The 216,762-nt window shown below is 38.7% G+C and overlaps 2 protein-coding genes across 8 annotated transcripts; both read right to left on the bottom strand.

Annotated features, from left to right (window-relative positions):
- Nucleotides 1-17,353: 17,353 nt before the first annotated feature.
- On the bottom strand, nt 17,354-32,462 carry MSMO1 (methylsterol monooxygenase 1). 5 transcript variants are annotated; one of them, XM_014851447.3, is made up of 6 exons: nt 32,331-32,462; nt 27,034-27,319; nt 22,992-23,140; nt 21,932-22,058; nt 20,509-20,663; nt 17,354-18,377 (listed from the first exon to the last, which is right to left on the bottom strand). In XM_014851447.3, the coding sequence occupies exons 2-6, from the start codon at nt 27,286-27,288 to the stop codon at nt 18,182-18,184; spliced, it is 882 nt and encodes a 293-aa protein (XP_014706933.1). In that variant the 5' UTR covers nt 27,289-27,319; nt 32,331-32,462; the 3' UTR covers nt 17,354-18,181. The 5 variants fall into 5 exon arrangements, with proteins under 5 accessions (XP_014706933.1, XP_014706934.1, XP_014706936.1 ...); XM_014851448.3 differs by having other exon boundaries at nt 32,203-32,381; XM_014851450.3 differs by having other exon boundaries at nt 32,194-32,357.
- Nucleotides 32,463-36,623: 4,161 nt separating this feature from the next.
- Nucleotides 36,624-144,145, bottom strand: KLHL2 (kelch like family member 2). Of its 3 annotated transcripts, XM_044767005.2 has the most exons (15): nt 143,885-144,145; nt 131,440-131,565; nt 121,339-121,445; nt 112,661-112,782; nt 89,976-90,138; nt 60,586-60,695; nt 56,640-56,756; nt 55,019-55,168; nt 49,840-49,957; nt 44,905-45,102; nt 44,368-44,469; nt 42,669-42,797; nt 41,861-42,001; nt 38,860-39,003; nt 36,624-37,740 (listed from the first exon to the last, which is right to left on the bottom strand). In XM_044767005.2, the coding sequence occupies exons 1-15, from the start codon at nt 143,908-143,910 to the stop codon at nt 37,712-37,714; spliced, it is 1,782 nt and encodes a 593-aa protein (XP_044622940.1). In that variant the 5' UTR covers nt 143,911-144,145; the 3' UTR covers nt 36,624-37,711. The 3 variants fall into 3 exon arrangements, with proteins under 3 accessions (XP_044622940.1, XP_044622941.1, XP_070361129.1); XM_044767006.2 differs by lacking the exon at nt 38,860-39,003 and having other exon boundaries at nt 143,885-144,052; XM_070505028.1 differs by lacking the exons at nt 121,339-121,445; nt 143,885-144,145 and having other exon boundaries at nt 131,440-131,560.
- Nucleotides 144,146-216,762: the final 72,617 nt, after the last annotated feature.

Below are 216,762 nucleotides of genomic sequence, written 5' to 3'. Positions count from 1 at the left end.
TCCTCAGAGAACTTCATTGGAGATCCCTAGGAAATCTTCCTTCTTGTATCTCTTCCTGCTTCTCTCACTACCTCATTTTATTTCCAAAGCTATTACTTCAGATTCCTGCACTGCAGTCCCCAAACCACGTGTTCACTTACACCGTCCTTACCTCCTAAGCTGACTTTCCTCCTCCCAAAGCCAACCTTATTCCCAAGAACCTATTCCTATCCTCCTCTTCTCCACCAGACAGTCCTCCTCTCTCCTATACTTTTGAGGTCCTCTTTCTCTCCTTGCATTTCCCCCTTTGCACAATTCTCTTGTATCCTCTTGGAGAAAACTGAAATTCTCACTTAAGTTCACTTTTCCTTTTACTTATCGTCCAAACACCTCAACTTTCTCACATCTCATTCACTCTTCCACTCACCTTCTACTCTACAGGTTCTACCCATCTCATAAGACTGAGTGTTCATTGACCTTTCCTGGGCCTGCTCCGGGCCCCACACTCGGCCGACTGTTCTGCTCCCTCCTCACATGTTCTAGGTGACCCCATCTATGCTCATGGTTTCAATTTTCACCTCTCTGCTCCCATGTTTATAGCTCCCAAGATTCAGAGTCCTACATCCATTCCCTCCCACTTAGAGACAGAGACCAGCCTTACTTGCATGTTTGCCTCACAGCCTAGCACGGTGAGAGCCACAGTCATAGGTGTCAACATGTTTGCAGACGAATGAATGAATTAGCAAATCTGCTACCAGCTTCCTTCCAACTATGGCACTCAGACTTCTCCCCATGTTTTTAATGCTCTGCTTACTCAACAAGCTCCTGGGCTCCCACATTCTCCTACAGGATCCCTTCCTCGAGGAGACACAACAACCACAGTTTCCTCTTTACTCATCAACCACATTTACCAAGTTGCTTGCATGTAACGTAAGTTATTTACCAGTTTTCTCATTTTATCTGTGTAATTATTCAATGTTAACTCCTATTTCTGCCTACATTATGATTTTCTGTATTATAATTTTAAGTCTCTACTACACCACAAATACAATATTCAGAAGAGAAAAGTGGATTTTCTCTTATGTTCTTGCCTTTGGAACCCAAATTACTGAAATAAAAATCAAATTGCCAATTTCCATCAGATAAATACCTCAAAGAATGATTGGTTTTCCCTTCAGCTGCTGGAAACAGGCCAACACAAACAATGCATAACAACTTTATGACGTAGGATGCTAATAACTTTATGGTGCTCAGGAATACTAAGTGTTACGTGGATAGACAAAGAAGTCCTGGAATCTTTCATTATAAACAATAACCATGTCTTATTTATTATGTAACTTTTCAACCCAGAATATTTCTTGTACCTGTTTTAATCTCAAGTGTCCAAGAAAGTAAGCTTTTCTCCTCTTTGTTTGATACAACAGACAAGATGTCAAGATGAAATATCTCTTATTTGTGAAAGCTGCTCGCTTCCCTGCAAGGCTACAAAGTTATGAATGTATGTAAACGTGAGTCATGTCCACACATAGGTGTTAAAGTGTCTCCTGACTTGACCAACACTTTGGAAGCCTCTCTGCTTCTAGACGGACTGACCAAGATGCTAATGATGTCAAAATTGAGGTTAATCTGGGATTCCCATAGAGAGAGAAAAACAAACAAACAAGCAAATCTCTTACTGATTACCAGGACTGCACCTTTAATTTCAAAGAAGCTTTGTGGATGACCACAAATCCAACCGCACTGAAGGAATGACAGCTTAAATCATCCTGCAGGTAGGTGGGTGATCAGTCACATCATTATTTGCAAAAAGAAAAAGAAAAAAATACAGCATATTCATCAAATGGACGCTCAAACTCTATTCACCAATAACTGTGACTTTAACATAGTACCATTACATAATTATTGCTATTGTGCACCTCAGCATCTATTGATCAAAGTCTTTGAAGTTAAATCAGAGTTCTCCTACACCCCAAAGACAACACTTGCTTTGGCCCTTTTGTTGAAAATAACTCATATGTGGAGTCTTGCTCCAAGTTAATGAAGAAGACGGCTTGGTTTGCTCCCCACTAGGTTGTATGATTGATTCCAGGGGCCTGCATCCAGAGACATGTAACTTGGTAGACGGCAGGATCCAATGTGCTGCTAGGTGATGAGGAGCCAGGAGGTATGGAGTGGCAGCTGCCCAGTAGAGTTCTGCTGGTGGCTTAGCCTAGGTCTGGGGGCTAGTTTTGCCTTTTCATGAGTGACTTAATGGATTATCTCTTTCAGGGAGAATCTTATGGTGAAAGGAATAGAGTTTAGCTGAGAACCCAGGTGGAATTTGTGTAAGAGAGGAAGAGTGGGAGGGTGGGGAGTAGGGGAGGGAGAGAGAGAGAGAGCAATAGTGAAAGAGAGAGAAGAGGAGGAGTGGGAGGAAGAGGATGAGAAAAAAATAAGAGGAAGAGGGGAAGACAAAAAGCAGAAGTAAAGCAGTTGAAAATCCGGTAATATCTCTATTCAAGGGTCTTAGGAACTTTATAAATTGCATCTACTTTGCTGTAATAAGTGTGGGAAATTAGCTTCCTTTTGGATGACTAGTCCTAAATCAAATTGAGGAATCTCTATATCTTATTCAAGATACACAGTGGCATAATAACAACAACAAAACATAACATTTAGAAAATGTTTCAGTGTTTACAAAGTGTTTCACCTGCATTTTCTAACTTGATTCTCACAATGACCTCATTTTATTACCCACATTTTACAGATAAGCTATCTGAATTCGTAGAGGGTAAATTCCAAAGCCAGCCTACACAGGGTCAAAGAGAAACATTATCAACTCAATGACGTACTTTAGAATTACCTCTCGCTTAATTCTTTGGATCTGAGCTATTCTATTTTAGGAAAACACACTATAAATCTGAAATCTTATCAGGTTACACAGCCAAGAATGAAGTGAATTTCTGTGTTCTCCCATCTATGAAGAAATTTTTATTCCTGTGTCTTTACTGACTATAAAATACCATATGTCTTTAGCAACTATAAAATATGGTGGTGGTGTTTATTGGATTTAACTTAAAATGATATGCTCTGCTATTTAAAAACAAAATTCCAAAAATAGGATAAAAAAATATAAGATAATAATTTACTTTATAAAATGTCATGCTAGACACTAATAGCTGGAGGAATGTATTTCCTTATAGGCCTTAGTTTTTCCACTAGTAGTGTATACCCAGTGTGGGAATGAAGTTCCCAAAATGAAAATCAACAGCCACACTCTCATCAGACAAAGACACAAAGGATGATTGATTGGTTTTCTCTTTAACGGTGAGATGCCAGCCATCTTACAAATTAATAAATCTTGTAAATAAGATCCTTATTTATGGTGTGAGTTAAACTCTTCAAGAGTCTACAATGATAATGCTAAACATCACAGAGATGTGCAGAGCAGTATACTAATCTTCCGTTATAATCAATAATCATGTCTACTTGGATCTCTAATACTCTTATCAAAGGCTGGATTGCTGCTCTCCTGCCCAAAACAAAACAAAACAAAAAACCCTGTTTTTCTGTGAGCCCACTTCATCTCAGAAATGGCTTCATTAACTATTTGTTCAATAAAATTCCAGTTTCCAGCCCCAATCTTCCCCTTTTCCCCATGCCCCACATCAGCAATTTCTATCAATTCTATCTTTGGTATATATAAGTGGAATCCACCCCTTCTTGCCACGGCCACTGCCACTACCCTAATCTAAGCCACCAACTTTTCTCCAACATGGACTATCACAAGCTCCTTCTAACTGAGCTCCCTGCTTCTGTACCTGCCCACCTGGGATTCATTATTCACACAGCCTCCCATTTTCAAAATGTAATAAGATTATATCACTTCTCTGCTTAAAACTTTGCAGCAGCTTTCCAATGTCCTTGGAGTAAATTTCTACCTTCTGACCGTGGCTTTCACAGTCCCGTGGAATCTGTCTCCTGCCTGACTCTCCATCGCCTCAAGTTCCACCCTGTCAGCCTCTCTACGTGCAGTAGGCACCCCAGGTACTATCTTACCCCACCTCCCTGTTCACTTCCTTCATCACACTCATCACAAAACGGTGTTTCCTTACTTGTGGTGCTTCCTTTTCCTTGAGAAGGTGAGCACCTTGGTAGTTCCTACCACCAGAATCTAACCCATAAAATAGATTCAGTAAATATTTATTGGAAAAATGAGACATACGTCCTAACATTTTAATTTATGGCCACAAGAACTTCATGCCTTTTATTTGTTTTTTTTATTGCAATAACATCGGATTATAACATCATATAGCTTTCAGATGTACACCATAATATATTTCGAATTCTGTGTAGATTACACTATGTTCACCACCCAAAAACTAATTCTGCCTTTTAAACTTTAATGATATCCAGGAGATAACCCATCTATCTCTAAAAAGAGAATATCATTCCTAATAGCCTTAATATCTAAAATCTTCCAATTAGACACTGGTCTAATTATTGGCATTACTCTTCTACCCTCTTACCACATCTTACAAATAAGAAGACTAAAGTTTAGAGAGGTTAAACAATTAGTACAAGTTTGTATAAACAGGAAGAGATGAAGTCAGTGTGAAGAAATACAGCATTATTTCCATGGTATACTGCAGGCTTTCAATTCATTCATTCGACAAACTTTTATTTAGAATCTACTGTGTGCTGGGTACCTGGTAGTTACTTGGTGGGATGTGGTCGGTGAGGAATGCAAAATTGATTAACATGTAGTTCCTGCCAGAGAGGAGCTCAGAGATCACTCTCTGTTCCGGAGACGCAAGATTGCCTTGTCTACTGATGTGTGTTCTCTGGCTAGAACAAATCACAGTGCATAGGAACGTTTATTTTGATTGGAATTCAGCAGAATTAGAGACTGAGAAAAACACATGCTTGTAAGAAGTGACCTAAGTATTTTAAACACTTTGAAAACAATATACAACAAATGTCTAATAAATCGATTGGTTAAATAATTAATTAAATCACAGATTCAGAACACACCAAACCCCAGCTGCTTGGGAACCCACTTGTGGCAGGAAGGGTTACCAAACAGACTGAGTCACTAAGTCTTCCTGGTTGGGTAAAGAAATTGGATTCAGCTGCCACATTGCTTAAAATTGTTTCATGAAGGACTCTCCCAAGCTTCAAGTTTTACTTGTCCTGTCTGGTTCCTTGCCTCAGCAAATTAATCTCTAGATTCCTTGACTTGAGTTGTATTTTATTTAACACTTGCAGAAACCCAACAGCCCACCTACTGTCCCTTCTTTAACCTAGTTTCACCTCTTCCTCTTCTTATCTCCTTATCTTGTTCAGGCTGCCTCCCAACACCTCAGCTATGTCACTAGATGTCTATAACCAACCCATGCTTCACTGGACAGCCTACAGGAGCTGGGGCAACAGCATCACATAGAGAGGGAGCTCAAATGGTATCTTGAATTGATGGGATTACATAGAAGAGGAAATAGGGAGTAAGTGCAAGCTAGTCACAGGTATTCTGATGGAAAATAAGCCACAAGCCCCCATGGTCCCCAGCTCACCTCTTGTGCGTGCCCCAGAGCAGGGCAAGCTCCCTTGTCTAAAACCCTTCAGAAACAAACTCCAAAGCACATCATGACCTAGTTTTGTTTCTCCAACTTCTCTGACCCTTGCCCCCATCGCTTCCATCCTTCTTTCAGTATGTGGCATATTCTGTACTCTCTTACCACCAGATCTTAGCACTTGGTGTTCTCTTTACTTGGATTTCTCTTCCCCTTCTGTCCTCCCTCCACTGCTGGGTAACTTTTGTTGTTATTTGGGTCTCAGATTGAACATTACTTCCTATGGGAACCTTCCCTAACAGCCTCCAACCGGCAGGAAAGATCCTGCTGCTATGTGATCCCCACTTCCCTGTGCCTCTCTCCCTTCTCAGAGCTTTTTAATAATTACTTATTTGATTGACCATAATCTCTCTTATACCATAAATTTTGTGAGGACAGGAATCATGTTTCTCATGCCCCCTAGTGCATCCTAGTGTCTAGCAGAATTTGATACACAGTTAAAACTGAGTAGATATTTATGACTGAATGAATATATAAATTCTTAAAGAGATCAAGCTGTGCTCCTCAGTTGACCTCTGATACTCCACTGTCTAAGTCGAGCCTCAACAACTGAAAAATAACTCGCTCAAAGTCTCCATTTATTAAGCTGCAACCACTTCCATACTACAGAAAACAGCTGATGGTTAAGTTGTAAGCGGATCTGAGAGAAGTAATGTTCTGAGCTCTGAGAAGAACCCGTCAGCCCTGCCTCCTTCTGCCAGTTCACATGGAAACATACACTGTAACCAAATGGAACCTGGACTGTAGCTCTACTGACTTTGATATCCTGAGTAGGAAAACTGGTCAGGACTTGCTTTTTTTGCAACTAAAATTAACTGGATTCACAATGTCATAAGTAAGCAGGAGGGAAGGAAGGAACAAAGGAAGGAAATTTATTAACTCACATAAATAGAGCTGCCTCTTTCCCAACTTCGTCCAAGGACTTGCCATCCTCAGGAATCTCCATGTATCTATCTGTCAATCTGTGGGTCCCTTTCTTACCTCAACCTCTGTGTTAGCTTCATTCTTTTCAGTGAGAGGGACTTATACAGGGTTTTCTATAGGCATTTTCAGCACTCTCTCTCAATGTCCATAAATAAAATCCCAAAGAAAGATTCTGGGATAGGCGTGGCAGACTTGGGTCAGGTGCCTATTCTCAGGCCAATCACTGGAGAGAAGAAAATGGGGTATTATGGTAGGTTACACTTAAACTTCGACATCTAAAAAACAAGAACAAGGAGAACCTCAAACAGGGTGTCTGGACAGACTAGAAACAGGTAAAGATACAATATGTCATTTAAGAAGAATAAAATACTATTATCTGTGTCACCAGACTTTACAGACTGTTTACTATAATTTCTTAGACTACAATTGTGTTTTTAAATAATGTTTATTATCTAAGTAAAGGTCAAGATCTTTCTGTGACTTATTTCTAACTTGCTCCTTGTTTCTGGAAGAGAACCACTTTCCCCAATCATCCTTTGGCCAGAATTAGATGTTAATGGTCGCCACGTTCTCAGTCTGGGAGCCTTAAGGCTGTAAACAATTAAAGCCTTAGAGCAGGCGTGTTGCCATAGCAAAAGGGACTATTTCTTAATAGTGAAGTCTCAGAATACTGTTGCTGTCTTGTTACTTGTCCTCACCACTCTGAGTCAGTGCTTTAGAGAACACTTCTTAGTTAATCCTCACAGTCTTGTCTAAGAAATTCTCTCTAATATCTATGCTTAGAACAGTAACTAAGGGATGTCTGCAGAATACCCTTGAACTAAATGGTAAAAAGAAACTGGACTAGAATGAACAAAGCTTAGGGTCCGGCCGCGTGGCCAAGTGGTTAAGTTCGCACACTTGCTTTGGTGGCCCAGGGTTTCACCAGTTCACATCCTGGGCTCAGACCTACCAGCACTCATTAAGCCTTGCTGAGGCAGCATCCCACATCACAGAACTAGAAGGATGTATAACTAGAATATACAACTATGTACTGGGGGACTTTGGGGAGAAAGAAAAGAATAAAAGAGGATTGGCCACAGATGTTAGCTCAGGTGCCAATCTTTAAGAAAAAGAAAAAAGAATGAACGAAGCTTAAGAAGACCATTCACTTTGGTAAACTAAATTGTCTGGGGAAATAGCTACCTGAACTGTCTAGTTCCAGAGTTATTTTGTGCTTTCAATCTAGCGTAGCATTCCTCACAGGGGGAACATTACTGTCATTTTTGAGGTTTTATAAGGGATGCTGCAAAATAAAACATGATTCATTTGGACCAAAATAAGAAAAACTGATAAAATGGCTGATAAACATCATTTCAATGTGAAATTTCCAATCAATTTGAAAACAAAATTTTAAAGTTTTTGTTCTTAATAAATCTGCTTAAGTTATAGTGCTGTGGACTAATAGCCATCTTAAGTTTAAATGTGCATTTGGTTTTTAAATCAACTTATTCACTTATATGGCTTTATACTTCATTCATTTATATGGCTGAATAATACTCTGTTATACTGATATTGCATATTTTATTTATCCATTCACCAGTGGCTAGACATTTGGGTTCTTTCCACCTTTAGGTTATTATGAGTAATGCTGCTATAAACATTCATGTACAAGTTTTTGTGTTCACATACATTTTCATTTCTCTTGGTTATATACCTCAGAGTGGAATCGTGGGCCATATGGTAAGAGTATGTTTAGTATTTTGAGAAACTGCCAAACTCATTTCAAAGTAGCTGTACTATTTTACGTTCCCACCAGCAATGTATGAAGGTTCCAATTTCTCTGCACTACTGTCAACACTTGCTATTGTCTGCCTTTTTGATTATAGCCATCCTCCTGGGTGTGAAACAATATCTCCTCATGGTTTGGATTTGCGTTTCCCTACTGACTAATAATGTTGAGCATCCGTTCATGGCTTATTTGTATATCTGCTGTGGAGAAATGTCTATTTAAATCTTCTGCCCATTTTTTAATTGGATTGTTTTTTAGTATTGAGTTTGAGTTCTCTATATATTGTGGACATAAGTCCTGTATCAGATATAGGGTTTGCAAATATTTTTCCCATTCTCTGGATTGTCTTTACATTCTTGATAGTACTGTTTGCCACACAAGAGTTTACATCTTTATCTTGTCCAGTTTATTATTTTCTTTTTTCCTTGTGCTTTTAGGATCATATCCAATGAATAATTGACTAACCTGAGGTCAATTTCTATGTTTTCTTATAAGAGTTTTGTAATTTTAGCTTTTACATTTAGTACTATAATCTATTTTGGGTTATTCTTTTTGTATGGAGTGAAGTAGGGTTCTAACATTCTTTTTCTTTCTTTCTTCCTTCCACCTTCCTTCCTTCCTTCCTTTCTCTCTTTCTTCCTCCCTTCCTTTCTCTCTCTTCCTTCCTTCCTTCCTTTCTTTCAAGATTGGCCATGAGCTAACATCAGTTGCCAATCTTCCTCTTTTTGCTTGAAGAATACTATTGGTGAGTTGACATTTATAGCAATCTTTCTCTATTTTGTCTGTGGGACGCCACCACAGCATGGCCTGATGAGTAGTGTATAGGTCCACGCTGGTGTGAACCCCAGGCTGCCAAAGCAGAGCATGTGAACTTAACCACTATACCACTAGGCTAGCCCCCTAATAATTTCTTAGTAGATTCTTTAGGATTTTTTTTATAAAAGATTATGTTATGTGCAAATAGAAGTAATTTTACTTCTCCCTTTCCAATCTGGATGCCTTTTATTTCTTCTTCTTGCTTAATTAGCTTTTTTAGAACCTCTATTATTACAACAAATAGAAGTGTCAAGAGTAGACATCCTTGTTTTGTTCCTGATCTTACAGAGAATGCATTCAATCTTTCATCATTAAATATGTTGGCTGTGGGTTTGTGGTAGATGCCCTTTATCAGGGTGTGGAAATTCCCTTCTATTGCTAGTTTGTTTAGTGTTTTTATCACGATAGAGTGTTGGATTTTTGTCAAATGCTTTTTTCTGCATCTATTGAGATGATCACATGGTTTTATGTCTTTTATTCTATTAATATGGTATTTACATTTTTTGATTCTTGGATATTAAACTAACCTTACATTTTGGAATAATTCCATTTGGTGATGGTATATAGTCCTGTTTATATATTACTGATTTTGGTTTGCTAATATTTTCTTGTGGGTTTTTGCATTTATACTCATAAGGGATATTGGTCTGTAATTTTTCTTTCTTGTAATGTTATTGTCTGGTTTTGGTATCCAGGTAATTCTGCTCTCATAGAATGTGTGTTAACTGAGTTTTAAACAGTTGCTATTCTCTTTGTCTCTCAATCTATCTACCTATCAGATCACTGGGGGTGTTTTCATTTTCTTGAAAAGTCTATGTACCTATAAGTATTCTGATTTTGGTCAAGAAAGATTGGAGCATTCATCCACTTAATAACTATTTACGTTGAAATCATTTTTCTTTTAGACATTTTTGTCAGCCTTTTCTGGTTTTAGTACAAAATAGTCATGTTTTTATTTTATTGAGCATTCCTAGGAATAGCTAGACACTGTGTAGGAACTGGGGAGGCTACTGTAAATAAGATAACCACTATGACATTCTCTGAGGAGTTTACAGTCTATCGGGGGATATAGACAAGTAAATTGATCTTTACAATCCAGTCTGCTAAGTACATTATAGGAGAAGTAAACAGTGTTATGGGAGTACATCAGAGAAGCATCTATGTCAGACTTCGAGAGAGGAGGTTGGAAAATCATCACTGGAAGTGATATCTGATTTGAGACAGGAGAACACATGGGAGTTAGCCAAGTAAAGGGGGTAGAAGTTCTTGGAAAGAGTGTTCTAGGCATCAGAAAGAGAAAACGCAAATACCAAGGAGCAAGAGAGAACAGGGCTCTTTGCAGAGACTGAAAACAGCTCAGTATGGTTTAGACTAGAGTGGTACAAGTAGGGCCAATTGAGACGAAGCCCTGTAAACCATATTAAAAATGATTGTAATCGCAACTAAAAGAATAAAATACCTAGGAATAAATTGAACCAAGGAGGTGAAGGACTTATACAATGAAAACTATAAGATACTACTGAGAGAAATTGATAATGACATAAAGAGATGGAAAGAGATCCCTTGCTCATGGATTGGAAGAATAAACATAGTTAAAATGTCCATACTACCCAAAGCAATCTACAGATTCAATGGAATCCCAATGACGTTCTTCACGGAAATAGAGCAAAGAATCCTAAAACTCATATGGGGCAACCAAAGGCCCCTGAATTGCTAAGGCAATCCTGAGAAAAAAGAATAAAGCTGGAGATATCACAATCCCTGACTTCAAAATGTACTACAAAGCCATAGTGATCAAAACAGCATGGTACTGGTACAAAAACAGGCACACAGATCAATGGAACAGAACTGAAAGCCCAGAAATAAAACCACACATCTATGGACAGCTACTCTTCAACAAAGGTGCCAAGAACATACAATGGAGAAAAGATAGTCTCTTCAATAAATGGTGTTGGGAAAACTGGACAGCCACATGCAAAAGAATGAAGGTAGACCACTATCTTACACCACACACAAACAAAAACTCAAAATGGATCAGACTTGAAGATACGTGCTCAAACTATAAAACTCCTGGAAGATAATATCGGTACTATGCTTTTTGACATCGAACTAAAAAGGGTCTTTTCAAACACCATGTCTTCTCAGACAAGGGAAACAAAAGAAAAAATAAACAAGTGGGAGTTCATCAGACTAAAGAGCTTCTGCAAGGCAAAAGAGACTAGAATAAAAACAAAGAGACAACCCACCAATTGGGAGAAAATATTTGTAAATCATAGATCTGACAAGGAGTTAATCTCCGTAATATATAAGGAACTCACACAACTGAACAACAAAAAAACAAACAACCCAATCAAAAAGTGGGCAGAGGATATGAACAGACATTTTCCCAAAGAAGATAAACAGATGGCCAATAAACACGTGAAAAGATGTTCAACATCACTAATCATGAGGGAAATGCAAATCAAAACTACACTAAGATACCACCTTACACCTGTTAAAATGGCTATAATCACTAAGACTAAAAATAACAAATGTTGGAGAGGGTGTGGAGAAAAGGGAACCCTCATACACTGCTGGTGGGAATGCAAACTGGTGCAGCCACTATGGAAAATAGTATGGGTATGCCTCAAAAAACTAAAAATAGAACTACCATATGACTCAGCTATCCCACTACTGGGTATCTACCCAAACAACTTGAAATCAACAATCCAAAGTAACATATGCACCCCTATGTTCATTGCAGCACTATTCACAATAGCCAAGACATGGAAACAATCCAAGTGCCCATCGACCAATGATTGGATAAAGATGTGGTATATATATACAAGGGAATACTACTCAGCCAGAAAAAAAGACAAATTCATCCCATTTGCAATAACATGGAAGGACCTGGAGGGAATTATACTAAGCAAAATAAGCCAGACTGAGAAAGACAAACACCATGTGATTTCACTCAAATGTGGAATATAAACAAAGACATGGACAAAGAAAACAGTTCAGTGGTTACCAGGGGAAAGGGGGTGGTGGGTGGGCACAGGGGGTGAAGGGGGAGCACTTGTGTGGTGACAGACAAGAAATAATGTACAACTGAAATCTCACATCCATGTAAACTATTATGAACTCAATAAAAAAAATGATTGTAACAGTAAATTAAAATATCTACATTAGAACCATGGACAGAGCTGGAAGCATCAGTAGAAATAACCCAGTGCAAACTCCCCCTGATTTCAGGATCTCCTCTGTTACATACTGACTAAGGATCCTATAACTGCTGCCTAACCCATCAGTAAAGAAGCAGGTAGCCAGCTCTAGTCATTAGAAAGTTTTTCTGAAGGTAGAGTTATTAAAAATAGTAATAAAAAGAATTTTTTTAAACATCCTATAACTTTATTTCCTGGTAAGTCTTGCCCTCTGGTAGATTAATAAAGAATGCCTCACCCTCTTTAACACAAAATAATTTCAAATGTTTGAAAACAACTTTGATATTTCTGTCTATTCCTCTTGTTTCCAACCAGTGGGGTCCAATAGAGCTTCTGCAGCGATGGAAAGGTTCTATAATCTGTGCTGTCAACCAGTCAGTAGTTACGTGTAGCCAGCTACTACCATACTTGACAGAACTTCTCTAGACTAGGACTCCATATCTACTTAAACTATTTTCGTGTCATTATTGCCAGACCTTAAGCCATTCTTGGTTACTCTCTTTTGAATATTAGTCAAAATATGATATAATAAACACAATATGCTTTCCCATGTGCAGCCAACCAAAGCAGAGGAAAATGAGACCATTAACTTCTCTGCGACTTAGTCTTGCCAATAATTCAGCTTAAGATTGTCTTAACTTTTGAGCAAGTTAGTACTTGTAGTCTACTGCAGTTCCTAAGTTTTTCAGACATATATTGCTATTAATCCAGGTCTGTAACTCTTATCCTCCATTTGTGCAGCTGAACTTTAAATGAAGACAAAAAACTTGTTGAACCTTGATTCTGTCATGTAGAATAAAGTGTTAGCTTTCTTTTTTCCTTTGCCTTAATCGTAAATTCATAAGCTTGCCTTCAATGGCATTCTCCAAATCAATGACAAATACATTACCAAGACAAGGCCACAGGCAAAGCCTCATGTCACAACACTAGGAATTCTCATTAGTCAAGATAATTTGGATTGAGTTGTTCAATCAGGTAAGAATCTAACTATATTTCTGGGCAAAAGCAGAAAGCTATATTCGTGGTCAAAGTCATAAAGGAGGTAGTCAAGTTCTTGATCTGGGTGGTGATTACACGGTTGTGATCATTCACCAAGCTGTGTACTTTTCTGTTTGTGTGATGTACTTCAATTCAAAATTTCTAACACAGTATTGCAAAATACTGAAAACCAGCATCGCGATCTCATTCAAAACTGTTTAAACAGCCTTTAGTCTCAGGTCCCGTCCCGAACTCTGTGTGGTCACCCATCCTTGGGGTGGGGGTGGGGGTGGGTGGAGGTTCATTCTTCAGAGAAATTGAATAGAAATTGAACAGAAGAGGCTCAGGAATTTCCAGATCCTGGAGAGGCAGTAGGTGAGGTGGGCATGAGGCTGTGAACAGAGGGATTCTGTGAAAGGGCACCTACTGAACCGGGGGATCCTAAGCCCCCTTTCCATACTTCATTCTCAGAATAACATCTGGGCATATTCTTCCCCAGACAGAGATTGGAGGATTCTTCCTCCCAGAAAACGAACCCAACCTACAGAAAAAGACAAAGTCTGAAATGATGGATTTGCTGCCTGATCATCTAAAATGGTTTCCTAATCACAAATGCAAATTCTTTCCCTCCTCAGGAATGCAATTCGTTTGCACTTGGGAACTTCAAAGTTCATTTAAAACTATTAGGCACTTGATTAAACATCTCCTCCTCTTTGTTGGGATTCAGTTCCCTCTCAATAGGGCTAGTGTGCTTCCTTTTCCAGCTGAAGATCGCTTTCCCTTGATGAGGAAGTGTAAGAGGCAGTTCAGAATGCTGCTCTACAAGTTACCAGGACATCCTCTGCTCCTGAGCAGTGACCAATGCCTTATTCTTACTTCTTGCTCTCTATGTTCTTCTGTTACTAGCAGAGGAATTATTTTACAGCAGAAGAAAGCTCAGAGAATCTTCACAGAATACAAGAAGTCTAACTCAAATCTGCCAAAAGACTAAACAAAGGCTTAAATTTTATTAAGTAGACACAGTCTTTTGTCAAGTTAAATAGACATGTGTGCCCTCTAATGGGTAATTTGTTCCTTGGAAGAACATATCAAGGTGCATATTTCATAAGATTCTGTGCTAATGAAATCAAACTTCAAGATGCCAAAGTATTAGGGTGTGGTCAGACCTCAACTGACCCAGACAGCCCCACGCCGGGCTCCAGCTTTGGCATGACTTCAAGAATCCCTCTTTGCCCGCTGCTCTCCCCACTGTTTGCTGTTATGACTTAAAACTCACTGAATTGACTGTTAAAATGGCAGCATAATTGCCAAATCCTACATTAAGATGCTATTACCATGTTTTCTCCCTTTTTAAATTGATAGATGTTTCTTGAACTCCTACCATGTAGAAGGCATCACGCCAGGTGTACAGAGGACACAGAGAAAATATGGAGAATAGGAAAGTCCCAGCTCTGCAGTCAGCTTAGTCACTCATGACCTGCATGCCTTTGACCATATTAATAACCCTCACTGAGCCTCTGTTTCTGGCTGAGAGATTAGCATGAGCAAAGGTACGGAAGAATTAAAATACATAGGGCAAAATAGAAATCTTCAGCTAAAAAGAGATAGTAATATAAGGTAGCATGTGCTGAGGAGTGATAGAGACGAATGTTAGAGAGTTCACAGTGAGGGAGAGTGGTGAGAGATCACTCTCATGTGAAGCAGGAATAAGACCTCAAGAAGAAAGAGGATGGTGGGGTGAAGCCGGAGCCAGGTCCTTAAGACAGAGAATTTTTAACTAACATTTTTTAGCTAACATTTATTGCACACAGCAACACATACTTCACGTGGAGCATCTTAATCCTCACAAAACTCCCTACAAAATGTTATCATCCTCATTTCAAAGATAAGGAAATAGGTTTAGAGGAAGAGGAGGGGAAAAGGCGTTCTTGGAAGTGAATCAATTACCAGGAGGAAAGGAGGTTCATGACGCGAAGGAGCAAGACCTGCTGTCCTAGCATCTTCGGCTTTGTCTCTCTCGTTACCATCCCTGTCCCTGCAGTGTTGGTTTCAGCCTCCTGTGAGCTGAGTGTGGTTAGTTATCCTGTGCTAATTCTCTGCCACAGGCCCTTTCCTTTGAATGTGATGAGCCTGCATCTGTCCCCTGACCTTTGCTTATTTTCTTAATAGTTGGAAGATAATATTTCATATACTGGATTCGAGCCTCTCACATCCCCTTCATTTCAACATTTGGAACCTAACATTACTCAGTATCCTAAAGACATTTGACCTTGGTCCTCTGGTGATTTTACCTAAGAATGTGAGTGTTTGCGAGTCGCCCCCCCAGAGCACTGATTTGACCAAGGGCATGTCAGTCTTCTGATTCTTGGCTGAAAGATTCTAACCTTACAGAAGAATGGATTAGAAACTAAAACTCCAGAGATGAACATACAACCCTCTGACCACTCACTCATGAAGAGTTTCTACAGTCTTTCTCCAGCTATGGGGATGCGGAATTTAATAGCCCATAGGTTTCATTGGAGTGTAAGAACTGGGAGTTAGGGTGAGAGACTCATTAAATATTGCAGACCCAGGTTCTCCGAAGGTCTAAATGTCTTTGGCCAGAGTATGTAGCAAAGAGTAAAGTACTACTCATTTAAATTACAATATTAACTTTAAGCTTTCAAATTACTTTAGTAAAACCCAAAATAGATCATCCAAGAAACAAAGAATCTCGTTATTTTTTAGAGTAGAATCAGTTATGTATTGTATTTGTACTCTAGTCTTCATATTTGTTTTATCTATTTTTGTCTGTTTCACCGTCAAGTGCTAAAAGACAAGACAGAGAAGCTTAATTCAAGTAATTTTAGAAGTCTGGCCAGTAAATTATATTAAAATGTATTTGTACTAAAGTGCTTGTGAATGAGTCTTACTACTTTCTGAGCGGCTGCTGGTTTAGAACTTTCTTTCCAAAAATCTCTCTCCTTAAGGCTGAACAAAAGGAGGGGCACGTTTTGGGGAGTATTCCCTGAGATTTTTATAGAAGAAGCAAGTCTCGAGTGTAGTGAACATAGTAGCCACAAGCATGGCTTCTGAAGTCAAAACACTAGCCCTGTGATCTTGAGTTACTTAACCTCTCAGACAATTCCCTCAGATATAAATGGGAAAGACAGCATTTACCTCAGAGACTTAAATGAGATCATGCATTAACAGCCCACAGCAAAACTCCGGGTATACAGTAAGTGCTCAGTGAAAGTTTACTACTATGAAGAGTGAATTAGAATGTACCAGGTCGTTTTGCACCATTCCCAACAGCAGGTGTCACTCTCTCCCCAAGTGCTGAAAGGGAGTCACATTTTATTGCTTATTCAGATGTCTGTGCATTCTCTACGTATTGGGGAACGAAAGGTAGATACCACAAATTCCTATAGATATCTTATGATTAAACAGCACAATTTTAAGCACAGGCCCCAAATCACTGTTTGAGAATTAAGAGCTATCAAATTCATTACACCCCTCCCCACTCCCAAGTACACACGGGTTGGGGGAGGGTGGGATGGGAGAATGACAAAGGCCTGGTGAGCCAGATTCAAGTCAGAAGACACAGCCTAGCAAAATATTCTGCTGTAATTTTCTAAATCCTTATTTGAACCTCCTTACTCTATACATTTTCAAAAAAAGGGAAAGAAACTGAACAAAAAACGGCTCCATATTTTGAAAAAAATAACAATTTGGTACTACCATATATTAAATTAGAATGATCAACTCTTGATTTGAGTTAGAATCTAGATACTTGAGATACAACCAGCCCTAAAAAGGTAAGCTCTATTCATCCATCTGCACAGAAAACATGCACTTTTTTTTAAGCAGAGAAAAGAGCTACTTCAACATCTTCTGCTTTATAGGTCAATGGAATTCCCCACAATGGCCAGCCCAATAAATACATGTTGAAACTGCCAAGAGTTTAGCAAATGAAGCACTTAAAAAAACAGAACTATTCCTTTTATTAGGAAACTTAATTTAGTGATTTCTGTACTTTTCCTTATAAGAATATAAGAAAAGGTGACAGCTGATGTTCAGAAGTGGAAACCACATAATCGGACAAAAAAATCACATTTATTTCAATAGCTCAAAGTGCAAATACAGCAAGTTGGTTCACAAAGTTTCAAGATAACAGTTTTAAGTATAATAACTTGATATACAAAAATGAAAGGGTAAATAGCAGAAATAAAGCTCAATTTTTAAAAAATATTCAAGTAACCTGAAAACTTTTAGATTAAAATATTCCACTTACATCAATTCAGAAATGCCTTAATTTCTAATTAATTAGACACCAGTAGCACATTGCAATCAAAAAGGACTTCTGAAAGAAAGAGAATCACCCCAAACTGGTCAGCTCCAGACAAGAGTGGAAATTCTCAGTGCTGGCTATTCCTCTGGACAGGCTCCCTCGTGCTGTATTAATTGATGTGGTTCAACCCATGATATTTTGACTTTTAGGAAAATTCTAAAAAATGTTTAAAGTTCAATGTGAGGCCAACATTACTATTAAGAGTTTCTGAAATGGCCACTATCTATTTAAAAGATTTAAAGAGCAATTCCAACTTTGGGCCCATGGTATCACTGAGGGAAAAGACATGAATACTTCTTCCATGACCTAATACCTTTCGTGAGGTTAGCAAGATGGCCCTTAAAATTCCCTCATGAAAATTATCCTTAAATACATATTTACTTATTTCTACACATACAGAACTTGTATGTAAAGTAGAAAAAGTTCCCACTAGGAAGATAATTAGAGGTTGTTAATGTTCTTTTTATCACTTAGCAGCCAAGACACATGTTTATTTCTGCTCCCCAGAAGCAATGTTAGCTACTAGCTTTAATCCAGGAAAACATGTATCTTCAGGAAGGTTTATATGAGATATTCATTCAGTCTTTTTCTCAACCTTCTTCATCTTTTCATAGTAGGCAACAAATTGAGCGTCTGTTCCAAAAATTCTATCCCACCAGGTAAATGTTGAAGCATAGTTTCCGACGAAGTTCATGTGGTGGAAATCGTGATGCCGAGAACCGGCGTAGAAAGGGATGAGATTTAAAGGGTTGAGAGGAATATCGTACCCACTGAAAGAAAAATGGTAAAGCTTAAGAAGGAAATAAATACACCTCTAATAATCAACACTTTAGTGACAGTCGCATGCTCATTAACTAATCCAAATAACATTTCACCTCACTTAAGTCATTTTATTTCTGACATGTTTACAAAAACCAAAAACTCACAGAAAATAGTGCATATTATAGAAATCACTGTAAGAAATTTTTAAAAACTTAAAAGATCTACAGAAATTAGTATTATACACCAGGGGATGAAAGAGAAGGCTTACAGTAATGAATCTTTAGATCCAGATTTTTGAGAATTATTTTTCTTTTCTGTTCTAGAGGAGCTTTCTCACCATAGTTAGTAATGTCCATAATACCACATATGTCTTTTAGGAAAAGTTATATGAAATTAGTGTCAAGCATTAAGAAGGTTAAACCTGTGAATCACTGGGTAGCAACTTCTCCTAGAGTTTCCTCCTTTATTTCTAATTACAAACAAAATCTGATATCCACAATTACACCAGTCAGAATCACCCCAATGCTGCTCTCTCGTTAGGAGACTGGGAGGCATGGAGGGAGAAAAGAACAATGGAAGGACAGAAAGAATGAAGGAGACATCATTTACAACTTATCTGCAGAAGGATATTCTCTGCCGAAGACTAGAAGCATTAATTTTGCTACTTAAGTGGTTTAAAACAGGTCTTAGGATTTGATGTTCTGCTTTTACAGGTATACTAGTAAGTCCCAAGGCAAAATGCAATGAATATATAATAATTTTAAAATAATGGAAAATTAGGAATATTAGGCATTTAAAAGGCATTAAACAGAAATAATTTACCACAAAATGCTTTCCAATCCACAGAAAGGAAGCACGTGAGATATGCACTATCACAAGCAGTGGTTGCATCAGTGCAGGGCAGGAGAGAATCAAAACATCCTTACTCAGTGAAGGCTGAATGTTTCAATATTCTTTTCAAGAGCTGGGGTTAGGTTCATTACAGAAGGATAAAGTAATTGCTGGTCCTGACTTACAGTATCAAACAGATTTTTAAGGAAACCACAAAAATATTTTCATTTGAACAATGCTTCAGGAAGACCCATGCAAGGAATGAAACCCGAAAGCCATAAAGAAAACGACTGATAGATTTCACAACATGAAAATTAAAAACTTCAGTATTATAAAAGAACTACCAAAAGTTAAAATTCAAATGACAGAGAGAAAACGTTTACGCATACGCAACAAATAAAGCTTACAGGAGACCAATAGGTTACAAAACATATAACCTAACAGAAAAATAGGCACAGGATATAAAAAGGTAATTCAAAGAAGAAAAAAATACTATTGGGCAATAAGCACACAAACAGATGCTCAGCCTCATGAATCCCTGGAGAAATGCAGATCACAACGCTGCAAGCCCTTTGCCCTCTTCCCGACAAAGATTACAAAGACTGTGGTACCCAGGTTGGAAAGGGTTTGGGGAGGGGGAAAGTGTTCTAATATATTCCTGCTGGAAATGTCAAGAGGGATCCTTCTGAAGGGCGGTTTTGCAGTAGCTATCAAAATCTTACTTCATTTGCCCAAATAATATATGCATATGTTCTCACTATAAACACGACAATAGCCATAGACAGGGATGTAAAAAAAAAATTCCATTATTTGAACTTTTATCCAATGATCACGTTCTCTTGTTTTCTTAAAAATAACAACATTAAAAAGGTTAACTTCTCCTATTAATCTACTTAGAAAAAAAGATAGTCTATGATAATGATTATCAAATCATTGGGCAAAATGGGTGAGGGGTGGTCAAAAGGGACAAACTTCCAGATATCAGAAAAATAAGTGAAGTGAAGCCTAGTGATTACAGCTAACAATACTGTATTATATTTGAAAGTTGCTAAGAGAGTAGATCTTAAAAGTTCACATCACAAGAAAAAAATTTTTTGTAATTATATGTAGTGACGGGTGTTAACTTACTGTGGTAATCATTTTGCAATATACACATATATCAAATCATTATGTTCTACATCTAAAACTATTTTATATCGATTATATCTCAATTAAAATACAAAATAAACAAAAAAAGAAAGATAATTTATAACCATGAAATAAAGATATTTTATGATACCTTACACCTGAATAGAAACCATAACTCACCTATGGACATCAATAGTTTCTATCAACCGCACAGTCACCCAGGCCCAAAGAAGAATTACATGATCACATAAAAGCAAGATTCCAATGAAAAATCCAGTTCCAAGAATTAGGGTTTCCAGAGGATGTGCATATTCAGCTTCCATTCCAAACGGAGCCTAAAATAAATAGATAAGAACTGCTTAATATATTCTGATGGTTAATTTTATGTGTCCGCTTGGCTAGCTTCTGGTGCCCAATTGCTTGGTCAAACAGCAGTCTACGTGTTGCTGTGAAGGTAGTTTTTACGTGTGATTACCATTTTAAATCAGCAGACTCTGAGTACAGATTGCCCTCCATAATGCAGGTGGGCTTCACCCAATCAGCGGAAGGCCTTAAAGCAAACACTGACGCCTCCCAAGCAAGAAGGGATTCTCAAGATTGCAACATAGAGACCTGCACGCCTGAGTTTCAAGCCTTCTGCCCTGTGAAATTCAGACCAAGACTATAACAGCAACTCTCACCTGAATTTCCAGCCTGTGGTCTGCCCTACAGATTTTGGGCTTGCCAGCCCCCACAATCACAGGAGCCAATTCCTTAAAACAAATCTGTATGTGTCTCTCTTATTCTTTCTGTTTCTCTAGAGAACTCTGGCTAATACAAATATTCTAATTTATTTATGCATATAGTTTTATAAAATTATATTGTTTCTCTATGTAATGATAGTATATCTCTAACTAGCTACATAAATATAAACAGTTAATTCTCAATAAAAGTATCTTTTTCCTACCAAACGTTCAGGTTCTAGGACGTCCTCAATAAAATCTTGATAACTGTCTTTGATGGTTTAAGACAAAGGCATTAAAGAACTGACTTGAACTCTAATTTCGGTTGATGCATCTGAACTTGTTCTGCCGAGAAAGGGACGCTTGGTTGAGCATACCACACCATCAGGATCAACGGGGACACACTGACATCACCAGTCTGACTAAGCTCATCAAAGGAGCTCAGATACAAACCACTGTTTTTGTGGCAGTCAGCAATGTGGGAGAAATGTGTTAAAACTAAGTCAGGAACTGTTTTAGAAGTCTATAGATTAAAGCTCATTGTTTTGGGGTCCCATTTAAATGACTCCAATATCACTATAGCCTCGATCGAACTGCCAGGTATCCAACTGTGTCAGGAGAGAGGTCAGGCCACAAAGATGAGAGTCAGAACTACTTCAGGGAACATTTTTCTTTCAGATCTCAACCTACCGTGAACTTAAGATACTGAAGAAAACTTAGAACTGGCTTTGGGGTTATGCGTGTGTGTGTTGTTTTAACAATCTTGACAAAGGAAAAAGAAAGAAACATCACTGACAAATTTAAAGAATTTGTCTCCTGGAGATAAAAATAACATTTTGCCTCTAATAGAAAAAAACGTATTAAATATAATTCTAACATACCTGAAATTCGTGATGAACTTTATGAATATATTTATATATTCTTTTGTGGTGTAAGAGCCTATGCAGGAAATAGTGCCAGGTGTCCTCAATCACCGCACAGCCAAAGCATCTTGCCAAAAGCATATACCTTTAAGATGAAAACACTGTAATAGGTATAAACTAACTTTTACTTAAACATCTAAACTTTTACTTGGGATCACTATTTGAGACATTACATAAAACCAAATATCCACTTACTAGCTTGACCTAAATGGATATATTAATCAACATATTCTCAAAACTGCTAGATACAGTGGCTATACAATACCACCTTAAAAATGGTTAAAGAGATTGACCACTATACCAATTCTAATTCATTTTTTATGAAATTCACAGGTATAAAATCAGAGCTAAGAAACAAGAACCAAGAGTTCTGGGAAGAGAGTAATATAGATGAAAGACTTGAACTAAGATTAACAATGGTAAAATCATCACTTTCTTCCACCAAAGAGAAGGACCTAAGAGCAATGGGCAAAAATATTTTATATACAACCGCACACATACATAGAAATGCTTTTATATGTTGAATATCCACTACATAGAAAAGATACATATCTCTATATTGGTATATTCAGGTTATATCAGGAACAGATATTTTAATACAAATATTATTTGAATACAAATGTGCTCAGATAATATATATTTGTATGTATATGGACACAATATTTATAAACCTCAAACTATTCTCTCATTTTTTTCATTCACTCTAGACTCAAAATGTAACATTTTTTCTTAGAATGAGCATGTGCATCTATATACAATTACATAAAGGATGCTATGGAAAACTTCTGATGCAAGAAACTCACCTTGCAATAAAATATTACATTAAAATACAGAAAGATATAAAAACGGAAACATTTTAAGTTTCTGCTATGGCTTACTTTTCTACATTTTATTTACTTCTAAAGTGTAGAACAAACAAACATTAACCAAATGAAGAAAGATGACATAAATATTAAGTATATTTTAATTGGGTAATGAACCAGGACTGAGTATAAAAATCCAATCTTTATCTACATACCATCTTGGCATTCTTTCCCAATCATAAGGAATATTGAAATATTCTGTAAAATAATAAGTTCCGCAAATCAAAGGAAACTGGATACAAAAGTGATTAAAGAGAAGTACTTTAAAACACTTCCACTGGTTTTCCCAAGTTTCTGGTTTATCCTGTGGAGAAAAATCACAATATTGAGGGTTAGCCTCTGATCAGTAGTTTACCCTCACAACTAGAAGTGAATTCCTAATTTTTTTCTCAAGTTTATTTGAGACCTTAATTCTATTAGAATTCTTGATGCTAATATTTAATCCCATTTCATGTGAATTCTGTATTACAGTTACGACATTACAGTAACTAAGGCCCAGGAATCGCATCCTCCCTTTCTAAATTCTTGACAATGACCATCACTACTTTAAATAGCTGGAGAAATTGTTAAAACACAAATCCGGGAGCACACACTACAGAATGAGCAACTCTGCCGTCTTTGCTGCCCACAGATCATTCACTTCTTCCACCTGGAATTCCAGGGGAGAAGAAATGTGTTATGCTGAGATGACAGTTGGGTTCGCCCAGCTGTGGCAGCAGTAGTACACACAGCGCTGGAGGCCTTTCGACACAGGCAGGACGTTTCCTGCCATTCAGCAGTACTCACGCCCAGAAATAAGTGCATTCGTGTTTGTACACAATGACAGAATTATAGACTCTCTGAGCGAGAACTTCAGAGATGTGTCCACTGGTTCCCAAAGAATGGAGCGCTATTGCCCACAGGTGATGAAGCTCACAGATTAAAGCCAAAATGAGAAAGGTGAAATCCACATAGCAAGCCGTTCATAAAACCTCATCAGGATATCAACTTGCTTAGCAAGCCATATACAAAAGAACTAAATTTATTCAATTTAAAGGCTGCACTTAGATAAGAAAAAGTACTTTTGGTTTTACAAAAAGATGGTGATAATAAATAGTAGTTATTGCTTTGTTTTAAACGTGCTTACTTAAAAATTCAGAAATCTGCCAACGAAATTCTTTTAACTGAACCATAATATCCCAAGTACGGGAACGACTGCGCATCAGCAGAAGCCCAAGGTCAACTACCTTGCCCAGGATCACACAGGCAATTATTAGGTCGTGGACTATCTAAAGCCTAGGTTCTCTGATCCAGGTCTATTCTTGAAATTCTGTAAGAGCTATCCTCCCTGACAGAAAAAGGGAAAGCAATGAACTGAGAATCAGTCGAGAGCTGGGCCCTAATCCCTGGGCCTCCACTCACCGGTTAACTAGCTCTCTGGTGCTCACAACTCAGTTTACTCCACAATAAAATGAGGCGATTAGACAAGGCAATTTATATTTGTTTCTTTTTTTTTTTTTTTGAGGAAGATTAGCCCTGAGCTAACATCTGCTGTCAATCCTCTTTTTGCTGAAAGACTGGCCCTGAGCTAACATCCGTGCCCATCTTCCGCTACTTTATATGTGGGACGCCTACCACAGCATGGCTTGCCAAGCGGTGCCATGTCCGCACCCAGGAACCGAACCGGCAAACCCCGCGCCGCTGAAACAGAACGTGCGAACTTAACCACTGCGCCATGGGGCCCAGCCCCATATGTCTGTCTTTCTATTTTTACTCTGAGCGTTAGCTGACCTCATTCCTCCAAACTTCCAGTCCACGAGTGGAGACAAAACAAATTGAGGATTCTGGCTTGGGCTGGCAGTGGCATTGTTTCCCATAGAAACTGTGTTTAACAGACTTTTAAATTTCCTAGCTAGAATCTGACACCCATGTAGCTGCAGAAACTAACACAATGTTCATCAACTATAACTAATAAAATCATATGCTATACTGTTTCAAGTGTACATAAAGTGGTTTAAAAGATAGTTAATTAAAAACTCATACGCAGTGGAATATCAGAGCTCATCATATTTTACTTTATTCACAACTGCATCCTAAGTTGAAGGAATACCATTATTAGGGCCACAGACTTAAGAAAGAATGTGTTTAGTACATGTGTCCTTGAGGAAAATTCCTAGAGAATTACTAAGATGTATGACTTTTAAAAACAGATCCTGCAAGGTCTACTTTATCACTTCATTCCTGTACATTTCCCCCTCACTGCCGAGCATGCGCACTAACTGTGACGGAGTGCATTCTGTTTGAAAGCAGAAAGCCTTCAGCGCTGTCTCATCACCCAGCAACTTCTTCCTGGGCCCCCAATGTTTCAGGGTATCTGCCTTCAAAATGCATAAACCTGTATCTAACTTGCACTGATTTTTTTTCCTTCTTTTTAAACTCTGTTATGTTGTTACAACTTGTACTGATTTACCATCACAATTTATTTTAGTATCAAAAAAGCTCAAAGCAGGAACTTAAATGGCTGTGAAACTCAAAGGAAGGCATGCTGAGTAGACTTGAAGCCACACCACCCAGCTTTTCAATCTCTGTTTATAAAAATAATTAGTTGTAACCAACTAGATGATTGCCTGTCCTTTCTTTTGCCACAATTTATTTTAAAGTCACTCATAAAACCTTGACTGAAAAAGGTCGTCCTCTCTATGGAAAGGTTACCACCTCTGACCAACGAGCCCGCTGCAGAGGGCAGAAGGACACAGACACGTCGGCCTAGCCAGCCACACAACAAATCAGCCTTATAGACAAATCAATGGGGGACACCTGGCAGCCAGAATCTCCCCAAACATGCAAGAGAACTTAGACATCGAAACTGAATTCTGCCTTTCAAGGCAGGCCCTCTTATAAAAAAGCATTTTGGAACTTCTGCGTCCTTAATTTAGGGTAACAGGATCCTCTCTGTTGGGCCACATCCCTTGTTATTCCCTGCCCCGTTTCCCTTAGTTCTTCCCCCCTGCTTTGGCTTGGAGTCCGGTCACCTGACCCCCTGCATGATTCCCACAAGGGATCAGTGTCAAGACTTGCTTCAAGTGAGACTCACTGGGAGAGGCAATGAAGCTCATAAATGATGAAAGAGCATGTGTACTGACTGCCAATGGAAGGACACTCAGTGAGCGCAAATTACTCTCCACAGATGAACGCTCTCAACATGCCTACTTTCTACCAAGACTGTGTGCCCCTGAGTTTTAGCTTGGCATGACTTTTTAAAAAGTAAACAGTAAGCATTAGAAACTACCACGGGTTTACCAAGTGCTGATAAATCATCTCTCTCTAATAAGCTAGTCCAGATTCTTTCCTGGGAATTGTGTCAAGCTCATCAGTCTACACATTAGTAGAGTTCACTATTCTCCCTGTTTCACACGGAGAAGAGGCATCTGCAAATCTCAACACCTTGTCATGCATGGTGGGCTCTCAACAAACATTTAGCGCACTGAAGCAAACACCTAGAAACTAGGAGCATCATCGCCTCTTTATTTGGGACGACAGGAATGCTGCTCAACTACCACCTTCTATTTAGGGAAAAAATAAAACTTTAACAGCCCTGAGCAAGATCTTAGAATATTAACATATAATTAGGGGCTGAGACATCAGGGGTTGGAGTCAATTGCAAAATAATACCCACAAATCCCAACTTTGCATTCCAGCTAGTTTAAAAACGAAAATCTATAAACTCAAATTAGATAAACTTTACATCTACTTAAAGCATAATTTAACAAATTATCCTTGAAATATCATCAATAATGATCTAGGGCTGTGCTGTCCAATATGGTAGCAACTGGCAACAAGTAGCTATTGAACACTTTAAACGTGCCTAGTCTAAACCGAGACGGGCTAAAATTAGTGTCAAATAGACACTGGATTTCAAAGATTTATTATGAGAATAAGATAAAATATCTCACTAAGTACTTTTTAATTCTCATTACTTGTTGAAATGATAATAGTTTAGATTTATTGTGTTAAATAAAATATATTATTAAAATTAATGTCTCTATTTCTTTTTACTTTTAATGTATTCTACTAGAAAATTTAAAATTATACATGTGGCTTCATTCTATGTCTGTTGGACAGCCCTGCTCTAGACTCTCTCAAAGCAAAGTTACATGTACTTTTAAAATCTTTAACAACACTAATGATAACATGCCATGGCAAGTCCATCATACTCACCTTTTGAATTTTGTACTTTTTCATGTAAGGTATAAACTGAAACAAAAGTCCAGGCAAACAGAACAAGAAATAAAGGGCCTCATGAACTATCAGAGATCCCCATGTTGCAATCTGGAACTTTGTGTAATTATTCAACATAGAGTTCCAAGCATTTTTAAATGGTTCTTGCAGAGGATTCTCAGGTAAAAGCGAGTCTACATACTCGACAGCCAAGGATGCTGAACTAAAGATGCTGGCACTTTCATTTGCTGCCATTTTTCAAATCTCTGCAGACGACCTTATAATTCTGTAAACATAAATAAATAAATACATGCATAAATAAGCAATAAAGCAAGCTAAACAATAAAATTCCAAGAAAGCAACTTTAAAAATGCATCTTTTGATAATTTAAAAAATATTAATTTCTAAAGAAGCACCCATTTCTCAGGTTCTAACCATATAGTTTAAAAAAAACAGTCTACTGGATGTCATGACCACCTCCACTTGTAGATATTGATTTAAAAGCCACATGTTAACTTCGAGGAGCAGGATCTAAAAGAACAACAGTGAATAAAGAATTTCAAGCCATCTTTAAAGAGACTTTTCGGTGTGGTCTCCAGGGAAAAACTTGTGATTTTAATGAGCAATATTGGAGTTTAAAAGTGTCACTTAAAACCCAAAGAATCTATAAAGAAAAAGCCCATCAAATAGGACTACATAAAAATTAAATACTTCTGATTGCGGAACAAAAAAACAATTATAAAGGCAAAGATCAAATGAAAAACTGGAAAATATTTCCAACACCTATAATATAACAAAGGGGACTGAAGTGTGTTTTAGAAAAAAGACTAGAAAGCCAATAAAAAAATGACCAAGGCCATGCACAAGTGGTTCACAGAAAAATTAATGTGAATACTAACTAAACAAACATGACTCAAATAAGGAAATGCACCCTAAAGAGAAAATCTTTTAAGTTTCATAGTGCCCGGTACCCAGGAATGATAAGGGGAACAATCTGCGGCAACAGGCATCACTGTACATTGTCGATGGGGAAATTAATATACCTTTGAGGAAAAAGTCAGTATCTATCACAATTCAAAATGAATACACCCTTTGACTCAGCAATTTTCTCACTCAAGTGTACAAAGACAGGCACACTAGGACAGAAGGATGCATTGCTGATAATCGCAAAAACAGAGAGGAAAAAGAAAAACAAAACATAAATAAGTCCATCAACAAGAAGTGAGTTAAATCAATTCTGTTAACTCCTTCCAGAGACAATTCTATAGCCACTTAAAGATCGAGGAAGATGTACACCCTACGTAGAAAGATGGCTAAGCTACAGTGTTAAGTGAAACAGCAAGTTGCAGAATAATATGGATAAGAGCCACACCTACATTTTTGTGAAAAGGTTATGCATTTTTTTTTCTTTAAAGATTGGCACCTGAGCTAACAACTGTCGCCAATCTGTTTTTTTTCTTTTCTGCTTTTTCTCCCCAAATCCCCCCAGTACATAGTTGCACATTCTAGTTGTGGGTTCTTCTAGCTGTGGCATGTGGGACGCCTGATGAATGGCGCCATGTCCGCGCCCAGGACCCGAGATCCTGGGCGGTGGAAGCGGAGTGCTCAAACTTAACCACTTGGCCACGGGGCCGGCCCCAAGGTTACGCCTTTTATCTATGCACTTTCATGCATATGCACATACAGAGACACACAAAGAAAATGTACAGGAGACCCAGGGAACGATCTAGAGCAGTGCCCTTCAGGAAAAGTGACCAAGAGGAAGTAGGGAGTGTGTGCGTCCTCATGTGCACACACAGCCGGGGGTGCTACGGAGGAGAAGAGGAAAACTTTACTTTCCATTTAGTACCTTCTTACAATTTTAATTTTTTTCACGACCATGTTTTGCTTCTGTAATAAATAAGCTTAATAGGCCACCAAATCAAAAAATAGAGAAACTTATGAAGATTGTTACTTGCCTAAAAATGTTCAGTGCTGTTTCTAATTTATGAACGATGATGGACCACTCTAAAAACAAATACTTTAAGCCTCAGAAGTGCTCTCAATAGTGCTTAAAATGCTCCACTCTGCTCCTCCACTCCCAAATTGACCTTATCCCATTCCTCTTAGAGGATGTCAGGAAGCTTAGCCAACTTCCACAAGTCTCTGAATTCATTTTGCATCCTTACTCTTTTGTCCTCATTCTCAAATGACTTACACCATGGAGACTATAGTGTGACATCCTGGGCCCTCCCAACCTCAAAATTTCCCTTTGTTTATTCGCCCTCTCCTTTGAGACTGACCAGTCTTGTGTTCTTACCTACCTCATCAAGAACTTGTCCGTCACTTAACCCTTTCTCATCTTTTGAATTTCCCTCTTCACTGAGGCCATTCCCTCAAGTTTAAAAACATACTCAAGTCCTCCTTTCTTGAGAAAAGCTTTCCCAACCTTTATCGCCTCTCCCCCAAGCCACTGTCCCATTTCTTGCTTTGCGCTAACCAACGTCTTTCTCAAAGGAGGTCAACATAAAGCCTCCCACTGCTTGATTCTGACTCACACAACACACTCAACTACTTGTAATCTAGTTTCACACTCACATCAAGATGCCCTCAATGATATTCTAAATTGGAAAATAAAAGTTGTTGCAATCCTCATGAGCTTCATTGCCAAATTCAACAATGTTTAACCAGTACCACTTACTAGCTGTGTGACCTTGAGCAAGTCACATCACCTCTCTGATCATCTGCAAAACTGTAAAAAAACAACAACAGTAACTAGATAGTGAGAATCTTTTCACAATGTATACGTGCATCAAATCATCACAATGTACACTTTAAATATCCTACAATTTTGTCAATTATACCTCACTAAAGCTGAAAAAAAAGAATAACAATAGTTCTAATGAGTCCAAGAAATAATCTTGTGAAGTCCTTACCATAGGATCTGACAAATAGCAGCCACAAGAAGCTAACAATTACTGAGCACTTTCCATATGCCAGGAACTGAGTTCTAAGAGGGCTACAGGCTCTCTCTATTAGACTTTAATCCTTACCACACCCTCGGGAGGTAGGGACTTTTATTATCCCCATTTTATAAATTAAAATAAAAAAAAAATTTATAATTTAAAAATAAGGTTAAGCAACTTTCCCAAATTATAAAAACGCTATGTGGGGGAGCCTGTGCTCTCATCCATTATGTTATGCTATCTAATTAATAAAGCACACAATAAATATTACAGCGAGAGGGGAATAATTCGTCCAGTTTACCCATGCCTCCTGATAGAGTGATCCATACAGGCTGTCTGTGTTCACGTTTCCCATTTACTCTCCAGCAGCTAGCCTGCTTTCTAGTCTCATCACCACACTGAATTTACTTGCTAAAATCACTAAGGGTCTCTCCTAACTGCCAAATCCAATGAGCCTTCTTTGGAGTTTATTTTATTTGACAATCAGGAAGATCTGATACTTCTCAAAATACTCTTCTTCCTTGGTTCTTGGGATTCACATGTTACACTCGGATTTAATTTGTGCAGTGATGTGCAGCACTGTGCCAGCTGCTGCTCTCACCTCCGACTTCACAAAATGTAAAATCTAGGGAGGAACACGAAGAAGGCACTGGACTATCAGAAAGGTATGTGAGCAGAAACATCAAGACCTGGATTTACAGAACGCCATGAGCACAGAGGTCCAGGAAAGAGTTCCTACAGAAAGATGTCATCTAAACTGAGATGCGGAGCACAAGGGGGAGGAGACCAAATTAAGAGAGTAAAGCAGGGTGGGGCAGGGGAATACAGAGGTGGTTTGGGCGGAAGGAACATCAGATCCAAAGATTCAAGCAGGAGATGAGAAAGACTCGAGAATTGAGGCTGGGAAGTTTCCCATGATGTTTTCCTTACTCCTTTCTGGCTAGTCTAGATTACCTTGGGTGATCTTAACTACTTCCTGTTTTTAAAATCTGCTGATATTATCCACAAGCTCTATTTCTAGCCCTCTCCCCTAAACTCCAGATTCTGATGATCCCTAAGTGTACTCGCCATCTCGGATCAGACAGCTCAGAGGCACGTCCAGTCCAACACCTCCCAAGATTCAGCAACTGCTCCCTGCACCCAAAGACTTTCCCTCCGTTAATCCCTAGCTTGGGGAACTGCACCATCACCTACTTCGACATCTCAGACAGAAGGTTCTAAGTCCCTCCCATCGCTACTGCCTGGGTGAAGTCTTCCAACTCTACTCAATTTAGAGACACCTGGATTAATTAACGTTCAGAAGTTTACTCTCCACACATAAGGGAGGAGAATGGATACATTGCCACCAACCGAACAAAAGCACAAAACAGGAATTAAAAAGCAGAGAGGAGGGGAAATAAAGAGCGATTTTTTTTCTCCTTTTCTCATCCTTAGGCAACTTGATTGACGGGAAGCCTGCTCTAGATAGAGCAGAAAGACGACATCCTCAGAAAAAAGAAATGCAGTTATTTTTGGATTTTCTGAGAAATCTTGAAGTTCAGCTGTCTGAGTACTGTCAGCCAGTGTGGGCCCTTGGGCCCCTTACCTTAGTTAAGCCCGGATCGCACTGGGTCCCTCATTTGCTGGAGATGCCAGGTCTCCAAGCGTGCCCTTCTTAAACCCTATCTCTATGACACAAGGCCAGAATCTATTTAAAAAGCAGAGTTAACTCTCCTCTTAAAAGCCCCGAAGTTCAGGGGCGTGCCTCCCCTACGGATAAAGACCAAGGCCTTCAGTGATGCACAAAAGGCCCTGCCAGGCCTCTCCCTTCTTCCTCTCTCACATTCTCGCCATCCTACACTTCATATTCTTACAAAATCTGACCTCTCATTCCTCCTGCGGCTTCATTTCTCTCTGCCCACAGAAACAGCATTCCACAGCCAGCAATGTCCTATCCAACTCCTATTCATCCTTCAGTAACCTCCTCTAAGACGCCCTTCCCAACCTCACTACGTAGTCTCACCGCACATACACAACAGATCTTATGCCCCAGTTGTGCTTCTGTTTTTGTAAAACTTGCAGCACTCTATCACACTTTGCTGTAACTGTCTTCTAACACGTCTTGTCTCCCGATGACAGTAAACTCTTAAAGGTAAGAAACATGCCTCAGCCCAGTTCCATCACTTAAGGATTGCACACGCTTTTCACCCGTTTCTCCCTCCACCCCCGCCCTCACATCGGGTACCGGGGCCCTCGTCCGGCTCTGAGCGCTCATCCACGCCCGACTCCACTCCCCTCAACCTTGCGGGGCATTGGTCCCGAGCCCTCCGCCGCCGCTTCCTCGTCCGCGAGGCTCCCTTCCGGCCCCCTCACCTGGACGATGGCGCCGGGACTGCGGGCAAAGCCTCGGAACCTGCCTCTCCCAGGTCGTGGGTGGGGCCCAGGGAGCGAGGCTGCCTCCTCCTGCCGTTATTGGCTTGAGAGGGCTCCCCGCCCCGCCTCCTCGGCGCTGTGATTGGCCCTTGCGGTTGCCGGCATCGTGTGACCCGTGCGTACGAATCCCAGGCCGTGCCAACCATTGGCTCCGCGGATGGAGTGAGGATAGTGAGACCGCGGCTTCCAGCCAGTGGCCAGCGCCGCCGCGCTCCCGGAGGCGGGGAAGCGCGAGGGCGCGTGACGGCGTGTCGGCGTGACGGAGCTGCACGGCCGGCCGCTACGTGCAGGAGCGACGAGTTGCCTTGGCAACTGGTGTGCCTGTGGACTTCAGCCTGCGCCGTCCAACGAGAGGGTACCAGGACACCGTCACCGCGACCTGGTTTAAGACGTGAAGTGTGTAGCAGCCATATTGCCAAAACCCGGGAAGAGACTAGTATAAATGAGTTTAAAACTCTGTTTAGACTGTTTTGTGTTTACAGATAGCCCCGCCTTCCTCTGGTCTACCCTGTATTTAGATCTTTCCTCCTTGTTTCCCCAGCCCAAGTATCCTTTAATAAACCTCTACATATGGAAGATGGAGCATTTCATACGCAGTGTAGCCCCTGCGACAATCCAGAGTTAGTTACCATTATCCCCATTTTGCAGATGCAAAAACTCAAGGCTCAGAAAGGTTTAGAAAATCACTTGACATAATGGATGGCAGATGGCTACTCCCCAGGGGTGTTAAGGCCTTGGCTGAGAGAAGGCTCCGGTGTTGGAATCCTGGGCGACACAGTGAGCGCCAGGGCACGGGGACAGAGGGTTGACACGCTTGTCACTTTGTAACCCTTGTAACAGCTCTAGCCTTAGCCATGCCTCGACACTGAAATGCTGTGTGCCAGGGTGTCAAAGTATGTACAGATGGTGTAATAACATACGAATGTAAGCTTTCACTTAAGTGCCTTGTAAAAATTTGCACAAGGGCACCATTTGGGTTGGCTAAAGTCACTTTCTATACAAGTTTGAGAACAGGATGCTCTTGTTTCTCTCGTGGGTGTGCTCAAACTGGCTCCTCTGCAGGAAATACTCAGCCTTCTTCTTTCCTACCCATCAGTTCAGATGCCTCTGCTTGAGAACGACCCCTGTGAGGTCCAGTGACCGCTACTCACTCTCCTAGCTGTTCCATGTGTCTGACACCCACATTTTTTGTAAAGTATCATAACAGGTCACATCAAATGAGCAGAAATGGGATCTGTCCCTTTGGTGGTCAGAATCAGAGCCCTGTTTTTAGGAGGCCTCTGCAGGAAGGTGAGTGGTGTCCTGAAGAGGATGCTGTGGAGCACCGTCGGGGTCCTCTTCTTCAGGACTTACCCAGGTGTTCAGCTGCTGAGTGTTGGCGGAGAGAACCACCTCTCCTCAGGGCACACCCCCGTTTCCGTGGTGCAACCTGAATCCGGTGACTGGTTGATGCAGGAGTGTAAAGGACCAGCCCCTTGCTCCAACTTAGGACTTCTTTGCTTGGCCAGCCCAGCTCCAGAGCTCCCCCTCCAACTGGCTGAGGTTGTGGGTGTGACTGCACTGCAGCCCACTTTTCCCTCTGCCCAAACCCACTGCCCTCTGTCAAGTAGTGTTAAGAGCATGCACTATGGGGTCAGACTTACCAGGCTTTGTCACTTATTAGCAGTGCGCTCTTGGATAAGTTACTTCTCAAAGTCTTATGCGGTACCTCTGTAAAACTGGTATTGTAATAATACCTGTATCTCAAAGAGTTTCTTATGATGATTAAATGAGGGTATCAAATGAGGAGATCATGTATGTAGGGCCCTTTGCACAACATCTAGAACACAGAAGTGCTCAGTAAATGTTATTATTTCTGACTTAGAAGCCTACTACAATAGATATATTTTCTAAATCACAGCAGCTATATGTATGTGGAGGGGTCAAATTATTATTTTAAGTCTTGGAGATTGAGAGCTGAAAGGAAACAGATATGGCAGCTCCTCACTTGTTTCCTACAGTGAAGAAATAGGAGGTTCAGAGAACGGCAACAAGAGCAGTAATTTACTGAGGGCCCTGTTTTTTGAAGCACATTAACATACATTATTTCTTTCAAACACCACAACAAACAAAAGTAAGTGACATAGGCACTACTGTTGCAATTTCAGAGAAGAAAAAATAAGGGTCAGAGGTTAAGGACTGTGTTTAAAGTCAGAGCTAGCAACCGAGAAAGGGGAATGCAAACTCAGGGCTGTCTGATTCCGATGCCTATGGGCTTTCCAGTGTACATTACACTGCTTTTTTTGTTCGAGTGGTGAAGCCAGGGTTAGAACCCCAGAATCTTTGATTCAAAATGTGGTTCCACTCTCCCATGTAGACTCCTCTCCAAAATGAGACACTGGCAGCCATCCAAGTGAGTCCAAAGCGATTTGCTCAAGACCAAACTGACACAAGAGTCAGGCTTATTTAGCACATTGCTATGTAATGTTATGCTGCCCTTGTACCTAATAAAATAGTAGGTCTCGTAACTCATCAGCAGCTGAAATCATAAATACCTGGGTCCTCATGCAATCTATAAGGCATGATAATAAATACCAAGAATCATATGCCAGAGTCCACAAGGAACGGGAAGGGAACTGAAAAGTCTTCTGGCAGTACACAGACCAGCTACCTTAACGCTAGTTGTCACTGCTTTCAGCCAAGCAGGCAGCAGACTTGCCTCACAATGCAGTCACGTGGATCTAGCCTTGAACTCTGCTCAAACCTGGTGCTTTTTCCTTAGCAGGATTTCTAAGACACCTCTCTGTCTTAACTTCTGACCTTTTTTGTACAGTAATAGAACAAGCTGGGAATGCTTTTATATGCCTTAAAAAGAGAATAAAACCCAGGATGTTTCAAACTGGAAAGATAAAGGCTGGCATGGGGAGGGGGGTTTATTCAAAGCCTCTGAAATCAGAGTTATGAATCCAGCTACTGACAAACCTTGGCAAACTATTTTATCATACAGCTATTAAGGCTTCAAAGAAAAAGTAAAGACAAAGAGGTATTTGACATGCTAAGTAGTTAAGATTTTGTTACCCTAATGGATTTTAAGAAAAGCTTAAAAAATCTTTAGATAAATTATTAACTGGTAGATTCACGGAGAGTTTCATGGAACATTAGTGTTTGAAAGTGATCAGGAAAGATAATGACACACATTTTTCTTGGTGTCACTGTCAGAAACAGCTGGCAGTGCTCCAAGTTCATTAGACCTTCAACATGATTGTTGACAATGGATGTGTCTGGAGCCCACTAATGCAGAAATTCATCTTTTCATAAGGTGAGCATAGGCTTTTTTTCTGATTAAATTCTTTATATTTCCACTTATAATAGAAAGTTCAACTAAGTATTAAAGATGGTTCTCTGTTTAAATGTGAATACTATTAACTAAATAGAAATTTTATCATAGGTATATTCTTTCCTCTTGATTATTGACTGTTCTGGCAACAGTTCATACTAACCTTTTAAATTCTTCTCCTGAGGAATAGCAACCATAACCTGCCACCTCCTGCGCTTCCCTCTTTCCTGTCTAGCACCTCAGCTGTCCACCCCAGCCCTCCATTTCCATTTCCTCAACTCATTTTATTTGGTATCAAAAGCACAATTTATTTCTCAGTTGCTTTAGAGTAGATATTTTTTCTTTGACTTTCTTTTTTGTTTTATCTTGATCTTGTGTCCTGCCCATATTAGGGACAGAGGAATATAAAAACGTTAAATTTCTGGGCGGGCCCAGTGGCACAGCGGTTAAGCTCGCACGTTCCAATTCGGCAGCCCGGGGTTTCTCGGTTCGGATCCCAGGTGAGGACATGGCACCGCTTGGCAATATATTAGCCATGCTGTGGTAGGCATCCCACATATAAAGTAGAGGAAGATGGGCACGGATGTCAGCTCAGGGCCGGTCTTCCTCAGCAAAAAGAGGAGGATTGGCAGCAGATGTTAGCTCAGGGCTAATCTTTCTCAAAAAAAAGTTAAATTTCACCACTTCTTGGCAGATTTCCTTGACGGCTGAGCTAACTTCTTCTTGGAGAACAATTTCCAGTGACTTCAGTTATTGACTGAACAGACTTGCCTTATAGGTTACTTTGGCAACAAATTAAAAACATTGATTTGTGAAGTTAGAAAAAGCAAATTTTGCAAGAGAACAGAAAAACTGAATAGACAACTTTCTTAATATCAAATTAAATATATAAAAAATCAAGGACAAGGTGAAACAAATAATATACAAACTTTTATTCAAAGATAATTCAAGAAAGACATGTTTTGGTCATTTTTAAAGTAAGATTAATTGAAGATCTCAGAAAAACTGTATCTGATCAACGCACATAGCTACCCACAGAAAATTCTCTCTTCTGTTAATAGCAGCTAAATTTATACACACAGAAAAAATTCTTAAGACCATGCAAATTCAGTTGAATTCCATACATTCATTATAATTCATCAAAACCTGCATTAATATTCATGCCAAAGTGTTACTTTAAGAAAAAAATTAAAAATACACACCAAAACATGACCAAGATTAAACCAAAGGAAATAATAAATAAGCATAATTTATATTTTATTTTAAAAAGTTTGGCATCACACATATTCAAGTGTGTTACACCATGTTCATTCCTCAGAAGTGGCATTTTAAAGTGTTAAGCATTGTTAAATATCAAAAAATACAACTCTGTTTTACAATGTAGTACTGGCATAATTCAAAGTACTGTGCCAATTATAAATAGTATAATCAAGTTTCAAACATCTTTTCAAACATATTTAAAGGAAAGCATATAGACACACATTTATATGCACACAATTTATTATACTCATGTAATCAAAGATATTTTATAAAAGCAAACAGTTTTAACCCTCAACTAGTTTGAATACTTACATAGATTTTAATACCTGTTCAAAGATTTTCAGTTCATGTGTATACAGATTTTCAGAAGGAATAAAGATAAAACTGAATTTTACAAGAACACATATTACTTTATCCTCCTTCACAAAATAATCCAGTCATTCAAGGTTGATAAGAACTAGTCTTTATGAAAACAACCGTTGGCTAAAGACTACAGAGTCAGTACTGCAGTCCAGGCTTCTTATTAAAATTCAGTCAGCTGCTGCTCATTGCAGAGAAAGCCTACACAGTGCTTCTACCAAAAAATAATCTTCAGTATCTGAGGCCAAAAAGGCAGACGATCGTATCTTCTGCTGAGACGTAAAGTGCAGCTACAAGTGGAGAAGTGCTAGGTTCTCAGTCACTTCAGAAATACTTGTGGAAGCCTGTTTCTCATGTATAAACACGTCAGAAACGTCCTTCAGGCTCATAATGGTTTATCAATAACTGTGACCCCTGAGCAAAGAAATGAAGAAATAAAACAGACGTCACAGGCAGCATTCTGAAAATACTGAATTCTTTCTTACTCAAGCAGCAGGGGCTGAACCACATCATGATTTGTGACGTTTCAAAATCTCTCTCTCAAACTTTAGCACTACTATCATTTTAATGTAAATGATAGGGTAATCTCTGTTTAGTTATGGACCAAAACTACATCAGACTACATAATGCAGACTAGTCTTTTGCTCTTTGTAGTTACAATTAAGGGAAAATAATTTTTCTCAGGAAATACCAAAATCCACTTAATACTCAAAAAGACACACAGAAACTTTTGAGAGTGATGGATATATTCATTATTTGGTGAGTGTACACTTTAAATATATGCTATTTATTCTATGTCAGTTATATCTCAATGAAGCTGTTAAAAAAATTCACCTAATTTTGAGTCATGTTTTTCTGGGATCCTACTGTATATAATTCTTCTATTAGGAGTTGTTTAGGATAATACATAAACAACAGTGATGGCTAACTAGTATAAACTTCTTTTTTCTCCACTATTGGATCAATACTAGAATGTTAATGAAAATTCTAATATTTAAAACAATATAAATATCATCAGAATAATTAACATACAACATAGTTTTGAAGACTCATTATATTTATTAAAGAGTATTACCATTTCTTTTACTAAGAGAATGGACCAAAAGTGATTATTTTAGAATTCAACCAGTGCTATGCTTCAGTAAGAAGAACTGCTCCACGGCCTCACTAGAACACTATCGCATGCAGCCGTGCCAGGGGAGATGTGGTAGGGGTCCGAGTTCTTGGTATCTGAGTAATTAAAGCCTTGCCACTTGGTGAACTTCACTCCACTGCATACAAATTTTGACCATATTAAATTTTATTATACAATTCTGCATTGGAAAGATTTGGGATTCTGAATACAAATGACTATAGAATGATCAAAGAATACTAGTGCTTTATTTCAGAATGTACAATCAATATTAATTATTTTAAGAATACGAAAACATACTTTGAGAAAAGACTTTCTTCTCATAACAGAACATTCTTAATATAAAAATCATAATGATGTAATCTTTTTTTTATTATAATAGAAAATTAGACAATTATTACCTGCATAACTTCTCCCTGTGCTCATACAAGATGACACAACTGTCCATTTATCAGTTGTTGGGTTATAATATTCTACTGATGCCAAGTTACAGGAACCATCATCCCCTCCAACTACATATAACAGACCATTAACTGCACAAACTCCTTAAAAAAAGTTGGCAGAAAGAAAACAATTATTTAAAAACTTTGGATGAATATGAATATCCCTATCCAGAGATGTTTATTTCCTTGAAAGGAAGCAAAAAGAGAAGATGGTAAACACGGAAAGAATTCCTTTTATATGTGAGAGTCTAATAGCACTTCTAAGCTCCTACTCACATCATTTATGCAGTAGTTGCTTTATAGATGCATGATTTCATTTAATCTTCATAGTAACCTTTCTTTATAGATTGGAAACTATTTTAATCCTCATTTTACTTAAAAAAAAAGAAAAAGAAAAAAGAAAAAGGTCAAAGAAGTTAGTAACTTTCCCAAAGTCAGTTTTCTTAGGCAATCCTAAGGAAAAATATATATTAGTAGAAGGTAAAAATGATTCTGAATTTTAATTATTATACAGAATAGTTACTTCTTTTTTGTCCTTTAAAAGAGGAGAACATGAGCCAGCCCTGACAGCCTAGTGGTTAAAGTTTGGTGCTCTCGGCACTTTGGTGGCCCCGGTTTGGTTCCCAGTCACGGAATGACACCACTCATCAGTCAGTTGCCACGTTATGGCGGGGGCTCACAGAGAAGACCTAGAAGGACTCAGAACTATGATATACAACTATGCACTGGGGCTTTGGGGAGGAAAAAAACAAGAAAGACTGGCAACAGATGTTAGCTCAGGGTGACTCTTTCCCAGCAAAAAAGAAAAAATGAGGGGGAGAACAATATTATTTATTTCATTGTTAGAAAAACTCATGTTTTCTTGCAAAAATTCAAAACATCTAGAAAAAACCAAAGAAAAAAGATCACCTCTAATCCTCTATCACTGAGAATAATGACAATTAAAATTCTGATCTCGGAGCCAGCCCAGCGGCATAGTGGTTAAGTTCGCACAGTCTGCTTGGCAGCCCAGGATTCACCGGTTTGGATCCCGGGTGTGGACCTAAAGCACCGCTCATCAAGCCACGCTGTGGGAGGTGTCCCACATAAAAAATAGTGAAAGATGGGCACAGATGTTAGCTCAAGGCCAATCTTCCTCAGACAAAAGAGGAAAATTGGCAATGGATGTTAGCTCTGGGCTAATCTTCCTCATTCTCACACACACAAAAATTCTGACCTCTACTCTTGCTGACTTTATGCATACATACTCAGACACTTCTTTTTTCAACCCTGAAGTAGCTTGTACTACACATGCTTCATGATAACTCACCCACTCCCACCAAACAATACACCCGGGACATTTCCCCAAGTTAATAAACATAGGTCCACATGATTTTTAACGGCTGAATAGTATTCTATGTATGATAATACCATAATTTGTCTTTTACTGATGGATATTTATTTTCAGTTCTTTTGCTCTTATCAATGATGTTGAAATGAACGAGGGTCCTCCTTGCATACTTTTTCACATACTTTTGCAAATATTTTCTTAATATAAATTTTTAGAAATAAAATTGCTGAGTTAAAAGGTAAATATGTCTTAAAAGCTCTTTATTTCAGCTTAAGATTTTAAAGCATATTTATTTCAGGGCTATTATAAATTGGTACTAGAGAGCATCAAAGAATCCAGAAGGATACAGCCCACATATTGATTTCTGCAGTTTTGTAGATAGTTTTACTAACATAATTAACAGATTCTTGCACATTTTTAACATAACAAAATAATGAGCCCAAATTTCTATATAGCACTCAAAAGTGCACTAGGCAAGAGTATCTTCTGTGCAAACGGAGTGGATCTTCTCTACTTACATTCAACTGTGTCACTATTCTAGCCTCTTCAAGGAAGGAAACTCACACTTTTTACAGCAGTTCAAATACTTGAAAAGCAAAAGCCAAATATTGCTGCCACACAAGCTCCCCAAAGCTGCTGCTGGTATAAGTATGCAGATCTCAATTCTAGTCCATTGACAGATGCCAAAAGACTGTATGGAGACAGAATGCCCCCCAGCTGCCCGCAATGACTCTGCTATCACGGAAGGGATAAGTAAGGGGCTTATGTTTTCCTAAAAAGCTTTTTCAGGTCTCCTAGGGGTTCACAGATTAGAGGGCATCCCACTGCAGAGAAGGAGGCCAGTCCCCATATCCATTTGATATATATTAGATATACATTCAAAAGACTTCAACTCTATTAATCCACTGATCCACTTAAAATTCCCGTAAGGCAGGTGGGAGCCAAATCACTTTGCCAAAAGGACAAATTCGCCTGCAGTGTTTCATGATTCTAGTCCACTCAGTTTAATTCATCACAATCAGACACATATTGAGAACCTATTACAGATATGCTAGGTATTATACGACTGTTCATAATCTAATTCAGATTTACTCCATTTTTCCTCCATTCTTGATATCACTTATTATAAGTTATAATATAACTTATCATACTTATGAAAAATTTTGAAATCTGACATTTAAGTTGCTTGCTATTTCAACTTTATATGGATCCTGCCTCTCTTCATTTAAAATTAAACAAATATCCTCCTCTCCTGGCCAGTATAATCCTTTCTTCTCAATTTAGGTGCTTGGATGACATCTTAGGAATACAAAAAATGTTTGTGGTAAGCATAAATGAATTCAAGCATCAAATAAAGAGGGCTCTTCCCCTAATTTAGTCTCTACATTCATCACCAAAAAGGTAGCCACTAGTAGAAATTATAACTTAACTGAAGTGTCACGATAATCTGCTATGTTCCACACACTATGGTAAGCACTGACTATATAGGATTATTACCTAAGTTTCTGCCTTTAAAGAATTAGTCTATTAGGTAACCCAGATCAGTAAAAGAACAATGGAAATACACAGTGATACCAGTAATACTTTAAGGACAATTCAATATAAATTTCATAATCATAAACTAGATACCTGCATTTCTTCTGCACATGTTCATATCTGCAACCTGTCTCCATGCATTGGTGGTGGGGTCATACACTTCAACACTTTTTCGTACTAAAGGGCCATCATGACCCCCTACAGCATACAATAAGTTGTTTAACACACCAACACCTAGAAAACACAAAGACCAAACTATAGTAGAGTAAAAGGGATGAGAAATTTATAACATACTAAGGTTTTATTCAAATGACTTGTAACAAATAATTGTTTCAAAAGTAGGGTCAATATTAAAGCATACAACCTAAGAAATGGAAATGAATAGAAAGAACTATTATTCTAAAAAAAGAGGCATGTGTTGTATTTCAAATATATTCAACTTAAAAAAAGAGAGGTCAAATAGGAAAAAAGTAACATGTAGTTGAAACACAGAGAGGGAAGTCTTTTAACATAATCCTTTTGAAAATAACTTTCATGATAAAAGCAAATCAGTATTAAAGCACAAAATTTCTAAGAAATGGACATGAAGAGATTTCATTATTAAGCAAGTTTTCCAATTAGCACTAAAAACAAAAAATTAAATGAATGTCAAATACTATAAATAATTAAATGAAAGAGAGAAGCAGCCTTTAATATGGCACTTAGCAATTAAATTTTTCAAAATGAAATTTAAGTGAAGCCAACTACCACTACATGCATAATTCAAAAGATATGTGTGTCATTAAAATCAGTGTATAACATATTTTCTGATAATTTAAAGAGATGCCAATGAGTCATTTCACTTGTTTAATTCTTTTGCATTGTTTTCATGCTTCAATTGCTAAATGAGGTTCAAATTCACCTGCTCCACTCCGTCTGGTGCTCATTTCTGCTATATAGGTCCACTCGTTTGCTGTAGCATTATAGCACTCTACTGTGCTAAGACACTGACGTGAAGCTCCATCATAACCTCCTACAGCATAGAGCAGACCTAAACACAAATCACAAAGAAAGCCAAATTCAACAAAAGCTATTTTTTTAAGTCAGAAAATTTTATATTTTCTTCTATGGTAGCAGAGTTTCCCTTTCAAGTGTTATTGATTTTTACGAACTGTTAAGATCTTGCCTAATGGTGACAGATGGCGTTATCAAATCACATTAGAAGATCTGCAGGGCATATACAATGATATTAAGTTAACATTTACATCAAGAACCTGACAGATAGAACAGAAAATACACTCTTTATATCTTTGGGTAATACTGTTTGGCAAGTGAACAATATCCTGGAAAACAGAATTAAATATCAAGTTATGTTAGTAAATTGAAAAAGAAAAGTTAAATCAAGAATTAGTACCAACACACAATGGAATATTATTTGGCAATAAAAAGAAATGAAATACTAGTAAATGCTACAGCATGGATGAACCTTGAAAATATTATGCTAAGTCAAAGAAGCCAATCACAAAGGACCACATACTGGATGATTTCATTAATAGGAAATGCCCAGAGGTGGAAAATTTAAATAGAGACACAAACTAGAGTAGTGGTTGCTGAGGGCTAGGGCGGATGGGGTGACAGCTAAAAGGGAATAGGGCTGCTCCTTGGGGTAATAAAAATGTTCTAAAGTGAATTGTGGTGATGGATGTTCATTGAATTGTACACTTCAAATGGATGAAATGTATGTTATATGAATTATATCTCAATAAAGCTGTTTAAAAAAAAGTTAGTGCAGAGAATTATATGCACAGTGGTGGAGGGGTGGGAACTCCCCCAATTTTCCCAAACAAATAAAAAAAAACCACACCAAAAAATAAAACTTATAGCTTTTCTTAGGCTCTGTTGGGGGACGAAGTAGGATAAAAATAAGTAACTGTGGCAACTCATCTCTTAAATGTTAAACAGCCCTTCTCCAGATATAAAATCTTGCATATATGCCATGTGATTTGTTCCTGAAACAACTGTATTAAGATCAGATAACAGTTTTATACAGGTTACAGAGAGAGAGAGAAAGAGAAAGGAGGAAAGGACAGAGGGGAAAAAAGGAGGGGGAGGGGAGAGGGACAGGGTGGGAGAGCGAGGGCCTTATATAGGTTACTTTATACAGACAAGCTAATTTTAAAAAGAGGATAATTAAAATTTCACAGTAACTACTACTTCCCCTTTTTAAATAATCATTTGCTTGTCTATTTAGCAAACTGGGGGCCGGGCCCGCGACTGAGTGGTTAAGTTTGTGCGCTGCGCTTCCAAACCGCTTCGGTTTGCCGATTCAGATCCCCGGTGCGTACATGGCACTGCTCATCAGGCCACGCTGAGGTGGCGTCCCACATGCCACAACTAGAAAGACCTACAACTAAAATATACAACTATGTACTGGGGGGACTTGGGGAGAAAAAGCAGAAAAAAAAAAAAGACTGGCAACAGTTGTTAGCTCAGGTGCCAATCTTTATTAAAAAACAAAACAAAACAAACCTGGTGTCTAGATTACTGGAAGAACCGCTCCTAACAATCAAGAAGCTGTAGGTACCTGGAAACGTTGACCTGAAAGAACTGTCAGCACCTACCTCCAACAACGCCGACACCCACACTGCTCCTCCTCGTGTTCATTGGAGCCACGTGAAACCACTCATTAGACTTTATGTTATATGCTTCCACAGATGATAAACCTGTAATAAAGCACAATGCTCTTCATTTCTCCCTCCAGAAAAAATTTAGGTAACTGTTCTTTTATATATATATTATTAGGGAAAAATACTTCAGGTATGTTAAATTGGGCTAAAATTAAGAGGAAATGATGGAATGTAAACATATCAATTACATGATAAACAGAAATAGGTTCTTTGCCAGAGGGCTCCTGCCCAAGCTACTGACATTTATTAGCTTTTTAAACTTGGTAAGATGTCTGATACTGATGCATAAGAAAGAAATGTACTTAGCACTCTTACATAATATAAAGGAATTCTTGATGGAATTTTTTAACTTATCTTTATAATTCCTGTTAAAACACTCAAATATTTCCTCATTTTGCCACAATTTGCTCCATAAATGTCACTGCTATGTTAATTCTAACAGCAATGTAGAAAAGACGAAAGGGAAATTACCTGTACTCCCATCAAAGCCTCCTACAGCATATAACAATCCGTTTAATACAGCAGCCCCCAAAGTGCTTCTCCGGTCTCGCATGTTAGCAACACTGGTCCACTGATCCTTCACGGGGTCATAGGAATCTACTGTGCGGACTCTTAAGGAGCCATTAAAGCCACCAACAGCAAAAACAAGCCCAGCCATGTAGACCATTCCTGCAAAAAATAAAGCAGGTGATGAATATGCGACCAAACTACCACCATCTAAAGACTGCTTTCCTATATGTCTATAGCTATTGTCAGAATATGTTACTCTTAGGAGAATCCTGACTGAATAGGTCTTAAGAAATGCTATGCATTAGCAAGAATATATAACAACTACATTGTCCTCCTTTCTAAGATTATTAAAAAATGCAATAGAGGCTGGCCTGGAGGTATAGTGGTTAAGTTCACATGCTCTGCTTTGGTGGCCCAGGGTTCACAGGTTCAGATCCCAGGTGTGGACCTACACAGTGCTCATCAAGCCATGCTGTGGCAGCATCCCACACAGAGGATGACTGGCACAGATGTTAGCTCAGGGACAATCTTCCTCAAGCAAAAAGAGGAATATTGGCAACAGATGTTAGCTCAGGGCCAATCTTCCTCACCAAAATAAAAATGCAAGGGCATAGGCTGAGGTACTACTTTGACTCTTGGTTTTTTCAAACACTTATTTACAGACTTGAATAATAAGCCAATATTTTTTAACTACTTGAACCTGTATACATCTCCTGTGGCTTTCAATTTTGGATCTTCTACTCCATAGGTTTATACTTAATTTGCATAATGTGCTCCCAGTTGATCACGTTAGTGGACTAACCCAGGGGTTGGTAAATTATAGCCGGCAAGCTATTTGTATAGAATCCATGAGCTAAGAATGGTCTTTACATTTTTAAACGGTTGAAAAACAATCAAAAGGAAAAGAATATTTCGTGACACATAAAAAAATTACATGAAATTCAAATTTCAGCATCCATAAATAAAGTTTTGTTGGAACAGGGGCCCCCCATTCATTTATGTAGTGTCCATGGCTGCTTTCGCACCATAGTGGTACTTGAGTAGTTGTGACAGAGACCATATGACCCACAAGGCTTAAAATACTTACTCTCTTGCCCTTTAAGAAAAAGTGTGCTGACCCCAAGAGATATGTTAGGGAATCCCTGGACAGAGAAACTGGATTGCTAGACTCTGGGTTTCAAACACCTTTCCACTTTTCTCAGCTTTTTGACGCTGTTGTCCTGATCTGAGAAGCTCCTCTCGCCATCCACTCTGCTTTCTTCAAGCCTCAAGCCCCAGTGAGAGTTGCACACTCTCTAGGAGGTGTTCCCTGAACAGCTTCAGCCCGAGGGGATTACCTCCAGATCCTGAACCCCTGTAGTAAATAACATCTATTTTAAGGTTCATAAATCTCACGTAGTCTAGTCTGCAATATCATTGCTTTAAACTGTTCAAATTCTTGGTTGTTCTTAAATTCTGTAATGTTTATGTCACTGCCCCAGCTTGAGGGCAAGGCACTGTGCCTCTCAGTTCTCTGAATCCCAGGAGGGAGAACAGCAACCCCCAGCTCAAGTGTTTGACTAGCGCAGCGTTTCACATGACGTCACCAGGCGAGGAGTGCACCACTACCCTCTATTGTCTCACCCTCTGATGCCTTATTCCCTCAGCCCCCAAAATACATATAGCTGTGCAGTCCTTCATATGGCATCAAGACTCTTTACAGTTCCAGTGAAGCTGCCCGTGCTGGCAGCTCCCCGTCAGGGAAAGGAATGACTTTTCAGTCCCTGGTTCAATCAGGAAATGAATACTCAAGCTACGAGCTAGTAAATCCAGCGTGTCTGAGGACAGTCAAGAGCAATGGACAATTTAAGTAGGCAGAGAACTAGCAAATGATTAAGGGTAACCATTAGATTTCCTGAGCACCCCTGACAGCAGGAAATGTGGTAGATTTCTTGGTAGGGCCTGGGGGCCAGTGAGCAGTGACAGAGTAGGAAGCATATTTCAGCATGAAAATGTCCTGTATCCAAAATCATAAGTAACACTGGGGAATGCTCACTGGGAATTTGGGTCATTACAATGTTCATTTTCTTTTCTTTACAAACAAAACAAAAATCCATTATCTTGTAGTGACAGTATATTATGCTTACCAAGTATTAGGGTATTTCAGGAGACAAGGAAGGAAAAAAAAAATGAATCAATCTATGATCAATGATCAGTCTATGAGGTGAGTTTGCCCCACTCTGGGTGGAGATGGGATTGAACTAAAAGAACTGATAAGTTACAGGGAAGTTATCAGTAACTGATAAGTTACAGGGAACCAAAGCACCCGGAAGTCTGAGTAGTTTGCCTAAGATTACACAGTTAAAGGGCATCAGCTCCAATCTGAAGGGGTGGGGGATGAGGGCACAATGCAGGTAAAATTCACTCACGAACAGTATACTCTGGAATGGACCCAGTCTAGTGACTTATGGTGCAATGTAAAGGAAACTACTAGGAATCAGATACGAATTAAAAAACCAGCTATAAATATCATGGAAGATTTCATTTCTAACAATAACAATAAAGATAAAATACCTAAGAATAAACTTGCCAAGACACATACAGAACCATACAAAGAAAATGTTAAAAATCTACTGAAGGACAGAAAATAAGACATGAGTCCCACCTCTAGTCCTATAACTAGTCCCATCACGTATGAAAACATATTATAAGCGCAGTAATTAAAACTGTTCTGTTTGATGCATGAGGCAAGACAAATCAATGGAACAGAAAAAAAAACTTGAATAAAACCAGGTGAACACAGAAACTTAGTATATGATAAAGGCAGCATTTCAAATGAGTGGAGACAGGTAGATTAGTTGATAAAAGATGTTGGGACAACTGGCTAGTCATTAAAAAAACAAAACCCCGTTTTACTTCTCATATCAAAAGAAAGTCCAAATGTTTTTGATACGAATATAAAAAATAAAACTGTACAAGGACTAGAAAAATTCATATTTTTAAAACGCAATTTTGTTATAGGGGTGAGACCTGGCAGACTCCACCCTAATCAAGTGATCAAGGTTAACATAACCAGAAATAATCATAATAGCCTCAATCTAATCATAAGAAAACACCAAACCTCAAATTCAGAAACATTCTTCAAAATACCTGACCAAGTACTCTTCAAAAGAATCAAGGGCATGAAAGACAAGGAAAGACAAAGGAACTGTCACAGATCAAAAGAGGCTAACAAAATATGACAACGAAATGCAATGTGAGACCCTGAAACAGAATAAAGACATTAACGGAAAAACTGGTAAAATATGCATGAAATCTGTAATTTAGTTCATGGTAATACACTAATTCTAATTTTTTTTTTCCTTTTTTCTCCCAAAGCCCCCCAGGTACATAGTTGTGTATTTTTAGTTGTGGGTCCTTCTAGTTGTGGCATGTGGGATACCACCTCAGCATGGCTTGATGAGCAGTGCCATGTCCATGCCCAGGATCTGAACTGGCGAAACCCTGGGCCACCGAAGCAGAGCACGCAAACTTAACCACTCGGCCCGCCGGCCCCAAATTTCTTAGTTTTGATAATTGTAGCACAGTTATGTAGGATGTTAATCTTAGGGAAAGAATATATCAGAACTCGTACTATCTTTGCAACTCTTCTGTAAGTGTAACATTATTTCAACATAAAAACTTTTTAAAAAACATACGTATGGGCATACACACATACAAATAATTTTGGAGTAAGGCTTTTCTACATAAGAAACAAATTCTTAAGTCAAAAAATAAAATTCTGATATACAGAACTTCATAAAAAGGTAAAATTTTCACATGGCAAAAATAACACAAGTAAAATCAAAAGATAAAAGATTAATACAAATAAATATTCACACCACATTATGACAGACAAAAAGGCTACTTTCCTTAACATATATCTATCAAATCAATAAAACACTGTAATAAAAAATGGCAAAAATCAGGAAGCAACAATTCAGAAAGATGTCTGACTTTCTTCATAATAAAAGAAGTACAAAAGTAAGATGAGATAACACTTTTCACCTACCAGATTGGCAAAACCCAATCTGGTTACAAAGTGCTGTCGGGAATGTACGGAAACTGGTACCTTCATATTTTACTGTTAGTGAAAGTAATAACTGGTGTACCCCCTTAGGATACCCTTTGAATCAATAATTCTAGTTCCAGACTTTCATCTCACTAAAATATATTAGCATCTGTACACAATGGTGTATGTACAAGAAATTCATTGTAGCATTGTTTAAAACATAATATTAAAAACTAGTTAAAATTATACTACATTCAGACCTCCCCCAAAAATATCAGACAGCTCTTAAAAAATGAAGTAACTCTATGCTGATATGTAACAATCTCCAAGATGTATTGTTACGGCACTACTGTGATAGAAATGTTCCATTGCACGTAGAACTCATTTTGCTAAGGGAGCTATGAATTATGGATTCAAGTTTGAGTCCCAGGTAGAATCCTCAGAGTCTGCACCTGCCTTTTCTGATTGCAAATAAGGTCTGTTTCAACAAATGTTTGTAAAACGGATGCCTGGAAGAAGGCAACTTCAGCTTATAGCTAAGTCAGGACTCTCCTAGAAGTAAAGGTCCCAACTTAAAGAGTTCTTTCTCAACACTTCTGCAAAGGTAACAAAGAAAATATCCAGCAAATCGCTAGCTACTCCACCTTCTACTAGAGAATCCGAAAGATACCTAAAGATGAAGACAGAGTAGGTAGCCCCATCAATGTCTTGTGAGTTTATGAGGTTCCTGAATCATTATTTAACCACATAGCTATTTTAATCAAAGCTTTTCCAATAAAGATTCTTCTAACTAATAAAATAAGACCTGAGAGAGAAGCTCCCAATGATCCAGCAACAAGCAACTGACAATACAGCATCATGCTTACCTGCTCTGCATCTCCTGGAAGGCAATTCTGCTACTTGGTGCCAACGCTCCTCTTTAAAGTCATAGCATTCCACACTTCGGATAGCCTTCGGTGCCTGGCCTCCAACCACCACCATCAACTGGAAGGGCAGAAATGTAAGCACTTGAACAAACAACTATTGCACAGTCAGGAATTTAAAATGTGTTACAAAGACATTGATGTGAAGAGTGTTAGGATGAAGATGGGAGGGTGAATTGGGGAAACAACCACCTAATCAACATTTAATAAACATCAACAAAGGGGGCACATGTTAGAACTACAATTCTATTATCTAGCACATTTAGTCCAAAATAAGGATTTCAGAAACTAAAATAAGTTTCTGATCCTTCAAGCAAAAGCAGTATTTAAGCCAAAAAACAGCAGGCAGTCAGCACTGGCAAGGCTGCAGTATGTCAAGGGCTTGCTATAAACTGGATCCTGGCTCTGTAATGACCAGGGACTGGATCTCCACAATCTAGGAGAGCAGATAGAAGTGAAATTTATGTTAGTGGGGAGGTGAGGTGAAAAGGACAGAAAGGTATTAAAAGAACGATGGAAGAAGAGGAAAAAAAATCCTATTGAAAAAGGAGGAGTAATTGAATTGCAGTTCACAAGAAAGCACAGATTCCTGGATCTCAAGTAAAGAGACCTCCCTTGATGCCCCACAAATAAAACAACCTAATAGGACAGATAATGGAGATACTAGAAATCATAATGAATAAATGCACAATAGTCTAGTGTGGAGAATAAATGAGGTCTACAAATTTCTTCAACTCAACTCAATCTGACAATTATTTACTAAGTGTCTATCATCTATATTTATCCAGAACTGTGCTACGTGTTACACATAAGAAATATAAGACAAGGTCTCTACCCCCCAAGAGCTTATAGATCTCACTAAAGAGAAAAGACTCGTGAAGTAATTCAAGAACAATACACAATTACATATGACCAAAAAGCTATATGATTAGTGTAGACATTAACTGCTACTGCTGATCAGAAAATGGAACGTTGCCGTAATTTAGTGAAAGCTCCCTGGAGGGGGTGGAACCTTGAGAGAGAGATGGAATTTAGCAGTCAATGTGTTTATCTTTTCCTGAGTACAAACAGGCAGTCTTTGGCGACAGTGAAAACACACTCATCAATCAGAAGAACATAAAAGTTAACAATGTCATGTATGGAAAATGGTAAAGAATGGCAAGGTCCTTGGGGAAAAGATGAGATGATGATAGAATAACAGGTGTTCAAAGGAAAGAAAAAATCAAAACAGAAGATGGAATGACTCACAAACAGAAAAAGGGGAGGTTTGCAACCTTGACTGAGTAATGACCTACCTGTACTTGGAACTATCGAAAGATGAGTACACACAAAGAAAGCATGATTGTGAATCAGAGCAAACCAAGTTTCCAACAAGAAGTCTATTTTAGTAATTTATTAACTGGAGAGTAGAAGTAACTTTAAAGGTCGTAAAAAGAAGACTGAACATAGACTGTTGATGATTTTATTTCAGATCTGCTATTCTTCTAGTGTTAAACGCAAATAAAGAAAAGGAAGAACAAACAAAGAAAATATGCAATACCCTCCTCTCCTATCACCAAAGGAAAACAAAGGGGCTGAGGGCAAGGTTGTAAAACCACAGAGGTGGAATAGACAGTAAGATCAACCCTGTATCTAGGGATTTATATAGGATCTATCTGTGTTTAAACTTCTAAACTCTGCTTGGCAGTTAGACAACACTTGAAAGGGCTTGCTTGGTTAACATCTCTGATGAAGATCAATTAAAAAGAAAAAACTCTGAAGGGAATACTTTTCAAAAAACCGTCAAGAAACAAGACTGGTTTATTAGATTTCATGATTTCCATGCAATAGTTCACTTTTGCACATCAAAATAAGGATGGAGGGAAAACATGCCACTGAGCACAGAGAATGGTAGGAATAGCTGTCCTTTACTCACCCAAGAGAAGTAAAACAGGGTGAGGATTTGGGACTCCAGGAATCAGAGATAACGAGGACAAGAAAGAATGTTTGATGGGAAGACAAGGGATATTTGGATGAGATCGAGAGACTGTGCTATTATCGTGAAAAGAGGTGCTCTTGACTCTGACACCCCAGTTATTTGTAAAAGACACCTGACCTCATTTGAGAAACATCATTCTAATTATTATCATTCTAATGGAAAGGAACAGTAAACTGGGAAGACCTTTTGAATGGAAAAGTTAAATGTGACATATTTAAGGAAGGCAAAGGATAGGAGTTAAACTAATTCAAGTGACCATCCTGAAATGTAGGTCAACTAAACTTTGTTCTTTCCTTTTCTTCACTTTTAAAATATTAGTTAAAAAACTGCCTCCTGAAAAGTCAAGTTTTATAATTTTCCAATTGGAAATCTCAATAGATAGCCTGGGTAAAATATAGAAAAATATATACACAGAAATAATATGACAGCACTTGTAAAAATACAGATTCCAAAGAGAAAAAGAAGCTAACAATAGAGTACAGGAGCAAAATATACATGGCATTATGATGTCCAAATCCAAAAGCGCCTTGCACAATCCCAACTGTTTACTGAAGATGCAAAACTAATGTTTGAGTTATAAAAAGAATCATACATGCAAATTGGTATGAGTCCACAGAATCAGAGCCTAATATAAAAAGTACTAAGTCACTGTCTTGGTAGAAATGGTATCAAAACCTTACAGTACTCTCCTCAGCACTACTACCACATTTTGTCTTATTTGACTTATCATTCCTTTGAAAAAACACATCATTACCATGAAATATGTAAGCATGAAAAATTTATCTTTGCCTCATTCTTGCCTACAGACCTAGAATTAATCTTGACTATAACCACTCTAAAATGACAAATAGTGCTGTTGAAAGAGCATCCAACCCAAGCACCTTTTCAAAAATATGTGCAGATAGATAAACTTTGAGAAAGGATCATGCAAACACAAAGTCAAAGCAACAGTGTAGCTCACTGCGGTCTGCCATGTGTGCTGCCTCTCCTCCCTAGCCTCCTAGATAGAGCAGAAGAAAGAACCTTCATGGATCAGCATGCACATCACAAAAGAAAGGCTAAAGAATTTAGAAATCCACAACTTAAGAAAGTTGGAAGGGCCATTCCAAAGCCACAATCAGAGAAGCCCAGAAACAATGTCAACTGAACAGATGATCACAACTCTACAAAAGCAAATAAAATACTTGACAGGATTTTACCAATAACTCCAAAGAAGGTTTTCAAAAGTGACACGTTTATTCCAGAAATTAGAAGAGAATTCGTTTTCACTCTAAAGGTCTCTGCAACAGAGCTAAAGATGCCAGAAGAGGGAATACACAGGTTAAGAAGAGATCTTTTACAAAGATGAAATGTCTAAAAAGTATTAAAGATAAAACTATCTAGAAGGAAGTTAGAAAGACTAGCATAAAAAGAAATGCAGTTTAAATGAGCTAAGACTATGAACCCTTTTTATAAATCTATTTTTTTGTAAAAACAAAAACCGACACCAAATAATATGGACAAATATGAAGTAATGAAGACTTATAAAGATGGCTACTTATAAAAGCAGGTAAAAGGGTATTTGGAAAATGTAAACATTTATAAAATCAGCAGACCCAGATGGCATGCATACTAAGGTGTTAAGGGAACTAGCTAATGTACTTACTGAGCCACTTACAATTATTTTTGAAAAATCTTGGAGAACTGAGGAGAGATCAGAAAATTTAAAAAAGGCAAATACCAATTTTCAAAACAGGATAGGAAGTGAATGCCTTGTAAATATCTTTTAAGTGATAATAATTCTCAATAAAAATTTAGAATATTTTGAGAAAAGCATTCGAACTTCTAGAAGCCAACAAAATGATGAGTAACACGCAGAGAGATGTTAAAAAAAATCATGCCAAATTTGAATCTGTCTGATCCTGAATCTCATTGGACATTATATGCCAAATTACTTATTTTTGGCTTAGATAATAAGCATAATCATATGGACTGAAATTTTCTACTAATGGATAATGTCAGTGAGTGGGTATTTCTTATGAAGTGTCACCAGGAAGAGTGTTGAGGTCCATTCTAAATTAAAATATTTACTAATGATCTAGAAAAACAGGAGTAAATAGCACACTGGCAAAATCCACAGTTAGTTCTAAATTGAGAACTGTTGTTAACACTGGGCAAAACGGAAAAACAATATCAATATAGATTTGAAGCAATTAAAAATGTAGATTCCAAAAATAAAACTTGAAAAGACACTAAGTAAAAGCATTAAAATGAAAAAATTGAAAAGACATAATTTAACGGAAAGGATAGAGTAATAACTAAAGACGACATAAGAGAACAATGGATAACAGATTCTTATTTCTTAATCCATCATTGCCCCAAACACACACAAGAGCTAAAAATAAATGAGCAAATAAAGGCATTTTATTATGGATCATTCTGATCAGACCATACACAAAATGGTGCTTAAAGTGTTGGTCTTTTAATACCATAAAGACGCAAATGGAGCAGAAAGGCACTACAAACAGAGGGACAGAAATGAGGGGTTATTCCGTAAGAAAAATTAAAATAAGTAAAACATGAATGGCTTCAACTAAAAAGTCAAAGATAGAAAATGAACTTTCACACAGGAAAATATGAACACTGGAGATCTGGGAAGACATATGGAAATCTACACTGAAATGGCTACAGACGATGTGTGGGTGAACCACCAAATAGTGTTCAACAGGGCAGAGGGAGGAACTGAACTGAACAAGCTCTTTACCATCCTTAGTTCTACTATGTAATTCTGTGAAACTACTCAGTTTTCAGTTATTATCTAAACACGTAGCTCACACAGAAATCTTTCCATCTAGTCTGACTTTCTTTTCTACCATAACTAGAGCTAATAAAGCTCAGAAGGGACAAAAACCAGTTGCCTTCTGTTTCAGAAGAGCGACATCATGCAGTTTATAAAGATTAAACGAACCAAACAATCCCCACCCTCCAAAGACAAAATCAATACAGAAGTTAAATTACATACACTACAATGAATTCCTAGGCACATTTTCTGTTGCAGGGAAACTAAAACAATAAAGCACGGAAATTCATATGAGTAAAAATATTAACGGCCTCACTAAAGGCCTTTCAGATGAGGTAATAACAAGTATGAACAATAGATCCTACTTTGGGAAGGTTCATTGGTGTCCTCAGTCGGGTCCGGACACTCTTCATTAATACACGCTGCTCTGTTGGCAGCAAATGATACTTCATAGCTTCAATGAGGTAATCTTTGCAAGCACTGCTGTTCTTGACCAATGCTTCCTCTTCAACCCTCTGGAAGAAGAAACCAGACACACCCCATGAGGGGACAACTATTTCATTATAAAACTGACAAAGAAACAGAAGTAAAGAAGAGGCAAAAAAACAGTAACTATCCTCTTTCCGTCTGAAAGTTACAGAGGAAAGTTTGTAAATATCACTAAGAGAAAAACAAATGAAATCAAAAAATGCTCAAGTATCTGGTCTGCAGAGAAAAACATACAGAAGTAATAAAGAGAACTGCAATGAAAATTACATATGTCAATGTCAGCAATAGAATAATCCTTAGGCAATATTATATTCACCTATTTCTTATCTTTAAACATCAAGCCAAATAGTAAGAAAACCAAGAAAAAAATTTTAGATGATGAGTCCTTCAGGTGGGGCAGGCAATACTAATAAATTAAAGATCTTTTTCAAACACAAGGCGGCAAATATCCAGAAAAGGGACTCCAAATACCTTGCAAAAATGTGCCTACAGCACAAATAAGTCTTGTCCATGCTATCCCTGACCTCAAATGCAGGACAAGATTTTTCTGTTCATTTTCTTAACAGAAGAGTACCAAATATTACACAGATCACAACAAATAATGAGGCTTTGAAAAATCCTAAAATGCTCAAATCTAATCTCTTAATAAAGAAATGTTTCCTTAGATGGTTTCAATTATAAAAATGTTGAAATGGGGGTTGGCCTGGTGGCATAGTGGTTACGTTTGCGTGCTCCACTTCAACAGCCCAGGGTTTGTGGGTTCAGATCCTGGGCACAGACCTACACACTGCTCATCAAGTCATGCTGTGGCAGCATCTCGTGTCCAAAACAGAGGAAGACTGGCACAGGCGTTAGCTCAGGGACAATCTTCCTCAAGGAAAAAGAGGAAGATTGGCAAGAGATACTCAGGGCCAACCTTCCTCAACATAAATAAATAAATATATTGAAATGTTCCTAGTAGGATGCTAATAATAAAAAAAGTAAATTTAAAATTGTTCAGAGACTAGTAAAGATCAATTAGTTCCTATTTATTTCAAATAACCTGGTTTCCATGAGCTTAGAAATAAAGATAGAAACCAAATGCATGCCACTGTGAAATTATGAAATAAAATGAAACAGTGTTTAGATGGGATGTCGAAATTCCATTTCTGCAGGGCAATCCAAAGAGTCTATGAAAATGAAAGCAAAGATGCAGAGCAGTGACGCAGAGCCCCAGGTGCATTTACTCACATGGACTTACATGACCACAAGTACCGCCTCGATAAGCTCTAGTACCTGCTTACCCAAATCAGAAAGAGGAGGCAGCAAATTTCTAAGAATGGCGAGTGGCCTGAGAGAGAGCAGCTGCCAAGGACTGTAGGTGCGTCTACCGCCCTCTGTCCTGCACCCCATGGATCAGTGTTTTGTAGCTCTCATCACTTCATACTGGGGATCCACATGCCTCCAGCCTAGTGACACAGTGCTCCATGCACTCATGTGTTCTGCATATGCTCTTACCTGAACTAAATATTCCCGAGGAAGCAAAGGTAACCGGACATGTTCCATTAGCCGAGCCATAAATTCTTGCCTTATATCCTTGTCATGGTTCACCCAAGCTATTACTGCTTCAAATACCTTACAGGAAATATGGGGAAATGAAAAATAAGTAATGAGTTATGCACCAAGGGATCTAAATAAAATATGATAAGACTATATTTCATACACCACTCTTGCTAAGACACCTAAGTTTAACCCATGGCTCAAAGTTTTTCAAAATCTTGACTTGCGATGTACTTAAAAAGCCCTTCATGCTATTTTTTTTTTCTTTTTTCCCATCTGGTATTTGGTAAGTACTTTTCTCCCAGCTTTATTGAGATACAATTGACAGATAACATTGTGTAAGTTTAAGGTGTTGATTTGATATATTTACATATTGCAAAATGATTACCATCGTTATCTTTGGCTAACACCTCCATCAGGTCACATAATTACCCTTTCTTTTTTGTGGTGAGAACATTTAGGATATACTCTCTTAGCTACTTTCAAGTACACAATACAGTATTGTTAACTTGTACATGATCCCCAGAACTTACTTGTCTCACGACTGGAAGTTTGCACACTTTGACCAACATACCCCATTTCCCCCACCCCCCCAACCCCTTGTAACTACCACTCCACTCTGTTATTGTGAGTTTGGCTTATTTAGATTCCATATATAATTGATATTATACAGTATTTATCTTTCTTTGTCTGACATTTCACTTAGCATAATGTCCTTAAGCTCCATCTATGTTGTCACAAAGGGCAGTATTTCCTTCTTTTTCATGGTTGAGTAATATTCCATTGTATAAATATACCACATCTTTATCCATTCATTCATCCACTGACAGCCACTAGGTTGTTTCCAAATCTTGGCTGTTATGACTAATGCTGCAATGAACATGGGAGTACAGATATCTCTATGAGATCCTGTTTTCATTTCTTTAGATATATACCCAGAAGTGGGATTGCTGGATCATATGGTAGTTCTACTTTTAATTTCATAAGTACTTTTCATTTGGTATTTATTAAACATTTTACCAAGTACATTATCTAATCTTTTTGAACTTGAGTGGTAGCTGTGACAATCTGATGATATATGATCTAATTTACTCTTGATAACCTTTCCAAATCAAATGTGGTTCTACTTACCTAGATTTAAATATCAAGTCCATTTGGAATAAAGCACCCAAAATAATAAAACAAAGTGATATTCTGGGATGAAAATCATGTACCCTTACAAACAATTCATTCTTGGCTTTTTCTTTTGGTTTACAAGCGAATGCTGGATCATATGTTTCTAAATCAAGGGTCCATAGAATAAATTAACTCTTTTTTCACAATAGTAGAATATATTAAAATGTAATATTTTGAATTTTTTAAAAAACGAAATAATAAGGGCATTACAACTTACAATATGTACATATCCATCAGAAAGCTAATGTGAAGACTGTATTTGACTACATAATATCCTTCCAGACTCATGAATACATAACCCAATAATTTTTAAAGAATTTGCAGAAAATGTTTGATGATATGTAAATACATTATTGGAAGCAAAAAGTAGGTTATTCTGATGCAGGAATAGAGCAAGAAACTAAAAATAATCTACATTATAATTAACACGTCTCTTTAATTCATTCTGTCAACCAGTATTTACCAACTACCTCTATGTGCCAGGTGCTAGAGATAAAAAGGATCCTGTCAACTCTATCTAATATTTTTCAGCTCTATCTTCTCTTGTCCCCTGCTTCTACCATCTTACATCAGCTCCTGTTGCTCACTGGGTGACTTCAACATCCTCCTATCTGACCCTCATCACACTTTTGGTCCATGCTACATACCACCGTGACTGCCAGTCTCCAAAGATGGTCCCCTAATTAACCACATCTGCCCGTATGCACACCTTCTGAAGTAACCTCCCACAGGGAATCTAAGCTGGCCCTGTGTAACCAACAGAATGTGGTGGATGTAGTGCTGTGTGACTTCTGAAGCTGGGTCATACAAAGCCTTTCAGCTTTCACTCTGGTCTCTTAAAATGTTCATTTGAGGGAAGCCAGATGTCATGTAAGAAGTCTTATTACTTGAGATCACCACGCTATGGAGAAACCCAAGCTAGCCACAGAGAGGAAGAGGAAAGGAGGATGGGGAAGAGGGAAGAGGGAGAAAGAGATACGAACCAAGACCCAGCCCAGGGGCCAGACAAGACAGTGAGTGAGCCATCTTGGATATTCCAGACACAGAAGACGCCATGTGCAGAAGGCCTGAAGCATCAGATACGTGGCTCCAGCAGAACCATACCAGCTATCTCCAGCCACTCCAGCTACCCTAGCTGAAGCCCCAAAGATTGTAGAGCAGAGACAAGCTGTCCCTATATGCCTGCAAGAATTCTGCCCCCAGAACTGTGAGCACAATAAAATGGTTATTATTTTATGTCACTACATTTTGGGGTGGCTTGTTAGGCAGGAGAAAACCAGAGTAGCCTTCACGACATTTCTAAAATGCAGATATTATCATGGCATTCTTCCACCATTTAAAATTCTTTAGAGGCTCTTTTATCATTAGGATAAAGTGAATTTTCTGTAATATGGCTGAGATATTTTATTATGTCATCTTCCTATCTTATCCCCTACCACTCAGCCAAACATATTCTAAACTCTAATCATACTGAACGAACTGAATGCTATTATTTTTTCACTGCTCTTTACATTTGTGTATTCTGTCCCTCTACCTGGAATGCCCTTCCCATTCCCACTCACCACTATTTCCCTGGCAAACTTCATACTCATTTTTAAAAACTTGGGTCACATATCTGAGCTGAGCTGAACTGAACTCCCATCCCCATCCCATCCCAGGAAAGATTAAACGCTCCTACAGTACCTTTGATAGCTTTCTGTCTTCATTTATTACAATCCCGCTGGTTGTCCTGCTAGTCTATGAGTAAAGAATTCTATTTTGTTAATCTTCTCATATCTAGGACTCCACGGCAGTGTCTGGTACATGGTAGGCACTCAATACATGTCTATTAAACATGAATAGTAATGCCTTCCTCTCTATATTTCAAGAGTGCTAAGATTGTATATCTCACAGCCACTTTTCATGTATTTTTTCATATGGTAGATATTAGTGTAAATGTGTCTTTTTACTCTTAGGTGGAATGAATATCCTTGGGGAATAGACTGGGAGTTTAAACAACTTTAAATGCAAAGCACACAAAGGAAAAACTCAAGTTTTACTTCCTCAAAATGCAGCGTGTTCACGAGCTTTTGTGCTCTGATTCCCATGGGCTACAAAACCTACCCAAAGGAAAACGCACTAAGAGAAGATTCTCCCTCCAACTACATGAAAAGGGTAGGTGGCTGACAAGGGCAACCCAAGATGTGGAGAGACAGAAGGCTACGACCAGCTGCAGCACTCACAGTGCTCTGGGAGGGAGGGAGGAAGCATTGGCAGGGGTGGGGTGTAAGCAGCAGGGGACCAACCTAAAAGAAGAGGACAATCAAGGATGTTCAGTCTGGAACCAGCTACACGTTGCCACCCTGGCTGACTTCTTTCAATTCACACGATGATGAAAATACTTTGGTTTGAAAAATATTGCATTGAGATTACAATTCTTATAGGCATCTAGCTGTGGGAAGAAACCCAGTTCCCAAAGGCACTTGTTTCAGACAGTTTAATGTGTATCAGCTCTTGCTGTGGGGATTAAGTACAAAACTCTATAACAATTTAGGGGACCTCCTAAGGAGTGAAAAAACAGTAAGTTACATAAACAATCAATAAGTCAACTAGCTGAGTTTCTTAACTTCCAGATCAAAGATCACTGCTTATCACTACACATATGGGGTCACAAAGTTACAAACCAAAGTGAAATAAAAAAGGAAAAATACAACATCACTATACACTGGGAAAAGAAAAATACACTTACCTTCTCTTCTGAGGAAATGGTAAGTTTGTCGCTTGAGATTAAGCTGCACACTTGTTCAATGCCGAGGTTGAGAAATTCTTCACTTAGTACGACATCTGCAAAATGTTGTTCTGTTTGGAGGTTAAAAAGAAAATCCATTAATACCAACTGCTGCCGAGACCAGCTAGGCAGCCAGCTGAAGGGGCGGACGGAATGAATATACAGAACACGTCTATATAATAGACACAACACACTCTATATTATTTAATGGGACAAGGGACCATCAGCCTCTAGGACTGAGGTGACATCCCTCTGATCGCCACGTATTTATTTGCAAGCCAAGAAGTACAAGCATAGCAGGAATTCATGCCAGCAGGAATATGCAAGTCAAAGCTCAGCAGTTCTAGTCTTCCCCCCTTCAATGTACCCTGGTCCTACACAAGGCCATTCTCTGAGGGAGTATCCTGGGAACAATCTGGCAAGTTATGTAGACGGCGTTCCGTTCCTGCAAGGGCCCAGCGTTTTTAAGCCCCTTGCCTTCATGTTTGATAAGATACTACCTTCCGGCCTTTGATTCCAAAGCACAAACAATCTAACACAGTAATTTATGAGAATCAGCAAGTTGCATATTTCTCAGTCACCCATTTTGTAATTTGTTCTTGCTAAGCTTAAAGTCTTGCAATAATGTTGCTATGCTCTCCTGCAACAACCAACATTCCATTATCATAGTTTCAAACTGCTTAAAAAAGAAGGGGTTTTTTGGAAGCTAACCTAAGAATGAGAAAACCAACTGTACTTCTCAAGGCAAGAACTAACAAGACAAACCCAAACAAACTCACCTGGGGAAGAGGTCTGCTGCACCTGAGTGCAAAGCACAAACACAGGCAGCAAGGCTGCCTCACTGTACACTCAGTTGAATCCCGTCTGTTTTACGTGGTGGTATTTTAGAGTTAAGCATCTATTCTTTACATGGTGATAAGACTACTGGCATTTAAATTTGTAAAACCTTTTGATTACATAAATGAGATAAATTACACGGTGTTATATAGTCACACACTTGAATGTATTATGTAAAACACGACAGGGCTCCAGAACATAATGGAGTAAGGAGGGAGACTTGCTTTATTTGAAAATGAAAGACTAAACTAAATAAACAGATCTTAAAGGCTGGTCAGTCTGAATATACGACTATCATTAAAAAAAACACAATTGGTTTATGATATAGATAGTTCTGAATTCTATGTAAAAGTTTATTTGAGGATCAAATTACACAATTTTATAACCTTAATCCCCTTCCAGAAACTAGTAAAATTAGTAATTCTTAAAATGCTAAAAAAAATTTTTGATTTCACAAATATACTCACTCCATCAAAGGGGGGAAAAGCTATTAGTATAATCAATGACTTTAGAACTTAAAAAAAATTTTAATCATTTACAAAGTAATCTTTCCTACAAATCCAGCTCTTGTTTATAAAGTGTGAGCTCACAAGGAAATACGGTGCTTTGGGCTTTGCAGTCAGACATACTGGGCTTTGTCATGTGCTAGCCTGTAAAACCTTAGGGAAGTTATGTAATTTCTCTAAGCCTTGGTCTCCTCATCTGTAAAATGTGAATAATAAAAACACTTCACCTAATAAACTGTTTGTGAGGATTAAATAAACTAATGGTTTATAAAGCACCTAGAACTGTGTGTGCTAGAGAGTAAGGAGTAAATAATTTAGCTTTTACTGTATTGTGATCCCTAAGTTCTAAAGTAAAAATTTGCCAGGAAATCTAGGCATTTCCTAGGTCTTTAACCATATATATATAGTTAAATTAAATTAACCACATATATATGTTTGTGTGTGTGAGGAAGATTACATCTGTGCCAGTCTTCCTCTATTTTGTATGTGGGATGCCTCCACAGCATGAGTGATGAGTGGAGTAGGTCTGCACCGCAGATCCGAACCTGCAAACCTAGGCCACCAAAGCAGAGTGCACAGAACTTTAACTGTTCAGCCATGGGGCCGGCCCCTACAATTAATCACATTTTAGCAGCATTTTTTTTTAAAGGTTTTCCTAAGGTGAAATAAAGGATTCATTTCAAATATGTTTCAACATAACATACAAAAGAATAGTTGGCTTGCCTTTCAGAAATACTTGAAAAATAAAATCTGCATTTACATAAGCCCTAAGAATAACTATTCACTTCACAAAAGGTTCATCACAAGATGACTTTAAAAATAATAAGCAGCTCTAGGCTAATTATAAATGATTAGATTTACAAAAATCCCACTGACACACAATTTTTTGAAACTCAAAGTGTTGGTCAAGGAATGTATTACACTGAAATAAATATGAAAATGAGGATGAAAATGAAAAATAATTAAAAGGACAAAAAAATCAATGGAACATAACAGAGAGCCCCAAAATAGACCCACACAAACAGAGTCAACTGATCTCTAACAAAGGAACAAAGACAACTCAATAGAGAAAGGATAGCCTTTTCAATAAACGGTGTTGGAACAACTGAACACCCACGTGCAAAAAGTGAATCTAGACACACACCTTACACCCTTCACAGAAATTAACTCAAAATGCACCATAGACTTAAATGTAAAACTCAAAACTCCTAAAAGACAACATAGGAGAAAAATCTAGGTGACCTTAGGGTTGGTGAAGACTAAGAACACCAAAAGCATGATCCATGAAAGAAAAAACTGATAAATTGGACTTCATTAAAATTACAAAGTTCTGCTCTGGAGAAGACCCTTTGAAGAAATGAAAAGATAAGCCACAGAGTAGGAGAAAATCTTTGCAAAACACATCTAATAAAGGACTGGTAGCCAAAAAAGTTCAACAATAAGAAAATAAACAACCCACTCTAAAAATGGGCAAAAGCTCTGAACAGACACCTCACCAAAGAAGATATATAGATGGCAAACAAGCATATGAAAAGATGCTCGACAACATACATCATTAGGGAACCACATATTAAAACATCAATGAGATACCACTACAGACATATTAGAATGGCTAAAATCCAAAACAATGACGACATCAAATGCTAACAAGGATGTAGAGCAACAGGAATGCTTATTCATTACTGGTGGGAAGACAGTTGGGTAGTTTCTTCCACAACTAAACATACTCTTACCATATGATTCAGCAATCACTTTCTTTGGTATTTACGCAAATTTCTATGTCCACATAAAAACCTGCACATGACTATTAAAATAACATGCTAAAGTATTTAATAATGTGTAAAATGCTTATATTATAATGTTCAGTAAATAAAAAAGCAAGATAAAAATTGTGCATGTAATTTGGCTTCAGCTGTGTAAAAAATGAATTGGAAGAAACTGGAAAGGTATATTTCAAAATGTTAACAGTGATTATCTGTAATCTGCAACATTTTCATCTTCGTAATTTTAGTATTCTCCAAATTTTCTATACTGATCTTGAATTAACTTTAGAATCAGAAAAAAGAGGAGGGTTCCAGGTCATATTGCCTACAGAATAAACTCCAGTCTTCACAGAATGGCTTCCAAGGCTTGCCAAAATGTGGCCCGCAATGCAGTCTTGTTCTTCACTACAGCTCCCAAACATTCTCCGTTCCGCTCCACTACCTAGCCACCATGTTCTCAACACTGTCCACTTTTATGGTTCTGTGCTCCTGTTTATCAAGTCTGTTCTCTCCTATCCCAAAGCAGGACATTATGACGCTGAAGAGCTAGGTTCCTTAAACCGTAATACAGAGATAGAGGCGAATGCTCAAAATTCTCTCTTAAGATTAGCTAAGAAAGAAAAATTCTACGTGTCTTTCCAATCCATAGTGAATATTATTGGTAGCAATAATAAACACAGAACTGTCTAAAATAACTCACTGGCTAAAATGATACACGATAAAGATTGCTCTTGACTACAAATTGCCACAAAAATTAAGAATTCTTAACAGAATTTGGATATGTAAAATCTGATCCTGAAAAATTGGACTTTATAAAAATAATAGCTACTATACAGATTATGGCAGATTAATACAAATTAGGATATATATTATAATCTTTACACTTGTTTTATAACTCACGTTCATTGTAAAACATGCACAGAAGAGAATAAACACCAAGGAAAAAAATTTGTAAAATAAAAATTGAAGTGAAAAATAATAGAAATAGTTCAATTGCCTGAAATAATGCCTGGCACATAGCAGACACTCAACAGATATTCGTTAAATGAAAGAACGAACTCTTCTCTATAGAAAATTCTCCAGGGAATTAATTAGATTAGCTTAGTGGAGTTTTCTCAGAAAATGTTTTTTTTTTAACAGCTTTATTATTCATATACTATACAATTCACCCATTTAAAATGTACAATTTGGGGCTGGCCCCATGGCCGAGTGGTTAAGTTCGCATGCTCCGCTGCAGGCGGCCCAGTGTTTCATTGGTTCGAATCCTGGGCGCGGACATGGCACTGCTTGTCAAGCCACGCTGAGGCAGCATCCCACATGCCACAACTAGAAGGACCCACAATGAAGAATATACAACTATGTACTGGGGGGCTTTGGGAGAAAAAGGAAAAAAAATAAAAAATCTTTTAAAAAAATGTACAATTCAATGGCTTTTAGTATATTCAGAATAGGAAACCACCACCACAATCACTCTTAGGATATTTTCACCACCTCCAAAAGAAAGCTCATACTCCATTAGTAGTCATTCCCCATTTCCCACCACGCCCCCAGCCCTAGGCAACCAGTAATCTACTTTCTGTCTCTATAGATTTTGCCTATTCTGGACATGTCTTTCACATAAAATGAATCATACAATGTGTGGTCTCTTGTGACTGCCATCTTTTACTTAGCATGATGTTTTCAAGTTTCATTATGTTGTAGCATACTTCATTTCTTTTTATCGCCTAATAATATTCCACTGTACAGATATCCTACATTTTACTTATCCATCAGCTGACAGATATTGGCTTGTTTCTACTCCTTGACTATTATGAATAATGCTATGAAAATTCAGGTACAAATTTTTGTGTTGACATGTTTTCATTGCTTTTGGGTATATCAGTGAACTGCCAGATCATGTGGTAACTGTTTAACATCTGAGGACTTGCCAGTCTGATTTTCAAAGTGGTTACACTAGAAAATGCTTTCTTGATGAAGATACGGTATTAACATATTACTTTTTTAAATGGTTTTTAATAATAAACACAAGGCAAACTGTTTAAAAAAAAAACACCCCTGAACATATGGGGCCAGCCTGGTGGCGCAGTGGTTAAGTTTGCATGCTCTGCTTCATTGGCCCAGGGTTTCACCAGTTCGAATCCCAGGCGCAGACATGGCACTGCCTGTCAAGCCATGCTGAGGCAGCATCCCACATGCCACAACTAGAAGAACCCACAACTAAAAATACACAGCTATGTACTGGGGAGCTTTGGGAGAAAAAGGAAAAAATAAAATCTTTTTTTAAAAAAAACCCTGCACATAAATATTTAAAGCAGTTTTATTTATAACCGCCAAAACTTTGAAGCAACTAAGATGTCCTTCAATAGGTGAAAGGATAAACAAACTGTGCTACAACATTCAATGGAATAGTACTCAGTAATAAAAAGAAATGAGCTATCAAGCCATGAAAAGACATGAAGGAATCTTAAATACATATTATTACGTGAAAGACGACAATCTGAAAAGCATACATACTGCAGAATTCCAACTATACAACATTCTGGAAAAGGTAAAACTAGAGACAGTTGAATGATTAGTAGTTACCAGGGGTTTGCTGGGGGAAGGGAGATGAGAAAGATGAATAGGTATAACACAGGGGATTTTTAGGGCAGTGAAACTATTTTGCAAATAGTAAATATAGACTTCGGGTTTCTGGCTGCACAAGTAAGGAGCTTGGAAGTCACCACTCTGTTCTAACAAATAAAAAGTTGAATACACTGAAAAATCAACAACTCTTTTAGAATCCATAAGAGAGGTAAGGACACAGGGCAAACCACTGCCCTCAAGACTGGGGACACCAATAGGCGAATACAGGGAGTAGTGGCTTACTGGAACAGGGACTCAGGAGCAGAAACTACAGGGGGAACCAGTGCTGGGGTAGAAAAACCTGAACTGTAATTGGCAAGTTGCTGGAGGCTTAGTATAGACAACTCTTGAGAGTTAAAAACTCCAGTGGGGGCTGGCCCTGTGGCCTAGTGGTTAAGTTCAGCACACTCTGCTTTGACAGCCCAGGTTCAAGGGTTCAGATCCCAGGCACGGACCTACACCACTCTTCAGGGGGGATGCTGTGGTGGTGACCCACATACAAAATAGAGGAAGGTTGGTACAGATATTAGCTCAGGGAGAACCTTCCTCAAGCAAAAAGAGGAAGATTGACAACAGATGTTAGCTCAGAGCAAATCTTCCTCAGAAAACAAACAAAACTCCAGGGGGACCCCCACAATATTTCAGAATTTACCTTCAGGAGCTAGTTCTACCAGGTTTCCACAGTAAATATCAGAGAAAATTCCCCTTGGGCTTTTGGAGGGGAAATGGAACAACTGAAATACCCAGAGTACTCTGTTCTTAACAAGGCCTGCCCTCAGGAGAAACTAGTTAACCAGAGCCTAACCTGCTGGGGTATTATCAGAGCCTAACTTACCCGAGGAAGGGAAATAACCAACTCCAGCCCACTTTTGCCATCCTGTCCCACCTAAGGAAGGAGAAAAACCTGGGAACTACTCACGAAGTTCTCAGTCCAGAGGCACAGACTCACTAATAAAGTAAAACCTAATCGTAGGACTAGAGAATGCTTCCCGTCACATCACATCTCTCTACCACATTACTAAAAGCCTATTTACAACAGTTCCTTTCACTGGGTACATCATGTCCAGCTATCAAGAAAAAATTACACGGTATTCCAAAAGGCAAAAAACACAATTTGAAGTGACAGAGCAAGCATCAGAAGCAGACACGGCAGAGATGCTAGAATTTTAAAACACAATTTAAACAACTATGATTAATATGTTAAGGACTCTAATGAATAGAGGAGACAGCATGCAAGAACAGATGAGCAATGTGAGCAGAGAGATGGAAATCCTAAGAAAGAACCAAAAAAAATAAATAAAATGCTAGGATCAAAAACACTGTAAGAGAATGAAGAATGTCTTTGATAAGCTTATTAGTAAACAGGACACGGCTGAGGAAAGAATCTTTGCACTTAAGGATAACGGTGAATACGTGTCATTATATGTTTGCCAAAACCCACAGAAAGTACAACACAGAGTGAACCTGAAAATACACTATGGACTTTTTAGTCAACAATGTATCAATATTGGCTTGTTTACCGTAACACATGAACCACACTAATGCAAAATGTTAATAACAGGGGAAACAGAGAGGAGGCTGAATTTGTACTTCCTGCTCAATTTTTCTAAAATACCTACAATTGCTCTAACAAAGTTTATTAGTTAAGAAAGAATGCATTAACAAAGAAGAACATGAATGACAAACTTGTAATGAAATATGTCACTGATCAAAAGTCAAACTGGCAATTGAAAAAATACAAACTAAAGATTAAACTTAAACATGCACTTTTAAGGAATATCTAGTCCTTATGGTACAATATTACTTCACAATACAACTTCAAAATCTAGTATGAATTTTTTAATAGGGTTAAGATTTTAAGAAACCATCATGATTAATTACAAAAGTCCTCTCTGTATCTGAAATATGATCCCACTATTTCCTGACCTCACAAGCAGTTTACACAAAAAAGTTATTTCAAAAATTTTTTATACATAAGGAAAAACTTTCTGTCAGTGGTTGGGATTTGCTTTTTAAAGAGTGGACATAAGAAAAGCATAAAGAGATTCTTTACATAAAAGTTCCAAAATATTGAGAAATAAATTCATTTTAATGAAAATTTTGCAAACAGCTTATAAATTTTAAAATATGTATGTGTAGCAACTTGGAAATTCAAATAGGAAATATACAGTAACTACTGAACAAAAGAGAAGCTAATATAAACCTCTTTTTTCTAGTCATAAAAAATTTTCACCTCCAAATATATGTCTATAACGATTTTACACCAAGCTTCTGTGAATTTTAAATCTGAATCAAAGTAAGAGACTGCTGGCCTTCTTATACTTTTCATTTAGGGGAAAACCTCTCCAGTGGGAACCAACATAACGCAGAGAACATAAATTTTCTATGTTGTGACTACACAAATTATTCTAGCCTCTGCTTCAGAGTTCAAAGAAATGGACTTGCAAAAAAAAAAAAAACCAGTGATTTTTTTAATATCAGAAATTACATAAACTTAGACTAAGGGCATTAGTAAACTTGTCCAAAGACAAGTCTGGAATCTCAATTCACTGTGTACTCTTTACTAGTGTATCAAAGGAGGTTAAGAGGACATGGAAAATAGTCGGCTCTTACAACTGTATTGCTAAAACCAGAACAGCCGGTACTCAAACAAATGAACCCCAGCCCCCGCACCAAGTACAAAAAAAACTGGTCTAAAGGAAAAGTAAAGAAAGAAGAAATGGTCAAAAAAACTTTCCTTGTAGACCTACACATATTTTTAAATAGTTCCAACTCTCACATACGTTCTACTTTCTACGAGGACACCTCTCCTCCTTAGTAAAATCTTTCAGTCTCTAACGTTTACACCTTCATATTCAGGTTTCTTTGGGAAGGGCGTGGGGAATATGTGACGCATCACTACATATGCAGGGCAGTATTTGGCAACACCGGGAGTAAATCAGTTTACTTTGGGGCCTGCCTTTCCTCTATTTATACTAACTGCCTGATTCTTCAAACGTTCTGTTGTACCTCTAGGCAATTTAACAGGATTGTTGCCTGTAACACACTCCCCACAGGGAAACAGATGCACCAGATGACTGGCTGAGTCACTGTAAGGCACTCTAAGGCACACGATATTTTGAACTTCTTTGGCTACAAAAGTTTGTCTTATGAATAATATTTGACTTAACATCACCTAACAGGAGCATTTATCAATCTGTCCCACTCAAACTGAAGATTCTACACACTTACCTACAAGAACTCACACAATTTGTAAGGCTTGATTCCATCCCACAAACCAGCACGGCTCATGGATATTAGGGCCACCATTCCTGGCCCAACTCTCACTCACTGTTTCCAGAAAGGCTTGTAACCTGATGCTGCCAACCACTTTCTGATGCCAGTGTTTGCAGTTCCCTTTGTTTCTGAGCAACCTTTGCTTGCTCTGCATGATTCTATCAACCTTAACACTTTAACCAACTCACTTGTATCAAACTAAAAATGCTAAAAATAGTATCCAAACCTATTACAGTATTTTAAAGCAGCATCTATTATTTCTTTTCTTGTAACCCTTGTGCTATAAGGAAAAAAAAAAGAGCGGGAAAACGGTTGGGTGATTTAAGCTTCTGGTAAACATTACTGGGAATAGGGAAGTGAGCTAATTATTACTCAGTTAATGAAATTTGTTGGTTTTTTTTTTGAGGAAGATTAGCCCTGAACTAACATCTGCCACCAATCTTCCTCTTTTTTGCCAAGGAAGACTGGCCCTGAGCTAACATCCATGCCCATCTTCCTCTACTTTATATGTGGGATGCCTGCCACAGCATGGCTCAACAAGCAGCACCTGGGATCCAAACTGGCAAACCCTGGGCCACCAAAGCAGAATGTGCGAACTTAACCACTGCACCACCGAGCCGGCCCAATGAAATATTTTTAATGAATGGCCAAGAGAAAAATACATCACATCTACATAATATATGAATAAACCCTTCTCTAAATGACACTATAGTATACTTTAATCTACTACCTTCACAATGGTCACTCTCAAACTTTATGCTGAATATGACAGTTCCACTGTTGCCATCAAACCATCCTGATTTTGATTTGGGGCTAGAATGGAACTACTGTGAGAAATATAGAGTAATGTTCCAAAATGGATAAGATTCATTATCAAAAGGAGTAATTACACATTTGTGTACATGTACACACCCACATGCACAGACACACGCATAGAGTCATCCCTCAGCATCCACAGGGGGATTACTTCCAGGACCCTCCTATACCCAAATCCACAGATGCTCAAGTCCCTTATAAAAAATGGCATATTTGCATATAACCTAGGCACATCCTCCCATATACTTTAAATCATCTCTAGATTACTTACGATACCCAAGACAATATAAATGCTATGTAGATAGTTGTTATGCTATATTGTTTAGGGAATAATGACAAGAAAAAAGTCTCTACATGTTCAGAAGAGGGACAACCACCATAGGCCTTTCCCTCTGCGGCTGGTGGAATCTATGGATGTGGAACCTACAGTTAGTGGAACCTGAAGATGCGGGTGGCCGACTGTATCTAAATGAGTCCATGGCCACACATTACCTCCATCTAGTTTTACGCCTCAGAATGCTCTGGGGTAAGAAGAACGGAAAGTGCTTTGCTTTAAAGCACCTATAACTAATTCTCTTACACTAAAATAAAGAAGATCTTGTCATCTGAATGGGAAAAAGCTTAATTCTGTATTTGGTGGCAGAAAAAAATTATGTAAGGACAAAAGGAGCTTTACAAAGTTGTTATGGGAACATATAAAATCCAAACCATATATATAAAAGAAATTTCTTGGCCATCTCAGAAGGAACAGCTTTGGGTGAGAGGAGATCACAAGTTTTAGTCAATTTATGTGAGACACTTACCATCAGGCAAACCACTTCTCCAATACATTTAAAAAATATATGTCATGGCCTCCTAACAATGCTTTTATGTGAATCAATCAGTGAGTAAAATCTTGGGTCTGTTTTCAAAAACATTAAAATAACATGAACCTGGCATGACGAAGAGTAGCAATTCTCAATTTTAAGATCCCTATACACATACTCAAATTTCTAGGTACCCAAAAGCAACTGAAAACACGTTTGTATAGAAACTGGTTCATAGGAATTCTGTAGAAAGAAAGACAAGAAGGTTAGTGCTGCCCATCTGTTATTTCATATGTTCTTGATACAAATCACTATTTGTCTCTCTGATGCTTAGTTCCTGCTGTTAAATGTTCTAATAACACTACTACTACTAATAAAAATTATATGATATAGGGGCTGGCCCCGTGGCCGAGTGGTTGGGTTCGCGTGCTCCGCTGCAGGCGGCCCAGTGTTTTGTTGGTTCGAATCCTGGGCGCGGACATGGCACCGTTCATCAAGCCACGCTGAGGCAGCGTCCCACATACCACAACTAGAAGGACCCACAACGAAGAATATACAACTATGTACTGGGGGGTTTTGGGGAGAAAAAGGAAAAAATAAAATCTTAAAAAAAAAAAAAATTATATGATATAAACATTTCTTCCCTGCCTCAAGCCACAAAACAATGAAGACCAAAGTTGAACACAAAACAAAACAAAATCCTACTATAACATGGTGTACTATTTCATCCTGCTGGTAAGAGTATAAATTAGTACAGAGAGCAATATTGAAATCTCATCCTATAAATACACTTGACCACTTATGAAATGGCACATTTCATGCAGCATTGTTTTTAATAACTGCAAAAGAGAGTTTAACAGCAGGCATTGGTTAAAAATGGTACAACCACACAATGGAATATTCTGCAGCTGTAAAAAAAAAAAAAAAAAAAAAGAATGAAGAAGCTTATGATATGAAAAGAGCTTCAGGAAATATTGCAAATTTAAGGAACAAAAGGCAAAGAACAGAGAGTATAAAGCATGCTGGCTACCTTTTGTGTAAGAAAGGAAAGATAAGACTACAGATTCATGTATACTGGAAAGCTATAGAAGGAACCACAGTCACACATTGCTTAACGATGGGAATACAGTCTGGGAAATGCATTGTTAGGTGATTCTACCGTTGTAGGAACATCACAGAGCATACTTATACTAACCTAAATTATATAACCTACACACATAGGCTATATGGTACTAATCTTATGGAATCACTGTCATATATGCAGGCCACCATTGACTGAAACGTCGTTATATAGCACATGACACAATAAAAACAGTTACCTATAGAGGGCATTAAAGGGAAGTAGGACAGACGTGGAAACAAACTTTTTCAATGGACAGCTTTGTACATTGTTTGTTACATAAACCATGTGAACAGATTAGCCTCCCTCACCAAAAAAACACAACACAGAAAACAAAACCCAGAAACTAATAGCAGTGATTACTTTTAGGGAGGGCAAAAATGAGGGACAAGAGTGAAGGAGAGATTTTTTTCAATGTATACCTTTCAAACAGTTTTAAACCTTTGCGTATATGATCAAACGATCTTGCACAAGGATGCTAAGACCAGTCGAAGGGGAAACGACAGTCTCTTCAAAAATTAGTGTTGGGAAAACTGGAAGAATGAAGGTAGGCTCTAATCTTACACAATATAAAAAAATTAATTCAAAACGCATTAAAGACCTAAACCTAAGAACCAAAACTATAAAACTCCTAGAAGAACACATAGGGGAAAAGCTTCATGACATTGGTTTTGGCAATTTTTTCTTAGATATGACACCAAAAGCACAGGCAACAAAAGCAAAAGTAGACAAACGGGACTACATCCAACAAAAAATTTTGTACATCAAAGGACACAATCAACAGAATGAAAAGGCAATTTATGTAATAGGAGAAAATATTTGCAAATCATGTATCTGATAAGGGGGTAATATCAAGAATATAAAAGTAAGTCCTAGAACTCAATAGCAAAAAACCCAAACAATCCAATTAAAAAATAGGCAGAGGAGAGAAAGACGAATTCTGTATGACTCCACTCATAGGTGGAAGTTAACATATAGACAAGGAGAACTGATCTGTGGTTACCAGGGGAAAGGGGGGTGGGGGGAGGGCACAAAGGGTGAAGTGGTGTGCCCACAACATGACTAACAATAATGTACAATTGAAATTTCACAAGGTTGTAAACTATCATAATCTTAATTAAAAAAAAATGGGGAGAGGAACTGAACAGACATTTTTCCAAAGAAGACAAACATATGGCCACCAAGCATATGAAAAGATACTCAACACTGCTCATTATCAGAGAAACTCAAATGAAAACCACAGTGAGATATCACCTGACATCCACTAGAATGGCTATTACCACAAAGGCAAGAGATCCTTGCTGGCAAGGAAGTAGAGAAAAGGCAACTCTTGTGCACTGTTGGTAGGAATGTAAATCTACCATATAGCCACTATGGAAAACAGCATGAAGTTCCCCCAAAATTATAAATAGAACTACTATATGATCCAGCAACCCCACTTTTGGGTATATCTCTGAAGGCAATGAAATCACTATCTTGAAGAGATCTCTGCACTCCTGAGTTCACTGAAGCATTATTCACAAAAGCCAAGATATGGAAACAATCTAAGTACCCATCATCGGATGAACAGATAAAGATGATGTGGAAAAATATACAGTAAATATGTACACACACTCAATGGAATACTATCCAGCAATGCGAAGGAAATCTTGCCATTTGTGACAACACAGATGCACCATGAGGGCATTATGCTAAGTGAAATAAGCAAGACAGAGGAAGACGAATACTATGCAATATAACTTATAGGTGGAATCTAAAAGAGCTGAACTCACAGAAACAGAGTAGAGTGGTGGTTACCAGGGCTTAGGGGGTGAGGGAAATGGGATATGTTGGTCAAAGGGTACAAACTTTCTGGGGATCTAATGTACAGCATGTACATGGGGATTATCATTAACCATACTGTATTTATAGTTGAAAGTTGCTAAGAGGGTAGATCTTAAATATTCTCACTGGTGATAAGGAAGTAATGGTAATTATGTTTTGCTATTGAATTGTATAAATTATATATTTTGAATATTAACCCCTTATCAGAAATACAATTTGCAAATGCTTTCTCCCATTTCATAGGATGCCTTTTCATTTCATTGACAGCTTCTTTTGTTGCGTACGAGCTTTTTAGTTTTATGTAGTTCCACTTATTAATTTTTGCTTCCGTTGCTTTTGCTTTTGGGATCATATCTGAAAAACCACTACCAAGATCAATGTCAAGGAGCTTGCCATCTATGTTTTCTTTCAGAAGTTTTACAGTTCAGGGTCTTATGTTTAAGTCTTTAATCCATTTGAGTTAATTTTTGTGAGTGTTGTGAGAAACGGGTCCAATTTCATTCTTCTGCATGTGGTTATCCAGTTTTTCCAACAACATTCACTGAAGAGACTATACCTTTCCATACTGAATATTCTTGGCTCCCTTGTCAAATATTAGTTAACCATATTCGCAGGGGGTTATTTCTGGGCTCTCAATTCTGTTTCATTTGTTTATATGTCTATTTTTATGTCTGTACCATCCTGTTTTCCTTACTAGAGCTTTCTAGTATAGTTTGAAATCAGAAAGTGTGATGCCTACAGCTTTGTTCTTCTTTCTCAGGATTACTTTGGCTATTTGGGGTCTTTTGTGGTTCCACACAAATTTTAGGATTTTAAAATTTGTGTGAAAAATACCACTGGAATTTTGATAGGAATTGTATTGACTCTATAGGTGGCTTTGGGTAGTATGGACATTTTAACAATATTACTTGTGGTTTTTTCCATTTGTGTTTTTTTTCAATTTCATCGAAGTCATAGTTTTCAGCGTACAGGTCTTTTATCTCCTTGGTTAAATTTTTTCCTAAGTATCTTACCGTTTTTCATGCTATTGTGAATGGGAGTGCTTTATTTCTTTTTCAGATAATTCACTGCTGATGTATAGAAACTCAACTGATCTGTGTTGATTTTGTATCCCCTTTACTGAATTTGCTGATCAGTTCTAATAGTTTTTTTGGTGGAGTCTTTAGGATTTTCTATACGTAAGATCATACCATCACAAGCAAAGATAATTTTACTTCTTCTTTCCCAATTGGATGCCTTTTATTTCTTTCTCGACTGACTGCTCTGGCTAAGACATCCAGTACTATGTTGAATAGGAGTGCTGAGAGTGGGCACCCTTGTCTTGTTCCTGATTTTAGAGGAAAAGCTTAGACATTTCCCTGCTGAATATGATGTTAACTGTGGGCTTGTCATATACGGCCTTTATTACATTAAGGTATGTTCCTTCTATACCCAATTTGTTGAGAATTTTTATCATGAAAGGATGCTGTATTTTGTCAAATGCTTTTTTGCATCTATTGAGATATGACTTTTATCTTTCATTCTACTAATGTGGTGTACCACATTTATTGATTTGCAGATGTTGAACCATCCTTGAATCCTACAGATGAATTTCACTTGATCATGGTGTATCATCCTTTTAATGTGCTGTTGAATTTAGTTTGCCAATATTTTGTTGAGAACGTTTGCATCTATATTCATCAGAGATTTCAGCCTTAGTTTTCTTTTCTTGTAATGTCCCTATCTGGCTTTGGTATGAGGGTAATGCTGGCCTCACAAAATGAGTTTGGGAGTATTCCCTCCTCTTCTATTTTTTGGAAGAGTTTGAGAAGGATTAGTGTTAATTCTTTAAATGTTCGACAGAATTCACAAGTGAAGCCCTACGGTCCTTTGTCTTTGTTGGAAGGTTTTTTATTACTGATTTAATCTCCTTATTTATTATTAGTCTGTCCAGATTTTATATTTCTTCATGATTCAGTCTTGGTAGGTTTGTATGTTTCTAGAAATTTATCCATTTCATCTAGGTTATGTTGGCATACAAGTGTTCATGGTAGGCTGTTATGGTCCCTTGTATTTCTGTGGTATGAAGTGCAATGCCTCCTCTTTCATTACTGATTTTATTTACCAGAATATTCTTTTTTTCTTAGTCTAGCTAAAGGTTTGTCAATTTTCTCTTTAGAAAAAAAAAAAACAGCTCTTAGTTTCATTGACTTTTTCTAGTGTTTTTCTGGTTTCCATTTCATTTACTTTTGCTCTGATCTTTGTTACTTCCTTCGTTCAGGTAACTAGGCTTAGTTTGTTCTTTTTCTATATCCTTGAGGTGTAAAGTTAGGTTGTTTGTTTGAGATCTTTTTCTTAAGGTATGCATTTATCACTGTAAACTTCACTCTTAGAACTGCTTTTGCAGCATTCCATAGATTGTGGTATGGTATGTTTCTGTTTTCATTTGTTGCAAGATATTTTATATCCTTTTTGATTTCTTCTTTGACTCATTGGTTATTCAGGTGTACTGTTTCATTTCCACTGGAATTTTGTGAATTTTCCAGTTTCCTCCCATTAGTGATTTCTATTTTCATAGCATTGGGGTCAGAAACGGTACTTGGCATGATTTCAATCTTCTTAAATTTTCTAAAAATTGTTTTATGACCTATTATTTGATCTATCCTGAAGGATGTTCCATGTGCACTTAAAAAGAATGTGTATTCTGCTGCTGTTGGATAGAATGTTCTATATATGTCTGTTAAGTCCATTTGGTCTAAAGTATAGTTCAAGTCCAACGTTTCCTTGCTGATTTTCTGTCTGGAAAATTGCCGAAGGTGGGTTACTGAAGTCCCCTACTACTATTTTATTGTTGTCTATTTCTCCCTCTAGATCTGTCAGTATTTCTTAATATATTTAGGTGCTCCAATGCTGGGTGCATATATATTTACGATTGTTATATCTTCTTGATGAATTGGTCTCTTTCTCATTACATAATGACCTCCTTTATCTTTAATTACATTTTTGGCTAACATTTATTTTGTCTGATATAAGTATAGACACCCCTGCTCTTCTTTGATTTCCACTTGCAAGGAATATTTTTCTCCATTCCTTCACTTTGAGGGTATGTGTATCCTTAAAGCTGAAGTGAGTCTCTTGTAGGCAGCATGGAGCCGAACTGATCATACAGCACTCTAGTTTTTTTAATCCATCCAGCTACTCTACACCTTTTTATTGGAAAACTCAATCCATTTACATTTAGAGTATTAATGATAGGTAAGAACTTACTAATGCCATCTCATTCATTGTCTTCTGGCTGTTCTGTAGTTCCCTTGTTCCTCTCTTGCTGCCTTCCTTTGTGAATTGCTGATTTTCCATAATGGTATACTTTAATTCCCCTCTCATTTTTCTTTTGTGAATCTACTGTAGGTTTTTATCTTGTGGTTACCATGAAGTTTACATAAAACATCTTAATAGATATAACGGTCTATTTCATGCTGATAACCTAACTTCAATTGCACAGAAAAACTTCACCCTTTTACTCTCGCCACATTTGATGGTTTTTGATGTCACAATTTACCTCTTTTTATACTGTGAATTCACTAACAAATTATTGTAGCTATATTTTTAATATTCTTGTCCTTTAATCTTATACTAGAGTTAACACACCACCCTATTACAGTATTAGAGTATTCTTAAGTTAATTATATACTCACCTTTACCAGTGTGTTGCATTATTTTCATCTCTTTTCATGTTACTAATTAGCATCCTTTCATTTCAGCATTTCTTATAAGGCAGGTCTAGTAATAATGATTTCTTTGGTTTTTGTTTGTCTGGGAAAGTCTTTATCTCTTCTTCATTTCTGAAGGACAGCTTTCCCAGGTAAAGTATTCTTGGTTGACAGTATTTTTCTTTCAGCATTTTGAATATATCATCCCACTGTCTCCTGGCCTAGAAAGTTTCTGCTGAGAAATATGCTGACAGTTTTATGTGGCTTCCCTTACAAGCTTTTGTTCTTGCTGCTTTTAAGATGATCTATTTGGAGGCCAGCCCTGTGGCCGAGTGGTTAAGTTTGCATGCTCTCCTTCAGCAGCCCAGGGTTCGGATCCTGGGCACGGACATGGCACCGCTCACTAGGTCATGTTGAGGCGGTGTCACACATGCCACAACTAGAAGGACCCAGAAGTAAAATATACAACTATGTACTGGGGGGATTTGGGGAGAAAAAAAAAAAGCAGGGGAAAAAAAAGAAGATTGGCAACAGTTGTTAGCTCAGGTGTCAATCTTTATTAAAAAAAAAGATCTATTTGTCTTTGATTATTGACTTTTATTATAATGCATCTTGGAGAGGATTTAAGCTGATTTTGTTTGGTGACCTATAAAGCTTCATGAACGTGAATATGCAAATCTTTCCCTAGATTTGGGTAGTTCTCAGCCGTTATTTCTTTAAATAAGCTCTCTGCCTCCCTTCTCCTTCTTGAAGTCCAATGATTCACACATTGGTTCTTCTGATGGTATCTCTGAGATTACATAGTCTTTCTTCACTCTTTTTCATTCCTTTTCCTTGTTCTCTGACTAGATAGTTTCAAAGTTCCTGTATTCAGTCTCACTGATTCTTTCTTCTGCTTGATCAAGTCTGATATTGATGATCTCTATTGCATTTTTCATTTCATTCACTGAACTCTTCAGCTCCAGAATTTCTGTTTGGTTCTTTTTTATAATTTCTCTTTGTTAAACTTCTTATTTTACTCATGTATTGTTTTCCTGATTTCACTGAATTGTCTTTCTCTGTTTTCTTGTAGTTCATCAAGTTTCCTTAAAACAGCTACTTGGAATTCTTTGTCAGGTAAATCATAGATCTCTGTCTTTGGGTTCAGTTACTGGAAGATTATGGTGACCTTTTGGTGGCGTCATGTTACTTTGATTTTTCATGTTTCTTGGAGCTGTGTGTTGCTGTCTTCACATTTGAAGTAGTAGTCACCTCCTCCAGTTTTTACTGCCCTTTGAGGCTTTTTCAGACCTTCTATGGATACACTTGCTCCATGTTTTTTCTTCCCTTTTGTGGCAGAATTCTTAAGCTTGTATGCCTTCTCTCAATCCTGCAATGCACCAAACTGAGTGCTGACAGCCTCTTTTGTTTTCTGACAGGTGGTGCTACCACTGAAGTTTGTGGTCTCTACCTGACCCACAGATTCAAGCCTGCTTTCTGCACGTGCTCATTTGCCATCTTTCAAAGCTCACTCTCACTGCTTCCTCCGGAAGCACACACACACAGAGCTAGCCAGAGTTGGGGTAGGGTAGGCATGGAAGGACTTGGGGTGCCCATGGGTTAGTTGAGGGCATCCACAGGTGGGGCTTTCCCAGTGGCTTGTGGGCAAGCTTCTTGATGGAATTCACTATGCAGTTAGTAAGATCTGTGTCCCTTTAAGGTCCTCTGAGAGTTCTACATGCTGCTTTCCCAGACTCTTCCTGCCCCCAAGACATGGAGCTCTTGATTTAGTACTCTGGATGGGGCCAGAGAGAAATGAGTCTCTTTGGCAGCATCCACACAGCTGGGGAAGCTGGTTGCTCACTCACATGCTCTCTCTTTCCCCTGTAAGAGGAATCACAGGCTGAGGAAGATCTCTCTGGGCCCTATGCTATGCCGCCTTTGGGGAGAGGCAATGCAGGTAAAGTCTAACTGTTCCTCTTACCCACTCCAACATGGCCAAACTCGTATTTTTTTTCCTCTAATGAAGTATTGGATCTTATCCTCTAGAAACCTGGACTTTCACAAAGGATCTCTCTTCCAAGCATGATTGTCTAGGTCAGTGTTCTCCAGAGTCTCCCAGACTGCAGTAAAGAGGGGCTGGAACTGGCTCATGGGTCACTTCAAGGTTCAAAGCTGGGACTGAGGTCAGTCTGCCTACTAGCCAATGCATGGATGGCCAAAGCTCCTTCTGGGTCCCTTGGCCTATGGTGCTGGATCCCACAGCTCTCACAAAGGCACTGCTGTTCACAGACGGATGTGGAATATTTATTGGTGGCAGAGAGGGGACAAAAATGAGGGATTATCTTATGTCACCATGATCAAAAACAATGTTTTTAACCATGTGAAAACATTAGTGGTTAAAATTTTTAAAACAAAGAAAAAATAAAATATCTGCCAAACTGGGCCAACCAGTTTCCTTCACCAATGGGAAAGAAAAATGTTGCTATAGAAAGTCAATGCAGGGGCCAGCTCCGTGGCCGAGTGGTTAAGTTCGCGCGCTCCACTGCAGCGGCCCAGGGTTCAGATCCTGGGAGCAGACATGGCACCGCTCGTCAGGCCACGTTGAGGCGGCATCCCACATCCCACAACTAGAAGGACCTGCAACTAAGATATACAACTATGTGCAGGGGGGGTTTGGGGAGATAAAGCAGGAAAAAAAAAAAAAAAAGTTTGGTAACAGTTGTTAGCCCAGGTGCCAATCTTTAAAAAAAAAAAGAAAGTCAATGCATTTTATTGTCTTGACTTCAGTGGACAAATATCTGCTATTTTAAAAAAGAAAAGACCAACAGTTTACCCACCTCCATCCCTCCACCTCCCCATCGTGAGCCACTGCTTTACTTGCTGGCCTTTACACCAAACTTCTTCAGGGTAGATCTTAATATTGAAGCTTCTGCATTCAATGCACACTCACATCTTTGTCTGTTATAACATTGCCTCTAGCTCACCTTTCCCCTGAAATTGTTCTTTGGAAGTCCTTTTCTTAGGATTAGTATTTCTCAATCCCTGGGCAGTGTTTAACTCTGATGACACACCCTCCTAGACTGGATTCTATAATACATTTTTCTATCTTTCTGACCACTAAGTTTGTCTCCTTCAGCTCCCTAAAATTATGGATTACCTATGGTCCTGCCTGTCCTGAGCCTCCTTTTCTTCTTCTGCTTGTTTTCCCTTAACGATCTCATCCACATTCATGTGTCCTCAGTTATCTTCAACTATGACCCCAGTGTGGTTGTTCCTAAAGCCAACCTCTCTCCCAAACCCCAATATTTGAATCCCCAGCTGTCTGTCAATCTCCCTACGACCTGTTTAACAGTCATGGCTTTTTTGAACAGACAGATCCACCCCACACCAAGCACCCAACAACACATACAAGCAGTCCTGTACAACCCTCACATTGTTCACTGTCTTAGGCCACTTACCTTGGCCTGTTTTGAGCTCTATGGTCTGATTTTGTTCATCATTGTGCATCTTTCCATTGATGGCTTTGCTTCACTCCTTGGGTTGATGCTTGACAAAGATTCTCTGGCTGTGTCTGCTGATTATCTCCTTAAAATAAATCAAGCTCTTCCTCTGGCCAAGCTATATTTGGCTATTGTTAATCATCTTGTCCAATATGAGAATCTCTAAATTGATACTGCACTTCACTGCTGGTTCTCCCCTGAGCAATCAAGACTAAGACCAATCTACACTTCAAACAGTGTTAGTGCTTTCCTCCAGACACCTGCTTGACCTCCTGTGTTCCTTTTGTGTCTTAATGGCTCTACTATCCATACTGATTTCAAGGCTACATGAAGTCTCAGTAACAGCTGATTCTTCACTCTTTCCCTCTTTTTTTATTGTGGTAAAAACATACAACACAAAATTCACCATCTTGACTATTTTTAAATATACTGTTCAGGAGTGTTAAGTATACTTCATTGTTGGGAAACAGAGCTCCAGAACTTTTTCATCTTGCAAATGTGAAACTCTAGATCCATTAAATAACTTCCCCCCCTTTTTTTTTAATTTCCTCCATCCCTTCCTCTCTTTAATAACTTCCTAAAATAAACTGTTTCACAAATCCCATTGATTCCTTCTCAGTAATTCCATAGGAAATCATAAGATTTAGTGATATAAGGGATTTGAAAGGTCACTGGACACAACTTTATCATATGTAAGAGTAACCTGTAAAATATTCATATCCAGTAGATATCTGGCTGCAGTTGCACACATCAACAGACAGCAAGGCAGTCCCATCATTCTTGAACACTTACTATAACTGGAAGTTCCTCTTTATGTCACACTAAAATCTCTCTCCCTCTTATTTTGCAACATTGATGCTACTTCTGCCCACGACAGAACAAGATTAATCTCTCTCTCTCATGATCCTTCAACCATCTACAGAGGGCATTATGTTCTCCCAAGTTTTCCTACTACAGTGTAGAAACTAAGTCTTTCAACCACCCCTTGTACAACGTGTTTTGAGGTTTTCATCATTATCATGGCTCTGAATTCAGGGCTTCAGTTCATCAGACTCTCTCAAAGCATGTAACCTGAAAAAGAACTCAATTTCATAGATATGGTCTGACCAGGGCAGAACAGAATGAGATAATCACCTTACAACTTTCTAGACACAATTACATTATTGATTGCTATTAAATACACTATAAACTAAAACCATACATCTTTGGATTGGTTTGGCTAATAAGAGCCTAACATTCGTCATAAAGCCAAGATGAGAAATTCTTCCTTCTCACTAAATGTTTATTCAGCTTACTGTACCTCATTAAGGTATAGTAAAAATTAGCAGCTATTGCACCCTGGCAATATATATGCACACACTAAAACGTACCACCTGTAGGGGAGGAAGACAATTCCTCTACCCACTCTAGGTCCTTCTGGCTGGTCTATGATTAAACTGACATGAGACAGAAGAACAAGAGAAAATCAAATAAAGCTTTATAACATGTATACATGGGAGAAACCCAGGAAAACTGAGCAACTCACCAGAATGGCTGAGGTTATCACCTTAAATGACACCTTCACTTAAAGACAAAGGAGAATGTTGGAGGTGGAGGGAGTCAGTTATGGGAGATTACCAGAAAAAGCTCAGTAAACTGAGAGCAAGGTTATTACGCAAATTTAAGGCCTTGCCTTCTGTAGTGATAAGAGTTTCTAAAGATAATGTGATCCCCCTCTTCCTGGTACAGAGACAGAGACACCTTTACAAATGGAGATTTCCCTTACAAATGTAAATGTCTCTTTCAAAGGGTAACTTCTACTTGGTTTTCAGAGTTTCTCCCCTGTGTGCAATTTCTTAAAAGTAACCAGCCCAAAATAATCCTCACGCAAAGAGACACATCTTGAGGTGGCCAATTCTGATCCCCCACACTACTAAGCATTTACCTAGAATGTAATGCTAAAGGGCAGAGCATCTCAGAGTTTAGTCTCTTTCCTCTACTCATATCCAGGTTCAGTTCCCATATCCACAATCTTGCTTCAGTCACCTCCTCTCTCTCTCTATTTCTCTAATTCTCACTCTGCTACCAACCTCAACTACTCTTTCCAATCCTTTCACTCACATACTGACAGATTATTCTGTTTATAGCACAGAGCTTTCATTGTGACACTAGTAATTTGCCTTTACTAGTTTACCACTGCCACTGAGTGAAGCCAATCTAGTTACACTGACATTCAATAATCAGTTCCTTCTCTCTGAATAAATCCCATAACTGCAATAGGGGATAATTCCTGTTATCAGAGACTATGCCATGAATATGCAATATACATTAAACACATATATTTTACACACATAATATACAGATACATTCTTCCTTATATATAAAGATTCTCTTCACTCTCCAGAGTAGTTGAACTTTCCTGTTTGCTTCCTTCCTGCAAATAAAATAATCTTATCAAGGAATGAAAGACAATCCCTAGAATTTGTCACACCAGGTCAATAGGGTTTATCAGCTCAGGTCCTCATCCCAAATTAAGTCCAATGAAATCAATAAGAGACGTCCAAAGTTTTGTTTGTTCTGCTTTGAACACTATGATAAGGTACAAAGTACCCTCTACATTTGATTTCTAAACACCAAGCACCTTTGTGATCACAACTGAATGCTAGGAAGGGTTTCTGTAATTCTTCTATATTCTATCTAGTGCAGAATCCCGTCTGAGAAGTGAGCGTAAGTACATGAGTAACAACAGTATTTTAGATCCATGAACAGCTCCTCCATGAGAGACAAAGTGTTTTGGGGAAAATCAAAATATCTCTAGTCTTCATTTTCCTAATTAATAAAATGAAAGAGTTAGACTAGATACTGCTAAGGTTCCCTGCAAGTGCTAACACTCTACAATTCTTTGATTTTGAATACTATTAGTCTATAGGAAAAAATAAATTCACATATATATCTCTAGCAGTTCCATTAACACAGACAGTTTTGGTGAAACCTGAAAACAGCTAACTCATCTCAGCTAGAAAAACTGTCAACAAAGCAGAACAGAGATTGCATTTAGTTTACTAGGGCATAAATGAGGACCATAATGAGTGCAAGAATATAAAAATGATTAATTCTTTTAAGAAGTGTCATTTATGGTGGCATGAATTCAATCAGGAAGTGCTATACATAAATGCTTTCACAGTTCTCCAAAGGAAGATTCTTCTGTATCTGTAAATTAACATTGCAATAGACCCTTGAATAATCAGCATCCATTCTTTAGTAGGCATATCACACAGTCAAGGCTAGTAATACCATTATTAAAACCACTCTCTCAACACAAGTTTCTTTCAAGAGGACAGCTTTCAAAATCATGGGCTTGTTTTAACAGATGTTTACCCCAAGCAGTGATTCCTAGCCTAAATTATAGAAGGGTGGGCAAATGATTGAAGTAAATTGATTGCAGAAGAAAATGTTACAGAAACTGCTTTTATAGAGAATAAACCATAATCTGGATATATGAAATTTGGGTATGAGTTGACTATTATTGCCTATAAACTCCTTGTAAGCAGGGGTTAAATTGTATCGAGCCTTTTATCACCTTCAGCAGTTTGGGCAATGCCAGGTACATAAAGAGAGTAGCTTTGAAATGACTGACCACTGAGTCTAAGCTAAGTAGCCAACAGATGGCTAGGAGAACCAGGACCAGACAGTACAGATTTATGAAGAAATACAAGAGCACAAAGGTTGAGACCTTAGAGTTCCAAATACCAACAAGGTCCAACATGCACTAGAATTGTGTTCTAAGGTAGCAAGTAGGTTTATGGAAGAAAGATGGTGGTCACTACAAACAGAATCTCAAGGGGAGCCAAGAGTTACAAATTTTGAAATTGCTGACGGCAGAAGAAACAAAGTATAGATGGAAAAGACAATCTAGGCATCCAAGACAGAAGTATGCATGGAGGCCAAGACAGAAAATGGGCTGCAGGGAGAATGCTGCAGACCGAGAGCCAGCCAATGCAGAACTGAGGATGGCGACAGTGACAGAAAAATAGTCTAGAAGTGGTACCTTTCTATCCATGTTCCCAGCGAGTCAGGGGGAGTGGCCCCTTAAAAAAGTTTTCCCTCAAGGGGGCTGGCCCCGTGGCCGAGTGGTTAAGTTTGCACGCTCCGCTGCAGGCGGCCCAGTGTTTCCTTGGTTCGAATCCTGGGCGCGGACATGGCACTGCTCATCAAACCATGCTGAGGCAGCGTCCCACATGCCACAACTAGAAGGACCCACAACGAAGAATATACAACTATGTACCGGGGGGCTTTGGGGAGAAAAAGGAAAAAATAAAATCTTTAAAAAAAAAAAAAAAGTTTTCCCCCAAGATGAGGTTTGGGGGAAACGTAAAGTTTCATGTAAGTCAAACGGAGAGGGGATACACATGAAAACAGCTGGGCATATAAAAAAGTTTGACCATTGTACAAGCATAGTGGATGGGCTAAAAGCAGGGTAGTGTGGGCAGCCTGGATAGGTCTAGGATGTACTGACAGATAACAGGGTCAAGAGCAAGAAGAGAACAGGAAATAGACGAAAGCATGTCAGTGTCTGGAGAGGAGGACCCCTTCACAGGTAGTCCTGTTACTGAGGAATGCTGAGTATATACCAACCCCACAATTTCAGCAAACACTGGCTTCCAACGATACTGGAAATTTCCCCAAAAGTTAGAACTGATATTAAGAATCTTCTCAATTTTTAGTGTGGTGAGTGGTAAGATATAGGAATGACTAAGAAACTGAGACTATTGTTTCCCTTAAATTTGTTTGAAATTCTTGCAATTTAACCACTGGTAACTCTTGGTTTTCAACAAGGAAGACTAAATAAAATTCATATTTCAAGTTGTAATTAAAATCTAACTTCGAAAAGAATCCTTTGCCAGGAGTATTAAAATGCATTTAAACTGATAAGTTCAAGTTTTTATCTATATATTTTTAGCCTGGTGAAAATGCTGAAAACAAAGGTCTTAATGATTTGGGAAAAGGTTAAAATATAGACAATACTCAAAACATGAGAAGTAAGAGTCCAAAAACTAGCATTCTCCAAACAAGTTCGTACACTTGGAGTTACGTGTGAAAAATTTCACTTTCAGGTATGAAGCAAAAAATAGTTTCATAGAACTTTGTAGCTAAGAAAATAATCATTCAAGAGCATAATAAAGACTGACTACACTCCAGAACACCATGCCTCAACACTCAAGTCATTTAACCCAGCTGGTCTGGTCCCCCTCAGTTGTCACTGATTTGAAGCTGTTCACTACATGCCCTGGAGAAGCAGCGGGGGCCAGTGTGGCAGGCTGTGACTGCCAGCACCATGCTGCTGAAGCCACAAGAACACATCAGGATGAGAAGCATGGATTCCAGGCGCCCCCTTGCTCAGACGTTCTACCCTCCTCACTTGGTTTCTCACAACTTTACTTTTTCTAAAGATGTTGATATTATGAAAAATAAGCATGAGTTCACAGAAGAGATTTCCATGGAATACCTTAATTCTCTCATTATACCTATACAATTTAATTATAATGAATACTAGAGAGCTCATTTCCAATCTGCGAGAGAAAGGAATGAAGCAGATCTTATGTCTAGACTCTCTGGTGAGTTTCCAAAGGATAAGGAGTGCTCTAGTCTCTTAAGTGCAGTCATACCTTGGATCAGAAAGCAGCCTGAGGTTATGCAAGCCTGCTTTCCTTTCCCATCCTTTCTCTCCCTCAACTCCTTTCTCCTCCCTTTTTCCCATGTATGTATGTATGCATACATGTGTGTATTAACTCTTCTATTACTATTTATTTCTTCCTTTCCTTCTTTCTTGTCTAGATAGGCCTGTCACAGGCCCTACATAGCCCACTGCCCATGTCAGGGAAAAGAAAAAGTAAGATATTAATTCTCTCCATTGCCACTGTCCCCCTTTACTCTCCCAGATCTTTTCAGATGCTGTATAATTTAAACTTAAAAGTAATTTAGGAGTTTGGGTAGATTTTTCTGGACACATAAAGTGCTTGAATTATAAAAAGAGAGAAAGAAGGGAGGGAGGGGGGAAGGGAGAGAAAGAGGGACTAGAATGCAATTATTTGTTTTATGGCAGAAAAAGAAAGCTATAGATGTCTTCCTGCATAGACTCCTCACCTCTCGACCTCCTATTTGCTTAAGATAAAAACAATCAGATATTTTCACTATGAAGAACAATTTTTTTTTAGTATCACACTGGATTATTTATCTAAGAAAGCTTCTGCAACTAGTTATCAATACACCAAAGATATGGAAATACCTTCATTATATGAGGTTGGTCACTGTAATTTTACTGGTTCAAAATTATAAGGGTGAAACATAGATAAAATACTATGACAGAACTGCTTCAAAATATTACAAGAGGATACAAAACTTCATCAAGCTGTAAATTTATGATTTGTGCACTCTTCTATGTATATAAATTTCATTAAAAAATTTACATATAAAAAATAACAAAGAGGAGGGAGAAGTCAAGCGGGTCTAGTTGAAACAAGATTATCCATGAGCTGACAACTCAAAGTTGGATGATGAGCATTATTCTATTTTTGTATGTGTTCAATTTTTCATAATAAAAGATGTTGTAAAATGTTACTTAAAAACTTAAGAAACTCAAGCAAATAAAAGATTGCATCGTACAAAAGCAGTACATCTTTTAAAGACTAGATTTTGATTTTAAAATATAGTAAATTAAAAATGAAGAACTAATTTTTCTTTAAAATTTTGCTGAAAGTAACAGTAATTTTTCCATGAAAAATTCTTGGCATAATTATGAAAACAGACTCTACAAACTAAGATACAGAGGTGTTCTAATTCTGGTGAAAAACTGTCCATATTTCGTAGTATACTACAATAAATTTAAGATTCTAAGAGGAAAAAATAATAAAATCTAATTACTTCCTAAAAACACAGTAAATGAGTTGGTTCTGATATGAATAAAGCTAAGAGTTCTAGTATCTCATGTGAACTACGCATGAACAACTTTTGCATTAAGCCTGCCTTATTCATTCTCTTCCCAGCCCCTCTCCCTATCTCTTAAGAGTCAGTAACATTTGTCAAGTACTATGGAGACAACTAGTGACCCAAGAAAGATTTGTTAAATAGTGATTGTATCATGAAGAAAAAACTATCAAAAAATATACAAGCCTCCTTAGTTTTCCTAACATAAATCACTTATAACAGGCACATCATGGCTAGCAGTTAATGGATCCTATGGATTTGGAAGGAATATCTTCTATTTAGCTGAAGAACAGAATTCGTTGCACTGGAACACAATAAGTCCAAATTTGTCTTTGGTTTTTCCTAATATGCCTCACCTTCCTCAAAAGGACTATGTAAATATCATTACATATTGTAGGCATTCCCCAACTTACAGAAAGCTTGTGTTCTACAAGTTCATCCATAAATAAGCTTTCTGGAACTCAGATCACATTTTCCCACTGAAACAATTTTATAAAGGATAGTTAGGCCAATCAGGCCACCCCACAGAAATCTATGAAGCTGAAATTTACTGGACCTATTATGTTTTACTGCAGCGTTGTGGGTTGTTTTTTTTTTCAACCAGCCACCTTGTACCATTATTTCTTTGATAAATTCCATAGAGATTCTAGGAGCACTTTTCCTCCTTAATGCTCACACACACACACACCCCCCTTACCCAAGTCTATGAGCCACAATGTCCCTTACTCATCATCGTAAGCACAGTGGAGCAGAGTTTAGATGAAGGGCTCTTGCATTTGAAGGCTGGAGGAAAATGGGGTTCTAGAGCTTATTAAGGGGCAGTGCTTAATAAGCAGGTTCTATAGTAACTGTTCCTATTGGGTCTCACAGATATAGGGCAGAAACAGTGCATTATAACTTCCACCAGGTTTATCTTCCAGAAAGATAGTATAAAAAAATTAGAAACTTCCTAATAGTCACTTTTAATCTGTATTTTTCAAATGTTTATAATCTCAGAGCAAAATAAATTATAGGTTACTTTTGTGTACTTTACCTACATCCAACGCTATAACAAGAAACTCTCCTCCCCAGGGTCCTAAACAGCAACCAAAGCGATGGCTTCCTTGACAACATTAACAGGCCCTCCCTGCTCCACAGGGAGAGAATGCCAGCAGAAGGTGCTAAAACCATTGTCTCAGGAAAGGGCTGCCTAAATTTGGGATCTACTTTTCTACTCCACCCAAAGGCATCTAAAATTTCATTGCTTTGAAGATTTTTAAGCCAGAGGATTGTTTTCACTGATGCAAGAACAGAATATAAAAAGCCACAAAGATAAAATGACTTAATTTCAAATGCAAACACTTTCTCATATACCAATTAACTGGACAATTTGAAAGAAAGATACATAGGAATCCAATACTTGCATAAAATTAGCTATTCTGTTATTTAGACCCAATATCAATTTATAGTTGTTTTAAGTTTAGTATTTTATAAGCATGCTTTAATCACGCAGTGCTACCATTATAAGATTGTAAACATATCTTTAATAAAGTCCAGATTCAGAAACACGACACGATTTTCCAGAAATCACTACAGAATCACAGCAGAACTCAAGAGTTCCAGATTCCTCCCTGTTCAAACTCAGCTGAGGTCTATTCCACTCACCTGCATAGATGTTGGCCTTGTTTAGGAGGTCGGTGCATGCGTGCATATCAGCGAAAGCCCGAATTCCTAAGCAGTTGACAGGGTGAAGCTGAGATTCCAAAAATTCACAGCAAGTCTTCTTCACATCCTGTAACTGTAAGAGACCAGCTGCTGGGAGAAGTACCTGCAATACACAAATAGGCAGGTTAGGCAACTGGCTGGAAAAAAACACTGTTACTATTGACTGGCCTACATAGAGCACAAGAGGTCCAGCCACAGCTTACGATCCCTTATCCAGACCCAAACATTCCACAGAAAAGTAATATAAGAATTATTTGCAAAAAGGGTAACGCCTCCTCATATTCTCCATAATCTCTAGAGAATCTTTCAAAGGTCTCTTCTTGATCACGAGAATGCAAGAGATATTAGATCATATTAGATTAATGTTCTTTTTAAAAGCATAAATAAAAAGTTCCCTTGAATTTTAAGAACAAAAGTTATTAGGATGCTAGGGGGTGCTATGGTTCAGTGAAAATGGTTTTGTTCCTTTAGTTCAAGCAATCATGAGCTTCGATGATTTGTGGGGAAGGGTGAGCACAGAGTAATATGTACCACAACAAAGCCTCATTTTGTTCTTCCACTGTCTCAATAACACAACAAACTGCTTTCCTTAGGGGGTAGAACAATTTTAAATTCAGTAGTCTGTGGCTATAAGCAGTTTCTCTAAAATGTAATATACGTGCTAAAAAGAAAAACAAAAGGTAATTGCCTAATAACCTCTAATAACTTTTTAGGTAATATTTTTATTTGAATAACTCCAAGAGATTTTGCATTAATTATAGGTTATTCTATGGAATTTAACCAGTATCTTCACCATAAATACCACATACAACACAACTGCTTTTCAAATCGGTAAATAATGGAAACATTTTTCCTTGTACGTGCATTAGTACAATGACATGTTAAGGACCATATTTGAAAGTCAAATTAAGGAGGAAAACTTGATTAAAAAAGGTCTCAAACATCTGCTGTTCTTTTATAAAAGCCAAAAAAAAACCCCTCAACTATTAGAACAATGGTCAATTTTAGAAAAGATCACATTAGCATTAAAAAAAATAAATAAAACCTAAGTTCCTTCAGGAATTAACTTTCATATATGCCAAGCTGAAGCCCAAAGAGAAAAAAAAAAGAAAGAGTAATTTTAAGTCTCTTTTACAGTTTTCTCAAATATCTGTAATAAGCCCTAAATGTGGAAGAGAAGGAACATTCATGTCTTTGTGTAACACAAGCTACTCTATTTTCTTAAAGGAACCACAGAAGCTGTAACTCTCAGATGTAAAGGTTGTGTGTGTGTGTGCTCGCATGTACATAATCAAATGGTCACAAATAAAGGACCAAGAGGATAACTTTTTGTGTTTTAGTTCAACTCCACCAACTAATATTAGTTTTCTCTGAAAACATGGAAATGGTATCTAGAAATAATGCCTTTTCCTTCTGAATTTAAGAAAAATAAACTGCAAATAATGCTGTTTGTAGCCACACCTTTTGTATAATATGGATAGTGTTTCATTACGTTAAGAGAATGAACCTCCATGGAAGGCTTTAGTTGTTGATAATTTGCAAATTGGAGGTTTTTCTACATTGCCATAATTGTGCTCTAAAGTAATGTAAAATACATTCCAAGATGCTTAACAGTGCAGCCATTTAATTCAGCAAATATACATAGTTAAGAAAGTGGTCTTCGGTGTAAGATTCAATCGCTGTGAAATCTGCACAAAGAGTAATGATCACCCACCTAATCAACATTTTTCCAGAGACAACATAGTATAGTACAGTAGTATTCAAATTGGTAAAAGAGAAAGATAGGGATCCTTGGGGGGAAAACGTGGCTGAGCAGAAACAGGCTCACTCATGCCCTGGTGCTGGGAGTGTATACTGGTTCAACTCCACGAAGAGCAATCTATTTCAACCAAAATTACAAATGCACATACCCTTTGACCCAGCAATTTAACCTACAGATACACTAACACACGCACAAAATCTCACATGTAAAAGACATTCACTAGAGCATTACTGTGGGTAACAACAGAAGTTAGAAAAAAAGCCTAAATGTTTAACATAAGGAGATTGGTTAAATATTTATAAGCATCCATTCAATGGAATACTCTACAGTCATTCAAAACAATGAAGGAATTATAGGAACGGGACAATTTCTAAGATATATTCTTAATAGAAAAAATCAGTGACTGGGTCATACTATGCCAACATAAACATATACACCCACACTGGTGTACACATCCATCTAAAAAAGCAACTATAGCAGGCTTTTTAAAATTTTATTTTTCCTTCATTGATTTCAACTTCATCACTACCAAGTCCAGACCTATCTTGTCAGGAGATTGAAATTCATAAAATTGCAGAATCTCAGATTTGGAAAGCACATAACAAGTCATGTAGGCCAGGGATATAAGAGTTATTTCAATTGTAGGCCATGTGGCTAGAAATTCACATATAATTTTTTATTGATGGAATGATGAGTCGAAGTGGTTCCAAGCTTGGCAAACATATATTAAATACAGCTTAAATGTGAGTCAAATGTATAAAACGAATTTATTCATATTTTCTTTTTGTCAGTAAATCCTTGAAAAATGCCTCGGTTTTACGATGTAATTTTACTAGGACTAAACTTCAATAGCTTGTAATTATGTAATTAACTACATACAGCTTCAAAAACAACTAATAATTGGCCCAGGTTTACTGACATGACTGGGGACCATCAGTCATTCATGGTGAAAACCCGAAAGCAGATAGGGCCACACCAATTTTCTAGATTCTTTTGCATATTAGTTAGATAGTCAGCTAAAACAAAACAAAATAAAAAATGCTCAAATTTCAGATGAACCATGTCCCACAATCAGAACCACTCAAACAGCCAGCAGCCTATGAGCTGGATGGCTTGGGATCAAATCAAATCAAACTTCCTAATTTGTCTGATGAAGAAACCAAATCCTAGAAAGGCCAAAAGACTTGACACCAAGTCAGACAGCTGGTCAGTGGAAAGCTAGGGACATAATCGAATTCACCAACTCTTCGGTCTATTGTTCTTTCTACTACCTTAAGCCCCATCTCTAAGTGCAGCATGGGGTGTTTGTCTAATTTCTAAAACTCCAATACTGTTCTTTTCAACAGGAGTAAGAAAGACAACAATCACTTCAACAGCGCATTCCTGTAGTTGATTTCATTTATTGAGTAATTACCATGTCAGGCACTGTGCTAAGCCCTTGGCAGGCAATGATATCTCATTATCCTTATTATACACAAGCGAATACAGGGGCTAGAGAAGATGAGTAACTTGCTCAAGGTCACACACCTGGCATGGGACAGGTCGAGTCTGCTATGAACACACCACTAACCAAAGTGGGTATAATGATTTTAAATGGCACACAGATAAACATTCTCATGTTAATAGTTAGGAATATGTTTTTAACATTAACCTCTATTTATTTCAATAATATAAAATCTTTAAGTAGATTTATTTAAGCAAAAATTGAGTCAATGTAGAGAAAAACATGAAATATTTCATAGAATCAGCAGTAGAGAATATAGCAAAGTCATAAAGGTGGCTCATAAATTACTGAACTTCAGAAAACCCTGATTTGGGAGATCAGATTTAGTATTCTAATCTTTCAATATCTAATCAATCAGATATCATTCTGATTCCTGTGGTTTTTACAGGTCACTGAAAAGGAAGAATGTGCTTTAATCTGGCGCTATCACAATCTCATGGCTTATTGTCTACGAAGTGGATAAACTATTGGTAACAAATGTGGGAAAACACCTAGCAATGTAAAGAGACCGTTTCTTAATTTGTCATTTAGGTCACAAAAATATCTTGGGCATTGTAATTAAGAAGTCTGAAGAATAAATTTATGTCTTTAAAACTAATTTTTCTAAGTTCTCTAGAGCAGCTGAATGGTGCTGCTTCTTATATGAAGTGGAATTATGTTGACACAATAAACCCCCAGCCACATTTCCATTTGCTTCATTTTCCACATGCTTCACCAGTAGTTACCCTGCGATTGATGAAAATAACCCCAAGGCACTCTAAGATCCCGAAGCGTGTTCCAAAAACATCAAAGAAAATGCAATTATATTTGCTATATATTCTGAATGTTAATGATATATTCTAAGAATCTAAAAGTGATTAATTCCTATATAGTGAGGGAGGGCCACATTCCAAAAGCTAAAACATCTCTCCCGGGCATTTCTAGAAAGCCCTAAGAAAAAACGTAAAGGAGGCAATCTGTCTCGAGGTCTCACCTCTCCTTTCTGCAGCCTCCTCCCTCCTGTTTCTCCTTTAGCTCTACTCCATCAACCCCGAGCTTCTCCACTTGGACCCTGGTGTTCTCAGCATGGTCTCGGTCCCTTTCAGGCCACTACTACCAGCATCACTTCATTTCATTTGTTCATCATACAGTTAGAACTGATTTTACAGATCTGCTCCCATGTTTACTATCTCTCTCCCCATAGAAGAATATTGGCTCCATGACAGTAGGGTCACATCTGTTTTACCCCGTTGTAATCTCAGGTACTAGAAGAATATCTAGGTGCCTAATAAATGAATCAACCTGAATGTAAATTAATTTGTTACTCTCGTGGGTATATATATTTTAAAAGAGATACAATTTTTAATGAATTTTGACCCAGAAATACAAACTCTTTTTTTAGAATGTATCTGCACGGAATACTTGTGTTCTACTGGAAATCCGCTCAGCCCCACCTCTTGCTCAAGCCACCACGGCAGCATCTAGGTCCAAGCTGGCTTTGGTCACTTGTGTGAAACTGTAACTTAACAGTGCCTAGCCCCAACCCCTACCATACCTCTCTCTGGCTTCCTACCCTGGAAATGCACTCACACCTGCACAATCTGGAAGTGCAGGGGAAATGACACTTGTGGGGCCACCCCTGACCAATGGAGAATGGTCCAAAGGAAGATGATGGATAAATACTGCACCATTTTGTTCCCTAAACAGATAGCTCTAAGACACATTTCATAAGGCTCCTCAAAAGGTCCTGGTGAGAATTACCATGTCATATTTAGCTGTGGCCAGATGTATACCACATTTTGAATTGGTTTTCCCTCCTTGCCAGTTCATTCCCCATTCACTCATTGTTGCCCCCTTGGATCACTTTCCAAATAAACTAACTGCACAAAAGCCTTGCTTTCAGGGGAACCACAGGCTATTTTATTACACATGGGACAAACTATGAATGTGAATATACTTAGTTATAAGAATATTAATTATAGTGCTTCTTATAATATCAAAAATTGAAAAGAACTTAAATGTCCAATAACAAGAGACAGATGCAGTAAATTCTATATTATCAACAAAATTAAGTACTTTGTAAGTATCAAAAGAGATATAATAGACAAATATTTAAGGACTTAGACAAGTGTTCCTAATATATTTAGTATAAAATGCTAATTTCTAGTTGGGAAAACTGGACAGCCACATGCAAAAGAATGAAGGTAGACCATTATCTCATGCCATACACAATGGATCAAAGACTTGAAGCTAAGTCCTGAAACCATAAACCTCCTGGAAGATAACATACGTAGTACACTCTTTGACATCGAACTTAAAAGATCTTTTCGAATACCATGTCTTCTCAGACAAGGGAAACAGAAGAAAAACAAGTGGGAGTTCATCAGACTAAAGAGCTTCTGCAAGGCAAAAGAAACTAGGATAAAAACAAAGAGACAACCCACCAATTGGGAGAAAATTTTTGCAAATCATATATCCTATAAGGGATTTAATCTCCATAATATATAAGGAACTCACACAACTGAACAACAAAAAAACAAACAACCAAATCAAAAAATGGGCAGAGGAGATGAACAGACATTTTTCCAAAGAAGATAAACAGATGGCCAATAAACACATGAAAAGATGTTTAACATCACTAATCATCAGGGAAATGCAAATCAAAACTACACTAAGACACCACCTTACACCTGTTAAAGTGGCTATAATTACTAAGACTAAAAACAACAAATGTTGGAGAGGGTGTGGAGAAAAGAGAACCCTCATACACTGCTGGTGGGAATCAAACTGGTGCAGCCACTACGGAAAACAGTATGGAGATTCCTGAAAAAACTAAAACTAGAACTACCATATGACCCAGCCATCCCACTACTGGTATCTACCCAACAACTTGAAATCAACAACCCAAAATAACATATGTACCCCTATGTTCATCGCAGCACTATTTACAATAGCCAAGACATGGAAACGATCCAAGTGCCCATCAACTGATGACTGGATAAAGAAGATGTGTGTGTGTGTGTGTGTGTGTGTGTGTGTGTGTGTGTGTGTAGAATGGAGTACTACTCAGCCATAAAAAAGACAAAATAATCCCATTTGCAACAACATGGATGGACCTGGAGGGAATTATGCTAAGTGAAATAAGCCAGACTGAGAAAGACAAACACCAGATGATTTCACTCATATGTGGAATACGAACAAACACATGGACAAAGCAAACAGTTCAGTGGTTACCAGGGGAAGAGGGGTGGGAGGTGGGCACGGGGGTAAAGGGGAGCACTCATGTAGTGACAGACAAGAAATAATGTACAACTGAAATTTCACAATGATGTAAGCTATTATGAACTCAAATTAAAAAAAGCTAATTCAAAATAGATACTACAATCCCCTTTTTCGTAAACACATACACATAAAAAGAGACAGTACTAGAGGAGTGTACTACAATTGTTAATAGGGATTATTTCTGGTTAGTGGTAGTATGAAGGTTTTCTATTTACTTCTTTTTATTTGTATTTTCTAAATTTTCAATAATGACTATGCAGCATTTAAATAGTCACATATTGTTTAAAATAAAGTCAGGGAGAAGCAAGTAAAGGAATGCCTTTCTGGATCTCTAGAATTCCAGCCAAGATAGCAACGGGTAAGGGAAGCTATTTACTTAGTGACTATCACCCACCACTCACCAGAGGCCACCTCAGTTTGGCCTGTCCTCTGAGTACCACGAATCTTAAAGGCCTCTGATAATCAAGCTAGCGTTTTGTAGAACATTAAGTAGGCTCTACGTGTTACTCTTGTTCACGTGAATAGCAGTATCTTGAAATGTTTGGAGAAATACCAAGTAAAAGAACATGGCCAGCTGATTAAACAAATTTAACTTCAAATGCTATCATTTTGTTAAATAGAAAAAAAAATACTTCCATCTAGATATGCTGATTTCCAACATATGGAAACACATAAAAGCGTAAATATACTGTGGAGACGTTTTCTGCTATGAACAAAGAAGTTGGGGGAAAGCTACCACTGACTAGTGAAGACAAGGAGAACACGAGACATGGAAGATGCCCGAGCCAAACAATTAGCACCCATATGACACTCTTACACCAGCTGCACATTTTAAAGTAAGATGGTTTCATCCTACCGCACGTTGTTTGACAAGCCAAATTACACATAAGACATTTTGCTTAGACAAGTACACTCCTTCTGCTTGGGTATTAGGATCTGTAGTTTATTTTCAGCTTGGGCATTTACTCCACAGGAGGAAATAATTTATGTAGTAAGTCTTTTAAATGCCAAGCCACTAACAGTGTGGAGTTTTCTGGGTTTTTTTAGTGAGGAAGACCGGCCCTGAGCTAACATCTGAGCCAATCTTCCTCTATCTTTTCTATGTGGGATGCTGCCACAGCATGGCTTGATGAGCAGTGTGTAGGTCTATGGCCCAGGATCCAAATACACAAACCCCAGGCCGCCAAAGCAGAGTGCACAAAACTTAACCACTACACCACTGGGCCAGCCCCTAACAGTATGTTTATTAGAAGAAACTACCAAGGGGTCTGATTACTCCATATATAAGATTTCCAGATGTCTATGAAAGCACGCAGACATAAAACTCCGACCTCAGTCACTTACTTTACAGTAAGGGCACTGCTAAAAAGCAGATTTGTATTCATTTCTCAGCCATTTTATATTCAAAGCAGAAGCACTTGTTTATTTAAAATGCAAGGGCCTTGTGTGCCAGGAATGACATGAAACAAACAAGCAAACAACTGTTCAAAGGGCATGGGCAGAAGGAAGAAATTATCCCAAACTTAAAGAAGCTGTACGCTGTTGGACTAAAGAAAGTCTCATTATGAAATATAACCTATAAATTTCATTAACATATATCTTCCAAAATCTGTATTTAGTGCCCAATATATAAATAAGTCATGTTCCACAAGTTTATTTTATTCAATTGATTGCTTGATACTCTGCACATTTACGCAAACACTATTAAATTATACTATTATTAAATTATTACACATAATATTACTACTTGACTGCCATGAACTGAGGAGGTACTGGGTACAGGAAAGGAGGAAGAAGAAAGCTTCCTTCCTCTTTCTGGGATGTAGACCTGGTCCAGTGCAGAGTTTTGAAATAGGAAATGTCTGTCCTTGGCAGCCTGCCACCTCATTCACACTTCTACATCTCAAAGCCCTGGGCCTCGGCCACCGGGAGCCAGCCCTGTGCTCTGTGGACTCAGCTATGATTTTCCACCCAGGTCTGCCTTTCCTGATTGCTAAGTGTTTATCCTCTAAATACACCTATTCGACCTCCCTCCTCCCAACACACCCCTACCCAAGCTCCATCCTCAGGATAGCTACTGCAGCAGGGTCAAAAGGAAAGCTATCTTATTATTAATTCACATTAATGGTTAATAACGCAAGACCTTCCAAGACAGATCCTTCCAGAGGTATTTAAAGTTTTAAGAGACGCTGACTCTTAAGCAGAATATATCTGTAATTGATGTCATTTCCAGTGGTATAATAAACCAAGTGAAAAAGCAAAGGTACTGTGGAAGAAAAAATCTGGGGCCAATGTGGCTGTCTGAGGCAGGCTGAAAGCCACCTCTCCTATACTATTGTCCCTGTTACAGCTATTTCTTCCATTATTTTTAACCCAAGGTTTCCCTAAAGTCTCCAACTTATTCAAGAGTGGCTCAAGTGTATAATGAAGAAGCATCTGCCTTGTAGAGTTGTTGAAAAAATTAAGTAAGTTGGTCAACCATTCAACATAGTGCCTGGCACATGACCAGACTAGTACATTAGCTCTAATTCAACACTTTTTTTCTTGGATTGAACTGAACATTCAACCCCATGACAACGGAATGCCAGGATTTCCTCTCTCCCTCACAAGATGACGTTCTATGCTGGATCCTTCACAATAAGCATAAGGTTGCTTCCTTTTTCAATCAAATATTCCAAAAGTAACAGATATAATCAGGGGCAATTTGGGAAAGAACAAACACCACATACAAAAATGGGAAATATATTTGATACTTCACTTGTTGCCAAATATAAATTAATGAGAGCACACTTTATGACTATTGATATAATTTTTTTTTTTAACATTCAGCTGAAGGTATAGTAAGCCTTGGCCCCTAACATATATTTGCTGTCACTGTAAACTAGGCAACTCTCTTAGAAAGAAAATAGGCAGCATTCATCAAAAGCTACCAAAAAACATAAATTTTAAAGCCTTTGACTCTGGAAGTATGTTTCTCGGAATCTACCCTGAGAAAACGGTTTAAAAAGTGGAATAGGCTACATGAATTTTACTTTACTATTACTTATAAGAGTAGGGAAAAAACAGAAACAACTAAAGATTGAACAATATGGCAACAATTAAGTAAATTATGTTAAGCCCACATGATGCAAAATTATAATCAATGACGATGAAGACTAATAATGGTTTTTTAAAAAATTAATATTTCTAAAATATTTGCAATAACATACAATCGTACTATAAAATTAAATGGACACACAGCTTTAACCTATAATCATATTAGAAAAACTTAACAGACATCAAGTTCCTTTTATCTCAAAAAACTCTGAAAGTAAGATAATACTGACAGAGACAGAAAGAACAAACAACTGAACATTTCCACATGATTTATTCTTTCTAACACATAGTGGACATAAAGAAAGAAAGTGGTCCACTGGTCTTCTTAATGACAGCTTGGCTCCCTGCCCTTGCATCCATCAGTTCCTAGCTGGCAGCACTGGATGTGGATCTAATCCTGTCTTTAATCAGAGAGAATGTCTGGGCCTTAACTAAGCAGCTCAATCCAGTTGACCCTACGCCAATGCTGATGTGACCTTGGGCACTGTGATCCTCTGTTCCCCAGACCCAGTTCCAGTCCCCTCTCCCTTTGCTGCCACTAACTAAGGCCCTTCTCCTAGCGAGCATAAGCAACCTGGCCCTACTTTGCTGTGTACTGATCAGTTCTCCCAGAGGCTGAAATCCTACGCCTGGTCCCTGCCCAGAAGATGTAGAGTGCTTGTTCCCTTGCTCCTCTCCTCCTGTCCCACTCCTGCTAGGATCTCCTGCCTGGCAGGATCAGCTTCATCAAACAGGGCCTGCCTATCCTATGAGTGTTCCTTTATTATTCACTTAACAAATATTTACTGAGCATCTAATGACTACCAATCACCAGTCTAGGTTCTAGGGATAGGGAATGAACAAAATGGACAAATACACCAGTGACCCTAGAGCCTAGCTTCTAAGAGGCAGCACTCCTATTTAGGAGGTTCATGTACAGTTCCCATCATCCCAGCACTCCTGCCCTTCCAAGTGGTCTTTGGATCTCAAAGTCTGAAGTCCACAGGCACTGAAGGACTCAAGAGCTACAGATATTAATCCCCAATCTGTCACCAAGTTCCTATAAAGCCTCAGGGGGCAGAACAGAGTTAGTATGAAAAAACTGGAGAATGGAAACCATACCAGAGGTTCTAGAGTCAGAAAATTCTGGCCTTGAATCCTGGATATGCTCCATGCTAGCTGTGTGACCCTAGAAAATCACTTAGCCTCTTTCATAAAAAACAACCCTCTGTCCAGGATGTTATGAAAACTAAATGAGGTCAGCACTTAGCAAAGTGACTGAAACACGGAAGGTAGGCAGGCCTTTCTTCCCAAATGAATATTTTATTCTATTTCTACTATCATTTATCAGACCTAATCCACCCTAATCTCTTCTCGTTTAGTCCTCCCTCTTGAAAGTCACCACGATCAAAAAACATGACTGCTGGTCTCTCGACTAACTGAACATGCATTTTACTCCTATAGATCAAAAGTGCCTTCTGCATCTCCTTTAGATCCTCCAGGATTCTTCCTTTCCACAAGCTCAGAATTTCATAAATAACTAAAGAACAGACTAACAGACTATCACTGACCCTGCATCCACCTTCCAAAAACAGAATTTAAACTAGTTCCATCAGGCTGGTGAGATTGAGGCATCAACCTACTGTCTAAAGAAGAAAACTGGGACGAACAAGTACCTTCGTAGGCCTCAAAAATATTTTTTTTTAAATTAAAATATAAGCAAGCAAGTTTAAGGTGCCAAGATTATCAGTTAGCTCAAACAACAGAGCTAAGATGTGAGTCTCTTAATATAAGGGACTAATCACAGTGCTGGCTTTGCAAAGGTGCTGCATGGATATATTCACAACTGCGGATGATAATCACCAAATCAACTGATAAATACAATTGTCAAAATAATTTATCTTCATTGTCTCCTTTTTGTAGCAGTCATTCCCTAGACCAGGGGAAGTCATCCAAACAGCTCCCCAGGGACTGCATTACTTTATTACATACAACTCCCTCCTCTTCCTCTCCTCTCTCCTGTTCTTCTATGCCACCTCCTTCTTCATCTTCTTTCTAAATTGGGGTATATTATTCAGAGGCCCCCATAGACTACCAAGTTTATTTCACTGGAGTTTTTTCAAAGCTGAACAGGCTCCAAACAATTTTTTTAAGATTTTTTTTGTTTTCTTAAAAATAATGCTAAGTCAAAACACACAGACAGACATACACACATACATAGATTCTCACACATGTAACACCCTCTTATTGCTTGGACAAATAGCTCTTTTCCAGTTGCATGTTATTTTTCACCAAAAATTATTCTATATTCTCTACACCCAACTCTGTCTGTAATATGCATACACTATCTCCCAACTTTGTTTCTCAAAGTCTAGGCTTGACATGTGAAAGAAAGATTATAAAATCAAATTATTGATAGAAAATAAAAAGTGAGAAAATACATGATAGGAAAGCACAGGTTCAACAAAATAATAATAAAATAAAATCACATTTAATAGGCAATAAGTAACTTCATCCATCTTACTCATAGCCTCTCCCTGATCCCAATTAGAGCTTAATTACAGAATATGTGCTGTTCTCAATGATCCTTATCAAAGTGCTTTAAAGTCTTACTCATAACAGCCAAAAACTTTAAACACGTGTCCATCAACATGCTGAACTGCAGTAAATCTACACAATGGAGTACGCAGCAATAAAGTCTATTGATGTGAAGTTCAACAACAGGCAAAACTCACCTATTTAACAGAAATCGTATCAGTTGTTGCCTGGAGTAAGGGGTGAGGGATTTATTAGGAAGAGGCTTGAAGTTATAAATGCTCGATTTCTCGCTTTGGGTGTGGGTTCATGGGTGTGTGCACTTGTTACAACTCAGCAAATAGAACAATTAAGATCTATGGTATGTAAATTATACTCCATCAGGAAAAAACAATGAGTGCTTTAAGCCTACACTAAGAGATTAACCAGAGGTCAGTGGAAGGCATTTATAAATTATCAAACAAATTTTTTAAATGGAAAATAATCCTATTTGATAGAATCCAAAATAAGAAAGTAACCCCCCCCAAAAAATCAAATCTATTTACATGACCAAATTTCTACAGTAGTATTCAAAAAGTTAAAATAGCAGCTTGTGAATACATGTCAGTGATATAGCTATACTCAATTTCCACTAGAAATAAAGTTTTCATAAATTTTATATCCTGCGGAAAGGCACAAGCACACTTAAACCAGACGATCAGAAGCACATAAATTTTACTAAACTGACAATGGGATTAAGACATCAAGGTCCAGCTTATCTCAAACCAAATATGCCAGAACCACAGGTAATTTAACAAGTCTATACTCTCATCACCTGAACTGGTTTGGAGAGAGAGACCCTTAACACTAGCAACAAGCCTGATGCAAATGTGCTACCCCCCAACGCAGGCTCCAGACCTCAACAACAGGAGGCAAAGATCGAAGATCACGAAAAAAATCCACCTAATAAGAACTTTGATTTATATCCGACTCCTCTCATCCCTGCTTAAATCACCACAACCTTGCTTATAAGATGCTAAGTCATAAGAGGACAATGTTATTTTCTATTCATTGAGATAAATGCCTTTTATGTACCACATGAAGCTACTTAAAACATGAATCACGGGGCTGGCCCCGTGGCCGAGTGCTTAAGTTGGCGCGTTCCGCTGCAGGCGGCCCAGTGTTTCGTTGGTTCAAAACCTGGGCGCGGACATGGCACTGCTCATCAAACCACGCTGAGGCAGCGTCCCACATGCCACAACGAGAAAGACCCACAACGAAGAATATACAACTATGTAGCTTTGGGGAGAAAAAGGAAAAAAATAAAATCTTAAAAAAAAAAAAGAACATGAATCGCAAAATGACAACCATGTGGACATCTTCAAAGATCATATATTTTAATAATATAAAGCCACAACAAGCAACATAATTACCAATGCTTCTGGAGTACCTACCTCTTCTCCAAACAGGAACTTAAAAAACCACTTCAAGTGTGATGTTCATCTAGTTTTATAAGACATCCTTATAATAAAGCTTCTAGATTTTCTCAAACTAGCTGACTTCACTGGCTTCTTCCATACTAAATTTTAAATAAACTTTTCATCTGTTCTACGCTTTTAACTTATATAGAGTAAAATATAATTTAACTGGCATGATTGGAAAATGGATGTTCTAGTTGATCAAATATTTTGATTAAAATTATGAGGCTTACCAAGTTCAAGCTTAAAACATAAAATACAATCAACATAAAAACTCAATTGCAAACAATTTAAAATTTTATAGTAATTATTAATATAAAGGAAATTCATCATTTTGTGCCTCTGGATAATGATAAACTAAAATTATCACTATTCTGGTAAAGTGATAAAATACTAGGGTTAAGAGATTTCTAGATTTTAGAATGTCAGATAAATTCACTCCAATGATAGGATTTCCCATTGCTATACCACAAACACCACTAATCCTAAAGGTTTGAGTCAAGGCATTTTAATGTAGTTTTTTAAGTTTTAACCTGCATTTTCCAAGCACATCACATGCCAAACCCTTTTAGTCAGAAGGGACTTACTCTCTGCCTCATAAGAGAAATAGAACATGAATGGAAAAACAATAAGCCTTCCACAGACTCTGCTGGGACAAATATCACTTTCCCTCCAGCCACCACGTGTCAAACCAGTGGAAAAGGACGATTATAAATCAAAGATATAAAACAGTACTGTAATCACCCAAGAGTGCAATCTCCACACCAACCCAAACACACAAGACTTGTTGGTTGTTGGGTGGAGAGAAATCTATAGCAAATTAAGAATTTTTGGTTTTGGTCACAAATATATATCCTGATTCATAATATAAAGAGTGAGGGCAAAGTTTTATGAACCACTTTTTACCCAGGGATCACAAACAATCTCAATGAGGTCATCGTCGTCTTCCTCACACCTCAAGTCTTCCTATACTGCCCCATTTCCTATTTCTGCCTAATACTCATAGGGCACTTTAATACTTTTACGAGCTTTACCTGGTATATTTTACAGCATTTCCATGAGGTGTCAAAGCATTATTAGCCTCAATTAATAGCTGGAAAACAGACAGCAAGGTTAATGTCTTCTCAAGGCCATTCTTCAAGTCAATTCAAGATTTGAGCTCTGAATTCTAGTATGATAATTAGCCAGAGTCTACTGGGCCATGAGGTTTTTTAGCAGAGGGCCAATCTCAGGGCTCATTATTTTCTGAGATGCTCAACAGTAATTTAAATATGCAGCGTTATACTCAAATAATTTTATTCTAAAATGCTGCTAAAAACGTTTACAAAACCGCTCAGTAGATGTTTTTGTTCACCTTGAAGAAGAGCCTTCTACTCAACTTCTTTGGTACTTGGGCGATTTCTAAATGTATGGTTGAGAATGGAAAATGGTCATTCCATCAAGATAACTAAAAGGCAGATCTGGAACATGACCGTAACTAAGCTTAAAACATAATCAAGTATATAGTTATAGTCTTTGACAGAGAAATTTCTTTTTATTTTTAAAGATTAGCACCTGAGCTAACATCTGTTGCCAATCTTCTTGTTTTTTTCTCCTTCTCCCCAAGGCCCCCCAGTACATAGTTATATATTCTAGTTGTAGGTCCTTCTGGCTCTGCTTTGTGGGATGCCACCTCAGCATGGTTTGATGAGTGGTGCTAGGTCCGCGCCCAGGATCCGAACCAGCGAAACCCTGGGTGGCCAAAGCGGAGTGCAGCAACTTAACCACTCAGCCATGGGGCTGGCACCCAGAGGAATTACTTTTAATATAAGGTGCAAAATGGTCCCATGTTATTTCATTTCTATATGGAGATAGATGAGAATTCAAAATACTCAGGCCCCCTGTCCTCTAGTTGAGAGGCCTGGCCTCAGTGAGCCACTGCGGCTCGTAGAGTTTGTCACATCCTCAACTGCTTGAAGGCAGAAAAAGACAACTACCAGATTATAAGATGTTCAGAAATGGGTTATCTGAAGAGCAATTATTTGTCAGAGTTTTTCTGGGTACCACACAGGGTAGAGACATTGGATCTGATGGCACTCAACCAATATTCTGGTCACTAGAATATTATGTTTTGTAGTAGGATGATAGTTCATTAGGGGCCTCCCTTATCCACTTGAAGTAAACCCCCTTCTCTCTAATTCCATGCTCACCAAACGATTCTGATTACTAATTCTACCACATAGGTACCTTGATCCTGGGAATGATGCACACTGGATAATGTACACACATATAGAGTCACTAGAAACACCTATTACCCTGTAAAGGTAATAGGCTGTGAAGGCACTGAGGACAGGGGCTTTGCCCGTCTTGCTTAATATTGCATTGTCAATGGCTGTAACATTGCCTGGCATATAATAGATGCTCCATAAATTTTTAATGAACTATTATTGAAAATTGGAATTCATCAGGATCAATACTAGCAGTGGAAAAATGAGAAAGCTCAATACCTTAGAAGTAGGAAGGGGAAAGAGGAAGCCATGTATAAAAAGCAATAAAATGGTTATTAATCCTCACCTGACCTAGCCTGGTCTAGCTGCAGATCTCAAAAGCTGCAGATCTTCAAGTTCAGTCCAATTCAGTCCTAAACTAATCCTGACCAAGACTGCAAAGTTCATTAGCAGTTTAATCAGTCTTTATGTGCTGTCATTAATCTTGCTGCCCTAAATGTGGTGTGTTCCCTGAAGTATCCTCATGAGTACCAAGCCACAGGTGAGCCCTAAAGCCCCACGGATTGGGCGTGGCCCCAGATCCTGGATTTGCTGTCCAGTCCCTAATGGGAATATGGACTCTGCATGATCCCACACTTACTTGGCTGTGGCCATTACAATTGCCTAGACCTTACCAAGTCTCTTCCCAGACAAGCTAAAACATAGGAGCTGTAGACTTGAATCACTGTTCACTCAAACAAGCTCTTCCTAGACCAAAGACACTGGTCATCAATCTAAGAGCAGGCACCATCACCACCATCACGATCACCACCACCACCACCACCACACGAGACTCCTGCTGCCATGCCCCCTCCAGCACCTCATTCAGACCTGAAGTTGCCATTCATCCCTGAACATTTAAATTTGGACTACCAGCTACCCTCAGTTTTAAAAATATTTACTGAGTGCTTGCTCTCCCAGATCAGTGCCCCTATTCCTGGCCCCATTCATTTATGGCTCAAGCCTCAATTCCAACCTGGCTTTCAGTGAAGTCCCAGCATGTCTCACTTCCACATAAACCAGTTATCTACTGCCTCATGTTCCACCAGCTGTTATATAAGAAGAACTACCCCATGTTACAGACAAGAAAATGAGACTCAGAGAAGTTAAGAGATTTGGACAAGGTCACATGATATTTAAATAGCAAAGCCAAGATTCAAATCCAGTCTAAGTCTATACTCTATTGCGCTTTGTTCCTTGTTCATTTTTTGTAGCATTAGACCTACCCCAGGACCGAGAACTTAGCAGATACTCCATCAATGTCTGTTGAACTAACAGAGTGTCTTCAATATCCACTTAAAAAATAAATATCCATCTAATGGGAATCTTATTTCAATGTTTATCTACACAACGCCGAAATATACACAGCAAAAGCACTTGGTACCAACTCCTGCTTAACCTACTCACCTAATTAACCAACTCTACTTATGCCCAACCTCTGTAAAGTGTACCATCTAATATCCTTGCACACTTCTGTCCTGCCAGCTGAGTTAAATTTTATCAACTCATACATGTTGGATTTGCTCCCAAATCTGTTTATGACACTTGCATATGTTACTGAAATTACATAATTTAAATAAATAAATGTACTCCAATGAAATGTGAGTATAAAAAGAGAGCTGTCTCTATGAAAACTAAGTTCATTGCTTTAGATTGACTTGATCAATGCGTTACTGCAAAAAGAAATTTTTTTATCACATTAGACGTGGGAGGAATGAAAGAGAAATTGTATAATTTGAAGATGACTTTGCATTGAGATTTCTCTTCAAGTGTCTCAGTTCTTGCTGCACTTCAAAAACAACTGGAAAATTAGAATTGATGCATCGTTATGGTGTGGTACGTGCAAGAAAGAGTACGTGGCTTTCCGAGTAGCTGACCATACTTAGTTTTACAACAAAAGATTGGCATACAATTGCATAGTTATATGTTTTAGGTTAAAATAAAATATTTAGGGTATACATGTACTCTTTTTTAATGGTTTCTCCATTTTAATAGCTTTTTTTTTTTTTTTGAGGAAGATTAGCCCTGAGCTAACTGCTGCCAATCCTCCTCTTTTTGATGAGGAAGCCTGGCCCTAAGCTTACATCCGTGCCCATCTTCCCCTACTTTATATGTGGGACGCCTACCACAGCATGGCTTGCGAAGCGGTGCCATGTCCACACCCAGGATCCGAACCAGTGAACCCCGGGGCCGCCAAAGCGGAATGTGCGCACTTAACCGCTGCACCATCGGGCCGGCCCCATAATAGCATTTTTTTTGATTAAGTGGTCAACCATATCAAATAGGCCTCCCACCGTGGAAGCCCGTCCCTATGACGCCCTCCTTTTAGGAAGGCCTCATGGGTAAAATGCTACACAACAGTATACTGCTAGTACTTCACGTCTAAAATAAACAAAAACAACCCGCCCTACACCATCAATAAAATGGACACGCTATACTGAATTTTCTACTGTACTGAGACTGCATTAAACACTCTGTTGTGTTTATTACCAAGAATTAATTTTAAATGTCTCTTGAAAAACTCTCATTTAAATTCTGTTCCTTTTCTAAAAGGACGAGATTTTCTCTCTCAAATAACTTCAATTTATGCAACATGTAAGTTTCATGAACTATTTAAAACCCATCCACTCAAAATTATCAGACGCTTCTTAAATTCTCCCCAAATAATAAAAGTCCTAATGTAGACAGAATCTGTGGATGATATTAACTTGGGAATAATATTAACTTGGGAATAAGAGCATTTACTTATACTGGCACTGTCTATTAACATGCTTATCTTTGTTTTTCATACTTACGTCGAGTGAAAAACTCTTACCTACTTTTAGTAAGCCAAAACAAATACCAAAAGCTGAGAAGTCAAAATATACGTAACAAAACCACAAATCTAGCAATGAGTGAACGTTCTGAAATATTCAAGATCTTTTAGGATTCTCCAAAAACGTTAATCAACCCATCAAATGAAGAGGAGTACACTTTCAATAATTTTTGGATAATGAAAAAGATACTTTTTGGTTATAAAGATATTTTTATTTTCAAATTTATAAACTCTCTTTTTAAGTAACACTAGTTAATGACAAATTAATAGTTGTTGTGTGATGTTTGCTTACTTAACCTTCCTGAGCTTTCTCATTTGCAAAATGGAGTAACATCTATCTAATATGGTGGTGAGTATCAAATGAGACATGTAAAACGCCTAGCACATAGCTGAAAATAAACCCATGTGAAAACTCTACATATATACATAAAGCCAAGTATTCTTAATTGTGAGGGAGAGATAAAGTACATGAATTCTCTGAAAGTGTATGAAAAACATGCATACATGCTTATGTGTACTTTAGTTGGGAAAGGTTCTACAGTTTTTCATCAGATTCTCAAAGGAGACCACGACCCCAGAAAAGTTTAAAAACATACTTTATGGTAGCTTTTGGCCTTATTTTCTGTTTCCAGATTTATAAAGTTTATAAAATTTGATTTGAAACTCTAAACACAAGTCAAATTTAACTTACTCAACAGGAACAACAAAAAAGTTCAATTAAAAGCACGGTGAAGGTAAGATATGTATTCTCCTTTTATTTCTCTTTAAAATATATATATAAATTGATGCGGCTCAAATTATTCCCCAACCTTGCTACAAATAAAAACAAATACCCAAACTCACAACTAAAGTTTAAAAACTTAAACAAAAAAAACAACACTAAAAAAATAAATCAATAAATCAGGGAAACCTTCCACAGCCAAAAATTAAAGCCCTATTACTTGTGTAATACAGTAGCAACTGCTCCTCCTTCGGAGTTAATTTTTCAAATTACCTCATTCCCTCATTCTGATCCAAAGTTAACAACCTTCCCTTCAAATAGCTATTACATATTTCTTAAATTTATGTATTAAGAAGACTGCATGGTATCACAGAAGGGACCCTAAACTAGGAATCAAGGAAACCAGGCTTATGGTCCTGTTCTTTCACCAACTGACTCTAAGACAGCTGGACCTCAGCCTTCAACGGCACTATGATTCTACATAAAAACATGCAATCCCAAAGAAAAGACTAAGACGCCTGCTATCCTAAAATTGTACTTTATTACTAAAACAGAAACTGACAAAAGGGAGGTGCACCTGACAAGAGATTTGACTTGATTTGATTTCTAGATCTAATAAGAAAATATACCTACAACATTTGAATTACAGAAAGTTCTGTCCCCAGAGTCAGCAATCTCAATGCAGATAGACTCAGAGCAGGGCTTCCAGTTGGGACCATTTAAAACTTCAGTTTAGGGGCCGGCCCGGTGGTGCAGCAGTTAAGTTAGCACATTCCGCTTCTCAGCGGCCTGGGGTTCGCTGGTTCAGAACCCGGGAGCAGGCATGGCACCGCTTGGCAATAAGCCATGCTGTGGTAGGCATCCCACACATAAAGCAGAGGAAGATGGGCATGGATGTTAGCTCAGGGTCAGTCTTCCTCAGCAAAAAGAGAAGGATTGGGAGTAGTTAGCTCAGGGTTAATCTTCCTCAAAAAAAAAAAAAACTTTAGCTTAACATTAATAAGAAGACTACATACCTCTACCATACCGTTCCTTTCCTTAAGGTAAATAGCACTTACAAGAAAGATTTAACAAAGAATAGACAGATAAAAATACACAAAATAGAGGAAAGGGCAGTTTGGTGTATCTTGATAGATAAACCCTTATTTTGTATTTCATTGAAAAATATTTGTATGGAAAAGGTAGCTTATTTTAATCGATTTTATTTCCAAATCACCTTTTCTAAAACAAGGATTTTTCAATGGAACATAAAATAAGGCTTTACATACCAAGATATTCCTTTATTAAAGAGACATCCCTCTTCCAAAAACACTATACCAAAGTTAAGCATTTAATAAGTCTGCCAAACACAACTCTTTGAATGCATTCCTCTAAGAGCTGAGCAAAATACACAAAAGGCAAATTACCATGGCAAGAGGTTTTATGAAAGGCTGTAATGACTAATATTTCAGGACTGGAACGTGATCGTTATTAAAGGAAACATGAGAGGCATTCTCTCAGTTCCTCATAGGCGAATGTGTCCACCACAAGAACCAGTGCAAACAACACTCAGTGCTGAATTCACACAGTCTGGTCTCTTAGGCCTAAATCATCTTTTGCAATTTTCCCCATCTGACACATTGCGTGTATCAAAGAAAACAATCAGTAATTCACTTGCTGAAGATCAGATATAGGGCAAAATGAGGCCCATTTGCCTCAAATGAATAAAACAAAGGAGCAAAAAGAAACCCAAGATACAGTCTTGTTGAAAACAATGCCCCAGAATCCAGCAAATAGCCCAACTGCACAGAAAGGACCAGAGCGAGATGACATGTCAGTACTGTTATCTCATGACATGTACCAAACACTGTCTTCCATGTTAAAAAAATGTTCACCTAGCATCTGATTCACACCTTTATACACAATTTCCATATCAACTAAGGTTTTTCAAACGCCTTATCTCATAAACGGGACTTCCACGCAAAGATTACCGAGGCCATCCGGGAAAGATCACCAGGAGGCCTTATCACTGCCAATATTTCAGATTTAATAATGGCATGTCTTAAGTTAAAATGCAAAGACTTCAGTCTCCAAATTCAAATATTTTGTATCATATTTCAAGTAATTACCAGGGACAAAAGATTGAACCCATAATTTCCTACTTGGGTGCAAGCAGAACTTAGATACTATTTCTTAAGAAGTTAATCCTAACTCTTTCTGTTGTCCTCAAAACACAGTTTACCTTTTGGAAGGAGTACAAATAAATACAAACTTTTAGATGGCAATTTGGCATATCTATCAAAAATTAAAACATGCATGTATCCTTTGATCCACAAAGGACATTTTAAAGAATCTACCCCATAAAATTTTTGGATGCAAATATAAAAATGCTCGTTCACTGCAACACTTTTGTAAAGGTGAAAAATCACATGTGCTGACTAACATAAGAGATACCACACAAAAGAATGAGCTGGATCCATATGCACTGACATGTAAAGAACTTTAAGACACCTTGTTCAGTGAGAAAAGCAAATTGCAGAACAACAGGTATAGTAAAAATATATTATGTCATGAAAACTGTGTGTGTGTGTGTGTGTGCGTGTGCGTGTGTGTGCGTGTGTGTAACTGCATAGAAGATGGTCTGAAAAGATTCACATCAAACAGATAGCAGAGGATACCCTCTGGGGAAGGAGAGTGGATCAAACGAGTGTGGGATGGGGTGGGCAGAAAGGGAAGGGCAGTTTTAAAGAGGGACTTTCACTTTCTACTCCATATACTGTCCATCTGTACCATTTAAACATTTACATCATACATACAAAACATTTGTTCTTTATACAAAGTAAGGAAGAAGTAATGTCAAATTTTAGCTAAACTCCAGAATCACTTAGAGAGGATGCTGAAACAGTAAAAGAAGTAAAGGCTCTTGGCAGTCAAAAACATCCTTTGTAGACTTCAGCCTTCAAGAGAATAAAGAAAAATGTGGGCAGCATCAATCAGTAGTTATAAATGAATATGACAGTGTTTTCACAAAAGAACAAGCAACATTCACAGAACTAAAGGATTTGTATCTTAGAACTTTAAGAATATAAAAGATACTGAAATCAGAAACATTATTAAAAAGATATAATCATTCCAAATGTCTCTTGGAAATGCAGTTTTAACAACGAATTCTAGCACTTTGGTACAAAATGTATACTGTGTGGGTATGCTTTTTTGAGTTGAAAAACTGACATGTATAACGAGCTAAATGGTATGAGTGTTTGCTCTTACCTGTACATTTTCTTCTGTAACCTGAATTTCTGCAGTGTAAACATAATCAATTAGCATCCTCAGGGTCCAGCCGTCTACCTCTTTTATTCGAACTCTCTTTGCTCGGCTCTCACTCATCTCACCTAAAACACAAAGAAGAAAGAGTGACGCTACAGCAAGACACTGCTGAGGAAATACCAACGCCAAGACAGACTGATCACTTTTCTTGCCACTCACTCTATTCAGTAGGCAAATGATCGCCACTTTTTGCAGGTCTGAAACATTCTCCTACCTCCCCTAAAAGCTTACCTCAGCAAACCATAAAACGAACTTTTGTTACCCCTTAGACCTGAAAATCACATCAACAATGAACATGCCACATGTCCAACTGCATTAACTACAATACCTGTGGCATTACAGGTTCAGTGTCCAACGCTGTCTATGCTTTTTTTGGGGGTCCATGCTTTTGAGAAGTTTGTTTCCTTTGGGGATTTCTACTCCAGATTAAATAGTCAAAATGTTACCCCTTCTCACTAAGAACAATGAGCACTTACTGCAAAGGCCCCATCTGATTAGCAGCATTCATTCAACAAGCACATCAGTGCCTGCCATGGGCAGGTGTGGCCTGCGCTGGACACAGAGGCTCTGCCCTCAGGGGGAGGACACGATCCTCTTTCAAGCAAAAATTAGAACACAAGTTACCCAAGATGCTGAGGGAATGCAAGACAAAAGAGGGATCAAAAAGAATTAGGCAAAGACAAAGGCTTGAACAGTGATCTTCTAGCCCAGTTCCATTCCTATTTGTCATCCGCTCCTGTTTGCCAGCCCCAGGAACTTCATGCTCCAGTCATTTCCATACCAGCATTTACTACTAAACCCAGATACTCTTTCACATCACTGCCTGCTAAAAAGTGGTATGAGACTTCCCTTCTAATCACCCATTGAACCAATGAAGCATTCAGGAATCACAAATAAGATCCTCTCTTGTAGAAAGAAACAGGGAAGCAGAAAAGAGAAGGGATGGCCCCTAAACCAAGGAGATGTGGGGAAAGCCAGAAGTAGGTTTGAGCACTCACATGTGGACAACAGAAAATGACCCAAGATATAGCGAGACATAAGCAATCAAATGGTGGGAAAAGAAAACTTCAATGAAAAACAACTATAGTCTAAAAATAATGTTGTACACGATGAGACACTTTAGGAAAAAGGTTTGGTCCTGGAATTCATTAGGTGTTAGAGATAAAAGCATCATCAGCATGAAGAACAATGCTGCCACCCCTCACCTTTACCTTAATCCAGCATCTCCTGTTAGAATAACAACACAATGACCTCAAGATGTCTTGAAAGTTAATTTCTTTTTCAGAAGAAGTGAACTGTCAGCAATTGTAAACTATCAGAAAAGCCTATGGGAATCTATAATTACACAAATATCCTTTGCAAACACAAACCTTGGGAGGAGAGAAATACTAATAGCGATGTACATTTAACTGCATGCTTCCCTGGAGATGATCTCTGACAAGATCTCAGAAAGAAGCTCTTTTCCCTTTAAGAGCTGAAATTGCTCAAAAACTACCCTGCTACTTCCCAGGGGGAAAAACATCCATCAGAACTACAAGGGAAGAGAGATAGTTAATAAGAAAGAGGTATTACATACGCCTATGTAGCAAGAAGACAGGACTGAGTTACACGTCTGCTGCCTTAGCACGTTTTTCTCCTCCCCTTAAAGGAGATGGGAAAAATGGAGGGCCAAGGAACACGGAAATATAATTCTCCATCTGCAAATAAGGCACCTCCCTCTAACCTACTGTCTTCCTGCAGCTTGTAGACAGATGGAATCTGTATCATCGAGAATTCTTCTGTGCCCAAAGTGAAGCACTTAGACTTGGACTTTAGACAAAGGCCACACCTAATTCATCTACAGGGCCCCTGTGATGTGCGAAGCCCTGCAGGGTCTGGGGCCACACAAGCATAAAGCCATGAACTTAGTTCTCAAGGACTGAATTCACCCTTTAGGACTTAGGCTTAGCTTAGACAAATACCAGTCTGACTTTGATTTACATATATGACTGAAAAATAATTAGTCCTCTGCCAAGCAGTTTTTAATATTATAGTTTTTAAGGTATTGCTGCTATAAGAGACACTTTGCTAATTCATATATTCTTTATGTGTCTTTTTTTTTTTTTTGAGGAAGATTAGCCCTGAGCTAATGTCCACGGCCAATCCTCCTCTTTTTGCTGAGGAAGCCTGGCCCTGAGCTAACATCTGTGACCATCTCCCTCCATTTTATATGTGGGACACCTGCCACAGCACGGCTTGACAAGCTGTGCATAGGTCCGTGCCCAGGATCCGAACCAGCAAACTCCAGGCCACCAAAGCGGAGCATGCAAACTTAACCACTATGACACTGGGCTGGCCTCTCCTTATGTGTCATTTTTAATATTAACTACACCTCTCCCAAAAAATTGTATCTAGCTACTTTCAACAAATCCAATCTCTATCATATACTGCTTTAGAAACGTTTTAATCTTTATTTTTCATATTAATTTACAAAAGCAGCAACAAAAACAAATAGGTTGCCACAGATTGCAGTAATAGTTGAAAAATTCCAAAAACTACCTAAGAAACAAAACACATACTAAAGACAGATGTAAAGTTATTTAGATCTAATTCTAGTTTTTACATATTACCTTAGTTATGGCCCTTTACTGTGTTTATAGATGAAATCCTTAATCAGTATGGTTTTATGAGATTTACTTTTGATAATGCATTTTTAAAGGATATCCAATGATACTGTACAGAGTGTATCTTGTATCATTTTTAACTTCCCATAGTCTATCTCCGGATGAGAGTATTTTGTTTCTGTGTTTTGATCATGCAGAACTCTAAAGCTATACTAGGATATTCACACAAACATCATCACTAAAAACTTGAGGGTCGTCTTTGACTCTCTCCTCTTCCTTATGCACCCATCTCATCATTCACTAAAACCTGCAAAATTAACCCAAATAGATCTCAAATCAACCCCCTCACCTCCTCTCCATCCTTTCTGCCACTGTGCCAGTGGGGCTCCCATCATCTCTTGCCAACACCACCACAGCAACCTCCTAACTCTTTCCCTCTCTCTAGGACGGACTCCATGGCACTCAAAAGCCTTCAGCTGCTCCTGGTCCAGGCATGCAAGCCCCTTCCATGTCCTGCCCCTGCTTCGCTATCCAACCTCCTCTCTCTCTCTCACTTCTAGTCTTAAAACACATCAATAAGGAACTTTTTGTAGTTTTCCCACACACACCAAGCAATTTCCTACTTTGATGCCTTTGTTGGGCTTTGTCCTCTTTGTCTCCCCAAGCCCTCATTCCCCAGGCTAACCCACACCATGAAAAATCTACACATACTTCAAGACTCAGCTGGAACCTCTCCAGGCAGCCTTACCTGTTGGTGACCCAAGGCTGGGTTAGGCTCTCATCCTGGGTACGCTTGGGTACGTCCTGCAAATCCATCCTGTCATAATAATACCTAGTTCTCCCCACCTGGATTCTTGAGCTCCCTGGGAGAAGAGATGATGTCTTTCTTACCTCTGTTTCCCACCATGCCCCACATATGGTAGATACCCAATAAATATTTGTTGGATGAATGAATGACTAGAAGAATGAAAAGTAAAACAAGAGCCAATTTAAAATGCAGCACCTTTACTTAACATAATTAATAACACTTAAATTAGTCCTGAATGTGGGTATTCCAGCTAAGAAGGATCTTCGTCAACAAACATTTATTGAACATCCACCAAACACTGCAAGCCGAGCTAAGTACTTTCAGTAATGAACACTGCATCATGTCTACTTTTTGTTGAGAAAAGAAATGAATTATTCCTAATTGTAAAAGCTTACAGACATATGTATACATAGAAACATTTCCATCTCAAGGACCTTTAGTCAGCACCCAGCACAAACTGGTGACTTTATCTACTCTGAAGTTCTAAAAAGTAAATAGGCTTAAGAGGGCAAACCCTAAGATCCATTTCAATTAAAAAATCCTATGATTCTAATTTGTTATTGTTTAGCATATAAAAATATGAGGGAAAAAACATAAAAGTATAATACAGAAGCTTTTACTATGCTGAAATCCTAAGAAGCGAATGACAAATTTACAATTTCATTTATTAAATAAATTTTATTCCATTACTCCACTTGACATGAACTCCGTATGACAAGTTCCACTTATTATCTACTCTAATCATTATTGCCCTTTTGTTCCTTATTAGTCTTGGGTTCAAAGAAGCTACCGACACCCAGGTATTTTCCTTCTAGCAAGAGGAGCCAGATGCCCCTGCCAGCCACTCTCTATGGTGGTCATGATATATAACTGCCCAATTCTACAACTAATCTAAGGCTAATGTGGTAACTGCATTCCCCTGCCAGTTTTGGTCTAGTCTGAGTAACTTCTGGAAAGGGTCTCCTAGCTCCTAAAAGAGAGAAAAAAAGAAAGATGTCCACTCTGGTGGGCGTCTTGCGTTCACGTGAGGAAGGAACCTTAGGATAAAATTTTTATTGAGGACAGCAGGAGGAGAGACAGAAGGAAGCAGATCACTAATGAAATTCTCAAGCTGCAGATCTGATCACGCATGCTGCCCAGCCTACTTTCCAGTAATGAGAGAATACATTTCCTTACTATTTAAATCAGTTTAAGTGGAGTTTTCTTTTCTGTGAAGACTAAAACATTCTTAGGTTCTTTATGCACAACACCCTATTTAATTTTCTTCACAGCAGTCAGTAATATCAGAAATCATCTTTTCTTTACGTTTACTCTGTCTGACCTTTCCTCTTTTCCTCAATGAGAATCATAAGAACAGAGACTTGCCTGTCTTGTTCATCTCTATGGTCTCCAAAGCCTAAGATAATGCCTAGTACACAGATGATGCTCAATAAATATTCCTTGATGAATGAAAGCATGACTCTTAGACAAATATAACCAAACAACTTTTAAAAAATCTCCCTTATCATTCAAATAATAATCGATCTTTTGCTATTCTAATTTGCCTTACTGAATCATGTCTAATACGACAAAAGAAATTATAAAAAAAAGATACAAATAAAAATTCAATATTTCCCACTAGATTTGATGCCTGTGGCATCAAACAAGTCTCAAATGTATTTGTAAGAGAAACAGCTTTCTAAATGCCACATTTGTAACAAACAAGTAACTTAGAAACACAAGAACCCAATTTGATATATTCTTTCTTAAGTAACAGTTAAACAACCCCACCTTGCTCTAAACAGGCCCACACCTCACAAAGTAAGAACTTGTGACTATTACAGAATTGCTTTTCACCTTCCTGCTTAACCCAAATACTTGGAACTATGATGAGTAACAATTCTCTTTTAGGTGATACAATTTGAATGAAAAATTCACCTACAGTTTATGGTAGATTGAAAACAAAGGGCAAAAAAGCACATCTGCATACTCCTCATTTCCTAAGAGGTGAGTCACAGAAAACAAAAGAGGAGGGTAACGCCCTGTGACACCACAAGCACTTCTGATCATCCACTGAACACAAGAAGATAAATAGACAACAGTGTAGGAGGGGACGGAAGCAGGCAAAGGTCTACCTGTTGGCCTCACTATATTTTTTATAATAGAGTTTAACAGGGCTTCAAACCAAGAAAACAGATAAACACTGGACTCATATTCTAGCAAATCTTAAATGAATGTACATACACTAAACCACCTACACCAATTTCCGTATCTTCCTTCCCTCATCTCTGCCAAAATGTTGACTATTCAGCGGACTCAAAATAAGAAGACATACAAAGATTGCCAGAAAGGTAAATAGCTATTGCTGAAGAACCATAAAAGGCTAGCCTAATAAGCATATGAAAAGATGCTCGACAACATTAGTCATTAGGGAAGTGCAAATTAAAACTACAAGAGATGCCATTTCACACCCATTAGAATGACTACAATTGAAAAAAAAAAGAGAGCAACAAGTTGACAAGATGTGGAGAAATAGGAAACCTCATACATCGCTGATAGGAATGTAAAATGATGCAGACACTTTGGAAAACAGCATAGCAGTTTTTTATAAAGTTAATTATAAATTTACCACAGCAATGACCCAGCAATTCTACTTCTACATATCTACCCCCATGAGAAATGAAGACATCTGTCCACACAAAGAACTGCACAGGAATGTTCGCAGCAGCAGTATTCCTACTACTCCAACATTAGAAAAAACCCCAAATGTCCATCAACTAGTGAATGGATAGTCAAAATGAGGCATATTCATACAACAAAATCTATTTAGCAATAAAAAGGAACAAACTGATGATACATACCATGACACGGATGAATCTCAAAAACGTTATGTGGGAATAAAAATGTTCTAAAATTGATTTATGGTAATGGCACTCAGTAAATTTACAAATTATTGAACCCTACACTTGAAATGGGTAAATTTTATGTAAAATATACTTCAATAGAGTTGTAAAAAAACACAACTGAGGTACTCAATTCACATTTTATATGTGCCAGAAATTAACATAGTATCCCTACTTTGCATCTACGTTAGCACACAGCAATCTAAAATTTGACCAAGTACTCTCAGGCAGACACAGGTTGAACTGTAAGACGTACCCACCCACCAGTTAACTGAGATACACTAGAAATACTCATAGAATCAAAATGTCTTCAGGGCCTCATTCCCACCATTAGGCAAAGCTCACATATTCATAAATTGCCTGTCAGCTAAAACATGAAAAGTTGAGAACCATTAGACAAAAAAAAAAAAAGAGGGAAACTGAAATGTAGTTTAGATTACAAAGGAAACAGAAGAAAGACAAAAATATAATAAGATCTCCCGTCTCTAGCATCTATGTCTCTGGATGTCTAAGGCTTAGGGAGTTGGGAGACTCTACGTATTGCCTTTTGAGGGGAAACGAAACTAACCTTGATCTTGTAGTTTTATGTTAATCCCTTTATTTTTGTAACTGTGGAAAATATTTTTTAAAAAGTCTAGTCTAAGATTTTCTCAATCTTTTATTCTTACAGAATACAGAGCAAAGGCATTTAGGAAAAGTAAAAAATAACAATGATGGAGACCATACTTCTTACTGCCAACATTAACTGAGCATTTTCTATGTACCAAGTAAAGTGCTAAGAAATTCACACATATATGATCTCATTTAATCTTTATAAAAATCCTAGAAAGTAACATGATCGTGCCCATTTTCCAGAAAGGGAAACTGATGAAGCCCAGACTGATAAAGTTACTGATGACCCCAAAGGTCCAGTAATTCCAACAAGTAAGTGGCAATAGCAGTGTCATCTGAAGGAAGGCCACTTACAGGAGACAACACTTTACTAGGGAATTCCTAAATAAGGCCAACACATCCCAGACTGAACCCTCCTCTTACAAGCCTAGAGATTCTGTTCAAGAAGGTGTCCACGAGTAATAAATAAGACATAAACCAAGAGACTGAAGTGAACCCCAGACATAAAAATTTGACTAGTCCCCCTTCAATAGTACTGACTTTTAAAATCAGCCTCAGGTAAAGGTCCCCTCCAAAATCACTTCCCCAACTTGGCTCACAGCCCCTCTGCTATCCTTCTCACATTCCTGATTATTTAACTCAGTTCAGTAACAGCAAGACCGCAATAGGCTGAGAAAGTGAGGTGGCCTCTAGACTCCTCTCCCCAGAATACCAAGCCCATTCTCTCCACAAGGCCTTCTGCGCTCGTCTTCATCTGTGAAAACCTTTATATCCATTAGGTCTCAGGAAACGTGAGACTGCCTCCTCTCAATGCTGCCCGTCACAGTCCTCATCATCGGTATCACTGCACTGGGCACACAGATCTTCCATACACTGTACGTATTTAAAGTGTGCACATCTCACCTCCCCAGGGACTCCATAAGCTATTGGGTGAGAAGCTTATTTACGCTGTTTTTGCATTCCTTGAAGCATCTAGTAAAATGTTAGGAAATACTTAATAGTTTCTAAAGTATGAATAGCTTTGTATTTGTGCTTTTTTGTATAACTACATTTGTATTTATATGTATTTTCTTTGCCCTACCAATACTCTAAGATTATAAGCTCACTGTTGAAACAGATAATAACTTCATTTCTTCATACAGTACTATATGTTTAAATTTTTTTTTTTTTAAAGAATGAGGTTAAAGACTTCAAGTGTGGCAGGCACAAATTACTTTTTTTCCAGAAGTACTAAACTCATTCTACATATTTTTACACTTGCCTGAGTACCCACATTATTTTCTTATATTCCCAAATCAAAGGACATTAAATAAACCTCTCTTTGATCACTGTAAACACTGGATGAAGTAAATGTGAAAATCATTTGAAAAAAATGTAAAATACAGTAAAAGTACTTTTCTTTTGCCAAATAATAAAATGCCAAAAGCTGTTATAAATGGCAAGAAAGTAAACTAAGCTAATATATGTAAATATGAATGTAAAGGGGGAAAACTAAGCATAAAATTCCAACTATGTGTATGCAATGTACACACCCACACAACATAATTACATCAAAAACCAAAGATGAGGAGGAATTTGGAAGAAAGCTAGAGGATTTTCTTCCATTTTGATGCTTAATTTCATAAAAGTAAAATGTTAATAAGAAAAGAAAATATGGAAAGACAAGTCCAGATCTGTATACATTTAAAAAACATCCATAACTAAAATATTTCATACCTGTAAACATGGCATGAAAATAAGGACTACAGGCGGCCAGCACCACTCTATGAGCAGAGATTTCCATGTCTTCAGCCACAATCGTGACATCACACAGCAAATTTTGACTGTTTACAAAGCAGAGAAAAAATTTTAATGATACCAATAATAAATGTACTAAACATCCTATACAAAAATATTACAGTAAAAGCCCACTTTTCTGAAATTGAGACTTACTAATATAGTTATGACAAAGGCCCAACATGCCGTGGGCCCTCACTCAAATTCTTGCCTTTGTTTAACAGAGAAATATTTCCAAACTCGATTACTGATTTCTCAACTGATAGGAAATTACTGGCAGCAAACCATCAATGGAACTGTATAATGGGAAGTAGTCTGAATGAAGAACAGCATCAGCAGAAGTGGCAGATGGCAGTCTGACATTGAGAGAAAGACAAAATAAAACATATGTAGGAACCTAAATTGGGTCAGAGTATCCAAAAAACAGATATTTAACATGACCCTGGGTCATCAAGCAAAGGTAAAATTATATTCAATTACCCCTGCTGCTTAAAAGGCAATTGGGCATCTGAAACTTAATCAGATCGTTTTACCAATGCAAAATATCTCATTCCTCAAGGCCAAAAACTATTACCACATATAAAATTTAAAAAGCATTTTGTTACCTTAAAACAAACATTATTCAGCAAACATAATTATACCTTAAATTCTAAAATATCCACTTCATTCAAAAACATGTGGTGAACACTTTTTACATGCTATATAAGCTGCTAGATGAGACACTCCAACTAAATAAGAATGTCACAGAATATCTTCTTGGCAAAGAAGGTTGCTGATACTTATTCCAAAACAAGCAAGACTCCCACTCTAAAACCGAGCTTACTGGTAGTCATGTCATTAATGACTAAAATAGGTATGGTGAAACCAAGTCCTTTCCACACCTCAAATATCCGAGAACTGAATTTATGTGCACAGTGTACACAAGTCAGAACAGGCTTCCCATTTCCTACAAGGGTGGCCTGCCTGCTTCTGCAATTTTCTAGCAGCTTACAAGCAACATTTTCCCGTGAGTTTAACCAAATCCTTGAAGTTTTCCACTTTTCCGCACTGCTTACAAACTGTTTCTGTGGAGTTCACAGCAAAACTTTTGAAGATCCAACTGGCATCTATTTTCCCTCCAGTCTAGGAGAAACAGTGAGAAAAAGGAGTACGACAGCACTGGTGACAATGGCATCCCAGGGCCTCGCTGAGGTGAGCCTGTTATGCCCTTTAGATGGAAGCATGGCTCATGGGTAGTGCCGATTTAATGGCTCACGATGCTGTGTGAGACACCAGGCAGGTCCCACATTAGAATCATAAAAGGTGGCACAATGTCACTTATTTGTGATTCCTCCAAATCAGTGTGGAAAACTGACAGAGTCTACTGACTGCTCTGAGAATATACAACCACTCTGCAATTCTATGAATTCCATGGGTTCCCAAATCATCAGGGTAGGAAAAGTCAGTGGGGTTTTCAGGAGGGGACTATGCAAGAGCTTTACCTGCATGTATTATCTCCTTTAGACCCCAGCACAATCTCATGAGGTGTTATTAAGATCTTTACCCCCCAAATGTATATAGCTAGGGAAGCCAAGGCTAAGGATGAATAACCAGCCTAGAGCCCCCACTAATGGCAATGCCAGGATTCAAATCCATGGAGTCCAGCTCCAGAGCCTCTTAACTACTACACAAAACCACCTAAAGCTGTGTGGTTTTAAGACTCATTAAGGCTTGAATAAAATAGGGAATAGAAAGTATAAATTATAAATAACACCAATTTATTATCTGACAAACTATATAATAGAAACTATTTTTAAAGTTCTATATATAGTTTATAAAAGGCCCAATTTTAGTGGGTATTTAGCACTAGCTCTACAAGAATATTTAGAAAAATCAAATTCAACCAAACCCTTCAAGATCATCTCCGTCCTTAAAGAGACTAGAGGAAAGGAATAACAACGCAAAGATTGCAGGATACAATGTAAAGACGCTATGGGAATAGGGCATCCAAATCACACTGGGAGTCAGAACAGGCTTCCTGCAGCTGCTGACCTGAAGCTGAGTTCTAAAAACAAGGAGGCATTAGCTGGATGGAGAAGGGGCACGAGAACTCCACACAGAGAGAACACTATGTGCTGTTGCGTGGAGGCTGAAGCTGCAAAGCACAATGAGGAGCTGTGGAACAAGAAGAGCAGTGAGAGAGGGATGAGAGAGAGGGAGAGAGAGAGAAGGGCATGAGCGAAGGAGAGGAGGGAGGTGGGACAGGGGTCAGCAGAGCTGCTCACAGTCTCTCCAGAATAGGGCCATCCGGGTTTTCCTCCTGTGACCAGAGAACCTGGACACAGTCAAACGTGAGTCAAGTGGGTCCTTATGCCTATCTTCCTGTTGTCAGTAATCCTTCTTAGTGCTCTAGTTTCAAAATGGAACTTAAGTGGAATTACACTTGAATACCTCGAAATCACGTAATTAATTATCTTCAGCTTCAATTACAATTACTCATTGATCCAAACGTTCTAGCATAACACCTGCTGGTTGTCACTGACATAATTAGCTCAGCTTTACTGGCTTATTAGTTGATTAGTTAACTAATAAGGTAAAAACAGCACAAACTAGTATGCAGCCACACCTTGGGTTGGATCACATGTAGTCTATGGGCCACATTACAAATCAAGGACATATTTAGCTTTAATGTTCAATTTTTTATCTTTCTGTCTCCAGCAAGAATATATTTTAAAACAGCACTCAAGGACTAGAGGAAGCTGACCAGCCTTCTTTTCTTTCAGCCAGCATGTGTCTACTGAGTCTGGCCCTTCCCTCTTTCCAAATATGCAAGCTCACAAGAGGCTGGATGACTTTTGGGCGAAGAGGAGAAGGTTATAAATGAAAAGCCTGGCAATAAAAATAAGAGAGACTTGTTTTAGCAGCTCATACCCAGAGTCTACAGGTGAGTTTCTGAGTTTATGCTCCTATTATTTGAAATCTAATAAGGCAATGGTCTGTAGAAGGAAAGGGATTCCAGAATAAGGAGATAAAGAAAGTCGCCATTTAGCAAAATTTGCATTTATTCATTCATTCATGAAATACCTAGAGTGGCTACTGTGTGCCAAGCACTACGTCATTTACCACAATAAAGAAGATAATGTCTGTGATAGGAAGGAGTTTACAGTCGAGTGGGAGAAACAGACAAGCTAACAGGTAATTACAAAATGAACCTATGACTATTTTGATGGGGCAGGTGTGGGGTGTTTGAGAACAACACACAAGAGAGGCCAAGACCAACCTTATGGAAGCTTTGGAAAGGAGGTCGCTTCCAACCTCAAATCTGGAAAACAGGAGTCACACAGGCCTTATGTAAAACTCAGCGGCACAGGAAGAGGAAAAGCACTCCATCCCCTAAATGAACCAGCATCATGAACACTGGTTCTTCTCTGGTAAAAAACTGCTCTGAAAACCAAGGGAACATGCCTGACCACATCAAGATACACTTTGGTCTTCCAATATAAAATGAATGAATTCCTAAGACTAGAAAAACCTATCACTACTGTGTACATATCTTCTTAAAGTAAAATGTGCCATCAGGCTCTGAGATACCAAAAATAATTAGTAGTCACACGAAACACAAATTTACTTTCTAGTGGGAGTGGGCGTGGTGGGGAGATTACATGGCATCTGCCCACCTTTCTTCCTCAGGTGCCAGGGAAAATCTGGAGGCACTTCCTGCCACAGGGAGAGGAATCGGAGTAACAGCCAAGGTGCCAGGCTGGTGAGAGGAGCTGTTAGCCAGAGTTCACGGGGCAAACACAAACCACAGCCTAGGAATGTGCCCAGAGTCATCTTTGGAACAGCACCAGGTGTCAGGACAAAGAAACAAAGACAGACATAAAAGAAACGAGGCAAGAGGTCAGAAGCCAAGGAAATCAAAAACTGGACGGGAAGCAGAGGGTGAGCCAGACGTGGTGTTGCTGTTCACTGAGTATGAGCTACCTGGCATGCAGGCAGGTGGGGTAGGGAGATGAGATATTTTCAAGGTGAAAGGCTTCCTGATTGCTGACTTAAATTAGTCATATTTAACTAAATTTAATATAACTGACAATGCCATTTAACAGACAAGGCAGATGCCACCTGGCTAAAATGTCAGTAATCTTGAAGAACAACAGAACTCTGTGACAAGTGTCACTGCTGTCTTCCTTCTTAAGACCATGATGGCTTGAATTTGAATTTCTGTGGCAGTTAAGCACAGGGAAAACCTACATGTTGGGTTTAATAAGATTCACCACCACAATAAGAGTCCTGAAAAACAGCACAGTCTCCTCAACAGATTTGCACCCGCTGAGATTTTCAAAGAGGAAGTAGGAAGCGGTGACAGTCAACTTAGAAAGTCATAGGAAAACCTACTACAGTGATTTAGAAACTGCTTTAAACTAGTAAAGGGTCCCGGAAAGAGAATCTACCATTCTTTCCAGATAGAATTGAGATAGCAGAATGACAGTGAAAAATGACAAAACAGAGCCACAAGAAGACATGGGGGAAGGCATGTTTCTGAAAGCGTATCTGTAGGGAAGGGAATGTGTCTAAATTCAAGGACTTGCAAGAACACTTGGTCACAGTTGAGAGGAGAAGATGAAAAGAATAATTAGAAATACAGTGAAAGAAGATATTAGGGCCAGAGAAAGGGTGGTGGGGAGGGGGCAGGGTAGAGAGATGAGGAAGTTAAAGGATTTCAGAGGGGACACAGTACTGCAGAGGTGAGTTTCTGAACACGAGGGTGAAAAGCTTGACTACCTGGTAAAAAATGGAGAATTGATACAAAGGAAACTTCTCCATTAAAAGTTTTTTTGAAAAAAAACCTGGTAAAATAAATCACCAGGTAGATACTCTCAGCTATAATAATTTAAAAGAAATATACCAAAGTCAGATTTTCTGATCTGAGAGGGGCTACTGAAGGCAAACTGTGAAGCATTGTGGTGTCTCACACAGGGGAGGTATTCAGAAATGTGGCGAAAGAGAAGAAACCAAAGTTGGTTAGTCATTTACCACCATCCATTCGTCACATCTTTTGAAATGTTTAATGATTCTACCCATGCTCAATAAACACCACTTAAAAAGAGATCCATCACAAATGCTTAAGGAACACTGTAGAAGATTACCAGTTAAATTGAGACTGTAAGCTTCAAAATCGCTCTTAAATTTTCTAAATAAAACAGTCAGCTTGATTTGGGGGCTCTTCCCAATTGCTCTGTCCTTCAAGGAATGTTTTATATTCAACTCTAGTGCAACATGAAAGCAAATGAACCTGACAATGGTTTATTATAGAAAAATATATATACTAGACACATTAGAGCAACAAGAAAATTCACATCCTATGTAATTTCCTAAAAATCTCTTTTAAAAGCAGGGATATAAAGCTATGAAGAGACAGGCAGATTCACTTAAGGGTGTTGTTTAATTCACTTGCCATCTAAGCAACAAAGTACAAATAACAAAAGAAGAGCTACAACTCAAATGTTTCACAGAGGCACAACAGATAATGTAATCTTAGTGGTGAACTAGGTCCACAAAGTCTAAAAGTCCTGGGGGGAACATACCATAAGCACTCCTTTGAGAGAGAGCCGCAGGCTCTTTTGTTTAAATTACCTTCTGGAATGTAAGAACTGCTCTTACAGCTGAATGATTAAATATTTAGGACTTTTGGATGATATATAGGTGAACATCTAAATTGCTTCATATGACTTATCCCTGCTGAAAACTTTCAACTCCTGATATAACTTAAGGCTCAAAATGATCTTCCTTCTAAACAAATAAGAGGTTAGTCCCCACTAACACTCACTGAAATTTTTAAAGCTCAAGTACAGCCTTAACCCATATTCTAGAAAATAGAAGTTTTGGGTTTCTTTTTTTAACTTAAAGGCAAAATGCTACCTTTTGATAGTTCCTTTTTTGGTCATCTCAAAAAGCTCACAGTCTAATGTTTTCAATAATACTGCATCTGGAATTTACTCTGCTTCTTCATCTCCTCCAGAAACCCAATACAGTGTGCTGCACATAACAAGCACTCGGTTTGATTTTGAATATGTCAGTGTTTTGAAAAACCCTCCCCCCTCCAACCCAGGCTTGGGAAGTTTAAACAGAGATGTGTTGCTGTACTAGACCTGTCCTTTCACTACACTGCCAGGTTGTTCCTCTGACATCATTAATCTTACAATGCTGCTCCTTTTCTCAAAAGCCTTCGCTGACTCCCACTGCCCACAGGATTAAGTCCAACTTCACCGTGTTATTTAAACCTGCCACAATTCTGTCCTTCTCTCACTTCCTAACCTTTCTCTACACACTCCCCAGCATGAACTCTTTTTTTTTTAAATTGAGGTAACATTGGTTTATAACGTTATATAAATTTTAGGTGTACATCATTGTCTTTCGACTTCTGTATAGACTGAATCGTGTTCATCACCAAAAGTCTAGTTGCCACCTGTCACCTTACACATGTGCCCCTTTACCCCTTTCGCTCTCCCCTCATGAACTCTTGATTTACTTTATCCAACAGGTTATGTTTATCCCCTCCCTAGTTTGTGCAATTATCCAGAACAGGAACGGCCTCTCCCCTCCCATCCTTCGTATGAATCCTACTGCATGCACCCCGTCAGGCCCAGCTGAAACCACCTCCATGGACAGTTGTGGCTTTCTCCTGTGGGAATCCTCTTCAGTACCCACATTTTGCACACAACCTTCCACCAGCTCATCCTCTTGTCTGTTCATCTCCTGCAGCAGTCTAGACCCCCAAAGGGCACAGGCCAAGTCTGATACTGCTTTTGGCTCCCACACAGCCTTTTGGGCACACTGGCTGATTTCAAAGGAGAACCAAGTGCTTACAAATGCTTGTTTAATACATTGCTTAGAAGTGACTACAGGGTTTTTAAACCAAACAATTTTAAGTTATTCAAGCTCATACTGGGCTGGGACATAGAGCTATATCTTCGCCTCCTGTTTAAAAAAAAATCAAAAAACTATTTTAAGAAAACTTCACACTCTTTTTCTGTAAACTGTATTAATTCTGTAACAAACCTTACAAAACTCCTGACTTCCCACTCCCACACCTTACACCAACTATAACTGGAAGAAAAGTGACTTTTACTCCTGAAATCTCACTTCCATTAGCCGAAGGTTCATAAACACACTCTCTACATACGGCTGTTAATCTACCAATTAGAGGTGACAGCCCAAGAGCAGAGGGGCGAGAACAGGGAAGTTCTCCTTTCCCAGAAGTCAGGAAACCACTCTCAGCTACCTTTTCCTGGCAGCAGGAAGTTGACGCAAGGACAGGAAATAAACGATTTTCAGCTATACGAGGAGTAGGTCACTTCAGAGATTTTTTTTTTTTAAGAATTATTCAAATTGGCTATAAGGGGTAAGAGAGAAGGGAATGACATTAAAAACAAAGAAAAAGGCTCTGATGAATCCCAAAGAGAGTTCACTTTTAAAAACACTATCAGTTAGTGACGTCATTAAAACATCCTGGTTATAGACCCGGCAGCCAACACTCTCTGGCTATTCAAAGGTTATTCTTTGTTCTGAAAATCAGCATCAACTGCCAGCCTGGTGACACACAGCTCCTGAAATGGTGCAACACAAAGACCAAGAAGGTACTATTTCACAGCTATACAGTTCACACCCGAAATGGGACAAACAGGTGAATGAAGGCCAGAGCTAAATGATCCTAGGACGAGGCAAGGACACCACATGACACGCAGCAGGTAAGCAGGAAAAAAATCTCAGAGGCTCAGAGAAGGTCAGAGCGGCAATGAACCTCAGATACTCCATCCCTCCATCTCCCTCATTTTATAGTTAAGACTCAAAGAAGTAAAACAGTTGGCCCAAGGCCAAAGAGTCTGTCCCCAAACCTAGGTCATTTACCTCAGGGGAAGGAGCATGAGACATTACCTTCCCTGCAGTTCAGTGAGTCCCGTCTGGGTCAGGAGAGACCCACTCACACAACCCCAGTGGAAGGCCAACTGCTACGACACCCCACAGGAGTGGGGGGAGGACATGTGAAGAGGTGTATTAAAAGTCAGCCTTTCTAGACTTTTCAAAGAAAAAGAAAAGCCATTAAGGATCTCAGTCTTAAAATAACCAGACTGTTTTTCTTATTTTTCTTTCCGTTCCACTTAGTAACCACTGGATTTTACACTCTAATGACTACTGTTGCAACAGGATTAAAAAACTGAAACAACACGGCCAGATCTGCTGGATTATCTCACTACATATTCTCCCGAAAACTAAATGAAAACCCACTTATTGAAAATGTTGTCAGAGCAGGACTAGGAAGTAAATCAAACCTCCATTATTGAGTTTAACTTTCTCTTGCCCCTCTCCAAGCCACTCTCCATCCAGCACCCCACACTGTGTTCTTTTCAAAATGCAAATCTGATCATGTCACAACCCTGCTTAAAACTCTCCCATGGCTTCCTCCCATGACAACTCCTGACAAAGACCAAAATGCTGGCCCCCATCTGCCCACTCGGCCTCCTCTCTTGCCATGAGCCCCTAGCCATCTTCGATACAGCTATCCACCAGTTCCTTCAATGAGGCCAGCTCCCTCCACCACAAGACTGGGCACTGCCATTCCCTATGCCCGGAACACTGTTTCCTAATCTCTCCCACTGCCACCCTGACTTCATTTCCTTACCTCTATTCTGCTTTCAGGTCTCAGCAATTACTCCTACCTTGAAAAGGAAGCCTTCCCTGACCACTGTCATCCACTTTCATAGCACCAGGCAGCCCTCCACTGGAGCACTTACTACCATTAAAATTTACAGTAAAGGGGCCAGCCCCGGGGCCAAGTGGTTATGTTTGCACGCTCCACTTCGGCGGTCCAGGGTTTCACCGGTTCAAATCCTAGGCGTGGACATGGCACCACTCATCAGGCTATGCTGAGGCAGCATCCCACATGCCACAATTGGAAGGACCGACAACTAAAAACACACAACTATGTACTAGGGGACTTTGGGGAGATAAAGGAAAAATAAAATCTTTAAAAAAAAATTTACAGTAAATTATGCGTGTGATTCCTGAAGTCAACCATAAGCCCATGTCTGTTTTTGCTCACCACTGTCTCTCCAGTAACCAGCAGATAAATATTTATTGAATCTTTAAGTAAAGAAGAAATAAACAAACAAAGGACCTGAAGGGTGGGCCTTTAGGAAGACATTACCAAAGAGGTTAAGGGAAAGTTCAAGTCACTTCCTTCTTCTTAGTTCAAGCTTTTAAATATATGAGAGGAGTTTCACAAAGGAAACTACAGGGGAAAAATAGATGTCCTTCACAAAGTGCTAAGAAAACAAAACCAAGACTGTTAATACATACATTAGTCTTTTAATTTTTTTAAAAAAGCTACTCATTCTTCCATTACTTTTAAAGTCACTCTTTTCACTGCAGTGACTCTTAACACACTTGAGAATTACCTCAGCACTGGGAGGGTTGCTACTCCTGAGAAATACTACCACTACCACTACCACCACCACCACCACCACCACCAAAGACAGTTACATTTTTCTCTAAAAGTTTTTTAGCCATATTCTTTGCAATGATATGTTAAATACCCTAGACCAGTACTGTACAATAAAAATATACTGCAGGTCACAACTTTCTATTAATCACGGGAAAAAAATAAAAAGAAAGAAGTGAAATTAATTTCAATATATTGTCTATTTAACCCAAAATATCCAATATATTATCATTTCGAAATGTAATCAATATTTTAAAAACAATAAAATACATTCTTTTTTTGTACTGTCTTAGAAATCCATTATGTATTTTCTACTTAGAGAACACCTCAATTCAGACTAGCCACATGTGGCTAGTGGCTACCATACTGAACAGAGCAGCCTTATACCATTCACTCTTCTGACAAATTACGTGCTCTCTTCCTCTTTTAAAAAACTTGCAGAAAAAGCTTTGGATGTTCTCTGAATCAAACGAAGCAACAACGAGGGGCAGGGAATATATTCACTATAAACAACTGATAAAGGGAAAAGACCCACGGTTACATGTATATTAACGTAATGATACCTTCTTAATTCGTTCATGACTTTAAAAGCTTTCTTCATATGCCAAGGATTCACTGTCACAGGGCAGTGTTTTTCAATATTATCATCTTTTGAATCGAGAGGCTTCTGATGACCCTGCTTTGTGCATCTGTACATAAAAGAACAAAAAACAGAACAAGACCTTATTAACGATAATTTAGTACAAGCTTACCAAGCTACAAGAGATGCAATGAATGTTGCCCAACCCCACTCATTGAAAGGAAGTCTCACAGTATATCCCAGCGTAAAATTAAGATACAATTCAGAACAGTTTCTGATGGCCACTATGATTTTAACAAAAAACTGAGTAATTACCTCCCTGGGATCAAAGTTAGGCCAAAGATGAGCAAAGAAAATTCAGTAAAAGTGGTTCAGCAGATACCTCCAAATGAAAAAGCTGAGAAATGATCTCTGATAGAAATTAACCTGCTTTTACAATCTCCTGTAGTCATACATTATTTACAAACCAAGACAGGAACAGGATCATATTTTACACAACTTTCAGAAACTTAGAATCTGATGCAAATTTTGCTGAAACCCATATATTTGGACTGACTCTAACAAGAGATCAATCATGTAGCTAATATTCATTGACTATTTACTATATAGCAGCCACTAAACTAAGGAGTTGACTTTCAATATTTGCTTAATCTTCACAACTGTTCTGTGAGCTGACTAATTATTATTATCCCCATTTAACAGATGAAAAGACTGAGGCAGAAAAAAATTGGGTAACTTGGTAAATGGTAGAGCTTGGTAACAGTGAAGCCAGTCTGACTCTCGAGCTCATTCTTTTCACTAACGCCTAACACCACTGCCTAAATTAAGCAATGAACATTTAATTTCCTATTTAAATTTATAATTTTTAAGAGTATAAGGCTATATTATATATATTGCTGTATGAATTAGTCTTTTGAGACTTGGGAGCCAAAAAATTAACAAAAACAGGGTACTATGTGGGAGAGGGGATTAACTGCTAATAGACATGAGGGAACTTTTTAAGGAGATGGTTGCACAACTGGAAATTTACTAACACTCACTGAATTGTACAACTATAACGGGTGAATTTTATGGCACGTACATTATTCCTCAATAAAGCTATTAAAAAAATCGGGAAACCAAATGAAGCCTAAAAAAATCATACTTGTACATACATCTCACAAAAAACAGGCAAACATCATTAGCTACTGCTGCACTTCTCATCACACCTCTTCCTTTCCTGACCCGCTTCTGAAAGGATGATTTATTTTTAAAATAATATACTTTGTTAATTCATTCGGTAAAGATTTTTTGAGTGCCAACTATGTACCAAGCACTGTTCTAGGCATTTGGGATACATCAATGAACAAACAAAGATCCATGTCCTCACAGAGCTTGGAGTCTAGCGGGGAGGGAGAGAGAGGAGGCAATATACACCACAAATCAGTAAAGTAAGTGGCACATTAGAAAATGATAAGACCTATGGAAAAAAGCAGAAGGGCAGGGTAAAGAGAGTCAGGAGTATGGAGTGATGTAATCTGCAGTATTAAACAAGGCAATCGGGGCAGGCCAAATAGAGAACTGAGATTTGAACCAGGACTAGGAGGTGAGGGAAGATCCAGATGGAAGGAACAGCCAGAGCAAAGGCCAGTATGTGCCTGGTGTTAACTGTGAGACCAGGGCTTGGGGGAGCGCCAATCATGCAGGGCCTTTGGCTTTACCCTGAGTGAAATGGGAGGCAGAGCAGAAGAGTACACAATCCAACTTAGGTTTTCAAAGGATCCCTTTGGCTGCTGGTTGAGAACAGTCTATGTGGGTCAAAGATGAAAGGAGGGAAACCATCTAGGTGAGTAATGCAGCAGGAGAAGCCAGTGGCCCAGGGCAGGGTAGTAGCAGTAGAGGTTGGAGCAGTGATGAAAAGTGGCTGGGTTCTGGATTTTTTTTTTTAAAGACTGACCGTGGAGCTAACATCTGTTACCAATCTGCTTTTTTCCTCCTTCTTCTCCCCAAAGCCCCCCAGTACATAGTTGTATATTCTACTTGTAGGTCCTTCTGGCTCTACTATGTGGGACTTCACCTCAGCATGGCTTGATGAGTGGTGCTAGGTCCATGCCCAGGATCCGAACCAGCAAAACCCTCAGCCACCGAAGCGGAGCACATGAACTTAACCACTCAGCCATGGGGCCAGCCCCTGGATATTTTTTAAAGGTAGTGCCAATAAGATTCGTTGACAATACAAGTGGCGTACCAAAGAAAGTCAGAATCACTCCAGGTTTTTTGGCCTGAGCAACTGAAAGGATTGAGTTTCCGTTCATTGAGATGGGGAAGGCTGCAAGTGGAACTGGTTTGGGGGTAGGAAGATCAAAAGCTCAGTTTTTATACACATTAGTTTTAAGATACTAGACATCCAAGTGAAAGTGTCAAATTGGCAGATGAATATTGGAGTCTAGAGTTTGAGAGAAAAATCTACATAGAAATGCGGGAACCGCTAATTACACAGACAGTACATGAAACTCAGACACTTGAACATTAAGGTAACCTCCTATCCTTGCTCATTCTCTTACGCCCGATTCAACACTAGTTGAGGCATCTGATTCTTCGAGGGCTTGCCTACTAGACTAGAAGTGGACGTCAGTCCTGCTTTCCCACCACTTGAAAGTTAATAAAGGGGCCCTACAAATGAATTAGCGCAAGACATTGCCTCCAGCAGCCTCTTCTGTGTGTGTGTGTGTGTGTGTGTGTGTGTAGAGGAATGAGTTACACCTAGCCTAAGAAAAAAAGCTAGTATGTCTAGGGGCCAAAAGATGAAAGGACATCCAGATCTGGTGGAGGAGACTGGGGAAACACTTTATAGTATAAGACACATTCTCATAATGCCATTTCCCACCATCCTTTCATAAAGAAACCAGTAGGAAAAGGGAGAAATTACATAGATATATGCAATATATGCAAACTTTCTCACCATATGACACTGAATGTCCACACATATGGCAAGTTAATAATATTTATATCTGCTTCTGGTTTAATAACTTAGAGTTTACAACAGAGGGAAAACATAATATTGAGGATTGGCAAAACTATTTAGAAGGCTTTCCAATACTCAAAACGGAAGCGAAAGCAACTATGCCATAGAATGAACATCATTAAGAGTCCAGAGTGTTTATATGTACTTCAGAAATCAGGAATTAAAACTTCCTGCATGAGAGAATTAACTTTAAGACAGTTATCAGACAACAATCAATGTCTATATTGGTGTTTTCTTAGAGCTACTTTCAGCTTCTGCTTTTTCTAGTGTACTCTTGAAACTCTGCAAAGAAAAGCCTTTATTTGAAGGCTTAAAGGAATAAGTAAGAAATAACATTGGATTATTTTAAGTGTTCTCTGCACTAAGAGCCACTTACAAATACAGTACCCTGCCACACATGTCCACATTTTCTACTGAAGTCCTTTCCATAATTTTCCATTTCCTATATGGTTTAGTGCTGGATGGCCTCTCAATCAGAAGCAGAACTGAGTAACAGAAAATGACACATCACGTCCACAACTATAGGTGTGGAAAATGAACACACACTAGGAAGCAGCTAAGCGAGAGGTAAAGGTTTACCCTTTGAGTTATACAAGTAAGTGCAGAGTTACACCTTCTCCCTGCTTCCCTTCTGAAGCAAAGAGCTGGCCTTTTCCGGAAAAGCTCCTCATTCTGAGAACTGTCTTCTTTAAAATATCTGGAGGAGATACTTCCTCAAAGTTCTTTCACTTTTAAGTCTTTCCCCAACTCTACACTCCATAACCGGTCTTAAAATTATCCAATAGCCTATTGTTACAAAACATACTCTAGAATAGTTGAGGTTTCCAAGGGTTTGGATCCCAGTACACGACTATGTTTTATAATAGATAATCCTAAAGCCTTCCTTCAATGACTGACTCTTCTGCAAATTCCCAGCTGTGGACAAGGTCGGTTTCTCAGACTAGGTAACTTTCGAACTCTGCCTAAGAACACACGACTGACGATAAGTGAATTCTCAGTGGAGGAAGCAAAGAGTCTAACAAGGGCTGTCTCCATCAAATAGTCGAGATTCCATAACCGGGCAAAGCTTTAAACCTACTGCAAAAATCCTGAGGCCATCTCAGAAATGAGGTACAATTTCTTTAGACGTATATGATTTGCTTGGGAACAGTGATTTCCAACAGAGGGGAGAGAGAGATCAGAATGACCCAAGCAATTTTTCCAAACTACACATAGCCATCCCTCTTCACGTGAGTATTAAGGAAAGCCCTTTTTATAGGACTAGGTATATCAGAATGACAGCAGCTCCAGGAGTAGGGGTGAAAGGCAGCTATTTATAATTTTAAAAATAAAGGGTGATGTAACATGCCCCACCACCCACTTACCTCCCACCCCAGGGCAATCATCTCAAATTGAGAACAAACACTTTAAAAAATATGAGCTGCTTATGTTTTGGGTGTTCAGGTGGAAACAATGCTATAATCCATGTGAATGATGCAGCTGCAAAATTTAACAGGGAACCAGACATTTTCACATTCAGGACACAAATATGTAACCCCTGGGTGGCCACCATCTCTGTTCTCCCCTCTGCCTGTTCACCTCAAAAGTTGCAAGACTTCCCCTGCTTGCAATGAGTCACCCACCATTACTCACAAATTTCTGCCAAGTTCACGTCAGCAGCTGTTGTTTTCAAAGTCACCATCCATGCCATACTGCTCTGAAGTTTCTCTATTGCTTTATAACATCTATTCTATTTTCTCTGCTGTCTTCCTAGCTAAACTTGCATTCAGAAGCTGGTGATTATACTAACATTGCTCCCATATACAAGTCCAGGATAGTAGAAGTAGAGATCCAACCAGAACTAATATTTTAACCAATATTTGTTATGTCACTCTGCAGTTTCACAACAAAATGCTCTCATAGCCTTCATCTCACCCAAATAATCACCATATTACTTAGAGGTTATAAAAGTAGAGGGCTTTCTCCATCGAAAACATGTTTTGGTTTGTGGTGAAGTTGTGGTTTCCGTCTTTGCAACTAGCTAAAGGCAGAGACGTACTCTGCAAATTTTCTTCAAGTGTTTGGAATTTAAACTCTTTTTAGGTACAGTGCCAGTAGACCAACTGTAATCTATGAACATATGGTCGTATTACCAAATAAATATAGCTTAAAAAAATGTTAACGTCCGCCCTATAGACATGTAAGAACTTGGATCATACCTTCAGTATGTAGACCTTTAGAAGTAAATATGAAGCAGCCTGGGAGATAAACAACCTCCTATCCAGTCAAAGAACAGACACCTTACATACAACACCATAATAATGCCACTGAATACATTAGTACAGTCTATATATTGCTAAAAGTTATGTTTCCGATTTCCCAGAGCTAGAAAGGAAATGTCTAGAAAAACTGGAATGCCCAATTTTACTAAAGTGGATTAGCAGTGAAAAAGCAGAGCACTGAACCTACTGGAGGACAGACGGAGGTATCACATACCACCCCCACGCCCTCTCTCCCCCAGGCCTCGGTTGCATGGCTTTCTGTCAAGTGCGTGGGGAAGCACTAGCAGGAGGAGGTGGTTGGGATGTCTGAGGTGGAGAGGGTGATGGAAGCTGGAGTCTAATTGCTCTCTGATAGTAGAACAATAGAGCTGTAAAAAGCTCCACTTCAGTTCAACTTAGCTGCTCTCCCTCTTCCCCTCCCACCTACATGACAAACAGCACAATCAAGCACTTTTTGTCCCTGACAGTGACTATTAACCAGGAAAGGGACCAGGGTAAAAGCATGTCTTATGCAAGATCAATCTTATTTTAAAGAATATGCTATAAACAATTAACAAAGACTGTCAGAGTGGGATATCTGTGAGGTGCTAACATAGGGCGAAGGAGGTCGATGATCCATTCCAGACACTTCCATGTCTTTTATCAATCATTTTTCTGAGCTTTCTTTTGCCACTTTTCCTAGCTACTAAGAGAGGGCAGCAATATGACCTCACAGAATACATAGGTGAAGAGGCGGACTAAAAGGTGAAGAGAGAATACCTAGAGTTCAATAGGAGAAAAAATTCAGTTGATTGGGCTACCTTTTCTAACACTTGAGTGAAAGGGCACCAGAAAAGGACCAGAATCAGGTGGAAGACACGAACTGTAGTCCTGCCTATGTCAAATACCAACAAAGTGACCTTGGATTGGTCACTTGGCTTCTCTGGGCTTCACACTGTTTACTTAGAAAATTAGTTTTTGTTATTCCACAAATAAGACTAATATGAAATGTAACATGAAAGTCAAAGACAATAACACTTCACCTTCTTGCCTCAGGGAGCGGACAGGCAGTAAACACTATATGATTGTAAATACGGAGTTAAGAAGGAAAATGTTGAGCTTAGGAGCTAAACTGAATATGGAAATATATTTTTATAGATTTTATTGGCCTTCCTCATTTTTAATTGCAACATTCAATTAAAAGTTATTAGCAATACTCCAGACAACCATCGCTGTTAATAAATCAAGTAGGTAAGCACTGACTGGATGCGCGATGTTGCATATCCACACTGAGCAGGTGAGGGATATAAAGGAGGCTGAACACAGGAGCCTTCTCCAGTTACTATCTAACCGAGGAAGCACATCTGAAACCACTGGGGAGTGGCCCAAGTCAGTACACAGGTGCAAGATTCCGGGGGATGGATTATAAATACTACAGGAATGCAAAGAGGAGCTGGAATGAGTTGGAGTAAATAGGGAAGACTGTGAAGGAGATGGGGCTCCAACTGGGCCTTGGAGGAATTCCAAGTTGTTTTAACTGGGGGCAGGATAGGAAAAGGCTAGAGACTCCTGGCTTGTGATAAGGCAATTTACCCTAGGAGGTTAAAGCACATAATGATTTTGAACATTAAGATAAGGCCAAAATGCTGGAGGGCTGTGACTACCTGGCTGAGATATCTGGTTTTATTAAGTCATTTGACCTGACTCTAAGATATTGGGGCGGTTGGGGGGGATCAAAAAAGTGGGTGGACTAAAAGATGAAGAGAGAATACATAGAGTTAAATAGGAGCAAAAATTCAGGTATCAAGTGATGAATTCTGTTCATTAGAAAAGCAGCCATCAGGGGCCAGCCCCGTGGCACAGCGGGTTAAGTTCACACAATCTGCCTTGGCAGCCCAGGGTTCACCAGTTGGGATCCCAGGTGTGGACCTCAGCACTGCTTATCCACCCATGCTGTGGCAGGTGGCCCACATATAAAGTAGAGGAAGATGGGCACAGATGTTAGCTCAGGGCCAATCTTCCTCAGCAAAAAGAGGAGTATTGGCAGCAGATGTTAGCTCAGGGCTAATCTTCCTCAAAAGAAAAAGAAAAAGAGCAACAGTCAGAATGGACACTTGAAACCAAGACTCTACAGTTCCTGGGAGCTGATAAGATGTGGAGATGACAAAAGAGAGTGAAATCAAAGACCACCCCAAGACTCTGGGTATCCAAGACAGGAAGAATGATTACTCTACCTAATAAGTGGAGATGTTATAAAGGGAAATCCATTAGAGAACAAAGATCAAGAGCTCAGTTTTAGACATGTTGGATCTGAGGTCTGAGCTGGGAGTAAATGTTCTGTACGAAGCTCCAAATTCAAGACTGAAGCACAGATCTAGAGCCCAGGCTTAAGCCACAGATGGAGCCACAATTTAGCAATTAATAGTTGATTGAAAAGAAGAATTGCCCAAGGCCTGCATCTGTGAGGGACAGCTTCTGCCAAAGAACAGTCATAGAAGCCGTGTAAGACAAAAAAGCGATCAACAGAGATAAGAATCCCAGTTTCTCCCCTACTTGATAAGCTTGGGGAAAGTAATTGAACCTCTGAAAAAAAGATAATAACAACAGAGTTACACTATAAGGTAGGTTGTTGACAAGATTAAATGGGATAAAGTAAATCACATTTAACAACCTAAAAACTAGAGGCGGAAACCAAGAAAAAGTAGTGTTGTGGAAAGCAACAGACTGTTTTTCAAGGAAGGATCACTGAAAAGAACTGGTCAAAAAAAACACTTTAGCAATTGCCAAAAATCTGAAATATAAGACAGAGAAGTATACTGACCCACACACTACAGTAACTGTATTATATATTTGTTTACTATCAGTTTCAACCATAAGGAAAAGGCCTTTGTTTTGTTTTCTGAGATATCCCCAAAGCCTGATCATAGCAGGCACCCAGTAAATACGCATAAAAAATCCTGAACTCCTTATTATAGACAGTAAATACATTTGGAATTTGGCAGAATTCTATAGAAGAGCATCTGAAGAGCAATTTTCATTCTCTGTAGCACCGTGAAAAAACCTTCCGCATGATCTTAAGAAGTTCACTTGTTTTCATACACACTCCTGGTGCAGTTCCATAAGAGCCACAGATGAGTAAATTTACTCCCCACGAAAGCACACTTACTAACATTTATTGAATGCCTACTGTGTGCATTAGACAATGTAAATTAGAAACGAGGTTGGGGCTATTCGGTGGGAAAGGGAGGAGCAATTTCCCAGCATCAGAAAACTTTAAGACTACTTCATAAATGCTGCCTGTTTCCAGAATCCTGGAATCCTATTTCCAGATCAGGAAATCAGGCACTCCACGAGTTCCCAAACGCACCTCAAAATTTTCGTTATATATGACATTTCCTTCAATACACAGTGATCCATATGTCATTGTTCAACACTACCTTGTGGGCCATTATTGCTCCTAAATACTTAAACATCTTTATCACTGAGGAGATTCAGCTATGATCTGAGAGATGCCCAATTTACATCTATAACTACTTAACACAAAAACAAAAATGCATTTCAATAGGCTATAAAAGATAAATGAATATTGGGGTAACGCATGGCAAAGTTCCAAATTCATAGTAATTGACTCTTAGAACAATAAAGGTCATCTGGTCCAGCGGATCACAAATGTCAGGCTTCAATAAACTTTTTACTGGTCTGTGACAAAATGAGGACAACGTAGTAAGTTTTCATAAAACTAAATTAATTCCATTTAAGGACTAACCTTTAGTCTGAGATTATGTCCTTCTTTGTATTTGGGAAGGGACACTAAAATGGGCTTTCTTTTACAAAAAGATGGTGACAGTTGATGAATATTTTATCAATATTTTTGTTTTACTTGGCAAAACAACCAATTCTATGTTGGACTTCAATTTTTTTTAATTTTACAGGTCAGTGAAATCCAAAAATCTGAGAATCTCTGCTGTAATCTGACCAGTCTTGCGCTTCCTGAATCCCTCAGAACACGGTCAACAAGATGTTTGTCTGCCTCTGCTTGAACAACTCCGATGACAAGAGTGTCCAGCTATGCGGAATCATCAACTGAAAAACGATATGGCTGTTTCTGAGGCAACTTTGCTTAGTTTTGTGAAGGAAAAGCAAAAAAAGTAAAGCCTGTATCGAGAAAGCCAACTTGTGAAAATAAGAAAATGAAGGCCAGGAAAACTGCTCAGGGAGGGGTGGTCAAACGGGTGTACTTTACCCCATACCTCATAGTCTGCCCTCAATAATTATGAAAATCCTTTACAAAAATAACTATAAAAGCTAGAATGTGTAAAACATTCCCACCGTCAAGACTGATCAGTTTACACACCTCAGTTTACTGCCTGAAATTCCCTTACTAATCTACATCTAATTCTTAGTTGCACACCTTGCAGGTTCATTCGGAGGCAAATGTTCCACGGCACTTGTCACCCAGACCTCAAAAGGCAAGAGAATCTAAATGCCACATATAGGAAGCAAAAACCAATAAAGCAGAGCTATGAAGCCCAATGACAATCAATATGAGAATCAAAAAGGATGAGGAGAACATGGAGGCAAGGAGGGGAGAGCACAAGAGATGAAAACCTAATTTCAAGGAGCCCATTCAAAGGAACTGGGGAGCCAGGCACCGTCATCTCCATCCCTCCAAGACAATATGCTAATAGGCTGAAGGGCAGAAGGTGGGATTTGGGAACAAAGTAAAACTGGTGTTAAAAGAGAAGCACATGCAAGAGCACCAAACACAGTGCCAAGCAGAGACGGGCATTCAAATATTTGCAGAATTAATGAATAAACGCACACTCACACAAACAGGATCTGAGGCCCTGCTTCCAACTACATCATCAAAGGCACTTTAAGGCCACATCAAACATCTTTCTCTGCCTTAAAGCCCAGGCTAAAAATCTAGCCTTATGAAAAGCTGAGCCCTCCCAATAATTTCCCCTGACCTCCGTCCTACCCCAGCTCTAGCCCAGTGAGGCCCAATAAAGCTCCTTCCCAAAGACACTACCTGCATTTCTCAAATCCGGCTCCCAAGATTCAGGGAGGAAGGAAAACCCAAGTTATGGGAGTGGAGGCAAACAGGCCAAGGTCTGGGAACGAAAACTATTTCTGATCTACAGAAAGCTAAGTAACACTCTAACGAGCTCTGGAATAAGGGTTAATCCCAGACAGACTAAATGAAAATAAAACCGATTAGTATTTATTATTAAATGAACAGAAACAATGAAAAAGTCTCACCAACTTTAGCCACCCACGATTAAAAGAAGTTTTAACAATTCTCTCATCCCTGCTGGCATTTCAAGCTTTCCAGTACATCTCAACCAGTCATTGTTTTAGCCTTATTGATGGAGTCTCAATATCAGAGAACTGTACCAGACACCAAAATGATGATTAGTTGATCTGAGATTCAGTTTATCAATATTTGCACGCACACATCTATTTCATTTTTAATTATTTCTATTTAAATCATTTTCTATTTCTCCCCTCCCTCCCTCCCTCCAGAGGCTGCTCTTCCACACCCTTTTTTTCACCTGCATTCTAAGATCTCCTTGTTCTTTCCTTTGGTGCCCTCTGCTCCCAAAGTAAAAAGAGAATGCAGAGAACTCATAAAAAGGGAGCAGGTTTACTAAAGATAAGACGCCTACATGGTATATTTTATACACTATGTGTTGTCTACATACAGGTAGCATTTCCTGCGTTCAGTGCCTCTGAGCCTAGACAGAACTCATGTGCTGTGCTGTGCTCACACTGCTGATGCTAACAATCCACCATCATGTTTCCTAGGGATTCAGGAGCCTTCCCGAACCTGCTGAAGAACAGGACCAGACTACAAACCCCTCAAAGCCACGGGGATCAGGAAACTGAGCCCTTGCTTCTACCAGCCCAGGAGGGTCAATTCCAGAGTCTTATCTTCTACTCCTTAGAGCCCCGTGACCTGTTCCACTCAAGCTAAAAATTCTGTAAGGCACTTTTAGAAAATGTAATTCCAGGATTCTATTAGCTCTCCTAAAAGGACTCAACATCAAAAAATTATTCAGCTCAAGCCAAAGAGCCATATTTTGGCTGGAATTCTGCCAAATAACCACAAGAGGCTGGCGGTGCGGTGCAACTGCCATGGAGCGAAGCTGCCCAGATCCAAGTGAAAAACGATAAGGCTCCATGAATAAGCTCTGGAGAAAAGAAAGGTACACCGTTCTTCAGAATGAGGTTTGCTCACGGTTTGAAAAGTCAGATTCAAAGGGCTCTTGTTCCTTCATAAAGGTTAACCTGAGGGAAGCCCATCAAAATCGAAATTGTCAAAACACCTGGGGATTTATAGTCCACTTTGACCAAATATTAAAAAAATACATATATTGTACTGAGTCGTGCAAATCTTCAATGATCTTCCACAACACTGTTCAGCTGTTATTATTTCTGGAAAGTAATTCTGTTGCAGTTGATTCTGAACGTACGTGGGTACCAAGGAAAAAGCCACCTGTGCCTGGCAGGTCGCTACACTCCTAATTTGCCCAGGGTACCAAGGAAACAGAAGATGCTCTGATTTCTGGATACAATTTTCTGCAGTGCCAGGTAAAAGAGGTCACATGCCCTGAACAGCCGCCGCTCATTTAGAGTGATGTAAAAGCTGCTCAGAAATTAATTTTGATAGAAATTCGGAGAAGCAAGCCACCTAAGATCAATTCGTTTAGACAACCGGCGTCTGGTACTTTCCACCTGCTTTTTTTTTTTTTTTTCAACGGACTCCCGTGCATCCCATCTCCATCCCTTCGAAAGAGGTGGGCGAGCTGGGCACCAGCAGCCCATGCATTTCAGAGAGGTATACACAGGACAGCCAGAGTCCCAAAGTACAGCCCCATCCCGAATCTTCTATTCGCCCGGCATTGGGGAGACCCTTCCCTGGAAACCCTGGGCAGCGTTTGAAGTCGCTGCCTGGCCGGGCTGAGTTGCCGTCCGCGGCCGCCTCAGGACTGCGGGAACGGCGCCTCGTCACGCCCCGCAGCTCCCACCTCCCGCCGCCCCCGGCGTCCGCTCCCCGGCGGCTCGGGCGTCCTCCGCCGCGGCCACCGGGCGCCGTCCCCGAGCAGCGCCCACGGCCGGCGACGAGCGCCGCAGCGGCGCGCTGACCCGCAGCGCCCCAGCCCGCCCGCCCGCTCACTCACGCGGGAGGCAGCGACGGCGTCTCCATTGTGGCTCCTCTCGGGCTTCAGAACGCAGGCACCGACCGCCGCCGCCAGCACCATTCCAGCCGCGGGCGCCGGCACTGCCCGCCCGCCCAGCCGCGTCCCATCCGCCCCGGAGGGGGCGCCGCGCTCGCCTCACCGCGCGCCACCACCTGCGGCGGCGGCTCCCGCGGCCATGGCCCGCTCGGCTGGCGCGCTCCGTGTGCCTGCGCGGCTCCCGCGCTCGCCCGAGTGCGGGGCGGCGGCGACGGCGGCGGCGGGACGGGCGGGCGCGCGGGCTCGGCCACTTCCGGGTTCGCCCCGGCCGGCGCCGACGCTGTGACGGGACGGCGATGCGGCCTCCCGCGGCGGCCGGGACCCCTCCCTCGGCGCCTCCCCTTCCTCCTGCTGCCGGGGCCGCCGCTGCTGCTGCTGGAGGCGGGCGGGCGGGCGGGCGCCAGCCGGGAGCGGGGCGGGCGGGCCCAGACGCGGGGCGGGACGGGGGCGCCGGCCGCCCACGGCGGGCTCCGGGGGTCCCCCGGGCGGGGGAGGTAGAAAACGGGAAGAGGTGTGTTGTCTGTGCCGGGAAAGGGCGCCCGAAAGCGCGGCGTAACAGCGCTCATGTTCACTGACTGCTCTGCTTCACGGGCGGGTTCACATTATTCTCATTTGATTTGCGCCTATACCCAGGGAGATGGGAAGGGTAGGCAGAACCGAGCTCTCCCTTTACAAACGGTGAAACTGAGGCAAGAACCTGGGCCTCCTTCCTCACTATGTGATCCATTTGGTGGACTCTTAGTGAGCACCTTCTAGGCAAGGTTTTGGTACTAGGAGAGGAGAGAGAGCAAAACCAGGTCTCTGCTTTCGGAGCTGTCTCTCTAGACGGGCTCAGAAACTAGAAACGAACGATGCCTGCAACGAAGAAAATCAGGGTGAGGCGATGGGATGCTGCTGTTTTAGGAGCGGTCAGGCAAGGCCTTTCAAATGATACCATTTAAACCGAGGTGGAATAAAATGAATCTTGAGTAAAGCAGAGAGTGCTCAGGGCAAGGAAACAGTCGTACAGAGACTCTTAGGCAAAATCTTGCCTGGTTTGTTGAGGAACGGGAAGGAGAACAGTTAGGCTGGTGGTTCTCCAGTATGCCCACTGGACAGCAGTAGCATCTGGGAATTTGTTAGAAATGCGAATTCTCCAGGCCTGCTTCAGATCTACGGAATCAGAAATTCTGGGGGTAGAGCCTGGCAGTCTGCTGTAAGAAGCCCTCTAGATGCTGATGCATGCTGAGGTTTGAGAACCTCTGGTGTAGCTAAAGCAGAGTGAGGACAGGAGACGGAGGAGATGGTGTGGGGGGAGTAGTGACAGATCACATAGGCCATAATTATAGGTCATCATAAAGGATTTTGCTTTTACTGAGAAGATAAGCAACTGGAAAGTTCTGAGCAGCTTGATCAGATAATTAAAAGGAAGGCTTTACTGGGATTTGTTTTAAAATACTCCACCAAAAAAGGGGGGTGTAGGGAATAGAAGAAAGAAGTTGGGCAAAATGTTGTTTCTGATGCTGAGTGATAGGTGCATGCGGGTGGTCATCATTTATGTTTATTTATGTGTATGTTTTAAAAGGTTAAAAAAATTATTATTTTTTTACAGATGACTGGTTGCTATATGAGCAATATATGAAGGGAAGCAAGAGAGCCAGCAAGGAGATTAGCCTAGCTGGGGTGAAAACTAAGGATGGCGTGGACTAAAGTCAGAGTGATGGAGAGAAGTGGTCAGATTCTGATTCTATTTAGAAGATAAAGCACGCAGGAATTGCTGATCAGTTTAATATAAGAGAAGGAGCAGAGTCAAAGATGATCCCAAGGGTTTTGGTCTGGGCTCTTAGGAGAGTGGAGTTGCCGTTTGCTGAGACTGGGGAGATAGAAAAGAAACAGTTTGCTGGGGAAGGGGAGTATTTGTGATCTCTGATTTAGATATGGTAAGTTTGAGGTGTCTGTTAAACATCCTTATGAAGAAAGGTGTAGACAGTTAGCTATATGTATCTGGAGTGGACGTAAATGTGGAGGTTGTCAGCATACACATGGTATTTAAAGTCATAGGACTGGCTGAGATCAACTAGATAATGTAGCTAAAGAAAAGAAGAGGACCAAGAAGAGAGCCTTGAGGCACTCCAACATTAAGACAGTAAGATGAAGAGGATTCAACAAAAGAGACAGAGAAGGAGCAGCCAGTGAAGTAGAAGGAGCAGGAGAAGTGTCTTGGTAGCCTAGGGAAGTATTCTGGGAAAAGGCAGTAACTTAGTATGCCTTACCATGAGCTAACCTCTCTACAGCCTGTGGCATTATTGATTCACCATGAGTAGGACATATATGATGAGTTATTTCTCAATTGTTAGTGATGGATTTGTTCAGATCCATGATAAAACTTCCTACTTTATAAAGTCATAAGAACTAGATGAAGTAGTCTATGTAAAGCATAAAGCACTAAGTGTATAATGGAAACACTCAATAAATGTTAATTGCCACTATTATTTCTACACATATCCGTGACCATCAGTCATACTTGTCTCAGCTCGGAATTGAGGTTAAGTGCTAGACCCAAGAGATACACACTAACTTAGGTTTGAGCAAACCTTTGGCCTGACTTCCTTGTTCTGCCTGCCATCTGAGTGAGCAGGGCTGTTTGGTCAGCCGTTTTAGGAGCTCTTTTGGAAAAAAACAAGAAACTCTTCTATTGCTTTTGTAACTTTGCACCCAAAATAGTGTAATATGTACAAGTAAATACTAGAAAATCAGGATGTGTCAATCTGACAAGTTGGCAGGCAACTCCAAACCATAGTCCCTTTCACATCCTCCCCTGGAATCATTGTATGTGTTACAGTTCTCTGCTTCTTAAGGGATCCAGGTTATCCAGCTAAATGTCTACTCAAACCTTTTCTTTTGCACACCCATCCCTAAATTTGTAGGCTTTACAAGTGGACTGAGAAAGAGTACTTTTTTACTCATATCCTGCTCAACCTTGCTGAGAGTTCAATGTCAGCCCACAGCTCTAGTATCCTAGTGTAGTGGCCACCAGGTAGATTTGAAGACAGTCTGTGTTCCTAATGCAAGTCTCTGCCTTGGCCCCCATTCCCTGCAGAGAAGAGGAAGAGCCGAACCCAAAACTCAGACCCTAAAATCACGAGTAGGCTCAGATTTAACTAAGCATCACACTGAGCCTTTGTTGTTTTCTGAAAGGACAGTGATGGGACCCTTGGCTTTCAGACATAAGCAGACCTGCCTAAAATCAGTAGCAGTTTACGTGGCCAAAGTTTCCATTTTCATCTTTGTGTGGGCCAAGTAGCTTCACAAAACTGGTCCTCAGCCAGATGCAGCCTCAACACTTAACCCTGTCTCACCGTTCACGAGAAAAGTAAACAAAAATGCTTGATGGACACAAATCTACCACTACTGTGGGGCAAAACCTTTTAATATGTCTTCCTTCATATGTCAGTTTCACTGTTTTCTCAAGTAAAGTTCACAAAGGATTAGGAGTACCTGCTCAAGGCCTCCAAGGACTTCTTGTTTCCATTTCCCTTGGCAGGGGAACTGACTGAACGTGCAGAGGTGTTTGGCCTCTCCCTGCCTAGATTATTAACTCCCCCCATCTACTGATTATTCTTTAGATGAGCTCTTCACTCCCCACAGAAGAATGAGATCCTACAAAAGTCCATCCATTTGTTATACTGTTGAAATAGAAAAATTCCTTAACCATATTAGTAACCATAACCTAAAGCTAACGTAAGTGATCAGAATATATCACTTGTAATGGAGATGGAACCACGCAGAGGAAGAAGTCTGTGACAGTCACTGGTGGCAAAAATTACTTAGATTGAGTTGAAATCAGATGTTGCAGTAGAACTAGACATGACGTGGCGGGCGCAAACACATCACATGGTGAGGATCTGGGAACCCAGAATTGCTCATGTAAAGAAAAGACTTAATTTCAGCAAAGAATGTAAAACCATAAGATTCTGTTTTTGTAATTCCTTCCAGTGTAAAGACAGCAAGTATGAAAAGCATCCCTCATTCAAAAATAGGGTACTAAAGAACACGGAGGCCTAAAAAGTCTTATTTTCTATCCTAAAGAGTTAGTCTAAAATGCATTACTTGAGTTGTTTTTCTAATTTTAGGTTAGGGTTTTTGCTTTTATTCTTTTGATTTGGAAGCAGCTTAGTGTACATAATATATTATGAAACATCTCAAAGTATTCTTGTGAGACTTTGCTATTGAGCAAATGGATTTGTCAATACATAAAGGTATTTATTACAGGCTTCGTGGTGTTAAATGGGGTGATGTGGGTCTTCTGCTCCAGGCCAATAGAAAATCTCTAATTGAAGAAATCCTTCATTTCTGAGTCCAGTTTACTCTACAAATGCTTGCTTTCTTGTTTTCATAGTCTTTAACATACCAACCTTACTTCCAGCACAGCACACCTGCCCATTATCCTGTATCAGAGTTTCCTGGAGAAATGAATGTAAATTGTTTGCTGCAAAGTTTAATTGGAAATCTGTTGGAATTGGTACAGGAAGTATCCAAAAATAGGCTTCACACTAATGTGAATATCAGGTAAGCAGTTTCTCTGTGCTTTTTTAAGAAAAGGAAATTTACTTAATTTATTTTTACTTGTATATGGTTATATGGTTATCTATTTATGTAGTCTGGTGATGTAATACCTCATTATAGAATTATCTAGGACTAAACATCTTCCTACATAGTCAGCAATGCTGGAGAGAAGAAAAAGGAAGCAAAAATTCTTGATAAACTATGCAAAGCATTGTTAGCTTGTTGTCATTCATCTCAAGTTATGCACATGCACACACGCACAAATTTCTATCCACAGCTTCTATTGGTCCATGATAGCTGACTATTAACAGTATGGACCCTAAGCAAAACTGTGAAATAAGTTTGATTTTAGCAGTCTCGTTTTCCCTATTCTGTTCTCTTTTTTCCTTTTGGCATCAATACATCCGTCACCTCTGACCTTCACCATCTGCACGTCTCCAGTGTCCTCTCTTCATCCCTAATTAAACTTAGAAATTATCTACTATCAGTTCACAGAGTGCTTAGTAGATTACACTTTACTATAAAGAGGTAACTTCATATTGGTATTATTTTAGCCAAATAATATCTACATACTCTATCCCCTATTCTCCTTCCTCCTAGAATGCATTCCAGTGCCTTCTATATTATTTTAATCACAACATTTTTGACGACAATGTGTGATGTTAAAAGTGTGTCTTTTTCATTAATCGAGGTATCACTGTAAAACACTCTGAAAGGAATGCTTTAATAAAGGACAATGGTGATAGAGGAGATGAAAAATATTCTGCTTAAACTAGACCTTTTGAGACCAAACCTCTGGGAGTTTGTATTATTTGTTCAAATTGTTCACATGGTAATAAGAAAAGATAAGTCTTGAATTTCCACATAAATCCTAAAATTTGAGCTCAGCCCAAGTCTTGGAATTATTTTTGCAAGTAAGGATCCTTTGCCAAGAAATTCTTTCTAGTTCTTAATCTGGTACTAGTCAGCTTCTGGATGCAAGGAAGCATGTTTAATGCAGGATATAAGTGGTTAGTCAATTCCTGAGGCATCCATATTTCCTCATTTTCCTTGTTAAGATCTTGGTAGTAATCCAACCCAAGAAATAGAATTGAATCCAGGCTGCATATGTATGAGAACTATTCTTCATTGAACTAAAAATGAACCTAAGCTGCCATTTTGAAGTCTTTGTTAAAAGCCAACTAAAATTAAATCATAAGAAAAATATTCTTAGTCATATTTTCTGAGGCAAACTGATGCAAGCCAATCTTAGTTGTATTATACTTAGGTATTGTATCAGCTTTTTTCTATGCCAGATAAAGAAAATATTGACCTCTCTATTTTAAGTTGCAACTACCCCTTGCACCCGCAAAACTCCCTAAACCCCTTTTCTGATTTATTTTTCCCCAAAGCACTTACCACAATTTGACAAACTATGTGCTTTACTTATTTCAATTATTGTCTATCTTCTCCCATGGAATGTAACCTCCAGCAAGGCATGGATTTTAGTTTGTTTGGTCACTGCCATATCCCCAGGACTTGGAAAAGTTCCAGCATATAGTATGCATGCAAGAAATACTGTTGAATGAACAAACTGGTGTGGTTTGTTGTATATACCAGCCAAAACATTTACCTCCAGGAACATACATTCTAACTCAAATTCATGCAATGTGCATTTTAATAGCTATATATTAATTTTTATTCTTTTTACCATTGGAAGCATAAAATCAATGCTCCCAGAAATAAAGAAGGCACAGAGAAACTTTCTTTGATTTCAGTCAATCAGCCAACATTTATTGAATACCTTCTTTGGTGAATACGCTGTGATGGTTGAGGAGTTGAGGGGTAGAAATGATAAAGAGCTTAAGGCAAAAATTCTACCTTTAAGAAGCCTATAATTGGGGCTGGCCCCGTGGCCAATTGGTTAAGTTCATGTGCTCCGCTGCAGGCGGCCCGGTGTTTCGTTGGTTCGAATCCTGGGCGCGGACATGTTACTGCTCATCAAACCATGCTGAGGCAACGTCCCACATGCCACAACTAGAAGGACCCACAACGAAGAATATACAACTATGTACCAGGGGGCTTTGGGGAGAAAAAGGAAAAAAATAAAATCTTTAAAAAAAAAAAAAGAGAAGTCTATAATTAACTCCAGACATAAGAAATACATCCAATGTACTAAATTGAATTAATTAAACAAAAATACCAGCAACAAAGTCTTCACAAATAAGATGAATACTGACTTAAGCGCTTAAGAAAGAGAAAGGCACATAGTGGGAAAAGAGAGTATGTTTAGTGGACAATAAATGGGGGTTTTAGACAAATGATTCCAAGATTGGGGTGATAAGGAATAAAGCCGAGATAATGTTAAGGTCGGATTCTAGGGATCCTTGAATGGATTTTAGGCTTTCTATGAAGTAAGCAGACAAGTATTGGAGGAGTGTGTCTGTGTGTGTGTGTGTTTGGCCAGGCAGCAGAATAAACTCAACGGTAAGTCTTGTGATCTGGCATCGGTGCGCAAAATTAATGACAGGAGAGACTGGAAGCAGGAAGATTAGTTGGGAAACCATTACAAGAGTTCATGTGTGAGATGATGAAACTTGAAGTCATGTAGTGTGCTATAAATGAAAAGGAGAGGCCAAATGGCAAAGATGGAATAAGCACGACTTGATGACTAATTTGATGTGGGGGCAAGAAAGATGAGGTGTTAAATATCCCAAGGTTTAGAACCTGAGAATAGGGTGATAGAATTGATAAAAAGAAGAAAGTCATGTGGGATAGATGATGATGTGTGTGGTTTTAGGCCTGCAGAGTTTGCAGTCATAGCAAGATATCCAAGTAAAATGTCCAGCAGGAAGTTGTAGAGAAGCCAGGATGAACACACTTGGTACAAAGATAGAATCACTCATAAAGTTCTTGGCTGCTGAAGAAACTGGTCATGCAACTTTCTGTGGCACTCCTGCACGTTCTCCACATTTCTCTCTGCATAGGTGGGCATTCCAGTGATGCTTTCTTAATTTTAAGTTTTAAAATTAGGCAAATAATACATGATTACATTCTTGTAGTGAAGATTCAAATCATAAATGATTTGAATGAGTACCCACTGACCTCTCCCTCAGCCCCCTCGCAGAGATAACACGTTAATGGTTTTATGTGTGTCCTTCCAAACATTTTTCTATGCAGTGGCACACATATGTGGTACATATAGAAATACGTGGGTTTGTATATATTTGTCTCATATATGTTTGTTTTACATAAGTAGACTCATGCTGTATGGTACCATCAGCCCATTAGCAGCTGCTAATTTGCCTTACTGCCAATTTGCTGTAGCCATGGGGAACCCAGGCACGGAGAGCTCAGCTGCCAGTGCCAATATATCCAGGATTTTAACTGATGTGAATTTCAGGGAAATTCCAGAGGATTGGCTGATGCATTAGATTAAATAGTACCCTGCCAGATGGATATTCCATTGCATCTTAGTACCACAGACAATTTTTCCCTCCCTTCTCACCAAAACACACACAGTCTTGGAAATCTTATTTTTCCTCTAATCCGTAGGGAGCAAGTTTCAAAGTCACTACTTCTCTGGTAAAAATTAGTTTTTTAAAAATTGGATTTATATTACCAGAAATCCTTAGTATCTCTAGATTCTCTATTTCTGTTTTTCATATCTTTTGTTCCAATCGCTACTTTTTCTCTGTATAATTTTCATTCCAGTTACCTCATCTAAGAAGAAGGCTTTCCCTTTAAAATTCAGGGTATGAGGAAGATTGGGAAGAGCTGAGTTACGGTGGTTATCCGTTCATTGTATGTTGGTCAAAAGCTACTGAAATTTTATTCTTTTGTATTTCAGTTCCTAGTTAAAACCTTCCTAAAACTATAGTAATTACATGCCTACTTGTAATGATTTACTTTAAAGCATGTTTAAATATTGCAGCACCATGAATTTTATTTAGCACAAACCATTTTTAAAGTTCTAACTGTGGGAAGCTATATATGTTCATAATTACAGTTTATTTGAATGTGTAGTATTTTTGGCACAATGAAGTACCATACTTTGGGGGAGAGGAATGAAAATAATTTATGTATTTTTAAGTGAACTAAAGTTTTTTGTTAATGTTCAGTGTCTAGGGTAATTTTAAAATTCATTGTTTCTATTTTATATCATAAGCTATGAATAAAAATATCTTTATACAATGGAGTCTCACTAATGTGGTTTTCAAAATCTATGTCATGTGGCCACCACTAACTACTTGGGTAATTGTGGTGATTCAATTATCTTTGAGAGATTTTTCTCTTATGTTGAATTCTATACAATGTAATTTTCACAAGTAAGTAGAATGTCTTTCAAAGGATCCCGCTGAAAATTATATTTCATCAATAACTAATTATAATTCATGTTATTAGAAAGTATGGCTGAAGCCACTTTGGAAACTCTTTCAGTCCTTTCCTACCTGATTTCATAGGGGAATATGACCAATTCTAAAGGCATTCAGGAGATATTTCAGAACTTTCTCCAGTAACTCATTCCACACTTTTACAGTCCTTTTCAAGATTGAGTACCTAGCACTGTGTTTACCTTGGAGACATATTCAAAAAATAACCTGCCTGGGAACAGCTCGCCCACCATGAGGAAATGAGATATGCATACCTAAAATTATAGGGGAATATGATTCATGAGTGAAAAGATAGTTTGGGGGTGGGGTTATCTCAGAAACACTTTCTGGAAAAGGTATAATTTGATCTGGGCTTTGGGTGACATATAGGATTTAGATTAGTAGAGAAGAAAAGGGAGCAGGTTCCCCATATAGCAAAGGAAAAAAACAAATGGTGGACCTGGAAGAAATTATAGGTCTGCCCTAACTGGAATTCAAAGTAGTGGGTGAAATGCGACAGATAAGATAAGGTGTTTTCCTAGGGGACCACCAAAATCTGGGTGAGGGGTGGTTTGAAATTGATTTGATAAGCTAGAAGATTGAGGCTTTTTAACACAGGAATAAATATGCGAGCATCTCTTTAGTGAGATTTATCTGGCTGAAGTGAACAAATCTAGTTGGGAGTTGGGAGGTTTTAGAAAAAAGGACATTGATTAAGAAGACCTTACACACGCATCGAAAGTTTTAAAAAATAGATGCATCCTGTGACACAATTCCACTTCTAGGAATTTATCCTAAAGAAGTAATCATTGAGGCACATAATGAGTCAGCTATTGGAATATTTAATGCAATATATTTATGTAACAATAAATTGGAAGCTCAAATTGACCAATAGGTGACTGAGCAAATATTATTATAATACCACCCTATAGTGGAATATTATGGGACCTTTAAAATTGATACATTATAAGACTATTTAATGTCATAAAAAGATGACATATTGTTAAAGAGAAGTTACAAAATACTGTGTATAGTATGACCCTATGTATGTATGAGGGAAAAAATTGTGTGTATGTGTGTGTGTGTGTGCATCTCTGTGTGTAAATTGGTAAGTAGAGCAAATATGACACATTTTGATTGTGTAGAAAATATAATTTTTGTCTTCCATTGTCCTTTTAAACATATATTCATTGTTGTTCCTGCCCTAAGATGATGTATGGAATAAGCCCAACACTCTTAGGTAACAAGAAGTCCTTCAGCCAATTCTAGTCCTAAAAAGCCACAGCTCAGTCCTAAGTATTAGTCAGAATTCCACACTTTGTGTTAATTTTCCTTCCCTCTCCAATCTTTGACTACTTCAGTCTGAAATCTTGTGGGGGGAAAGTTGGAGAGGGGGTGAGATCCCTCTGCAATAGTCTTTAGACTTGCGATGGCTAATCATGACATTTGAATTCTAGAAAAAACTCTCCATCTCAAACTGGTAGATTAACCAGTCCAAGTTTTCATTACCTCATGTGAAAAATGGAACAAATAATACTTGGCCTACCTACATCTTAGATGTATTATGAACATCAAATTATATAATAGAAGCAGAATTATTTTGCAGAGTTAAAAAGTGTTTTAGCAGTGTGTATTAAATACAATCCCTAGACTAGGGATCCAAAATCCAAATGCCTACAGGAGGCCAGGAAGATAACCTAAAAGACTAAATCAAGCCAGGTGTAAGATGATAAATAGCAACTGCCCACTGACCTTAATGTTGGGGAAGCAATACATAGTGGTAGGGAAGGTGGCAACTAGAGATGGAGAGCTCATGCCCAGTTGGGGGGAGCAGCATCTCCTCAGATCTGAGCTGCTTGTGCCGTATAGAAATACAGGCCATGTTGATAGATCCTCTGATATTTCAAGGGAAGCCAGAAATTCTGATTTTTATGTGAAATCTAATTTTCCAATGTTAACAACTGATTTAAATATCAAACACCACGAAGACCAACAATGTGTGAGTTGAACTAATAATGAATAAAGGCTAGATTCAGTCCCCAGGACATCATAATTCTGCACTAGACTATAAACAACTTGAAGGCAGAGACCTTGACTTTTATCTCTGTAGTCTCAGGCTCTCACACAATGTCTGACACGTTTGGTGCTTAATAAATGCTGGTAAAATGATGGATGCGTGCTGCTAAATTGAAAGTGTTTCTGCTGGTGAAGACATCAAACAACTCAACACTGCTTTTGTGTAAGGGTTCTTGATATACACAGTATAATTGTAACAATCCTTTTATTTTTCCCAACCAGTCAAAGTAGAGTAAGGGGAAAAAGGAGAAGAAAGCTAAAAGAATAGTCACAAAATAAGAGACTAATGTGAGCAAAGAGATAAGTTAAATAAATAAAATCGTACGATGTTTAGTTATTTCTGATGCTCTCCTTTATCTGCTTAAATGGATCTGATTGAAGTGGGTGGGGTTAGGTAACTGAAAAGACAGGCGAGAAGAAGAGCAGCACCTAACTTAGGAGATGGGGGTGCTGTAAGGGAGAGCAGGAAGTCAGAGAAGACTTCCTCAGGATGTGATGTTATTAAACTCAACAAGTGATTTAGTTCAAGTATCTATTGAACGTTTACTATGGAATATATTGATGCGGGGTCGGTGAGCCGAGGAGTCGAAAGAAAGATTTCTTAGACTCTCAAGATCTGGCAGTAGTGTTCTTTTATTTAGAGAATAGTGTGGAATAGCATGGGGACAGGACCCATGGGCAGTCAGAGCTTCTGCTGCCCTGAGTTGAGGGTTAGGGCTAATTTTATAAGGCATGGGTACGTGACTTATTTTTACCGGAAAAAAAAAAGAAAAGATGATGTAAAAAGTCATTAAATGATTTCAGTGCAGATGGGGTCTGGTTATTGTGCGGTCATATAACTTTAGATATGAATCTGGCCATATAGATCGGCATGCAGGTGAGGATGCCCTGGGCTTCTCTCCCTGGGGCAGTCCTAATTCATACCATAAAAAAAGTCCACTGGGTCATATAGTTTGGCATGTAGGCCAGGTCACCTTGGGCTTCTCTAGCTGGGGCAGCCTTAATCCACATCATATATCAGCGAACAAAACAAAGACCTCCAACTCTCATGGAACTTATATTTTAGTGGGGAGACAGACAATACACGTAATAAATTAGAAAATTATATAGTATGTTAGAAGGTGTGATGGTCAGCTTTATGTGCCAAATGACTAGGCTGTGGCCCGTAGTTTTTCAATCAAACACTGATGTAGGTGTTGCTATAAAGGTTACCCTAGATAATCTAGGTGGGCCTAATTCAGTCAGTTGAAAGACCTTAAGAGTAGAAGGGAAGCTCTCTAAAGAACAGGAAATTCTGCCTGTGCACTGCAGCTTAAGCTCCTGTGGGAAAGTTCTGGCCTGCCCTCCCTAACAGCCTGCCTTCTGGATTTTGGACATGCCTAGCTAGCCTCTACAGGTGCATAAAGCCAGTTTCTTGCAATATATATATTGCGATGCCAGACGCTTTTCTAAATACTTTCCAGGTACCATATAAAAATTCATTTGTCTTTGTATCAGGTAACTATTGATACGTAACAAACCACCCCAAACTTTAATGACTCAATCACCATTTATTTGCCAAAGATTCTATGCATTGGTATTTTGGGTTTAGCTGAGAAAGTTCATTCGGCTCCATGTAGTGTCAGCTGGAATCACTTATGTGTTTGCAATCACTTGGCAAGTTAGCCAGGCTGGCTAGTCCTGAATAGCCTCATGCACATGTTTAGTAGTTGACTGGGTGGGGGAGGGTCAGAGAGGGGGTAGCCTTCTCATCACCAGCAGGCCAGCCCAGTCTTCTTCAGGTAGTGGCTGTATTCAAAAAAGCAGCAAGCAAGACAGTGCAAAAATTCAATGTGCAAGCACTTATCAAACCTCAGCTTCTGCCTTTGGCCAAAGCAGGCCACACAGTCAAGCCCAAAATCAATGTGGGAGGGACTTCACGAAGGCATCGGTTCAGGGAGGCGTGATTTATTGTTTGCCATTACTTCAACAGTCCACCACAGTCTTTATTAAAACCCTGCGAGGTAGGTACTGTTAATGTCCCCATTTTTTTAGATGAGGAAATTGAAGCCCAGGGAGGTATTGAGTAACCCATGCCTAGTATGAGGCAAGGCCAAGATTTAAACCAAGTCTGACTCCAGAGATTGTGCTCTTGACCACTAAGCTCTACATGAGGAAAAGCCATAGGAGTGAGACCAGAGGACTGAGCAAGGGCAGACCATGATGGGCCTTCAACACTGTCAGGGTCCCATCCTCCAGGTCAGTGCAGACCGCACTGGCAGTAGGTGGAGAACTTGTGGGTTGGCATTCCTGGAAAAAGAAGAGAGAAAGGCTTTAACCAAGAAATGGAGTCAGAGTCATAGGCTGGGAGCAAAGGAACCCTGAACCAAACTGCAGAAGGCAGGGGGAGGCATAAATCGATGTCAGCATCTAGCAGTCAACCCTGAAGAATTTCAAGAGAGTGGAGTGAAAACAATGTGTTCTACACATTGCGTGGACAAACTAGAAGTTAATTTTGTATCTTTGGGGTAAGGTACCCCTAAAAAATGATATCTACTTTTGTAACAATTTGTCTGGAATCATGTTCATCATAGCAGAAATAAAATTCAGTCTTACTCCTTTTTTGTGAGGGTGCGGGTGTATGTAAAAACCGGGAATAGTGGATGTGCTGAAATAACAGGGAGCAGCTCTGAGCAGCCTCTGAGTGTATTTATAGATATCAAGCACACGAAACACGCCCACATCATACACCCTCTCCCCAGGAATCCAGGATGTATGAAGAATAGTACAAGGTGTACATTTGGCAGTCTGTACCACACACAGGGTGTGCTAGGCATAATAACTTAAAAAGCCTTTATAGTACCTGACCAGCGTTTTATCAAAACTGTAAAATGAATGATTGGAAGGCTTGGAGACAGAATTGTTTTGAATGTAAGATTTTTCTTTTTTCAAACATTGGCACTGACATCATCTGTCTGAATCTCTCAAGGTCAAGATATATCTCAAGGTCAAGACATATCCTCTGGTGAATGGATTGAGAATAGGATGGCAAAAGGTTGGAACTCATCCTTTTTACTCCATACATTCTCTACTCTCATTTTTAACTGTAAAATATATTGCTTTTATGATCACAAACACTTAATTTTTTAAAAAAGTAATAGGCTCTCAAGACAGAGGTCTCTGGCTCTGTCAGTGTGAGACACAAAGGGGACGAAAGGGTGAACAGGAGGGACAGGTACTTTGGTCAGAGGGGCCCTCCCCCTGTGTCCCATGCCCTGAAGATTTGGGAGTGAAATTGTTAAACTCTAGGACCAATTCCAACCAATAAAGTTTCTAGGCATGAAAATAGGGGCTCTGGTGGCCTTTTGATTTGTCATCTTTAGAGGCAATGGAGACCTACCTCGTTTACTAGAAAAGTCCTCACTTTTTCACTCACCAGAAAAAAAAGGGAAAAAAATTACTGAGACCCAGGCTTAGAACAGAGAGTACAAAAGATTGAGGGCATCTGCTTTCCTGTCACCAATTTAGTGAAGTGCAAAGAACAGAAAAGATTGGCTGAGACTCAGAAATGCTAAATATGAGAGAGAACATAGGCACATGTCTGCCTTTTCTATACGAAGGATGCCTCCAAGTTTTCAATGCAGCAAACAGTTGCTGAGTGCCTACTCTGTGCTGCTGAGTGCTACAGGGAATTCACTGGTAAATGAAACACAGCTTCTACCCTCAAGGAGCTGATGGCTTAACCATCACCTTTGTCTTCCAGGACTTTGCAGCAACTAAAACACACTTTCCCTATTTCTTGGAATTGGATCCGCTTATTGATTTTATTTTGTTTTGGTCTATCACTCTTTCTACCACTAGTTTCTCCAGATATTTGATGGGTGGTGGACTTTATTTTTTACTTCAAGGCTCTCACATTTGATTTCCTGGGAGAAGAAAAGACAGATTAACAATATGTTATCTGTTGGGATGTTTTCAATGACTCACTCCTCGAGGTTTCTAAATTCACAAGAGCCCACTGACAGGAGAAAACATCTCTTTCTCAGAGCTGTTAATTCCTCCTTTAGTTATAAGCCAGCTTTTCTCTTTTAACACAATTTCATAGTGAGTTTTCTTTTAGCATAATAATAGCAAAAATTATAAAGCCATTCTTTCTTACTTTTAACTTATCAGTTAGTTACCATACATCTGACTGCTTTGTCTGGCTCTGTGACACCTAGCAACATCACACTAACAGGTTTCAGTTGCATCTCTCACTGTCGGGCGGTCACTCAACTGGGAAATAGAAAAGCTGAAGTCGTCCACTTTCTGGTCTACCACAGGTCCCTAGAATTTCCTTTCTCTCTCTTTCTCTCTCTTTTTGAATCATAGCAGGGAGCTAATTGAATTCTCTGAGGGGAGACCTTAAATAATCTTGTGCCTGCAGTTCATAGGAACAGAGAGAAATAAAACAAGTAGAATTAATGAAGGTCATTTATTGAAAAGAAGGAAGAGGGATGAGGCCAGGGCACGTTTCACTTTTTTCCTGTTCTATTCCCTCCAGGAAAGAACACTCTGTGTAGAACGCCCTTCCCAGCCTGCGCGTACATCAGCGGCGCCCTTGAGGGCGAGCCTCTCTCTCTTCAACCTCAAGGAGGCCTTTGCTGAGAAGCAGCTCAGGACATGGAAAGAATAGTAAGCTAGGACAAAAAAACGCAACACCCCCACAAAACTGTTGTTCTTTGAAATCCAGACGGAGTTCAGGAATCTGTAGAAATTCAGAGGTGAAAGAGACTGCTTTTAGTAAGGAAAAACAAGGAGGGGTAACAGAAGGGTGGCTCTGAGTTGAGCCTTGAAGGATGAGTAGGATTTTCTTGGCAGAGATGATGGATGGGGAAGGATAATAACCTGCCTCTGCCATGGCATGAATTTGTAACTCGGTCTCCCTGGGATCCAATGTCTTCCTGTCTAAAATGAGGATTTGAGGATCTGGAAAGTTTCCACCCGACTTGTTTCTTGTCCTAGCATGCAATTCCGATTCCAGTTGAACTTTGGCTAATATTTGCCTGGATGTTGACCAAGATCTTTCCCACTCACCTTCTCTTTTATGCTACTTTTTGTCTTTCTCCATTTCCTCCTATTTATCCTCTTTAAGTTAATAATAAAATGATCACAGCTTATCTAAGTGTATTTGTCAGCCATTGCCATGATTATGCTGTGTATAAACCACTCCACAGTTCAGTGACTTATGGCATTAATTCTCAGGCTCACGGTTTTCTGGGGTACCTGCTCCAGCCTGAACTTTGCTGGGCAGTTCTGTTTCACCCTCCAACCTTAATAGCTTCGACTTTGTTCTCAAAGAATGTTTTTGATCCTTACCTTTGTCTACATCATCTTCCAACACATTGCTTCATTGGAGAAAGATACAGATAAATATTCATTACCTAAATCAACACAAAACCCACAAAGTTTTCCAGAATCTTGTTTAATGTTGAAATGAATGTTCTAGAAATAGCTAAAATCAAACCATAAGGAACTGCTGTCTGGACCATTTTCTACAAGATTTATACACATGACACAATTACCATTCTTGTGTGGTAAAAGTAATGATGAGGATTCCAGTAATATCTCATTAAATAAACCTAGTATTTAAGAAGATGGGATAATTCTAGTGTGGCAAGATCACGACCTTTGTACTTTTTCTGAGAAAGTGTTTACTGAGTAAATTATTAATGGAAAAAAATCCAGAGGGAACTATTAGCCTTCCTCAGGAAGTCCTCTTGAGCAGTCTTGAAATTCTGCAGTGGCATTTATTTGCATGTGAATGATGAACAGATTAAAAATTATTTTTATCTGTTTCTTAAAACAGGTCCAAAAGAAGCTCTCCTTGGGAGTTTTGTGGGAATTAGCCCGTATTCCTGGAGAGCTTTAAAATACAAACTTGTAGATCTCAAAAGAACTTTCTAAATCAGACTTTAATTCACTTGAGTCTTCCAGATAATTGTTCTGAGTTAGAATTTTCACTGTGTTAAGCAATTTTACCCACCTACTGACAACTTTTAACTAAGCACTTTAAGAAGGATAGCAAATGGAGAATTATTTTGGATATTTTAACGCAGGTAGTCAACCCAGACAAACCTCATTGCATGGTGACCTAACTGTATCACTCTGTGACACACTGGGACCCAGCTGTACCTCGCTACCTGAAAAGAAAGGTCATGAGAAACATAAAAAGATATGAGCATTATCCTTCTAGAAGTTACTCTGCTCATATCTTAAGTCTTGCTCCGTTGGATACAGGTGGAATGTCCCTGTTTGTTCTCCTGGGAGAACATTCTGGGAATGTATTTCTCTAACAGCTCACTGTATATTATTGTGCAGTGATGCTATTTGCCTCCAAATCATGTATGCTTTTGATTACTCTTTGTAATTCCAGTTTCTGGAAGCAATAGACTTGTTACCTTAAAATGTTAAATCCCCATGCCTTAGAGTGAACAGTATTTTTATTTTATTACTGTACATTCAATTTTATGACGATTTATTGTTAATGATCCTATGCTTCTTTATAAACTTAAAAATCAAATAAATTTTTCATAACTTTGTCTCCTTCCCCTTCTTCCCAAGCTCGCTCTCTCTCTCTTTTATTCTTGTTTGTTTCTTATTACCAAATCTTCCTTTTTTTACTTTCCCAATCACCTTTAGTCCCAATCAACAACTTTAACCTTCTGGAATTGCCACTTGGCAAGGGTTATGTTTATTTCAGTTCTGAAATGCTGTGCCAAAGATTTCAACTGAACTCGGCCATTAATCAAGCTAATCAAGTCACAGATTAAGCTTTCCAGATTCACAGCTTGCTCATGAACCAGACGAGTATGAGAGGGGGAGGAAACTGGAACACTCTGGGTACTGCATGATCCTCCCCGTCCCTGTGTCACCTCTTCTACCAAGAAAATTTTCTTAAGCTCCCTACTAAATGACCAGCTCTTTTTAACTATCGTTCCTTTACAATAATTTTCAGTATTTATTGGTGCATTTCAAGCTTTTTTAACCTAAACACCTAATTTTTTCCAAAGTTTGACCTCTGTAGTTTTATTACAAAAATCAGAGTGTTTCCCTCAACATATGAAATTATAATATTGAATTCTTTTCCACTTACATACACCTAGAGATTCTCATCCATCCCTGAGTGAGGAGTGGCAGGGGCTGGGGTTGACTCTGTATACACTCTCCCACATGGCCCTCTTTGAGAAGTACTGGTCCAACAGTACTGTTCCTTAGAGCTTGGTTAGTATATCTGCCAAAATTGAAAAAGAAATTCTAGAGAGTAAGTCATTATTGTTGTAGATAGTCCAAATTGCATTAAACTAAGAGTTAGGGCTATAAATAATGAATTAATTTGTCCCTGGGGAATATGTCCAGGTTTCTGTGAAGTTCTACAGTGGGCACTGAACCTTGCAATGATGACTTTCGATTTTGTAACTAATAAAAACTAGCAGCCCACAATAATCTTTGTGTTTCTAATCGTGCTAAAGGGAACTTAAAGAGTTTTTTGACTAGTCTAAACAAGTTTTCTGTTTTCAATCCTTTTCCCAGATACATGGTTCTGCATTTCAGTTGTATACTAAATTAACTTTTGCACATTCCTGAAAAAATGAGATCCAGAAGTTAGTGATTCACTAATGGATGAGGCTGAACAACACTGGAACAGTGTGGTAAGCGTGCCTTCTGTCAACATTTCTCTGACCTTGGGAACTTCAGTGTCTTTAAAACAGGTTTTGTTTTTGTTTTTTTTTACCTTCCGTGGCAAGACACTAAGGTAGAATTTGTCTATGAATGTGAAACGTTGAAAATATTCAGCTTAACATGTGCTTTTTCATTTTGTAGGACTTTTAGTTGTTAATATGCAATGAGGATATCTATAGCATTTTTTTCCTTTTTCCTAAAAATGCTTTATCAGTATTATCTCATTAACCCTTACTGCCCCCATGTGGAGTAAAACAATGTTCTCTCTCTTTTTTTAAAATTGGGCCGACCCAATCTTCTAGAAATAAAGAAGTTTATCTAAACAGTGTAACAGTGCTGCAACTGGAAATAGAATTCAAGACAGCAGTCTAAAATTTCTCAATCAACTTGTAGTAGAATATAAAGTTTGATTCAACATATATGGTGTCAAGGAAGCTTATTTAAGACAAAATTTTCTTTAAAGGATGCCTGTTGGCATCGTTATATGAAGAAAATAACTTCTAACTAAGTATATGTGAACATTTATAAGAAATACAAAGCATACATTTATTGCTTCCAATATTACGGAGATCTTGCCTAATAGTTGCTAGTGTTCAGAAATGCTTCAGGTCACGGAGGGGAAGACTAAATCTATTTCTAAATCTATTCCATTCTCTCTGGAACATAATACCCTCTTGAAATATATTTGATAGTTCAATTACCAATCCTTGTTTCTTTGCCAGAAATATGTTTCTGGCAATGGTGTGCAATGTACTTGGCCCTGCCTTTATACTATTTTTTGGCTTCTAACTGCAAATGTAAGTTTCCTTCATGGGCATCATCAATGATGCTTTACAGTGATGCCTTTCCTGGCCTTGAGAGATATCATTTTTATATATTTTATGACGGGAATATATGCAAATTTAAGAGATTTACGTTTCTGACCAATGAATGTCACTTTTGAGTATAAATGTAGTATTTTGGTGTTAAAGTATTTGAGGGGATACATAGACTCTATGTGAACTCTTTGAGGCCACATTATTGGGTATGGAGTTATCTGACTTTATGTGAACTACCTTGTTTCTAGTGTAGTAAATACCTCCCAATATCTCCTCTAGCCACTGAGCTTTCTTACATTTTTCTTTAGGGCCAAGGGTGTTTTAGGGGCGAGACGCCCTTGACATCATTGCCATTCCCTATGTGTGCCAGACTGCTAATACATGCATTGCCATGCTGAGAGGAGCTGCATTTAGGTCAATGTATTAAAACTAGCTTACTGTTTTTAAAATATGGTATATGCTCATTGTAAAGAAAATTCTAACATGATAGAAAAGTACAAAAAAGAAAATAAAAGTGTACCTAAATCTCATGATCAGAGAAAAGGTCTGACAGTGTGGTGGACATCCTCCAGACATTTCTCTATGCATATCTACACATTTGTAGATTACATAAATGGAATCATACTTTACACGTTATTCTGAAACATACTCCTTTTCAGTCAATTATTGATCCCACACACCTTTCCATACCCATCAATACAGATCTACTTTCTAGATTTACAGGCCGCAGTGTATCTTATTGAATCCATGTATCATGATTTACTTAATTACCCAGGCAGTTTCTGAATTTCTGCTGTTATAAAGAAAGCTACAATGAACACCCTTTGATCACGTCTCTTCTCACTTATTTATTTCTTTTAGATAAATTCCTGTATGCGGGGTTTTGGATCATTTTTATGCATATTACCAAACCATTCTCTAGAAATATTGTACCAATTTACATTCACACCAATAGGACATAAAAAGTACTGTATCCATTTCCTGAAACCATCTCCAACTCTGAATGTTATTAACCTTTATAATATTGATCAATTGCACCAAAAAATGATAATTTGTTGATATACTATTTGGCTAATCTTTGTTTTCTAATAAGGTTAAACATCTATTCTTATTGGCCATTTGAATTTCTTCTTTTTGTAAATTTTTTGTTTATATTCTTTTGTTGTCTTTCTTTTGGTTTTTCCCCCTACATATGTATAATTTTTTTGATTTTTAGCCCTTTCTTATGCATCATGTTGCAAAACCTTTTCCCAGCTTGTCATCTCTCTTTCTCCCTTCCTTATAGTGTGAGTTATAAGTTTGTTTGTTTGTTTCTTTTTTGCTGAGGAAGATTCTCCCTGAGCTAACAGCAATTGCCAGTCTTCCTCTATTTTGTATGTGAGCTGCCACCACTGCATGGCCACTGACAGAAAGTGGTGTAGGTCTGTGCCCAGGAACCAAACCTGGGCTGCCAAAGCACAGCACAACGTACTTAACCACGAGGCCACTGGGGCTGGCCTGTGAGTTTGTTTTTTGTTCACTTGTTTGTAACCCAAAAGTTTTAAAAGTCAAATTATCAATCTTATCCTTTTTGGTTCCTGTATTTAGTGACATAATTTGAAAAGCCCTGCCATATCCAAAAGGGAAAATATTTCTCCATTTTTTTTTTCTTCTAGTATTTCCAACATTTCATGTGTCACACTTACATCTAGATCCATCTAGGAAGTATTTACATGTAAGGAGTTGAAATCTTGATCTGTTTTGTTTTTTCCAGGTGACTGATCTGCTGTCCCAAACCCTTAATCTTTTTTTTTAACCACTTATTTGAAATGCTGCCTTTATCATATAAATTAATATGTATAAGTATATCCAGCATAGTGATTAAAGCATTGTATTTGGGGTCAGACAGACCTCAATAAAGTTTTCTTCATTTAGCACTTCTTGTCAAGGTTTTCTTATGTAATTTACATTTTTGTTGCTACTGAAATTGATGTTACCTGCCAATATGTTTTATAAGTAGGTATTTTTTGTATATAAGCCAACTAAATTTTGTATATATAGTGTAAAATCACCCACAAAAATGATAACTTTGCTGCCTCCTTTCCAGCTCTTACCTGACTCCTTGGCTTAGTATATTACTGGCACCCCTATTTTACTTCAGACTTTAACGAGTTAAGGAAATATTCATCGAATTCTACTTTACTAAGTGTTTTCATTGGAAATGGATGTTAAATTTTTTAAAATGCATTTTTGGCATCAATCAGGATAATCATATGGTTTTTCTGTCTTAACTTATTAATATGGTGAATTATGTTAATAGTTTTTAAAGCTATAAGCTATGTTTGCATTTCTGGAATAAATCCTACTTGGTCATGGAGTATCAGTCTTTAATGTACTTCTGGATTCTGTTCAAGATATGCAAGATTATTTTTGCATTTGTAATTTGATTGTAAACAACATTTTAACAGTCTCACCATTTTTTTGGTCCTACTTCAAGTAGTAATTTCGAAGTCTATTAATTTAAAATATTATATTTTTTATAAAATAGAACTACTCTCACATGTAAATTCACCTCTAGAGAGTGAAACAGTATATATGAATTTGTTTAAACAATAGTTTAATTAAATTAAAATTTTGAAGTCAGGTATATACCCAAGAAAATTGAAGCAAATGGCCACAAAAAAATGTGTAGACAAATGTCTACAGTATTATTCATAATAGCCAAAAAGTGGAAACAACCCAAATGTCCACCAATTGATGACTGGATAAACAAAATGTGGTATATCCATACAATGGAATATTACTCAGCAATAAAAAGGAATGAAGTACTGATACATGGTATAACACAGATGAAAATCTTAAAAATGTTATGTTATCCCATCAAAAATAAAATATCAGCCTAAAAAGAATGTTATGTTAAATGAAAGAAGCCTGTCATAAAAGGCAACATATTGTATGACTCCATGTATATGAAATGTCCAGAATAGGCAGATCCACAGAGACAGAATGTAAATTAGTGGTTACCAGGGACAGCCAGGAGTGGGGAATGGGTAGCCACTACTAATGGTATGAGGTTTCTTTTTAGGATGATGAAAATGTTCTGAAATTAGATAGTGGAGATAGTTGCACAACTCTGTGACTATACTAAATATCACTGAATTGTACACTTTAAAAGGCTGAATTTCATTGTATATGAATTATATCTCAATAAAATTGTTATTTATATATATATAAACGAATTATATGAGGGAAAAAGTATTGAAGTCAAAGATGGGAAGCAATTATTTACTCTTTTTTTTTCTCTTTCCAAAGGCTAACCTAGCAATTTTGAAAACCTCTATTAAAAACTGAAGCTTTGCTGCAAGAGGAACAAAGAACACCCTGAATCTCTTGACTAACACAGACTGAGAAATTTATGAGGCTCCAAATCACCAACCATACATATGTACTAATGAACAATAGTTTAATTTTTCTGGCCTATAAAATTTTGCCAACAAAGGACTTTACATTTTAGAAGATATAAATTTAGAACACATTTGCATAAATCCAGCTGACTTTCCGTGTCTTTCGGCTCTTGCTACAAAGGTAATGACAAATCTGTTGGGAGTGGGTTGGCGGGTGGAAGGGTATGTAGGAAGGATCTACAGAGGGTAGAAAAGAGTCAGGAGTGTAGGAGAATAGTGATGTGTTTGTCAGCAAAGGGTGCTCTGATCCATAAACTTTTTCTCCAGGCTTTAGCCCCTCCTTGGGAAGACTACAGTCCCTGCTGTCAGACCCCAGAACCATCCTGAGGCAGTCGGTCCTCACTACAATCCTTGAAAGCCCACATCAACTCATGCAAGTCAACGATCAGGACCCAAGGCATCCTTTTGTTGTTGTTGTTGTTGTCTGAAGGGTCATGTTGCTTCACGCAATCAGTCAGAGTCTGGTCTAGGGATCTTTTAGGAAAATGTAATCAAATCTGTGTTTAATACTTAATTCCCAATTCAGTAGGGTGTGTTAACGAACACTGAGTAATTTGGAAATTATAGTACTAGAGGGTGCACTAGCACTGATTTTAATTCTCACACAGGAAAAATTCTACCTCTGTGTTTGCCCTCACCTGCAATCACTGAGATGCAGCCAGATGTCATCGCGAGACTTGGATTGAATTTTTGAAATAGCATTTTAAAGCGTTGTATTATCTAATAGTTGTTAGGGCTGGGTATCTATGGTGTAAGTATGCTTTGGGAAACAAATAACACACGGAAAATGTGTTACTAGTAGTAGTAGAATAATAGTTATATAGGACTACATATATCCTTGTCCAATATATTTGGAATCTATTATATAAACAAAAAAAGAGGGATAGGATTCTTGGTAATCAATCAAAAAGGGATAGCTGGAGCATTTATTGTGGTAACAAGTATCCCAGAGGGGGAAAATGTTATAAAATACATCTTCAAGGATGAAAATGTCACAAATTATTCACTATTCATGGGAAAAAATGTTAAGATTTTTCCTATATGATGATGAATTTGTACTGACCTATTATCACTTTCTTGCCAAGATTTTCTCATAAGGGAAATATTTGTGTGACAGATGTGACAGCTGAACTATCATACCTCATTAGCCAGAAGTGGGTCACGTGGACACCCCCACATGGAGGAGATTGTCTGGGGAGATCACAGCTGTGGTTCGGGTTGTGTCAGCCAACCAACAATGTCAGCTCCACCATCCCTTCCCTCACACTTTCCTAACCTCACTGAACTCCGTGAAGCTCAGTGATAGGGAGAAGTGCAGAGATAGTTGGTGGCTCATATAAAAGGAAGAGTGCCTGTTTCACGAAATACCTAATAATCGGTTTTTACTTATAAAAGCTTAATGGTTTGAAGAATAATGTTAAGGATTTATACCTGATTTCAAGACTTTCTGTAATGCTACAGTAATCAAGAGAGTGTGGTATTAAAGTAAGGAGAGACATATGAATATAGATTAATGGAACAGAATAGAAAGTCTAGAAATAGATCCACACATATATATGGTTAAGTGATTACCAACAAAGATGTCAGGGCCAATTAGTTGAGAAAGAATGGTCTTTTCAACAAACATCACTGGAACAATAGGACTTCTATATATACAGAAAAAAAAGGAACCATCACACTATAAGCAAATATTAACTTGAATTCATGTCAAAGCTAAAACTTCTAGAAGAAAACATGGGAGAAAATCCTTATGATCTTGGATTAGGCAAGGTTACAGCATAAACCATAAAAGAAAAAAATTGATAAACTGGACCTCATTGTAATTAAACACTTTTGAGCTTTAAAAGACAAAGTTAAGAAAATATAAAGGCAATACAAAGGAATTCTGAGTTTCCTTTCTTACTGGTGACCTATAGGCCATGATCTGAAGAGGTTGTAGGATTAAAGAAGCACTCATGCACTCTGGATGGATGGGAGGTAAACTCATGCACTTTCTGAAGAACAATCTGGCAGCGCTTATTCAAATTAAGTACATGTATAATCTGCACCCCAGCAGTCTGTCTCCTGGGTATATACCCCAAAGACGTTCTCACAGGTCCATGCAGGGGCATGTATAACTACTTTCATTGCAGTACTGATGGTGGAGGTGGTTGCAGGCAATCTGAGTATCTGCTGTAGGGGAAAGAAATCAGCAAACTAAAGTGGATGCATAAATTGAAGTATCCTAGTTAGAAGCAAAGGACCAGACATACGCATAACAATATGGATTGTCCCAACAACCAGTGCTGACTAAAAAGAGTAAGAAACACAATGAGATATATTACACATACCACTATGTAAATGAAAAATACATGCATATGTGGGGGATCAGAATTGGCCACCCCAAAATGTACCTCTTTGCCTTGACTATTTTTAAGAACAAAAGACTCTGAAAGAAACTTTGACCTTCCCCCTAATTGCCTAAAGGAATTTAAGATAAAAGCCCTGGGGCTGGTCCCGTGGCTGAGTGGTTGGGTTAACGCTTTGGAGTCCCAGGGTTTCACCGGTTCAGATCCAGGGCGCGGACCCAGTGCCATTCATTAGGCCATGCTGAGGTGGTGTCCCACATGCCACAACTAGAAGGACCCACAACTAAAAATATACAACTATGTACCAGGGGGCTTTGGGGAGAAGAAGTAAAAATTAAAAAAAAAAAAAAGCCCCATCCCCAGGACAGGCCATCACCACAGATATCTCCCCATATCAGTAGACTGGGAGGATCCTTGCTAAGCTCATTCTTTTTTTTTTTTTTTAAGTACCACCATGTGGGATGGTGTTCTTCTTTTTTTTCCCTAAAGATGGGCACCTGAGCTAACATCTCTTGCTAATCTTCTTTTTCTTCTTCTTCTTCTTCTCCCCAAAGCCCTACAGTACATAGTTGTATATTCTAGTTGTAAGTCCTTCTGGTTGTGCTATGTGGGACACTTCCTCAGCATAGCTTGATGAGCAGTGCCATGTCCATGCCCAGGATCTAAACAGGTGAAACCCTGGGCTGCCAAAGCAGAGCATGCGAACTTAACCACTCAGCCACAGGGCCAGCCCCAGCTAAGCCCATTCTTATCAAAGTTCTGTCTACCAAGCATTTGCTTTTCCATCTCCATGTGAATTGCCTTCCTCCCCTTTGAAGCCCCAAACCACTACCCCCAACATTCTCCTTTGTCTTTAGCTGAAGATGATATTTATGGTGGCAGCTTTGGCCATTCTGGCGAGTTGCTCAGTTTTCCTGGGTTTCTCCCATGTATACATGTTATAAAGCTTTGTTTGATTTGTCTCCTGTTATTCTGTCTCTTGTCAATTTAATTCTTAGGCCAGCCAGAAGGACCTAGAGTGGGAGGAGGATTTGTCTTCCTCCCCTACACATGCAAAACACGTGATCTCCTACAAATGAAAAGACATACCTTAAACATATTAGAAAGGTTGCGGGAATGGTGGGGGGTAATAGGTGTGGAAAATCAGGATAAAGGGGTGTTAAAAAGAAAACCATACCCAAAATGGAGGCATTCATGCTACCAAACCTAGATTTAATGCCTGATCTCTTTGCACTTTCAACTTCTCCCAGAAATGTAATCTTAATTGATCAGTCTGGAATTTTCTGGTCAAGCACCAGTCAGGTAATCTCCCAGGTGGGCCCTCTGGGAGGTCCACCAGAGGAAGAAGAGATAATCTGCATAATAAAATCTATGCCAGTTCCCTTCCCCCCAAAAAGAAGATGTCCTGGTCCAAAATAACTCTGTCTTTTCTTTTACTAATAGCTCCCTTGCCCCACCCTTCTTCCTATAAACACCTTACATTTTGTACAAACCCGTGGAGTGCTCTTCTAGTTGCTAGATAGGATGCTGCCCGATTCATGAATCGCCTAAAAAAACCAATTAGATCTTCAAATTTACTCGGTTGAATTTTGTTTTTTTAACAGGGGAATAAATAAAACAAGGACAGGGAGAATGAAATGAAATAGTGTATATGGAAAGCAGATTGTGAATAGGGGAGGAAAAATAGTTTTCCCTCTACCCTTCTAGGTTCTTGGCTGAAGCCCCTGTAGTAAAAAGACAGATAAACTGGGAAAAAGAAATTTAATTACATATGTACATCCAGGAGCCCCACAAAGATGTGAGACTCGAAGAAGTGACCAAAGCAGAAAGTTTTTATACCTTTTAGACAAAGAAACAATAAATTTGTAAAAAATTGACAAGACAAAGGGGTATGGGTTAGGCATAGTAAAATGGTGAAGAAGTAACAAGGTTTGTTCATACAGTCTTCTTGGCCCTAAATTCCATGTCTCTGGTGATGAGGATGCCTTCTCCCCTCCTGGTACAGGGAGAGTACGTTTCACATAGATTTATCTTCTGCTTTCAGGGGAGAAGGGCAAAGCAGGGGTGGCGTCAGAGGGACTTCCTGCTTCTGCTGTTTTCTCAAACTCCTTGAGCTTAAGATATTTAATATGCCAAGGTGCCATATTATGGGGTAGCATGTCCTGAACCCCATCAATACTTACTTGGCACAGAATAAGCAACTCAATAAATGTTAGTTTTCCTTCCTTCCTACATTGTTTTGTGCTCACTGAGGCACAAAATTAGTAATTGGGGATGGGAGAAAATTGAAAATCTCAAACATGTGGTAGAGGTGCAAATAAAGACAAACACCACATTGGAGAATAATTTGCCAATTCTTAGTAAAGTTGAAAATGTGCACACTCTGTATAACCCTTCCATTTCACCTCTACATAGAATATCCTAAAGAAATTCTTGCACATGTGCATCAGAGGATGTGTTCAAGGATATTGCTTGTCATGGTGCAAAACTGGAGACATCTCAGATGTTCATTAGCACCTAAATGGATCAGTTTTGAGGTTGTGGTGTAAGGAACATTTGGTCTTTTATCCCTGGTTCCAGGCACAGAGCTCCTAACACCCTTGGAATTTCAGGGTACAGAATCTTTTTTTTTTTTTGAGAAAGATTAGCCCTGAGCTAACTACTGCCAATCCTCCTCTTTTTTTTTTTTTTAAAGATTTTATTTTTTTCCTTTTCCCCCCAAAGCCCCCCAGTACATAGCTGTATATTCTTCGTTGTGGGTCCCTCCAGTTGTGGCATATGGGACGCTGCCTTGGCGTGGTTTGGTGAGCAGTGCCATGTCCGCGCCCAGGATTCGAACCAACGAAACACTGGGCCGCCTGCAGCGGAGCACCCGAACCTAACTACTCGGCCACGGGGCCAGCCCCCCAATCCTCCTCTTTTTGCTGAGGAAGACTGGCCCTGAGCTAACATCCATGCCTCTCTTCCTCTACTTTATATGTGGGATGCCTACCACAGTGTGGCTTTTGCCAAGCAGTGCCATGTCTGCACCCGGGATCTGAACCGGCAAACCTCGGGCTGCCTCGAAGCAAAACGTGCAAACTTAACCGCTGCACCACCGGGCTGGCCCCAGGGTACAGAATCTTGAAGCAGTTATATAGGCTGATGGCTTATAGGGGTGGGGGTCAGGAAATGAACTCCCTGGTGTTGCAGACTGGGACTTGCTGCGTCAGATCTTCTGGTTGTAACGGATACCAGTATAGAATCTCTGTCCAAAGGCCATCGCATTCCTAGAGAACTCAAAAGAACAAAGTTCTCATCTTATTGCAGCTGGGAGGGGCCATGAAATCTACAGAGCCTGCAAATCCCCTGGAGATAGACCCTTACTTATCTAGGCAAACTAAAGCAAAGATTCAAGGGGTCTGGTGAGTCAGGATTATTCATAGTTCCAACGTGGCTTTCTTCCATGAGGTGGCTTTTCTTATGCTAACTTTGAGCTGGTATCAGGATCTCTCACCAATTATAATCTTCAAATCTGAAAACAACTTAGCCTGGTAGATTCTATTTTCTTTGTTTTACAAAAGAGAGAATGACCACTTCGCATCCATTAGGATGGCTATTTATTTTTTTTTAAAGGAAAATAGCAAGTGTTGGCAAGGATATGGAGAAATTGGAACCTTGTACATTGCTGGTGGGAATGTAAAATGTTGCAGCTGGTGTGGAAAACGGTTTGGCAGTTCCTCAAAAAGTTAAACACAGAAGTACCATATGACCCAACAATTCCACTCCTGGGTATATATCAAAAAGAACTGACAACAAGGACTCAAACAGAGACTTTTACACAAATGTTCACAGTAGTGTTACTCACAATAGGCAAAAGGGGAAAACAAGCTAAGTGTCCATTGAATGGATAAACAAAATGTGGTGTATACATACAACAGAATATTATTCATCTGTAAGAAGGAACAAAATTCTGATAACATGCTACAACATGGAAGAAACTTGAAAATATCCTAAATGAAATTAACCAGACACAAAGGGACAACTATTAATTACAACATTACCTGTAATTAATATTTTATTACATTTTATATTTCCACGTATTATAAGGTTCCTAGAATAGGCAAATTCATAGAGACAGAAAGTAGAGTCGGGGTTACCAGCGGCCGGGAACAGCCATGGGGTGTTATTGTTTAATGGATATGGCGCTTCTGTTTGGGATGATGAAAAAGTTTTTGAAATGGTTAGTGGTCATGATTGCAGAACACTGTGAATGTGCTTAGTACCACTTAAAATGGTCAATTTTATGTTATGTCTATTTTACCACAATGAAAAAAGAATTCAAGACAGAGAGCAAGAATGAGGTTCAGAAGAATTAAGTGACTTGCCTGAGGCTGCCTCACTAACAGATGTCAGAATTGAGATTCAAACCCCCTCCAGCTGGCCCCAGAACAGGAGCCTCTTGTGCTGCACTGCCCTCTTCCGTCTCCATGCTCTGGTCATCTCAGTGTGAGAGCTGAAACAAGGCACAGACGCGCCTCTCCCACCTCAGCTGAGACCGTGTGCGTCAAATTTTTCGAGGCTCTGCACATGTTCGTGAATGACCACTAAAGCGCCACGAGTGTTGATTTGGGAATTAACAGCAAGTTTTAGCAAGTGGGTGAATTCACAAATACGGAATCTGTGAATAATGAGGGTCAATTGCATTTACTAAATTGTGTTTTTAAACTTAACAAGTTTTGGAAGTGATCTCCCAACAGATGGGTACAGATTTGGGTAAGATGCACAATCTTGTTCTGGCTTAACTTGGATGGACACTTCTTCAGTACACGAGAAAAACATATCAAGCTGTTATTTACACTCTTACATGCATATAAGAATACTATGGGGAGCTTGTTAAAATGCAGATCCTGGGCCTCAGCAGAGATTCAGGTGATCTAGGAATGAGCCCAGGAATCCTCATTTTTAAAAGCAGGCTCAGGGGCCGGCCAAGTGGCACAGTGGTTAAGTTCGCACGTTCTGCTTCGTGGCCCAGGGTTCACTGGTTCGCATCCCGGATGTGGACCTATGCACTGCTTATCAAGCCATGCTATGGCAGGCGTCCCACATATAAAGTAGAGGAAGATGTGATATCGACTCTGATATCAGTTTCCCCACATTAAACCCAGCATATTTGGGGTTAAAACTAAAACACTCATTCCCTGCTTACTCTCTGGCTTCCTGGCTCCAGAATCCACTATCCTCCATGGAGACAGACACCGTCAAGGACAAGTACCTGGACTGTCTCCTCCCGCAAAGAGATACGGGCTGGTGGGAAAGCTGCTGACCAGCAAGGTCATGGGCTTCCTCCTCTCTGCAAGTGTCTCAAGGCCAAAGACAGGCTGGTGGGAAAGCTCCGACCAGCAAGGCCATATGCTCCCCCTCCTCTACCTAAAACCCCAAATAAAAACCCTTCCTTTTAGCTTTTAGGGGAGTTTGGGATTTCAGCGTTAGCTGCCCTCTCTCCTTGCTCAGCGCTGTGCAAAAATAAAGTTCCTACTTTCTTCCACCAAACCCCGGTGTCAGAGATTGGCTTGCTGCGCAATGGGTGAGCGAACTCACTTCAGGTTCGGTAACAGATGGGCGTGGATGTTAGCTCAGGGCCAGTCTTTCTCAGCAAAAAGAGGATGATTGGCAGCAGATGTTAGCTCAGGGCTAATCTTCCTCAAGGAAAAAAAAAAAAAAAAGCAGGATCAGGAGATTCTAATACATTTTGAAAAGAAAATATATAGAAACTAAATCTAGGCCTGCCTCTTGTTGATTCAGTGCAGCCAAAGACCACCAGTAACACATCTGTAAGTCAAACAAACCTGGGTTTATTGGCTGGGCTCATTTTAACCATGGAGACCACGCACCATGAGGGAACTACAAGGCCATCTCCTTAAGACAGAGAAGGAACTTTCTATAGGAAATTGGCTTGTGTTAGACTTTTGGAAGGAGGGTCCAAAAAAGCAAGCATTTGCCACGGATTGGTTGCTGTTAGGAAAGAAGAGCAATTCTATGATTGGGATCTTAATCGTTTTTGTCTAGAAGGCAGGAGAAATGAGGGGCTAAAGCTGCAATTTGTAGAGCACCAGGAGTTAGTCTGCTAGGAAAGAGGGCATTAGATCATTTTTACGGTTTCACAATGACCTAGTTGTTTTTTTTTAGCTCAGACACAATTACAGAGTGGTCTTGTTTTTATTTCACTTCATCCCCAACACAGGGTGACCTCGTCTAATACTGGCGCTCTAAGGGATTGTTTATACTCAGCAGGAGAGCATCATGGCCTGGCTGTGAGGACCATTAACCCTAAGGCCCAGTTGGTAGTACCAGGCCAGCTCCCAGCTGTTAAGGGTTGCTTTTTTCTTTTTGTCTTCTTGGACATCAGTCGTTTCTCCTGTTCCCTCCTTCATGCATGGTCCTGGCACTCTCCCTTGTCTCATTTTTACCAATGTCTTACCAGATTCAAGTTCAGACACTAGGAAGAATAGTCCTTGCTCACCATTCCTTTCACAATCAGCTTGTCTAATATAAGCATAAAATTTTCCATGCTCAGTGGATACCAGCCTCTATATTTCCTGCTAGTACATATATACCTGATGGAGAAAAATGCTCCCCAAACATGATAACTTAAGTTGCTATCTTAAGGGAAGAAATCTTGTCTTTTATATTGTCCTTGGTATATCAAAATTGTCAAGCAAATATGAAAGGGGATATGGTGGTGATCTTGGGAAGGAAAAAGAGGAACAGTGGTGTTAAAAGGAGTCAGAGGGGTTTAATTTCATTTTAAATCCTCAGAGAAACTGTAACCACCTCCAACAAACTCCTTTAAGTGAGTTGCAGTAAAAAGATGTGGATTTAGTGATCACAAGATCATTAAGAAAACCAAAACATGTAGTTTAGATTTTTGTAGAAATACAGAATCTACTAGTTTTTACGAATCTTAGGGCAGCCAAATTCAATTTTCCGTTGGTTCTGGGTCTGCCTTGAACAGGATGGCTAATGCTGATGGATTTGTATGGTGATGCAAATGGTTGGTAAAACCTAGAACTTTGTAAATGGAGCAATGGTTACCATAAATATACTGATTATCGATAACTATAAATGCTTAAACTTAGGCATTCTCAACATGCTTTTACTTACTCAAAATCTGGGGAGTAAAAATGTAAAGGGTTTACATCATTAAAAAAATATGATTTGCTCATTGAAAATATGTGTCCTTACATGTATTTGGGCAATGTTCCTCACAAAAAATTTTAATAAAAACTTTTGAATTATTATCCCTATAAACCACATTTCTGGGAATTAAAAATAATGAACTTTTTTATTGCCTGAAGAAGAAAGTCTACTTTTTTTTCTTTTTTGCTGAGGAAGATTTGCCCTGAGCTAACCTCTGCAGCTGATCTTTCCTCTTTTTTTTGTATGTGAGCCACCACCACAGCATGGTCACTGATAGACAAGTGGTATAGGTTTGTGCCTGGGAACAGAACCCCAGCTGCCAAAGTGGAGTGCATCAAACTTAACCGCTAGGCCACTGGGGCTGGCCACAAAATCTACTTTTACCCAAAAGAAAAACTAAAGAGTTAGGATGAAACTAGCATAGGGGGAAAAGAGAAATCGTGTTAACATGTAAATGAAGTGGCTCTGGATAATCTATTCATAGCAGCTCTTCAAATTCCAGGTGATCTTAGTTCCTCTCTGAAATAACAGACTCTTTCAAAACTCTACTTTAAAAGGAAAAAATTATATTACCAAATGTAGAATACCTTATTACCCTCTTACTATCTTTACCTCTTAATTTCTCCATATGTTGTCTAGAAAGAGAAATATCATAACCATACAGAGAATCCTCAACTTTTTTTTGAGGCTAGATTTATTTCAATCTTGACAGTCACGTTGAAGCACATGGTTACACTACAAATGATCCAAGTAAAATATGTATTTTAAGGTCTTTACTGGTGTGTTGGTAATATATACCAGTTCAATAAAACTGTTTTATAAAAGGAAACCCATATGAAGTAGACCGGTAGTGGGCAAATGTAAGTATATTTTAGTTTTGTATGAAAATCTAAAATGACAGACTTGACTGCTTACAACGTTTAAAATTGAAGTGTCTACCACATAATTATTTGCCAATCTTCCCCATAAGAGTTGGAAGATTGTAAATATGTTCTTCTCATTCTATTTGCCTTTAGTCCCATTTTAGAGACATACAGGAAAAGTAAGAAATTCAGTCACCAAGCTTGCATCTTAAGAGAAACAAGTTTAAAGAGAGTCGAGGTGGGTCTAGATAGGAGTATGCACAGAACCAACTAGGCTGGGTACACAGAAGTGGGGTTTGTGGATACATTGGAAAGCGTGGTTCTTTCTGGCTCCCATCCAGTTTTCCAACAATGCTTGGTCTTGGGCTCTATCCCTCTGAGCCTTCAGGGTCCTGAGCCTCTTAATTTTCCTGCAACAAACTAGAGTTCAGGTACTTTGTTATTAAAATATACATGAACATGTGACTCTGATCTACAACCCCTATTTTCCTGGCTTGTAAAGCCAGATGAATTGTTTAGCTAAGAATTAAAAACAGCGACGTCTCTGTTGAGTTTCCTTGGTGAACAACAAACAAGAACAATGTGAAAGGAAAATACCCTAATTAGAGGAAGGAGAAGAATGAAAAGGTGCTGCAGTTTCATGAGCGTATGGCTGGAATTTGTATGTACACAGATGATTTATGTATGTTTATGAAATCAAAGCAGTTTTTCTGCAAGACACATGTCTGCAGCACCTTTGGAGAGCAGACATGTTATGAAATAGCCCAATCACGACAATGGCATTTAGGTGTGTTCTCTTTCAGGGTTAACACACTACAATTTTACTCGGTCTGTTCATGTGTTTAATTGCCTTCTGTTATTATTTTTTTGTACAAGAAATCTAGCCAGAGACCAGTGAATTGGAGCAATTATGTTTGGTTTGCATTCCTTCAATGAGAACAGAGCCTGCTAATTGCAATGAAGTTCACCCTTTACCTGTACCTTCACTCATCTTCCTCAGACCATATATGTAGGCAGAATGGAGGGCATGGGACATTGTTCAGGTAAACTAGCCCCCAAAAATAATTTGGAGGAAAAAATATGTTTTCTAAAATACAATATGGCTGCTAATTTACACTGATTGCTTTTAGATACGTATTTTACTCACCACTTGTTTATAAACAATTGCTCAGCTCTTCTCTTAGGTTGTTAATATTTGTGTGATGATACATATGTGATACTAGTTATAAAAATGAAAACAATGGTTAGAACTATGTGGAAAAGACTGAATCAAATTCAATTGAATCTTAATATTTGGAGAATCATTATAATGGTATCTGAGCAGCAGGACCACTATTTTTATGTGATTGCTCAATAGTATGGAGATGTCAATATACTGCGGCCAGACTTATGAAAGAAACATTTTTGTGTTTGTGATTTTATCATATTCATACAGCAGCAGCCTTGGCGGGGAAAACTAGAATGTAGATCATTTCCCTACGTCCTAGTCAAGACTAGATGTTCTCTTCCCTTTCTTCAGTTTTTCTTTTCTTTTTCTCCCCAAATCCCCCCAGTACGTAGTTGTATATTTTAATTGTGGGTCCTTCTAGTTGTGGTATGTGGGATACTGCCTCAACGTGGCCTGATGAGCGGTGCCATGTCTGCGCCCAGGATGCGAACTGCGGAAACCCTGGGCTGCCAAAGCCGAGCGCGCGAACTTTACCACTTGGCCATGGGCCGGCCCCTCTTTCTTCAGTTTTTGATGTTGATAGTTACAAAGTAATGCTGGCTTCCCTTCTGCCTCTCCACATCAGGTCCCTGCTGCCGTTGGCCCAATAGGCTGTGCATCTCATCTCCCAGGGGGCTACAGGAAAGCAGTTCTAGGCGGGCTTAGAAAATGCACAGAGATTCTGATGGGTCAGAGTTTCTCCTCTCCACTAATGCTGGTTCTATTTTTGTTTTCTCACTGTTTTTCCTCGGTAGTTAAATGCATTTATTTCTAAGATACTGTTTATCCTCAGACTCACATATTTTACTGTCAGTTTTAGCCCTATCATTTAACTTCTCTTCTATCACCAATTCCTAAATTTATTTATTTGACATAACTGTTACATTTTATCTCTAGGTACAAAAGGATCTATTTTGGATTTACATTATATTTAACTTTTTTTCTCCTTGTCTTTATTTGGATTTACTTTCCCATTCTTCAATATATTTTTTTCAGTTTAAGCGTCCTAGTTTTCCGACCAAGAGCTACTCCGAGTTTGGTGTTACTAGGGTCAGGGTCAATCTTTGGCTTATCAATGAATATCACTTTAGCTAAAAAGAAAGGTGGCTTGGCTAATTTTCTGTTTAGTTCCATCCATTTAGTACTGTTCCTCTTTCTATTGTATCTTCTCTCTTTTTACATGTATCTTTATACATTTTTTTATCCCCTTAAGGAAAGAAGATCATGTTTGTGGGTTTATCTCAACTCACACAATTTAGATTGCTCAATCCTCAGCATTTTTTGTAGATGATATTGGAACTATGACTTCATCACAATGACCTTTTAGCGTGTTTTGTGTAGCCCTGATCTTTTTAACTATCAGAGGAGAGTCAAGGTTCTTCTACCAAACTTGGCTAATGGAATTGAAATTCAGCCCTAAAACTGCCTCAAAATTGATCAACATGAAAACAAGGGCATATGTATAAGGAAAAATCAGCTCAAAAGGAGAAGGCTAGAGAAGGATTGTTTATAAAAAAAAAAACTATGGGGGCCGGCCCCATGGCCGAGTGGTTAAATTCGCACGCTCCACTGCAGGCGGCCCAGTGTTTCGTCGGTTCAAATCCTGGGTGTGGACATGGCACCAATCACCGAGCCACACTGAGGTGGTGTCCCACATGCCACAACTAGAAGGACCCACAACTAAGAAGATACAACTATGTACTGGGGGACTTTGGGGAGAAAAAGGAAAAAAATAAAATCTTTAAAAAAAAAACTTTGGGAACTAATAATTTGCTTATCTGATATTATTATCTTTAATTAAGTGTGTATTGATTCCACTTATCATACAGGCTGCCTGTGTTGGATTTGTGGTTTTGTTCCTGAGGCAGGCTTGTCTGGACCTGCATATCTTGGAGGCAATCCTGGAATGCCTGGGCTGGAGATCAAAAACAAAATAAAATAATCATAAGAATTCAAAATTTTAGGGAAGAATACGACAATCAAGACACATGGTAACTGACAGTAATTGTTTCTTCCGCTCTTGATCCTCAAGCATCACTAGGAGCCCTCTTTTCAGGCTGGCCTCTTTACCTATTTAATACCCAGATGCCTCTGAAAGTATGTTTGCTTTCTGAAAAAAAAGTTGCAGGCTCATCTTGATTTTTCCTACCCCAACTCTGGTTCTTTTTAACTAAGAACAATATTGAAGAAAAAATAAAAAACAAAATTGGGCAGTGGAATGTGTGTTAGATTGTGTACATGACTGCTGGAAGGAGGTGGGATGACGTCACAGAAGACACTCCTCAAATTACTGTGGTTACAGCGATAATCTCCTAAAAAGAGCAAACAATGAATTCATGTTTATGTTTTCAATTTCTCTCCTTAAATTAAGTCCCTTTTGTCTTATTCTATTAAGAGAGTTTATTCTTCCACTTTAGTTCACAGAGTTCTTCGATTTTACGCTAACTTTAACATGCCATACTATAGACTGTCATACCGAACCACGTGTCTTAATTATTGTGTTGTCCTCTAACATTTCAAGTTCTTCTATTTTTTCTTTTTTTTTGGACCCTCAGCCCAGGAACACTGGAATTGCCTCCGACATATGCAAGTTGAGAGCTCTCTCTGCTCTCTTATCAGCATCACCACAAACTCCAACTATCTTAAAAACATAAAGAAAGCCCATCCTGCCTCAGGAACACAACTGCAAATCTGACCCAGCCTGATAAATAGAATAAATGGACACTTAATTGAAGAAAATAATATCCAATGGACAAATTATTGGTTCCCCAAGTTTGTTTGTTTTGACAATGCTTCTCTAACGTTCTCATTTTAAGCTGATTTTTCCTTTATATTTTTTCCTTATGCTTGTGCCATTATTTCTTTACATTTTCATTTATTTTAAGACTGACTTCGGGCTGAATTCCAATTTCAGAAGGTCTTGAATACATAACTATTATCTCAGTGTTGCGCAATGCCAATGATCCACACCAGGCGAAAAATAATCTGAAAATAAAACTAAATTATAGCTAAAATCATTGGAAAACCATATTAAATGGAATAATTAGAGAATTCTCCTCCTAGAAAGTTTATTTTGAACAACTAAGGTTTTATTTATTGTTGACTATGCTGTACTCCATAAGAGCCACTTTATAAAAGACAAAAACTCAGTTGAATTATATCGTGTTTCCATATTCAAGTAACTTTTAGATCTTCTCCTTATAAAATTACATGCAATTCCCAGACTCCTTGGCCCATCTATGGAAACTTGTAGTCCAAGAATTTTTAACTTAGCAAATGATAGCTATAGAAAGTTTTAGTCCAACATATCCAAATTCTTGATGGATTAAAACAATCCATGCCTATACCCAATACTATGCTAATTGTCCTGTCACCACAGAGATAAATAATCCACTTATACTAAAAATTTTTTTAAAGAAAAAGATGGTTTTCATTTCAATTAGAAGCATATATAGAGAAATCTCACAACTAAGAAATAGTAACTTCTTCAATATTATTTTACCATAGTTGTCAATCATTTTTTTGATGGAAGGAGGAGAGAGGTTTACTCCATTGTAACCAGATGGAAAAAAGGAAAGAGTCCAAATAGGCAGGTTTGTAGTTTTGGTGTCAGGAAGATGAAGATGTTGAAGTCTGATGGTTTCTGTTTAGTCAATGAATTTATTTTCACAATGAAGTATGAGGTGAGAGCATCATCTCAAGAATGAGTATGCGGGAGGGGGTGCAGGAAGTTTGAGGGAAGAGTAGGAGATAGAAAATAATCATCTCAAGGAGTGGGAAAATTGGCTAATAGCGAACACACTGGAATTGATGGGCAGAAACAAATGTCTGTATGAGGCCTGTGATCTTGAACTGAAAGTGAAAGTGTTTACCTGGATTGTGTGGTCCAAAAACGTCCAACCGTGCAGGTGGCAAAAGAAAACTTTCAACCATAATAATTTCCTGACACTTTTCCCCACCCCAGATGAATACAAAGTCTGGGGAGGGGGAAAGGGAGGTGAAATTATCCTCAAGGGAGGTATTAAAATTCTAGACCACAGAATCTAGACCAGCAAGGATGGAAGTAAGATGAGAGGGACTTAAGATTGTGGTATGGTCAAGGGATGGGGTGCCTTCAAGAGGTAGAAGGGTGGTGGTTACTTGATCAACTGAGCTAAAAGAATAGGAGGTTGTGGTTGGAGAAATGAGTATTTGAAAAGAAAATTTCAGAAGTGGAGATATTTTTTGAGGTTAATATCTCGGTTGTGACCGTGGGAAGTTTGCCAGGGATCAAGCAGAGGAAAAAGTCACTAGAGATGACTCGGAGCCGTTTCAGCCTTACATTTTGAATTTTTTATTAATGGTATATAGAACAATGTTGATGTTGTATTTGTATCTTGTATCTGATGACCTTACTAAACAATCTAATTGGTTCCAATTCTTTTACAGTTGATTTCTCTTGGATTGTCTAGGGAGATAATCATATCAGTGGCAAATAACGACAGGTGTGTCTCTTCCTTTCTCATAATTTTACCTAACTTATTCTTCTTGTCTTATTGAATTGGCTAGAATATCCAGCAAAATGTTGAATAGTACCAGTGATTACCAGAGTCCACTTTGGTTCCTGACCTTAACAAGACGACTTCTACTATTTCATCATTAAATATAGTGTTGGCTATGACTTTCCAATACATTTTCTTTATTAAACTAAGAAATTTTCTTTTATTGCTAGTGTATTAAGAGTTTTGTTCTACTTCTTGCTTTGAAATCAGGAATATTTGTTACATTTTATCAAACGCTTTTTCATCACTTAGGAAGGTAAACATGTTTTTCTCCATTAATCTCTTAATATAATGGGTCTTATTGTATTAAAAACGCAGATACTATTTCAATCCAATTCAATAAATATTTTTTGAGTGCTTACTATATGCCACACTCTAATTTAGACACTGGGTATTCAGTGGTAAATAAAACATATATTTATTTTTAAAAATCCCTGCCCTCATCAAGTTTACATTCTAATGGATCCACCTAACTTAGCACTTCTGCTTCTAGGCATTTATTCCACAGATACATGCTTAAATGTACGTAGGTTCAAGGATATTTACTGAAAGAGTTTTCTATGTTGAAGATTCAGCTACAGGTGAGTGATAAAGGAATGATGGCATAGTCATATATAGAACACTGTGCAACTATTAGAAGAATGAGGTAGACACATATGTACTAACATAAAAAGTTTGTTAAGCTTATTGATTTTTTTAAAACGTGCATAATAGACCCATTGTGTAAAAGATGTATATGTCCACAATATACATGTATAGAAAGAGAAGTGAAGGATACTGTGATGGTTAACTTTATATGTTACTTTGACTGGGTTAAGGGATGCCCAGATAACTGGTAAAACTGTAAAATTATTTCTGGATGTGTCTGTGAAGATGTCTCTGGAAGAGATTAGCATTTAGATAAGTAGACTGAGTAAAGCAGATCACCCTCACCAAGGCAAGTGGGCATCATCCAACCCATTGAGGATCTGAATAGAACAAAAAGGTGGAGGAAGGGTGAATTTGGTCTCTCTGCTTGAGCTGAGACATCCATCTTCTCCTGCACTCAGACCTCGGTGCTCCTAGCTCTTGGGGTTTTGGACTCAGACTGGGACTTATGCCATTGACCCCCGACCCCCCCATTCTCAGGCCTTCAGACTTGGACTGAATTATACCACCAGCTTTCCTGGTTGTCCAGCTTGCAGATGGCAGATTTTGGCACATCTTGGCCTCCATAACCGTGTAAGCCAATTCCTATAATAAATATCTTATGTCTATACCTATACCTATATCTATATCTATATCTGTATATATCCCATTGGCTTGATTTCTCTGGAGAGCCCTGACAAATACAGATGCCCTTCAAACTATAACAGAGGCAGTTACCTCTGAGAAGGAATTAGAATGAGATTGGGGTGAATAGGAACCCCAATATGTTTCTCTATAGAATTCTGTATTGTTTGAACCATTTGAAATGAGAATTTGTTTGTGTATTATTTGTAGAATTTTAAAAAGAGAGAGAGGAAAAAACCCAGCATGGAACTGCTGTGAAACTAGCAAAATTTTGACAGATGGTCTGTCAGAACTACCAGGAAAAAATTGCAAGCACTGAGAAAATAACAGAGAAAAAAATGTCAGGGCTATATCCTCAGTTAATTAACACTAAGAAAGAAAAGGAAGAGAGAGGTAGAAAAACAATCTAAATAATTAGAATCTGAAACTAAAGTAGAAGATCTGAGAGATCTTGGAGAGCTGTTAACTATGACCACAGCCCATTACATCTGTGATTTATGAGGATCATTTTGTCAAAATGGGAGCCTCACGAGTCTTTCTTACAGCTTTATTTCAGAAAGGCTGGAAAGCATCATTTCACTTCAACACCCAAGAGGAAACGATCATGAGCCAAGAAAGATTTAAATATCCTCAGAGACAAGAGTTTTTGCTTGCCAGCTTTTAAGGAGCCAAGATTTACTTGCCATGATGAACCAAGATGCTGAGCAGAGAACAGATTCTCAAGTAAAAGGCAGGGACCAAGCAGAGTGACATCTGCAAGTCAGATGTCTTTATTCAAGAGTTTGGTTCTTTAAATTTTTAAAATTTTCAAATGAAAAAATTATTTGATACATGCTTCTCCAGTCAAATCACGTGACATTAAAGGGGAGCCTGCAACAACTTTCTGGATATTTAGTTGCAAATGTCACTGAGCCTCTTATTCTTGCCCATTGCCTAGCAGTTTATAAAACACATCCTCATACTTTATCTCAGGGGGTTCTCACAACAGCAAGTCTAGGGCTGGTACTATTGATCTTATTTTTATAAGTGGGAACAACTCAAAGTAGCTTTGACAAGGTCACATCAGTTTATGGACACTTGGTGTGCAAATCTATGACTGCTGACTCCAGTGTTCCCCACAACGACTGCTCAGGCACAGATCATGTATTTGATCTTCCCTTGAACAATATTTGTGTATTAGTACAAGAGAAGGAAAGTAGATAGTTTTAGATGGAACAGAAGAACTGGAATAGGAAATAATATAAAATAAACTTGGGGAAGCATATAAAAGAGGAAGCGAATGAGCAGTCTTGATTTAGCTGGAGAGTTTTTATCTGTTATGATCAGGCAAACCAAATGCTACTGTAGAGCTTTGAAAAGGGAAACACCATGATGAAAACTGTGTTTAAAGAAAATTATTTGAAGAATTCGGCATAAGAGGAAACAGAAAAAAATGGCATATTAGAAACAAGAAGACTAGGGCCGTACAGCAAACGATGATGAGAATCAGAAATATCAAGCAGAGGAAGATTCTCAAGACCCTGGAAAGAAGAACCATTTGGACTGTGAATGGGAATGAAGAATGAGTCAAAATATATATGCCAAGAATTTATATCAAATGTACCAGGCTAATGGCGATGCTACTAAGTAGGGGAAATGTTAAGAGGGTGGGTAAAGATGACCTAGCCAATTATGTGCTGGTATGTAAACTTCAGATGTCAATAATCAAGGGAAATTCTTTTATAAAGAGTTGGCGGTAGAAATCTGGAGAACAGTGAGAAATGAGAGCTAGACCTTTATATCTGAAAGCCATTTATTTAGCTGGGTGATCATGACAATCTGGAGAATAGAGTTGCCCATGCATAAATAAGAAGCACTGAAGAGGGCCACCCAGAAGTAGCCAGAAAGGGAGCTCTAGCCAGGCAGGAGGAATGTAGAAGATAGTGAAGGTTTCAGCAAGCAGGGCATCAGCCAAAGTAGGAAGGAGAAATAGCAATGATTAATCTACCCAACAAGATCTGCAAATACAGCCTCATGGAACATGCCTGGTAAACTCTGGTTTCACAGCAGACATCCTCTTTGCTTTTGCTAACTTCTTATTGAATGGAGGCAATCCTAGGCTTGAAAGCACTCATTCCAGCTATGAAGAGGTTATTGGAGAAAGGGAGGGTGTTGGAATTACTTAATTTTCAAGGTGATTATAAAAGAGAGAAAGACCAAAGTCAAAGACCAAGTTTAACAGATAGCCCAGAATTAAAGAACAGGAGAAATGTTAATGAAGGAGAAAGAGAGAATGGGAGAGGGAAAGGAAAAAATAAAAGCATCCCAGATCTTAGGCTAAGAGGCAAAAAGACGGAAGTGCTGTCAAACGTAGCTAAAAGATAAAAAGGATGAGAACATGCCAAAAAAAGATTTCAATGTTTGATAATCAGGAAATCATTGGTGATAAGAATGGGTAATTTTAGTGAAGATGTAAAGATGGATGGCAAATTGCTGGGAAGAAAAGGTGATTAGTAAGGTCATAGGGAAAGAGTAACCCTGGAAGACAATAAAACAATAGAATGACAATTGTTAGGGAAAGAATATTGAATTTAATTGAAGAAATATTTTTGTTGTTAGTGCCTTTGAGTCAATCTTGTCTCCTAGAGACCCTGTATACAACAGAGTGGAACCCTGCCCGTCTTTTTGCACCATCCTCTCACCTTCTGGCGCTGTATCAGACAATGCTCCACTGCAATTCATAATGTTTTCATGGACAAGGTTTTCAGAAGTGAGTGGCCATGTCCTTCTTCCTAGTCTATCTAGTCTGGAAGCTCTGCTGAAAGCTGTCCACCATAGGTGGACGTTACTTGTATTTGAAATGCCAGTGGCATAGCCTTCAGCATCACAGCAACATGCAGCCTCCACAGTATGACAACCGACAGGTGGGTGGTGTGGTTTCCTGACCACAGGAAAGCCGAATCTTAACCACTAGACCACTAAGGCTGACGAAGAAACATTTAAGGAGCATTTATTATATTCATAGCTGCATGTTAGGTGGAAAAAAAAATGTTTCACATGAAACAGTCAAAGGAAAGTAAGAAAAGGTGGAGAAGATGGCATGAGAAGGTGGTCCCCAAAAGGCTGTCAGAAAGAACCCAGAAAGAGTAATAATCTGTCAGTTAGGTGCTCAGGTATGGTGGAGGCAGCATGCAGGGCAAGCTGGGGTAAGTGAGCAGCAGGAGCAGCGAAAAATTCAGGGTAGATGTGACCTTAAAAGAAGATTTGCTAAGTACTAATCAAGTACAAGATGGGCAACTCCAGTCAAAGTGTAGGTAAATATAAGGCTGGAGTGGGGGTGGGGCAGGGAGGTGAGGGAAACGGGATCCTACGAGGGGTCTGCAAGAAGTGCAAGAAGGGGTCCAATGGTTAGGGCAGACCAGGTCATTCACAATGGCACGTTGCCTAGGAAGTCAAAACAGATCTGGATTTGAAAACTTGTCCTGTCACCCTCTAGTTGTGTGACCTTAGAGAAGTTATTTAACTTTTTGAAGCTCTAGTTTTCCCCTCTATAAATAGCTACCTCATAGTGTTAATGTAAGAAGTATGTGAGATAATGCCTGTAAAAGCAAGTGCCTGATATTCAGGAAGTACTTAATAGATAGCCAGTATTATTAACATGAAGTGCACGAGGAGAGAAACAAGGGTGTCGGGGTACAGGGCTGGATTGCATCTGAGCACTAAGGCACCATGGTTCCGAGGGAATGGGGTAAGGAAAGGAGGAATGAAAAAACTCAGAAGTCAACATTAAGGCAGAAGAGAGCTGGCGAGATAGGCTTTGATACTTTCTAGAATATACTGTCAACAGTGCTATCAAAGAGAACAGCTGAATAGCATTTCAATTTTAAAATATTTATTATAAAGCTAATACATGCGGTCTATATAAAAATTAGAAAATCCAGAAAACATAAAAAATGAACTCAAAAAAGTTATGTAATTCCATATGCAGGAGATAATCATGATTAAAATGGTGGGGTAATTCCTCAGTTTTGTTTTCTATATACAAGTGCATATGGGGGTAACAAACTGAATCCTACATTTTCACTTAACATTATATCATAGCTTTTCTCCATACTCCATCTTATGGATATACTAAACTTCATTTATCAAATAGCTTACTATTGAACATTTGAGTGTTTTCAATTTTCTCTAATATAAGTACTGGTGCGATATTAATATCCTTGCATCATTTAAAACAGTTGCCTAGCATTCCATTGTGTTGCTAAACCTTAATTTAATTAGCCATTTAGTCCTTTCATACTTGATATTTTTTTTTAAGCTTCAGGGCATGATTGTATATCCTAGTTGTTAGTTTAGTTCTCTATGATTTTTTTTTTCTGCTTTGATCTTTGTTACTGAAACATGTTATAATGAACATACTTGTACATATTTGTGTGTTTTGGGAATAAATTTCTTTTTTTAAAAAAAAAAAATTGGCACCTGAGCTAACAACTGTTGCCAATCTTTTCTTTTCTTTTCTTTCTTTTTTTTTTCCTGCTTTTTCTCCCCAAATCCCCCCAGTACATGGGTGTATATTTTAGTTGTGGGTCCTTCTAGTTGTGGCTTGTGGGACACGGCCTCAACGTGGCCTGATGAGCAGTGCCATGTCCGTGCCCAGGATTCGAACAGGCAAAATTCTGGGCCGCCGAAGCAGAGCTCGTGAACTTAACCACTCGGCTGTGGGGCCGGCCCCCAGTCTTCTTTTCCACTACATTTCTTTCTAAAAATCTTTTAAAAGCCCAAAACACTTGATACAGGCAGCCAAATTTACCTCTAGAAACTTTGTGCCAGTTTTTACCCCATCAGCAGAGCCTGACAGGGCCTGTTTCAACACATTTGCATCAATAATAAACAGTGATCATTTTCTTAAATTTACTGCCAAATTGCTGACCAAAACAATGGGTTTTGCTTTATTTTTTATTTATTTTACTATTAACGATATTGCACACATAAACTTTTTATTGGCCATGTGTTTTTCACAGAGTACTTTTTAAAACCTTTTTTAAGACAAAATATGACAATCACAGAAGTCTGTTTTTAAGTACCATTACCAGAACCCCAGAAATAATGCTTTCTGCAAAATCTTAAAAGGGCTTCGTTCTGGTTCCTTTCAAGCTTATAGATGGGTAATAGAAGCATTTGGCTTCAATTCCCAATAGCTCTTCATTATTTAAATGATAGGATGGAAAACTCTAGTGGATATCTGAGACTATGTCAGTAACAGAGCCTTTGTTGTCTTCTCCTGAGTGCTATGTTCCAGTCAGTCTTCATGGCAGTTCATCAAAAGGCTAGGTTGAATAGACTATATACTGTATATTTGTCTACCGTGTATGATTAAGCTCCACCACTTTCTTCAAATTGGAAATAAGACATTGGACAATGGAAGTGTTGACTGCAATTAATTTTCAAACCAGGAAGTGGGTATATTTCTTTTTTCATGGCTAGTGGTGGTAAGGGTGAGGAACTATGGGAATTTCAAACAGAAACAATCTTGTTTAGAGAGACGAGACCACAAAGATCGCTAGAGTGAAAACCTATTTGATTCCCCAAATTTCTCTTCTGGGAACTTTTCCTGCTCTTCTTACCCATGAAGTCTATCTAAATTATCACCAACAGATTAGTTCTGTCGTGGACAATTGTCCAAAACTGGACTAATCCCAATCCTTGGGAACTGGAAAATTCTCTCATGAGGTGGCTGGATCTTTAGGCTCACAAAAATTTGGGATGTTTGGCAGCCAGGTTTTCTGCCATGTGGCTTGGGGAACAGAGAAACTTGGTCAGCAAGTAGAGAGAAGGTAGCAGATGAGAAATGGTGCAAAATATTTCCTTAGTTCATTAGGATGCTGCAGGCCATAGGTTCAGTTCACTGGCATATGTCCCTGCCTAGATCTTTATAATAAATTTTCTCAGATTCTCATTCTCGCCCTCTCTCCATCTCTCTTCTTAGTGCTGGCAAGGGTTGGTTTCTAATGCTTGCAAACAAGAGAATTCTAAATAATACAACCACCCAAATTCTTTATTCTACCACCCTACCTGAAAATAAAGATGCTAATTATTTTAAACTGGTGAGGAATGGATCTATTTTCTCCCCTACTGCCCTTATCTCATGTGCTCTCTTTTCTTTAGCAGAGCAAAATACTTGCAAACCATTTATTATCACACTGTTCTTGGAAATGTAATCAATTTAATTGTAAATGTGACCAATTCAATTAGTAAATGTAATCAATTTAATTGTGGGAAGATGTTATTGTATGATTACCTTGGATATTCCTCTTACTCAAAAGAATTCTAAATCTTGTAAAGGGCATTCCAAGTAATTATTTTTCTAGGCACAGTCTTATAAAGTAAAGTAGGAATGTTTTGAGACATAATGTCTTGAAAGATTTTCCTATTCAAAAATATTTCCCCTTTTGGGGTGATGGAGACACGGTGGAATTAGATAGTGGTGATGGTTGCACTACTTTGTAAATATTTTTAAAAACCACTGAATTGTACACTTTGGTGATTTTTATGGCACGTAAATTAAACCTCAATAAAAATTAATAGAAAAAACAACAAAAACCTGGCCACTTAAGTAATATATGTTTAAAGTAGAGCATGATGTCATAAAATTAAATTTGTTGATGATTTAATGCAGAAAAAAGAAATCTCTCCCCAACTGCCATGCCGAAAATGTCTCTAAATCTATTACTGGAGAAATTCGTCTTTTACTTAAGGCATTGCTGCTTCTGGAAACCCCTATTAATAAGCAAACACATTTTGCAGGGTTGTATAAAAAGCCAGTGTTGGCTCCTTTAGTTAATTTATCCTGTGAGCATCAGTCACTTGTCAGGACCTTGAGGAGAGAAAATATGATAGAAAAGAATAAGTTCTTTTCAATGTGGACAGTTATAGGGGAAGGCATAGTGGTGAGAAGGTGGGCAATGGTCAAGAACGGACCAAGTCATGCTAGGTCCTGAATAACTGGAAGGTAGCATTGGTGTTTGGGGTTTATGGTAGGTTAGCAGGGCGTCCGATTTTGGGATAGGGAGAAGAAGGAAGAGGAATGGGGAACATCAAAAAAGGACAGAAAACCTCAGGGAAGTAGAAAAGTGCTTAAGCCGCACCTGACCTCCCCGGCAACTGTCCCAGAGTGGATCCGGCCTGCCATCCTCTTTCCCAGAATCCTGTGCTTTCCATGGAAATTGATGTTAAAGAAAAATTTTAGAACAAAACTAAATTATTAATGGTCCCTAAAACAGAATGGATTTTTTATCCCTCTGACAATATACTTGTTCTCTGCTTGTTAGCTGCTGATCACGCAGCTTACGTTTCTCTTTGTTCTCTGAGTGGTACATGAACTGTTTGAATTCTTGCCATATTACAGAATGATGGGATGGGGTTTCCTAAATGAGGTGTGATGGGTAAGTCTTAGTTACACAGGTAACCAAGCACTAACGTTTTCACTAAGTCAGACCCTCTTCCAAACAAAGGCTTATTTCAGAAAACATAATGAAAATGAATTCTTTAAAAATAGTACTTACTAATCTGTAAAAAATAATTAAAATGGTATCAATGTTCTCATCCAAAATTAAAGTGAACTCACAGGTAGAGGATTAAGTAATGACTTTGTAATCCAGTATGTACACAGTGAGTTTAGGTAGGGTTACTTTCTCATCAAAATGTTTTGGGATAAATTTGTCCTAGCCTCTATCTTTGCCCGTGTAAATGACTGCCTATGAGCAATGAAAAATAAATGGAATTAGCTACTGCTTGAGAGAAGACCAATTATATTACATGCATGCAGTGATTATGGTTAGGTATTAAGATAGAATTGTTCTAATAATAACAGCTAAAATTTACTGAGTACTTACAATGTCCTAGGATTTGTTTTAAGCATTATACATACTAACTCATTTAAATTTTACCACAACCCTGTGGGATAGGTATTCTTAGTACCTCCATTTACAAAAAGAGGAAATTAATTCCTAATCTAAACACGATCAGCCTGATGGTGGCGGAAGTAAAATAAATTGCAGGAAGATCCCAAATTTAAAGTAAAATTCAAGAAGGCAAGTGGATTTGTTTACTCTCCTCTCCCTAGAAATTCTCCTTCCATTGTTAAAATTTGGAGGTTCTGAGTCTTGTCTCATTGTGTCAGTTCTAAGGTACGTTACCCTGAATGCCTCATCTAAATCCTCTAGGACCATCGTGATTCTGGAGGAATTCTGTGGGTAGAGATCTAGAATCTCTCAGACTAAAGTGAGCTCTGATGCTTTGCTCTCCTTACGTAAAATCCGTGGTAGGACTTCTGACTTTATACAGAGTGAGATGGCAGCCATTTGAGCAATTTTGAGCAGAGAACGTCATGATTTTATTTTTGCTTTTCACAGATCACTGTGGCTGATGTGTAGAAAATAGATTGGAATGAGGGTAAGGATTGAAACAGAGAAACTCATTAGAAAGCCATTGAAATAGTCCAAGTGAGAAGTAATAATGGTCTAGATTAGGGAGGTGGTACAGGAGGTAGTGGGAAATAGATTTTTAAATATATTTTACAACTAGAGCCAATAGGATTCGATAATAGCTTGATTTGGGCTGTCTCCAAGTTTCTCGGCCTTAGAAACTGATTGAAAGGTAGTTTTTCTATTCAATAATATGAAGAAGTCCATGGAAGAGAAAGGTAGAAAATCAAGAGTTCTTTTTTTGGATATTTTAAGTTTGAGATGCCCTTTACACATTTAAGTGGCAACATGAAGTAGACATTTAAATATGAGTCTGTAATTTAGAGGAGAGGTACCTACATTTTTTTTCTTCCTCCTCCCACCACGTTCTCAGGCAAAGATTCAACTCACATCAAGCTACAAATTATGGGGGAAATTTTATACATTCTCTCCTTAAAAATAGTTTGATTTCAATAAGGGAGAAAGCGTCATGCCATTTTCTGGTGGCAAAATTTCAAATATCCACATGACCCCAATTTGGGGTGAATAAAAAGGGCATCTAAGAGCTGCTTGGGTCATAAGACATAAGTAGGTAATTATAGAACCTTGTAGTCAGCCCGCATGGTAATCTCAATGTTCAAGAAGCAGACATTCTTATAGAAATGTCAATGAGTATCTTGACATTTTATCACTTTGCAAAAGAAATTTCTTGGATTAAATATGTTCTTAGATTAAACAGATAGTTGGTAAAATGGTACTTAAAATAAACTCATTTCCTTTTGCTCAATGAATGATGGTAGCTTTTTAATATGGATGAAGAGAGTGGTAGCTAATATTTTTTTTTTTTTTTTTAAAGATTTTTATTTTTTCCTTTTTCTCCCCAAAGCCCCCCGGTACATAGTTGTGTATTCTTCGTTGTGGGTTCCTCTAGTTGTGGCATGTGGGACGCTGCCTCAGCGTGGTCTGACGAGCAGTGCCATGTCCGCGCCCAGGATTCGAACCGACGAAACACTGGGCCGCCTGCAGCGGAGCGCGCGAACTTAACCACTCGGCCACGGGGCCAGCCCCGGTAGCTAATATTTTTACAGGCTAAAACTTTACCAGGAAATACATAAAGACACAAAAATCATAGCACCATATTAGAATGTGTGAGAAAAATATAGTATATAAAAAATGTTTTAAAGTCAGACTTTTTTACATGCAAAAAAGCCACAAATTTTCTTTGTAGAGTATACTTAAAGTTAACTGTATTTCTCAATAGCTAAATTAAATTTCTTTAATTGGATTTTCAGCAGGAAGAAAAATAACTTTCTCCAAAATGGTCCAACAGAAAACATTGCTGAAACCACTTATTTTATTTTTATGTTTGTTATTCCTAAATCTTCTTAAAAAAAACCCTTATCTTATATCCTCCAGTAAATTTAGTGTTGTGTTTAACGTGTCTAAGGCATGATGCTTTACAAAATACACTTACACATACATTATATTTATGTAGTTGGTCTCACTTTTTGAAGCAAGTGTTATTAATATCCCCATTTTGCAAGTGAGAAAATTTGAGGCTCAAAAAAGTTAAGTGATATGTGTAGATTATACAATCAGTTGATGGTTTTAAGCTAGGCTATACTCTAGCTCTTCAGATTCCACACCATGGTGCTGCTTTGTGTTTTTCCTCCTACCAACCCACAATACCCATTCAAATTTGACCCATTTTTCTCTACCTTGAAACAATGACTTTTCTATCAATACAGTCTTTCTAAAGAGAATACACACTGCCCTTTCCAAGATACTTACCCTTGCCAAAGGTGAAAGGTCAATTAAATGCTTTCTGTGAGCCTGACAGAAGAAAGGGAAGAACTTGTCTGTGTATGTCATTTGTCCCTATTTCATCCATATTTCCTTCTTCTACCTACAGATCTCTGTTTTGAGTGCATTTTCACTTATCTCATTGAACACAGTTAAAATGGATGCTTTAAAGTCCCTTTAATTCAACATCTGGGTCATCTCACAGTTGACCGTCGTTGATTATCTTTTTCTTGAGAATAGCTCACATTTTTCTTGTTCTTTGTATGTCAAGCAATTTTGGATTGTATGCTGGATATTGTAGATGTTGTGTTGTAGAGATTCTGGGTTCTATTGTATTTCTCTGAAGAATGTAGACAGTTTTGTTTTAGTAGCTAGTTTGGTTAGACTCAATGCAAACTTAATTTCACCTGCAGTGGGTAGCAGCTCAAATATCAGTTCTATTCTTTTGTCTTTAACTTCATTGCTTGCAGTCTGACACAATGGATAGTTCAGGACTCAGCCAAAGTTGTGGACAAAGTTTATATACAAAATTTTTGGCTCACTTCTCTAGCACTTTCCTTTATGGGATTCCCCTCTCATGTTCTGGCTGCCCCCTATTTGCCCCAAACTTATTCTTCAGACCAGAATTATGGCTAGTTTTCTATTGTAGTCTCAGCTGTTCTGCCCCCTGTTGTGGCTGTGGCCTGTACTCAGGGAAAATCTGCAAAGAAACAGGAAGCTCACCCTGTCATAGTCCCTTCCTCGGAGTTTCAACTCTTCTACAAAAACTTACTGCTTTTGTCCACTCCTCGTAGCCCTCAAGTAGTTGTTTTTATATATTTTCCAGAGTTTATAATTGTTACTTGCAGGCAGTTTGATCTATTAGCTTACTCTGCCTTACCGGAACCATAATTCCCCATAGATCTCTGTTTCAGTTGTCTGCTGCTATTTCAATGAACCACTCAAAACTTGGTGGCTTAAAATAACAACCATTTATTTGCTCACAATTCTGCAATTTGGGTTGAACTTAACTGGGTGGTTCTTTTCCACATGGTGTTGGACGCAGCCATCTGTAGGCTTGAACAGGGCTGAAAGTCCAAAATAGCTTCACTCATATGCCTGACACCTCAGATGGAATGGCTGGAACAGCTTAGGGCCTGATCAGATGGCTTTCTTTTTACATAGTCTTTCTGGCAGGATAGCTGAACCTCTTTATGCGGTGGCTTGATGCTTCAAAAGGAAATGTTCCAAGAGCACAAGTCCCAGTGTACAAATACTTATAAAGCCTTTGCTTATATCACACTTGCTAATGTTCCACTGGCCAAAACAAATCACATATCTAAGCTAAAAGTTAATGTGGGAAGGGACTGTATAAGAATGGCGTGGCTCCTTGGGGCACCCATATGAGTCTACCATAATCTCTTAGCACCTCTCCCACATTCATGGTATAGGTTGCCACTCCTCCCTCTTTTTATCTCAAGGATCTTTCTCTATCAGCTGTTCCTCCATTTCCTACATCCTCAACTTCTCTCTCCCTATTGATTCTTCCTGTTACCATGTAGGTAATCTCCACATCTTCCTTCTTAAAATAACAACTTGACTTCAACCTAGTACCCTCTCTCTCTATTATCCCTCGCAACCAAACTTAAACTAGTTGTCCCACTCGACTGTTTCCAATTCTCCATCTTGTGATTATTTTACTCCATTTGGCAATGTAAATTTCACTCACACAACTACACTGGGTTGCTCTTGTCAAGGTCTCTCACAACTTCTTATTGTTAAATACAACAGATGTGGCTTGGTTCTTTTCATGAAATTTCAGCATTCAACAATGTAGATCAATCCCTCCTTGAAACACTCTCTTACTTGGACTCACCTTACTTTATCTTAATTTCTTTGACAGTGTAGTTACTTGCAGCTCCATTTATTCCATCTCCATTTTTAAAGTATTGTCATTCCTAAGGTTTTTATCTTGGGCCTTCTTTTTTTTTTTTTGCTGTAAACATTCTCTCTTGTCATCTCATCCTTTCCAATGCTTTTAGTAATCATGTCTATGCTGATACCTCCTGAACCTTAATCTCTGGCCCAGATCTCTCTCACTTAGCTCCAGAAAAATACATCTGACCGCCAACTCAACATCTTTGCTTGGTTATCCCACAGGTAGCTCAAACTGAAGTCATTTCTACTCTCCTCTTCTTGTTATCTCCTTCCTTGTGACTGATACCATCAACTGCCCCAGTCAGCTATCTGAGCATCTTTTCACCTCCCTGTTACCCATCCCCACTCCCATCCAACCAATGGTGCTCCATCCGCCATAGATCAGCGCCATCATCTCTCATTTGGATTTTTGCCAGACTCCTATCTGATTTCCGAGAATACACTGTTGGGCTTCCTGCCACATTCCATCCACATCCCTCTCCCCCCCACACACACACATACAAAATCTATTTGTCACAGTGAATCTACAGTGATCTTTCTACATTAAATTTATTTACCCGTTTTAAATCGTTCAGTTGAGTGCCTATCACCTATAGAATAAAATCCCAGCTTTTAAATTGGGTGACAAGGTTCTTACTGATCAGGCACCTACCTCTCAAAATTCCTTTCTTGCCTGTCTTCAACCTCCTCTCAAATCTCCCCCTTCAGTCCTTCTCCGTCTGCTGCTTCCCCGGTTACACGCAATCTTACTCACCCTGGTGTGGAAATTCAACGTGTTACCTCTGGAGTCAGACTAATTGGCTGTTTGCCACTCACTCAGATGTGTGACCTTGAGCAATTTACACAACCTCTTAGTGCTTCAGTTTCTTATCTGTAAAATCAGAATGGTAATAGTATCCACTTCACAAAGTTGTTGTGAGAATAAACTGAGATAATATATGCAAACTCTGTGACAAAGTGCCTAGCACGCGATAAACACTCAATTAACAGCATAGCTTTTATTATTACTCTCCAATCACACTGCTGCTTTTAGTTCTTCAAACAGCCTATTCTTTCCCTTCCTTCTGAGCCTTTTTTTTTTAAAGATTGGCACCTGAGCTAACAACTGTTGCCAATCTCGTCTTTTTTTTTTTTTTGCTTTTTCCTCCCCAAATCCCCCCAGTACATAGTTGTATATCTCAGTTGTGGGTCCTTCTAGTTGGGGCATGTGGGATGCTGCCTCAACATGGCCTGATGAGCGGTGCCATGTCCAAGCCCAGGATTTGAACCGGCGAAACCCTGGGCTGTCGAAGTGGAGTGTGCGAACTCAACCACTGGGCCACGGGGCCGACTACCTTCTGAGACTTTTGTAGGCTGTTCCTTCAACCTAGAACATACTCCTTTCCCCTAACCCTCCCCCCACCAACCTCTACCCTTTGCCAGGCCAGCCCCTACTCATTCTTCGGGCCTCAGTTTAGATATGAGTTCCCGTGAGAAGACTCCCTTTCATAGCTCTGTACTGCCTTCTGTTATGGTATTTATCACACTGAATCATCATCTCTTTTTTATTTCTTTCATCTCCCCTAGATTGGAAATTCTGTAAGTATTTGCGTGATATCTTTCTTGCTCACTTATTCTCTTCCTGGTATGGACTGAATTATGTCCCTTCAAAATCCATATGTTGAAGTCCTAACCTTCAATACCTCCGAATGGAGGTATATTTGAAGATAAGTTCTTGAAAAGGTAATTAAGTTTAAATGAGGTCATTAGAGTGGGCCCTAATCCAGTATGACCGGTCTTCTTATAAGAAGAGGAAATGTGGATGCAGACGTGTATGCACACAGAGGAAAGACTGAGGCAGGACGGGGAAGAAGATGGCCATCTCTGTCTTCTAAGCTAAGGAGAAAGGTTGCCGAAGAAATCAACCCTGTCAACGCCTTGATCTCGGATTCCCAGCCTCCAGAACTGTAAGAAACAAATTTCTATTGTTTAAGCCACCCACTCAGTGGTAATTGTTATGGCAGCGCAAGCACACTGATATACTTCCTCATGTAGCATCTAATATCACGCCTTGCAAACAAAAGGAGCTCAGAAATACTTGTTTCATGAAAACAGTTCACCCCATGTTCCTCCAGTCCTGTTAGAAAACTCCCCAGTGATCTGGAGCCACGGTAAGTAGCTAAGCCTTCTTTCCCAGACCAAAGATACCACAGAAACGTGAGATTAAACCAAAGTCTAAACATCATGTTTCAAATACTTGCAAATCATTTCCCTTTCCTTCCCCTTTCAGAAACAGAAGCTAGAAAATCTTAAGAGTTGTTTATAAATGGCTGAAGCAGAAGAAAATATTTGCAATACCTATATTCCAATCAACTTTGGTTTTGATGGATTTCAGCACCGTTATTTAGTTAACGGGGGTGTGTACTCACAAAAGTCACTGAGATTGTCAAGGATGTCTGCAACAGGCATCAGATACCCCCCAGTCCTTCACGTACCCAGATGTAGCACGAAAACAGTGGAGGGAAAAGAAATATTCTAATAATCAGTCAGATTCTCTGGCTAGGAAACAACTTTCATTCCCTTCTTAACTCTCTCTTGAGAGGCTGACAACCTGAAGCCGAGAACCAAGTGAAACGATGCCTCTATCTGTGTTTTGCTGCTATGTTAGTACGTAAGAGTCATTTAATCTCTCCCTAGAGCAAAAAGGAAGCTCCCTAAAATTTACAGAGTCCATTTGAATATAATATCTGCTGAATAATTAGAAGAATGAACTGGAACTCAAAATCTGCTATGAAACAGTTTTCTATTGCTTCATACTTGAAGTCTTCCATCATCTAAGATTTCTCTAAAGGCAATATTGGAGAAAATAGTTTTAAAAAATGAATGTGCAACATTCATTTTTAAACAACACAATAACCTTCTTCAAATTTCCTAATCTTGTAATTTTAAAATAATTCCAGAAAACTGAAAATATTCTCTCCCGTAAGAAACATCTGCCTTCCCTTTGTTGTTGTTGTTGTGCATGTGTATGGTGAAAAATCACGACTTTGGTGTCACATATATTTGAATTTACACCTTGATGTAGCTGTGTGACTTTGGTCAAGTCATTTGGCTTAGCTGAGCCTTGGTTTCCTTTTCTGTAAAACGAGCATAATACCACTTACCTTAAAAGGTTACGAGGTTTAATGAGATAGTGTTTATAAGACAGCAACATAATATGTAACGTATAGTGGGCATTTAAGAAATATCAATCCTCCTTCCTTGCTCTCCTTTTTGAGAAAGAGAAAATAAAGTCACCCACAAAGGCACTCAAACTCCCAGTTAAAGAATTTTGGTTATGTTATCTGGCTTCATGCTTCTGCCACCTGCACAAAGAATCAACTATCCAGGTAAACAGCAGCAGCTTAATGTAGTACTTAAGAGTCTGGCCTTAGCGATGATGAGGATGATGATGGTGATGATGATGGTGATCATAGTTGAGGCACATTAGTTAAGTTCTCACATTCTGAAATTCTGTCTTTAGATACTTAGGAATGTCAACCTCCTAACATAATGCCTGATCCACTCTAAGTGCTATTCAAATAAAATAAAATGCTCTCCTTACTTATTTAGTATCCACTGAAGAGCCTCTTCATACACGTCAGTAAAAGGAAATGAGTATCTATCTGTAAAAGCTTAGCCAGAAACACTAAATATTTGTCCCATTTGACGAGACAGATTACACTTGTGAGTCCACTGTCTCCATCGCACGAACAGAGGAACAGCACTGCTCAGTGGGCTGGATGAGAACTGCGCCTCTAAATCCAAGAGTGGTTTGGGGGAAATTACATCCAAATCTTTTAGCTATTATGAAACAAGTCAGTTCCTGAAAGCTTCTAGATAGCTTGCAATCCTAAAAGCATTGGGATGGGCACTTTGTCCTGCTGAAACCTCATTGCGTGCTCCTAGGGAGCAGCCACCAGAGCCATGTAGGGGATGTGGTGTGGAGTAGAAAGGGGAATGGGCTGGGGTGATGAGGTGAAGAAGATTTCATCCCACAGAGTTTCTCCTAAAAAGAGCTCGGAGTTTGTTTGGAAGAAATACTTTGAGAAGCTACTTGCGGAGGATGATCGGCCATCAGGGGTCTGATCGGGCAACAAAAAGGTAAGCTAAACAGATATGCATCAAGCAAGGAGAAACAATTCTTTTGCTCCTGAGAAGAAGGAGGGGAAAGCAGAGAAGATAAAAAGGGCTGAGCCAGTAGGATGGCAGAAAGCCCCAGACATCCCCAAATCTTCAGAAAATTCCGCAGAATCCACCAACACCTGATATAAATAGTTTTTTGTAATCAATGACAGGAGAAGGGCAAGGACACCCGAGCTAACATCTGGGGTCCTTCTTAAAGCCGCATCTGCCTAGCCCACTCTCTCTTCCTGACTTTTGAAGGAGTGGGTGATGGTAATGAACAGCAAACCACTCCACCAGTCTCTCTGCCTGGCCCCTGCTTAACCCCTTGGCCTTTCTGTTAGATAACTATGTTACCCACCAAAAGGCAGGCCCTTTAATTCTAGATATGTGCCTGTCCAAAGGTACAGAGGCAAAATTGTGAGACAGGTGTGAGAATTATCATCCTGTCTTGGGGGAGAAATGAATTGAAGTATCATTATGTGACCTGCCAAAACAACACTGAATTTAGCACTGGTGCCATCTGAACTTCTGCCAAGAAAAAACATCTAATCAGAGTGATTGAGCAAAGTGCTTTTCACCTGCTATGATGATGCTGAACTTAATCAAAAAGCATTTATTAAGTACTTAATCACATGCAGTGCTGTGCTGGATGCCCACAGAGAGAACTCTGCGCACCCGGCCCCTCCTCTCCAGCTGTTTACAATACGGAGAAGCGGAGGGGCGGAGGCGGAAACAGGAAGGAAGCTAACATTTCATGAGTTCCTCAGATGTGCCAAGCCCCATATGGGGGTTCGACAGGTGATTTAATCCTTACTGTCACCTTATGAGATAAGTATCATTTTGTAGATCCATCTTATAGATAAGGAAAGTGAGGCTCAGAGGGGCAAGTTGTAGAGCTGGAATTCAAGCTGAGTTTTCTGACTCCAAGGCTCTTTCCTCTACACCACACTGCCTCCAGGAGAAGGACAGGCCGACACGGGAAAGTGGGCTCCGAATAAAAGGACTCCTTAAAACCATAAGATGATTTCTAAGCATTTGGGGATGGTAAGCAGAGATATGTATGTCATATATGATTTGGGATCAAAGAAATTAAGTCCTGTAAACACATTTTTCAGATCCTAAAATTTGAGATTAAAACACTTTATTATCTCAGGCTTGAGGTGCACCGTAAAGCAGCGGCCTAAGAAGTAGCTGCCCCTTTTTCTTCTGCTGGACCAGGCTATTTCAGAGATTCTGAGGTGGCCTTTAGGGTTTAATCCTTATACATACACTGTACAGTGAATCTGCCACAGACCCTAGGGCATTCTGGGAGTAAAGCTGCAAGGCTATGGCAGGAGCCACAGCAATCCTACCCAAGGGAGAAATCCACTGCTGTTGGCCCAGCAATGTGCTGAGATGCCCAGCCGAGGACCCTGTCACCCGTGTGGCCATTCACTCGCTGCCTGGCATCAGTCTGCCACATGTTTGAGCGTGTGTTTGGTGTCTCCCCTTCCCTGCCTCAGTCTCCCTACAGTATTTATCTCCCTGTGTCGCATGCCAGCCCTTCGGGTATTTCACATGGATCTTCTCACCCATATCTTGATCTAATTAGTAAAGAGTACGAGTGACTCCCCAGTTCAGGGCCCCTCAGGACTCTCCTCACTGCTTTTCCATACCTCTTCTCCTGCACTTCTGCAAGTGAGCTTTTCTCTTTTTCCACCATTCCTCTCATCTCTCCTCCTCCTCTCCATACCTCTCCCCAGAACCTCGGGGTTTCTCACTCTGTTTATCCCACCTTCATTAGTATCTGATTTTTACACCTTTCCGCTTATGTCTCTTTGACTGGGTTCCATTCAGCCACCAAGTGTTGCAGGGGGGTCAGTTCTGGGTTATGTGTGATGGATCACACTTTAAAGCGTCTCAGGTTTAGGTAGGAGGATAAGATATAACCATGAAACTCCTGGTGGTGACAGGAAATTATTATTATTGGAGGTCAGATGGAAAAATAGTGTGAACTAGGTTCTAAGAGATGAGAAATGCTGTCTTCTTTTTGAGCTTCTAAACTCTGAATCCTGGGCTTAAACTTTGCTAATTTCTCACTCACTAAAGGATAAAGGTCAATTAAAAATGTGAAAAGTATGACAAAAGATACCTTTTTTTTTTTTTTTAATTCAGGTTTGTTACTTTCAAGTGGCTGGAGAAAGCCTGCTATTAGGGAAAGAGGAGGGAGCTGGCATGTTACCGCCCTTGTCAGCGTGTTACAGAGTGGACAGGCATTGTTTCTGATGAACGAGTTTTGTCTTTCTTGTTGAGTCACAGCCTGCTCGCTGCTGAGGAAAACTTTACTCTCTGACTTCCCCTTCTCTGCAGTCCCGGGGGACTCCTCCCCACATTTCTGTTTATGTTTGTTTTCCTTTTCTTTATTTCTCCAGTTACAATTCACCAACTTTTTTTTTGAGGAAGATTAGCCCTGGGTTAACATCTGCTGCCAATCCTCTTTTTGCTGAGGAAGACTGGCCCTGAGCTAACATCCCTGCCCATCTTCCTCCACTTTATATGTGGGATGCCTACCACAGCATGGCTTGCCAAGTGGTGCCATGTCTGTACCTGGGATCTGAACCAGTGAACCCTGGGCTACCGAAGCAGAACGTGTGCACTTAACCGCTGTGCCACTGGGCCAGCCCCGCAATTCACCAACTTTGATTCAATACATGTAATTCGAAAACCGACCATGTTTCAGGCATATAGATTCTAAGGTAGGTTTTTTTTTTGAAACTATGTTTATTTCACCCTCAATTTACATAATAGATTAGAATGTGCTCAATTTAATTAATTTCCTTTGTATTCGTCTGAAGTTTATTTTATCCATTTAAAGGCATTATTCTAAAGGACCCATTGGCTTCACCAAGGGACTAAATGGGTTTGTGGCAGAAAAGGCAAAGATTAAGAGCCCAAAAGACACCTAGAGTTTTGTCAGTTTCTCCCAGCTCACTGGGGATTTCCCTCTTCTGCTCTCTGTGTTCTGTTTTGTTGTTGAGAAGTTTGCTGTCCTTATAACTGTCATTATTTTCAGATAGTCTGTCTTTTTTGTTTAGTTGGCTTTAAAGCGCTTTGTCTTTGGTGTTCTACAGTCTCACAAGAATGTGATTAGTGTGGACTTATTCTTATTCGTCCTTCTCTGACTGGTGCTTCCTGTATTTGGAAAATGTCCTCTTCATCAATTTTGGAAATGTCAGCTTATATCTCTTCAAAAATTTATCTCTTCCATTCTCTTTATTTCCTCCTTTCTAGAACTTCTATTAGATGTCCATAGGGCAGTATCGTGAATGCTTCCCAGCTCTTGATGCTTTCTCATATTTTCCATCTCTTTGTCACTGTGCTGCACTCTGAGACCAATCTCAAGTCTACTTTCTTTAATTCACTCTTTGGTTTTTTCAAATCCAGTGTTTAACCCACCTACTGAGTTTCTGATACTTTCTGGTACTGAATTTTGAATAATTTTTTTGTGTTTCTAGGAGTTCTATTGCTGCTGCTTCAAAATTATGTTCTTTTCCATAATGTCCTGTTTCTCTCTTTTTAAAATTTGATTTAATTTTATTTTATTGAGCTTACATTGGCTTTTAATATTGTGTAAATTTCAGGTGTGCATTATATTTCAGTTTCTGTGTAGATTGCATCATGTTTACCACCAAAAGTCTAGTTTTTATCTGTCACCATACACATGTACCCCTTTACCCATTTCAACCTCCCCTTACCCCTTTTTCCTCTGGTAACCATGAATATATTCTCCTTATCTATGTGTTTGTTTGTTGATCGTCCACATGTGAGTGAAACCATATGGTATTTGTCTTTCTCTGTCTGTCATTTCGCTTAGCATAATACCCTCAAGATCCATCCATGTTGTCGCAAATGGCACGATCTTGTCTTTTCTTACAGCTGAATAGTATTCCATTGTGTATACATGTATTTTCTTTTGCTGTGCAGAAGCTTTTTAAACTGATATAGTCCCATTTCTTTATTTTTTCCATTTCCCTTGCCTGAGTAGCCATGGTATTTAAAAAGATACTGCTAAGACTGATGTCAAAGAATGTACTGCCTATATTTTCTTCTAGGATTGTTATGGTTTCAGGTCTTACAGTCAAGTCTTTAATCCATTTTGAGTTAATTTTTGTGTATGGTGAAAGATAATGGTCTTCTTTCATCCTTTTGCATGTGGCAAATTTTTGCATGTGGCCAGTTTCCCCAACACCATTTATTGAAGAGACTTTCCTTTCTCCATTGTATGTTCTTAGCTCCTTTGTCAAAGATTAGCTGTCCATAGATGTGTGGGTTTATTTCTGGGCTCTCAATTCTGTCCCATTGATCCGTGTGTCTGTTTTTGTCCCAGTACCATGCTGTTTTGATTACTATAGCTTTGTAGTATAATTTGAATTCAGGGAGTGTGATACCACCAACTTTGTTCTTTTTTCTCAGGATTGTTTTGGCTATTGGGGGTCTTTTGTTGTTCCATATAAATTTTGGGATTCTTTCTTCTATTTCTGTGAAGAATGTTATTGGGATTCTGATTGGGATTGCATTGAATCTGTAGATTGCTTTAGGTAATATGGACATTTTAACTATGTTTATTCTTCCTATCCATGAGCATAGAATATCTTTCCATTTCCTTATGTCTTCTTTGATTTCTTTCAATAATGTCTTATAGTTTTCCGTGTATAGGCCTTTCACCTCCTTGGTTAAACTCATTTCTAGGAATTTTATTCTTTTAGTTGCGATTGTAAATGGGATTGTATTCTTGATTTCTCTTTCTACTACTTTGTTCTTTAGTGTATAGAAATGCAACTGATTTTTGTATGTTGATTTTGTATCCTGCAACTTTAATGTGTTTGCTGATTATTTCTAAGGTTTTTTTTTTTTTTTGAGGAAAATTTTAGCCTTGAGCTAACATCTGCTGCTAATCCTCCTCTTTTTGCTGAGGGAGATTGGCCCTCAGCTAACATCCATGCCCATCTTCCTCTACTTTATATGTGGGACACCTGCCACAGCATGGCTTGATAAGTGGTGCATAGGTCCGTGCCTGGGATCCGAACTGGCAAACTCCGGGCCGCTGAAGAGGAGCATGGAAACTTAGCTGCTGCACCACTGGGCCAGCCCCAATCAATAGTTTTTTGCTGGATTCTTTAGGGTTTTCTACATATAGAATCGTGTCGTGCTGGCCAGGTGGCTTAGTGATTAAGTTCACATGCTACGCTTTGGGGGCCCGGGGTTATGCTACAAAAGTATACAGAAAAATGTCTGGAGGAATACCAAACTGTTCACTGTGTAATCATGACTTACCTGTTTAATTAAAAAATTATAAATTAAATTTAAAAAGTCATAAATAGTAAAAATTTCAGAGTGCAGAAAAATTTAAACTGGAAAGAAAACATTCTTCTACATACTCAGTAGAGGTAACCGTGAATGATTCTTGTATATTCTTGCAGAAAATTTTTGTAAGTGTACAAAAACAAATACACAAATAGCTATTTTCTCACAGATGGAAACATATATATAATTGCAAATTGAAGTTTTTTAACTTAGCTATATCATTCTGCGGCACATACTGATCAGTTCATATAGATCTATAGCTATGCTTTTAATTGCTAATTTCATCGGTACAATATTTTATTAACTAGTCCCCTATTGGTGGATATTTAGACTGTTACTGTTTTTAATAAAGAGGAGGTTTTATTTATTTAATTTAATTAATTAATTAATTTTTTCGAGGAAGATTAGCCCTGAGCTAACTGCTGCCAATCCTCCTCTTTTTGCTGAGAAAGACTGGTCCTGAGCTAACATCCGTGCCCAACTTCCTCTACTTTATATATGGGACGCCTACCACAGCATGGCTTTGCCAAGCGGTGCCATGTCCGCACTCGGGATCCAAACCTTCAAACCCTGGACCGCCGAAGCAGAACGTGTGCACCTAACCACTCTGCCATGGAGCCAGTCCCAAACAGGAGGTTTTAGAAACAATGTCGAAACAAATGTCCATAAACAAATACCTTTCTCACTTTTTCTAGTATAACTGCAGGAAAAATTCCTAGAGTCAAAAGGATAAATATTTAAAACTTGGATAAATGTTGATTTGGTAGGTTTGACAGATTTGGCCAAACTGTTCTCAAAATGTTGCAGTAATTTACACAATTTCTAACAGTGTGTGAATGCTTCTCATACGCTCACCAATACTTTTCATCTTTGTCGATCTGATAAGTAAAATGGCATCTTTTGTTTTAATTTGTACTTTTAACATGACAAGTGAAGTTCTACTCTTCCTTGTTAAAGTTCTTCTCATTGCCCCCCTCCACTTTTAAACTTTTTTTATTTTAACGTTGATTTGAAGCACTCTTTGTATAATAAAGAAATTAGCCCCTTAGCATGTGAGTTAGGTTAGGATCATGCAACGATTCATAATGACCTGGTAAGCAGTTTTGTGTGTGTATTTAGACTTTTTTTAAACTATATTTTTATTGTGGCAAAATATTTATAACCTATTTGCCGTTACCCATTTTTAAGCTTACAATTCAATGGCATTAATTACATTTACAATATTATGCAATCACCACCATTATTTATTTCCAAAAATTTTCATCACTCCAAACAGAAATCTTTACCCATTAAACAGTAATACCTCACTTTCTCCTTTTCCTAGCCCCTGGTAACCTCTAATCTACTTTCTGTCTCTATGAACTTGCATATTCCAGATATTTCATATAAGTGGAATCAGATAATATCTGTTCTTTTGTATCTGGCTTATTTCACTTAGCATAATATTTTTAAGGTTCATCCATGTTGTAGCATGTACGAGAACTTCATTCCTTTTTGTGGCTGGACAATATTCCATTTTATGTGTACACCACATTTTGTTTATCCAATCATCTGTTGATGGACACTTCGGTTGTGAGTGAAAGGAGCGGCTAGAAGGGAGAGGCCCAGCCCTCAGACCCTCACCCCTGCAGAGACAGTCTAGTGCTCCAGAGACATCCAAGGGGTTCAGGTCAGGTGCTAGGGGCTGGACACAGAAATTGCTAAAAATGGACTTGTAAATAGAGGACTTCACAGTTAATTACGTGCACGTTATGACTGCCCCAAGTATCTTGCTAGGCACCGGGGAACAGCTCAGCACTAAAGCTCTTGGCTCCATTCATTTAAATTTGTGGTGTTTTCAGAGCCTCATCTGTCAGCCTTCCTAATTTCTGCGGCAGGAAATCATAACTCCAGCTGAAAAATCAGAGATTAAATTTCCCTGACTCCCTTCATACATAATGTCTATCCTATGTGTACATATACAGTGTAAATAATTATATGTATAATATATGTATGCACATATAACCATTATTTGCCTTTAACCAGACTGCTACTATTTCTACTCACCCTATGTAATGATGTTTGTCTTTCTTGTCTGCAATTCCAAAATAAACATGGAGAATGGCCAAAAAAAAAAAATAGAGTTCCCCCTTTTGGCTATTGTAAACTATGCTACCATGGACATTATAGTACAAGTACCTGTCTGAGTGCCTGCTTTCAATTCCTTTGGGCATATACCTAGGAGTGGAATTGCTTGGTCTTATAGTAATTCTGTATTTAGCTTTTTGAGGAACTCCCAAACTATTTTCAGCTGCAACATTTTACATTCTCATCAGCAATGTATGGGGGTTCCAGTTTTTCCACATTGTAGCCAACATTTGTTATTTTCCCTTTTTCTGAGTATAGCCATCCAATATCATACTTAAGTGTGAAGTGGCATCTCATTGTGGTTTTGATTTGCATTTCCCTCATGACTAATAATGTTGAGCATCTTTTCATGCACTTATTGGTCATTTGTATATCTTCTTTGGAGAAATCTCTGTTCAAATCCTTTGGCCATTTTTTTTTTTTAAAGATTGGCACCTGGGCAAACAACTGTTGCCAATCTTTTTTTTTTTCTGCTTTATCTCCCCAACCCCCCTCCCCCCCCCCCCCCCCACACACAGTTGTATATCTTAGTTGCAGGTCCTTCTAGTTGTGAGATCTGGGACACCGCCTCAACGTGGCCTGACAAGTGGTGCCATGTCCGCACCCAGGATCCGAACCCTGGGCCACTACTCGGCCATGGAGCCAGCCCCCTTTGCCCATTTTTTAATTGTGGTGTTTAGGATATTTTTTGATGTTGTTAAGTTGTAGGAGTTCTTTCTATATTCTGGATATTAAACTCTTATCAGATACATGATTTGCAATATTGTGTTTTCACTTTCTTGATAGCATCTTTTTATGCAAAGTTTTTCATTTTAATGAATTCCAATTAATCTATTTTTTCTTTTGTTGTCTGTGCTTTTGGTGTCATATTTAAAAAACCACTGTCAAATCCAAGGTCATGCAGATTTGACTTTATATTTTCTTCTAGTAGTTTTATAGTTTTAGTTCTTAAATTTAGATCTTTAGGGGCCAGCCCCATGGCCTGGCAGTTAAGTTTGGTGCTCTCTGCTTCAGCAGCCCAGGTTCAGTTCTTGGATGTAGACCTACACCACTCATCAGGGGCCATGCTGTGGTGGTGACCCACATACAAAATAGAGTAAGATTGGCACAGATGTTAGCTCAGGGCAAATCTTCCTCAAGCAAAAAAAGAAGAAGACTTGTAAAAGATATTAGCTCAGGGAAAATCTTCTTCACCAAAAAAAAATAATTGACATTTTATCTATTTTGAGTAATTGTTGTATATGGCGAGGATATTCAGTTTTCTCAGCACAATGTGTTGAGGAGATCATTCTTCTCCCATTGAATGATCTTAGCACCTTGCTGAAAATCAATTGGCATAGATGTATGGGTTTATTTCTGGGATATCAATTCTATTCCACTGATCTGTATATCTAACCTTATACTATTATCACAATGTTTTGATTACTATAGCTTTGTAGCAAGTTTTCAGATCAAGAAGGATGAGTCTCCTAAATTTGTTCTTCTTTTTCAAGATTATTTGGCCTATTCTGCATCCCTTAAAATTCCATATGATTTTTAGGATGGGTTTTTCCATTTCTGAAGAAAATACTGTTAAGATTTTCCTAGTGATTGCATTGAATCTGTTTATCACTTTGGATAGAATTATCATCTTAACAATATTAAATATGGCAATCCATGAACATGGGATGTATTTCTATTTATTTGTCTTCTTTAATTTTTTTTCAGCAATATTTTTTAGTTTTCAGTGTACAAGTCTTGCACCTCCTTGGTTAAATTTATTCCTAAGTATTTTATTCTTTTTGATGCTATTGTAAGTGAAATTCTTTTCTTTTCTTTCTTTTTTTTTTTGAGGAAGATTAGCCCTGAGCTAACATCTGCTGCCAATTCTCCTCTTTTTGCTGAGGAAGACTGGCCCTGAGCTAACATCTGTGCCCATCTTCCTCTAGTTTATATGTGGGATGCCTACCACAGCATGGTTTGCCAAGCAGTGCCATGTCCACACCCAGGATCCATACCGGTGAACCCTGGGCTGCCAAAGCAGAACATGTGCACTTAACTGCTGTGCCACTGGGCTGGCCCCTGAAATTATTTTCTTAATTTCTTTTATTTTGGAATAATAATTGCTAGTGTATAGACATGCAACTCATTTTTGTGAGTTGATTTTGTATCCTGAAACTCTGTTGAATTTGTTTATTAACCTTAATGATGTTTCTGTGGATTCTTTAAGGTTTTCTAGATATAATATCATGTCTTCTGTGAATAGAGATACTTTTTCTTCTTTCTTTCCAATTTGAATGCCTTCTATTTCTTTTTCGTCCTAATTTCTCCAGCTCTGTATACTTTCATAACATATATTTGCATATCAAAATTTTCTTTTTGCATTGTGTGTACTCTTTTTCGTGAATAGAATTATAGCATGAGTATTATTTCACAGCTTGCTTTTGTGCCACACTATACTACAGAGCTGCTTTTTTTTGCCAGCATATTTATATCTACCTCATTTTTTAAACTGTTGAATAGTATAGTAATTATAGTTACCATAGTTTATTTAACCATTCCACACATAATGGATATTTAGGTTGCTTCCAGTTACTTGGCATTTAGTATTTATATTTTAACTTTATGTTGTCTTTTTTTTTTTTCCCATGCCCAGAAGTTTCAAACATTTTATGTAGTCAAATTTATTACATTTTTTTCCTTAGTACTTCTGAGTTTGGGGTCATGCATGGAAAGTCTTTCTTTACTGTAAGACTATGTTAAAAATGCTCTCTTTTCTAGAACTTTTGTTGATTTATTTTTTATCTTTAATTCTTTAAACCTTTAGCAATTTATTTTGGCTTAAGGAATGTTAGAGTGAGCCAATTTCATTCTCTTCTAAACGGCCTCCTGGTTTTTCCAACACCATTCACTAAGTAATCTATCAACTGGGGAATACTTATAAAAGAAATATAAGTTCAAGTTGAAAAAGGACTAGGAGCTTTTTACTCCTAGAAGGATTATACAGACAAAACTCAGACTCAGGACAGTGAGACTCCTGAAAGAAGCTGAAGGCTGCTTATCATTTGGAACTGAATCAGCCAGATTAGGGAGCTGCTGCTCAGCTCAGTGTGCGAGACCATGGCTTCTAACTTGAGTTCTTTACTCATGCCCTTCAATCCAAATAGCCCTCCCTTTCTACTTTTCTCTCTGAAATCCAACTCAGTTGCCACCCCATTCACAATGAAATATTTCCTTGTTCTCTGAAAGTTTCTGTTTTTTGCTTCTGCTCTATTTCAAACAAACATCAGAACATCCAACTATCCTTTTCTACTGCCAGCTCTGAGAACAGAAAGCTGGAAATGGGAAAGAGCTGAAAGGAGATACAAGAGAATTGGGCTGATGCTGGAAACCAGAACATGGTCTCAGAGTATAATTAGGAGCAAGTTGAGATCTGATGGGAATTAGTGAGTGCAATTTACTCAGTCCCTGTAGAAGTTAAGTCTAAAATGAGAGTCTAAGGGTGAAATACGAGGTCAGCATTTACAAAGGCTAGGCAGGAGTCCAGGAACAGAAACAAGGAAACACAGGACTTGGCCTATTGATCTTTTAGTTTCTTATAGTCCCTACCAGTGTCCCATATTGGACGACTTTAGTAAATAATTATTGATGAATGAATAAATGAATGAGTGAGTGTTGAACATGAAGTCAAACTCCAGTTTTCCCTATTTTTTTTTTTTTTTTTTTGAGGAAGATTAGCCCTGAACTAACAACTGCTACCAATCCTCCTCTTTTTGGGGAGGAAGACGGGCCCTGAGCTAACATCCGTGCCCATCTTCCTCTAGTTTATATGTGGGACGCCTGCCACAGCATGGCGTGCCAAGTGGTGCCATGTCCACACCCGGGATCCGAACGGGCGAACCCTGGGTCGCTGAAGCAGAACGTGTGCACTTAACCGCTGTGCCACCGGGCCAGCACCCAGTTTTCCCTGTATTAATAGGTGACCTTGGGCAAATCATTTAAATTCCCTTACTAATTTTCTCAACTATAAAATGTAAGTAATAATATTGTACAACCCTACCTCTGAGGATTGTCATAAGGCCCAAAATGGAAATGTTGCTTTAAGATGTGTGCTTTGTAAATTGTCACGCCCACACAAACACTGTACCTAGGATCCTTCCTAGAGACAGGCAGGGTATGCACTCACCTAGGAACAAAGTTACATATTACTTGTTTTTACTCTTTCTTAACACTTTAAGTAACTTAATTTTCACTATTTTAAAAAATAAATCCATCTCTAGCTTATATTAACATAGGTGTTGCAGACAACAAATCATTGCCTGGCCTAGTTTATTTCACCTGAGTCCAAACAAATTCCAAAGAGACTCCGAAGTACCAAACTTTTCTAAATATTGGAAAGTCAAGATAATTGTCTTATAAGTTATTGGGGGACACTTTCAAATGTGTTTTAAAACTCAGCACACAGAATTATGAATTGTATTTTAAAAGATAAATTTTACTCCTTAAATGTCTAGAACTTAATTAAATGAGACTGAACGCCCCATCTTCTGGTTATTTCTGAAATAAGGAAATCTTCCCATGAAAATGCTGGAAACTAAATTGGCTGGACCGTAGAGGCTGGAACTTAGCATAGAGTAGAATCAGGAATAGAATCAGATGAGATCAGCTCTAGAATTACCAAGTAGTAGCTTTTATTTTCATGAAGTTTACAAAATTTATTTTCATCCTGAGTTTCTGTAAATGTTTTTCTAAAACTTTCAGAGAAATTTTGGTTTTGGTGTGAAACTTCACATATTTGGTATCTTATACAAAGATAAATTATGTTTTTGGAAGTTTTAGCAAAATCGTTCTCCCACTCCTGAATTAGTCAGTGAAACCAAAATAAAATTGTTCTGCCTTCAAAGGCAAGTGTGTTTTTAAATGTCAGGCACAAGAATTTTAGCAGGATACAATCTAATAATGTGAGAAGAGGTGCTGAATAACAAGTCTGAAATTTCTCAGATTCTAAGGACCAATAATGGATTTTTTTCACCGAAATTTGAAATTTGGTTATAATTGGATTCGATTTGTGGCACATGGTGCTCTGAAAGACATAAACATGTATGGAACAAATAAATGGAAACTGTAGAATATTTCCAATTGCTCACGATATCTTTAAATTTCTTTGTAGAAAGAAAATTTTCTAGGGAGCAAGCTCCATGGCCTAGTGGTTAAGTTCAGCATGCCTTGCTTCGGCGGCCCGAGTTCAGTTCCCCAGTGCAGACCTGCACCACTCATCAGCAGCCATGCTGTGGTGGCAAGACACGTACAAAATAGAGGAGGCTTGGCACAGATGTTAGGTCAGCGACAACCTTGCTCAAGCAAAAAGAGGAAGATTGGCAACAGATGTTAGCTCATGGCAAATCCTTCTCTCAAAAGAAAAAACTTCTAGGGCCGGCCCCGTGGCCGAGTGGTTAAGTGTGTGTGCTTCCGTGGCCCAGGGTTTCGCTGGTTCAGATCCTGTTCACAGACGTGGCACCACTCATCAAGTCATGCTGAGGCAGCGTCCCACATAGCACAACCAGAGTCACTCACAACTAGAATATACAACTGTGTACTGGGGGCCTTTGGGGAGAAGAAAAAGGAAAAAAAAGATTAGCAACAGATGTTAGCTCAGGCGCCAATCTTAAAAAAAAATTTCTAGAAAAAGTATATAAACCAAAAATAATTAGATACATTAAAATAACTGTTAACTTACTTTTTCCATCTGCTCATTGAGAGGGAAATTTTCAGTGGCATCTCTCTGAGTATCTAAGAGAGACTTAGCTACAAAGCACTATCCAAAGCCTGAGTTTAGGAAATGTGCATTCCTAACAGAGGTACAGGGAAGCTTAAGAGAATTGTAGAAAAGTCTAGCTAGGATCAATTCAATCTAAAACTGATTAAAAAGAAAAGTTAAAATCAGTATCAGTAGCTAAAGAGATCCCACTTTAAAATCAATAATAAATATTAATCAGGCACCTATTGTCTGCATGATACGTGACACTAGGTACGTAGGCTGAATAACGGAAGGTACATTAGTAACATTGCAAAGTGAATTAAGGACACATTAGTTTGATATGGGAAAAACCCAATAAGCTATTAACACTTTGACATCTGTAATGGGCTAAGCACAGTGCTTGGAATAATATTGAAGGTGACAACACTTACAGGAAAGATGGAGCTTCAGACTCAAATCTTCTAAAGGTGAACTGTTTGGCAGAAAAACAGATTCTCTATGTCTCCTCTTACTCCTCATGGGGTAAACAAATGCAAGAATTTTTACTAAAAATATTTCAATTATGCAAAAATGAAGTGTCAGACACTTTTATAAATACAATTTCTTTACAGGGCTTTGCCTATTTAAGTTGTTTTGACTATCGCTAGAACATTATAGGACATAAGATTTTAATAATCTTTCCTGATAATGACTAAGTTTTAATTCCCCATACATACCGTCTGTGCCCGAGTTCTATAAAAATTCCTTTGGGAGGGTCCGTTTTGGACAGAGTTCCACAGAACTGTATTCCTGCACCTAGTCCATTGTTGCTGTTGACATTCTCTGAGTATGAATATTGATGACTTTTAGTGGCAATTATCTATTTCTCTTTATTTTTAACTTTTTACCCGGATATAGTAAATGTGACATAGTACTCATTCTTGCACGGCTAGGCCAAAACAAAATGGTGAGACAAAGATAGATCTTATTCTTCTTTTTCCTTCTAAATATTCACCGTTATCTTTCTATAGAGCATCCTTTTCTCCCACTCATTCTGCTTCCTGGAGGTCAATGTCTCCTACTGAACCACACCTCCTAGCCTGACAACCTCACTCTCCCACTAACCCCCTCCTATACAACTTTGTAAAGTTCAGAATTCTACTTCCAAACACCATTGCTCCCTTCTGGTTTATGCTGGATAGTTACAGATTATTCCTCCCCTAAAGTGTAAGCAAATCATTTAACCTACCACATACACTATCATCTTTTCTTCCCCCAAAGTTTTTTTACTTTGAAAAATTTCAACCTCTGGAAAGAGATTTGCTGAACTATATCGTAATATTTTAATGTATTATTAAAACAGTGACTTTGGGGGCCAGCCCCATGGCTGAGTGGTTAAGTTCATGCACTCTGCTTCGGTGGCCCAGGGTTTCACCTGTTTGGATCCTGGGCAGAGACATGGCACTGGTCATCAGGACATGCTGAGGTGGGGTCCTACATAGCACAGCCAGAGGCACTCACCACTAGAATATACAACTATGTACTGGGGGCTTTGGGGAGAAGAAGATGGGAAAAAAAAAATAAGATTGGCAACAGATGTTAGCGAGTTGCCAATCTTAAAAAACAAACAGTAACTATGTGTGTGAATAATGCTTCAGTAAACCTAACTTAGACAAAAAAGTGACTAATATTTGCTGAGTGTTTAAGTAGAGACAACATTGGACCAAGAGCGTTACATGCATTAGTTCATTTAATCAAAAATCTCTCTGAAATTGGAACTAGAAACAGTTCTATTTTTATAGATGAGGAAACAGCCCTAGAGAACTTCAATAAAGTGCCCAGGACCGCACCCTTAGGAAGATGCAGAATTCAAACCTGCATAACTAATTCCAGAGCCCCGGTCTTAACCAGTATACTGTACCAGTTAAAGTATATGTCTTGACATAATAACTAAGTGCAATGTGTGAACCTTGATTGGATCCTGGATGGTGAAAAAAAGGCAACTAGAAAAGATATTTTGAGGACAATTTGGAGACTTTTTGCCATGGATTGGTTATTAGCAAATATGGAATTACTGTTAGTTTTCTTTGGTGTGATAATGTTATTATGGTTAACTAGGAAAATGTCTTTATTTTTAGACAATGAAGTATCCAGGAATGAATATCCACAACTTACTTTCAAATGGTTCATTTAAAAAATGCGTGTGAACATACACACACAGCAACTGCAGCATAATATTATCAACTGATAAATCAATGTGAGGCATACATGGATGTTCACTGTGCTAGTCTTTGAACATTTTCGTAGATTTGAAAAATTTCAGAATAAAATGTTGAGGGGGAATGCATGTCTAGAAAAGGCTCTTGAAAAATAATTCATAGAATCTCAGGATTATGAAATTTTAAGCATCTGGTGGAGTCTTATACTATCTTTTCCTTCGCTGCTATTTAAATGATTTTATTTCACCAAAGGCATAAACAGGAATACACTATACATAATGTACAAATAAGCATTAAAAAATATAAAAGTTTGGGCCAGCCTGGTGGTGCAGTGCTTAAGTTCACACGGTGAGCTTTGGTGGTCCAGAGTTCCCGGTTGGGATCCCACGAGCCAACATACCCATCACTTGTCAAGCCATGCTGTGGCAGGTGTCCCACATAAAACAGAGGAAGATAGGCATGCATGTTAGCTCAGGGCCAGTCTTCCACGGCAAAAAAAAAGGAGGAGGATTGGCAGCTGATGCTAGCTCAGGGCTAATCTTCCTCTCTCTCTCTCTCTCTCACACACACACACACACACACACACACAAGTATGAAAGTTATTGTCTCTGGGTGGTTGTATTAACAGAACATTTTATTTTCCTTACATTTTTACCACGATTGTGTACTTTGAGAAATTTTCATGAAAATTTTCTTTTTTAAAAATTCCATTTGAAAAATAACAAAGGCCCTAAAAATTCTGAACCGCTTCATTTCCCATGGTG

The sequence above is a fragment of the Equus asinus genome, chromosome 3 (assembly GCF_041296235.1).
Source record: "Equus asinus isolate D_3611 breed Donkey chromosome 3, EquAss-T2T_v2, whole genome shotgun sequence".
Classification (NCBI taxonomy): Eukaryota; Metazoa; Chordata; class Mammalia; order Perissodactyla; family Equidae; genus Equus; species Equus asinus.
This window is presented reverse-complemented; position numbering and strand designations above follow the sequence as displayed.

Bases quoted from the DNA above. Each gene is read 5' to 3' on its own strand.
- MSMO1 (XM_014851447.3), bottom strand. From the start codon at position 27,288: ATGGCAGCAAATGAAAGTGCCAGCATCTTTAGTTCAGCATCCTTGGCT. The intron at 23,141-27,033 runs GTGAGTATGATG...TTTTCTCCACAG, and splicing joins AAAAGTACAAAATTCAAAAG to GATAAACCAGAAACTTGGGA. The intron at 20,664-21,931 runs GTATGTTAGAAT...TATTTATTTTAG, and splicing joins AAGTTCATCACGAATTTCAG to GCTCCGTTTGGAATGGAAGC.
- KLHL2 (XM_044767005.2), bottom strand. From the start codon at position 143,910: ATGGAGACGCCGTCGCTGCCTCCCGC. The intron at 121,446-131,439 runs GTATCATTACGT...CTTTGTAAACAG, and splicing joins GTCATGAACGAATTAAGAAG to TCAAAATTTGCTGTGTGATG. The intron at 60,696-89,975 runs GTGAGTGGAATA...ACCTCCAAACAG, and splicing joins CAAGGCCAACATCTATGCAG to AACAACATTTTGCAGATGTC.